General features: G+C 41.1%; 13 protein-coding genes across 26 annotated transcripts; 6 read left to right on the top strand and 7 right to left on the bottom strand.

The window, feature by feature from the left end:
• Window positions 1-20,779: 20,779 nt before the first annotated feature.
• Window positions 20,780-24,507, bottom strand: rhogd (ras homolog gene family, member Gd). The gene is made up of 2 exons (XM_044363849.1): window positions 24,426-24,507; window positions 20,780-23,823 (listed from the first exon to the last, which is right to left on the bottom strand). Exon 2 carries the CDS (start codon window positions 23,792-23,794, stop codon window positions 23,219-23,221), a length of 576 nt encoding a protein of 191 aa, XP_044219784.1. The 5' UTR covers window positions 23,795-23,823; window positions 24,426-24,507; the 3' UTR covers window positions 20,780-23,218.
• A 2,646-nt stretch (window positions 24,508-27,153) lies between these two features.
• Window positions 27,154-37,067, bottom strand: fhdc2 (FH2 domain containing 2). 3 transcript variants are annotated; one of them, XM_044364580.1, is made up of 12 exons: window positions 36,844-37,067; window positions 35,089-35,687; window positions 34,916-34,977; window positions 32,517-32,619; window positions 32,179-32,264; window positions 31,813-31,913; window positions 31,453-31,523; window positions 31,129-31,236; window positions 30,681-30,751; window positions 30,298-30,415; window positions 29,954-30,118; window positions 27,154-29,850 (listed from the first exon to the last, which is right to left on the bottom strand). In XM_044364580.1, the coding sequence occupies exons 2-12, from the start codon at window positions 35,563-35,565 to the stop codon at window positions 27,895-27,897; spliced, it is 3,318 nt and encodes a 1,105-aa protein (XP_044220515.1). In that variant the 5' UTR covers window positions 35,566-35,687; window positions 36,844-37,067; the 3' UTR covers window positions 27,154-27,894. The 3 variants fall into 3 exon arrangements, with proteins under 3 accessions (XP_044220515.1, XP_044220517.1, XP_044220518.1); XM_044364582.1 differs by lacking the exon at window positions 36,844-37,067 and adding an exon at window positions 35,819-36,458; XM_044364583.1 differs by lacking the exon at window positions 36,844-37,067 and adding an exon at window positions 35,971-36,458.
• Window positions 37,068-57,007: 19,940 nt separating this feature from the next.
• On the top strand, window positions 57,008-72,624 carry ogt.1 (O-linked N-acetylglucosamine (GlcNAc) transferase, tandem duplicate 1). 5 transcript variants are annotated; one of them, XM_044362921.1, is made up of 22 exons: window positions 57,008-57,367; window positions 60,035-60,185; window positions 61,235-61,478; window positions 61,604-61,672; window positions 65,033-65,149; window positions 65,252-65,331; window positions 65,701-65,896; window positions 66,022-66,162; window positions 66,274-66,374; window positions 66,942-67,095; window positions 67,651-67,752; window positions 67,868-68,047; window positions 68,412-68,570; window positions 68,729-68,818; window positions 68,978-69,103; window positions 69,210-69,380; window positions 69,511-69,627; window positions 69,899-70,069; window positions 70,454-70,606; window positions 70,725-70,977; window positions 71,203-71,326; window positions 71,414-72,624. In XM_044362921.1, the coding sequence occupies exons 1-22, from the start codon at window positions 57,331-57,333 to the stop codon at window positions 71,592-71,594; spliced, it is 3,117 nt and encodes a 1,038-aa protein (XP_044218856.1). In that variant the 5' UTR covers window positions 57,008-57,330; the 3' UTR covers window positions 71,595-72,624. The 5 variants fall into 5 exon arrangements, with proteins under 5 accessions (XP_044218856.1, XP_044218855.1, XP_044218854.1 ...); XM_044362920.1 differs by having other exon boundaries at window positions 67,868-68,065; XM_044362919.1 differs by having other exon boundaries at window positions 60,005-60,185.
• An 879-nt stretch (window positions 72,625-73,503) lies between these two features.
• Window positions 73,504-77,602, top strand: gcna (germ cell nuclear acidic peptidase). Of its 3 annotated transcripts, none has more exons than XM_044364659.1 (13): window positions 73,504-73,613; window positions 73,952-74,054; window positions 74,255-74,432; window positions 74,536-74,608; window positions 74,756-74,805; window positions 74,934-75,000; window positions 75,097-75,167; window positions 75,280-75,699; window positions 75,793-75,955; window positions 76,110-76,254; window positions 76,382-76,517; window positions 76,668-76,872; window positions 76,975-77,602. In XM_044364659.1, the coding sequence occupies exons 2-13, from the start codon at window positions 73,965-73,967 to the stop codon at window positions 77,204-77,206; spliced, it is 1,830 nt and encodes a 609-aa protein (XP_044220594.1). In that variant the 5' UTR covers window positions 73,504-73,613; window positions 73,952-73,964; the 3' UTR covers window positions 77,207-77,602. The 3 variants fall into 3 exon arrangements, with proteins under 3 accessions (XP_044220594.1, XP_044220595.1, XP_044220593.1); XM_044364660.1 differs by having other exon boundaries at window positions 73,604-73,695; XM_044364658.1 differs by lacking the exon at window positions 73,504-73,613 and adding an exon at window positions 73,714-73,751.
• Window positions 77,603-80,071: 2,469 nt separating this feature from the next.
• cetn2 (centrin, EF-hand protein, 2) lies at window positions 80,072-83,538 on the bottom strand. The gene is made up of 5 exons (XM_044364130.1): window positions 82,392-83,538; window positions 81,992-82,156; window positions 81,746-81,874; window positions 81,249-81,386; window positions 80,072-81,026 (listed from the first exon to the last, which is right to left on the bottom strand). Exons 1-5 carry the CDS (start codon window positions 82,392-82,394, stop codon window positions 80,937-80,939), a joined length of 525 nt encoding a protein of 174 aa, XP_044220065.1. The 5' UTR covers window positions 82,395-83,538; the 3' UTR covers window positions 80,072-80,936.
• A 448-nt stretch (window positions 83,539-83,986) lies between these two features.
• On the top strand, window positions 83,987-87,792 carry nsdhl (NAD(P) dependent steroid dehydrogenase-like). Its single transcript, XM_044364129.1, has 7 exons — window positions 83,987-84,250; window positions 84,345-84,506; window positions 85,667-85,813; window positions 85,923-86,051; window positions 86,199-86,341; window positions 86,798-86,900; window positions 87,086-87,792. Exons 1-7 carry the CDS (start codon window positions 84,230-84,232, stop codon window positions 87,416-87,418), a joined length of 1,038 nt encoding a protein of 345 aa, XP_044220064.1. The 5' UTR covers window positions 83,987-84,229; the 3' UTR covers window positions 87,419-87,792.
• Window positions 87,793-89,509: 1,717 nt separating this feature from the next.
• Window positions 89,510-103,791, top strand: LOC122989972 (flocculation protein FLO11-like). Of its 2 annotated transcripts, XM_044363026.1 has the most exons (31): window positions 89,512-89,709; window positions 90,638-90,700; window positions 91,017-91,134; window positions 91,250-91,357; window positions 91,449-91,472; window positions 91,743-91,799; window positions 91,917-91,964; window positions 92,061-92,132; window positions 92,216-92,296; window positions 92,443-92,505; window positions 92,675-92,788; window positions 93,739-94,131; window positions 95,674-95,739; window positions 95,854-95,922; window positions 96,168-96,242; window positions 96,464-96,538; window positions 97,178-97,237; window positions 97,383-97,436; window positions 97,969-98,019; window positions 98,127-98,171; window positions 98,403-98,450; window positions 98,941-99,006; window positions 99,194-99,259; window positions 99,380-99,442; window positions 99,756-99,911; window positions 100,526-100,561; window positions 101,302-101,355; window positions 101,452-101,526; window positions 101,629-101,694; window positions 102,738-102,843; window positions 103,690-103,791. In XM_044363026.1, exons 2-31 carry the CDS (start codon window positions 90,691-90,693, stop codon window positions 103,789-103,791), a joined length of 2,421 nt encoding a protein of 806 aa, XP_044218961.1. In that variant the 5' UTR covers window positions 89,512-89,709; window positions 90,638-90,690. The 2 variants fall into 2 exon arrangements, with proteins under 2 accessions (XP_044218962.1, XP_044218961.1); XM_044363027.1 differs by lacking the exon at window positions 99,194-99,259 and having other exon boundaries at window positions 89,510-89,709.
• A 400-nt stretch (window positions 103,792-104,191) lies between these two features.
• On the bottom strand, window positions 104,192-112,121 carry fut11 (fucosyltransferase 11 (alpha (1,3) fucosyltransferase)). 2 transcript variants are annotated; one of them, XM_044363029.1, is made up of 5 exons: window positions 112,018-112,121; window positions 107,396-107,734; window positions 106,879-107,259; window positions 105,471-106,093; window positions 104,192-105,304 (listed from the first exon to the last, which is right to left on the bottom strand). In XM_044363029.1, exons 2-5 carry the CDS (start codon window positions 107,732-107,734, stop codon window positions 105,154-105,156), a joined length of 1,494 nt encoding a protein of 497 aa, XP_044218964.1. In that variant the 5' UTR covers window positions 112,018-112,121; the 3' UTR covers window positions 104,192-105,153. The 2 variants fall into 2 exon arrangements, with proteins under 2 accessions (XP_044218964.1, XP_044218963.1); XM_044363028.1 differs by lacking the exon at window positions 112,018-112,121 and adding an exon at window positions 108,032-108,284.
• On the top strand, window positions 111,096-116,091 carry rab9b (RAB9B, member RAS oncogene family). Its single transcript, XM_044363033.1, has 2 exons — window positions 111,096-111,736; window positions 112,707-116,091. The coding sequence occupies exon 2, from the start codon at window positions 112,776-112,778 to the stop codon at window positions 113,385-113,387; it is 612 nt and encodes a 203-aa protein (XP_044218968.1). The 5' UTR covers window positions 111,096-111,736; window positions 112,707-112,775; the 3' UTR covers window positions 113,388-116,091.
• A 397-nt stretch (window positions 116,092-116,488) lies between these two features.
• Window positions 116,489-123,811, bottom strand: plp1a (proteolipid protein 1a). Of its 3 annotated transcripts, none has more exons than XM_044363030.1 (7): window positions 123,685-123,811; window positions 121,151-121,337; window positions 120,835-120,991; window positions 120,313-120,481; window positions 119,571-119,644; window positions 119,392-119,457; window positions 116,489-117,064 (listed from the first exon to the last, which is right to left on the bottom strand). In XM_044363030.1, exons 1-7 carry the CDS (start codon window positions 123,686-123,688, stop codon window positions 116,900-116,902), a joined length of 822 nt encoding a protein of 273 aa, XP_044218965.1. In that variant the 5' UTR covers window positions 123,689-123,811; the 3' UTR covers window positions 116,489-116,899. The 3 variants fall into 3 exon arrangements, with proteins under 3 accessions (XP_044218965.1, XP_044218966.1, XP_044218967.1); XM_044363031.1 differs by lacking the exon at window positions 123,685-123,811 and adding an exon at window positions 122,363-122,734; XM_044363032.1 differs by lacking the exon at window positions 116,489-117,064 and adding an exon at window positions 117,228-118,654.
• Window positions 123,812-126,249: 2,438 nt separating this feature from the next.
• Window positions 126,250-129,469, bottom strand: pcdh20 (protocadherin 20). The gene is made up of 2 exons (XM_044363024.1): window positions 129,335-129,469; window positions 126,250-128,965 (listed from the first exon to the last, which is right to left on the bottom strand). Exons 1-2 carry the CDS (start codon window positions 129,467-129,469, stop codon window positions 126,449-126,451), a joined length of 2,652 nt encoding a protein of 883 aa, XP_044218959.1. The 3' UTR covers window positions 126,250-126,448.
• A 1,508-nt stretch (window positions 129,470-130,977) lies between these two features.
• Window positions 130,978-134,809, top strand: si:dkey-27i16.2 (regulator of cell cycle RGCC-like). The gene is made up of 5 exons (XM_044364481.1): window positions 130,978-131,090; window positions 132,039-132,203; window positions 132,895-132,975; window positions 133,592-133,654; window positions 134,198-134,809. The coding sequence occupies exons 1-5, from the start codon at window positions 131,069-131,071 to the stop codon at window positions 134,203-134,205; spliced, it is 339 nt and encodes a 112-aa protein (XP_044220416.1). The 5' UTR covers window positions 130,978-131,068; the 3' UTR covers window positions 134,206-134,809.
• Window positions 134,810-147,809: 13,000 nt separating this feature from the next.
• On the bottom strand, window positions 147,810-262,747 carry nlgn3a (neuroligin 3a). Of its 2 annotated transcripts, XM_044364389.1 has the most exons (8): window positions 262,382-262,747; window positions 240,310-241,033; window positions 239,166-239,225; window positions 230,668-230,727; window positions 222,580-222,729; window positions 190,478-190,663; window positions 158,994-159,783; window positions 147,810-148,763 (listed from the first exon to the last, which is right to left on the bottom strand). In XM_044364389.1, exons 2-8 carry the CDS (start codon window positions 240,782-240,784, stop codon window positions 147,905-147,907), a joined length of 2,580 nt encoding a protein of 859 aa, XP_044220324.1. In that variant the 5' UTR covers window positions 240,785-241,033; window positions 262,382-262,747; the 3' UTR covers window positions 147,810-147,904. The 2 variants fall into 2 exon arrangements, with proteins under 2 accessions (XP_044220324.1, XP_044220323.1); XM_044364388.1 differs by lacking the exons at window positions 230,668-230,727; window positions 239,166-239,225 and having other exon boundaries at window positions 262,382-262,746.
• Window positions 262,748-288,358: the final 25,611 nt, after the last annotated feature.

The following is a 288,358-nucleotide window of genomic DNA, read 5'->3' as shown; positions in this document are numbered from 1 at the left end:
GGTCAGGTATTTCAGCTGTAGTGCTGCTGGGTTTCTGCAATCTACTGTGTGACCTATACTTGATGGAAAAAGGTCCACGAGTCACAGGAGGAAAAGGTGGGATGTGAAGGTGTCACAGGAGCCAAACCGCAAATATGTGTTCTGTGACACCAGAAGAGGGTTATGATTATGAGTCATTTCTGCTGTATGTTGTTTCACACTATGGATTCAATACGACCACACAGACAGCTTTCTTACTGTTTCAAATTGTTTTTTTGTTTTTTAATTCATGGAAAAGGTCTTTAAGAACGTTTTTTTTATTTTTGAGGTGCTGGATAGGAAAAACACTACCATATTTCTTATGCAAGTGCAAGAGAAAATATATTCCACTAGTGTCGGAGCTGTCACACCTCTGTTTAATATTTTACACTTTTTCCAGCTCTCAGCAGTGTCACTAAACAATATCAGTTTTTCCTCATGTTGCAGGAAAAAATAGTGTTCATCAATACTACATTCAAAAACAGCAATTTTATACTGCACGCTTGCATTTTTGATCATTTTTCATTTTGTCCTACAAACATGCTACAAACTAAACATTTTTTAGAATTAAATTCTGGTTTGGTACACGCAACAGTGCTGCAACACTGAGCATCTCCGTGCAGCGCCTGTGCAGAGGTGTGTGTCAGGCTTCACATATTCCCCAGGACAAAGTCTTCAACAGAGGACACTGCATGCAGGGCTCACTGAGCCTGTTTATTATCTCAGCGATTGTAACCTTGATCTATCGATCCTTATCTCGACTCATTCAAAATTTTAAAAGGCCCGCTGAATGATGTCAGTCATTTCAATATCATGGTTCTCCTGTGGTTTTAGTTAGTTTTGGGGCGAGCCCGGATAATTGGATTTCCTAACCTCAGACTGTCAGCACTGCCAGAGAGATTTGGGGAAATTAAAATCTTCCCTGTGCAGTGAATCAATATAAAAACAATCCCCCTCACTCTTAAAATGTGCTAGACATGCACAGAAAAGCAATTAACCCACTGCAGGAATTGATTTAGTCCACTTCAGCTTATCTCTTTTGGCATGGCCGGGCTTTTACATACCCGCTGGCAAGATCAAAAGTTTTTCTTGTTTCAAAACCTGACAACATCCCAGGATTAGCACTGATTTTATCTTCACCAAGCAATTACCTGCTATGGTAATCAATGCAGGGCTGCTGTCTTTAATAGTCTGTGGTATCGCCTCCTCTGCAGGCTGCGCAAATTACAGTGATTCATCACAGCAGCACACTGCACTGCCAGCAATGCTGAATCAATTCACACATACTGTACACACACACACACACACACATACGCATACACACGCCTTCACATTGTTGCTACTACAGCTGCTGCTAACCAGCTCTCTTTTTTCTGTTGGAGAGGTTGCTGAGAGACCTTGATGCTTAGTCTTGTAAGAGGAAGAATTTCATCAAGAGGATTTTTGTCAGGAATAAATAAATTAGCAGCGAGAATGGAGGCATTCACGAGTTTTCTATCTCACACCGGCAGATAAAAACACACACACAAGCTGCCAACAGTAGTAGAACATCTTGGTGAAGCGGCTGTTCAAGTTTCTGAGAATCAAATGTATAAACTTACAGAGTGTGTTAATGTGTTACGCGTTAACATATTTTGGCAGGCTATATTCAGTGCCTCAAAACAAAAAATCACATCTCCAAAGCTGTGTACAAAAAGCTGAGAAAACAACAATGGAAATAAAGGATATGCAGGTGATTGCAGAGCAAAACTGGTCTGAAATCCAAGGAGACAATGATGAATAAAAGATTGCCTCTTCCTGGTTGGACAGGGTTGGAGGTCAGAGCAGCATCCTCAGAGAAACTGATGAACTCCATGATGAGAGCTTCTGCACCATTGAGCTGCAATGAACACATCTGGTCATTCTCCCTTTTCACTTTTCCCCCTAAATCTTTGATGCACATGTGCCAGCTCATGGAGAAAATCAATAGCAATCCCACCTGTTTCCAACTCAAGGCGACACTTGCCAAACTCCTGCAAATGTTACATCTCACATCCAGACAGTTAGACAAACACAACGCAGCGGAGCAGCGCTCAACAGGAAAGAGTGGAGACAGGAAAAGTCAAAACAGGAAAAGAGCTGTAGGCTTCCACATCTGACAGGCTGGATACATACTGGGGGGAAATAAGAAGGGGGGGATGCAGGAATGGGAACATTTCCTCTTCTGGTGTCATAACATTATCTGTGCTGCTGGGTTGTTCATGAACCAGTGATAGCACTTTACCTCTTTACCAGTCAGGGGTCTCTGACTGAAACAAACATAAAGCTATTATATATTCAAATTACAATCATATATTACATATATATTTATGAAAAATACCATAAAGCTTTGTAACTATATTATATATATAGACTGTGTATGGAAATACTACAACAGTAAATCTTCACTGCTCAGCGCAGGTCAACGTGGACGGTCAGCACACATTCATTCAGAGAGTGTGGAGGGTTCGGATTGAAATTTCGTGCCTCCCGAATGAGCCACAAACCAGCAAGAGCAATTCACTGCTGTGTCAGAGATTTGACATGAAGTTTGGTTTTGTATGTGATCAGTAAAACTGAATGGTGGCATAAAAATCAGACTTTTTTCATGGCTTAAAACTAAGTTTTTATGAAAACCCAAAAACTACCAGAAAGTGTACATTGCAGAAAAATTTTGTGGGTAAGCCGAAAGAATAATACTGTTTTTTGTCACTCGGGGTTTCAGGCTGATATCAATAAGCAGCTGCTTCTTCCTTAGTACCAAGACACAATATGAAAATTTACTCTAAAAAGTTTTGAGACTTTTCAGACATGTTTTTAGTTTAACTAAAACTAGATTATGAAAAAACAGTAAATTAGTATATAAAAAAAGTTTAAACATTTACACATCAAATGAATTTAGAAAACTGTTAAAATTCAACTGTCAGGTGGCACAGATCACACCTCATACCGCTTCTCCCTCTTTAACACATTTCTTTTTTCACATTGTCCTCAGACAGTGATGACTCCTCGATGAAGCTGTCTCCTTACCGCTTCATGTGTTTATGGATTACATCTGGATCCCTGTCTTCCTCTGTATGAGCTAAGCATACAGACAGATATATCTTATTCTGTTCTACACGTCAGGGAACCGTATCAGAAAAAATATCCTCTGTGCTGTTCAGTAATCCAAACAGATTGGTGGATAAACACTACCCAGACTAAATCCATGGCATACGATTGCAACATTTCCTTTGGTTCAAGCCCCAAGGGTGAGGGATCAGCTGTGTGTGCATCAGCAGCCCAATCTGATCCTTTATGAGGCAGATGCTGCTGATGAGAGGCACTTAAGATGCCCACTGGTTGTGGGTTTCAGGATATCGGTCCAAGAACGAGCAGAAGAGCTGGTTTGTCATAATTGATGGACTTTTAGTGTCAAAACACCTTTAACTCTTATGTTTGGACATAAAACGAGTCTCTTGGCTGCTGTTAAAATGAAAATGATGTTGTTAAGATTAAGAGCATCTACAGAATGTACTTTCAGTTCTTGGAAAAAAGATTCAATATCAGTTTAATCAGATTAATGGTGCAGTCACATAAACCCACAGGATTTAATGACAGTATCTGAGGTTTTCTCAGCAAAATATACCTAAGAGTCAGAAGTAAAAGTACTTGTACAGAATATAAAGAAAACAAGCTCACCACAAGGTCCATTTAGTAGCTGTTCTGGAGCTTTCAATCTCATGATCTTCATCAGCAGATAATGTTTACCTTGTCAAAGTCAAGAATGAACTCTGTACCTCATTATGCAAAATGTTTTATTTTTATGTATTATTTAATTTATTTTAATTTCTTTTTTCTGTTTTTTTTTGTTGTATTATATCTTAAAAGAGAATGGAACATTGGTCAATAGTGTGTCTTTGTTTGATCCGCTGCAGTACAGTCATACCAATGATGCATCCTCCCTCACCTTTACTTTATATTATTGCATTGTTATTCCTAATGCATTCAAGACCCTGAAAACATATTTCCTCAATCAGCTTCTTACTGTGAGTAATGGATTCCCACATGAACATGATATTTTGCCAAAGTTAGAACTGTTTAGGTTAATTCCCATGAGAGATTTTCTGTATATTTTGTTTTTTCTGGGCTCCTCTCACTGGTTTGAAGTGGGCGGGACTCAGTCGGAAGAAGGTGATGTCATATACGTCTGTCCAATCAGGATTCAGCAACATTTGAATCAAGATCTGATGATGACATGTTAGTCATCTGTCACCCAACTCTGATCAAAACACACCCACACAGTCCTGACTGAAACTGCAGTTTTTGATTGTTAAAATCTTAATTAATAACACCTAATGATGAAGCGATACATGCATAATGCTTCAATTTCATATTAATTTTTTTCAAAATTTCAAAATCCCTGATCTCAAATTAAAAAAAAAAATATTTTTACTGTGATTCCAACTATAGAAAAATACAGTTAAAGTGATATATTGTTTTTCTGGGGCTATGATATAAAACCTTACAAAATGTCAAGACAGAACATCATCTGCAGACTACTGCACCTTGTAGCCATAGCTGTCAAATAAATGCAGTGGAGTAAAAAGCACAGTATTTTCTTTTTAGTATTTAAGTATAAAGAAACATAAAAGAGTGTGTATTTACAATCTGAAGATTCAGAGGAATCTAATATGTATGCACAGACATGCACATTATTATATGGGGATACACCAAAGAGTGTCCAGGGGTAAATCCCTCAGAACTCATGTTTGACTTGTGTTAAAGAACCAGTGTGTAAGATTTAGTGGCATCTAGTGGTGAAGTTGCAGATTGCAACCAACTGATAGCCCTCTCCCTCCCCTTCCAAGTGTGTAGGGGAACCTACGGTGGCCGCGAAACTCGTGAAAAATGCGAAAGCCCTCTCTAGAGCCAGTGTTTGGTTTGTCTGTTCTGGGCTACTGTAGAAACATGGCAGGCTCTGTGGAAGAGGACCCGCTCCCTATGTAGATATAAAAGGATCATTCTAAGGTAATGAAAACACAACAATTCTTGTTTTCAGGTGATTATACACTAATTAAAACATACTTATGAATATTATATTCCATTTCTGCCAAGTCTGTTCTGCTAGATGCCACTAAATCTTACATACTGCATATTTAACTTCATATCATGGATTAAGGATTAGAGGGTGTCATGAAGTCAGTGTCACTCTGCGGTCAGATCATGCTGTAAGAAGTGGCCTAATTCTTGTTTTACTTAAAGGCTGGTTGACTCTGGAGGGGTTTATAGTGCCTGTCGAGCAGGAGACAAACAGAAGGTGAAAGCAGCTCCCAAATCTAACCAGAGGGTGAAGCGTCTATCCATTGTTTACAGAGACTCAGAGGGCCTTTTCACTGTTTAACTGTGGCTTTCCGCTTGGAAGCCCCACTCCATACGTACATGCATGCCAGCCCATTTTCTCTAATGATAACATTTACTTTGCTGCAGGTGGGGTGTTAGCAAAAAAGACGTGCGATGTGAACACACTGTAATAAATTTCCCACACAGATGGACGGAAACAAATTTTCCTTGCACAGCTTTACCTTGAGTAGAGAAATCTCACAGCTTCTACCCCGGAGGAAATGAGAGGTAATGGAACAATTTGTAATCACATCACATCACATTCAGCCCATGACAGGTGGCTTTGTGGGACATTTTCTTTCAAGCACTCTAGCAGTTCTGTCTTGGCTTACGAACGGCAGCGTGTTTGGGGGCTTACGCGTGCCAGTGGGGATGTGTTGAGTGCTCAGATATGAACTGAGAATATGTCAGATCCTGTGCTGGATCAAAGCAGCCGTCACTGTCGCTCTGTCAGGGAAGACAAAATACAGACTGTCACATCTGGCTTGCTGGCTGCTGCTTCTGCAAAAGCTCAAACCAGCTCCGACATCTCTGTTATCACTGTCATCACATTATTTCCTTTATGTGCTTCTTCTGCTATACACTCCTCTCCTCTCACCTCTTTGGCTCTTTCTCTTTTACTACCAGCTACACCCTGAACCTCAAATGAGAGATCAGAGAATATTAGTGTAAGTAAGCCTTACAGTGAGAGCGAAGGTGAGTCAAAAACAGGATGTCAGAGCCTTCTGTTTGTGAGTGTTTATGTATTCGGGGATGTGAATATATACTGAAATTGCCTTTGCCAAATAAAATAAGGCCAGAGGCTGCCTGAGATAGAAAAGAATTGCTTTGGATGGAGTAAAAGCTTCTATATGTAAACACAAGTGCTCTGTTTATTGCATCAGAGGAAAGACAGTGTCCTGACGGCACTGTGATCTGTGTGTGTGTGTGTGTGTGTGTGTACAAGGAGTTAATAGCCTGTAATACTAATGGGATCTGATTGCTCTTGATCTCAGTGAGGTGGCAGAGTTTCTGCCTTCGTGCCAAGTCAGTGTTTCTTTATTCAGTATTTAGTGCACGAGGATGAACAGCTGACAATTTTTTTCTTCTCCACGCTCGGTGACTCCAAGGGTGCAGCTTTTCACAGAAGCAATGGCCGTAGAAACATATAACAGCACTTTGGCAGCAACACATTCCTCCTCTTCTCTGTCTCTGCATGAAATGTTTATACAGAACATAGCAGAGCCAGAAAAATGAGTCAGAACGGCTTATTTCCTGGTTCAAACATGTCCCAAAATACTTTTTTTAATAATGTTAAATAATAGGAAGGTGACACAAGGACTGACTGCATCTGTCTCCTGTCTGGATAGGAGAGTAAAAAGTGTACACAAGTGATTAAAAATACATTAGCAGGAGCAGCCGTCTCCTGACTTCATACTCTGCTGGTCCCAGGGGCTCCAGCGGCTGATGCATGAAACAAGCCAGTAGTCTATTTGTTTTGTGTGGTGCAGGTAGCTTTCAGTTCCCACGGGAGGTTTGCCGTTAATGACTTAGCAGAGGAAGAGCGTAGGTGTAGAGGTGGGTTGGGATTAAAAGAGAAGGGAATATAAACTAGAGAAGGAGCTAATCACCACAGGCTAATTACTCTCTCAAATTTATGCAAAAGTGCTCAGGTTTCTAGTCTGAAAAGATGTCATGCAATCTGTGCGATTTCAAGGTAACTCAGGCGATGACAGCGTTGTTTATTACTGTCAAATTATTGTTGCATCTGACTCTTTGGGAGCAGATGATGAATTTGATGTGCAAAATAGTGAAGCTCAGGTTAATTTCTAATTAAAGGAACTGTGTGACATTTGGGGGAATTGTGCCCATTTGCCTTCTTGTTGTGAGAAGATTGATACCACTTTTAAATCTGTCCATAAAATATGTAGCTGGAGACAGCAATTAGCTTATCTTAGTGCCAAGACTGAAAGCAGGGGGAGACAGCTAGCCTGGCACCTCTAAAGCTCATTAATTAACACATTAGATTTCTTTTGTTTAATCGATAGTGAAACTGAAGTGTAGAAACGATGATTTGGACTATTTCTTGTCTGGGACCAGTAACTTCCTGGAGGTTCCAGCCAAGAAATGGTCCCTGCAGATTTTTTTTTTTTTCACAATTAAAATAATATATGTAATAATATAAGATATAAAGTGTTATTTTGTGAGCTTTTGAGGTGGTTGTTTTGTTACCGTTGGACAGAGCCAGGCTAGCTGTTGTTCCTTGTTCCCAGTCTTTTTGTTAACTGGCTGCTGGTTACAGCTACATTTACACATGAGAGCAGTATCAATCTTCTTATTTAACTCTCTGCAAGAAAACGAATGAGTGTACTTTTACAAATGGCTATTCTTTTAAATATCAAGATTCAACATTTTGTGCTGTGTATTGATTTATCAGTGTGTTTGCAACTTTAAACCCGCTCTGAGCAATATTTCTAGCCTCTATGACTTCGCTGTTGATATTTAAGACCCAGGCCTTGTATTTCTTCTGGAGTCCATTCACACTCCTGAACCTTAAGCCTTAAACACGGCCTGTTTCCCCCAGATTGAATCCCTGCCCCGCTGGTCACCTTGCCCGCCGGCCTTTCGTGCCCTACTCAATTCTCAGCGGGCTTTATGTGTGTCGGGGCTGGGATGGAGTGTGCTTGCTCGCAGACAGCCCAGTGGGATCGCAACGTCCACCCAGCTCCCAGCTTTATTACATCCATCTGTTTCCTGCGAGCGAGCCCCAGCTGCGTCAAAATAACAGCCGAGTATTTGGGAAAAGCATCAGCCTGATTTAGGAGTCGGAGCACTCTCGCCGCTGTCCCCCTTTCCACTCTCTGTCATGCTGAGGCTCGCCGTGCTGCATTTCACGCAGGCACATTCCTAAATGCTCGGACAAATATCGCCTCTTTTTCTTCCTTTCACACTACTTTTCCTCTCTGTTTGTCTCTTCCTATCATTCCCTGCTTTCTCATCATGCTCCTGTTGCTCTCCATCACCTCCTCTCTCCCATCACCCTTAACCCCAGTCTCTTATGAATGCTTAGGATGTTCCTCTCCCTGTAGACCTGAGAGACATAACCTTGGGGTTAGTCTCATGTAACCCTCCCTTTATAGATTGTTCAACTGCCTCTGAGCTCATTTTGCTTGCACACATGCCAACCCATACACACATGCACATAGAATGGAGAGATCCTGATCCGTCCCCGCCGTTTTCTCCTGCTTCTCCTCTCAGACTTATCAATAATTCAAACCTCACTCATGGCTGTGCAGGCAGGGTGAGGCAGGGGAGGCAGCTCAGGGCTTTGAACAGAAGGTCAGGCCTCAACAGGGCTTCTGGGATGGCATTAATTAGATACTTCCTGGTGCCCCCTAAACAAACACCTCCACACGGGAACTGCTCTCATTACCCTTCCCCTCGCAACAGGTACCGAAGACTCTGACATATTTGCACAATAACACCAGCCGTATACGCCCTTAACCGCTTTCCTGGGGTCCCTGCCTTAACTGTTGTCCCCTCTCTTTGTGTTAAACACACACAGATACACACTTGAATATCCTGACCTCAATCTGTTTCCAACAACCAAGCCCCCTGTAGCAGCTATTTTGGTCTCCCACTAATATCCCAGTGTTTATGCTCTTCCTTGTCCTGTCACACCTCTCCGCTCTGACCTCCAGGCTGACCTCTGATGAGCTGATCCCTCCTCCTCCCTCCTCTCTCCCACTCACCCTAGTTTCTGTCCCAACACCTCATTACAAGAGTGATGGCTCACTTGCGCTCCCCATCAGGCTTGTCCGAAGCAGCCACATCCATCCTGATGTGTTCCCATCCATCTCTCGGGCAAAAAAGAGAGGAAGGAGGAGGACAGTAAAGCAGAAAAGTGGGTGTTAAGGTAGACAGATCTATTGTAGGAGAGCTAAAACTAGACAGAAGACTTGTTAAACTTGTCTTTTTTTAATGGATGGTGTAATAAAGAAGCTATACTCTTTTCCCCATAATAAACTATTTACTTTATGTGTTGCTATAATACTTCTCTTTTGGATTATGAATTTGCAAGCTACGAAAAGTCTGTGATGCAACATTTCTGCTGAAATATTATGCCACATCAGGTCTTTGCTTTAGTATATGTATCATTAAAATTTCTGCATATGCACTTTGGTTAAAAAATGATTAAAATGCTAACTTTGATAGAAAATTCCAGAGTAATTTTATTCAGGAAGCACCACTATGATCTCATTAGATTATCAGAGAAAAAGGATTAAGTTACACCTCAACAACGGTCCAAAACTATCAGAGGACCCTCGAGGTTAAACCTCCTGGTTTATCGGCACGACTACAACAACCACAAGGGATTTTAAAACCTCCCCTATCTCGTCGTCCTTCACCCTCAAACCAGTCTGTCTTGATGTCTAACCACAGTGGCCAAATATACCGACACACACATAACTCCACTGCAGGCTACAAAGAAACAGTTTATCGCTGAGGCAGCCAGGCAGGAGAGTGCAAAGCACACAGTTTGCCTTGAGGCATTCCTTGAGCTTGTCTTTCCAGCAAGATAAAGGATGAAGGGGTTGTCTTCCTTCCCTGCATAGTAAGTCTGATTTAAAGGGGAAACAGAGGGAAGCCAAGATACCTCTCCCTCCCCTACTGCTTCTGCTATTGATTGAAGACTAGCAGGGGGAATGAATCGGCTGGCTATCCGTTGGTGTGTCATCAAGAGCCAGACGGGAAGCTTAAGATTGGAATCTTCTGTGTCTCCAAACACCTGAGGCCTCCGGCATACTAAAGACCCCTCACGTCCTAATAAAAACCACCGAGGGTATTTTGCGCTAGCTTTGGGACTCTTCATTTTACTCTGCATCCAGTCAGCGTTGTTGCCTCTCAAAGACGATTCAGACCTGAGCTCTCGAGTCCTTTATCCCTGACCTCAAGCAGACAATGTCACAGCACTAAATATTGGTTTTCATGAGTCAATTCCCCCCAGAGCTCCTCATTTCTTTTTTTAAATCCACAGCCAAAAACAAAGGCTGCTGGAATTGGATATTAATTGTGTTCCATCAGAGTTGATTACTAGGAGAGGTGTGCACATGTTTGTTTGTGTGCCTGCACGTGGCGTTAGTGTGTGTGTGTGTGTGTTTGCATGTGTGGACACTGCGTGGGCTGGTGAATCACAAATCTATTTTGGTATTGGAGAGAAGCAATGCTGAGCATATAATTACAGTCATTTCTGTCAGTGACGGGAACTCTGACAGAGACCAGGACATGATGGGCCCTGCAGGTTGATAGAAATACACACATGCAAAGGAAATACAAGCACACAGTAACATGCATTTACACACTTAAACATGTCCACAAGTGTACAGTCGTATACAGACACACAATAAAAATCCCTTAAATTTCAGGATTTTGTTTACTAGTATTTCAATGGGATATTTGCGGTGAAAATTAAGAAAGAAGGCTTTCTTTGAGGTTTGCCAACCAGGGAATTACATTTTTCCTCATCATATTATAAACAAGTTTGACAAGTTCCTCCTCATTTGCCGCAAGCATATTTTACACAATTTGATTCTCCACCCAATGTTACTCTTCGGCGCAGAGAGATACACTTCCTCATCAAGAAATATGCTGTTTTGGAGTCCTCAGGGTTTGACGTTCTCCATCTCTCCCTCCCGACATATTTCCTGTCAGTTCTCTAATAAAAAGGGATAAAATACTCAAACAGTGCGAGCTGTTTGAAAAGGGAATAGAAGGTCACCTTTTCTAGACTATTTGCCTACAGATTTGAAACCTATTATACGTAATGTATGGTTTCAGTTCTAAGCCTGGCTGTTGATGACTGGTTACCTGGAAAATATGACTCAGAGCAATGGTGCCCAACATGGGGATCGAGACCCTGCAAGGCTGTGAGATGAATCAAGAGAAATAAGAATAAGAAAAAGCTGAATTCTGCTTGATAAAATTATGTTAATTTTTCTGTAGTTTTACCCTTTCAGAACTCCGAGATGAGAAAATGCTCTTCGATTGAATTGCTCACAACTAACATGCAACCCACAACGAAGGGTTGTAATGAGATGTTGCTACGTTTTATGTTATTTATCATCATTATTATTATTATTATTACATTTTGTAATTTTCCTTTCTTCTTTTGTTTATTTTTCCTTTACTGGCTCACTTGTGTATTCATTATGTATTGTTTTATACACCCCTCTCATTTTTATTTTACACTATGCACTGTGAATGTTAAAGTGGGTTCAGGGGCTAATTGTAGTTTTTGCTATATTATGTATTTTTGATGTACAACTTCAATGTGTGTGTTATTAAATTGTTTCTCCCTTGTTCCAGTCCAGCCTGCCTGTCATTCATCCTCTCTCACATAATTTCCTGCCATCTCACTACTGTCACTATTTGACAGAGGAACAAATGAACACTAAAAACTTGAAAAATTAATAGAATCTCTTTGAATAAGGATCTCTAAGCTTAAAACAAATTCTGCATTCATACATACATTGATAATACATTTTAAAGTGCACAAGAGCAGAGGTCACAGTCCCCAGTCTTAAAGGCTATGAAACCAACTTAAACTGTCTTAATAGATTCATTTCTTGATCCTCTTTTTAATTCTAAAGCTTACATTCAGCTGAACACTGTGGGCATTAGGGATTCTCACTAGATGTTTTATTCAGTACAAATCTTGTTCATTTACCAATGTGCTTTGTGCCAAGTAGACATAGTTGTCTCCTCTCTTCAGCTGTGAAATTAAAACTGTGGAAAAAAAAAAAAAAAGAACCCTGGAGGGCGTCGCAGAAGCGCTGTGAAGAGAAATGTGTGGCTGACCCTACATGTGCATGTGCATCTGCGTGCAGTGATGCATGCACAAACAGCATATCTGTGTCTGAGCATGCTCAAATGCTCCATGCATGATTCTACACTGTAATTACAGTGTACAGTGTGTACTGTGGCAGTGTATATTTATATGTATTTCAGTGAGTTATCTGTATGCTGTATGATTGTGCATGTTGGCTTAGTCAAACATTGTGTGTGTGATAGAGTGTTTATAGTCATCCTGACCTTCATTATGGGACCACACAGAGAAGGCAGGTAGGGGTCAAACACACTCTGCCGGGTGCTGGTGGCAGTGATGAGGAGGAGGTAGACTTTATAAGCGATTAGCGCCGAGCCCCAGGGGGAGCCAGCTCCAATTACTGCACACAGCTTGCTTCCCAAGCCATTGAGGAAGCCTAACGGCACTCTACTAAGCTGCAGATACCACATCTGGAGGAGACATCTCTCTTGTCATGCCAACCAGACCTCAGATAGACTTCAGTGTAGAGGAAGAAGAGCTCAATCAGGGACAGAGCTGCGATTTGTACGGAAGGTTGCATAAACATGTAAAGTGTTATCTCTCATCTTTGTTTTTCCTCCACCTGTCTACCTCCTCCCCTCTCCTCTCTTCAGTTACGCTCTTCAGGATGCGAGTGTCTAAGTGTCAGCCTGCAGATTACCGTAGCCTGTGAACGAGCTAATTTCCCGTTTCCATGGTCACAGAAAAAGCTGTCAGTCTCGGTATGTCAGATGTTATAAAAGCAAACCATCTATTAGAGCTCTCAAACATGCACCATCTACACTCAGCTTCATACACAGAAAAACACAAACACAGGTACACACACACACACACACACATATTGAGATAATCTCTGCCAATTTTGTTACAAGAAAAAAACACTGGAAAGTTGCTATTTCCTGTTGATGTTGAGTCAGAATTTCTACAGATGTGCATTTTATCAAATGACGGTTGTGAGTATTAAAATGTTTTTGAGGGTTTTTTTTTTCCAGATTCCAGCTCTCAGTGTGTATGCATTATTCATGTAGAAGATTATCTTCCAAGAAAGAAGCTTTCTGACATCTATGAGCATGATATTTGCAAAAAAGTCAGTATTTGTGTACATATAAAACATGACAACAGATGTTGAAAATATAAATCAGATTATTTCACAGAATAAACTGGAATTTTAGAGGTGAAACCACTGAAATACAGATCCATTTTGGTGTGGATATTAGTAGAATGTTTAAAAAAAAAAGACATATTTAGATAGAGTGTTGCCCAATATTGTAATAAGCGCTGATGTTAGTCTATATAATTTTACAATTTGTGGTCAAAAGTATGTGGACATGCCTGTATGTATACTTTTGGTCTGGGGCTGTTTTGTTTTGGCCCTGCCCCTTTGCTACAGTATTGTGTTTCAAACTTTGCAACAACAGTTTGGAGAATGCCAAACGCCCCCATGCACAAAGCAAAGTCCATAAAGAATTGGTTTTGTGAGTTTGGAATTGTAAAAACTGCCTGACCTGTAAAGAGCTCTGACCTCAGTTCCATCCAACACCTTTGGGATGAACTGGAAAGCCAAATGCGAGTCAGGCCTTATCATCCATCATCAGTACCCGACCTCACTAACCCTCTTGTGGGCAAATGAGAGAAAATCCCTGCAGCCGGGTTCCAAAATACAGTGGAAAGTCCACATACTCTTCAACACAGTTGTTATCTATAAGAAAGGTCTGCAGCGTCTATATTTCCTGCATGAACTGAGACAGTTTAGAGTGGACAGAGATATATTGGTCCTCTTCTATCGCTCCTTTGTGGAGAGCTTTTTAACTTTCTGTGCCATTGCCTGGTATTTTTCATTGTCAGTGAATAATAAAAACAAACTGCATAAGATAGTCAATATGTCCAGTAAGACTGCTGGACAACAGCAAAATTGCATAACGATGACCTGTGAGTCCCGAGTGGTGAGGAAAGGGCAGGCAATTATTAAAGATGTATCACATCCCATATAGAACGCCGTCCCTCTGAATCAACCAGGCTCGGAGATCATTGGTGCCTACTAGTAATGCATTACTGAACAAACTGAAACAGAGATAACTGAACCTCTGTGTGTGAGGGTGGGTGCTGCACCTTATAATATGAAGAACACTTTGGTGATATTTTGTGTATAAGTCTGTGATTATGTTGAGGTGTTCTGTTGTTGTTGGTATTGTAGTTGTCTGCTTGTTTGTCTGACAATTGCTGTATGGCACATGATGGATTTTTGAAAATACTAATGAATATCTATCTATACTTTTGACTTGTGGCACGTACTTGTTTGGGGCATGTTCAAGACAAGTTTGAGTCACTTCTCAAGCCATGCAAATTGCACGTCAACTGCAAATTGTTCAGGTCTCTGACTGCTTACCACTAAGATGATATTTGAATATCTTCATTAAAGTTGTCAGTAGGTGTTTTTTTTTCTCTTTTTTTAATATAGAACAGGAACCAAGTCCCTTTGATCAGCCTAATTATTCAAAGTTTGTGTGATTCCCCCAAGCTTCAACTTGAGACTTTTTGCTTTCAATTCTTAAGTCAAGTCAAATCTTCAGAGATTTAAGTCAGTTACAAGTGTGACTTTGTTGAGAGAGCAATCTCATCACAAGGTCCATTTAGTACAGCCGTTCTCGGAGCTTTCGATCATATCACAAGATCTTCATCAGCAGATGTATAAATGTAAATGTCTTATATTTCTGTAAGCTGTATTCTGACTCATTTTTGGTTCATTTATGTTTTATATCACCAAACATCTCAAAATATGAATCTTAAATTCTACCAAGGAGGACGAAAATATCCATCCACCCACGTCTGGATCCTTTGGGTTTCCAAGTTTAAAATCAGGACAAGAGACAAACACAATGAACATAGGCAGCAGTAAATGCATACATTCCTCTGTGGATCTACTGAGACAGAAACAAAGAAAAAAGGACAGAGGGAGATGGAATAAAAGAGGGAGAGGCAGGGAGCAAGAAAACTTTTCTTTGTTTACTTTGTGGGAAGCAGCTACCCCTGGGAAAGTAGCATTTTTTCCTTTTATCTGACATAGTTCTCACTGACTACCTAACTGCAGCTTAAGCAGTTGAAGCACTAACAGCTGTGCCTAAAGACAATGGGACCAACATCAGTTACTGTATTGCTCCTTGAGGGGAAACAGCTTTTTTAATCAGCAGATCATTTTTCATTTTGTCTTTTTGTTGAAATGCAGATTTTGCACTGCACAGTGAGGCAGCTATGAGGTTTATGTATTGAGAGCCAAGTACAACAGTCTCCACGCCAGTGACATGTTCCCTGTCCAGAAGAGGCTCAACTGTGGGGGCTGACCTCTCAGTAATCCATAAACATCTCAGACCCAAACACACACACGTACACAGACGCACACATGCGCACACATGCGCACAGAAAACCCAATCCCCTTTTCCTCACATGGAACTAAAGACAATTGGATTAACACTCGGACTGTAAGGACTCTTTCCTTCACAGCTTATAGCACCTGAAAGTGCTGTGACAGTGTCATCCTCTGTGACAACAAAACCCTAACAAATGGAGCTAAACCAATGAGAGATATAAATGTGCATTTCAAAGAGCAGAGATCCGTAGTAAGAAGTGATTGCCTCTGACCGCAGAAAAAAAAAAAACCCAGGTCCAAATGGGAAGAAAAATGGGCTCCCTTCTCCTCTAGAAAATATTTTCCACCTGGTTAAACCATACAATCTACTGCGATGTGAGCAGAACGGTAAAATCTGCTTCTCAAAGACGAAACGAGTGAGATCAAAGCAGGCACAGCGCTGCAGGAGAGCTGCAGTAACCAAGGTGGCACAGGATGTTCTGTCTTGACACAGGCGGAGGTCACAGTCCCAGACACACCAACCCTTCTTATATGTGTCGCTGTTTCCGCAGCAGCTGCAATCAAACATCAAGAGAGTGTCTGGTTGCTCTATGCGTCCGTCAAGTTGCATATTCATTTGGCTGAGGCTTACAGATGTATTCAGAGTTGGCAGCGTTGGGGTGGGGTTTATTACCACGCAGCCTAAATTGCTGAGTGACCTTTTGCTCGCTGCCTGCATTGACAAGTTTGTGAAAAGGTTCCACTCACTTGCTGATGGATCCCCGGGATAGCTGACACAGAAAGCAAACTAAAGCCAGAGAGAGGACGAAAGGGTGGGGGGAGAGGATAGGAATGTGGAAATGTGGCTTGTTTAGACTTCACAATGTTTGGTTTCACGCTGTCTTGTAATTTTTAGAGTTATGACAGCTCAGACAGAGCATAACACCAAAGTCATAGCTGGTAATTGGATAGGGCAAAAGGCTCTCTGTGTGTGGTCCGTGTAGGCAGTCACATGTCCCATCCAATCTTAATGAAGAACCACAAAGCTCTAACTCGCTTCGCTTACATCTAACCACAGTTTATCCCACAAAGATCTCTCCTTTTCTGTCTCTTTCCTTTTCTCACTTCATCACTCCAAGACCCGAGAGGGTGTGAGCATGATTCTGAAAAGTGTCAGCGTTGACTTGCCCTGGCACCTCATGCCATCTGGCCTCTCCCCGCTGCGGTGATACAGACATCAGTGAATGACAGCGTGTGAACAGGCTCTTGTGGATTTAGAGGGATTGCGCATCAACAATGGGCGGCCACATACACGGGACATCTAATCAGCCCGGTTTCACTCTGCGTTTGTTTTCAGAAGAAGCGTTTGAGCAACAAGAATGCGAGAAGGGCACTTGAGGACTTTCTGTTCCCAGCGCTGTTACTTCAATGATTCACAGGCAGCATTTTCCCACCTCCAAGCTGCAAATCAACATAATTAATACTTAAGTAGACCTGGGTGTGTGTTCTTTTCTTCTCTTTGTTCTGTTCCTCTTCTCGCTTCTCTCTTTACACTCTCGTAATAGATCAGCGCCTACAGGTCTTCATTTGGGCTGGTTCCGCTTTGTCTGAGAATATTGATGTAAACACTAGAATAAACTGCTCATTTAGAGAAATAATTTGACATTTTTGGGAAGTGTGCTTATTCTGTTGTCTTGCCAAGGGACACATTAATAGCACCGTCATGTTTGTATGCTAAATATGAAGCTACAGCCAGCAGCCAGTTAGCTTAGCTGAACGTAAAGACTGGAAATAGCTTCATCAAACTTTCAGCAAAAAGTCTATAAACGTCTTTCTCTACATGTCATACTACTCCTTTAAACCAACAGCTCAGTCCAGATGACCTCAGGAGGTAGAAAAGGTCACCTTGTTCTATCTTAATTTACCCATCAATTTTACATCCTCTACCCCACCCTCTTGCCTTCATTTTACATTCAAAACAACTTGGCTGATTTCTCAATCATCATTTATGCACTTTTGCTGTCTTTTCATTACTGTCTCAGCACTGCACACTTTCTCTGTCCGCCCCGAGGAGTCCTATCTTACAGAACCCCCCTGAGGCCCACTTTTGTCAGTTTTGGATAGTGGAAGGTTAAATTACAAAACCGTAATTTATTGCAAACTGATTAAGATTTTGTGTGTGTTCATGGAGTCCATCCCCTTCACACACACACACACACACAGGTTTACTAATGTCACTTTTGGGCTATTTACATAGGGAGACCATGTAACCATAACCACTACTTGCCTAAACCTAACACTAACCTTAACCACCGACCGAAAAATCCAATCCAAAAGTTTTACCAATTGTACACAGCTTTTGTCCCCAATTGCACAAGCCATCCCCAATCAATTCGTCTTAAGTTTGATGTGTGTCCCTGAAAGTGCCTTCAGTCATACCCTCCCCCCAGCACAAACACACACACACACACACATATACACACACAACACTGAGGTGCTTTATTGGATGACGTGGCTCAATATTAATTGTGGAAGACTCTATGGTGTAAGAATGATTTCATATTAAATATCTTCAGCCATATATTCCTGGAAATGTAAAATGAAATGAGCAACTTTTCATTTTACAATAAATTGAAATCAAATCTGTGGACATGGATTCGTAATTCGAGGGCCCGCATTATGAATCCAAGAGCACGGTTTATTAATCGTGCGCACAGATTTCTAAACCGAGAGTACAGTTTTATGGATCTTTTTTTTTTTTGCCTCAGATAACCCCAGGGGCTCAGAACTATTTTGTTGCGAACACAGCCAACAGCCTTCACTCCCCTCTGTGTTCCTTTGCAATCTCATTTTCCCTTTTCCTTCTGCTGGAACAGGTTGATTTGAATGCAGAACTGCAGCTTTCTCAGTCTCGGTCTAGCTGCGGGCCATGTATTAGATCAAGGCCTTTGCTTTTTCATCTTTAGACAAGGAGAAGAAGAGGAATCTCCCCAGTTCCTTGACTGAACGGTGCTGGGAGCTGCCCGGCCTCTTAGCTTTACCCAGCACATCATCAAACGGACAGTGAGAAGGAAGAAAGGCACAAGGGAGATTGAGGAGTGATCCCGGTGGAGGCCAGCACTCCCACTCGCTCCACGCTGATCACTCAAAGAAAGGAGATCTGTTGGTTGGTTCACCCTGAGCTGTACATTTCAATCAAAACGCAGAAGAGAAGAGAAGAACTCATTCCATGCGAGGTTAAAACACAAGGGTGCATGTGTGACTATGCAGCATGGAAAGATTCACATCATTTACAGTGCACCGTTCTGTTTGGTGTCATAAAAAGATAAATACAAATGTGGAGAGCTGGATGGGCCCTGCTCAGCACTCATACTGTATATAATATGATTGCATTTACAGTATATGAGGTGGGTGTGTAGGAAAGGCCTTCCAGCATGCACCAAGGCAACAGGCTCATGAACATATGTGTCATTTTCTATATGTTCCTGCATTGTTAATGCTGTTATTGTACCCCACACCGTCTCCAATGTTTTCGCAGTTCCATTATTGTATTATTCCAATTTTCTTATTATGAGCAAATGTATTAGACTGTGAGTCATTTTTGTACTTGATTGGTGAAGTTCTCCCTAATGTAATAATTGCTTAATTGTTAATGATAATATTACATTTTTAATCATTGTTGATACAGCTGTGTTGATTGTAAAACCATTATTCAGCTCATAAGTCTTCTCTTAGCTATATTAGATCATCTTTCCTCTGTCTGAACACTCTGAGTTTGAGAATTAGACTTTAATCTACTCATGCTTTTATGAACTTGTAGCAATATACAATTCATTTTTTTGTCTTTATTCCAGCTACATACAGTCTACAAGTGAAAGTACATTTAATAGAGTTTAGTACTCAAATGACAAATTCATAATACCACAGCTGAATGTCATATTTTCTTGTTAAACTGGTCTTTTAACGGTCAGATTTCCACCAACAGATTAACCAACATGTTCACATCTTAAAGTCTTATCTACATTTTTCAGGACTCATTTTAAGGACTCAAAATGGGTTCATGTTTGGGGCACACCCTAAAAATTATTGGTTATGATCCAGCCAACTGTGAATAAGCCTGTTGTTGCTATGATAAGAGCTTTTCATCATTATTTTAAGCCTGAACTGAAGAAGTATTTAACTCCTATAAACAAAAAGGGAGGAGGAACAGTTATGAGATGACTGACATATGTACACATCACACGCCTGTTGTCATCCACTCACCTAAAAATGGATCACCTTAAGCGACCCAAGTCTCATTAATCCGCTTGCCTGAGTTAAGCGTATTGCAGACAGCAACACTCGCTCATCCTTTCTCATCCTATCTGGCCATCACACTACTCAGGCATGCCTCTAAGCGCTGTTTTTTCCTGAATGCCTTTTCAATTCATTCTTGGCAGAGTTCACTGAAATAATACATCAAGGACTATCACAGGCAGCAACCGAAGTTTTACAAGCTGTAAACATACATTCAGCATTGTCGTGGTTGTAAAACATTCAGAGACAGACCGCAGAGGAAATGAGCTCTGAATGTTACTGCAGTGATGTTGTAATGAGCCTTTGGTGGAGTTCAACACATCTGTCACTTGTCAGAGCCACCACCCATAAAGGTCAAGGGAATTTTTCAAAGTATGCAGCATGCTGAGTTTTTAAGCCTCTGCTACTGATTGAACTTGTGGGTGTCTGCTAAGTTGAATGATGGCTCTGAAAACAGGATGGGTATAGATCATTAATTCCAAATCTACAGAAAAGGGAGGAAAAAAAAAACTGGCTTTGAAGAATGGCATTCATTGTGGATGATATGGAGCTGAGCTTGAGGACTGTGTCCATCTAGTGTTCGGACATGGTAATTGAAATAGCGTTATATGAGAGAAAGTGAACTATGTTTTGTATTCTACAGGAATGTAGTGTGGTTTCCTGAGCTGAAAATACAAGTAGCTGTGTGTCAGTGTGTGACTCAGTTTTGTTCTACACCTCAGTATGACTTTATTCTTCCATCATTGTCATACAGCTGTGAAGTGATGTTTTGATTATGTGTTAGTGCTAGTTATTGTCAAGTCTCAAGGCAGCCGGGGTAAATCTTTCACTGCTTAAATAAAAAAAAAAAAAAAAAAAACGAAAAACAAATACAGCGCTTGGCTTTAACCACCATTTTATTTGGCATAATTTAAAATCATCTCACTGTTAGTTCATTTATACAAATATGCTTTTGTTATATATAAAACAATTACAAACAGATTTCTACAAATCAAGTTCCCAGTGTAAAAGCGTAGTACCACGCGCACGGTAGCATACAGCTCCGGGACACAGACAAAGCCCACAGGTGTATGTTCCACTTCAACAGCGTTATCTGAATGAAATTAGGACATGGCCAAAAAAAAAAAAAAAAAAAAAAAAAGCTCACCACAGTTGACAGTTTGACGTATTGTGTACTTACATTCAACCTTCCACACGCCTATCTGGGAAATTTTCACACATCTTTTGGCAGATCTCAAACCACGCATTGCTGTTGTTTCACTACACCTCTCACTCGTGTTGCACTTCGTTTATTCTAACTTTACACAGGCCATAATCTAGGCTGACTTGTAATATATCCATTCGAATGAGTAAATGAAGATAACTATAGTAAAAGGGTTGCTGTTATTACTGGCAGCTGTAAGCACAAATGAGCAACCAGTCATTACTTAAAAAAATATTTTTATAAAATGTATAAAAATCCTCAGATGTGACAAGGCACGTTCCACCAACGCAGCACTTGCTAACTTTATGTGCGAGTTGTGCTTGTGCCTTTGCTCTCTGCACCATGCAATGCAGGGATGTAAACCACAATCTGTTAAGAGCTGTGGGCCGTGAACGCTCTTGTTTCACAAATGCATACAGACTTGCTGAGCGAGATGTCAGTTTAGCACCTGCGTCTCATAAAGGAGGGCTGCAAGAGCAAGTGTGTTTACTGGCTGGAACTAAAAGCAGAAAGCTTCTGAAAAATTACAAAAAGTGAAACCCAGAGTTGGTTGGACCTGTATTTTGAAAAGGTCTCGTGGCACTATAATGAGAACCTTCGGGTTTGACAACGGAGCGCTGCTGTGGTCTTTGGTTTAGATAAGGCACCCGACCAAATAAAAGGCTCCTATCATATTGTAGATACACTGCTGTTACATGGTAGAAAAATTAACAAGGCAGCTATGACACTGCTTCTTCCAAGACGAAGTGATAATTCAACTAAATCAGACAACATAGGAAAAGAAATATATAGCCTAGCACAAGCCAGTTTAAACATATTCTGGTATTATATGCTATACTGAATCAATTATGCAGTGGTCATAGTCTGCTGACCTTAAATGTAAGGCAATAACGCAATTGACAAAGGGTCGTCATGGAGTTCTGGTTTAACAAATCTGAGTATTTACTACAACACACAAACAATCTTACTGATCAAATAAACATAGGCTATTACAAAAAATATATTCAACTTTGGCCATAACCGCACTCGTAGGTTAAAAAACATTTGAGGAGTAAATTTACAGAGTAAATTCAACATAATTAGACAAAATACAGTCTCTGTGACCCCCCACCCTGTCAAAAAGGTCATTCTTAGGCATGTTTTTAATGGCACTCGGTGTGAGTCTCAAGAGTAAGACGTAGACAGAGGAGAGCTTGTACGACAACCTGACTTTCTGACCGTCCGCTTGAGAAATCCAGTACCAGCATGGGTTAATTTGGCAGAGGCCTTACTACACCTGCTCCTCTATTACTGAAGAGGGCAAATGGTCGGCTGCTTTTAATGGGTCCAGCTTATCTTCAAAGGCCTACTGGCTCTTCCATGCGTGGCAGTGAGAGAGCAGTGAGAGAGGCTGGAAGGACAGCCTGCCAGACAGCTCTAACATGCCAGACTGAGCACAAGGGGAACTGCAGCTTTAGAGTTGAAACTCTAATCTGTGCATACTGGTTAAGGGGAACTGGCATTTGTCCGGGAGTCATCACACCTTGTCTGGACTCAAGCTGCTTGAAATTAAAACTTGCTCACCCTCTACTTGGTTGTTTATTACATCTAAATAGGCAAGTCAAAGCATTCATAATGGTGAAGTTGCTTGAGACTCATGAGATGCAACCTAGGTGAGAAGTATGAGGTAGTCACTATTTCTCCACCTGAACAAAGGTAGATCTCTTCTCTCCAGTCAAACAGGGTAGCTCGGTTGGTTGGTTTGGATGTTATTATGGCTTGTGACAACCATGATCAGCATTTTGTAAGGCAAAGCAGAGAAGCTATAAATCTAGAACAGATGTAAAATTGGAAGAAAGTGTAAATATCAAAAGTTAAAATGTAAGAAAAATAGAGGAGATCCGGTCTGTTGCCCCCATTTTGGCATTGTCACTTTGGTGAAGTTGGCAACGGCGTGAAATCCTCCAGGAGATGAATAAGGAAGAGAGGAGTAGCAGAAGAGCTGAAAAACGAAGTCTTAACTGCTGGAGGTGGCATGGAGGCAGCCAGATGACGACCTTCGTTCCTCAGCCTCTCTTTGCATCTGTGGATCCCCCATCATCCCCCTCCACAGTCCAAATCTGGGAACCGTTTATTACAACAGCACACACTTCTTGGTGTTCTTTTTCGTGACTGGATACAACACCGCTCTCACAGCTTCAGCAAACACCTCCCTGACACCTTCCTGCAGCAGAGCTGAACACTCCATGTATTTAACAGCCCCGATCTGCTTGGCGAGGGCATTGCCCTGCTGCTGGGTGGTGGGAGCCAGGCCCTGCTCCTTCAGCTTCTTTACCGTTTCTGCATCGCTCCTCAGGTCTCTCTTGGTGCCCACCAGGAGGATGGGGACGTTGGGGCAGTGGTGAGACACCTCAGGATGCCACTTGTGCCGGACGTTGGCATGGGAGGAGGGGCTGCCAATGGAAAAGCAGATGATGAAGACGTTGGTCTGGGGATAGGAGAGAGTGCGCAGGCGGTCATACTCCTCCTGGCCTGCTGTGTCCCACAAGTTGAGGCTGACAGTACGGCCATCAACGCTCATCTGAGCGCTGTAATTGTCAAACACTGTGGGAATGTATTCTTCGGGAAAGGCGTTGGTGGTGTAAGAGATGAGTAGGCAGGTTTTACCCACTGCCCCATCACCCACCACCACACACTTTATGGTCTGCATCCTGCCTACGACCACTGGGGCTGCAGCACCTGACAACAGAAAAAAAGGGCACCTGGGTGACTACCAATTACAATACTCCAACTCTGTGAAGCTAAGCTAAATGATATGGCACTAATTGTTCAACTTTAATTGATTAGGGAGAAACTGCTGGCCTATAACTCTGAAGAGACAGTTCATACAGCTTTTTACCCAGCTAGCAAACCAGCTAGCCGCCGCCAACATTAGCTCATCGACGTAATTAACGTTACATAGCTTAGCTACAGATTCAGCCGTCCATTTATCAAGAACTTCTGGAAAGTTCAAATCACTGGTGATTGATTACACTACAACAATAGAATCGAAAGCGAGACGGCGATTCTCTGGCGTTTATTTTGTCGCCCTGATCACTTTAGGATACTAGGCGTTCCCCACTGGCTAGCATCAGGCTAAGGAACTAGCGCCTTTGGTGGTTAACAAGCTAGCTAGTTAGCAAACAAGTTGAAAGTTAATTTGCAAGCCACATGTTAAAAAGGTCTGTTCACGACCCGACAACTCCCTACAAGTTACTCGGAAAATTACATTCTATTCTAATACATGTCCTAGAGGTAGAAATTTGCTGTAACAAGGAAATTTGAAGGGTTTTGTGACTTACCGCCACTTGGCTTTCGATCTCTTTTTGCCTGGTATAGTCAATCACAGCCGCATCCGGGGAGCTGTCCATTACGTAAAAAGAGACGTACGGAAACAATGCAAGCCGGGAGTTGTAGTTTCATTTTGTGATAGTTGTTTCCATGACACTAGATGGCAGTGTTAAGCCATTCTGACTTTAATAATAATAATAATAATAATAATAATAATAATAATAATAATAATAATAATAATAATAATAATAATAATAATAATAATACACTTAATTTGCACTTCCATTGATAGTGAAACTTAAAGTGCTTACTAACATAGAACACATAACATGAAGAAATACGAATAATATGAGTTAAGATGAAGACGTTTCTATGATTTAAACCTCCCTGTGAGTTGTGTTGAAAACTGTATTCTGAAGTTTGGCGACAGGAAGAATAATTGTTAAATAAAGTATTATTTGTCTTCCATCTCAAGTGATGTGACTTAGCAAGTGGTGGAGTAAGTATTGATATATTTTATTTAAAGATCCCATCCACACATGTTTGACAAGATATATGCATATAAATGACTCTACTTTGAATAATAATTTGTGTCTGATATTTTTCCTCAAAATAAGTTAAATTGTACTGTTAAAATCCTTTAAATCGCATCTACTCCTTCCCCCTCATTAAAAATCCCAGAATCTATTCATGTAAATATAATTCATTTTAGAAGTTTAACTGTTGGACACAAGATGTTTCCTACTTCACTGAAAACCCCATTCTCCATGTTTGTGCACTGGAGGCTTCAAGTTTCCACATCACACTTGTTTAAGTTGAATATTGGACCAGAATTGGCTTCCAAACTATTTGTGATGTCACAAATCATGATTGTAGGCCTGCTCATAAAAATCGGATTTTCAGTGAGCACAGAAAAACTTTTAACTTTCAGCAGATGAATGTGAAAACAGCCTTCAAGAGTCAAACGCTGCACATACATCATTCTGCACAGTGAAGCTTAAACATTCAACTGTAGGAACAAGAAGAAAAATATATATTTGATTGGAGGGGGACTTTAAGTAAAAGTAGAAATGCCTCCATAAAAATTACTACAATATAAGTAAAAGCACACAAACTCATAATTGTAGATAAGTAGAGGTAGTCATGCAGAATGGGCCCTTTCATAGTGTTATGTTATTTGATTGGATTATTGTATCAATACTAACGATGCATCAACATGTAAACAGCATGTTTATGATGTAGCTGGTCATGGTGGAGTATTATCACTTTATATACTGTTGCATAGTTAATCTGTAACAATGTGTCATGTTTTATTTTACACTTTTTATGTAAAATGTTAATCTTCAAACTAACTACTAACCACATATTTTAAATACATGTTGCAGAGTAAAACAATGTGTGACTCTGAAATGTAGTAGAGTAGAAGTATAAAGTAGCAGACAATGGAAATACACAAATACATGTACTTTGTACACAACTGTACTCAAGTGAAGTACTTTCCACCAGTGTTCCCACTAATGCAGACAAAGGACTCAGCTACAAACATTTGCTTGTAATCAGTATCACATTCAACTGCCAGATTTATGAATAGTGTCTGGCATGACATTTTTCCTGTGTAAGAGACAACATATCTTTCTTTCTGGACTGCAAAGATGATAAAGGACGACTTCATTTTCCATTCATGTGACCTGATGACTCCAATAATTGACTAATAATCACTTTAAAATAATGTAAACCCACACACTGTGCAACCTGTCTTTCAAAAATGACACCTGCTGAAAAGTGTTTTCCTGACCTGACAGACTCCTATCCAACATTTTAACTGTCATTGTCAATGAGGGAGGCTGTTCCTGGATTTTACCAGTCTGTTAACCTTTCAAGAGGAGACTGGATGCATGGACGCCTGCACTCTTGCTTTGGCTTTACCCTTTTCTCTTGAACTTGCTACATTCTCACCATTAAATGCCACTGTGTGTGTCACTGTCTATGCATACATACTCAACGTAAAACAATCCTGTCTCCTGTCTGTTGGACCGCATCCTCTCTTTGGTCAGCACTGGTCTTAAAGCCCATATATCACTTATTCACCTTTAGACAAGTCATTATTCTTTCTAAGCCAATGCTTTCAGATCCAAGCAGAATACTCGAAGGCAACTAAAAGAGGTCTCACTTTAGACTACTCTGTCCTGCACCCCTGGAGACCCGCTGATGATGTCACCTCTATACACTGAGGCAGGTTAAGAGGCCAGCACTGACCGACAACCGGACACTCAAGAACACAAAGAGGCACCAGTTTATTGCCTTTCCCAAGAGGTTCTGGCGTCACTGCGGCCTATAAAGAGAGAATTCCCACTGGGACCCTACACCCACAGTCACCCTCCACCCCAACCCTTGCACCCCACTATTCTGCCAGGAGATTCCCCGGGACGTCTGTAGAATTTCCATGACAACAGCCACTGACAGGATTGGGGGTGACTGTGTCAAGAGATGCAGTAAGAGAGAGCCCAGATGAGAGGGAGAGAAAACTGAGGGTGACAAGAAGACAGAGGACAGCAAGATGCAAGAGCAGAAGTTGAGGAGGAAGAGTGGGGACCGTGAACGTGAAGGCTGTTAAAGCAAGTGCTCGCCTTGAATACAAAATTTAAAAAAAACATCTGTGAGAATATGTCATCAACACACACAAACAGGTAGTTTTTAATTTGGCTGATGAGCACCTTTTTCAGAGAGGAACAACACCACTATCCATATCACCGCATTTATTCGTCTTTTCTTATTTACAAATCCACGTAATACAGTGAATAACACGCAATGCTATTCAATAAAGTTATAGAATCTTTTTATATAAAACAAAAATTACATATATCATCTCCTTGCGGCCTCCTCTTCAGTTTGTAAAGTGCATCAGAACGATGAGGCGTCTCAACAAGAGGATGAAGAGTTCAACATTGTACCGAGTTCAGTTCAGACTGTAGAGACAGTGTGATAACGCAACGATCACTTAGCAGAAGGATCACAGTATTCAAAACATTTGGAAAATTCCCTAAAATAAAATTAAATGCCAGAGAGATTGAAACAGTTTCCCAGATTACAATTCTTAAAAGCATACTTGTAGCACTGACTAGGCACAGGATAGTGTTCACTTGGCTGCATTTTACTGATGTGAATCGCTCTACATATGAACAGTTAAGATGGGTCTTCTTATAGTATCCTATTGCCTGCATAGGACACAAATGGATGTGAAAAGAGGTAGGATGTAGAGGATATACTGTTCTGCTGGTGCATGAAATGCTATCAGTGTAGCTTCTCACAAATGTAGAAGCACATCACTACAACCATTTCATAGAAGTAGAATTTAGTGGAACTAGAGATGATCAAGACCAGAAATCTACTGATGACACAAAAGTGACCTGCAAGTTATGTATTTGACAGCAATCCATAAAGGCATGAGACGTTTGTACAAACTGCACTTTTTCACTCCTATCACCTCCACAGTGGCGGAGCTGTAGTAGCTCGAGGCATTTTGGGACCAGGTATTCGTGAAGCTGTAGGGATTTTAGAGCTAGCTGGTGAGACGCTTGTGCTTGTTGTCTTAGCAGTTTTATGTCTGGCTGCGGATATGACAGCCGTGCGTATGGTCTTGGCTGTGGCAGAGGACGGGCTGTGGGCAGTGCGAGGCTGGGAGGGAACCTGAGTCTCAGAGTTTGGGGCGACTCGTTTAGACACACGGAGAGGAGTTCCTCTGACGAAGGCTGGTTGGGTGTTGCCTGAGACTTTATCGGGCAGAGATCTGTCTGAGACTCTGCGGGTCAGAGTGGACTTTCCTGGAGTCTGTGGCTCACTTACAGTCTGTGTCCTCTCACGTGCGCTATTACTTCGTTTCACATCTGCCTGGACAGCAGCAGCAGGCCGGGTGACAGGGGACGAGCGCATGGATAGGCTGCGAGGAGCAGACAGACGGCTAGGAGTGGGTGGGTTGGTTGGGGCTGGGGCTCCATTTGAAGGCTCAGTTTTGGAGCGCACCCTAGGAATGCCTGTGCTATTGGAAGGTCCCACACGTGACACAAGTCCCCTCTTGGCCCCTATCCCACTACGCACAGGGTTCTTCATATTTCGAGTCTCCTCCTTTGATGTAGGAGACGTTGGAGTTGTCCCCTCTCGAAAGTCACCCTCTCTCTCTTTCCTCCACTTGGAGCAGAGGCTTGGTGCAGGTCGTGGTAGTGGGGATGTTGGGGGTGACAAGGCATCGTAGGATCGTAGGCCTTTCACCAGAGTGTGGCACTCCAGTGTTTCACCCACACGGGAGTATGACCTTGCAATCTCCCTCTCAGGACTTGCTAAGTCGGAGTACTCTCCTGGCTGTGACTGGCTGAACTCTGGTAGACTGGAAGGCATCCAGCTCTCCTCTACAGGTGTTGACGCCTCTTCTGTGTCTGTTTGCTTTATTAGGCCTGCATCAGGTAAAGGCATCACAGCGCTTGTAATGGTAGGTGTCCCTCTGTTCGGTGGTTGTAACTCTACTTTATCTGAAGCATTTATGGATGATTGTGATTGGCTCTCAGATCTCTGGTACCTGAGTGACCTAGCCGTGCTGTCACTTTGAGAAAGAATTCCACTCTTATTAACAGACTGAGGAGTGGACTCATCAACACAAGAGCTATTAGATTTACTCTGAAGAGGATGACTATGGTCTGTCAGCGGCAGGCCAAAACTATGTCTTTGAGTAGAAGGCTGGCTTTTACCACACAGGGAAGATGTATCAGTGTTTATAGCACCAGAGTTTGTACAGGGACTGGGTGATGATTCAATGTTCATTGAAGCCATGTGTTCACGTGACATCTCAGCTTGTTTTTTAAGTCCACATGTTTCTGTTGCCTTCAGTTGGTCTTGTAGGACATATGAAATGCTCTCTGGCCCTTGTTGCTTGACTGTGAAGCCACGTCCATGTTGAGAATGATTAAATGAAGGTTCCATACTCTGGTTGGTTGTTTGGTGGGGCTGAGCCCTGCTCCCTCTACCCAGAACATTTCCTTGATCAACAGGGGAACACGTGCCATCCATCTCCGGAGAACTACAAAGCACAGCAGCGGTCTCATGGTCAGAGGAGCTATTAGAGTGATAACTGGCTGACGTCGGGCTGCTGCCCAGCTCAGGGAAGCTCTTAGGTATCGATGTGATATGGAGATGGGCATCGCTTTGGAGGGTTTGGGAGTGTCTGCGGGAATCAGAGCTCCTCAGGCTACGACGACTCCAAGTGTAGCTTAAGTTCTTCTCCAGGAGTTTCTCCAGCTCATCTTGGTTCTCCTGAATGTGAGGCTCTCTGGCAAGGTTGAGGCTCAAGTCCAACCCCGTACAAATAGCCAAAGAGCGGCGCTTTCCCCCCATCTCACGCTGACGCTCCAGCCGTTTCTGCTCCTTCAGCTCCCGCTCTGCATTCTCCTGTAGACAAAGGAGAGAATCATTTGTCAGTGACGCTTAGTAATGACTTCAACTTGTGTGTCTAATTCTGTAAGACTTTTCCATTTCAATTTCTGGATCTAACCTGGACAGCTCTTTGGAAGCGGTGGCAAAATGAATGGAAGACCCTGCAAGCCTCCTCTAGTTTGAAAGTGCTGTCGTCCTCACAGAAGAACTCCACCAAAGCCTGACTTGACATCCTCATGCCCTCCACCTCATCCTCTGCCTCCTTCAGCCGCTCCTCAGCCACCTACACACAGATGGAAAAGACATATTTTACAGTCACCTTTTCCACTAATGTCTTCATATCCTTTACCCTACCAATTTATTATCTTTCATAAAAAACATGTTACATTCTGGATAAGATACTGGCTGGTGTGTTGAACTTTTAGTTGAAGAATGAGTACATCAAAACAATGTATGTTATACCTCCAGGAAAGGTTGTGTATGCTGCTGAATCTCAGCATCAGTCTGGATGTTTGCCTTAAGCGCCACCACTCTGCTTTTTAACTTGGATAAGTCCTCCAGTACAGACTCCTCACACAACCTGAAAACAAGAAGTTATATAATACGCAATTGTGTTTAGAACTGTAGAGAAATTGCTCGGTAACATCAGCATGATGAAAAGTAATACAACTACTACAAGCTACTGATAGCAGCTGGGTGCCTTTTTCTGACACAAGAATGTGTAAATTTACACTTGTTTTAGGAGTCTGTTGGGGTGTGTTGGTGTTATTAAGGGGGTTTGTGTATTCCCTGAGCCTTGATCACTATCTGACATGATGGAATCCGGGTTTTGGGAAGAGACTGACCTGGAGGCGGAGCCAACATGGCCTAGTTGGCTGGGAAATGACAGTAAACTCTGGTCCTTTTTTACAGCTTCCTGTGGCGACAAACACAAATGATTATCCAGCTATTGTTCCAAAAGATGCAACACGTCATTCGCTAATGTTGACAAAAATGATATGCTATGTGGAGCAGTCTGGCTTGAGGGTCTGTTCTGTAAACACTGTGCAGTGAGACAATTGTTTTTTGCAGAAATGGTGCTAAAACTAATTTACCCAAGAATGTTTCGAGCCAGTTCATGTCCATCAATAATAAATAAATTGAATATCTGTCAAGAAGATGCATTTGACTTCTCTAAAAAAAAGAGGGTGTTTCATTTCACATTTGACTAACAACTCTTAAATTTAATCCCTGTTTTGTTGATAATATTTACTTCCTTCTTTTTCTACTGTATATTTAAATTTCAGATCTTACCATGGCTACAAAATGCAGCAGATTCATGCCCGGCTTGTTGGCTTTGGTGTCAGCCAGTTTGAGCAGTGATGAAATTCGGAAACCAGCGGCATTCCCTGAATATCCACCCTGAGAAGCCATGTACAAGGTCAGAACAACACAAACATACTCCAACAACGTGACAACTTTAAACAAACAATGATACAAAACCCAGGTGCACAGTCAGAGTGACGCCCCTGAACACACACCCAGACCCCTGGTGTATTGTGCACAGATAAAAGGGCCAATTCTGCTTTGTCAGGCTAAAGAAAAGAAAAGAAAAAAATAAAATAAAGAAGCACTCACAGCATTCATGTAGTTCCCTGCTTTCAGCACCAAACGAAGGATGGAGTGTAATTCAGGACAGCTCAGCAGTTCTAGATGAGTCAAAGACAAAGATTCAATATTTTGCCTCAAGGTTGAAACATGATGAGTAGTGTATACAGCTGACAGCTAGGCCTTCAAATGAGTCAGCAACTGTTCTGAAGAACTGGCACTCGGGCTGAGTGGTAAACTAAACTTTCATACAAAAAAAATGCTTCTGAAAGCAGGTTTCTCCTAAATCAGGAAGTTGCTCTGAACAGCAGATTAATTCTAGATAGGAGCATTTAAACAGACCTAGATCATTATATTGGTGGAGTACACAACTCCCTGCTGTTACTTTACCTCTGGCCGCCTCCCTCAGACATCTGGCTGCCACACACAGAGAGGTCACAGCTGGGTCAAACTCTTGTTGCAGGATCATGGCATCCAAACGTAGCCGAAAACTAATGGAAGAGGAAAGAGAAAGACGGATGGATGAATGAACAGGCAGGGGTGAGTGATGATGGAGATGAAAAGGCACTCCTGATCAATCATCACTTAAATAAGCAAGTCAGTACAAAGAGAAGCACATGAGCAGTAAGTGTCTCATTAAAATAAACAGATAAAAACAGCAGTTTTAAAGCTAAAAATCAAGCTGGAAAAACAAAGAATCTGTACTGGGAACATGCTTGATAATTATATCCTATCTAGTGCTACGGTGAGGTGTACCTGGGGACTTCCACCAGCAGCAGAATGAAAAGATCAGGCTCTCCAAGCCAGCTACGCTCCCCACTGAACCTCTTCAGGCGAGATTCCTGAGAGAGAACAGATGCTGAGTCAAATCTGGAAAGCAATATGGAATACTAAAACCAACATGCCGTTAACAGTCAATTCCAATATCTTTCACCGCACTCCTCCGGAAACAGACCACATTATACGACATGGTGTAATGGCAAACTTTTGATCATCCTAACCAGGGCCAGATGATGAGTAAGAGGAGAGAGTGGGGGAGGGGAGGAGAAAGGGGTTGTCACTGTTGTATTTGTGTGACAGAAAAGGCACTTTACCTCCTCATTGTCAGGCAGCAATTTGCAGAGTTCTGTGAGCTTCTCCACTCCGTAACGGCCCCCAGCACCATGCCTGATATCCTCAACTATCTCCTTCGCAGGCCTGTGGAAAAACAACAACAGACACACTGTAAGCATGACATCATTTTTAACACGCGATGGAGCTATCTTGGGTAGACCGGCAGTGGTGTCCTACAGTTTTCAGCCTGAGAAAAGGCAAGAACCCCCAGACACCCAACCCCCAGGAAAACCCATGTTATGAACGGTATCAGCTCTTTGTTTTGCCATGATCACACAATATTGAGGCTTATCCTGTTCTTATCAGCCAAAGTGTCGGGGAAAGAGGGTTGGTTGACGCCGCGCTGGCGACGCAAAGTTGCATATCCACTGGACAAATAAAAGGCAAACGTCTGAAGGGCCTTGGGATGTCAAGGTGAAAGACAAGAAACTGATCCGGCTGACTGTTTGACCTCTGATTTACTTCCTCTCATTGACACATCTGTCCTTCACTCCAGCAGCTTTCCATTATCAGCCCATCACACACAGTCATATTCCATTATGAGATCTTTGTTCTCCAACATATTCACCTCATTTATGGACAATCACAATCACGATTCTGGGTCCACCTATTAAGAATCTAAGTTGGATTAAGGATAAATCATTTTCAGGACCTCACTTTAAAAACGCTTTTTGTTATTTGTTCCAATTCAGTCTATTGAAAACTAAATACTGAATGACATAGCCTATAAATAACACATAATGAGATATTGAAGTGCCTACTCAGGCACTGATATCTGACAATACAAAACTGGATTTTGTTTAAACTACACCCACATTTCAAAAGTAGATCTATCTCTGTTTAAAACAGTCTAGTAGAGGAGGGTTTAGAGGGCAAATAAGCTTCCAATGTTTGTACAGAAGAGGTTCTTTTCACATAATGGCTTTCCCTGCAAGTCTTGACAAATCTAGTTTAGAAGAAAGCCGCTCTTCAGTTGAGACCCGCACAATTGAGTCTCCATGAACATTTCATGCACACGTGGAGGCATGACAATACAGCAACTCAGCACTTCCTTTAGCCTTTATTTCTACCAGCAACAGTTTAATATGTCATTATTTCCAACATCAAAAAGTTAATCTGAGTGATTCAGACGTCATACTCCATGTAAGTGTGCTTTAACAACTATAAAACAGACCCATTCATTATGAGAACTGCAGCTTTGTTTGAGTTAGGCAAACATGCTAAAGAGGCTTTAAGGGATGGATGAATATGACAGGCCACCAGTGGGGTCTCTCTCTGTAGGGGGTAGCTTTACTATTAGACACTCTTTAAGGGCATCAGCAGGTGTCAACTCTTGACTCCTAGGGCTATACCCGGCCACTTACTCACCACCCTCTTTTAAGACGCTTAGTCCAGCTGCTAAGGGTGCACCCTCCCCTGCACCTGTCCCCTGCAATATACTCATGTCCCCTCCCCGACACCAGTCATCCTCTCTCCCGATGAGTCCTCACACTTCTGACAAAAACTGCACATCCATCCTTCCTTGATATACGGCTACACTCTCCACTTCCACTCAAGTGAAGTACTGTTCCCCTGGGCACAGTTGAACACACTTCTGTTTCCTGCTCTTTGAGCTACTTTCAATTTTGACTGATAGCGACCTCCAGGAAATGCAAAAAAAAACCCAGAAACTGGTCACTGTTAGTAATAGTGCTGCACTACTACTAATGATTTTAATAATTGATTAATTGACTAATTGTTTATGAAATGAAAAAATGTGACAGAGGTCCATCACAATTTCTCAGGGCCCAATGTGATGTCATCTACCATTGTTTTGTCTGACCAACAGTCCAAAACCTGTAGATTCTGAATTTACAATGATGCAAAGATTAGTCGATTAATTGATCAACAGAAAATCACAGCAACTATTTTGATAATCTATTAAACATTTTAGAAGCAAAAATGCCAAACCTTCTCTGGTTCCAACTTCTTAAATATGAGGATTTTCTGTGTTTCTTCGACATATATCAGTTAATTGAGTATCTTTAGTTCCTGGACTGTTGATCAGACAAAACAAGCAAATTGAAGGCCTCACAGTGGGCTTTAAGAATATGTGAATGACATTTTCTTCCCACTATTTTTTAATAGACCAAATGATTAATAGAGAAAATAATCAGCAGATTAATCACTAATAATGAATGTAATTGTGAGTTGCAGCCCTAAATGATATAAAACAGCAAGTCACATTTGAGAGGCTTGAACCAGTGAATTTGGAGCATTTAAAAAATGACTGTAACAATTAATCAGTTACCAAAATAGTTGCAGATTAATATTCTGTTGATCAACCAATTCTTTAAATCGGCTTATCATTTCAGCTCTAGTTAGAAATGAATGAGCTTACATCTTGAACTGGCGAAGAAATATTCCAATGTTCATACTGCGTTTGGAGTCCAGTAGGGAGATCTGTAAAGAGGCAAAGGACACATATAAGGTCAACAAAAGAGGAAGAAGTCTCACTATCTTTGTATATTTCCTTTAATGAGAAAAACATCACTGGTATCCCAATGATCTGACCTCCTCTGACTTGTCCTGAGAGGATCTGCAGTGCATCAGAGCAGACCGGCGTCTCAGGGTGCTGGTTCTGTCCTGAGGCTTACTGTCCTTCTGACCAAACAGCTCATCCAGAGAATGGAGGTCTATTGGGAACTCGTCCTCGCCCGGGGCCGCCCCGGTCCACACGCTTTTCCTCCCCTCCACCTTCTCTTTGGGGATACGCTCCCAGTTAAGCTTCCTCAGCCGGCTCCGACGGGCACTGTCCGCTCGGCTAAAAGGCGAGGATGATGCAGGTGGAGGTGGGAGAGGAGGAGGAGGGGGAGGAGGAGGAGGTGGAGGTGGTGGAGGTGCTAGGGGAGGCGGCGGTGGGGCGACCAGCACCGGATGTGAATCCATGGCTGTCACTTCCACAGCGTCAGGGGCAGCGGCGTGGAGGGCAGGCAGTGTTCCATGAAAGGCACGAGACTCCTTGATGGCTACAGTCAGGTTGATGAGCATAGAGGCCGCCGGGTTTGTTAAAGGGGAGGGGTGTTTGGCGGGTGATCGGTGTCTGCTCAGTCAGTGACGTCTTACCCAGCCTCCAGTGAGCTCTAGTTCAAAGGTCCATCAACAACTCCAGCCTAGGAAACAAGACAACAACAAAAAATCTTATCTCAGACATTATTGAGCACAGAAAGAGACAGGAAATCAGGCTTATCCAAGAGTATTGCAACAGAACGCCACTCTTTGTAGCTGAGGCCAATGACCTCACCTGAATATTGTAAGTTTGTCTAACACCTGGCCTGACTTCTCCTTTCATTAGCATGACTCCAGCGCATTGACAAGTAGTCGGAGCTAAGAATGTAACCCCTGGCTCAACTTTCAATGGAAGTTCAAGGCGTTTTTTTGTAGGAAGGTACTAACTGAACAAAATGAGCTCTCTCCCCCACAGCAGGCTGTTTGAAGCAGCTTGTCCCATCCTGTTCAGTTTCACCTGGCCGCGTGCACACACGCCTCCATCACGCACCTTCTCCCTTTTAATTAGAAAACACGGAGACACCAAAGGCGAGGTGGGAAGATGCACAGCTAACCACAAGCCTAAAAAAAGTAGAGGGCTTCAGCAGCTTCAGAAATTATGACTTTAAATATTCTTCTCTCGTTATGGGAGGTTGACGTCTGAAAACTCGTTGCGCGCACTTGCACCAGCAAGTTTCAAGCAGGATTAGCAAAGCAATTAGGAATGAATCAGAGGTCTCAGGTGTTGTGGTTCAAAGTCTTGAATCATGCATGAGTTTGTATTTGGTTGAGAACAAATCCTCCTCGTCGCCCTCCATTGCGCTCTCTAAGTGAATCATAACTTTTGGGAAACTTTAAGGGGGTGCGCTCGGTTGCCAAACTCTTCCACAGAGCGCCGCACGAGCGCGCTGCACAAACCGCCGCCGGTGATCTCATCATTTAACGAGATCTGTATCTTGACAAGCAAAAAATCATTTGACAAACCAGTTGCTCAAGAGTTCGCTGGAAGATTACACAAAGAGCAATTGTTATTATACGTTATTACAGTAGCCTAAACATGCAACGTTTGCCTCCTTTAGTTGGTTTTGATTTAGATTTAACAACTTTTCAGCATTTTTTCATGTTGATATTTGGTATAGGTTTACAACAACCAGGCAGTATATTTCTGTATCTTTTAAGTTCATTTAACATTAAAAACGATGCCTCAGTGAAATGACAGACCGCCGTTGACGTTGTTCCTATGTATCTGATTCCAGACAATAATAAAGTTATTTTACTTACTTGCTGTGGACGGCACTTCTCCAGAGAAGTAACTCCACAAACCCCAACAAGAAATCCAGGTTTAATTTTACGTGGAACCTCGATAAATATACGCTTCAATCCCACTTTTTTTGTTTTGGTTTGTTGTGTCTTCCTCGTCCCGGTGATTTACGCCGCTCCACTCGCTGCAGTCTCTCAACTTGCGGGGAAACTTCCACACAGCTCATCCAGGACGCGCAGGCGCGCTCTTGCACGCTGATATGCCTTTATTGTATCCTCCCAGTTTTCCCATGGGCGGATTTTTAGGGGTTTTTCAGGTGGGGGTGCGCTCGATCTGAACTCCACTTTACTCCACTTCTAGACTTTACATGTCATGATGGGGCTGAATTTCTGGAATGTTTGAGTTACAAAGGATGAAAAAAATTGAAAACAATAACCATCGTCTTTATAAACGGTTCTTTAATCTGTAAGGATTGTTTTAATTGCCTTAATACCTCGTGTGGTCCAGATACGATTGCACATGAAAGCTTGCCAGCTGTCAGGAGCTGTATTGACAGCTTGATAAGTCTCTATTTCAGACTAATCATCATAGTAGGTAGGACTCTGATCTGTAATTGGTGCAGAAGGCCTTGATCAGGCTATGAAGAGTATGCTATTGCGAACCTGAGAGAGGGAGCAGATGGCTATCAGACATGGGAAATGATGTCCACATCTCCTCCCTGAACTATGATCAGCCTGGAAAAACAGAGGAAAACGGGGCATAGGTGAAAGCCAAGAGGCTAGAAGTCGCTCTAGGGTGCTGAAATGGTCCAGGTGCTGGGATGTAGACCCATAACACCGACCTTTCATTCGAGGTGCTGGAGCGCTCCTGGCTCATGTCACCTGGTGCTCCCTGGTCCGGCTCAGGTAGCCCTTTTCACGGGCCACGCTGACAGGCAGTCGTCATCACCTCTTGGGCTGCAGTAATTAGGGGGTTACGACCCTAAAGATCTGGCCATTGTTGTTCCTGTGCGGCAGGGCATGTTTTAGTGTACCAGTGCCAGAATAAACCTCTCTCAGGAAACTTCACTTTCTATTCAGTCACTCAATTCTCAGAGTACAGTGCACTTCTCAGAATACAAGGAAATGCCACTGTTGAGAGACGTCTGCTTTATAGTCCATAAAGGGCCTGAACAACCCTACACAATTCCACATATTATGCCAGCATTCATGTAACACGGGCACTGCGACAGTGATTAATGAATAGTAAGGAGTTAACTTGGCATCCCTCACTTGTTTCACCAAGATGGTTAAATTGCAAGAGACAAAACAGTCTGTGATGTGTTTACATGCCCACTCCCAGCCGGTCCCCCTTTGCATAACAGTGAGCTTCAGAGCCTGTGCTTCACTTGGCCCATTCTCTAGTGAATGAATGTGCATGAGGGTGTTCATGTGTAAGATTTGTGTGTGAGCCAGTTTGAATGTGAGAGGGAATCCATGCATTCAACTTAAACTGCGTTGCGTAGACCTATGGTGAGAAATAAATGTTTGTCCTGATCTTGCGGTATGACATTTCTCTGATGTGTTATGGAAACCTACCACCCTTGGAGAAATAAGGATTAACACACGGGACCTCAAAGCAACAAACGTTAAGAAACACAGTCCTTAGTGTGATGGGGTGGTTGCAGCTATGCACCAAGTGTTAGCCTTTCACCATTTCTCCTTCTTAATCTCACTTTGAAGTCCCAGAAGGGTTACATAAAGGTGACAGCTATTAGTTCCCTCCTCCTCTAACTTACACATACATAATAATGGGTGCTCACACACACACACACACACACACACACACACACACACACACGCATACCAGCAAAATCGCATTTGTTTTCCACAGAACTTTTGCTACGGTGATCAAATTCTATACAGTGGCCTCTGCTGCAATTGGCTTTTCACAATGTAGAAATGAATCCGGATGTGAAGAAATCAATACAATAGATTTTTATCCCAGATGCCCCATTTATACGGCGTGTAAAAATGGCTGAAAACTATTCCATGTGAAACTATTGATGTAACCGTATGAGGGCTTAGTGTTATTCTGCCTCTGGTGAGTCTGGTCTGCCTCCTGGGTCTTGGCCATTTCCATGGTGGAGTAAATAGGTCAGTGTGACTGCGGCTCTGCAGGGCTTTTAAACTCATGCATAGACATAGTGTGTGTGTGAGCAAACATGCACACACACACACACCTGGATCTGATCCCAGACTGGGACAGTAGGTCTGGGGAGGTATTCCTAATCAAACCCAGGTTCCTCAGATCTCTCTTGGTTTCCCAGCTGCAGTCAGATCACGTGCAGTTAGTCAGAACAGCCTGACAAGGATCTCTGGCTTTGGTCAGACCGCCGGCCTGATAAGAAGAGACAGCAAGAGACAGACAACACAGCCACACTCAGTCTATCTCTGCGTCTTGCCCTCTTTTTCCCAAATTCTCAAACACCACACATCTGCACTCACAATAACTCATACATGACTGCTCCATATATGAGAACTGGAAGTATATCCACTCCTACACATACATATGTTATAGATGATAGTAAAATACACACAAAGAGGCTTCCACATACTGCTGCCACTGCTTAGGGGGTTCACAGACAGGACATTAGACGATGATACAAACATTATGGAGACAGAAAGATGAAAGTGTAGACAATGACTTAAACTTGCAGAGAAAGAAAACACGCTATAAAGAGCTATCTGTGGAAGCTTTCACTTTCTTAGTTTTCATTTTAGTCAGAACGGACATGTGGGGTTAGTTTTTTCTCCTTTATTTCTCAGTTTTTTAAGCTTCCCGTACATTGATTGTTAAAGAATCTCCACTATGTGCTTTTGCAAGAATATTGGCTGCTGCTTCTCTGGACTTCATCGATTGAGAGAGCAGACAAGAGGCACAACTGAGCCCTGTTCCCCACATTGTTTTCATAGACTGTCCTAACTGCACAGCTGACGCTTTGCTGTGTTTACCAAGCTGTCTAGTGTCACAACATTTTTAGCATTGGATGTGTGTGAGTACACATGTGTGTCTTTTGTGTTGTGAAAAAAGTTGAATTCCCCCAAAGATGGTGAGCATGCTTGTGGGCAGTTGTCCTTGTGTATGTGTGTGTGTGTGTGTGTGTGTGTGTTTGTTTAAATTAAACTCAGCAGGGTGAAAGGGAGGCTGTGGTGCTGGTGGTCAGTTGTCCTTGGGGGTTGGGTCGTCTGTGTTTGTCTTTGCACATCTGGCCACTAGAGCCACTTCCGATTCCAATTAGGATTTCCTGAGACTCAATAAAAGGGATTATTGGCCTGCAAAAACACCAGCTCAGACCCTCCCACCCTCAGTCGCCTTCCTGCCCCAGCTGCTACGGTCATTACGCTAGTCAGAGCAACAGTTGCACTTCACAAGACACTTACAATGACACAGTGACACACAGCGACAAATCAACCCTTTTCTTTCTTTCTCCTTTTCTCCTTTTTCCTTTTCTCCTTGCATCTCTTTTTTGTGACCTCTCATATTTTATCCCTTGTCTAGAGTCTCCTCATATGTAAAATGAATCAAATGCTTCATAAATGATGTTAGTGAAGCAATGGAAACTAAATTCCCCTCTAACTGACTGATGAGAGACCACAAGAGTCTGTATACTAAGCTGTGGTTTGGGCACAAAGCCCTGTAGCAGAGTGCAGGGGAGCTGGGCTGCGTCGATAGGGGGTCCAGAGCGGCTGCTTGTGTGGCAAGAGTGATCACACAGTTAATATTCAAAGGGCCGGGTCTGTTGTAAAGAAGCCACTAAATGGAGGTTGACAAAGCACGTCGTACCAACAAAGGCTTCTCTCGAAGTAGGCTGTGTATATAGCATGAAGAGCAGTGAACGGCTGTGCTTTGCTGGGGTGGTCATGTATGGAGTCTATAGTGAGTTATTAAAGCAGGGTCCCCCACTCTTTCTCTCCCACCGTCACAGTTAACTCTAAACCCAACCACACAGCCCTCATTTCATGTCTCTGTGGCTTTGATGGGTTTTTTTTTTTTTAAATTTTGTCACAAGATTGCTTGAAAGGAGGGCCAAGTTTTGATCCCCATTGCATTTTGTTGTTGGAACTCAAAATGTATAAAAAATGAAGTGAAATAAGCTCAATATGATTATATATTTGTTTTTGTATTATTATTTATTTTAACTTTATTTCATAAAATATTACTGTCAAAGTTTTCATTTACACTGCATTATTGACCACATTTGAGTATTGATTGTAACATCTACGTGCTTCATGGTGAGTAAAGCCTTGCAAATTCCCTTCTACATCACCACACACACACTTTCCATGCACATACACACACACACACACACACACACACACAGTTACTTCAACAATCTAAACCTAATTATTCCCCCCTGCTTCTCTGTGCCAACCAGTGATGTCACCCACAGAGAGACAGTGGGACTGTTGGCTCAGAGCCTGAGAGCAGCTATGCTCGCAGAGTAGAGGAGAAGAGAGGAGAGGAGAGGAGAGGAGAGGAGAGGAGAGGAGAGGAGAGGAGAGGAGAGGAGAGGAGAGGAGGAGAGAGGAGGAGAGGAGAGGAGAGGAGAGGAGGAGAGAGGAGGAGAGGAGAGGAGAGGAGAGGAGAGGGGAGGGGAGGGGAAGGGAGGAGAGGAGAGCAGAGGGGACGGGAGGGGAGGAGAGGAGAGGAGGAAGTTAAGAGAAGATTAGCAGTTGAGAGGTTAGCAAAGTAGGAAAATGAGGAGGGGACCCCGGAGTTTTGGCTGGCCCTTCTGTTGGGGCTGCAGGGATTAACCAGCCTGCTCTGCTGCTGTACCCATAGAATCCAGCCTCCTCCTTTCTGCTCCTTCTCCGGCTCCGATAGAGCCAACACATTTAAGGCTGAAAGGACAACAAGGAGGAGTTATGAGGGCCAGGCCCTAAGGGGACTCCCTCTGGGATTAACCTAGCTGCTACTCTCTTCCCATCATTTCCACTGGCATTCACTGGGCCTGAGCTAAAACCTATTGATTCTTACTAAACTGTTGCATAACAATGCGGCCTGCCTTTTGCTGAAGCACGGGAGCTGTTGGTAAAACAAGGCACCCTTGGGCCCCCTAACCCTAACCCAAAGCCCAGTTTCATAGGTTGTGGGGCAGCCTTTGGAGGCTGGAGCTGGAATAGGAGTGACTGGACTTTCAGATAAATCAATGAGTGGCATATAAATTGTTTGATAGCTTAAAGAAATAGTTAGTTATTTTACGCTTATTCAATTTATTGCAAAGAGTTAGATAAGAGGATGGATACCACTATGATATCTGTCTGTTCAATATGAAATTGCAGCCAGCAGCCAGTTAGCTTAGTTTAGCATAAAGCCATGAAACAGTCTAGCACATAACCCCCATAAAACCACAATTATTTTTTGTTTTTTACGCATCAGTTTTTGCACGTATTAAGCAAACAAAATGTAATGTGTAAATTAGTGAGCTTAGGCAGATTTCGTTATCTTCGGACAGAGCCAGGCTAGTTGTTTCCCCTTGTTTCCATTCTTTATGCTAAGCGAAGCTAAGCGGCTGCTGGCTGTAGCTAAATATTCAGCATACAGCCAAGATTGGTATCAGTCTTCTCATCTAACTCTTGGCAAGAGAGCTAGGAAGCATATTTCCTAAAATGTTGAACTGTTGCTTTAAGTATTGATATGAAGTTGTCTCTGACATGAGGTCTTATCATTTCAAACATGCCAATCACAGTTATTGTGTACAGAAGTTAATCTCACATCTAAAATGACTAGATGATCTCAAAGCCAGCGAGGGGGAGGGCCAGACTGGAGGAGAAATGACTTAATGTAGGTCAGATAAATGGGAAGACAGCATGGGGTTTATTCTACTCTCTGGAAATCACGTGCAAACCCTCTCTCCCTTCCTTCCTCTCTGCCTGACACAAGGAGATCTGGCATGTTTGGCAGAGGGAGAAAAGAGAGGGAACAAAAGGATGAGTGACCAGTGCAGAGTTGGGATGGCCAGCTGAGTTATTTGGTCAAAACCCAGTAAAATGGAAGGACAGGCTGTTGCTAGGCTGTGCTGTGAGAAAGAGAGAGCACTCTGGCTGAGCTCATTGAAAAGAACCAGGCCTCTGTTTACTCACACAGATATAGCACTCCAGAAGCACTGCAATCACCACCAATTAGTATTATTACCCACTATTACTTCCTATCACTCACCCTGAGCCTTCATTAACCACTCAACCTGTGGAGGGGATCTAAAGGACTTACCAAGAGGCTGGAAAAGAGCCTAAATAGTAGTGAGTGATGGGTGCAAAAAAGCATACACATAGGATTTACCAGGAATGTTTAAAAGTGCACACCATCTCCACTGAGACTTTGCCATTTAAGTACCATATAACTCAAAGTAATTGCAGTAAGTAATTATTTGCATATTGTTAACTATTGGTCATATCAAATAAAAACACTTATATTCCTCACTCTACTTAATCTACTGGCTATTTTCTACCACAAAGCACCACACCCCAAAACATACGAAAAGAATAAATCACACCCCTATTTATCTCTTACATAATCATGACAGCAGTACTAGCAATGGGTGGTACCATAAATGATCAAAATGATAAAACAACATTAAAAACACTAGTTAGATTCTTCTCATACAGAAATCCCATGAAATGTCCAAACCAGCAATGAATTGACTCTAATAACAAGTATTTAGAACCAAAGCCTGACATATTTTATTCCTCTGTGCCATAGACATCCATTTTCGGCCAAAAACAAAAAAACTCTTCAATGAGCCACCTTGTTGCACATGGGTGACATGTTCCTTTATTACCATGAACACACATATTGTAGTTTATTTTGAGTCAATCCACCATATGGTACAAGGTCCTGGATGCTGTAAATACTAGTGCACATCATCTGTGAAAATAGTCTTCAACAAATACACTCCTGACTCCTGTCTTAGTAATGTTTTCTAAAAAACTACGGTGCCCAAAATTACTTGCCTATTTTAAAGATGAAAATACATAATTATGACTTGTGATTTACAACTTCAGTGGGTACAAATGGCCTTGGGGTCCAGAGCCAGAAACAGGCTGGCAAAGTCAAATAGTATTGAGAGATGTCCTAACACATCATTGGTTTTGATTCTTCCTCATGGAATTTGTTGACAAGAGGAAAAATACTGCAAACAGTTGGTATTCATAGCCAAGTAAGAAATGAGAGAATCAAGCTGTACCAGCTGTAAAACACTGTGTAGAGAACTATCGCCAAGCCCAGAGAGCGTTAGATAAACAGATCTATGCATTGCTGTTTACTCCTCATGTGTACACCTCATGAGTTGTGAAAATTCAGGGGGGGGGGGGCTCTAAAGGAAACAGACTCAAAGGATTATCTTGCACTGACCCTAAACAGAAACCAGAGAGAGGAGAATGAGATAGAAGTGCAGAGGGAGACCGAGAAGGAGAAAGCAAAACAGAGAAAGAAGATTTGTGTTTTGAATCCCTAGAGGCCAATGTCTTGTTTGAAGAGCCCTGAGGTTAAGGTCAAAGGTCGCAGGTCAGGCTCAGAGGTTATCAGCGACTGTTTGGGGTTAACTACAATTGTCTGAGTATATGAGCACTTCTACAGTTAAATGGATCAGTCCAGTGAAGGTATTCAGGGGTTAAAACCGGAGAGCAAGCCCACATCCATCCCGCAGACACAAACACAGAGCATATATGCACTCTCACATTTTTGTGCACGTATACTGTTTATTGGGAGACACACTGGGAATTGTTTCTCTTGTGGCTCTGGGTGTGGTTGAATGTGGAGCTGGGGTGTGAGAGGAAGTCAGTGGGGAGCAGAGGTGTTGAACCCTGTCATCCTGTTGTCAGTGGTCACACCTGCCTGTTGTTCCCAGAGAATGTGAAGAGTTAGCAGGAGGTGCCGTGTTTGTATATTGAGAGTGATGAATTTCAACAGAGAGGAACCAATTAATTAGACAATAACCAAAGTAAGACATGGAAATTATTCATTTTTGTCAGACCCGAGGGCTTGGCGGAGTATATACAGCTACATCAGACACAACAATCACCCCTCGATACAAACACACACCCTTACACACAAACACACACTTATGTGAATGATAATAGCAGGGCTCTTGTTTGACGCCTCCCACATTCAGCATGGTGTGGGATGTACTACAGTGCATTCTTAATGGTCTCCCAACTGTGACCTGAGCATGAGGTGTGGAGGAGGAGAAGAAGAAGGAGGAGGGGTGGGGGTGGGGGGGTGGGGAGTGTTGAAAAGAGAGAGAGGGAGGAGAAGAAGGAGTCCGTGGAAACAAAAAGCTTTGACTACATTTTATGTCCTCACTGGCCTAATACCAAAATATTTTTGCTCATTTGTTTATTGTCTCGGTTTTCATCATGAATTTCTGTTTTCTCGTGTATTTAATTCCTTTCACTGAAGCTTGTTTTCTGTATTTTTAACCTCAGAAATACTTGTTGGTAGATAGCATTTATTAGGAACTGCAGTCAGTAAACATCACATACCCCCACAACAGCTCTGTCCATGTTAGGACATCCCCCTCAGCTTCGCCTTGGCTTCGTCATCATTGTTTTGATTCTTGTTGCACAGCAAACCCCACCATGAATTCTGTGTATCTCAGGCTGATCTCAGTCATCTCCAGTGACCCGCAGAGGAGTCGCATATGAGACACGGCAGTCGTAATGCCTAGCTTTCACTAGTGCTGCGATCAAACATAAACAGAGCACGCCTGATTACTTCCATAGTACTCAGTGACAATATGGGCATCAAAGTAGAGAAGGGTGCCACTATGTGGCACATGAGAGCTGTAGGGTCCAGGGGTATAGTTCTGGGCACAGAGTGGGCCTTTCATATGTAGGCCCTTTGAACCCTGACTGATGTGGAAATTCCTTTGAAGTGCTGTTTGGTGAGGCCTAAACTCCAAAGCTGTTTTAACATCTTGAAATGGATCCTTTGTATTCTCACTCAGTGATCACATATGTTCACAGATCTCATAGAGCGCATTTTCCCCTCTATATGCTATGCCATGTTTGACTTTTACTGAAGATGTATAAAGGAGATATATGTCAAGAGAAGAAACGCATAAGCCAGGAATTCTAATGACATGTTTGAGTCACCATGTTAATTCTCAGACTATTTCCCACCAGGTGCTTGATATGGGTACAAAAACAGGGGAGGGCCACAAATTGTGCAGCCACAGTGTTCCACAGGCCATAATAACATAGTGCTCCCATAAAAATAGCAGATAAGCTAAGGGTACTTATTACAGCTGACAGCAATGATAAAGTGTGCTGTGCAGTACAGTGTTATCCTCTGGTCTTGCTCTATCAGAGTAGATTATAAATAAATGAGCATGAACATTTGTGACAGGACGATCTGTTGAATATTTTTAACGTCACTATGCTAGGAGGGGGACATTGAGACAAATAGCACTGTCCTACATTTATATGGCCTCCATATAACCATCCATCCATCCCTCTTCCACTCCCATTTCCCCAGGTGCACTGGGCAGGTCTTTGCCAGGCTATGTTAATTATGAGCTAGTTGGTTTCAGCATTGTATGTCACACAAAGGGGATTTGCTCCAAACCAAGTCCATGCTAAACAAACAGGCCTGCACACAATGCATATAAGCCTGGATGTCTGAATTGCAGGTTATGTCACTACATAATTTTTTTTCTCCCTCCATTTAACATTGATAATAACAATAACATAATAACAACAGCAACAGCAGGCCTGATAATTAATACTTTGCAAAAAGTCTAAAAACAATAAAAATAAGACAGCTGCCAGATATTAATTGGTGACAGTCAAATGAGTAACGCATGCACACACAATGAGAGCTTAGTAGATAAAACAGTGAAGTATGTCTGTAAAAATGTTCTAAAAAACTGATCATTACCAGCCTTCAGTCTTCATGCTATAATCTATTCTCTGCCTCCATATCCTTTATTTACCCATCTTTCCGTGTATGAATTAGTAAATAGTTCCTCTTTCTGCAGAAAGCCATGCAGGAGCCCACACTGTTCATCTCTACAGCCAGAGAAAGTCACTCAACAGGACTGCAGCAAACGTGACAGCAGTTCTGCTACAGCCACCATTGTTCTTCAGCTAAGTGTTAATCTATTTCGTTTTAGCAAAAATTGCCACACTTCAAAGTGACTAAACACTTGGGTCACAATTTGTTATCTATCCTTCCCATGCTTTTGTTGATGTGTTATGTTCTCATTTACAGTTGCTGCAGGAGCCAACAGCCTTCAGACTTCATATGGTTGTGTTTTTGTCTTATTTTCAGTCGAAAAATAATGGCCCTTATCAGGAACAAACATACTCACTTGCAGTTGAGTCAGTGCCACAATCTGAGCCAATATCCATTTCTTAATGCACATGCACTTCCCCTCTTGGGGGTGTTCAGTTATCGTCTACTTCTGAGCCTTCAAAGCCTCACCCAACAGACTGCTAGTCCAACAAAAACATGAGGGCAGGCCCATTAAAATCGCTCTCTGAATTGTTCTCAAATCTTATCAAGCTATTCACATTCATAAAGGTGGGCTTGTTATCTTCAGTATTAGCAAACCAAGGCTACTGATGATACCCTGGCAATGCTGACTGGCTAACATATAGCTAGCCACGTTAGCTAATAAATTGGCTAAAATTGAAATTCTGCTCTTTACACACCCCACCTTTTTTTCTCACTAAAAATCGAAAAGTTGAGAAAAGTTGCAAATGTTTGTAGGACCAGGAATCATCTTAGATACTTAGTTAGCTAAGCTAGCTATCTTGCTTAAAACACAAGTACTCATAGTCTTTAGCATGTCTTCTTGACTGCATCGATTACAATGGAGTACATTATTTTGCTGGTTGTTTTTTTCTTCATTATTGCTCTATTATTTTCAAAATCAGGACATATAGTCATGCACTGTCGCCTATTTAACAAGCAAATTGTCTTTGCAAAACATGTTGTCTCAATATTTACTTCTTCCATTCTCTGAAAAATTATTGCTTAACATTTGCTAAGTGTAGGCCAGCTTCAGTGTTGAGTGATATAACAGCAAGTAGATAGCCTACTATAGGTCAGTCGCAAGTAATTGGCCTTTTGACCAGATATTTTGACATCTCATAGCACAGGTGTAATTAATAACATTAATAATGGCTGCATTCCATGTAGGTGTCAATCCCAGGGTCCAGGTTTTGTGCTCTCTCACTGGTCTGGTTTAATGGGATACAAGATATTAATGGAACAGAGACATTACTGATAACAACATCACTTCCACTTGTGCTTTTCCTGCTATGATAAGTCAGACTGAGTACTGTGAAAAAGGCCTATTGGTTTTGAGGAAAATCAAACCATCCCCTAACAAAAAGAAATCAGTTTTATTAGCCGAGAGAATGCGTCTTGGCGCTTGCTCCCACAAACGCAAAATAGAGGAAAGTATTATTTGAATTAAATTTAAATCTAAAACTCAAAATCTATTCACAGAATGGAATTATAATAGTTCTGAAATGGGATATAAAACATGAAATGAAATACTGACTGTACAAAGTAAATATGGACTATGGACAAAGAAGTGAAGTGTTTGAAATATATGAAGGTGACAAGTGCAAAAATTAAATGTGACACATGCAATAAATAATTAAATTATGTAATAGAGGAGGTTGAATGCAATGTACAATGTTAAGTCCAGTTTGATGAAATGTATGGAAGTGAGAAGTGCAGGGATTAAACGAGGGATGTGAAATGTAGAGTCTAGTTTGACAACAGTTCAGCTATTTAGTAGGGCAACAGCTTCTGGAAAGAAGGTTTTTTATGGAATGGCGACTTGGTCTGTAGACTGTGACTGTAAGGAAATTCTGCATTTAGGCCTTTTTCACAGCAGACATTCTGGCTTGCCAGAGCAGCATAATCACAGGTGTAATTAATATCATTAATAATGGCTAAAACCCAGTTAGTAGGGTCAGTTCTAGGGCTCTGCTTCTGTGCATGCTGACTCACACTTATAGCTTAATGTTATTAGTTGCACCTGTGCTGTATCTGCTGTACCAAATCTGTCTGTCGGTCCCTCCACAGGATCATTAAGTGCTTGTAAACTAGCTGTATATTGATATCTTATATACTGAGTAATTCTTAATTGATTGGTATCTAAAGACTTGGGAGTCTGCAACTGTGGCTTTGATGTCAAATGTCAATCCACTCCCTCAGTGACCCTTGTTTCTGCATCAGCAACCCCTGACCTTTCACCCCCATGTTTCCCCCTGGTTGTTCCCATCTCCTGGGGCCTGTCTCCAAGAAGGGACCCAGAGTTGTGGAGAGAGGGTTAAAGATCATTCAAGAGTACAGACCTGCTAATGCGGGAGGTAAAATATCTGTACAACACCTGTAACTTTACGTACAGTAGAAGCACACTTCTCAATACTTCTGTGTAATTTTGAGCCACATTGACTCTGACTGAACTGACTTCTCAATACATTACTGTGATTGACAACCTCTTACCTATTTTATTACCACAACTACATGGCAAAATCAGTTCAGTTAATAGTTTGCTGACCATGCAAGATCATACAGATCAGCAGTTACTGTGCTTCATATAAATCTTATACAGAATAATTCTGTGTCCAAGGAAATGCTGTTGTTTTCACTTTCACACACAGTCAGCAAGACAAAAGCTGATTCCTGTAATTGTTTTGCAAGAGATAACACAGGAAAAAGAGAGGATGTAATCCTATGAATCTGAACAACTTGCAGATAAATAGGGGGAAAAAATGTCCCTATTGTTGTGACTTACCAGAAAATAACTACTGTGGATGTTAAACTGATCAAAGCTTGCAAATTAATTTAGTAGATTGCCCATACAGTAATATAAGACATACTGTACGAAGTAGATGGCAATACCTTCTGCTCTCTTGTTGGTCTTTGATCCTAGCGGCCTCACTAGAACACAGCTGTGTCTGAATGCCACTCCATGCTGAGTATAATTCACTACTCTTTTAACCTAGAGGACTGGTGCAAGAATAGTACAAACCTTTTTCCTGAAAAGCTTAGTCTCACAAGGTCAAAAAGAACACATAAACTAAATAATTCACTTTATTTTTTGTGTATGATTACTAAATGTTCTTAAAAGATTTTGGTTTGTTACACTATGCATATTTATCTTATGTTATGTTAGTGTGAGACAGAGATTGCAGTGGATAACGATATATTCAATTCACTGTCTGTACTTAACAGAACAGCTCAAGGTCAGAGTAGGGTGTGAACAGTGCGCATTTGGGGTGACCAAAGTGAGAGTGTTCTTGTGTTTGAACCACCCTCGTCCAGTCCCACACAGATTAGTAGTTTGACTTTCATGTCTTACTTTGTTCTCACATTTAAAATAAAACCACAGCCATCACTCTGTGCCCGGAATTCTCTGTCATTTTCAACGTGACATGACATTTTACAAGAGGAGGTCATTAAATCTACAATAATGGTCAACTCTGTACTTTGTCACTATGGTCTGCCTGTTTATGTGTGTGCCTGTGTGTGTGTGGTGTGTGAGTGCAACATTGTCTCCAGCGAATGTTTTATTGCACCCTGTGGCAAGGGTAGTGGATGTATTGGTCGACAAGGTTGCAGTTACGCCTTTTCCTCTGGGCTCCTTCCCTGTTCCTTCCACATCTGCTGTGGTCCAACCCGTTTCCGACCTAGGCTGTGCACACACAGATACAGACACACAGAGAAATATGCACTCAAACTGGCCAGATATGTCTACACGTGTACACTTCCATGCATGAAGTAACGCATAAACCCTTAAAGTAAAAAACATTTTAACACCCCGGTGACCTCTGAAAGATCTAGCTGGCATATGGAAAGACCCAACCCTGTGCGAAGTCAGGTTAGAATGACAATATTTACAAAATGTTGTCAAAAATCTTCCTTCATGTACACACTCAAATCAAGTGTGTATTGTCTCTTGAAATGAGTCCCAGTTTCCGCAATATTTCTGCAACCGTGTGTGTCATATAAACAGGATACCTAAAGAGGAAAAGAACAGGGTGGGAAAAGACAGAGAGGCATGCTGAGATTGGTGGTAAACTATTCAAACAAGCGCATGAATAAATAATACAGTTACTGTATGAGAGGAACTAGTGAATCACTTCGTGGGAGGGCGGGCAAATAAACACATCCAACTAAGGAGAAGACTCCAGACTAAACTGCTTTACCTATGAACTATAGCTTGGAGCTGCAACTTGTGATTGTGAGTGAGATTACATATGAAACATAAACACCTCAGAGTAGTGAAAACCTACTCTGTGCTGCTGCTTGTTATTATTATGAAGCTTATCTTCTCAAAGTTGGTCTAATCCTTTATTGTGGCATAGTGTGCAGTTACATAACTTGGAACGACATCAATAAGTCAGAAAGGGAAAAGTTCTCACACAGACAGGAAGACCGTAATAAGTTGCTCATGACGTATGAACCTGTAATGTGAACAGGTGCAATAAGTACAGTTCAAACACATGGCCTTACTCTTAAGCTGCTTATATGAAGGAAGGCAGCAAGTGGAGACGTTTGGTTTTAGGGTGAACAGTGCTGCATTGTGCCTTGAGCCTAGTGAGAGGCTGATTTCTACTCTCTGGCGGTGACCTTCTTTCTGGACAAAATGTCCCCCCCCCATCCCACCCCCCCAAACCTCCCTCACCTCCCCTCCTCTCACCATGACTCACAAGGTACAGCCTATTACGCAACCCGTGGGAGGAGAGGGGCTAGAAGAGGGGAGTGGGGTTAGTGATGGGTGATCCATTTTTCTGGATAAAAGGTTTCACAAAGTCGATGAGTTTTCGCGTGAGAATGGGACACAGCACGGCAAGTCCTATTTGCTCAAGGCTGGCCGCAGTTCAATTACTGTATGTTGCAACTGTTACTGGCGAAGAAAGCTGCTTGGGTGATGTGCAGGAACCAAGAGAGGAACCAAAACATCCAGAGAAATTGCCAGGCGAATGACGAAAGAGCCACTCATTCATCTAAAGAGAGAGGACCATTGAGTAGGCCGATTGTTGTTATTCGGTGGAATCAGGGTGTGTGAATACTTTACACCCACGGAGCAACATCAATCTTCCCACGTGTACATCCACTGAAATTACTGTGTTTATAGTGCATGTACAGTAGTAATTACAAGGATAACCTCTGACAGCTTATTTGTGTTTTTCATTTAAAGGATGTAAGATTCCACCTCCATTTGATCTTAAACAAACAAAGGGATAGGCCACAACAAGTGCTGTGTTTACAGTGGAAAACAGGAGAGACGTCACAGCGGAGTGGTTTCGGTGGTGGAGACGTGTGGTTGATACCCCAAGTCACTTTCAATTCGTGTGAGAAGACGCAATAAAACAATAAAAGGTTATAAAATAAATGATAATCTAAAAGAGAGAGGTAACGACACCATAAAACATACTGAAGATAAGACTCACATAGTGTTTTAATAAGCAAATGAAAGCAAACATCACACTCATGAAATCAATTAAACCAAGTCTGAAGAAGAGTGCTACGAGATAAAAAGATTTTTTTTAAAGTGTGTAAAAGCAATCAAATAAATGGCATTGAAGGCAAGTGATTAAAAAAATGCTAGTGATTCTGCTAGTCTCCAACTGCCTGATCTGAGGGTGCACACAAGTTCAAAGAGGTTGGAATAATGCAACAACATCAGGAAACCAACTGCACAACACACTACCATGTAGGCACACAGGAGAGCCTCTCAGATAGTCCCAAACCCCAGCCAGCCAGGGGGAGTCTCCTCTAATCCTTCCCCACCCCAGACATCCCGTCTCTGGAATTGTGCACCACCCGATTCCCCCTCAGGTGGATTTAAATGAGATCTGGCAAAGCCGGGATCAGTGGAGTTTTCATCCGAAGAGACTTTTTACATGGGAGATTTAGTCTAAACCCTGGGAGAAGCCACATAGTCACCATGAAAATGCACTGCGGTGTTTGTTAGAGAAAAAGTGTCTGACCTTCGGGAGCAAGAGGTGGTAGTCTTGGAGAGAAAAGGGGATCTGCATCAGAGAGGCCACGAAGGCCAGATGTGGGTGCTGTTGTAACTGGTAGAGATTCCTAGAGGGTGAATAAAAGGCTAAGATCAGGGTTGCAGAGGGTGTCAGTCAACCAGTGTAATTGATAGCAGAGACTGACAGCTGCTGTCGTGAGCGGGCGTCACCAGGTCCTCCACACTGCCGCTCTCCTCCTCACAGAAAAAGGAGGAAAGAGGGACACAAAAAAAGTAGAGCGGGCAGGGTGAAGTAAGAGAGGTCAGGAAGTCATAGGGACGACAGGTGATGAATGGAGAGATTTAAAGGAGGCACCAGACAGGTCCTGACACCTTCTAACACGCTACAAGTATCAGCCCTGACCTGTCCAGTTCCTGCTCTCTGACACTGTGATTGACATAGAAACAGACAGGCGTAATGAACATAACCATATGCAATATAAAAATACTTCAAAGTGCTGCTATGTTACTTGAATGATGATGAATCATCTGCAGTTTGTTTTCCCAGCTGTGCCCAATAACTTCAAATCAATAACACTGGCAGAAATAAGTGTGAAAGTAACTTAAAACAGAGCCTATTTATTTTTTTCCACCTGTGCTGAATCACTTTTAACCTACAACCCTGCAAGAGATGAGTATTAAAAGTCACTTCAAACAGAAACAAACTGTTTGCAGCAGTGCATGTTTGCACAAACTTGTTTTGTTCAGACACAACTTCAACCACAAAATGTACGGCTATAAAACATCAGTCTGCACCTGACAAATGTCTTAAATGAAGGCCAGAGGCATGAATCAAGCTGCTGGTACATGATGATTAACCTGGCTGGCAGCAAGTGTAATATCTGCCTGACATATAATGCAGTTATTCACACGCTGCTTTGAAAATGGACAAAATAGGGATTATAATACCTTAAATCACGTTGCTGTACATTCACACATTTAAAAGTGTCACACCATATTAAGTGTGTAAACAATCACTGTAGGAATGCTGGTTTGTTCTACAACAGCCAAGTTGCTCTTGAGGAAATGCCTTTGTTCTGTGTCTTTTTTTTTTTCTGTCTGTCTTACAGAAGGGAAGCTTAGTGACAAATATGTCTGTTGCTGTAGGCCATCTGGCAAAGCAATAAAGTGTTGCACTCATGCAGCAATGTTGGTCTCCTACTTCTCTGAATTGTCTGAAGTCTGAACCTTCATCTCGTGTATCATTTATCAGAAATCTTATGGCCGTTTATGTTTTATTCCATGAGACAGCCAACAAATTCAGGAGGCACAGAGTCCATCTACTGGCTGTCACCTCTCATGCAAGTTAGAATACCAATGACATGATTAGCGGCTGCAGGATTGGCTGTAATTGTTTTATCTTGCGGGACATGTATTTACAAAGACGTAATTATATCCGGCACAGAGTGCAATTAGTTCAGTTACTTAATTCATCAAAGTATTTGGGTCTCGTCATGTCAGCATCATAAAATTAAATTCAGCTTTTTCATTAATTCTCACCACCTGACAGTTTAAGCAGATGGCTAAGTCTAATTTCATCCATAAATGAAATAAATACTTGTTTTTTTTAGTATCCCTGCAAAGCTGGAGTGAGAACTGAGGATCTCTGGAAAGCATCAATAATAACGACATAAAATCAAGTTTGTGTGAGTAAGAGAAGATTCACTCACTAAATATATGTTTGTCTGAGCCCAAAGACTCAAACAGCTTTGAGTTATGGGCCACTGAATAGAGCAAAATATCTTACTAATGAACAAATAACTCCCTCTGTCTATCCCAAAGCAACCCTATTCAAGTATCTAGGAAAGCATTCCAAAACACTGCAAATAATTTGGGTCATCAGCTTGGATTGGATGTGATCCTAGAATAAATGGGCTGAAATCATTTAGGCCACTCATGGCCCAGCAATTAAACAGCACAACAAACTCCCGACTTCTCCAGGCTAATCGGAGATTTTAATAGCTAACAGTCTAAATTGACCAGTGAGTGACTAAACCTCTTGCTCTCACGTGCGTCCTAAAATAGCTTGTGTGAAAGCAGGGTCTGTTGTGGAGGGCTGTCACTGACCCTTTAGGCAGGAGAAGATGTGTTCACCCTGACTGCCAGGCTAGTGACTGCAGCTTGCACAAAGATAAAGCATGTCAGATGCAATTGCCATAGACACACAGTGGCCATGACATCATTCTGTGCACAAGTGACCGCTAAGCAGTGTGAAGAGTGAGAGCAAAAGAGAGGAACGTGTGGAAGAGTACACAAACCCTGCACCCTATGCATGCTTTGAGCACACAGAGCAAACCCAACATGACCAATGATGTCAACTACTTTCCCATAAAGGGACTATGGGAAAACTGGGGTGCAGCAAGCAGTAGCCCCCTTTTCAACATCTTCAGGGCAGAATGGTATGTTAATGACTATCACTTCATGGGCCACATCCTCGAAACTGACATGTTAAACATGTGAAATGAAAATTATATTATATTGTACATAATGAGGGAAAGAAGTAAGGGTCTGTCTTGCCAGACCATCATTTATGGTTCAAATTAATATTGGCATAAGGGTTGTAATTGAACCGTGATGCTGCAGAAAGTGGTTGCTTAACAAACAAATAGGGTGAAATGTGCACCAACTATACAAAAGTAGAGTACAAACACCATGCTACAACACAAGGCAGAGGATTCTGCTGCCAGTTACAGACAGGTAAACATATATGTGGGACCTGTGGGAATAACAAGGCAAAATCATGTTCAAAGCTGGTCTGCAAGTCTCTGAAAATCTTTCTTCAACATTGGTTTACAGAGATTGCCCCCTGTTGGCGATTATGACATTTGCACACCATCTCCACAACGGCCCACATGCAGTACTTTCACAGCTGAATTGTCAGACTGTCCTGGTTATACATTGTGACCAAGATACAGTTTCCATACACTCATTCCAAAAACATATCAACAAAATTGTCACTCAAAGTATGAGTTCTGTCTCTGCACACTGGGATAGCACATTTTAATACCAATCAACACAAGGAAATAAAGAAATTGCATTTCTTAACATTGTTACCAATGTAATAACTTTGGATAGATAGATAGATAGATAGATAGATAGATAGATAGATAGATAGATAGATAGATAGATAGATAGATAGATATAATATAATAAAATAATATTAGGAACACCATTCAATATAATGCACTCCAGTACACCACCACCACCCACTACGACCTCAGTAATAAACATACAGTAGAATTATCAGCTTTCTGACAATGTCAACAAAAACTGAAAATGTATAAGCTTCATAAATGTAAAATTTATGGCAGAGCTGTTTTATTGGATTATATTAGATTACACAGGTGCACCTGATGAAGTGGCTGGTGAATGTACATATGATAATAGCATATGCAGACAGTACCCCAAAGATGATCAAAATATGAATATGAAATACAACAGATGTAATGGACAATGTAATAAACTAAAATAAGAGTCGGTCTTTCCTGTCAGAGGAGTCTACAGAGGTGAGTCATTGTAGCCTACACTTTATAGACTGTTCAGATCAGAATGATATTCTAATCAATTAATTGCGCTTGGTAAAGAAAGACACAATTACACATGTCACCTTAACAAAATAATTTATTTCTGGTAAAATAGTCTTGCATTGCTTTGCTTTTGATGTTTCTATGACAAGGGAATTATCCCCAGAGGAGGATTATTAACTACAACAAAGCTAACTCTCTGCATAAGTTTAGGACCTCTCTTGTCAAAGTGCAAGGTCAAATAGGGAGTAACCTGCTATCATGTTTAAGTAGTTTAATGTGTCCATTTGTAGTATATACAGGTTTCTTTTCTACCATGACGGTACAGTACAGCAGTGGAAGAACGATCACATGTATATGTGAAGAGCTGATGCTGTTCTGATATCATTTGCACTCTGTCTCACTGCACCAATGTATTCATCCGCGCAGCATTATCGTAATCGTTTTACTTTTTCGAATATTGAACTTCTGACGCATGGTTAGTAAACAATATTTGAGGACCGCATCATATCAATTTTTATCATTATCATTATAAGCAATACAACATTCATTTACATGTTCACCTATGCTTCGTCGAAATGGCGAGGTGTGGATCTAGTTTCTCTCAAAAAACGAGTTCCACCCATTTCGCCATTTTATGTTTCAGAGCTGCTTTGTTGTGACGAGATAAACCAGTAGGAGCCATAAAATAGCACGTTTAATGTCAGTCAAAATTTATATATTGTAACGAGATTAGGTGGTTATTTGTTATCCAGCTATATACTAACCACCGTGCACTAAGAAAGGTACGGACGATCAAAGAGTAACTTAGGTTAGCTATTGAGCTTGCAACGTGTTTGCTGGCCGCAGCCGACAAAGACGACTATCTGCTCGTCGCACATTTTCTCTGAAGCTGTTATCCATCAGAAGACACATTGACGACCACCGTGCAAGACACGAAGACCGAGGAGATGGCGAGCTCAGTGGGAAATGTGGCTGACAGCACAGGTTAGTTTCCCCTGTTAAACTACATGTCGAGTAACGTAGGAAGCTTGTGAAGACGACCCGTGTGTTGCAGCGTTAGCTTAGATGGGCTAGCAAGTAACGTCAAAGCATTTAAAATGAGTAAAAAAACAACAACAACTTAACCGGGATTTCAGAAATAGTCTTTGGTGTCATATATCTGGACATGATGGCATCAGTTATATGGGCTCAGCTTCTGCTGCTTTCGTCATATCATTACACTCGAATAAGAGGCAGTCTTTGGCTAATTGTAACATTAGCATGATAGTAACGTTAGCGCTTGAGATGAAACTGTAGTTTAACGCTACGAGTGTCGGTTTGGCTAACAAGGTTTAACGTTAGGAACATAAATTACAGTGTGAACTATTAACAGTCGTGTAAAGTAGTCTTTTAAGGGTTGTGTCTAAAACAAAACGGGTTGCGTTGTAGCTAGCTAAGTTGGCTAACCAACATGCAGCCCGAACGACATTAGTGAAATTGCAGTAGTGTTTTGACGCACATTTGTTTGACATAAAATCAAAAAAAGAGGCACCTCTTCTTTTTTTTTCCTAATAGAATAACGTTTCCATATTTGGTTCTCATGACGACTATAAATTGCTGTTTGTTATGGCCACTGACACAACGAGGGCCCTGCAGCGTCCTGGTGATAAAACCAGCCATGCAGACATCACTGCTTGGCGCAAATTTCCAAGGTTAATGGCTGATCTTTTTTTTTTTCCTGCTTACTGTGCTCTCGAGTTCACCCGAAATGTGATCATTGATGATCAGATTGTGGTCATTATCTGCATTTCACTTGACTTTTAATTCTCGCACCGTGAGTGGGCGCGTTATGTAATGAAAACCACAAAGCGCCTTGACATGCAATCCAATGACGTAATTGTCAAGGATGAATTTAAGCAGGTTGTATTGAGATCTTATTGTGCGCGCTGACGTTATGGCATCAATGCGCAGGTGTGTGTGTGTGTGTGTGTGTGTGTGTGTGGGTTCACACTATGCCAGTTGAAATGTCCCTTAAACCGTGGCTATATGTTCTTTTATGCCACACCCTGAATAACCCTGACCTCAGGTAACACTATAGGTCCATCTGGAATGGACGTTTTCATTTGTACTGGCACGGAGCCTATTGATAACAGGGATATGAACTGTAAGAGACGCTTAATAAATTAACTATATAAAGATGAATATAGACAGCTGCAGATGTAGCTAAAAATAGAACCACTCTCATCCTGTATATAAGAAGCGGAGGAGTGTAGCAGCACCAAACACAATGCAGTTCCTGGTGGGATAAAGTGTAGGTTTCTTTGTATAACATTGCGATTCAGTCTTTCAATGGCCGCAGGAGTAAGAGAGAGTCTTAAGTGCCATGGTTTTTTGTTGTTTGTTTGAGCATCCTATAGCGGCAGCCTGGAGGAAGGTCAAACTCCTTATGAAGTGGGTGACCGGGACAGTTAAGCCTCACTGATAACCCTGAAAAATGATGATAAGTTTAACGACAACACAACAAGCTTAGAAATGTAACCAGACACATTCTGTACAAGAGAAACATAGCTAATGATAAACCGATACAAAATGGAAATAAAATGATTAATTGCAGCCTTAGATATTTGCAGTTTTAAGGCTGTGTGGTATTAAGCCAGATGTTAGATGTGAACACATGCTCTACCCATCCACCAAACATGAGTTGACAGCTGTACTGTCAGGCTTTTAAAATATGAAGAACTTCTCAATTTCTACCAGTGTATCACCCCCTTCCAGTATTTGTTTTTGTGTCATCTCATGCATGTACCCCCCCCCCCACCCACCCACATTTTGTATTGCTTTTTGCTACTTGCAACTGGAAACCCTGGTTTACTTCTTATGTAAAACAGTGTTCACTAAAGAGGTTTTACTGATGGACAGAAAGAATTAAATTGTGAGCCATGATCACACATTGCAATTCTGCAAAGTTTGTGGTGAGTGCACAGTGCAGTCAAGAAGGAAAACTTTAATCAATTTAATGAGCCTGATCTTTAATTAAGGCCTTTATTCTTACTTGGCTCAGCTGAAATAATTCTCACTCTGAAAAATTTACAAATGAAGCATAAAGAGTGCTTCATTTGTGTGGCAGTATGCAGTTTCTTGTATTTCAAGGGGTAACTGCATTCATTTTAAACATTGCTGGAAGTCTCCTGCAGTAATGTGAATAACGCAACTCCACAATGAGGGAACATTTTGAAAAACTATATTATATTATAATTAAATAACACTTCAAAAGATAGAGCTGTCATTAGCTTTATTTAACAGAGAAGTGATTTGATTTTTGATCAAATAGTGAATTAAAATTAAAATTTAAAATCCCCAAAGATTACCGTCTTTGAGTTACATGACTTAAGTCGTTGTGTAATTAAAGATTTTCTGGCATTTGATATCATTGCAATACTTGATATCTTTTATTTTTGGCAATTGCCTTGTTTTCTGTTGAGTTCAAATCATTAGCCATGATTTGTCATTGAAAGCAGTGGCCTCATCTTTTTATTTCATTTATTTTTTTTGTTTTCATTTGTCTGCCTTATTTTCTTCCATCACCTCTAACATGTTGTTTCCCCCCCCCCCCTCCCTCCTTGGGCTGTGTTGGTGCTCCAGAACCGACAAAACGTATGCTTTCCTTCCAAGGGTTGGCTGAGCTGGCGCACCGGGAGTATCAGTCAGGGGACTTTGAGGCAGCAGAGCGCCACTGCATGCAGCTATGGCGGCAAGAGCCTGATAACACAGGCGTGCTGCTGCTCCTGTCCTCCATCCACTTCCAGTGCCGAAGACTCGACAGGTGAGGTGTGGGGGGGCTGACTCAATGCGCACTGTGTATGTGACATGGAGTTGCAGAGAATAATGGGTCTTCTGTGACTTTCAGTGCACACAGCTGCTCTGGGTAGTCAAATGCAACAACTGAACTGTCCTCTGGAAATCCTGCTGCTCAGTCAAATCTTGCTCTTTCCCCTCATGATTCTAACACAGTTTCGGTGGTGGCTGTAATCTTGCTTTACAGGTGCCATGGTGAAGGTTTCGGGTCTTGCAAGTTGGTGGTTTAAATGTTTGATCATTTCTCTTTCAGTGTGCCCAATGCCAGCAGTATACTTTCAAATTATTACTTGATAAATTGTAATGAGTCATGATGACAGTCAAAACCAGCATCATAGATGCAACACTTTGTCTGTGCAATTACAGCTTAATTTGGAGTATACTGCCAGCATGATCATTTGTTTAGTTTGCTAAATAAACACTCAGTGGATGGATTCAGTAGATTTGGGAGCTGGTGAAATATGTGTTATGAATTAATGTTTCCAACATTTTAAGGACATTCATCTTAATGTGTTGTTTGTATATTTGCCCACGTCTTTTTAAGTCTTTGGTTGTGTTAAACACTTTTAAAGGACCAGTGTCTAAGATTAAGGGTGCTTTATTAGCAGAAATTGAATATAATATTTATAAGTATGTTTAAATTAGTGTATAGTCACTTTAAAATAAGAATTGTTTTTGTTTTCCTTACCTTAGAATGAGCCTTTTATATCTAAAGGGATTCCACAGAGGCTGCCATGTTACACCGCCATGTTTCTACAGTAGCCCAGAATGGTCAAACCAAACACTGGCCATTTGCAAATTTTGGCGAGTTTTGCGCCACAAAAGGTTCTCTTACACACTTGGAGGGGGAGGGGGAGGGGAGGGGTATTCAGTTGGTTGCCACCTGCAACCTCACTGCTAGATGCCACTAAATCCTACACACTGTTCCTTAAAAAGCTTTTCGCCCTTTGTACCTCTACGCAACACTTTAATCCAACACTGGATTGTGACCAATCTATACCATCTCTGACCCTACAGGTCTGCTCACTTCAGTACCTTGGCCATCAAACAGAACCCGATGTTGGCTGAGGCCTACTCCAACCTGGGGAATGTGTACAAGGAGCGAGGGCAACTGCAGGAAGCCATAGAGCATTATCGCCATGCTCTGAGACTGAAACCAGATTTTATTGATGGATACATCAACTTGGCAGCAGCTTTGGTGGCCGCAGGGGATATGGAGGGAGCAGTGCAGGCTTATGTGTCTGCGTTACAGTACAACCCTGTAAGTTGCATGCCATTATGTTGAAATCAGTGAGCTCTGTAGGCTCATACGGAGTCATCACATTGGTCTGCAGTTTACTGTTGCAGGATAATGAAAAAGTTGTCATTGTTTTTCTTTTTCCCTAGGATCTTTATTGTGTGCGTAGTGACTTGGGCAACTTGCTTAAAGCACTTGGCCGATTGGAGGAGGCTAAGGTACGTCACAGTGGGATGGCATTTGCATAGATGTGGTGTTTGTATTTTTTTTTTTTTAATTTATTTTTTTTTATAATTTTATTTTATTTCTTGTCCATATTTTTTTGTTTTTAGTGTCCCCCACAAAGACCATAGATGTTCCTTTTCTCCCTTTTGACATTTTTAAGCCACACGGAGCCCTTTCCCTTCAACCCCTTCAGTCAAGTGAAGGACAAAAAACAGAAGTTTTTATCTCATATCTCAGTTGCAGTGAGCTTCACACCCTTAATTTATCAAAAGCCTTTGGAAGTAATGAACTGAAATGAGTCAAGACCTGTTTGAGGCCACCAACTTTTCTGTATCTTAATTTTTTTTTAATTATAGTAAAAAAAACAACTTTCTGTTGATTACTTTTTAGACAGTTTCTTATATATTTATATATACATATATATGTATGTATGTTTTATCCCCACTTTATATGACTCTAAGTCCAAATGTCCTTTGCTTTACCCCGACCTTTTACCAGAGGTCAGCCCCCTCCCCTCCTCTTTCAGGAAGAAAGGCTGGAGTTTTAAATTGAAATCTATATTGTCATTTGTCTTGACACATGCATTTTCATATAGTTGATTTTGGAGGGAAAATGCTGGCTCGGTCTTTGAAGAATATATGAACTGATGAGAAGCTAGTTTATCTTTGCAGTGCAAAAGATAAGATGGTTTCTAACCTAACCACTATACTCCAGTATTTTAAAGTATGTAATGACAAGCTTTTGGTCTTTGCTGTCAGTACATTTGCCAGTTGCTTTTTTTTCCCCAAAGTGTTAAGCTGTCACTTTAAGACTTGTATGTATATTAAGGGGGGCTACCTGGTGTGGGTAAAATCTGGAGATGTGGAGTTGTCCCACTGGTTACAGGCCATCTTATTTCGTGCTAGAGGGGGGATAAGGAGTGGGGAGGAGCATCAGGGAGTGACAAGCTCCCCAGCTCTGTCGCTCCACCCCCCGCGCGCTTGCTTAGGATTGATGGAGTGTGCGCGCCAAGAGCTGTCTTCCTGACCTTTCAGTTATTCCCAATCAGTGCTCAAGCACACCTCAACTGTGCTTCATGCACACAACCTTTACTTCTTTTGTTACTTTGGCTGACGATGCAAATTTTTTACCTTGCTGGTTATCTTATCTGATACCCAGTGTTAAACAATGTGGGTTTAAGAAGGCTAAATTTCAAGTGACTTAAAATGGTCCAAGTGTCATCAGGCAGACAGCTCACAATCTGTACTCCACCGCCTGCGTCAGATGCTGGGTTAGAAAGACAGAAGCACGCGCAGCAACAGCGATGACTTCTTTATTTCAGAACTGTGGAGGCTTCTAGATACAAATAATTAAACCACAGACTTTTCTCCCCACCCCATTGGCCAGGATTCAAGAAAGCAGGCCAGGATAAAGAAAATCAAAGTATTTAAATATTTCATGGAAATGATAAAAGAATAAAAGAAAACAATGATTAATACTTCTTCCCTTTTCCTTCAAATATGTACTATTATTCCCAAAGAAATGGGATCAGTTCATTTGGGCAAGATCAAGCCAGTAACTGCCCTCCCGTAGTTTCTTTGGAAAATTGAATTGATGGACTCTATTTTACAGATAAACTGTACATATCAAAGCCTTTCTTCCCTCCCAGCTACCCTCAAAGCATTATTTTTGTTTTCTTTGAAATGAAACATTCATTGCATGAATGAAAACTAAGAATAGTCTGTTTTTATGTTTGATGTGTTTTGGAAGAACCTGTTTTATTTCGATATTTAAAGAAGAATGTATTGTTTGAAAACTTACTAACGATCTTGTTTTCTGATTTTGTCTCTTTTGGTTTTTCCACGACTGATATTGTTATTTAGAAGGTTTCAGGTGGGTGACACTATTCCTGCGTAGGTGCCTGGCGGAAAGGAACACTAGGGCAGCCTCAGTCCTCTCCTCTTCTTCCAGCCAGCTGCGGCCATCACTCTGACAAAGTCCAAAAATATGGTAACGGGTTTGTAACTGCCAACAAAAGAAAAACCACCTCACTTCATGCTTGAGCAATAATTTCTTTGAAGAGCAAAAGAAAAAAGTAACAAAAGAAATTATAGTAAGCATTTCTTAAAATATGCTATACTAATTACCCAGCTCTTTATTAAGTAAAAAGAAACTTGGATTTGGAAGCAATAATCGTGAAAAACAAGTAAGAACCCTCTAACTCTCACATGTTGGTTATTTTTCCTGTTTTGTTTTGTTTTTTCCTTCTTTATTTGGAGTTGCAGCGTTCTGATGATGATGCAGATAGTGCGCTGTGAGTCTGCAGTAGCGCAGGGGCTGCGCAGCGATACCCTCCAAGCAACCAAAAAGGCGGAACGCGCAAGCATGCGATCCCTACCCCCCACTCCCTTTGGCCTGTTGGTTGCGGACCTCTCCCCACTCTGAACCAGCCTAGCTCCCAAATGCCCCCAAATCTCAGACGTAATTGGCTTTTAAATTTGGCATATTTGTCAAGTACTTTGTCTTATTCCATGACAAATGCTTTACTTTCAAATGTCTTCACATCACAGTGTAGCCACTGGTTGCTGTGGTCACTCAATTCCCCACAAACCCCACCCTTTTTGTTCTGAGAAACTAGGTACTGAGTGTGTGCCAGTCTGGTGTTGCAGGTGTTCTGCCAGGGGATGTTGGTCTGCAGCTGTTTCACTTGGCCATTCAGCGAGCGCAGCAGCAAAATACTGACCTCTGCCACGAGCAAGGTCGCGCAGCTTTCTATGGTGCATTGTGGTGGTGATGGTGGCGATAGACACACACCCGCGCGCCCGCATGGAATTGTTGCGCATGCATTACAGGGACCATCACCTGCACGAAGTGTCCAGCATCCCAGGTTGTGAGATATCATTCCCACATAGAATATAGAGGATTCATGCATATCAATGTAAATTTTAGATCTAATCATTACATTCAGTACTTTGGGTTATAATTAATCAGTGTTGGTATTACCAGAAGGGGTAGTTAACTGTACTGGGTAAGGGGTACCACTCTTTTTTTGGTGAAAATGTGGTCATAACTGCAAGATGAGGGCCTACGTGTGGGTGTTGGTTGGATCTGCGCAGCGTAGGAAAAAGCAATGCAGCTTAGCGCGGCAGACTTGTGCGCAGGCGAGCCCATGCTGTAGACTCACTTTTTGCCATCATGGAGAATAGTCACTAATTTTGCTTTCTCTGCCCTTTTTGTTTTTCTTACTTTTATTCTCAATCTTCTATTTGTTTTTTTACTTTACAATCCCTTGTCCTCCCCTCTACATACTATACCTCTCCCTTTTTTCTACCTATTCTCCTTTCCTGTGGTTTTTCATTATAAACCCACTGAAGGCTTGCTACCTGAAAGCCATTGAGACTCAGCCCAACTTTGCTGTGGCTTGGAGCAACCTGGGCTGTGTGTTCAATGCCCAGGGAGAGATATGGCTGGCCATACACCATTTTGAAAAGGTAATTACATAATTATGTTAAGATTCTGTAGTCCTACATCTTTGTGTCTTGGAGTAGTTTGTGTTGTCTTGCATTTTTTTTAAGCTTTGTTTCTATTTTTAGGCTGTGACTCTGGACCCAAATTTCCTTGATGCATATATCAATTTAGGAAATGTTTTGAAGGAAGCCCGCATCTTTGACAGGTTAGTCAAAATCATGACATGGTAGTACGATACTCTTTTATACATTAATGTCTAATCTTTGTCTTGTAAAGTACCACCCTACCACACCCTGTGTGCAGTTTATAATGAGTCAAGAACACTGTGACTCGGATTACCTCCCTGTCTGTGTTGATCGTGTCAAGGCTGTAACTCAACTGCTGAAGCACTGGATTTATTTTCAACATTTAAGTCATAACACTGTATGCTCTAACAGCTCTGAAGTTGTTAATAATTATTGTGTTCACCGTATTAATGCCCCAGTATGAGTAGGTATTAAAAAAGGTGTGAACTATTGTTTTAAATTTTAACAAAAGTTTGATCTTGAGCATGACTTGTATCTTATGTTTCCAGAGCTGTGGCTGGATACCTGAGAGCCCTGAGTCTCAGTCCCAACCATGCGGTTGTTCATGGAAACCTGGCCTGTGTCTACTACGAGCAGGGCCTCATTGACCTGGCTATTGACACCTACCGCCGTGCTATTGAATTGCAGCCCCACTTCCCTGATGCCTACTGCAATTTGGCAAATGCCCTGAAAGAGAAAGGCAATGTAAGGCAGTACTTCATGTGTGTTTCCTGTCAAGGTTATCTTGCATATCTACATCTTTAGGTCCTTTCTGAGTCTGTTTTAAAATTTACTGAATTTAAGTTTTAATATGCCAATATGTTTCCCAGGTATCCGAAGCAGAAGAGTGCTACAACACAGCCTTGCGTCTGTGTCCAACCCATGCAGACTCCCTCAACAACTTGGCCAATATCAAGCGTGAGCAGGGCAACATTGAGGAGGCCGTTCAGCTCTATAGAAAAGCCCTAGAGGTGAGCACAGAGTTGACTGTTTTTGTATTTATGTTTTCCTATCAGGTAAGATTTATACTTTCATGGTGGCTGTGATTCCTCACACGATTGCTTTTTTGCGTTTTTCATCAGGTGTTCCCAGAATTTGCAGCAGCTCATTCAAACCTGGCCAGTGTCCTGCAGCAGCAGGGAAAACTCCAGGAGGCCCTCATGCACTATAAGGAGGCCATCAGGTTTGTACAAGGGGGCGTTTGGCATGTCGTTTGACTCCTTTTCCGCACAAAATGGACAGATCGTGTGCTGCTTACTTCAGTCAGGAGGAACAGATCATTATAACGGAGAGATATAAAGAATATAAATACATTATCACAGCAAAAAACAATGATGCTGTCGGTGCAAATAAGGCAAGAGAGGAGTGCTGGCAGAAAATTGCTGATGTAAATTGTTCATTAAAAAACAAATTCATTAATTTATTCATTTCATAAGTAGTTTATATACTTATTTGACCACTCAATGCACTCTCCGTGCCTCCCACATCAAAAGCTCTTAAACTTTAAACTTGATGCAGCAGATTTAAACTTTATACTCAAGAAATGCATTCAGGTCTGACTCTGTCCCGTAATGAAGGATAAGTGGAAATCACTTTAGATTCTGGCCAAATCAAAGTGTTTGTTTTTTATCACTCTGTCTTTTCTTAGGTAAATCGATCCTTAATCAACTGATGACACTATACAGACTTTTTTCAGGACATAATGTTGTTATGCAGGTGATAATACAGTTTTTTTCTGTTTTGATTTTAGAATCAGTCCCACATTTGCGGATGCCTACTCAAATATGGGTAATACACTGAAGGAAATGCAAGATGTACAGGGAGCGCTCCAATGCTACACCCGTGCCATCCAGATCAACCCTGCCTTTGCTGATGCTCACAGCAATTTGGCCTCTATCCACAAGGTAGGTATAATTCTTCCTTTTGCCTTGGGCACTATTTTATTGTTTTGTTGTTGAATTGATGGTGCTTAGAAGTTTGTCACTGCATAGGGTTGCACCTGTGTCCAGATTGCTTGTAGCTCTGTGTGCTCCACCAAACTGTAGTTTTACATATCTATAAACAATTGGAATTGGTCAATAATGGCAAACTTAAGAATAGGTTCATGGAAGTTAAAATTATATATACTGGATTTCATATTACTCATGTTTCAGGCAATTGATAGTGGACTTTAGATATAGACGGGATCATTGCAATGTTGTCTTCAAAGGATATGTTTTGATTTAGTGGAGTTGCATGCAGAGCCATGCTGTTGGTAAACTACAAGGTTCTGCATTGTGATAAAGTTTTTAACAGAATCATGATATTAAAAACTTGGACAATAAGGCCAGGGTTAAAAATAACCAGAATTATCATGTTACATCATGTTTTGTGTCTTGTAATAAAACAGAAATTAACAATGCATTTTTGCAACTTAAAGCATTTTAATCTTGTATTCTAATGTTTCTCTTTACTATTAGGATTCTGGAAACATCCCAGAGGCTATTGCATCTTACCGCACAGCCTTGAAACTCAAGCCGGACTTCCCTGATGCGTACTGCAACTTGGCACATTGCTTACAGGTTCTTATGTTTAATATATTTGTCAAATATTTACTATATGTGCAGTAGTTATTTTTTGTTCCTTTTGAAATGGAAGCACATTTTCTTACTACTTTTATTTCTACTACTCTTTTAGATTGTGTGTGACTGGACAGATTATGATGAGCGGATGAAGAAGCTTGTGAGCATTGTGGCTGACCAGCTGGACAAGAACCGCTTGCCTTCAGTGCACCCACACCACAGTATGCTGTATCCACTCTCACACGGCTTCCGCAAGGCCATTGCTGAACGCCATGGAAACCTTTGCCTGGACAAGGTACACGCACTGATCAAAGCAAGTAACCTTGATTCATTTTTTGGGGGGGTGGTGGGGGAGGGGTTGAAGTTGGCTGGTGATGCAATGGCTGTCTGCAGGGATATGGGGTAGGTAAGGGATGGGTGAGATATACTAGATATATTTTATTGTGTGACAAAAGAGGTGACCGGTGGTGGTGAATGGATGGCTTGCAGGGCTGAGGGTATGGTATAAGGTTGGACATGATTTGAGATGACTTAGTAGCAGTTTTTTTTATTATTCAGAATCAGAATGAGTCCACCTTGCTACAGCCAGTGTAACTTGTACCATCTGGAATTGGCTGTCCTACAGTAGTTTTATTCTCATATCATTGCTTATTCCACAGATCAATGCACTGCACAAACCTGCTTTCGAGCATCCTAAAGATCTGAAGGCCAGTGGTGGGCGTCTGCGTGTTGGTTATGTCAGCTCAGACTTCGGCAACCACCCTACTTCCCACCTAATGCAGTCCATTCCTGGAATGCACAATCCTGAGAAGTTTGAGGTTGGTGACTCTTATTGTAATGAACTTTAAAAGTTACAAACTTGGACCAGCTAGCATGGTCAAGGAAGTCATGTGTAAGGAGTTTATTGAAATATTTGATAGTTTGTGTGTATGCAAGTGAAAAAGATTGTGCTTTTCTTTCTTTTTTCTTCTTCAAGGTGTTCTGCTACGCACTCAGCCCTGATGATAGCACCAACTTCAGAGTGAAAGTGGTAGCAGAGGCTCACCATTTCACAGACCTCTCACAGGTAACTGTAACTGTGTCATCAGTGTTTGCACATTTACTAAGTGTCTATTAATCTTAAAGAAATATATTTCTAACTAACTGGTTATATCTACAAGATTGCTGAAGTAATATAACAACACTACCCATTTGTACTGAAACTAATATCTTTCTCCTCCTCCAGATTCCTTGCAATGGCAAGGCAGCTGATCGCATTCACCAGGATGGAATCCACATTCTGGTCAACATGAATGGATACACCAAGGGAGCCCGAAATGAGCTGTTTGCCCTCCGCCCTGCCCCTATTCAGGTAAGCTTTACATATGTTTTCTGAGTGATGCAGAGCTGTATCCCGGAGATGGACAGTTTGCATCAAAGAATGCACCCTCAATTGTTTGTCTCTACTCATTCAACAGGCTATGTGGCTAGGTTACCCAGGAACGAGCGGTGCACCCTTCATGGACTACATCATCACTGACAAGGAGACATCACCTTTGGAAGTAGCTGAGCAGTATTCTGAGAAACTTGCTTACATGCCCAATACTTTCTTCATTGGAGACCACGCCAACATGTTCCCTCACCTCAAGGTTTGTCCAGCTTAATATATCCGTCATTTTGTTTCTGTGAGTCTTTTGAAGAGTGTGAAGTTGCAAAAAAGTAATCATTGCGTATAATGTGGGGTTTTGTTAAGTTTAATGTCTCTCTTTTGACCCTCAGAAAAAAGCAGTGATTGATTTCAAGTCTAATGGACACATCTTTGACAACCGCATTGTTCTCAATGGCATTGATCTGAAGGCCTTCTTGGACAGTCTGCCAGATGTCAAAGTGATAAAGGTGAGTAAAGAAAGTTTCCTCAGCCTTGATGAACCAAGTGGTTATTTCATTCCATAGTGTACAGTATATATCTAGATGGTATTGTTTGCCAATTAATGTCATACCATTGACATTAAGTGTGATAACAGAACATAATGAATCACTTTATTTCTGTTTTGGGTCATGTCAATGAGAAAATCTTGGCCTGTCTCTTGCCAAGATGGCATATTGTTGAATATTTGTCTTTTAACCATATCCAAGCATTAAAGTTGGAACTGTTCTCTTTGGCCAGATGAAGTGCGACAACAACCAGGAAGCTGCTGGGGACACAAATGGTGCTCTGTCCATGCCAGTTATCCCCATGAACACGGCGGCTGAAGCAATCATCAACATGATCAACCAAGGCCAAATCCAGGTCACAATCAATGGCTTCACTGTCAGCAACGGCCTGGCCACCACGCAGGTACGCACACTCGTCTGTGTAAATGCAAATCTTAGGAGATATAGCATGGGTACAAAACATCTACGAATGCAGGAACAAGGCGAGAGCAGCAGTTTAATTTTGCTCGATGCCTTTCCAGATCTTTTCAGCAGATGAGGTTGTAGTCTCTGAGACTGTGCACTTACAGGTATGGTGTGTTTTATGAAAGTAAGGTGGAGGCACAGAACTGTCGGTGAGGGACGAGGTGGCACTATGGATTGGCTGTAAAATGAGTGCTACTATCTTTGCTTTACAAGCAGCACATTATCACAACAGTTGAGGCCTGTTAACATTAAAAAAATGCTGTGGATGAAAGTGTTGTGGCCACTTTACCTCTCAGCAACACTCTTATGTCCCTTATTTTAGATCAATAACAAAGCTGCCACTGGGGAGGAGGTGCCACGCACAATTGTTGTGACAACCCGCTCCCAGTATGGTCTCCCAGAGGACTCCATTGTCTACTGCAATTTCAACCAGCTCTACAAGATTGATCCCCCTACCCTTCAGATGTGGGCCAACGTAAGTTTGACAGACATGGGTGTTAACTGTGTTCCCTCAGCTCTCTGTTTAAAGATGAATATTCAATTTCTTTTGTGTTTAAAAAAAAAAAATCCGTTTGAACTCTTTCTTCTTGTAGATCCTAAAACGGGTGCCCAACAGCGTGTTATGGCTTCTTCGATTCCCCGCTGTGGGCGAGCCCAACATCCAGCAGTATGCTCAGAACATGGGTCTCCCTGGCTCTCGCATCATCTTCTCTCCTGTGGCCCCCAAAGAGGAGCATGTGAGAAGGGGCCAGCTGGCTGATGTGTGCCTAGACACCCCTCTGTGCAATGGTCACACCACAGGCATGGATGTTCTCTGGGCTGGAACACCTATGGTCACCATGCCAGGTGAGGCATCAGGGGTTTAAGGGACAGACTGTTTTCTCATGTTATTACAGTTTGGTTACTTAGTGAATACAATTTTCAATCATTTTAACTACAATATTAAGAGAAGTGGACGACTTAATGAACTAAAAATATTTGAAAACATAATTAGTCTTTCTTAGGAGACAATAACTAGCATCTGTAAAACAAGTTAAGGCTGCTTCTTAATTCTGTAAACTCTTTGTGAAGGTGAGACACTTGCCTCCCGTGTGGCTGCCTCACAGCTCAACTGTCTGGGCTGTCCTGAGTTAATAGCCCACAGTCGCCAGGACTATGAGGACATAGCAGTCAAACTAGGCTCTGACATGGAATAGTAAGTGGAAATTTTCTCTGACTTTTTTGAAAAGCATTGCGTTTTCTGTTTGCTGAACTCTTACCACTTTATATCTATCTCCCGCAGCCTGAAGATGGTTAGAGCGCGCGTTTGGAAGCAGCGAATTTGCAGCCCTCTTTTCAACACCAAGCAGTACACGATAGAGCTGGAGAGGCTCTATCTGCAGATGTGGGAGCACCATAGCAACGGCAATAAGCCAGAACACCTGGTCAAATTCCAGACAGTAGAGACCAGTGAGAATGCCTGAACTGGAAGCACGCTGACTTTCTTCCCCCATACATCCCCAACCATGTGCAGTCCTCCCCACCATCCATCTTTTTTTTTTAAAAAAACAAACATTTTCAGCATCCTAGCTTGAATGGTCCACTCCAGCCCTCTCCCCTGAATGATTGTCTCAACCCCTCTCATTTACTATTAACGGAACTCTTATTTGCAAAGGAGCCTTCAGATGTACACATTTGTCCATCACATTTTGTCCATCGCATTCGTCGTTGCATCACACATCTGTGTTTCCTGAGCCAGATAGAGCCTGAGGCCTTAAGGCACTTTGTCTGAGACTCTTGTCCTAAACCACAGTATATTTGGTAAGCATGAGAAGATTGTGAATGCCCCGCTACTCCCTTCAGTACTTGGATCAGTGGAATTTTTTTTTTTTTTGGTCTCCTGTCTGTGTACATACAGGACTAATTGCAGCTTGTGGGGAGAATGCCCAGCCGTCATTACTTGTTGATCTATTTATAAATGGATTAAGGGTGTTGTGTGTTTTAAAAGGACAATGTTGCACCATGAAAATTGTAACTCTAATCTAAGTTTCATCAGCTTTAACATGCAATTGTAAAACATAGATTTACAAAAGACTGCTCTTTAGTTTGTCTTAAGTTGTTATTAAATGACTGCAATGAGTAGATGTGCAAGTTTTGAGGAATACAGTCTAGGTGAAGACTTCTTCCCCTCACCAAATGCCAACTTTGATTAATTTTGCTGTCAATTATGGAATATGTTCACTAGCTGTTGTCCTGTTTGATGTCGCACTATGCTTGTAAAGATGACTGGACAAAGCTGGACAAAGGAGCTTCAAGTCATTGGAAAGGGCCTAAATTTCAGTTTAGCTATAAGAGCTGTTCACAAATTGATCTTGTTTTTTAATCACTCAAACAAGGAACGGCCTAGGTAAGTATTTTCTAAGCAGTTTTTGTTTTTGTATTGTCTGTTAACTGTATGCTGTCAATGATGCCGTAAGGCTCTGAATAAAATAAAAAATAAAGAGATGGCAAAAAAATTGTACTGTCTCGCACTGTCCTGGCCCAGGTGTTGGTAAAAGTTAAAACCGTCAGCCTTGTTTTAGAAGCTAGCAGACAAATGTTAGGATGTTTTTGCTTAGTACATTTTTGCCCTTTTTTAGTGTATTGAGTTCCTGGGAGCAATGCAAATATTTCATTCCCTTGAACCCATGAGTCACCAGTGAGCTGCCAGGTACATTATCTTCTCCACATTGGCCTACAGCAGGTACCGCTGTTTGTCCTCATCTCAAAACATGTTGATGACATCAAAAAGACAACATATTCAGATCTTTTATGTAACTGGGGTAAATTAAGGCCTACCAAACATGCAAAGATGTGCTGTTACAAGTTAAAGTCATACGTTCACAATTTTACTTAAATGATGAATGCAAGATGTACTCAAGTGTCAATATTTCAAGTTGTCATTATATGGAAAAGACCCTTTAGGTAATTCAAGTCAAATTTATTTATAGAGCACATTAAAAAACAGCAAGATGACCGAAGTACTTTGCAGAAAAATGTAAAAGAAATAAATAAAATTAAGTGATATAAAAAAGGTAGAATTTTTTTTTACAGCTGGTTGAGAAATAGATTCATTGGGTAATTTTATCAACATGTAACACATGATATCAAGTGGTCATGTTTATTAAATAATAGATATGCAAAGTAACAATATCTGAAAAATCAATATGAGGGGAAAGAAAGTACATTACTTCCTTTTGAAATGTGGTGGAGTAGACCTATAGAGTATGATTTAATAGAGATATTCAGGTAAGTCTATTACTCCATTTACTACGTGCTTCATTTGTAGAATCTGTCCATGTGGTGGTGGGCGTGAACAAAACGTCACCGGTTCACTAGAGACCCACTGTGATTGGTCGGTTGTCCTCGTGACAACTTCCGCTCACTAGATTTGAATTTGGCGTCTGCTCCGTCTGTCCCTTTGATTTTACACAACAGAAGCGCGTTTGGCTGCCATAGATCAAGTAATTTTGTTGATGCAATTTATTCTTAATTGGGGAGTTAATATAACACACGTGAACTGAGACACTGAACCACTTTCAAAAAGTGAGCTTGGGTCTGAACGTAATGTTAGCTAGCATGTTGCTAACGGTAACGCTAAGGTTTGAGACGCTAGCTAACTTACGATATCTGGCTTGTTCTTGTTAATAGATTTTTTGTGTTGTATTAACTAAAAAGAAGTAACTTTAACCATCAGATAGCCTTACTTTGTGATTTTATAGTCAGTTAGTAGTTAGTTTATAGTTTATAAATCATATGACTGGCGTTGGCGCTGTACTTTAAATGTTAAATGTCTTCACAGAGCAGAGGAAACTATGAATGATGACACCTGCAAGTTATTTGAAAGAGTTGCTAAAAAGATGGGATGGATGGATGATGGAGGACTGGACACAGCAGAAAAGAAGGTTTGCATAACTTATTTCATTTAGAAAGTAATGCGTGCTTTCTTATTATTATAATAACTCGTAAACTAAGATATGTGTCTTTGGGTTAACGTTACTGAGAGAAAGACGAATGAAGAGGCACTTTTTTAAATTTTTGAGCATATTTGTGGAAGTATATGACATATTAAGTTAAAGAGACGCTATGTTACAATTGTTTCTAGCTGAAAGCTGTGATTGGCAAGTCTCGTCATGGTGCCACGAGTGATCAATCAGCCTCGCCTGTCCAGCTTCTCCTCTCTGAGAGTGAAGATGACCTAGAGAAGGAGAACCAGTACTCACGGGGCAACGAGTACAGAAATAAGGCTTTGATCGAGTCAAGTGATGATGACTTTGACCAATGTGAGTGAGATGACTATTAACTCCTTTGAAAGTACAAACTTAATAATGTGACTCAGGTTGCATAAACACTGTTTTGTGCATTGTACCCTTTATGTTTCTTTAGTACTTGCGGGAAGGGCTACTCCAAAAGCTAAACCTACCTCACAGAAACCAAGCAGTGCTGCAAAGAAAAACAGGTATGGAGCACACTGTAATATGTTTTTTGTGAAGCAGCATCAGTGTTTTCTGTGTTTTTTATGGTTTCATTTTTGCTTCTGCTTTTCCTCATCAAAGTATTGGTTATTGCAGTTACAGATGTAAAACCAGTTTTCTTCTTCTTTTAGTTCAAATGTAGTTGTGGTGAGCTCGGACGATGAAGGCAGTTTTGAGAAATGTAAGTTGCCATTTTCCTTTTGGGTGCTGTGAGTACAACCACTGACGATGAATGAATCATATTCTATCAGTAAGATTAAAATATTCATATAATGTGGATTACATTAAGACTCTTTTTGCATATTTAAGTTCTGCAACGAGTGAAAACCCCTAACACCAAGCCTAGGAAAATATCAGAGAGTGGGAGTGAAGACAGGTGAGTTTTTGATGTATTTTTTTCATCTGGAGGTATCATTACTGTCTGGAAAGTTTGTTTTGAAAAATATCTGTTTTATGTGTGTTTATCATAAAGCCTCAAAAACTTCATAGTGGATGACTATTCATCAGGCGATGACTTTATTGAGACAAAATCATCTACTAAAGGTAACCCTGAGTGAGCTAATCAGTACTTGCATGCCTTGATCATTACATGAAAAGCAACATAGAACTACATTTATAACACAGACTTTTTTTTTCTCCTCTTCATTTTCTGCAGTACCCAAGAAGAGCAATACTCCAGCAGCCCAGCGTCCATCGAGGAGACCGTTGTCTGAGTGGAACTCTCCAGTCTTTGTTAGTGACAGTGAGGAAGAAGATGATAATATTGCGGTCAAGAGCACATGGAGGACTCGTCACTCAAAGCCTAAGTCCCTGCCAAAGTCTCACAAGAATAACGATGCACTGTGTGACCCAGAGGACAGTTCACCATCACTGTTTCTGCCTCCGGTTCCTTCTCCCTTTGCTCTGCCTCCTCACAAAACTAAAACATTACTGGCCTCTCCCAAACGTACTCTGTCAGCTCCTCCTAAGCTGGATGACTCAGCCAGTTCTGAAGAGGAGTTCACATCCCTACTGGACAGACTGAAAAAGAAAAACAAGCTCCCAAGCACTTCATTCTCACCTAAGAGCATCAAAGGTAACTGCTTAATCTTGATTATCATCTTGAATCAGTCTCGCTTTTATTTTTAGTCTAGTTATGAGGATCTCTTGTTTTTGTTCTTTAATCCAGAATGCAGTAAGGATCCTCCTGTGTTAGTTCCTCCTGCTAAGGGGCTAACAACACCCAGCTCTAAATCATTTGGGGAAACCTCTAAGCTTTTTAAAACTCCAGGGAAACCCACTATCTTGAAGCCCGTCAGTCAGACAGAGCCCAGACACGGCCCCAGCAGCAGGTACATGTGTTAACCAGCTTTTCAGTGATAAGATGAGAATGCTGTCGAAATGCTTCAACAGTTTAAATGTTTATTGTATAATGTGCCTTCAGCCGCTCGCTATCTTTCATATGCAGACACTTGTCTCTAGTTAACCCTGTTCTTTCCCTTCTAGGTTAGCGTTGTGTAAAACCCCAGGTTGCTTCTTGCAGTCCCTCTCAAACCCTGGCACCAGCTATGGCCGCAGTTTTCGGCAGAACAAGGAAGACCTCACTAGCAAACTCTACCAGCTGTTCAATACCAGTGTGTTTGATAGTAAGGTAATAAACAGCAGTTTTGTTCTTTGTTCCATTTACATCCTTTAGAAAATGTCATCTGATTATGAATGTATAAATATTACAAATCATTCAATTGCTTCGGTAACATATCATTTGTTTTCTTTTCTAGCTCCCCATCGATATGTCAGTGACTTGGAATAAGAAGTTGCGGAAAACGGCCGGCCACTGCATCAGCGGGCAGGAGCGAGGTGGAGGGAGCCGCTACGCTCGCATTGAACTGTCAGAGAAAGTTTGTGATTCTGCAGGTAATCCTTTTTAAAGTCATAAACTGTGTCTCTGTGAAAGTCCATGAATTTGGAATGTCATCCTTCATGCACAGTAAACTTTGATGTTTGTTTGATATTTGATTGAATCATCATCATCACATAGAGATTCTCGTTGTCCCACCCTCTTAGATCGTCTCAGGGACACACTGATTCATGAGATGTGTCATGCTGCAACATGGCTCATTAACGGTGTAAGGGACGGACACGGGACCTTCTGGAAGCTGTATGCTCGCAAGGCCACGCTGGTGCATCCTGAGCTGCCCATGGTCACTCGCTGTCACAGCTACGACATCAAGTACAAATTCCAGTACCAGTGCACCCGCTGCCAGAATACGTACGTCTGGCTGAATTCAGATTAATTCAATCTTCTTGCATTAACAATTTATTGTCTAAACTTCCAAACTGTAATATTCCTTTTAATCATGATTCTCCACAGGATTGGCCGTCATTCCAAGTCACTGGACACGCAGAGGTTCGTGTGCGCCCTCTGCACAGGTCAACTTGTCCTACTGACGCCTTCCAAGCCGCGTGCTCCCACACCTTTTGCCAACTTTGTCAAAGAGAATTACGGGACTGTACGACAAGAGCTGTCAGGACAAAGCCATGCAGAAGTAATGCGTAAACTTAGTGCCGACTTTGCCTCCAAGACTAAACTCAGTCAAAGTTGAGATCTGCGGCAGAAATGGACTAAAACACAAAACCACAGGAAACCTGTTAAAAACTCTTAAATACCTCAGTGAAGTCGTCTTACATTAGTGGGCAGCTGTGTTGATTCAAAATGAATCTACCTTTCTGTTTTTCATGTAATGTCTGTGTTTGAAAATAGGGAAAACTGCTGTGACTGGAAAAACTGAGCCCAATCAGCAACTTCATGTTCATCTAGATGAGGGTGTGTCTCTGGTATCTTGTGTGTGTGTGTGTGTGTGTGTGTATATATATTGGAGATCAGCTTATTAAGGTACTGGCATATGTGTGCCATAAATGTACAGTTACGTTCTTTTTATATGTTTGATTTGGTTTTGTCACTGTGAACTCTGTTAATAAAGTTTAAATGTGTTATTGTATGTCAAATAGACACTGACATCTGTATGTATTGATATCTGTTTATCAGCAGTTAAAAGTAATTCAAGACCAGCTCACAGAACTATTCAAAAATAAAATTTAAATTCATGTTAGTTTTTTTTAAATGATTAGAACAGGAAACATTATAGGTTGTGGAAGTTAGTCTTAACTATTAGTTACATACAGTATATAATTCAGATATATTAATCTAATTTCAATGCCTTGGTTTCACAGGACTTGAAATTGCATGTGGTAGTCAACTAAATTACACTCCTTATATCATGAATTTATGTCTAAAACTCTGCTAATGTCCTTTTCCACACCAGTTGAATGTTTGGATAACAAAATAACTTTCAATTGCAGTATAATAATTGTTCAGTTCATGTTTGAAGCATCTTTCCAGAGATATGGTAATAAGTGTGTGGGGTGAAGTAGGATGGCATTATGTTTTCCAGGACTGTGCCTCTGCTGTCAGGTAAATATTGACCAGTAGAATACAGTTCTGTACAGATGTATTGATATAGTCCCTGACTTTTTTATAAATAAGCAAATATAATTCATAATTCATAAAAAAAAACTCACTGTTGACACATCGCTGTGAAAGGGGAATGAGGTTTTAAGCCTGAGGTCTGACATGTTGACATGGTGAAGCTGAGTAAATGGACAGCCTGTAATGCTGGCAAATAACAGGAAAATCAACCATTATAATGAAAGTCACTTCTGACCATGTGTCTGCTGAACCATGCTGAGCTGACCAAGAGGGAAAACTAACTTTGAGGTAGATCTAAGAGTGAGTGATGCATATTTTTTTTTCCATTTTAGATGAGGTGAAAGTGTTTTTTTATTTGGTTTTTAGACTATCCAGGTGCTAGAGATTGATTGGATGTTCTGCCCAATAAATAATCTCTAAGAAAATATGTAATACGAATTGTTTGTTCCAGCTGTTTAAATGTGAGGATTTTGGTTTTATATCATTATAAATTTAATTTTAGTGGATTTTAACTGTTGGTCACACAAAACAAGCAATTTGAAGATGTCACCTTGTGTTTGGAGAAATTGTGATGGCCTTTTCTCATTGATTTCTGACACTCTGTAGATCAAATGACTTATCAGTTATAAATCAATCAATCAATAATCTGCATATTAATCTGTAATGAAAATAATTGTTAGATGCAGTCTTAATACACTAAATTACTGTAGAGATTAGAATTTATTTTAATTCAAGACTAGCCCTGACTTCCTGCTCTTCTGGACATGTGTGGCATTACTCTGGTTTAAATGATTGTGTCATTTGTATCATGATTCTTGATAATCTACACCCATTGGTAATTTGACATGTTTGTTGAGATTTCCATGTAATGATATTACTGAATGAAATGTCCAATATTACAGTAAATCACATGTCTGTGCAGGAAGATGTTTGGATTACTGAGGAGAGAGGATGGAAAAGTGCAGCACAGTCAAGCTCACTAGTAACAACAACTCATTTTAACTGAGACCTCCTTGAAAGTGCAACTTCCTGCAATAACAATGTTTTTAGATTAAAAATGGGAAGTAGTTTGGCTGGGATGTCGTAATAGTCATGAATATGTTCTAAATTCATGCTCTGGCCTCCCTCTTTACATGAACTGCACTACTAAAACCTTTACTTGTCAGGTGATGCCCAAACTGAGGTTTCCATCTGACTTCATCTTTTACACAGGTGGACCTCTTCCTGAGCGCCACTCTGGCTGTAGACCGCTTTGTAGCTGTCAGGTGGCCCCTGCGCCATGAATTCTTGATGAGCCCTCAAAGGAAGAAAGCAACTGTTGCAGCCATATGAGACTTCTCAGCTGTGTGACTTTATGTATCAGCCTCAACACCATCCAGGTCAGTTTCTCCCTTTCCCTGCTGTCGATCTCTCATCCTTGCACCTTGCCTGTCCGTGACATCACTGTACTGCACTGTGGGGTCTGCCGTGTTGTTGCCTCTCTGCTACCTTACCATCCCGGGATGCTTCTGTCTGCTCAGCACACAGGACTGCTGTGCACCAAGAGAGCCTCTGTGACCCTGACCCTCCAGGCAGCTCAGACCATTCTCCTTTCAGTTCCTGTGGTCATGGACAGCTACCTGATCCCTGTCTATCTGCACAGTGATGCTCTAGATATAGCAACAACCATCACCTACAACCTGGGGATATCTTCCAAAGTCAACATCCAAAGTTAAGTCGTACAATCTGATGATCATTTGTGTAAAGAGTTGTTGCTGCCTGAATGAAGAGAAACTTTTATTTGTCTTGAGCAGAGCAGGCTCTGAATTTAACTGATAGCATCATCTTCCTGTAAACCATTTGCTTTTCAAAGGCAAACAATATGTGTTTTATTAGTGGCAGTAGGATAAAACCAAACTTTTATGATGTGAATAAAAAAAACAGTCAAGTTAATCAAACACTGATACTTACTGGATAATAATGAAACATATAAGACAGGACAAACTGCTTCAAGATATTTAATTTGTACCTTAAACACTAATATACTGTTTATCTACTCATTAATTCACTATATATCATACAAAACATTCAAAAATACAGAGGGGAAAGTATGCACAACAGAAGGATGAGTACTCAATGCTACAAGAAAAATACATCAGCAATCATATTTTTAAAGATAGTGGGGTTTGTGGGGAAGGCGTGCGGGTCAGAGAGGTCGGGCAGATTCCCTGATTATGATTGGGATGATCGCCCCTTAAAAGAGGCACAGGCACAAATCCACAGGCAGCACTGAGGTGAGACAGCACCCTCTAATCACCAGCGGTTAACCAGCTGCTCACATGAACTGGACAATCAGTATACAACAGCCAAAATCATGAAACACTGCAGTTGCCGGTATCAACTCAACAATCTACAGATGGATCGAACTAAATGCACAGACAACACATTGGAATGTAGTATGTTTGTCACCGTCTAAGGCAGGCACTGAGAATCTTCTTAACAACATTATAACCTCCACATAATCAATATTAATATATTTTTCACAAAAAGTATGCAGCATTCCGAACAAGACAAATCTTGCACTGAGTTTTTACTGTTTTTGGCAAATGTCTTATCATGTAAAGCAGGATCATTTGGCATTTGACCGGACTTCCTCTTCAAGTTTTGAATTATTTCCTTTCAATGATAGCATGTGACAGCTTTTTGATATGATTTGACTCATTGTTAAGTGAAAATGCATGGCACAACACAATAATAAGGAAAGGTAAAATTCTGAGATAGAACCAGATGTATGAGCAGCATTACATGTAAAACCACCCACGATCCCCTCGACGCCGTATCACCAAACGTTGTGTCATGCGCTTCTGTCAGTACAGGCAGGTTTTCTTCATAATTCGCAGGAACTCTTGCTGGTTCACTTCCCCGTCTCCATCTCTGTCTGCCTCGTCAATCATTTCCTTCAGAAACACACAGTAAAAGAGGAAAAATTTTCTAAAAAAAGGATGGATACAGTAGACATGAGCAAATCAACCAGTTTGTTATTTGATAGCATTCAAGAGCAAATGTTCTTGTGACATTATTCAAAATTGAAGTCATGGCTCTCGGCCTGCACGTTGCAGTAGTGTGCCTGTATTTGGAAGGATGTGAATATTGTTTTATGACACGATATCGTGCCTTACCTGCAGCTCTTCATCTGTGAGGTTCTCTCCGAGCTCTTTGGCTACTCTCTTCAGATTCTTGAACGAGATCTTCCCTGTCTCGTCATCATCAAAAAGGCGGAAAGCTTTCAGGATCTCCTCTTTGGAATCCTTCTCAGCCTGAATTCAGATAAAATGGAGAGCAGTTTTATTAAATCATGTCATGTTGTCATCATGTAGTCACAAAATGAGACAACAGAACGAACAAAATGAAAAGAAAAATGGTCAGAATTTGTCTTGATGAAAGGCAGTACAAGATATTCATGAGGGGTTGATAAAGTGGGTTCTAATAGATTTAAATCTGTATTTTTTTTGCCATAAAACAAAACTAGCCACTTACTTCAAACCTAAAGAGAAAAAGGAACTAGAGTACAGTCTTAGCTCACTATGAGTGGTGGATTCACAATAAATAGAAATACACAGTTATAAGTATATAACAGTATATAACAGTTCAAGAAATAGAACATAGATATATCTACCATTTTCTGTGTCATGACACTCAAGAAGTCAGTGAAGGAGATCTTCCCTGTTCCATCCTTATCCACCTCACCAATCATCTTCTTGATCTCCTCTTTCTTGGGTTCGAACCCCAGTGCTCTCATCGCAACCTGGTAGAGTGGGGCAGCACAGAGAAGCTGATAAAAATGGTTACAGTATAAGGATGCTACTGTTTTCTTCTCTCCTGGCACATGTTGTTTCTGAGCAGCATTTGAGCCCCTTTTTACCTTGAGCTCTTTGACATCGATGTATCCAGATCCGTCAGTGTCAAACAGCTCAAAGGCCTCCCTGATCTCCTGCCTCTGCTCCTCAGTCAGCTCTGGTTTGGGGCTTGACTTCTTGCGAGGAGGGGGCACCGGACCCTGCAGGGATGGTCTCTTGGCACTGGTTGCCTGGTGGGGACACAGGAGGAAAAAAATCAACCTCTAAATGGCACCAAGAACAAGAGCCACGTCTACACTGAGATCTGACAGGTGTCTCGGGGGAAAATGTTATTTTTCCTTGACCTGTAAAAACCAACCTCTTCACAAGAATAAGGGATAATGTAAACATCCATCACCTGCGGCTCAAATTCAGCACAATAAGATACATTTAGGTTATTATCAGATTAAAAACATTCTCACTCACCATTGGTTGATGTATGTTTGACTGACAAAAAGGAACTGCGGATCTACTGGGCAATCAATGTTTTCCTCTTGGCTATGAAGCCTCCCTATCATTTAGGGAGGTGGAGATTATAAAACGGCCTCTGGTTTACATCAGTCGCACGCATTAACCGCTTAATTACTCTAATTATAAGATAGTCTCTTATTCCTCAAAACCTTGTATTTATTTCGCGGGATCAGCGGCTAAAATGCGAAGAAAATGAACGTTTCTAGCTGACAGCATGCACAGATTTTGCTTTCTAGCAGCTGCTGTCATGGAGTCCAGACGTTTGATTTGATCACCCTTTGTGCCAGGAAACAAGCGCATCGTTTCAGAGGCTAAAGGAGTACAGAGAAGGCACACATGGGAGTAAAAATCAAACACACCAGTCGGGCAAAAAGATGATTGGCTGCTGAAAATCACGGGGCGCAAGACACGATCAGAAAATTCAAAGCTGCAGAGACTAAAGTTAAACCTCTTTGGATTTCTAATAGAAATATGAGATGCTGGATCAGAGTATGCAGAATGGAGAAGTGTTTGTGTCATATTTATTGGCAAAATATGTCACAATACATATTGTATATGAATGGTGCAACTGCTTTGCTTTATCAATGCATCAATGCACCCTCTAGTGTCAGCTTTTAAATTAGACCTCAGATCACAAATGTATGAGAGCCTCTTCTAATAAAGTAGAATATGATAATAATAAGAAAGATAATGATAAGATTGTAGATTATAGAGTAGAATATCATAATGATAAGATAGAGAATACATATTGCCTCTGTGCAGCTAACATCTATTTCTTCTGTGACCAAGAGGGACACTGTCACTTTTGAAGTGAGCATTATATTATTATCAGGGTCCACATTAAAGCATAACATACCCTGTGGTACAGGTATATAACCAAATCCCAAATATGTTCTCAAATATTATATTATAAACATGTCTGATTGCACATGTTTAGATTGTTTTATGTTTTAATTGCATGCACATATTTGCTCTTTAAAAAAAATAAATTATCTGCCTTTTGCACAATCTGAAGACACTTTTTCATTGTCCGTGTTCTCTGCACTGCATAATGACAATAAACTTGAATTGAGTTGAAATATATGTTCAGATACTCTTTTGAAACTAGTTAGTTACTTGTTGATTTAACTTTGCTATTATCCTTTTATCACTATGGTATTATTTTTTCTGTTACATGTTTCTGAACTCATGCAGTATTCCCATTTGCACAGATTAGTTAGTCTACCAGAAATCATCTGACGTATTAACATTGGTTTAATCTGTCTATGTTTATTTTGCCTTCATGTTTTTTTTTTAGATGTAATATGGCAAGAATGCAAGTGTTAGAAGTAGAATAAATATTAATATAGTAGTTAATTAACTCCTCAGTGCCTCTGTGGATGCTGCTCTGACAGCATGACAGGGGGCGTGGTCTTTGGGCAAAGACGCGGATAGAGTCACTTTGTGGTCTCTGATTGGTCTAAATTGTGGCGTTCTTTTACGTATTCTGCACACTATTGGCTGTTCGTAAACGTCATCTCTGTGCTGGGTGCCGGCTCGGCCAATCACAGAGCAGTCCTCACTCAGCTCATGCAGACAGTTTATGGCATATATGCAGTTTAGTTGCACGCGCCGACTGACTACAGGTGACAATATCGCGTGCCACTTCAATTAATAGCCGTCTTTTGTTCGTGTCCCTCGTATTAGACAATAAGGGACAGAATTCACTCTTCCATCTGTAAGGGAAAATATTTTCACCACAGTGTACGTCAAGTCCTGATATCTGCTCACCTGTTGATCACTTCTGACTCATTATGGCCACGCGCGTTCGACCGGTACGTTAAATTGTGTAAATTACACCTTTTCATGATGCTAATGCTGCCTATTTGCCTTAAATGTATTAATAATCACTTTCTGCGTGTCCTACAGAGTAATAAACGATGTGCAGTCATCGGAGGATCTGGTTTCTTGGGCAGACACTTGGTGGAGAAGCTGTTGGATCGAGGTTACTCCGTTTCTGTGTTTGACATCCGTCAGAGCTACGAGCTGCCTGGAGTCAGCTTCCACCAGGGAGACCTCTGCGACAAACAGGTAACCTTTCTTCTCAGCCTGAGCTCTGTAGGCTGTCAAAACAAAAAACCTCCATGTCTCAAGATTAGACTTGGTAAATAAAATAACGTTACACAGCTTGGATATTTAATTATCAGGCCTATGCAATGGAAGGACTGGATCCCAGCTATGTGTAACTCACTGTTAAAGGATAAGCTCACTGTTTTGTTGTTTTTGGTTGCTGTAATTGTTCTTCTGGCAGTGAAGAGATCCCTTCCCAGCACAGGTCCAAGTATGTGGTACATTATGAGGGACAAATCTGCAGTTCTCATTCTGTGCTAAAAATTGACTCCTAAGTTCAGTCATAACTGGAATACTCAAAGAGGGAATTGTTCACCAAAATCACTGTAACTTCCCTCTCAATTTGTCTAACTTGGACTGCTGAAGCCTAATTAGTGTCAGCTGAACTTTCAAATGTATTTTTGCACAGAACAACTGTGTTCCCATCTCTTTTGTTACATATCATTTCAATGGACATGTGAGTATTATTTTAAGACAGGTTCATGTTTTTTCAAGTCTAACCAATAATACAGCTTTAAATGGAAAAAGTTTAAAAGTCTTAGGTCAGTTTAATGATTCAGAGCCCTGCAATACTTGCAATTTGTTAATGAACACTTGAGACTTGCCTCAAGACTTAAAAAACTACAGTAGCTTTAACCTAGAACAATTACCCTTATGATGAAATTGTCTTTGAATTATGCATTGCAAAAGTCACTTATCCCTAACTTGGCTGAAATACAGATGGGTGACAAGTTAAAGGAAAAACTGGTACAGATCTGAATGCTTGACCCATACAGTGAGGGGATCTGGTGGCTCTGTTATGCTTTGGGGGCCATTTTGTTGGCATGGTTTGGGTCCACTTGTCCCCTTAGAGGGAAGGGTCACTGCAAATCAATACAAAGCTGTTCTGAGTGATCACCTTTATCCTATGATGAAACATTTCTATCCTGACGGTAGTGGTCTCTTCCAGGATGACAATACCCCAATCCGTAAGGCATAAATCATATGCTATGGCCGTCATAGTCACCAGATCTCAACCCAGTTGAACATTTGTAGGAGATCTTGGACTGACGTGTTAAAAGGTGCTAACAGCTCTGTACATGGCTGAAGAGCTCTGAGGTGTCTGTTTCATTCTGCTTCAGGCTCTTCTGCCAGCTCTGAAGGATGTGTCCCTGGTCTTCCACTGTGCCTCCCCAGCCCCTGCCAGCGATAACCGCGAGCTGTTTGAGAGGGTCAACATTCAGGGCACGCGCACTGTTATTGAGACCTGCGTTGAAACTGGAGTACAGGTTAGGCTGCGGGGATGAGAGAGTGGGCTTTTCTTTTTTTGTTTTAAACCTACAATTTACTGTTCAAGGATGAGAGATGTGAAGTGTTTTAACTATTTGTTTTGTCCAGAAACTGGTCTTGACAAGCAGTGCCAGTGTGGTGTTTGAGGGGACAGACATTAAGAATGGGAGAGAGGACTTACCATATGCCAAGAAGCCCATTGACTATTACACAGAGACCAAAATTAAGCAAGAGAAGGTAGGACAGCGGTATTTTCAATTTTAGCTTGTTGGTTTCACTACAGTGGACCAGTGGTGGCACTCTTGCCTTGATTATTTGGTTCATTTATTAGTGGAGTTTCAATGTTGAATATTATTAACATTTTATCCCGTCTTTGTTTTAAAGTTGGTCCTCGAGGCGTGTGACAAGCAGAAAGGTTTCCTCACAGTTGCCATCCGTCCTCATGGCATCTTTGGACCTCGGGATCCACAGCTGGTCCCCATCCTGGTGGACACGGCTCGCAGGGGCAAGATGAAGTTCATTATTGGGTGAGTTCAAATGGATGTGACAGTTCATTTGCTGCATTGATGCCTCAATTATAAATCATGCCTTTCCAACTGAATTCATCTGCTATAATAAATAATTGTTGATATCCAGCCGAGTTTCAGTGCTCCTCTAAACCTGAAGGCCTATATATGGCTGCATTTTGACTTTCCAACAATAGATAGACAGCTTGTTAAAACCTTGACAGTGTGTAAACTTAAAAGATTGAGATGAACATTAATAATCCAAAGGTGCCGAAATTGCTGGAGTCTGAAATTTGATTATCTATGAACCTTAGTTATACACCTTATTACCCACTCTTCCCTGTCTTGAACACACTCACTCATCGTCTTAAGCTTACCCACAACTTACCTGCCACTTGAGAAGTTGGAAATGGTAGCGATGTAGTGGCTCACAGCCTGCTGTACTGCTGTTTCATTCTCTTTCTTTTTTTCCGTCAGTGATGGAACCAACCTGGTGGATTTCACCTTTGTGGAGAATGTAGTTCACGGTCACATCCTGGCTGCTGAACGCCTGAAGCCAGACTCCCCCATATGTGGAAAAGTGAGTGAGAATAAAATCTGAAGCGGAGCCAACCTCATGGTACAGCTGGTTGAGAAAATGATGTCAAATAAAATCCCGTTACCAGTCTTCTTTTAATCAGTGAATGCCTTTACCAATGGTTTTGTGTTGGAAGGATAAATCTGTGCTGACTCTGCAAGATTAAATCTCCTCTGTCTCTCTTTCAGCCCTACCACATCACTAATGATGAGCCGATTCGGTTTTGGGACTTCATGTCTGAGGTATTGGTTGGTCTGGGATATGCTGCTCCACGCTACCACCTCCCCTATGCCCTTGTGTACGGACTGGCCCTGCTTCTCTGGCTGCTGGCCCTGATCCTGCGCCCTCTAGTGTCCTTCAAGCCCACCTTTACACCAATGAGAGTGGCTCTGGCTGGAACACATCACTACTACAGCTGTGACCGTGCCAAACAGGACATGGGCTATAAACCTGTAGTCAGTCTGAAGGAGGGGATAGCACGCACGGTGCAGAGCTACCCTCACCTCAGACAAGGGGCTTGACGGCAACATGGACATGAAGACTGTTGAGACATGGAAGGCCGAGGGTGTTAGTACAGTTACACTGAATAGACAGTTCAAAACAGACAATTTATCTTTATTCCTCACGCTGTGCCTTTTCAATATTAATGCACCATTTTGACCAGCAGAGGGCAGCAGATGATCCTGGTTTGAGTCAACAGACACTGCAGTGAGATCTTGATTTACAGCACTGTTTATGCAAACGTAAATATACTGATCTTACACTGTGAAAATACTTACAGATATTATTGCTTCATTCTCATGTGTTTCACTCTTGTGTTGTACACTTTGAGAGACTGCTGTTTTTGTCAAAATACCTTAATACATTCCATTAAACAATGATTCTTCTGATACAACTCGGTTGAAAATGATTGTTTAAAGTGATACATTTACATGGTATGGCCAAAGGTATGTGGACGTTCCTGTCCAGCTAATGCTACAACAGTGTGCTTTCAAATTCGTGGCAACATTTTGGGGAATGCCCTTTGCTCTTTTGACATGATGATGCTCCCCTTGTTTTCCAAGTTTAGTGTGGGGGAACGTAACTGGCCTGCATTGAGCCCCGACCTCAACCACATCCAACACTTTCAGGATGAATTAGAAGGCTGACTGTGTGCCAGGGCTTATGATACTGCAATACCGTAACTCCGGTATGAGATACTGCATATCATCAGGATGGCATGTGCGTCTGCTAGTGATTAGAATACTATTCTACGACTGTCATCGAATACAATAATGGGATGGGTGATGAAAAAAACCCTGAGCCACAATACATTTTTTTTCCTGTCACTGATGATGATTTGTCATAATTTCACAAGGTTAAGAAACAGAAGAACCTGTAGCTATCAGAATGCTTCATTTTCACAGTATTCATATTAAATATTTTGCTGCTGTAGAGTTTTGTCTTTTCTAGGTCAAGCATTTTGTCATTCCATGTCTTGGTGTGGTGAAATCAAGGTGGGGGTTAAGTTCAGATACTTTGCATTCTCTTTTTAATTCTGCGCCAGCAGCACCCTAATGATTCACTGCTAGAGTCAGAGCCACTGGGCAAGGCCGTCTGACTGGTTTCTTGTTCAGGGGAAAGAGGGAGAGGGATCGAGGTAGATAATAGACGTGAGCATTTACACTTGCCACTGTGCTCACCAGAGTGAAACTTTGGCTCTAAGACTTGGTAATTTCCTCTTCCACCTTCACTGTCTGACGTTGCGAAATCTATTCACACCCTTTTCTGATTTGAACAGGCTTTGTAAATATATGCAAAGTATGTGAGAGATTGTTCTTTTTCTATAGAAACAGTGGTAGGCTGATCTCCATGTTGTGTTTTGAAAGAGTGCATACTGTGGCCAATTGCTTAGAAAGTGCTTTTTGTTGCAATTTGTTGAAGAAATTGTTGGACAAATGCCCGAGCACAGACTTGTCATTTTGTTTCTTTTTCTCCAACATAGGCAGACACAGTCACTTCAGTTTGTTTATCGCAGGCTTCCATCTGCTTTTCTATCTGCATTATGTACTACAAAAGGCTAAAACAAGTCATAATGTAAGTTTTGTCTTCAAGCCAAAATACACTGTATATTATTGTATAGTGTTTTTTGTTTTCCTCCAACACAAAACACAAAGTACTCAAACTTCAAATATAAAATTTGAATTCAATGTGTTTCAAATTGAAGCTTGGCTTTTGTATGATTTGTAAAAATGTGTGGACCGCTGTCAGTGTTGGTCATATCAGTTTAAGTTGTGTATGTTGCTCCTGATCTCATTTTAATGATGTGTGCTTCCTAGGTTTTCCTACCCAGTGAGCATGAGAGGAGCGTTCCCACAGGAGACGTTGCTACGACTCGTCTCATTTATGTATGCCATGCCATGCACTCTGTTGCTGTCCGCTCCCCTTTGTCGCACTCTGCCTCAGTATTGACTGTCGGTCACCTGTATGCCAGGTATGTGCTTGCTCACTCCTGTGAACAAAGCACGAATGTAGTAAACAAAAAAAAATGAGTTCTTAGCAACCTCCATTACGCACACACACACACACGCGCGCGCACACACACACACACATGGATAGACAAACACATACTGCTCCACCCCGCATCTACCCTCCTTGACTTGCTAGGCTTGTTGGTGCTCACGCCCGTACCTGTTCACTAGCTCAGGGATCAGACACCTGTCAGACAGAAAAGACTTTCCATTGGCACACACAAGTCACACACAGTGGGACACACAGTCACAGACTCTCGACTCACCTGGATATAAATCTGCTGGATATAAAGGTTAAGCAGGTAGGTGCTCTGATTGGCAGGTTCTATTACAACATGATTTAGCAAATAATTTGGATACTTTCTCTTTTTCTATCGTCATTAATCAGCAGCTGTGAGGACAGATAATGTGAAAGTGATCAATCATGCTACATAAACTGTTTGTTGAATGTGTTAACTGGTTGTCAGTGTTTGCCCTCTCATTTTTGCTTGTCAGTGTCTATCTATCCTGCACCCTGCTTGCCTTAAATGCAATTGCTCTCAATCATCTTGTGTGGACCGATGTGTTAAACCTAGGATAAATATGCTTTCGGAGCCCTCAGTGTATTTGTTCTGTCATCAATATTCAGGGTATCCTCAAGAAATATTGTGGCAACATGCTTTTAGAAGGAGTGAATTCACAGCAGAGTTTTACAAGTTACATTTGAACTATGAATTTGGCAGTGAGTCACAATTTTGCATAAGCTTCAGTCTTCACCTACATTAGGGATAAAGGAGCACTCATCAGTATTTCATTGCATTTTTACTTCCTTCTTAAGTACCCCAGTGAAGTGGGTTTGCCTCTAAACAGTTCATTTTTGATTGTAAATGACTGAAGGGTCAGCTAATTTGGATATGTGTAAAAGAAAACAGTTTTTGCCTCATTCTGTGGGAGTATATTTTCTATCAGTCACAAAGCTACATGTCTTTGTGTATCCATTCATATTTAGGCAATAGCAGTATTTTTTGGAAAGTGGAAGGACAGGATCATCGACATGTCTAAAGGATGACTGAGGAATGCTTTACAGAGCAGATATTCCTTGGGAGGGAACATAGCGTGGGAATGACCATTTTGAAACTGACTGATTTATAATAAAGAGCAATTTTCTGTTAAATCTGTACAATTTCTTTTGACACAACCCGTGTAACTTACCTGAATGTGATGAATGTGAATGGGATGTACATTTTTCAGGTGGCCTGCGAAGACAACATAACAAAGGCGAGAGTGACACCTCAAGAACAACCATGTCAAATGGTGAGCAGGCTGACTGACCTGATCTGAATGTGAGATGATGTGTTTCCTCCAATAGAAGCAGAGGGCATCAGAGGGTGTAACTCTGTGCCAGACTGATGATAAATTCTGTTCCTCTGTCATTGACCTGATTTTAATGCAGAATACAAGCAGTTGATTATGGTGTATGTGGGCCCAAAGGGGACTGAATATCATGCATGCTATCAAGCAGATGGTGATTAAGATGTCACTATGATGCAGCCTACAGTGTGTAAAATATCTCAGATGGTGTGTGTGTGTTTGTGTGTGGTTGTGTGACATGTACGTGTTTGTGTCTCAGAGGGGGACAGAGCAGCTGTGTTCCGTACCACCAAAGTGCGGACCAAGCTGAAGGGAGACGCCAGCTGGCTGCAGCGCCGCAGTGAACCTGAGAATGAAACCGTGGAAGAGAAGCCATGGTAAGAACAGCCTAGTATGTGTTGTTTCCACATGTTGAAAAACAGGGAGTTATCTATATGATCCCATACTCAGTTAACTGAACAGACAAAACCATGTTCCTGTGCATCCATGTAGGATAGCAGAGGTGAGAGCCGGCCGTGTGGACGGGGCTCCTATTGAGACCAGTCCAGTGTCTTCACCAACAACATCCACTCCATCACCCGTCAAGTCTGACACTGAAAGGTAAACACTGGTTTCTATTATCACACTTATCTACTCTGAATTCTCCGTAAAACATGATCGTGCTGATATGAAGTCTCTGTTCTGAACTTAGAGCGCCAACAGGATTCCTGATCAGGTAAGAGTGACACTTATCTCATAGAAACCTAAATCTAGTTTCAGATACAGTGTAGTTTTGTTTCAGTGTTGACTGACAGTGTGAGAGTAAGCAGAACTTTTACATTTACAGCAACAAAACATTTGGAAAACTTTAGAGTACATAGTCAGTTTCTGGCTCAAACATTTGGCCTCCAATATGAAACTAGAAACTTAAAAAGCATAGAATGAGGCATTTTACATGAAGGAAAAAAAATGATTTATTCATTCAAACTTTTTGTTTTCCTTTCAGAGGCGTTTTCACTAAACTAGACAAGCCTGCTCCGTCCTCAACATCTAACGGCTATAGGTAGGAGCTTCTCTTACTTGAATAAGCTAATGAGTTATTAGCATGACTAGAGATGCAGTGACTGACCTCTCCCATTCCCACATTAATAGAAGCTATTTTTTTTGTGTTTATTCACAGTGGAACAACACAATTCACCAAAAAACCTTCAGAGAACTACAAGAGAATGTGAGCAAGCAGCACAAATCAGATCCACAGTGAACTGCTGGCAACTGAGTGAGAATGTATTTTCATGAGGTGTATGTTTGCGCTTCTCTTCCTCAGAGCCCCCCACACTGTGAGGTCCACCTCAGAGAACCAGGAGGGTACCCTTAGTCCTGAGGAGAAGGAGAAACGGTAAGACTTTCCTAACACAAAGAACTCCATCCAATTAGAACAGAAAAGAGATTATGTTAACATCATAATGATTCATTTTGCAGGACAGAGATAGCCAACAATGTTCTGAAGAAATCTGCAGCTAGGCAACGGTCTTATGTGCTTTCTGCTGCTAAGAAATATGAGTATGTATGCCTTATGTTGCTATGCTAATACTTATTTTGAACTCAATCTGTTTCTTAAGTATATAGGAGACCTTTACACATTGAGAAATTGCACTTTTCTGTGCACCAAGCATTTATGGGGTTATTTATGTGTTGAAAAACCACAGTTCTAAAGACAAAGCAGATGACACCTCGCCAGTCAACAGCGATTCATCATTTGTGGCTAAAAGGTAAATGATCCCTCTAATATCTCTGACAGGGAAAGAAAATTTCACAATCTGTGAATTCAAGTATGTGATCAAATGTCTATGTGTGTCTGGTTTTATGTGTGTGCACACGCTCCAACTCCGCATGTGCATTCATGTGTGTGTACATGTGTGCTTGGCTACAAATGTGCAGGGTGGAGATTACTGATGATGATGAGAGTGTTGCACCTGTCAGCACTCCGCCCTCGCCCCCTGTCGTCCCTGTCACATCTGTTGCCTCTGCGCCTGAGCCCAAACCAAGGAAATTGTAAGTCCTGTGCCATGTTTCTGTTTTCAGTGCAACAAGTGGTTTCTGTTCCTTCAGTTTGTTTCTAATAACAATAATACTTTTATTTGTATAGCACTTTTCAAGCCAGGAGCACAAAGCGCTTTTCATAGACATCACAAAAGAAACAATCACAAATATAAAAAGAAAAACACAAGAACAGCAGAATACAAGCATACAGTGAAAAGACTGTATAAAAGAAATTCACAAATAAATCATCCAAAAGATAAAACAAGAAACTACTGAAATAAACTTAAGCACAACAGAGCTGTATTATGTAAGCAAACAAGACTAGTTGTCAGGCGAAAAGCCAAGTCTGTAAACATGTGTTTTAAGACCGGCTTTAAAAGCAGAAACAGTGTCAGCAGATCGAATACTAACTGTAAGACTGTTCCAAAGCTGAGGTGCCAGTACAGCAAAAGCTCGATCACCCTTTGACCTTAGCTTGGACTCTGGAACAGCCAGCAGGCCTAACCCAGCGGATCTAAGAGGCCTTTTTTGGACAGTAAGGAATTCACTGATGTACTCTGGCGCCTGGCCATGTAAAGTCTGAGTAAGATTTTAAAATGGATTCTAAAAGAAATTGGTAACCAGCGCAAAGAGGATATAACTACGGTAATGTGAGAAGAGCATTTGGTCTTCATCAGAAGTCTGGCTGCAGAGTTCTGCACAGTCTGAAGTCGAGCTACAGCTCGGGCACTGAGGCAGGTCAACAAGGCAGTACAATACTCCAGGCATGGGGAAATAAAAGCATGAATAATTTTCTCTGTATTGCTAAAAGATAACATTGCCCTGATCTTGGAAATATTCCTGAGTTGGTAGAAACATGATTGTCCCAATTTCTTTGTGTTTTGTTCAAAGCTTAGCTTACTGTTGGAGATAACCGCCTTGTCCTTAGCAGTGCACTATTTCATTATCTGTGTGGTTTACAGAGTCAACACCAGTGTGAAGACAGCTGCTAATGTCAATGATGATGCTGCCCCAAAGCCTGTGAAAGAAGAACCCCTGCCAGTGTCTGTTACAGAAAAAGACCCCTTTGAAGACATGAAACCAGGGTGCACCAAGGTGGCCACTCCCCTCCCTGAACTCATCCCTGTGTATGTTCAAGCAGTCTGTGCAGATGTAGAACACGATGATTCAGAGGTTTCTGGCCTTCCTCTGGTTAAACTCACCCCAGCGTCACCAATCCCAGTGTCACCTACTCAAGCATCCCCTGCTTCACCAACCCCTGCTCCACCAGCATCTACTCCAATATCTCCTGCTGTAAAAGAGGACACAGTGAAGACAGAGCCAGAGCCAGAGCCAGAACCTTTTCCAAACCCAAGGTCAGATTTCCACTAACCAAAATCAGTGCTGCCACATATTGTAGTATAAGTACTTTTACTCAAGTACTGTCCTTAAGTGCTAGACTAAATGTTGAGTATTGCTATTGCATGCTACTTTACCTTTCAACTCATACATTTGAGAGAAAAATATTGCACTTTTTACTGCATTACATTGCATGACATTTTATATGAAAAGATCAACTTAATATCAATTTATACAATATTGTTATTATTATAGATTAAACTACCATGCAATACATTAAGTAGCAAGTAACTACAACAGTAAAATGCTACTTGCACATTGATGCATCAGTGCAGTAATTTAATACATAATAATATACCACACATAGGGACCATTTGTCTGCATTTAGCACTATCACTCGTGATATTTAAAGGACCAGTATGTAAGATTTTGGGGATCTATTGGCAGTAAAGGAATATAATCATAAGTATGTTTTAATGAGTGTATAATCACTTGAAAATAAGAATTGTTGTGTTTTCGTTTCCTTAGAATGATCCCTTTATATCTACATAGGGAGTGGGTCCTCTTCCATGGAGTCCGCCATGTTGCTACTCTATGTTTCTACAGTAGCCCAGAATGGACAAAGCAAACACTGGCTCTAAAGAGGGCCTTTTGCGTTTTTTGTGAGTTTCGCGGCTACCGTAGGTTCTCTTACATACTTGGAAGGGTTGGTTGCAATCTGCAACCTTACCACTAGATGCCACTAAATCTTACACACTGGTTCTTTAAGGTACATTTCCTGATAATTCTTAGAAAATGTGAATGCAGGACTTTTACTTGTAATGCAGTGTTTTTATAGTAAGGCATTGCTACTTATACTTAAATAAACGATCTGAATAGTTTTCCACCACTTCATACTATTAATATCAGTATAACATATAATTGTATCTAAAACTGTGATAATGAGTCTCAAACATCAACATAATGTTTGCTCCAATATTTCTAGAACAGTTGAATATCATAATTCTTAAGCAAAGCTTCAAAGCCCCTGAAGACTTGGCTTCAAATCTTCAGTATTTCTCTACAACATTTATATTCATGACTACATAAGCAAAAACCAAATCAAATTTTATTTAGAGTTTAAGTCTGTTTAACTGCTTCATTAGGACTGTGTTTGTGCAGTTTGGTCAGATCTTATTGACAGTGACGACAACCCACATACTGTCTGATTCAAATGTTGGTATATCCTAATTGGTGCACGGAAGTATGTGACCATCTTTTCCCAAATGTGCCCCGCCCACTTCAAACCAGTGAGTGGAGCACAGAGAAAAATAAAAGAAATACAGAAATATTTAATGTAAGATCATCAAAACTGTTCTAGCAGAAGGTTATTTGTTCATGTGGGAACGATCACTGTAGTAAAAAGCTGATGGAGAAAATCAGTTTTGAGGGCCTTTAAATTCACTTTCAGGTAGTTTTCTTTGTGTATTTCTGTGGTATGTTTGCTCTCCTTCTCTTCACATGTGAAATTGGAAGCTGCCCTGGAATGCCATGTGTTTGCTCTCCATCTATTTTCACAGGTCTGGTGTTGACACGCTCACCGCCTTGTCCGACACCCTTATTTCTTTTGACACAAGTTCAACCAGGTACTGGCAGAAATAGATGAAAGCAGCAGAAACCAATATGAAAAAAAAATTAACATGGCACTAACATGTTAGAGCCTGCAGCCCCGATAATGAGAGTTTTTATTTCCTTTCCAGTTCTCAGGATGATGAGCCAGGGCTGGCAGAGGAAGAGGGAGGCTCAGCGGACAGTCACACAGAGGATGGGTATGAAACCAACAACTTCCTCATTCATGTCATAGCAGGGTTGGCAAGAAAACAGATAATAGCTAACTGCCACTGTGTTCACTTTAAAATAATCACAAAATAACCCACATCTCAATTTCAGGTTCTTAAAATTACCTTACACAAGAGGATGTCCCAAATTAGACTTGATTAAGAGTGTGGTGCTTAATAGAGACGTGTGCCAAAGCAGGTGCACTGATATATATTTTTCCTCTTACTGTCTGCAGAGTTGAGCAGGAGCCAACTCTGGCGCTCAGCAATTGTGAACCAATAACAGGGGATCTCCTGGCTCTCAGTGATGGGTTTGTTAAAAATACATTTCATACTGATTGTGCAATTAAGTGATCCTCACTTTAGAAACTGCCTTCTTTAAATATTACCCACAAGGTGGCACTGTTGGACTTCTAATGATCCTCTACCTCAACTGTCCTGCTCTTGCCCTGAAATCTCCTCTGAATCCTAAATTCCTCTTTGTTCATCACCCTCTCCACTTCCCTTTCCTCTCCTCTTTCCGCCTCCGCAGTCCAGAGGAGTCAGCAGAGCCGGTTCCCCCCAGCCCACATTGCTGGAGTCAGGATCTGCTTGGTGAACTGGACAGGTACAGGAAGTGCTCTTTCCCACCCAAACCCCAAATACAGAGTTATGCGAAGAATTATCCTTTCATCAGTAAAAAATCAATAGCTCCCTTGACAGTGGCAAGCTGAAGCATTACCTTAACTTACCTTGCCAAAGTTGGATATACAATTTCAAGGGGAGCTTGCACACAAATGCTGCTTCCGTATTTGACTTTTGTGTTTGAAGTCTTAGTGAGTCAGACCCGACAAAGACCAGTTGCACCCCGGATCTCCTGGCTAATGATGTCATTGTAATTAACACAGAGACACGCAGGTGAGAAAGAGACAGACTTGTGATGGCCTCTCCTCCCCATCCCTCTGTCTGCACCATTAATTCTTATCACTACAGATAAAGGGGCCAAATATCCAAGCTCCGGCTCCCTGAGGTGTAAGATTTTTAATAAACCCAATCCGCCTCAAGTTTGATCTGTAAATCAGGGCTCCTTACTTTCGGCATTCTATTTTAACCCCTGCTCTGTGTTAGAAGGAAACAAAGTCGCAGATTCCTGAAGCGACTGAGTAATACTTTGAAACAGAAAGCCGCGTCTTATCTGCGTGCCACTGGAAATAGAAGAGAATGTTCTGTACTGATTAGTATTGCGTCTTTGTTTTGTCTCCGCCAGCCTCAGCACGCAGCGAGAGGAGGAGAAGCAGACAGATGAGACATCCAGCGAAACACAAAGGTAGAAGGAGATGACAGGCTGCTCTTAAACAATTATCTATCTATGCAGAGCTGTTCCTGCTAAGAAATGTATTCTATTCAGATACGCCTTGTAATGATTTATACTAACTCTGCCTGAAACTACGCTGTGTCTCTCTGCCCGCCAGCCCCACAGAAGCAGTCACTACAACCACCAAAACTGTGATCATTACTGACAAAAGGTATGAAAACACGCACAGAATAAAAGTCTGTTCTGTACTATATTCAGATGGTTTTCATGCTCGTTAAATAGTTCAGTGGGTTTCAAGCTTTTGTAATGGACTGGCTTTGTAAATAGTGTATGAGAAGCACCACGCTAACCCTCACTTGCCCTCTTTTCTCTTCCCATCACGCCATTCAAGCGTTCCATACTCCTTACTTTTCTATCTCACCACCATTTTCTCGTTGGTAAAATATCTTTGATTTGGTGTTTAGTATAATTGTTATTGACGGAAATCAGAGTTCATTATAGGTGAAGAAAAACTGAAATACACTGATTTTTGCCATTCAGTGGCTGAATAGTCTTTCCGTTTGTAAAATACATCTAGATTCTGATTTTGATTAAGTTTGGGCCCCGGGTTCCTCTGTGTTTCTGTTTACCATTCAAACTGCATTTAATCTTTCCATTATGAGTCAATGTGATCAGAATTCCTCCAACACAAGATGGGCCATGCTGACAATTGAGAGTGAAATCAGTATGAAATTGTTTTTCAGCTCGGCTGATCCGTTTGATCCATATCCGATAGGGACCACATCCCCTAACAGGTAATCATATTGGTTTGGAGCTGTGACTGTTTTCCAGCCAGCCAGATAGCATCTCGGCATGCATAATGCAGCAGTTTCTGATTATGAGCCACTTTTCTCTATTACAGCTCCTCTGACCTGTTCCAGCCCCTCGCAGATATTTCCATCAACAGGTACGAGAATGATAATGCAAATTCCACTATTCTGTATTGTAACCTCTGTTTGTACCACTGATACTATCATGTTACGATATAATATCAAAGTTACTACAACTGTTTCGCTTTGTAGGTTTTTGTAATAATTATTATTCCCAATCAGCAGACACACTGGCAATCAGCCCTGTGGTTACATCTTATTGATACTGTGCTAATGATGATTTTATGTTATTTCCCTTATTTCTTTAGAGTGTCACCCACTTCCGTGAAGAACGAAGATCCAAGTCCAAAAACCAAGTAACTTAATTGCACATATCCAAATCTTTCTGCCTTTGAGCCAACAATTAAATTAAATAGGACTGCTGCTAACAACTCTTTTAATTATCAATTAATTTGTTAGAGATTTTTGATTCATCTGGCTATAAAATGAAAAAAATTGAGAAATATGCTCATTGTGACTTCCCACAGAAATTCTAGAGATATCTTCATATTACAATTTTTTTTCTACCAACAAAAATATTCAAATTATAATGATACAAAACAGAAAATAGAAAGTTCTTACATTTGAGAAACTGGAACCAGCAAATGATTGCCACTTTGAATAATAAATGACCAAAACAATTATTCAGATATCAAAACTGTTGGCAATTAATTTTCTTTTGATTGACTATATGATTAATTATTTCAGCACCTAAGTAAAATTTTCTGTATACAGTGTGACAGTGATGTAGTCTTTGTTAAATTCTAATTAGATTTTTCTCTATTTTTTTGTGCTTGTGTTTGACAGCATAAGCTGTAATGCATTGGAATCCCTTGCAGATGACATTATCCCCATCAACACTGACACCACAAGGTATTAAACCCGTCTGGTGCATAATTGTGTTATGAATGTCTGAGTGAGAGATGGAGAGGAAAGGAAGAGTGCGGACCTGCAGAAATCAAATTCTCAAACAATGCACATTACCGTTGTCTGATATGCCTGATCTGTCACAACTTCTGCATTGTCTCTCTTTCTCTCCGCTTTGGCTTTTCTTTCTCAGCGCTCATCGGTCATGGGCACGCGCATGGGAAACTAGCCCACCCGAGAAGACGAACACAGGAGAGAGGTGATGACACACTTCGATATCCTCTTGCACACAATGCTGTCCACTATGTTTCATTCATCTGCATGCACCCATCCATGTCTATTATGTGCTAAAAGCCTTTCAATGTATGTCCCCTCTCAGCCAAAAGGCTGCACCAGTAGGCCAAGCTGAAGATCAACAGACGCTGGTCAAGTCTGAGAAAAAGTAAGTCATGTTTTTATTAAAAGCTCCGGGTGCATATCTTCTCCTTTTATTCCCATAACCTCCTTCCCTTTCACTACGGTGAAGTAACAGGGCTTTTGCAGCATGAACACTGTAATCACTGAGCCAGAAGACATTGTGCACTGGTGCTGATGAAAATAGGTCATATATATATTTGTTACAACTTTCTCTCACAACTGCAGTAAACAGATCCCCTTCCTGCCTTTTTTTTTTTAAACAATGTGCACACTATCAATTATGTTATCCTCTCATCCTCTCATTATCCAGTCATGTCTTTGTTTGTGTTGTGCTCTAGGTCCTCCCCATGGGACAGATGGACATTACCCACCGACTATACTACCACTACCACTTCAGATGAAGAGGAGGAGGAGGAGGAGGAGAAGGAAGAGGAGGAGGAGGAGGAGAAGGAGGAGAAGGAAGAGGAGGAGGAGGAGGAGGAGAAGGAGGAGAGGTAAATGCATATTAAAGCACTTTTTTGTTTTTACCAACATTTTTAGCAGGATGTGATTATAGCACCTTTAAAATTCAGTGGCTGTCAACCGTTTAATTGAGGGCGAGCTAAATACAAGTTGAAACTTCCCCGTGGCTCTGTCAAAGAATAATCAACTTGTTCTCGATGTGTTATTTTTACTTGAATATGTTCACTTCTTTGCCTGCACTGCCAAACGTATCATAATATCGGAATGTCCTCTGTTTTGCAAACCCGAGGACACACAGTCAACAAAATCACCACCATCAGGATGGGAAAATAAACCTTTAATCACATTTAAGATTCTCAAAACTCAGTTATGATCAAGAACAGGGGAGATTACTAGGAATTTAGACAGTGAAATAAGAGGCGTGTAGGTTAGGTTTACAATTACAATGCATGGGAGGAGGGCTCCATGCTGCAGCACAATAGAAACAGACTAAATCTGGTCCATGACCCCACTGGAGCTGTGAATCAGAGAGATCAGCTTCATACACTAATAAAAACTGCAGAATTCCTGTTCACTGGATTGCGTCCAGCTTATTGACCGCTACAGCCAACAGTAAAAGTCTAATACAGCTTTCTTTACTTTCCAGGGAGACACGAAGTGAGCCAGAGCCTGCTATGGATCGGTGAGTTTATGATCTTGTTAACGTCAGACACAGCATAATGCAAGAATACTTTCTCAAGAGTGTTATTTTCTACTATTTGGTCTGTTGATTTTCTCACTTTTGTAAATATACCTTTTTTCAACCAGAGCTTTTTGTTTTTTTATGACACTAGAAACTTTAAGCAAGGATGTGGTATTAAATATACATCACTCTTTGTGGTTATGAGTGGAATGAATGTTTCATTCAATGAAGTGTATTTAAAATCAAACATGTACCATCTCATATGTAGGGCATAAGGGCTTATTTTACACTCACCTACCAGATCTGTTTCTGTGGTTGTTATGGGTTGAGAGATTTAGGCCAAACCCTGTGGGAACGCAGCTGTATCCGCTTAATACTGGGTTTAAAGTTACCTGCAACTTCCGTGTGACGCCTGGTTAGACAGACTCCTGAATCAACTCTATTACTGAAGTTAAATGACAAGGTCTGCTCTCCCATTGTCTTTCAATTTGCCCTCATTTCCTTCCTTCTAATTACCAGTCTCCAGATGTCAGATTAATGATGTGTATTAGAGATGTCCTTTTGTCAAATCACAGTCCGTTAAACAGCATGCCATTAACAAGCAATGGCAGAAAATGATTATCTCCTGAGTTACATTTGACAGATGTAGAGTCCTTCTGTGTAACCCATCACACTACTGTCATCAGTGAGTGAGAGATACAACTAACGCTTCTGCACTCTGTTTCCTGTTACGAAACCAGGACTGTGATGGAAAAGGACCAGCATGGCCAAACACCAGAACCTGAGACCAAAAAGTGAGTGATTTTACAAATTAGACATTTATATTAAAGTGACAACTAAAATCCATTTTAACTATAGATATTAACTGTCTTCACCTGCCTCTGCTCTAGGGGTTTTGTGTATGTGAAGGAGTACGTCAATGCAACAGAGCTGTCCCTGCACAACGCCAAAAACAACATTGATAGGTAGGACTGATATATTATTTATGTGATCAAATAACAGCAGCTAACTACTGCGGACTAAACTCTGTTCTAATGATGATTTACCTGTTGTTCTTGTTTCCGTAGTGGGTCAGATGATTTGACATCAAGCTCTGTCAACGACACATACAACAGCCCCTCCACTTACACCAGGTAATAACACAATCACCTAAACTTGTATTAAATCTGAGCCCTCTCTCCCCTGACACTTTGACTGCCTTCATCTCTTGACGGTTCGATTGCTTTTACCACTCACACGTCAACTGATATTTCAACTGCATTCATCTGTTTCTCTTCAACTGGCATTTCAACTCCTTTCAATGCTCACACTTTGATTGATGCTTCAAATCCTTTCAGGCGCAAGGACTTCACCTTTTGAACAACAACAAAAACATCTACTCTTTTAACTTCCACAACTTCCACTATTCATACATAATTTACTTGAATGCTTTGAGTCCTTTCAACTTCAATACTTCAACTGATGTCTCCCTTCAGTTTATACATTTGAGCTGGCACTAATATCTTTCAGGATTTCAGGATTTCCACCTCAACTTCCACTTGCAGTTCAATTTATCACTCACATTTTGAGTGACATTTCAACTCCTTTCAGAAATTTCACTCCAACTAATACTTCACCTGCTGCTGACCCTTAAATTAACACTTCAACTTCTTTTAGCTCTTCGTTTCAACTGCTTTGTGTATTTGTATTGCAACCACCACTTTAACTTCTTTCAGTATTACAATTTCAAATATTTCAACAGCAAATTTTCAGCAGTGGGTGCACATTGCTTTTCTCCAAAAAATTTCAGCCTCCCCTAGTTGCTCTTGTTCAGATCAGATTATTTGACATTAAGTTCCATCAGTTACTCTCACAGCAAACCTTTCACTCACTCCAGGTAATAACGCAGTTCCCTAAACCTGTATTAAACCAGCTTTAAATCTGAGCCCTCTCTCCCCTTGGCTTGTTATTTCCAGCTCTGACGAAACTAGATATGTGTAAGCAGTAGGGCAGAAATTCCACCAAGCCTGCTCATTAGGAGGCTAAGCGGGGACATCAAAGGATTATTTACTTATTAAATTCCCTTGCACAGGACAGAGGGTCACAGGTTATTTTACCAGAGAGAGCTGCAGTTGCACAAGAGCTGTTTCTGAGTCAGTGCCCAAATTTACTTGTCTCAATCACTGTGTGTCCCAAGTGACTTGCTGTCGTCCACTTGTACATACTGCGGGGAGCTGGTGGGCCATGATGCCAAGATCACCATTGAGCACCTCAATATCAACTGCCACCCTGCCTGCTTCAAGGTAAATTGTCTGTATAATACTGCTGAAGATGGATGAGGAATTTGGTATATATTAGACCATAAAATGTTGTATAAATTCTTGTGTCCTTGAAGGAACTGAAGAAAATAACCTTTTGCTCCCCTCAAAGGAATTGTTGACATTTTCTGAAATATACTTATTCGCTTTCTTGCCAAGTTAGATGAGAACTTTGATACCAACCTCATGTTTGAATGGTAAACACTACGCTACAGCTAGGAGAAGGTCAATTTAGCAACTATTTTCTTGTCCAGGCACTGTGACTTCCTGCAGTCTTATCGTCATCATGAGGTTGCCAAGCAACCATCTGAGACTTTAGGAAGTCATTGTGCCTAGCCAAGAAATAGTCCTGCACATAACCCCCTGAGAAACGACAATGTACTGTTTTCACACTTCAGTTTTTGTATGATTAAACAAATGAAATATAACATGTTAATTTAGTAAGCTTTAGAGATGCAGGTAGGCAGATCCCCCCGTCAAATCTTTGTGCTAAGCTAATCGGGTACTGGCCAAAGTATTTCCCATACATGAGGAAAAACTTTTTTCCAAACTTTTGAGCGGTACTGTACAATTACTTACCTTAGTTCCTTCGTAGTTATTTATTAGAAAGTCAACTCCTCAAATACAAATTATGTTTAGCTGCTGCATACTGCCAGTCCATGAATCAAAGGTTTAATCAGTTAACTGTCTTCTTGAAGCTACAACAGATGTGTTTTTACTGTGTTTTATGGAGCAAATGAGTATGGCATATGATTTTCAAAGATAAAAACAGTGCCTTTTGCAGTTTCCTTCATAATCACATTTTCTAACGACAGTCTCCTAATTTTTCAGTGTGGTGTGTGTAGTAAGCCTATGGGAGACCTTCTCTACAATATGTTCCTACATGGTGGGAAAGTCCACTGTGAGAGCTGCTACTCCAAAGCCCTCGACTGATTATTGAGGCTCTCCAGCAGCCTCTTATCCTCGTCCCCTTCCCTTCATGTTCATTTGCATATAAAGTGAGAACTGGTCTTTCACGAAGTTTGGAATGTGTTTGGTTTGAACTTAGGAATGATGTGGTTTTGGGTGATCAAAGAGACCGTAATGATGAACAATATGATTGCTTAATGTTGATTCGTACATTAGGTTAAATTTCCAATTTCGCAAACATGTTATATGTTATACAAGCTTGTGTTTTTCCTGGTGGTGAAAGCTATATCTGCCTCAGTAAACTATGAAGGATATGTCTGTACATGTCTATATGTCTATGATGTGCTATATATAACTGTGAACAGACTAATACTGGCAAGTGGGGTACAATATTATCATTTAGTACATTAGATATGCGAGAAAATGACTTTTTACAAAATGTTTACTTCCTTTGTTCTTCTTGATACAAAATAGTGTGTTCACTTGTATGATGCTTTGTTAACAAAATAAAATGATTTATATAACCCTGGTATAAATATGTGATACAAAAGTAGTGTGCTAGTAGATGCACAAGACAATTTCAAGCAGTTACATGTTTTAGAAAAGCATAATTCGGAAAATTATTGCACATACTGATGAGCTTAGCATCGTGTAACAGAAAATAGTTAGAGCAATATTATAAAGTATCAACCACAAGATGTCCATTAGATGAGCTGCTCCTGAGAACTACTTTGAAAATGCAGTGGTGATCTCCGTCTGGAGAGTTGTGCTTGACTTTACAGTTGCCTTTCTCCACTCCTTGGTGAAATAATACTTTCCTTGCATAGTCACTTAAAATAGCTGTGTATATAAATGTGACTTTAGCTAATAATCATCAGTTACCTGCTGAGTAACTGTAAAAAAAAAAAAAAAAAAAAAAAAAAAAAAAAAAAAAAAAGCCAGTGTTGTTCATTGGCTACTGTCTTGATGGTCTTCACACACAGTTAGGCAGAGCTCCCATGGTACAGAGGACAAGTCTTTGGCTCTGCCCCAGTGCAATGAAAATCTGCCTCCTGTGAGAATGCGCCTCTGTGCAAGGCAGACTAAGGGCAATGATGGCACCTCAGTTATGGTAATAAAACTGCTTGAAATAATTAGCATATTACATTCTAAAACATTATTTTCCCATTACTGAACTTAGCGAAAAGGACAAAAGTAGGTCATATCAATATCAAAATCTGTTGTAGTATAACTAAACTGCTCATATGGGTAAAGGAGTTTTGGCTCAGGTGCAAAATATGAGTCATTTCTGCTTCACTCCCTCATTTAAACAGAGGGGATGCATAATATAGGACACCCCTGTAATCCTGGATGTGTTCCATCCTCGGTTTGTTTTGAGGGCCTGTGTCAGTGTTTTCCTCTGGCTCTGCTCACAGCAATGTTTTGGATGTGCTTCCACAGCAGCGAAGGGTCTGACTCGTTATGTCTTATCAGAGACTCCAGCCCCTCTGCTTGGTCCAGGCTCTGCCAGTAATCCTGAGGCCATATTTGCAACCATCTGCGGACAGATATACAAACAGATTAGGCTCATCACAGAGAGTATTTTAATTAGACGATTAAAACAGACTGATTTCTCTCCCCTCGGGACATTATTATTCACATTAAAGCATAAAGAGTAGAGGGCTTTCACACCTGGCACAGTGAATAATTTAAGACAAACTCACCCATCATCTGCAGGTAAGTCTTGGACGTCTCCATACCCCGGACTGGGCAGTGGACATCCCATGTGAGAGTTTGTAGCCATTTTTGGCTGAGGAGGTTGGTTCTTCTTAGGAGCCTTCCTGTATGCTCGTTCTGCTGCCAGTCGCGCATTCTCCTGGTCACACACGTAACACTCAAATCCATTCAAATAGTTGGGTTTACTCATGTCATTAACCCCCCACTCACGGGTCTCTAGAGCCTCCAGCAAATGAATATTGGTAATACGACTGGGGTGTTTGAACTCTAAATATTTTGCATATTCATTATCGTTCTCATCCAGAAATTTGAGGGTGTCAGCAAGTGCTTTAGGTGAGGGGAAGTCATCTATGATGATCGCAGAACGGTCGTTGGGCATCCAGTCTGCCACCACGGAGGAGCCTCGATAGACGGGCACACAGCCCTGATGGAGAGGCCGCCACAGCTTTTCTGTCATGTAATCTGGACACCGGCCGTTCTCCAGTGCCAGGTGGAACTTGTAGCGGGCAACAAAACCCATGAAATTGGGATCCTCGCTGGTAGCAGTAGATGTGTCCTTCAGATGTTCAGGTAGGGGTTTGTTGTTCAAGCATTTCCCGTAAGAGTCCACCTACAGAGAGAAAAACAAGGTGTCAGAAAAGAGAAAGATGGAGGCATAGTTAGGAAACATTTGCCAAGAGATTATTCATGTGACACTGATACTCTTTTAATGGTCTACATTTTCCAAAATACCCTGATTAGACATTCCTGGTTGAACTCTAATATTTTATTCCCTGGTGGGAATTCACAAACATCACACTGAGGTCTAAACTTACAGCGGTGTTACTGCATTCATGATTTTGACCTGCTAACAAGTATGTGCAAGTGGAAATGAGGAAGACTCTAAACTAGAGATCATCAGTGCATGAGAGCCAATTGATATTTATTTTAAAGGGTGTCTCTATTAGGGTTCAAAATAAAGGAGATTGTTGATAATGGTATTTAACACCATGCAGAAAGATATTCTAAAATTTGTGCAGAACATGAAAAGAGGCAAAACAAGACAATTAAAAGGAGTATTCTATTAGAGAAGAGCTCTTTCAAATACCAGAGGATGAGATTAAATTAATTAACTGCCAAATGAGACTCTATTACCACTGTTTTACTTTAAAAAAAAAGGAACTTCAAACCAACATGTGCCTCATCAGTCTGCTCTGACTGCCACCATTTACTGCTTTGAGAGCAAAGCCACAGCATGCAGAAGTGACTGCTCTTTAGTTGTTATAAAATTCCAACTTAACATACATGTTGCATGAAGCAATCCTGATAAGTCAGGCACCAAACTGGAAACATCTACATTAATCTAGTGTGCTTCTTAGTAAATATGGCCCTGAAAGAACATTTAAGCCCTGTTACCTGGATGTACTTCATGAGCTCGTGGACGTATCTGTCTCTGTCTGATGGCACATCGCAGTGAGACTGCATGTAGAGCACAGGGGCCAGGCCCTCCCTCCTCAGCCGGTTCTTCTCCTTCAGGGACACGGCTACAGGTTTCAGCAGGTAGTTCAGAGAGGGCAGCCACTGCAGGGTCAGAGGATAGTCGGACTCCCTGCGAAACGTGGCAGTGTAATTGAACAGCCTGATTCCTGGTCCATGAGAGAGCACATAGTTATTCATGGGTGACTCTTCATGGAACAGCGCCCAGGTCTGGTGACGGAGACGAGGGAGCGGCGCCTCATATGCACGGAAGTCTGTCCCATAAAAGATGATGGATGCTGTCCGTTTATAGAGCTGGACCTTTCAAGAACAAGCTCAAGATTACTGGCAGAACAACTTTGGATGATTATTATTATTAATGTGTGCATGCATCTTCTCTCTGTCTAAGCCACGAGTTTCAGTAACAAGCTTTATAAAGGTTAAGCATCTCTGGTACCTTGCGGTTGCTTGTGACCAGGCAGGAGGATGTGGCACAATCAATGCGCTCAGTGTCTCCAGGAAAATGTGGGAACAAACCTCCGCTCCACCACAGGAGAATGGGCAGCTCCTTGTTACTGCGGCGGTCATTGTTGCCAGGACCTCTGTATGAGCTGATGGAGGCGAACTCCATCTCTGCTAGAGCACTCTGGGGCTGAAAGGCTCCTCGGTCCACTGCATCCAAGGCCTCCAGGGGAAGTTGGTCATCAGGAAAGGAGGCAAAGGAGACCCAGACCCAGCATAGGACACCGAACAGCCCCAGACACACACAGGGCACCAGCCTGCCCCTACCTGCCATCTGAGAGGTGAAAAAGAACAGAAAATATATTCATTGCTCAGATACAAGTAGGTCACCTTTCAAAAGAATAAAACCAATTCAATCTGTTAAATCTGTTTAATGGTGGTGGGACTCCTCAGTGTAGTAAATTAAATCAAGCTCTGTTTTGGTGCTCATTGCCCAAATGAAAGTGTTACAGTTGTACTTATTTTGCTGGCAACTAACTTGGTTGAACAAACAGCATCACAACTAACATTTCAATCGTACGTGTCAGTGTTGTCAGAGCATCAGTAACGAAGCATTTACATAGTTTCCTACCTTTATGGTCACTGCGACAAACACATGAAGGTGCCTTTTCCTCTCAGTTCTCCAAACCAGAAATACGAAGCTATACTTGGTTTAAGTTTTACGCTTTGGAGAGTGTTGATAATGGGATACTGTCCGATCACAACCAGCGCTATAGCGGGAATAAAAACAGCTGGCTTCTTCTTCTACGTTTCTGCTTCTTGCGCTTTTCCTTCTTCTTCTTCTTTGGTCGCAAACTAATTACGGGCTATACCGCCACCTAGTTTACACCTCCGGAGTAAGAATAGTACTACTAAATTCGCCTACCCCAAGATTCAAGACTTAATTTGCCATTTGCTCAGGTACAGGTGTACAAGAGCTTCTTGGATTCTTGTGTGGATCTCTCAGTAAAGTAATAAAAAATACAATAAAAATGATGCACATAATAATATATATATAAAAAAGATACACACAATTAACAGATTTGGGTGTTCAGTGTGCAACAATCGTTTTTTTTTCTTTCCCAAGATATTTTAATATATTATACTGCAAAAACTAAAGCACAGTAGTCCAGCAGTAGTATATAGGCTTTAGTACCTCAAGTGTATATAGGGTAGGTACATATAAAACAAAAAGTGTCTAGTGTAAATCTAATATAACAAATACCTCATACAAAAACCTAAAAGACATTAGTCTTAAAACAGCTTTGAAATATTGTCTCATATACAAAGTTAAACAGATGCTTGTCATAGGCCATTTACTTTTGCTGTTGTGAAACTAGTGTAAATGTACAATGACACTGATTTTAAAAAAGTATCATTCCTTCATTTGCTTTTCTTCATTGATTTTAAGCACACAAAAAAATTCAATCAATGTCTGCAAGAAAGTTTTTTCTAATCAAATAGTCATGTTTAAATGAGACTTGGTATTTTGGCCCTCTGATTTAAAAGTGGTGGAAAAAATATTCAGATCCTTTAATTTTGATAAAGTCCATTACAAACATTCAAAATCATACTTAAGTAAAAAAGTACAGACATTTGAACAGCATGTATTAAAAGTAAACGCTCCTGTGAGTGTTATATTATTATATGTTATATGACTGGTTTGTTAATACTAGTACATTAATGTGTAAGTAGCATCACTGTTGTAGCTGGTTGAGGTACAGTTAATTCTGTCTTCATACTTGTGAAAAATTTAACTTTAACAATTCACAGGTTCAACATGAGTTTTGCACACTGAATTTTAACCTGCAAAGTAACTAGTAGACTGCAGCAAATACATCTATTGGAGTGAAAGATACAATATATCTTGGGCTGCAACTACCGATTATTTTCATTATTGATTAATCTGCAATTATTTTCTTGATTAAATGATTAATCATTTGGTCTATGAAATGTTAAGAAATAGTGAAAAAATGCTATTCACAATTTCTTAGAGCCCACTGTAAGGACTCCAATTTGCTTTTTTTTGCCCAATCAACTGTCAAGACCCCAAAGATATTCAGCTGACTGTTATATATGCCAAAGAAAAACAGCAAATCCTCACACTTAAGAAGCTTGAACCACAGAGTGTTTGGCATTTTTTCTTGACAAATGACTGTAATTGTTATTTGATTGTTCAAGAGAGATTGAAGAGCTTTTATTGCAATATGCACAGCAACACAGCAGATGGCAACATTGAAGGCAGTGAAATTTGGCTTCTTTGAGCTCTAGTTCCAATTAAAGTATATAATAAAATATTTACAATTATAAAAAAAAAGAAACAGGAAAGAGAAAGATAAGAGAGAGACACTTTAAATATACACAAATATATATTATATTGCACATTGTTGTGCAGGTGCAGTATTGCACACAAGTGATAAACAGATTCATACACATAAGTGATAGGTGATAAATACTTCTGTGTGTTTGGTGGAGTGTAAGTAAATATGTAGGGGAGGAATTTTTTGGTGATCAACTAACCGATTAATCGACTTGCAGCTCTGAGTAGAAGAAGCACAGAATAGAATAGCTACTTAAAGTTCCCCTCCACTCCAAAACATGTTTTTCTTCTGGTTCCTATGATTATATCTTTGAGCTTCACTGTGCAGAATGATGTGTGTGCAGAGTTTAACACTAGAAGGCTGTTTTCACATTCATCTGCTGAAAGTGGAAAGTTTCTCTGTGTCCAATTTTAAGGGGTAGACCTATAAGCAGGATTTGTGACATCACAACTAGTTTTAAAGCCAATCCTGGTCCAATATGCAACTGACACAGGTGTGATGTGGAAATTTGAAGCCTCCAGTGCACACTGAGAACACTGAGAATGGACTTAACAGTGAAGTAGGAAACATCTTGTGTCCAACAGTTCAACTCCTCAAATTAAATATATTTGCATATTTATAGATCTGAGCTTTTTAATAAGGAAAGAAGGAGCAGATGTAATTTTAAGGATTTGAACAAGATAATTGAACTTTTTTGTGCAGAAACCATCAGACACAAATTATTATTCAAAACAGAGTATTTTATATATATATCTTGTATGGAGGGGATCTTTAAGTGAAGCATAAGAACCTTAAAATGTACTTAAGCACAATACTTGAGTAAACACGCTTATTATTGCATTGTTACAGGCCTACGGAAACTGAGAAAGGCCGTGCTTACATTTTTGAATGCCGTTTTCTCAAGATAACGAGTTAATTATTTCGTTATCTCGAGAAAACGAGCTTTGTTATCTCGAGATAACGGTATAATCAACCCGTTATCTCGAGAAAACAGAGGGTTGTTTCCTCTAATTACTTATAATGTTTATCAGAGATGAGGAGTGCCATGCCAGTGTCTTGACAACTGTAGCAACTGATTTAAGCTGAAAATGTCGGATCAAGGAATACCCATTATTATTAACAGCACCTTTATTAATGGCATCTGTGTGACGGCAAAATGGCAGGTTGATTAACTCCATAATATGATGGGATGGTTCATGTGGGAGAAGTACCAAACAATAACTACCTTTCAAGCATTTTCATTTTATAATACTTAATGAGAGAAAGGAAAGGTGAGTGGAGAGAGGGAATGAAAACCAACATATGACAGATTTGAACCCATGTCCTGAAGAGCCACCTGAAGGCTTCTTGGGCTTGATCTAAATAGTTGAGCTATCCATGTGTTGGAGGACATGGAGAGGAGAAGACAGGAATGAACAAATGACAATGCTCCACCAGTGATAACTCGTGTTAAATCATCTCGTTATCTCAGGAAATTGGCCTTTTGCTTTCTCTTGAACTTGAGATCTTGACATTAAAAAATAATTGCAAGCACGGCTGTTCTTGGCTTCCATTTACACCTCACAGTGACACTTTGTTGTAAACAGGTTTATCTGCTGACTGGCAGAATCTACATAACACACCCACTTTACTACATGACACACCCACTGGTCAGGATTAAGCAAGAGCAGTGAGATGGTTAGGTTTCGGGGTGACTGGGGTGTGTCATAGCATGCTGTTACGGTGACAACATTAGGTGGGGTGTGTCCTATGGGCGTGTAAAGTGGGTGTGTCGTGTAGTAAAGTGGGTGTGTGATGTAGGTCTATAGATAGACCCCTCTTCTTTGTTGCCGCCCTGTACGGAAAATGACCCTTCGGGCTTTAGGACCCCGGTTTCTATCCCGTCGACGGGGGCGCGCACATGACGTAACGACGCTCGATCCCAGTCATATGTGGGGAGCAGGGCAGACCGCGTCATATCAACTATTAGAAACTGAGTGAGTTAAAATACACTTTTGTTCCATTTGTATTAGATGCATTCTTTTATGGATATATCACCTCACTGCGACATTTGGTCTTTTGTTGCTTACAAAGCTTTTAAAATTAGTTTTGTGGCTCATGCACTGAAGCTAACCGTTAGCCTGACCAGGATGGATGTCAACAAGACACCCACACTAGCCGGCCGGCCAGCTTGCTAAGTTAGTTGACAGGGAAGCTACATAACAGTCTTATTGTTTGTTGCTCGGAAGTTGTTTTTTTTTTTAAAGAGGACTGTTACCTAGTTAACGTCTGTCCTGAAACACTTCACGTAGAGCTTCGCAGAGACCATCGACGAAGCGGCTTAGTCAGTTTTAGCCTCCAGCCACAATTGACAACAAGCTGGGACACGTTTGTGGTCTGCGCAGGTGCAGTGGTCGCTCCCAGAGTCGGCTCATGATCCTGACTCGCCCCTGTTGTTGTGAATCCTACACGGCATCCCCAATATATGTCATAAATTCATTTTGTACCTCGTCTTTTAGGATAATGTCTATATCCTACACTACATCAGTTAGGTACCTGTTCGGTTCAGTTTAGTCTTCCAGGCATAGTACATGAGTAGACAACAATGAGTCAGTATTACTGTGGCATGTAGTAAACAACAGAGCTGTTGTCATTTAGCACAGCACTATCTCCCTTACTTTAACCAGAGACAAAGCTGACAGAGCTATAGCAGACCTCTCGGTCATTCACCTCTGTCATTATGTCACTCAGACTAGTCAACCATTACACATCAGTCATATGGCTGAATATTTGACAGGTTCATTTGAGGTTGAATACAACAGCTGCCCTTTCTCTTAGTTATTGACAGCAGCATCAGCATACGCACATTGATTTTTTTCTGAGATGTCAGTATCTTTCACTTCCTATTTTACAACAGTGCTTTGTGTCAAGCCATTGTCTATTTTTTGCCTGTCTTCCTCTTTCTAGATTAAATTGACCCTGGTCTGCCACCTGGTGTGGAGGGCTGTAACCCAGTCAGGAGGGGTGGGTGGAAGAATGATGAGCGGGAAGAGCCTGCTGCTGAAGGTGATCCTGCTGGGGGACGGAGGAGTGGGCAAGTCCTCCTTGATGAACCGTTATGTCACAGACCGCTTCGACTCCCAGTCCTTCCACACCATTGGTGTGGAGTTCCTCAACAGGGACCTGGAGGTGGACGGGCGCCTAGTTACTCTTCAGATCTGGGACACAGCGGGCCAGGAGCGCTTCAAATCCCTGCGCACGCCCTTCTACCGAGGCGCCGACTGCTGCCTGCTCACATTTGCTGTGAACGATCTGCAGAGCTTCCAGAACCTTGGCGGCTGGAAGAAGGAGTTTATGCATTATTCGGACGTCAAAGACCCTGAGCGGTTCCCTTTTGTGGTACTTGGGAATAAGGTAGACATGGAGCAAAGGGAAGTTGGGGAGGATGAAGCACGGGCCTGGTGTGAGGAGAACGGCTGCTGCCCTTACTTTGAGACCAGTGCTAAGGATGACACTAATGTCACAGCTGCATTCGAGGCAGCTGTCAAGGAAGTTCTGGCTGCTGAGGACCAGATTGACCACACACTACTGAGTGGTACTATAGATCTCCATGGCAACCGCAAAACAGCTCGCACTTCTTGCTGCTGACTGGTCAGGTGTGAATCCACGTTTTCATAATCTCTCTGACTGAAACCTGCCTGGGGCAGTTTTGGAGAGCCAGTCAGATATTGTTTATGGTACATGTACTGTAGGTACAAGGTACTGATACTGATAATATGGCTCCTACAGATAATATGGATAAGATACAGCTGCTCTAAGGAGAGTTGTCACAGGTTTGACCAGTGTCTAGATTTGTTGAATTGTTACTATAACCAAGGCACAGGCACTCTGTAACAGGCACACTCATCTTGGTACTCTGTCTGCTTTCAGTAGTGCTGCACAAAACATTTTACCCAGCTTCAGCGTTATCTGCCTATGCAGGGGTTGTATCAAATAATGCTTCCAGAGCATTTATTTTAATCAACATAATTGAAATTTTAAATAATACACTCAACAAACGATTTTACAAATCCTCTCTTGAAGAGCACACTACTATTGGCACAGCAACATAGGTCTTGTTATTTCTCAACTGTCTGTCCAAGAGCTGATTTTTCCCAGGTTTTAGGGGGACTTTGAATATACCATCGATTTCTCTTGTTATCAGATATTTTAGCTGTTGCAGGAGAACTGATGTATTTTCTGGACACAGACAACGAGACAGACAGTGAGTTGACAGTGTTCATTGTCCAGGCAGATATTGTGTGTCAGAACTCCCATTATCAGTATGACGGTACTTAAATATGATTTAAGGTATGAAAAAGATAAATGATTGCTGCACTAATATGGAAGATGACCATGTTTGTCTTCAATGGTAAGGGAATTGCAAGCTTGAATTTTGCAGTTGTGTAAGAATTGGGTTTAAACAATTGTGGTGCTCTTATCTCTTACTACTACACTACAGTGTAGCCAGATGTGTTGTCAAGTGTACAAGTCAGGCATTAACAGATCATTTTTATGTCCCATGATTTAGGTACATGAACCTGTATATTAAGGTTCAGTGTTTCTCAAAGTTCAGAAATTACACTGCTTTTTCTACTGTTGTTCATAAACTGCTGTTTATTTTGCTGTGAAGCACATTTCCATCCTTTAATGTGTTATTTTTTTGCAAACATGCTCTGATATTTACATTAGGCTTCGGTGTTTGATCAGGGGCTGATTAGAGTCTGTATTCCTGATGTGCAGAGGAGGTTATAATTATTAGAATTAACAATAATTTTCATAATTATGGCATGTTTGTAATCCTGCGTCTGCCCTGTTGATTGCGTGCCAAGCCTTAACATTCCAGTCCTTTAGCTTTGCCTATTCTGAAGGTCTCTTTGCTCTACGGTATATTACATATTACATATTACATACGCCTTGTCTGGTCATTCTAGGTCTCAGCCGAATGTGAAATATCCTGAGCACAAGGATAATGTCGTTACCACTAATGCGTGCAATGTGCATCACCTGTCCTCTCTGTTCAAACATATAGCTGAGTATTCTGAGGACTTAATGATGTTTACCAGTTCTCAGCTGAATGGTACTTTACTTTTATTTCAATGTTTTTACATACAGGCTTACTTGCCGTAGGTACATTTGACTTTGGTTTACTGCTTTTGGCCAAAGGGCATTGTTCTTTGCCTTTATGGTTTCAGAAAATAATATGGCTGGTGTTTGAAGCTTCAAACTGAATTTAACATGTTTTGAATTCATTCTCGTCAGTATTTTAATTGCTGCTTCAATAGTATTTTATATTGTGTCTACTCAAACAACCAAACCTGTTGCATTAATAAGAGAAAATGTTTTCATCTTCTGAATGCACAAAGTTACTATGGGTCTCATTATAGCTCCGTGTTCTCATACGGTTTTCTTGTGTATTGTCTTAGCCTGAGATCACATTATTTGCCTTTCAAGTCAAAAATTGCATCATAAATCAGTATGCATGCAGACTAATGATGAACATTACAAAGAGCTTCACTGTGAAAGTGAACCCAATCCAATCAGGTACTGTCATATTTACTTATAATATGGTTCTTTGGTTTAATGTAGGCTTATAATAAATAGCTTGTTTATATGATTACTGTAAGTTTTATAAGGTGTGTTTGAGTACTGGTACTCACAGTGTATGAGAGAAACTTAATAAACTGTGAACTGAGTTGGGCATTTTTACATAATCGAGCTGTTAGCCTACATTAATCCAAAGCAAAAATGAGGGCTGTTAGCTTATCATTTGTCAGGTTAATGTTTTCTTCTTACTGTAATATTTAATTTTCTATCCCGTTAAAATGATGTAGCTGACCTCAGCGTTCACCTGAAATCTAATATACCTGAGAATCTGATATTTATAAGCTGGTATAATAATCTACAGTATGTTTCCCTTATGGTGTTGTCTTATATAACTGCGACCCTGTCTAATGTCAGTATTTTTTTAAATGTTGCTGTAATATTTATGAATGTAAAAACTAATTTGTTTGGGCTGACCTTATTAATGGCTGATGTATACTGCAAACGACATTCAGTTTATAATAATAATGTACAAAATGACACTGAACGTCTGTTTCGCTCTCCCCAGTGCTCAACCCGTGAGTGTGGTTTAAGCTGTGTGAAAGTTAAACTGTCCAACTTGATCTTGATTATCTGTTCATCTAACGTACAACTTCCCTTACTCCTCTTTTTGCACTACAGAGGATGAGACTGTGCCAACATGCTGGCAAAGCGTTGAATACTCTTCCAGTGCTTGGCTACAAATAAAACATGCGATATACCAAATTAAGATCTCTCTCTTTGTGCTTTTTTTGTGCTCATGCCTTGAAAATCCATGAAAGTATGTATATGACTTTGAAATGACTTTAAAGCTAGAAAACAATCACTTGGAAACTGTTTTAAAAACGAAAATATGACACTCCAATGTACTTCAGCTCTCCACCTCACTATCAGGAAAAGCCCCAACATTTACAGAAACAAGCAGTAATGTTAAAATTAAGCATTTCTCTATTTCTCAGCAAGATCATGAGTAAAACAAGGGTCTTTCATTTTTACCCCCCAAACTCACCTTGTTTGAATTACATCACACAAGACCTTGAATGTGGTTGAATGACCAAGTGTGTGTATGGGAACCTGAGAGACAGTGAATGCTGTTTATTTCCTCTTTGTTAAAAAAGAATATCAAGCATGCTCTGCATTTTTATTTTCCCTTCATTAAAAAGGATATCAAGCATGCACCGCATACTGTGAAATCAGACCTATGCATGAAAAAAAACATTTCATTTCATGCACATATGATGAAAACGTTTTAACTTTTCATCATATGTGCCTTTCAACTTGCATATTCTTAAACTGCTGACATGAGCAGACATTCAGAAAGTACAGAGACATGGGTCAAATGCAGAACAACATAACAGGAAATCAGCACTAAATATTGAACTGTTATGGCTCAGTTCAAAATCAAAGTTCCCAACTGCATTTGTATGATCTTATACATTTTGATGTAACACAAAATACCCAATTTTTTCACAAAAACAAAAAATAATGAAGGGAATTAGTTTAACAAATGCCAAAATACAAATAAATTATAGGTGCTGTCAGGAGCTGTCGGATGTGTTTGCGGGATACGGAGAGCACAGAGTCCCTCCTCTGTCCCTCTGCAGTTGCCCATACAGGTCATAGCCTCTACTCTCCTCCTTCGCTCTGTGCCTCAGCTTCCTCAGGTTCACCTGGTTCACAGCCAAGTGCAGGGAACAGTGCACCTGTGGGCACAAGAGGAGAGAATACAAAACACCTTACAAAACACTTTGGCCCCTAGATGTGGCTAGAAGCCAAGGATGGAGCACCAGTTAAACACCATGATACTACACCAGACTTGCACTTGTACAAAGACTACAAATAAATGATTTTCGGAGGCACTCTGCATAAATACTTCAAAAGAATATTCGTTTTATTATCAAATATTACCAACAGAAAAAAAATAATCATCAAACAGCCAGCTGCCACTTGACAAATCCACCATTCACAGCTAGGTAAAGCTTCCAACAAATAGAATAATCTACTTATTTTGTTGCAAAAGGTTTTGTTAGTAATAACCAAAGTGTAAAAATAGTAGTAAAATTAGCTACAATAAGTAAAAGATGTGTTATACAATAACTACGACAAAATTCCTAAAGAATTAGAGATAAAACAAAGCTGTCCTATCTCTATAATAGTACCTCATTCATGCATTAACAGCAGGGGGAGTCACACCTCAACAATGTGTTTTAGGTCTAATAATATGAGATTACTCTCGATAAGTTAGCACCTAGTGCTTTCGCCATCTCAAAAGTATGAGAAACAATTTCAGACCTTTCTAGATCAGAACTAAACAAGTATGTCCCTTTGTTATAAAGAAACTATTCAAAATGATCTAAATTTCCTTTAGTCCCTCCCCCCAACTCTGAATCCATCAATTCCATTATTCGGGGGGAGGTGGGGGTCATGCAGCAGCGTGTGGATGTGTTGTGTGTGTAGTTGCTGTCCCAGAAGAGCTGCATTGAGGCTTTAGAGAAGTCTTACTCTCTCTTTGTCCAGAGGACCCTCTCCCTTGACATGTAATATAACCCTTGGCAGAGACTTCTAGCGCAGGTGGCCCCCAGAACTGGCTCCTTATTGGCTAGCTTTTAAAACAGGCATGACTCCATTGTTGAGGCTTTTCTCCAGCCCGTGAGAAAAGTCCTGAGGTCAGCGTGAGACTGCAAATGCGTGCTTGTCTGCCACCATGGCAACCAGATGTGAGGGATGGTAGCCATGGTAACCTATAATCCCTATTCTCTGTAACAGCTGCATTCTAGCTGCACATGTGTTGCAAATTGCTTGTTAATTCTTACAGATGTTAATTTATTAGTGGTGTGTTATTTGTATTTTGGGCGCGATGGGAAGCAGAAATGAATTTTAGACACTAACCTCAGCAAGCAACAAGAGCAATAGTTTAAAAATATTTTGGTGACATAGCATTGAAAATACTGACAAGACTTTATGTAGGTCAAAGCAAGCCTCACATCCATAAAAAAAACAAAAAAACAATGAAAGGAAAAACAAAATAATGACATTCTTCCCAACAAGAAAAGTAAAATTACAAAGAAGAGATTTTTAAGAGTTCGTGGCCCAAAGAACCAACATCACAAGTGGTTCTGTGCAGATGATGTGGAAGAGAGAATTGTTGCCGTCCCTTTATATCCCCATGTTGGTGGTGAAATAATGACAGAGCGGACAGGAAGCTGGTGGACCTAACACCGTGCACCTATGCCCTTTCTCCCCAGATACCGCAGAACTGCAAAGTTATAGGTGGTTGACACAGTATAGGTCAGCTGGAGGAAGAAAAAGCACAGACAGGGATTGTCAAAACAGAAGTGAAGAGAAGAAAGTCTAAAATATAAAATGTGCAATACATTTCACTCACTACTGTATATATGAACAGGCTGTATATACACTGTACATAACCACCTGCTATATCTATATAAAGTAAAGTCATTTTTCATCATTCCCTGCAGTCTTCACTACTTTGCACTATATGTATCATGTTTACAGTTCACAGAAACAGTTTCACACATATATAGTCACTTCTTGTCTATATTTCTGAAGATAATTGTGTTTGTTATTCTGTGTAAGTACATTGAAAGCCACTAAACAGAGTCAAATTCCTTGTATGCGTCAACATATCTGGCCGATACAGATGATTCTGATCATCAACTGAAAACTCAAATACAAAAAAAACAACAAACTAAAACAATTAACTGTTTATGACATTAATTTGATAGCAGATGCCATCCGTATAACAGCCTATGTAATGGAGCATGCAAGTATAATGGGTGCACCATTTGCCTGACTGGAAACCCACCAGACATTACAGCATTATTATGATGTTTGTGTCAGCTGAGAAAAAGGAACAGAGAGCGATAGTACAAAAGTCATCAGTCATGGAGGCTTGAGATGCCTCGCCGCCTACACTTTGAGCGTCACTAAGTCACATGAGCCATAACACTATTGTTGTACCCCACTGTGGAAGTGCAGCCAAGCTGGCCCCGGCTGAAGGATAATCACTCACCAGAGCCAAGAGAGTGATGCCCGCACCGGCGAAGGCAGCAATGTAGAGGTCATAGGTCATTTGGTACTGATAGGAAGAGATTTGCATTAGTGGTGATAACATGTCTACTGTAGGCTATTTCATGTCCAGGCCTGTTGTAGAACGTGGCAGCAGAGCCAGAGTTATTTCCTATTTCTTACCTCTCTGGTCTTGCAAACAGTGGACAAAGTTATACCACAAGCTTTTCCTGGCACTGCATTCCATGGCAGGAGCCCTGTGGAAAATGTATAAAGGTTTATCTCACAGATACAATTAAAAGATAAAGCTGGTTTTATTCTATAGTTTTGTTACTGTCCAGAAATTCTATGAAGAATAAACAAAACCAACATTGCATTAATCTGTCTCTCAATACTGTCTGATTTCCCTACCCTGTCTGCGAAGTCAATCCAAAGCACATAGGTTCCTATTGAACATGTTAACGTTAATGAATGTTAAATAATTTCTTTAAATAGCTGGGCACTGTGGTTTTGAGCAAATGTTACCCAAACATTAGTAAATAGTGCATTTCTTGGGGACTATTTTTAGCTGCGGATTAATACACATTTGATACGCAAGTATTTATTTACAGCAACAGGAAGGAGTGTGTGGAATCGACTCAAATTAAACTACAGTGCCCATATTCATGGTAATGATGTAGCATGTCACCCACAGCAACAGTGTGGCTAATTGATGCATTTTTAATGGTTTTTTTGAACAATGACACTGTATGGCAGAGAGGAATAAGCTAAATCAGGCTTTGATTACATGGACAGTACTTGTTAGTAGCATCAATTCCTTTTTGAAAATAAGAAAAATACAGACTATCACCTTATCCTTTAACTGAATACAACTTGTCTGAGAAGCCTGTTACATAAATTGGCATAAACGGATTTCTTTTCTAACCGTATTGTCTTGCATCAACACACAGCTGGTTGATGCTTGCTGGCGTCTCAGTCAGAACGTCAATGGTGTGGCAGGTGGCATCCATGTTGTAGAAGAAGTAGACGGGCAGTGCGGACAAGGCGAATACCAACAGCCACAGCATAGCTAGTACATATGTCAGCACTATAAACTGTACACAGAGAAAGCAGAATAAACATTAGGGTGCGTCATCATAATACACTGGTGTACATAAGCAATCTAAGTGAGTTTTTATGAGCAGTGACTCATTTAGTGACCACATTTACTTTTTCTCTGATTAGCTTTACTTATTATCTCACTGTCTGTTCTCCTCCTCTTCCAACCACTCAGCTTTTTTTTCCCCCAACCGCTTAAACACACACTGTATGCTTATCTTTGCATGTCCCCAAAGGTTTTTTAGCAGCCTTAAGATTTTCAGCTCAGTGCCCACCAGGGAGTGATATGTGTATTAATCCCATCCAATCTCTCCAATCCCCATTACTTGTCCCACTCTGGGCCTCTCACCGTGGAGCTGAGGCAGCGGCCACACATGGTGCTCCTGAACTCTCCAAAGGTTTGCTTGGCAGCGCTTGTGGTGTAGAAGCCCTCAGCCAACAGCACGATGCAGTAGAGGAAGAAAAAGGAGGCCAAACCATAGATGACATACTGGAAATATTGAATGCTGAGAAAGGATATGGTTAAAAAGGGAAAAAAACTATTAAAATACAGCTTTACAAAGACACTTAACCTTCTGAAAAAGAAAGAACAGCCTGAGAAGATCCAATGGCAAGGTTAAAAAGATGACACTTGAATGATGAGAATACTTAATATTACCACGCACATGTAGGCGAGAGTGATATAGTCCTGGAGGTTACGGGCAAAGTAAGTCTCGATGAGTCTCTCCGTCTCTGTGAGTGCCTGGTGTCCACAACCGCAGAAAAGGGCAATGCCAGAGAAACACAGCAGTGTGGCGACCAGGGAGCAGTATGGCACCCCACCCAAACAGCGCATACAGCACTCATAGCAACCTGTTAATAAAGATGGAGCACCATGAAAATCAGGGATCATTATCAGCTGACAGCACAGAAGAAATCATCTGTTTCAATGTACAAACTATGCACCTTAAAATGTACTGTATGCTTCTGATAAAGAAACAGATCCTTTTTGTTTTTGCCACTAGTTAGGTCAATAAGGACTGATGCGCAACAACCTATTAAAGAGTCAGTTCACCCAAATTGCATAAAAACATTGTCTCACTTCACTCTAGTGGTATCTAGCCATGCATATAGTTTGGGTTTTATTTGCTCTTGGTTTGAGATATCCCCCTATAAGATTTCTGTGTCTACTCTAATGCAGTTCAGTGGAATTGAATTTTGCTTGTGCTGCTTGAAATTAGGTTGTAGGTTGCAATGCATATTTGAAATGTCCATTACAGTTTCTCAGAGACCAAAGTAATCTAGTCTTCAAATGTCTTATTTTGTCTGACTAGCAGTCCAAAACTGAGAAAAGCAGCAAATCCTTACATTGGAGAAGCTGGAACCAGAGAGGGTATATATTTTGTTTACTTTATAATTAACTAATACTATGAACTTACTATCAAATTTGTTGGCAGTTCATTTTCAGTGGATTTAATAATCAATTTTGAACATTTCAATCTTACTACTCGAAACATTCAACAGTGACCTTGCTCTCCAGAAACAATTTTCAGTTGTGAGTAGTTTTCAAGGACTTTGTTTGTTTGTTTGTTGAGTAAAAGGTAGTTCCAATGAAAGAACAAGGTCTGTGGATTATCTGGAGTAGCTGGATTTTTCATTTTCAATGCTGTAAACACCACAAATGGAATTCCTTTGAACTGGGATGGAGGAAAACATCTCCAGATTGATATCTCAAAACCTGGGCACATAAAAACAGAACTATCTGCATAGCTACACAAAGGGTATTCTGTTATTCATTTATGTTTTGTGATTTGGGTAAACCAACCCTTTAAAGAAAATATACTCACACTACTTTATCACTATAGATCCAGCTGCAGCTGCAAACATTTTTCACTCACTTGCTAAAGCTGTGCATTCTTCCTAATAGTCATGTGCTGTTTGAATGGATGCCAAGGGCCAAGGGCATGGGGATGTGTCTGCTCTGACCCCAGCTCGCACCCTGGCTCCATTCACAACGCAGCATGGAGAGTGTGAGAAAAAGGGGGAAGACAGTGAGGAGAGACAAAGTGAAAGAGAGAGAGAGGCTGCTTTTGTGACTGCAGAGACAACAGTCTTTGTCCCACAGCATCATGGGGGTACAAGGGCCACCAATGTCAAGCAAACAAAGACCAGAGGCACCTCTATGCTTGACACACATGCGCACACTCATAGACTTCCTTCTGGAGGACACACAGGAACAAGAAGTGATAGTGGGGAGCTCTCTGTGCTGGAAGAGGATGGAAAAGCAAACAATGCAACTGTGTGCATGTGTGCCATTACACGCTTGCATGCACACAGACACGCACAATGGAAGCAGACAGACTGTGGTTGGTACCATTACAGTAAACACAGATGGTAGGAGTGCCAAATATATAACTCTAATTGAACACGTCTACTTGGCAGTGTTGGCTGTGTGTGCGCGTGAGAGAGAGAGACAGACAGAGAGGGACTGATCACCATTTGTCCAGATTGCACAACTTTACTAAAGTGTTGAAGAGCGAGTCTAAACAGAGGGAACAAATAACAGACAAAGAATATTTTCAGTATTTTTACATAAGGAAATAAGTAACATTCTGTTATTTGCACTGTTGTACAAGTAATTCTGGTCACTAGAAGTGCAGGAATACAAGTAGTACCAAGTAAATAACAGCATGCACACAATCCTGAACTTTAAACATACAGTTTTACAAATATTTGCCCGCGTGCATTCAGATACACCTTGTACCAATTAAGCAATTAATGACATCACTAACAACCGGCTAAAGCACTCTGAGCCTCTGAGCCAAGGAATCTCACAAACTCTCGGTTGAGACTCAAATGAAAATATAGGCCTCGTTCTTGAAGAAAATGCAAAGCTGAGGCCAAGTTCGCCTCTTTAAAAATTGAGAGAGATTGCGACCAAAAGCAAATGCGACAGGGCTCCTCTGAAAGTAGCCCTGTCGCATCTCAAGCATGAAATAAATCTCATATCAGTGGAGCATCAGCCGAGTAGCCGACCTCTACACTGACAATAAAAAAAACCCAAAACAAAACAAAAAAACTTAATAACTCCTGATGCCCTCCTATAGTCCTATTCATATCAGTGTGCAAACGCATAAAATAAAGTGCAGATGTGACAATATGAGGTGTGCAACCTGCTAAAAGCTAATAAAGGTAGATTCCGGCGGCTGGAGTTTCTTACCCATGTCTGGAAGGATGCGTTCAGGACTTGTTGGCTACTGCTGCCTGCACTGCAGCTGGTCCGCTGATGATATGCGCAACTTGTCTTCGGCCCCCGTATATCAATCTCAACTCGCTTTCTGTTCCCCCCAACAATGGACAGACTCCGCTGATGACTGCGAGTGCAATCTTAAAGAAACAATGTCGCTTTTCAATGAACTTCGAGGCGGAGATTGATGAGGAGGTCAAGTATCTTACACTTGCAGAAATGTTCATTGTGACGCATATTTGCACCACCAGAGACCAATTTATGCAAATACAGCGGAGGGGACATTTTTGGAGAAATATAAATTTTCCACCTCTGTGAGTTAGGAAAGGTTCACCAAGGCCTTTTGTTTTAAAAGCCCAAGTGGCAAAGAGTTTCAGTCTGATAAATATAACCAAATGAGAAACAGCTTATGAATTATTCAGGTGGTCTATGGGACTAATGAGCCACCGTATGTCCATGAACAGTGAAGGTGATTTGTCTGAGGTTACAACACACCATCAATATGGGCCTGTGGACAGTCAGGTGATGCTCCCCAGACTTCGGAAATTGTCAGATACTATCTGTTAGACGGCAGTGTTTGAAATACAGTACTGAGAATTAAAGATGTGACATACCAGCTGGCAACACTGATATCTGCTTTATCGTCTATCTCTTAAATGGGTCTATTTAGTCCTGTTATGTTCCTCAAAAAGCAATCTTAAAGTGGCACTCAGACCACGAATATGTGGATGATTCAACTTGTGATGAAGTCAGATAGTGCCTTTTAAGCTGTTGTTGAGGTGTACCTATTTCTCAGAATCACAACAGTGAGTCACTCTGACAGTGAAAGCAACATTGGTATTTAAAATGCACTCGATTGTTGTCATTCATGTTCATAAAACCCTTGATGTCTATCTCAGAAGTAATCCCCTGGGTATTTGGGTCTGTGCCAGCTTCTTTGTCCATGTCAGCTCATGCGACCTTTAACTCATTATCAAATGTTCAGCTGAATCTGCTTAAACTGATATGTGCTGTTAGTGAACCAGAGGAGCATGCAGCACGGAAACCTCACTGATCTCAGGTGACTTGACTGTGGCGGACTGAGAGACTGTCCTCTGATTCATCTTCACCCTCTAGCCAAAATACCAGAAATAAAGAGCCAGATTTGGCTTCACCTGTGTCCAGTAGATGGCAGGCTTCCTCCTGACACAGCATTTGTGCAGCAGCAGCAGCCACATAAAGAGTTTTACCTCATAATGTTGTTCATTTTTTATAAAAAAGAAAAAACTCGAAAGCATCTAGAAACATCTAAAAATCCAAATGTTAGCTGTTTTGTCAAGCAGGCACAAAACGTCTTTAAAAAACCTACAATAGACCTGATTTAATATTAATTTTGTACATGTTTTAATCTAATGGCATAATAATTCTTATGCAAAGATGCGTCTTTTTCAAATGGGGAATATGTAATTCTGTTATGGAGCTCTTTATTTCCTCTCAGTTAATGTAGTTAGTCTCACAGTACAACCCTATTAGATTATTTATTTTTGAGCTGCTAGCTCAGAAATCCTCAGAGACACCACTCATGTTATACAAGCCTTGTTCTCTACTAACCAGGTTGTTGTACATTGTGTTTTACAGACTCTGGCTCGTGGTTTTCCTCCTTTCCTCTATTACACAGGTGAACCATGAATGGATTGCACAATAGTTGATAATACCATAAAGATAAAAACGTTTTCTTTTGTAAAAGCTAATATAATTACTCTGCCCTCTTTGTGTAATTGTGTGTTCACAAATTTGCAAACACATTTTACCCTGACTCATTCATACTTTATGCATCACTTAACCTGATTTGATGTCCCAATTGTTACTTAGCATACAAATGTATCAGTAACACAAGAGAGAAACTGCCTTTTGTAAAGATTTCTTTGAACACAGTGTGATTTCGCTCCAAACATCTGTCATCAAAACAACAAGCCTGTTGGGTTACTGGGTGCAGTAGGTTTTCTGCCTGTTGGGTGCGATCCAATGCTGTGGGTGAGAAGCGGCGCTATCGGGTAACAGGTGTGAGGCAGTGACTTGAGATGATGGTGTGCCTTCCCTCTGCTGTCTCTCACCTGTCCACAGCTGCTCTCCGCCTCCTGTGGTCGTCTCAGAGTTGCTTCTTGAGAGACTTTCATCACTTCCCCACTGGAGGAACATTAAACCCTTTTGTGTGTCTAAATACTTTAGACTCCCCATCACTCAGAGTCGGAAATCTGAGAAAGGTCCAATCAACTTAGCGGACCATTACCTCAGGCGCCTTCTCGCTGCAGGGGTCATGGGGAATAATCCCTAAAGATAATGACTGTAATAGTGGTATTTTAGCAATGCCTTGCTGTGATATGCTCTATTTTATAGTGGCTAATACTGTACACATCACTAGGTGCCTGTGTTAAATAACAGCACCATACAGTTTTCTACAGAATGCACAAGGTACAAGTCTCTGCTGGTGGTTCAAATACTTCACTTATCAGATCATATTTTTTAATGTTTTCCTGGTAGCTTACATGGATCTTATCAGAAAATGGATAAACTTAATTTCCACAATATTGTGCAGTTGACAAATGTTTGAATGAACTGTGTATCAGAATAATTCAACAAATTTGATGATTAAAATGCAAGAAGCCTCTGGATTATTCAGAATGTATTTTATTCACAGGCTGATCTTATCCTTGACACTGTGCAAGTGAGGATTACACACATTGCTTGCTTTATTCTGTTAGTCATCAGAGTAATATTTGTCTTTGAGCCTGAGTGGAATCTCATTTTTCTGTGGTGGACGTCTTCTCCTCTGTTTCAGGTATAAAACAGCTGTCACCACGAGCAAACAGATGGATGCCAACAACATTCCCAGGCCTACTAACAGTGTCAGCTGAGCATATCTAGTAGCGCTCTCCTCCACCTCACAGATGGGGGCCTTTGAGAGGTTTTGAACCAATAAGTCAGCTGGCCCTGTCCAGGTGGGTGCACTGTCAAGTTGGCAGGGCTCCATGCTTTCATTGACCAGCAGATTAACCCAGACAGTAGTATGAAGTGGAGCTGGTTTCCCCCCATCACTGACCATGATAAACAGGTGATGCATTCCCAGGTTGTTTCCTACCAAACGCTGAGCTAATGTGATGTTCCCTGACCTTGAATCCACCCGGAAGGGGCTGCCGTTGTGTGCTGGCTCTTGCGCCACAACAGTGTACGTTATCTCTGAATTCAGTCCTGAGTCCTCGTCGATGGCGTAGATCTTTGTTATCATGGTACCTGCCATCGTCTCTGGGGAGACAGTCAGGCATGAGAAGTTGCTGTTGGGAAGGATCACTTTTGGCTGGTTGTCATTGATGTCCTCCACAAAGATGGTTACCCTGGCAGTGGAAGTCAAAGAGACTGGGTGACCATGATCTCTGGCCAGCAGATAGAGTTCATAGCGGTCCTCTGTTTCGCGGTCCAAGTTGGTTGTGGTGCGTAATGTCCCCTGGGTGTTATCCACAACAAAAGGTTCACTGTTGTTTACAACATGCAACTCTGTGTTCCCATTCTTCCCTTCGTCTGGGTCTGTCACCCCTACCCTCCCCACCTGGGCAAACTGTGCTACATTCTCAGGGATGAAGAAGATGAAATGTTGGGTTAGAAAAACAGGTGCATTGTCATTCTGGTCCACCACACGAATGGATACTGTTGCCACAGACTCCAAGGCAGGAGAGCCACTGTCTCGTGCAAACACGGTCAGTGTGTGTACATACTGCTGTTCTCTATCCAGAGAAGCTGACACAGACAGTTGACCTGTCGCAGGGTCAATGTTAAAGATGGTAGATGTGTGTTTGTCCAGCCTGTAGGTCACCCTGCCGTTATATCCACTGTCTGCATCTGAAGCTGAGACCCGCAACAGTGACATCCCTGGCTGGTTGTTTTCCTCCACCTCCAGCTGGTAGTGAGAATGCAGGAACTGTGGAGCATTGTCGTTGACATCTACCACCAACACCCTGATCACATGCCTAGTAGGAGCGATCACAGATCCTTCAGCTGATCTTCTGTGAACAACCACAGAAATATGATGTTCACTTTTCATCTCGTAGTCTAGGGGCTTTGATGTGGAAAGCAGGTATTTGCCATTCTGCAGGCTCAAAGTGAAAGGCACTTCACCCTCGATGGCAAGAGATGAGCCTTTAAAGCTGCTGTCACCTTCCAGCTCTAAAACAGCTAAGACAGTGGGGGGCTGGTTTTCTGGTAACACCATAGTCTGGTTTTGATGCTCTGCTATGAACCCGATCTTTATTGTTGGCTCTTGGTTTGCCTTGGGGAGCACAGTTACGGTTACCTGAGTGTCTGCTGGGGGGCAGTGATGGCCGCTAGCTAACACTTTCAACACCAGCTCCTCGGAGTTGTCACTCTGGAGGTCTTGTGTTAGTCTGATGTACCCTGTGAGGCTGTCAAGGCTAAAGAGCTTTTTGGCCTGCTCAGAGACTTTGGGGCTGAGGGAATAAACAATGGCAGCATTTGGGCCTGAATCTGGGTCTGTGGCTGTGACCTGAGCAACCACCATGTTCTTTGGGGAATCTCCGGGGATGGTGACACTGCGGGGGCTATCAGAGCTAAAGCTTGGACAGTTGTCGTTAACATCTGTCACTGTGACTATTAAAGTTGCTGTAGCACTTAAAGGGTCTGAGCCACAGTCGCTGGCCACTAGCGCCATCTGATACTGCTCCTGAGTCTCCCTGTCCAAAGCTGTCTGCACAACTAGGGTGATGAAAGACTCCTCATCAACTGTTAAACTGAAAAACTCACCAGAACCTTCCAGGTGGTACTGCACCTTCCCATTACGACCAATATCCCTGTCATGAGCCTTGGCGTCTAATAAGAAACTGGTTCCCGCTGTCACGTCCTCAGACACCCTCAGGTGTATTTCACTGTTTTCAAAATGAGGCGCATTGTCATTGATGTCCTCTATGATCACAGGAAACTGTATAAGGTCTCTTGAGGGCCCCACGATAGCATTGTGTAGAATAATGCATTCCTCAGCTTTTGTCTCCTCAGGGCAGAGGGCCTCGCGATCCATCTTTTGCTCAGTGGTGTAAAAATTCCCCCTGTTTTTGTCCATCCATAGATACTCCTGGGTCAGGAGCTGGTACGGAGGTGGAAAGTGTTTACTAAGTGACCCGGTCAGAATACCAGGTTCCTGTTCCTCTGGGATGGAAAACCGGACGGAACCACACATGATCTGCCTGAGATGGACCAAAAACAGCAGATTCTGACGAGAGAAGAAATAAGCTGTGAGGAGTAATTTCTTTGAAAACAGCACCGGCATTTCATTTTTTTTCTTATGATTTGATAGCCCTGATTGTTGTATTTGAACCTGAAAGAGTGTGGAAGTTTTCCCGGGTAGTGATAAGGTTTAAACTTCATGCCTCAGTGAGCTCTTTTAAAAGCAGGCAACTGTACAGTAAAGGTAATATGATGCCCCTTGCTTATCTTCAACCAATTACTCTCACCCACAGATAACACACACACACAAACAAAAAGCAAATAATGAAGCATATATTTCATTTTTACAAAAAAACCCTCCAAAACATTTACATATATTTCTGTATTTTCACATCAGCTCATTTGGCTCACTGACCTGCAGTAGTCCAGCCCAGTTCATATTATCAGGAGTCCCATGGCCCATCGTCATCACACATGTTACCCCAGCAGCAAATGAATGCTGAGGACTGAGGCAGCAACCTAAAACTGCACAGCTAAAGGCATAATTCATTACATGCCCCTCCTACAACACTTACCTTGTGTGTCACGCTGACACAGGAGACGTTAGAAGAACAACTGGTTTACCTGCATGAGCTGAAAGCATGTTTTTGTCGCAACTCAAGTGTTTCTAAAGAATGAGTAATCATTGGGCTTGTGTTAAGTACATATTTTGCCTCTAAATTGTATGAGACATGTTAATGTGCCAATACCGTATGTGCTTACACAACTATTTTGTTAGCATACCTGTCACCTGATTTTTAAAAACTATTTCTTAATGTTTTATCGCTCTCTGAATCATTTTTCTCTCAGATTTGTCTTCTGTTGCAGTTGTAGTTTTTAACTACAAAAGCCTTCATGATCGTGATATCCTTAACAGATTGGATAATGCTTAATCTTCTTACTGCATTCACACAGTAACATAAATACTAGTTTTAAACATCCGTGATGAAAAGTACATTTAGGCTACTCGATTACAATTTTGGAGTACATTTAATAGGGAATTGTATTACATTTAGCACTTTTGTTACTGGTTATTTTGCAGGTGCAGATTGAAGATACAAAACATATCAGCACATAAATATAATTGATTTTCATATATTAAACAATAATTAATCGATAATAACATTTATTAATAGACTATGCATATATATATATATATATGATATACACAAGTAAAAGTCTGGAAGGAGAAGTTTTATTTGCAATGGAGTATTTTTACACTGCGATACATCTTCAGGATCATCTTCAAGGATCATTCTTCCACCAGTTATAAGTGATAAAGATGCCAGGCTGCCTCAGTGGGAATTGCATAATATGACCCTCAGACCCGCACAGCTGTCCTGAGGGAGTTTGAACAGAAATTGCACTGGCCCTGCCCTCTTTCGGTAGAGCAGAGTACTGCACCGCTTCAGCTATACATATACTACAATTAAGCTATAGATGAACTATTATTATCCCAAAACTTAACATACACAATAAAACAAACAAACACAGAGAATAAAAAAGCAATCCAAAAGAATAGTCCGTACATGGTATGACATTCTTCGTAAAGTACATAAAACTACTACTCAGCAGCCACTATAGCGTGATATTAAAAGTTTTATTTTTGACAGATGGAGAAAGAGCTCGTTTTTCTACATATGTGCCGTTTATTCATGAACCAGGAATTTGAATATAAATTAATCTAGTAAAAATATGTTTTTCAAGCTGATTGCACAGTGTGACAGGGCTCTTACACGGAGTGATAATCATCACTTCAAACCCAGAGCGACTGTAAAATCTTATTGAAGCCAGCTGCTTGCACCTTAAAATCGAATGAACGATGAATAATGAAGAGACGACGGAACTTTGTAAGCCTCAACTTCAGTTACGTAATAGTTCATTTCTGTCTGTAGACGCGTTTGGGGTTTTTTCCTTCCGCCCACATTTTTCCAGTTACAGTGAACCTGGGTTTTTTTTTAATTCTGTGACATGATTGGCTGGCGCGGCGCTATAGCTGAGCGGGTGTGGAGGGCTTTACAATAAAACTACAGTCCCAGTTTGTCAGTTTAAAACCGCTCTGAAGCCAGACACACAGCAGATTGGTGGTGTTTTATTTCACTGTTCCAGCATGTCCACAGAAATGACCACAGGTGAGTCCAACGACTACTTGAGACATTAGTTTGTAATGATGGTAGAGTGATAATGATTACAGGTCTGTAAGAAACAGCAGCCACATGTATAATACTGTCAGAGAAGCTGGAAAGTAGAAGATGGGTGTATTTCACCTTTTTAAAACCCATGTCCTGCTCTATCTTTTTTATATATCACAACACGTTGATAATACTTAAATCTACACTTAGAGAATCAGCAGATTTCTAGAACATGTTGTCGTTTTTACTTCTTATTCTTACTTATTTGTTACATTTTTACTTGAATATGAGTCTTACATTTTCTTGCTATATCCTACTACATTTTTCTGCCTGTATAGCCTATATAACCCATAGGAGACTGTAAAATTTTTGTCATGTCAGCCTAATAAAATGACTTTGTGATAAAACGGTGGATAAACTGAGATCCGTTGATCCTACACTTATGGTAGTGCATTTATTCAAGAAAATGCCTAAAATGTTGTTTTACCACAGTCCAAAGCATTGAATTTAGGTTAAAATGTAATATTTTTATGTCACAGTTTACAGACCAGGTGTTTTACAGGCTGCTGTTAGATGTTTTATATGCCTTGTGGGCTGTTAGGTTTATTTTCACACATCCAGTTATCTGACACAACCCACTGACATAAACTTCAACTGCAGGCTTTGGCTTTTAACTTTTATTTAATTTCATTTTCACCCACACAATATTTGTCTTACAAGTTATTTGTCCTATCAGAAAATGTCAAAAACCTTTCAGAGATGTTTTTATTTCCAAAATACAAAATACACTGAGTTTATTTAGGGCTTTCAAGATATTGTACCCATCACATTTTACCCAGACTTGTATCTTTTTTTTTTTTAGTTTGTGAAATAACCTCAGACGATCTTAAAATTCTCTTCCAGTGGAATAACGTGATTTCTCTCCAACTGCTGTCACATTTTCCACAGACTTGGAGCTCGAGCTTGGTGAGCTGCTGCAGGAGTTCCAGGATGTGGTGGAGGAGCTGAAGGCCCCGGCCCAAAGCAAACCTCACGCTTACCAGCACGTTTTGAAGGAGGCCAAGACTCGCACTGTGCAAGGGGACGATAGCGGAGTCGAGGACTCAGATTACAGTGAGTGACAATATCATCGCCAGAGAACAATGTTACTGTTCAGCACACCCATCGCTGTGATTAAAATAATGTTCGCTTATTGTACAAAGCTCAGAGAAGGAAAGACATTACTTAGTGCATCATTTACTAGTGAGTGAGGGTGTGTGGAGTCCCCATGGGTGCCGGTTGAGCCCTTTTATCAGCCCAAACAACTGCAGCTTGACACTTTTAATTTGCATGAAATTAACAATACAAGAGGACACATCCCTGTACACTTCTATTAAAGTGGCTGTTTTGCTCACAACAATAGCTGTGTACTGGAATGAACTGCAATTATGGATAACTCATCTTTTGCGATTGTCTTTTGCTTTTTTTTTTTTTTTTTTTTTGCTGCTGTTTGTCAACGGTTATGAGATAAAAGAAGAAAGTGTTTTTTCCCTGCTCCCATGTGTCGTCATTATTGAAAGTATTTTGGCCCCCCTAATGTTTCAACAGGCGAGCTGCTTTCAAAAGCTGACGCTTGGGAGTCGCTATCAGCGAACAAGCGTTTACCTTCATTTTACTGCGTGTTATTATCATTATGTGCAACTCTTGCATTGTGTTCGATTGTAGTCATTGTTGCTGTTGATCATTTGCATGGGCTGGCCTAAGTGGTTGTCTTCTGTTTATTATCTCCACTGACTCCCTCTTTGCCTCCCTCTCTCCCCCCCAGGCAGTGAAGCTTCTTTGGGAAACAGTTTGAACACCAGCGAGGAGGAGCTTCACACAGCAGGCATAACGCTGGCACCGAAAGGTACTTGAGGCATCCATCAGACTATCTCCATCCAGATAGCCCTCGTTCTTACAGTGATCACTATCACTTTTGCTCTGATCACTATCACAGCTACACAAAAAACCCTCCACATTAGGCTGGGAGCTCTTTTGTTTTTACACAACAAAGCGCCTGCCGCTGTGACTGTGACGTCTCCTGCAGGGGTTATTTGTGTTGTTGTGTAGCAGTGAAGACGGCTCAGGTGCTGTTGTATTTTTGTTGCATGCATCTCAATGGATGAAAACAAAACAAAACAAAAAAGATGACCAGGAGGTGCCATTCGCTCTGTCTGTGACTATACAGAATATGAAAAGATGTTTACAACTGAGATCTTGGTGGGATCTATCGAGCTGTGGAGGTTTTATAGCACTTAAGATCAGCTTTATCTCAGTTTGTAGAAAAGAAGCTAAAAGTGTTGTTTTTCCACCCCAAAAGCAGTTTGGTTCATATGTAATTCTGGGACTTAGATTACTTTTCAGCATTTGGTCCAAAGGAAATACCACTGAACTGAGCTGCATTTCTCCACAAAAATGTTCCATGGCTGTTTTTTTTCCCTGTAGTTCCTCAAATTCATTTTCTTTCTGTCTTCTTTCTGCAGCCAAGCTAGGAGACACGAGGGAACTTGAGAGTTTTATCGACATGTTGGACCGGGAACTTGCTGGTGCGTATTTAAGAGAATTACACCCCCTATCACTCAATCTTTTCTTTATTCCTTTTGCACTTAAGCTGACAAGCCAGCAGGCTGCAGTGTGTAATGGTGGCGGAGACGCTGACAGAGTGCATGTTTGTAACGCATTGAAAAACAGAGTGCGTAGTAGCCACCTTGTTTCTATCCCGTTTATCTCTGAGCACCTCTTGTGTGTAAATGCCATGTCTGGGGACTCAGGTGGACTATCTACACGCCCTTTAGTGATAATAGCATACTTCACTACATGAGCATCATGATCCTGCTATCAGCGCTAAGGCAGTGGTGTTTCAGAGTCCTATGAACACCTTCATTGCCCTGCATGTGCACAAGCAAACCACAAAAAGCAAAGCATGCATCCGGTGCTATCAGTGGTTTTGACACAGAGAGCATGAACGTTACATATTAATCGTAACTCCCCCTTTATCTTAACAAGGCTTATTAGTCAATGCATGCCAGTGTTCTCTCTTATTCTGGCTCCTGAGCTTATGTAGTTTTTTCTCTCTCTTACTCTTGCAGAGATGTGAACAGAGAGATGAAGAGAGCCACGTGGAGGGGGGAGAAACAGGCTGGGGGCGACACGGCTGGCTACTGCCGAGCAGACAGGCAGATCTACGCCAGAGCAGATCTGAGGAAGCAAACGCTCTCCTGCCTGCTCCAGGGGAAAAGGTTAACATCAGAAATTAAAAGGCCATTCCATTCCAAAATGCAAGAACACAGACCGCTGGCAACGCCGCGTCCAACCAGCAAGGCGACGTCCCTGCAGCATCAGGTCCAAGAAGTGTGACATATTCCTAAAACTAGACAAAGCTTCCATCTGTCCATGTATGTGTGAGAATATGCTGCCTGGAGTATAGAGGACATGTAAACGCCACATTTGAAGTACAATAGCAGGAAAAGGCCCTAAATTCTCAGTTCTATATTTTCATTTAAAGGAAGCTGACCTTTGTCTAGTTCAAAATTACAGACGGCACTTTAAACTAATTTCAAATCCAAGTTCAGATCTGCTGTGTAATATCAAATGTCATTTAAATGCTGGTGTTTTCAATGTACAGTTCTTGTTAATACTCTTTTTTATATAAATTGTTGTACAGATGAATGCATGTATAAATAAAACTAAATTCTGACTATGTTACCATGTTTCTGTCTTTGAATTTAAATTTTGATCTAAAACAAAATCGAATCTGCTTGCCCACATCTGATTCTATATACTCACACACACACCTTTGAAAGCCTTTCAGTTTTCCAAAAAATATTCCTGACACTACTGACAACAAATTATATCCAGTGTGCTTACACCTTCACGTTCCCCCAAACTGACTGTTGCTAGTGTCACACCACATGTCTCAGGAGCCCATCACCCATTTGTCTTTGTTTGTAGCCATGTTTCCTGTACGTCTGTTCTCATTATGCTTTGAGTTTCACTTCTGCCACTGAATCAGGAAACCAACAAATTTAGCTCAAATAGGGAAAAAAGGGAAGTGCGTCAGTTGCACTGTGAGAAACAATGATCATTTAGACTTTGTGCTGTAATTCTTTGGTGGGGGCTTTGACTCTGTTGTAACTTATTACCACAAATCAAAGCTTTGAACTGGAGGACGGAAGTTGCTCTGCTCTGTTTGAGTCGGCTATAAAAAAAGCATCCTTGCAATCACCTAGCTATGACTTTTCCCTCCATAGTTGTGTTTATATTTGGCTGTCATTTCACTGTAGTTTAGGTCTACCAAGTATCATCCATTTACAGGTGTCTCCTCGCTTATGAGGGAATGTTGGGTCTCTGTAAATAATATTGTAAAGAGTACAGTCTAGACCTGCTCTATATGAAAAGTGCCCTGAGATAACTTCTGTTATGATATGGTGCCATACAAATAAAACTGACTTGACTCCTCGCTGTTGTCAAAGCAACACAGCATAGAAACAAACTAGGCAGAAGTGTACGTTGTGGTTGAAAGGTGTGTTTTTCAGTCACAAGTTCTCTCATTGAGTGTAAAATTCAACTGAAGTATGCAAAATTACTTTCGCTCTGTTGAAGAAGTTGAGTCGAGTATAATGCTGAAAAAACCAACAGTCAACAATCTTTCAAATTTAGTCACACAGCTTACTGTAATCACACATAAGAGTCTGGTTTTGGAGTGGTGAGAGCAGAGGGAAACTTTGCCCTCGTGGAAACGGAGACCAGGGACCAAAGGTCAGGGAGCAGCAGTTTATTGAATTGTCATTGTTTTCTCCTTAAAAATCCCCTGACAGTCAGTTGATACGACCTGCCATCCATACTACTGTCCCCTGGTGATATATTATGGATAGACTGATGCTTGGTTGGACCTGCTTTCTGACATGATGTGAGTAGCAGCGGCCAAAGGAAGGACGGCTGGACATTTTAGATACTGTTCCCTGTCTGTTTATGTCTTATTAAAAGACAATTTATTCAGAAAGTTTAGCTCTGCCCTGAACTCTGGCCAACTATTTAACCCTGCTGACCGAGACAGGAGCCGCCGCTCGTCTGTAGGGAGAGGGAGGAAGTGAAAGAGAATTACCTTAAAATGTGACATACTGTAAAGGAAAGAAGAATAATGGGAGCAGAAAGAGACCAAAAGGGAAAGTGTTCAAACAATAGAGAAATACACAGGGGTGGTATAGAGTAACCTGCTCCTCCTGTGTTGTCTGTTCCACTTAGAGAAAAGCAATGTTGACTGATTGAGGCCACAGCTGTTCAGGATAGTAACAAACAAAGTTGGCTTTGACATGATGGAACTTCCCTCCCTAACGAAGGGCACATCCTGTTTTCAGAGGAGACAGAAGGCGAGGAACTGCAACAATGCAGGAAACGTGACGCTACAGGGCAGATGAAACTGAAAGGCATTCGATTGGAATTCGGTTCCCACTTTTGTGTTTGTTGCTGTGTCTTTGTAACTGCATGTTTGAGAGGTGTAGCTCTGTATCCAGTCTGGTGCTTGACATTGCTGCCACACTTCACCTGCTCTAATCCACAGTGTCATTTCATTGTACACGAAAAGTCACCGGCAGCTAATTATGCTGTATGATTTTTATTAGATTGCTCTTCAATGGGATCTGATGTAATATATCAGTTTGTCTTATGGGAACACCTCCCCATTGCTTATCTGTTAATTACTACGAGGCTGGTATTTGATTGGCAGCACACGAAAGTAAGAGGCCAATATGTCAGCCAGTCGCCTTGTTTAGATAACAGACAGAGTAAATGATGAATGAACTGAGTTCATTAGCTGATAAATTAAAATTAATTGATGTTATGATGAGGCAGGGAATGGTCTTGAGAGATGAAGACATAATAAATATCATGTTGTACCTCTCACGGCTTTCACCTATAGACTCAGGCATCTTGGTAATAAATGTCACATAGACTTAAAATCTCTGCACACAATGCTGGTTTGTTTTAAGCTAGTTAGAAAGCTAATGAAGATGTAATTGAGTATAGCAGAAAGGAGACACTTGTTATTATCAGACAATGAGTAAATGAAGCAGAGATATGGTCTGTGCAGTGAGGCTATCCTGGCCGAGATGAGAGCAGCATGCAGAGCACGCAGTGTTCTGTCATCTGCCTGATGAGAAACCGGCGCAACGACTCTCCCCTGAGAGCTTCTGAAATGGTCCTGGCTAACAACGCTCTCCCAAGGAATTAGCTGGCTCAACCGCCCAACAGACACACACCCCACCAATCCGCCAACCCAACACACACACACACTGAATTGTCAGACTCTGACTGGGTCTTACATAACTGAGACCAGTCCCTGAGCCTGGATCAAGGACTCAGATCACTGCTTTGTTATTCTTGCAGAACTCACAAAAGGCAGAACGAGGAGCTTGAACCATAAAAGGACTTGGTGGTGCGCTGTGAAATAATCTCTCATATGACACCGCTTCACAAGTCATATGATATATTCATGTAAGCCATAAATACTGTGAAAACATTTCTCTGTTATTTTGATATTCTGATATGACTGGATAGTAAACACCGATCCGATCTGCAGCAGCACGAATTATAAACTACAACAGTCCTATATAGCTTAATTTTTTAGCCATGCTAACAGCTTTGCTTGATGGCAGTGTTGGTCTGTCTGTTGGTTGGTTTGTGAGCTTACTATTATGGTTCAGACTGAAATATCTCAACAACTATTAGATTGACTGCCATTTGAAGATATCCATGATGGTCCCCAGAGGATAAATCATACTAAATTTGGTGATCCTCTGACATTTCCTTTAGCACTACAGGTCAAAGCTTTCACTTATTAAATTAAATATTGCACCACTCATGGATTAACACAAAATCTTCAGACAACAGTATCCTGATGACTTTTGTGATCCTGACTTTTCCCCTTGCACCACTGGGATGTCCACCTTTATGATTTTGAGTGAAATGTCTCAAAACTTTTGGATGAACTGTCACGAAATTTGGTACATTTAGTCATGTCCCCCTAAGGATGACTTGTAATAACTTTGGTGAGCACTTCACTTATAATCTAGGGCCACCATGAGGTCAAAAGTTTAATTTGTCTAATACTTTGGTTGCTCACAAAACTAAAGACATTCCGAGCAGCCTCAGCTGTAGTTTTTTTTGGTGCCAATTAGCAAATATCAGCGTGCTAACATGCTAAACTAAGATGGTGGAAATTCTAAACAGTAAAGCTGCCATCAGCATGTTGGCATTGTAACTGAGTTTGTTTTCATGCTCAGTAGTATCCTGGTTTTGGTCATTTGTATCCAGCCACTATGTTCTGTACCAACAAAGAATGTTCAGAAACCTGGATAAGGTGTTTACACATGACAGTATCCTGGTTTCTACTGGAATACTCCATGTATCATATCCAGGTTTCTAAAAAACCGGGATAAGGCCATATCCAGGTTTCTGAAACCAAGATATGGTATTCACATGCACAACACATAACCAGGATACTCCAAAAAACCCCAATCATAACCAGGATAATAGTGTGCATGTAAACACTCATGTGAGCATGCTGATTTTAGCATTTATCTCAAAGCCCCACCTAACAGAGCCATTAGCATGACTGTAGACTCCTGTCTTGGCCGCTTTTGGACATTAAATATTAAATTTGAGTGATATTTTTATGCTAATTGAGGATTTTATCTAAATGATGCAAAATCAGCATTTTGTGTGTTTCTTAACTTATCATAATTGAGAATATTAGCCTGTTTTCCTGCTGTGTTCACAATTACAGATGTAAACAAACCTTTCACAGCACCAGAAAACAGTAATAACTAATTGCAATGCAATACTCAGCCCATTCAGTAGAGAAAAAAACACTACTCCCTTATTATAAAGCCATTAGTGCAATGGAAACATTTTAATGACTTATTTAGATTTTTGTGGTTGTCCTCACGTAAATCAAAGCCCCCTTCTGTAGCCATGTCATTTCCTGTTTTGCTCTCAGACTCTCCAGACTTCATTGTATGGGACAGGAAACCAGTGTATTCCTTTCAGAGATGTTCATTCCCAAAGAATGTGACTCATCCAGCCTTCTCTGGACTCCAAATGAGCCATTACATCACTGCTGACTGGGGATTTCTTGACGCGACTTCACTCTTCCTCTTTCAACCCAAACAGACAATTTATTTGAATTCATTACTGAAACTCAAACAAACAACATAAAACATATCAAAGGGACCAAATATTGTTATATAATCATTCTTGGAATAAGGAGAGCCTTTGTATTGTAAATAACATCCACTAGTTATAAATTGAACACTGGAGAGAAAAGGCACCGAAAACAATCCATTGACAAAATGTGGATGCATGTTCTTTATTGTAATGTACCAAGCCAGTAAGCTGTCAGTCACACAAGGAGGTCTCAGTGCATCTTTAGAGCTGTGGAAAATGTTTCCAGTCTATTTGTAGTTTCGGTAGAGCGAGAGACAAATGTGTGAAATTTTTAAGATCTAACAGTCGGCTTTAGAGTTGCCTGTGGTGCCCGGTGTATATTTCAGCAGTGTGATACATTTTTTTGTAGCTGAGATGATGCTTCTGTCTAATCAATTCACTGACATTATTATACCACTTTAAATCTATTTTAAACCTGGTTCCAATTTGTGTCATTTGTAAACACTCATTTTGAGATATGGTGGAATTCAAATTAGATTCCCATCAGCAAAACTAGTATATCTTTAAAAAGAATTGTGTAAAAGTTTTATGAAGTTAGACATTTATTGGACTTTATGATTAAGTATTAACAATATCTGGGTCTTTTTGAGTAAAAATTACCATGAAAAAAAAATCTGTCTTATTTGTAAGAATAATTGGAAATTTAATCATTTAACAATTCACCGCACAGGACTAACATTTAGGCATCACAGACAAATGAATATCTCTGCCTCTCGGGGGGGAAAAATAGGCTTAACTTCAAAGGATGTTTCCAGTATTTCACAGAGAAAAAAATGGTGCAGATTTTTTCGGAGTAATCTCAGATATTGAAGTCAAACTCAGTGTATTTGATCTAAAAGATCTGTGAAAAGCCTGGTAGCCTGGATTAGCACTAAAGATCAAATTGGTGCCACTGAAAGTCATTGTAATGTGATCTAAATGATAAGATACTTTCAGGAAGTCCTCTGGGAGTTCTCTGTAGTCTGTACCGGAGCAGCACAGGCCAGCGAGTTCAGACACCAAAGGTCCCACTGACGCAACCTTCCCCCCACCACTAGTAACCCACATCTGAGAAAGGCATTAGTGGACTGCCATCTGATGGTGAACTCCAGCTGATGCAACTGAGAGATAGCGCGGGGCCTGGCCTCAGCTGGCGGGGATCGACTTTGCAAAATAGCTCTGAATCTGCAAGATAATGCTGTGAATGATGGGAGCAGTTAGAGAAGAAATTAAACAGCCTAGAAGTTGTGAATCTTGCCATTAAACTTTTTCTCCAAATCCGGCCATCAGAACTGGACCAGCCAGTAGGAAAAAAATAGTCTTGCAGCATCTCGTGGTGCGAGGGTTTACAAGGCAGGATACAAAACAGAGAATGTGTAGAGGTTTAAAATGTGCTTGTTGCCTGCTGTTGTTACTTCCCTCACACACAGTGGGAGCGTACAGGCTTTAGTCTCAGCAGCCTCAGTGGTATCTCCAGGCCATCCATCTTACAGAGGGCAGATCATTATGTAGTCGACAGGCAGCTTTAGGCCGGGGGCAGGTGGGACTGCTTGTACACGATGAACTATAGGCTGCTACTCTTCTTTACTAGACCTCTATAAAAACCAAACCAGCCCTTTTTACTGTTAGATAGTACATTACACTTGAACTTGTTCCATGCTTGCAATGCTGCTACGTTGTGTTGCACCAAAAGCTATACTTAAAGGATCATACTAGTTTTATTATATTTATTTTTAACCACCAAATCACCTGAAAAGACTTAAAATAACAAATAATTTATCTTTCTAACAAGCATCATCGTGTCTGTGTTGCCACAACTGGCAGCTTATGCCTCTGCACCACAGAACTCCATAGTCATCCAAAAACCATTACAATCACATAAAACAGCTATACCATCAGGTGATATTCTAGTTTATTCTGAAACAACTCTGGAATAGCATTTTCTATAGACCAGTGGTTCTCAAACTTTTTCATGTAAAGGACCCCTAAACTGACACAAATTAGATCACGGACCCCTGTTTGATAAGATTTTTGCTTTTAGATGTTTTATTACAGAAAGTGTATGAAACCCATGACCAAAATAGTTATACACTCTCCCAGATAGCATACGGAAGTGAGCCACTTTAGGCAATGATGCAGCACTTCTGGCTGTCTTCTGGTCCAGAAAAAATGGATGCCTTTTTTCGTAAAGATGTGGTGCTCTCAGGTATGTGTATTCTGGATGTGGGCCAGTTCTGGTTTATCTAGTTTGTTCTTGGTTGACATAGGGCTTGCTTGTGGCTGAGATCTGGGAAACGGGAGCGGACCGCCCAAGTGCCATCATTCCACGTGGTATGTGGGCTGGATGAAAGTGCTGAAAGTGTGGGCTGGATCTGGGCCAAAGCAATTTAGCTATTTGGGCTGTCATTGTGTTACTTATGGATGGAATTATAGTGTACTTACATTATTCCCCTTTTTGCTTGGGACCCCCTGAGGGCCTCTGGGGGTCCCTGGACCCCACTTTGAGAGCCATTGCTCTAGACAGTAGCTCCATGTTGGGCAGACATCAACAAAAAAGCAGGGAGATGCAACTCCTTGCTCTGTTAGTTTGATGGGCTGAGAGGAATAAACTACACTGGCTGTGTTCATGGTAATTAAAGAATATGTCACCCAGTGCAACAGTCTGGCTCTTTTCTCCTTGTTTTTAATGGTTTTTGGACAGTAATGAGTTCAATGGCACAAAGGCATACGTTACATCTAGCTGTGGCAACATAGACAGTAGCTACTTGTTAGCTGGATATTCATTGTTGGTTTTGGTCTGTTTGTGAGTTGTTGTTGATAATAATAATAAAAAAAGATCAAATATACCAGGCTTATCCTTTAATGCAAAAGCAGTGTGATTTTTGGAGGAACAGAGCACTCAAACACAACACTTACAGAGATGCTCTCCTGGATTGCGATGCTTTCTCATTTTGTAGGATGAAAAATATACACAACACTATTATCAGCACCAAACTTCTTGGTCTCACTCCCACTGAAAATGGATGTCATGTTCTATATTCATGAGAACCACAATAAGATACAGAAAGAATAGATATTTTATTTTGATTACTCCAGTTTGCGCGATTATAAATACATTCTATGGACATAAACATAGAAGTAACAGGGCATCTTTAGTAATCTGTACAATGACACTGAGATAACAGAGATTTATCATGATGTATTTGGCCTCAAAGACCATTGATTTTGTTGATTTCAGACCTACTTTCTAGTGAAAAAAATGTGTTACAGTATCTGGGTTTGATGCCACCAAAAAGCTCCAGTGCAAACCTGAAAAATATGCCAGTGATTTGTCTATGCTCTGTGGGTACAAAAGAAAACTGTCAAGAATGTTTTGTTCACATTGAAATAATAGATTATTGATGCTTTGACAAAATGCAGTATGATTGCCCTTTGGAGAAAAACAGGCTATTTAAATGTAAAGTACAAGAGTTTTGGTTCAGTAACTGGTTCTACTCTGCTCCGCAATAAGTAATGTTCATTAGCTTAGTCAGCAGAGAAACACAGTAACTCAAGAAAATTAGACCTTTAATGACGGGACATGAGTGAATAGTCCAAATTATGACCCTTACAAAGTAGAGGAAAGAGAAAATGGGGAAGTCATGTCTGTGTGAGACAGAGGTAGAGCTGCTAAAATTGCATTTTGTGTGAGGGAGTAAAAATAAACAACTTTTCACAAAAGAAGAAAAGAGAAAAGACGGATGAGACACAGGAAGAGAGAGATGAAAGTGAGAGAGAGGGTGAGAGGAAATATAGGTAACAACACGTTCACTGTGGTAGAAATCAAATTCTCAATATCTGCACACACAAACTGCACACATAGCGCCGTGCACACACATGCGCCGACGCCCATACACACACCTGCAGCTCTCTCCCAGCGGGTGGCACTGTGTAATTTGGCACATCCATTTCCTAGGCTGGGTTTGTCTTCAGTGCTGTCGAGGCAGTCACAAACCCCATCGGGGTATTCCAGCCAACCCTTGAATGATGTCACATTGGAAACACTCACTGAACTGCAAACAAATCTCGACTGTGGAAGTGTCTCGCTCATAACTGTCCCATTTTTCTGATGCTGGTGATTCTTGTCATAGGAAGTTTGGACTAATTTCATTGAGCCTTCAGGTGTCTGATCGCAGAAGAAATTTGACCCTGTTTTTTTTTTTTTCTGGCTGCACCATACCACTGCAGTTTCCATGGTCTTTCTCTTTGGTCCGCCACTTAATTATGGGGCTCTTCACCGGCACATATATCCCAAAACGTGTCCCAGAGGCCACCAGGACTGCCCAAGCCAATACTCGGTGACATCTGCTCTGCTTTAACAGCATATGGGAAAATTACATGGCAAAAAACAAGTTGCCCTCCCATGACATTTCTTCCCTTTGATAGTTCACTCTCAACTCCACCACTCAATTTTAGCCCTGTGCCACTGATGTGTGTGTGTGTCGGTGTGTGTGTGTGGATGTGTGTGTTGAAGCCAATGGAAACTGACCTCCTACCACTGCAGACGGATCAGATGAGGAGACAGTCTACTTTGACTCATATCCTGAATTAAAGGGTCGGTTCACCCAAATTACACACACACACACACACACACACACACATACACACACACACACACACACACACGCACACACGCACACACACACACACACACACACACACACACACACACACACACACACACACACACACACACACACACACACAAAACAAAATAAAAATGTCAAGTAATCAACATTTAATGTAATAAATAATGAATCAATAATGATCCTACCTAATTGACCTAAAGAGAAGAGGTTTGATTTTGTTTGCTCAGGTTTTGAGATTTTTGATTTCTTGAATTTTGTTTGTGGTGCTAACAGCACTGAAAATTTGAATTTTAACCTACAAACCTTTAACCTACATTTTCTGGCAGCAGAAACAAACTATAAATGCAAAACTGACATAAGTTAATAAAATTTTTTACACATCCAGCTGAAGAGTCATTTAGAGTCATGTTTGTGTTCACCTGATAAATATAAATCCAATATTCACTCATCCTTTTAGCTCTATTTTGCTCTCCACCAACTCCAGAGGGAAATTTGTTTAAATGCTGAATGCTAAATGCTCTGCTATGTGCACCAGATAGTCGCTAACTTTGTTTGTCATTTGGTGCACAGTGTGTTTTTAGAGCTGTTCAGAGCTCCATGCACCTGCTATGTCTGGAAACGGCAGGAGTGGTGAGAGTAACCCAAAGTAGTAAAGTTGTGGGCTGTAAAATCAAAACAATATGCTAAAAGATGCTAAAATGCTCCCTGGAGCTGAGGGTAACTTCAGAGTCTGTGGGTTTGTCAGTACCCTTTTCACACAAACACAGTCATTTAATCTGTAATATGAAAATAATGATTATAGCAGCTTTAAAGTATTTAACAGCAACTTTCATTCTCTGAAACAATGTCCCTCTTACTCTGAATAAAACATAGCTTGTTGTGTTTTCACTGGAATTGAATCATTAAAACAATGTGTTCTATGAATTATACAGAATAACAAGGACAATTTTCTGGAAATAGATGTTACGTTTCTTGACTTTTCTTTTAACTGTCACATTTCTGCTTTGAGCACCACAAACAACCCTCCACTGTATTGGGGTGGCAGCAGAAATCTCAAAACCTTGGCAAATAAAATCAGCATGGCTGGATGCCACAATAGGCAAGTCATAAAATATACTTTCAAGTAATTTGGGTGAACCAAACCTTTAAGGACATATTCCATTAAGAAATGTTCACATCCATTTTGCAGTTAGGACTTTTTAAAAAATATTTTTGCTTATCAAAATACCATTGATGCCATAATGTTTATTCATTTTATGCCAGTAAATAAGGTACAGCTGATATTATTGCTACTGGAACAAGTCTGACTATTTACATAGTCAATCTCTTTCATAAGCACAAGCACAGAGACATTATTAAATGTTTCTGCATATATGAGACAGCTCCAGGTAGAAACCAACTGCATGTTTCTTTCCTACTGGCTGCAGCTCAGTTGAAGATGGAGGCTGATTAGGAGGTGAGCCCCATATAAGGCAGAAAGAGAAAAAAAACAAGATGACTCATATAGATCAGTCTCCGAGCAATTTCCCTGAAATAACCCCTTCTCTCTTTCTGCTACTGGCAGGATCAGTGATGAGCTGACCAGACTGTGATTCTCGCTCTGCTGCATCTCCTATCATTAAATACGAGGGGAAGTTGTAATGGAATACTTCATAAAAATTTTGAAGTCTATGTGCATGAAGTATCTAAGAAATGCAACAATGATCTACGATCACTGGTCAGGTCATATTACTGCACTTCGCTGTAACGCGGGACACAATCTGTGCTACGCCAAGATACTTAATGAAAATTGTCAGTTTTACTAGCAGAATCAATAACTCCAGTTTTCTCCCCGAGAATAACATATAATAGGATGCAATGTGAGTACATCAAGGCAATCTTTTCACAATCTCCCTTTGCTGCAGCACTACTTTGCATGAATTACAGTAAAATCTGGAGTTATGCACGCAGATAGGCCCCAAGCTGTTAGCCTGTTTTTCTCAAAGGTTTCAGTGAGAGAAAGGAGAGAGGGAACACAAGGAGGAAGGGAGAGAGAGAGAGAGGGAGGTAGAGAGGAAGTCCTGGGGGGAGACTTGCACTTGCTGCAAGAATATTTCTTTTTTAACTCATTCAAAATGGAAATAATAAAAAATCATAAAAGGGAGGAAAAGAACTTTGATCAAGCGAGAAGAAAAAGTTTAGTGAAACTTTATATTCTTCATTTTTTACAGTTTTAATTTGGCACATGGCACAATCAGCATGTATGCATCTGGTATACATAAATAAATATTAAATATTTTATACATAAATATACATATAGAGCTCTTACAAAGACACCTAGAGCGGTCTTGGCTTGGGATGTTTCAAAATGACAACAACAATACATAGAAATTATTTGTCTTGGTGCTTTTCAGTCTGAACAGTGTTTTAATTGTTTTGTAAGTGGGAGCGATATCTCCATAGGAGCCCTATACATATATGTATGTATGCCCATATTTATATATATATTCAAAGAAATACAAGTGTGCACTGATGTAGGTTTATTCAGTGCAAACAGGCCACTGTCTGCTTTTGAAGAGGAACTCTTACAAAGTCAATGGAATCATGTCAGTTAGTTCAGTTGAATCTTTAGCTATTTTTTTTCTCTTACACGTAAAATAATAGATTTATTTTGTAATCTTTAAGCAAAATTAGACATATATAACTTTGAAAATAACAAAAGTGCTATTTCGCAAAGACAGACACCCAGAGACGCAGCAGAAACACTACTGGTGGTGAACCAAAATCAACAACATGAGAAAGTACTCAGCCCCCACCCCCCCCAAAACCACATTATACAACCTACAAACAAAAAAACAGGTGCACGGACACACACACACTCGCTCACACACACACACTCGCTTGCTTGCTCGCTCGCTCGCACACATACAGACTCACTCACTCACCACTCTTGCTTTTGCAAGTTCCGACAATGTGTCTCTTCCTTTATCTCAGCCTCTTAACCACGCTCTGCACGCTAGGAAAGAGAAATCATTTTCACATGCACACAAACACACAGGTGCTCAAAGCAGCATGTGTACGTGCACACTTTGTGGAGATAATATCAGATAGCTTAACAGATAAATTGGCTGTAAAAGATGCACTTTTTTCTTAACAAAACAATCACAGTAACATAGTATTTATCTCTGCCTTCTCATCTCCCGGCAAGAGCTGTCCCAGACAAATCATTTCTATATGAGCTAAAAAAAGATAACACCATTTGTGTGGCTGTTGTGTTGGTACGCAACAGAAAAAAAAAATGCGTTGCCCAAAATGGGTTTAAAATCTCTACATCTGCATATCCTCTAGGTTCCCATCCTGGATTCAGTCTCTCATCTTTGAGTCTCATCGGCTTGTAACACACTCCACTCGGAATAGTCTCAGGGAATAGAAATAATGACAAAAAAGAACAAGCTTTGTAAGGCATTGAAACGTAAAACAAACAAAGAAGCAATTAAAAACATTTTGCGAATATTGACGTAGAGGCCATTGTTCTAGATGTGTCTCCCTCAGGAGGAAGGGATGGGAAATAAAAAGCACTTCTCTTTGTTTTTGTTATGAATTCAAGAAAAAAAGTGTTGATATCTCCTCAGTCTGCTTAAAAAGGCTTTTAAAATGATTATTTTAGAAAAAAACACCGCAGAAAGACCCCCTCCCCGATCAGGAGAAGGGAAGCAGTTTGATTTTGGCAGCTCTGCACAACTTGACATCCATAGAGAGCTCTCAGCAACTCTCCTCGTAGTAAAAGTCTAGTTAAATCTCTTCACGTTTTAATCCGACTCCTGCCCTTCCCCTCCCCTCCCCCTCGCAGCCCTCCCCCTCCCTGTGATATTTATAAAACACAATCCTCTCCTCCGTTCAGCCATCCCTCTGCTCCTCCTCATCCACCACCACTACTGCCGCCTCCTCCTCCCCCGCCTGCGCCGGCTGCCCCTGGCCTCCTTAAAGCTATACGCGGGTGGTTGAGTGGGAGTGCGGCAGGCCGGTGGAATTGAAGCCGGTTGTGAAGGTGTTGTAGGGGTGCAGGTTGGGCATGCCCACCAGGGAATTTGGGATCATGGTGATGGTGTTGGGGGTCATGAGGGGAATGTCGTCCGGAGAGCGCCTCAGAGTGAGCGTGTAGTCAGGCAGCGAGGCCAAGCGCAGTGCCCCCTCATTGCTGTTCCCCGCCTCGCACTCATGGTGCGTCTGGTTCATCTGCAGTGACATGATCTCCTCCTCGGGCGCGTGGTGGCCAATGTCGTTGGAGGTGCTCTGGCGCTGTGGGCTTGGCTGCCCGTGGCCGGAGTCCTGCCGCCGTTTGTCCTTGCGGTAGTAGAGGGCTGCGAAAGCCAGTACGTTGAGGAACAGTAGCGAGGCTCCCACAGCGATGGTGACGCTGAGCTCTGTGGAGTAATCCCGCGGGTTCTCCACCACCAGAGGCCCCGGCTCCTCGTCGTCGCTCCAAGAGTCTTTGTCTTCACTATTGTAGGCCGGGGACATGGGAGGCCGCTTGGTGTTGAATGGCCAGGAGGTTTTCCCATTGGGCCTCTTGGTGGACAGTGTGTTCTGAGTGGTCTCTGGCGGGGGCACTTTGGTGGTGGTGGAGGTGTAGTGGAACATGTCGTGGAGGTTGTACAGGTGGGGCACTAAGTGTTTCCAGAAGGCCACTTTGGTGGCACGGTAGTGGTCGCGCACACGTGGCTTCAGGCCGATATGCAGGTACAGCTGGTCCTGGGGATTGTACTTGGACCAGGCCACCTCTTCAAAGCGGTTGGCCTTGGTGTGGATGAACTTGGTGTCTTGGGGAACCGGTTTGTTGGGATCCCTGCAGACAGAAATGAGACAAACGTGATAGGGTATTAAATAAGATTCTGACAGTAAGTTTAATTATTCATTCTCTGACCTTCATGTGGGGATAGGAAGCACATGCAAATACTAAAAGAAAAACATAACATTATCAGAGACAGCTTATACTTTGGTGTGAAAGGGGTTCAGTCACTTCTGGAGATTTTATTGATCTTGCTCAGTGAAACCCACACCGGCGAAAGCAAAAACCCTCAAAAGAAACCAACAGACTACAGTTAATAATTGATCGAGGTGTGTGTGGTGTGGTATATACACACCTTCAGTAGCTGAACCAACTGGCACAGATTTCTCCTATTTACTTATTTTCTCAAGGCATGTACAATTTTATTTATACCACAAGATCTCCACGCAACATTTGTGCCGCCTCTCTGTAGGCAGAGTATGCCTGTCTCTCTCACTCCCATCGCTTCTCTCTCCCCAGATGTTGTTCTTAATTCAGTTCTGATGCAGCCCACCCACAAAAACCAGGGCAGAGGCTTTTAAAGTAAACACATATGAATAAGTCAGCAGGCTTTAGGGCTCGCGTCAGGAGGCATCTTGTTGTTGATAATCCAACACTGGTGGAGCCCCTCTGCTAATTGCTCAGGGAAGGCAGCACAGTGTGCATTGGCATCCAGTGTACTGATGTAAAGTGGACCATATTAATCAAGACACTAAGAGGGAACTCAGAGCTGTGTGTGTGTGTGTGTGCATGGATATTAGTATGTATGTGTGTGTGTGAGACTGAAAACGAGAGACAAAAGGAATGTGTGAGAGCAAACGAATGAGAGCGAGAGAGAGATTCTTCTGGATGCAATACCTCTTTTGATCTACAGAGTTCACTGTTCCACTTTTCAGTGTTCGACACCTTGGCATCAACACCGGATGGCCAACCATTTCAATTATAGTGAAGCTATTGATTTATTGAATGAATTAACATATCGCAATCTCCCTCAATCAGACAACTCCTTGTTGCCTTGTTGCTGTACAATGCCAGGAGTGGGAGTTCTGCAGTCCAAGCTATTGCTTTTCGTACCAATGAAATGACTTTCTGTGGAAGAACCTGAAGAATAGCGCTGCAGCCTTGAAAACACAATAATTGATGTTGGAGCAGAGAAGTTAAAACTGTTGTTGCAAGGAGGCAGCAAAGATCTGTGCGGCATTTCTCTAAATGTCATGAAATATCCCTTTGTGGGTCTGATTGCCATGTCAGTGGCAAGCAAAGTTCAAATTTAGTTGGGGATTTAGGGATATGGCAGCTACAGTGTTTTTTTGGCACGGGCTGAAAACCTCCAAACACGGCCAAGAGAATTAAAAGCCATGCCAGAAGAATTCACCCTCCATCCTCTCTCCTGTTCGTTTCTCTGCTGTCAATTTTTCTTTTTCAGGTCAGTGCTTCTGGGAGAGGTGAGAGAGAGAGAGAGAGAAAGAGAGAGAGAGTGAGAGAGGTAAAGCAAATTGAGATGGCTGAAGCTGAATCTCTGGACCTGGGCCGGTGTCAGCAGAGCAGCCCGTAAATAACCTCTTTTATTAGGCCCGTAATGATCCCCAATGAATATTGACAGCCAGACTATGATGACTTTGTAGGTGAATATCAGTAATTAAGTTTCAAAGGAGCGGGTGGTGGAGGTAAGGTCATATTGATCTCCCTGAGTGCAACATGCCAGAGAACAGGACGTCAATGAAGCAGCCTGAGACGTGGTTGTCTGCAGCCTGCGTGCATCATGAATTCACCCAGCAGTCTTGTGCGTGCAGTCACACACACACACACACACACACACACACACACACACACACACACACACACACACACACACACACATACACACACACACAAACCACATGTGCAAGCAAGTCCCCCCCGCCCTCTCTTTCCCTCACTCTCTCTCACGTATATGTATATGCACGCACATGACAACTATGATGGAGGTCAGAGCTATCTCAGTTAATGGGAATTCCGGGCATTTCCATAAAACTGCAAATGCTCTCTTCTCAACAGGGTCAATTTGCTGAAATGTGATGGCAAAAATATCTAAAAGGTACTTGGAGGGATCTCACAAAACAATCAGTGTGTGCGGGGAGCAAGGGAGCGGCGGTGCAGAGGAGTTAGAAAAGCTCTTTGGTGGCTGGCTGGATGGTTCAGTGCAAGTGAAGATGAATAATTTAGGGAACACAAAGAAATCAATGTGGCATCTTTAGTTAATTTGATTTGCCGCATTAGAGAACAACTGGCTGCCTTATCTAATTACACACATATGCTTGGGTAATTGTTGCAAAGTCAATAGTAAACAGGCTACATTCCTTTGAACAATTTCTACCACTGCTGCCCCCACTTTGGGCTGCGTGCTGGCTTTGAAGTAGTCCTTCCCTGAGCTGTAGAGTCAGAAGGAGTGATCTGTGCTCGGTTGCTACTATTCAATGTGCAGAGGGCTACTAGGTTACCCTGCTCTATATATCTGTACTGGGGCGTACTGGGTGCTGTGTGAAGCAATGTAGTCAGATCCACTTTATAATGTTTCCTGAGTGCTGTGCTGCTGTGTGTTTTCCGTCCGAACTTGGTAATAGAGTACTACAACTGTTGCTATAATTTTTCTGCAGGTGGCAACCTGTATGAATTCAGGTGGTCCACCTTATAACACCTGTACAATATAATCCTATATGATAGTCCTATGAATTATACAGCCATTCTGAAACTGGTGATATGCATTTTTTGTTGAGAATGTTAACAGAGAGATGTTATTTGGTCTTCACTCTGTGTGCATATTAGGGATGTGCAGAGAGCCCAGTATTTGTATTTGTATCTATATTTGTTGAGGCAGCAAAATTATTTATATTTGTATTTGAATAAAAGTGTAAATAGGAAGTCCCCACTCCAGGTCTTGAACTCAAGTCTCCCAGATCATAGAGGACTGCACTGACTACTGAGCTAAACTGAGTACATCACCGTTGCACAGATAGACCTCTACTTATTTATACACCCATAACACAGAGACAGCACAGCATGTAATGTGTAGAGAAGAACTTCAAAGGTGCCTATTTTTTACAACCTAACTTTGTGGAAAGGTGAAGGGGAACAACCCTCCCATGGGTGCACTTTGCATGTGTTAGTAGCTCAGCTTTATCTCTGGGGAACACCCTCAACTCTGGGAGTGATGTCTTTATAAGGAAATGTGCGTCATGTAGCAGGTGGATGTGACTCCCCTCATTGAGACCTGCTGATAGACGTAACAGCGAAGCAGAGATAGCAGAGATAGACTGAGATAGTGATGTAACCGACCTGTGTGCTGGTATTTGACATGTTTTTTGTTTTCTTCACGAAAAACAAATAATTTTTTTTACGAAATAAATGTTCAAAAAAACCCCACTATTTGTGCTTTGCTGAATAACGTATTCGTATTTGAGCACACCCCTAGTGCATATGAGGACAAAATATCACAAAAAACATAATCAAACATACAGTACCAGTCAAAAGTTTGGACACACTTTCCTATTCTGACAGAGAAGCAAGAAAAAAAATATATAAAAAAAAAAATATATAAGCTTCATAAACTATTACCCTTTGTAGATAATAAACAAGAAACTTTTAAGTTGGTGTACCTTTACTGTGCAGAAAGTCTTAATCTCTACAGTGAGAGCCATGAGTGTGTAAACAGAGACATTTTGTTTTGGCTCTTGTGCTTTTATTAGTTTGTATGTGAAACAATGTAATGACTATGAAGTCAGCTGAGACTAGTCACAGTTGAATACTTTCTGATACAGACGGAACAAAATAGAATTAAAAAGGCTGGAAAGAGAAGATGGCGATAAGATAACAACAGTCTGTTTAACTTGATGGGCCGAACACTTTCAGAAGTCACCTCACAGTGAAGAATTTTCATTAAGAGATAAAAAATGAAAACACTTATTGAACATTATCTTAACCTGTCAAAATATTTCTTGCAAGTACAAAAAAAGAGCTGTACTGCTTTGTCTGTTCATTTGATGTGCCTGAATAGCCTAAAATTAAAGCTGACACTTTGCACTCAAACCTTGCGGTCATCGTATCGTTTCACATTCAATTATTATAACAGTCTGGTGATAAAACGCTGAACAGTGCGTCGTTGCCCAAACACTTCCCGAGCTCGTTCTATGTGTCCAGCTCTACAGCAAACGCCTCGTTGTGACTTGTATGAACAGCCTTGGCATAATGTGATGTTTGTGGTCCTGTTGGGCTCTCAGAGCTCCCCTGCATTAGCTGATAGCCTGCCTCCTGTCAGACCTCCCACTTAATCCGGATGGTCATTGGAACTGTGGCTGGACTCCCAGGCAGAGGAGAGAGGGATTATTACACCCATAAAAGCAGGCGTTTTAATGGCCTTTCAGATTTCCTCTGATGTGTTCATATGGCTGTGGTCTTATAAACCATCGCCTTCATCCCCTCCTCAGTTTCCCCTCCCCTCTCCATGACCTGCTGACCTTTGCTAACCTTGACCAGCCATGCGTGTTTAAGTGCTTCCGTGTGTTTGTATCTGTGATTGACTGGGAGTTTGTGTGTGTGCGCTTCATCTCGCGTCTGTCAACTTGTGTACCTGTGCGCGTGTGTGGGCGCGCACGTTTGTACTTCTGACGCATCCTGGTGTAATGACCTCTGGGGACTCACAAGTGCCGCACTTGAACACAAGACATGTCACATTTCACAAAGCCATACATGCCGTGTAGTGGTGACAGCGAGCCTCTTCATGTTGATAAAAGAAAAGCCTTCTGTAAGTGTTAAACAGCTCTTCTATAAGATGTCATGCCACCTGGATGACAGACACAACTCCCAGCTCTACCTACACATGTTGCAGAACGGGGGCCCGAGCTCATTACTTATTCCAAGCTCTATCTGCAAGCACTGATGTAAAAGGTAGATAAGGGGAAAGAATGAATTTCATTTTCGTTCTTTTTTTCATTCCCCATGTACCTCCTTCCCCTTTTCATCCTGATGTAATTTGAAGCGCTTGAATGATCATAGACCTAGCCATCACCAAATATGAAAAGACACATTTAGGTGCCCTAAGGCAGAAGACAAGAATCTATTTTCACTACACTCAAGGTCTCTGAATCCTGCGCTGAGTATAGCTTCTCAATATAAAACAAAGAACATGCATTAATTCAGTGGCACTGATACTCATTTTGCTAAGCTGCTAAAATATGCAAAGTTGAAGCCTCTTTTTTTTTTTTTTTAGTCATTCTTGTTACTGTTGTGTAACAAATTCATCCCCTGCAGTTGTTTATCTACTTACCAGGTAACACAAAGTAGGCACCTAATTGTAATTTCCTCTCTGACAGAAGGTTTCCAACACCTTCCCCCTGCATTCTGTGTAAATTTTTAATAAATACACTCAATCTAATTCTGTTTGTCGACTTTGGCTTGGCGCGGTGTAGGGGGCAACTTCAGCACTGAGCAGGCAAATTATCAGGCTGTGCTCTTTTACCCTTCATGTGGCTGCACGCTGGGGCAGAGGGCTGAGTGATGCGTGGTTCATATTTAATGGCAGCCTTCGGTTCAGCAGGCTAAGTGATGCAGGGCGAGGTGCTGTGACTTTGGGGCGTGCAGAAGTGTTGGAGGACACAGCTCTCGGACCACTCCTTATTATGGATGCTATTGATTTGTTTGATTAGATGAGTGGCAGAAAATGAAAGAACCTCCCCCAACACCTTCCCTACATTCCCTTCTCTTTCTTTTAACCAATTAGCAGCTTTCTAATTATCTATTTTTATTATGCTGCATCATTATTTTTTAGTATTTATCTCCTCCTCTTTAATAAGACAACCACTTACTTATGGATGTACACATGCAGATCTACTTCCTCTGCTCCTCCTCCCCCTGTCGCCTTCCTCTCATTACATTCAGCCCACAGCATGGACACCGATCAATGGCATCCAGGCCCCTTAACAAGCCACACCACTTCCTTACCTTCTCTAATGCAAATCAGGATATTGGCTACAAATCTCCTATCAAGTGAGTGCCTATTTAATGGAGTAGGTAGGTGGCTGTGCTATTCCACAATGCCGTGCATTCACACACTCCTGGTACAGGTTGAGTTGGCCCTAACGAAGGAAGCTGAAGGGAACGGGGGATAATCCGGAGAAAGGACAAGGAGGGGGATCAGGGATGAGTGATGTAACTACTAGACAGCTGGGGTAAAAGAAAAAGGCTGAAGCAGTGCGTGAATGAGGTCAGACGGGAGAAAGAGTTGATGTGTACGTGTCGTTAACCCTACAGAGGAGGGTTGTTCCATTGACAAACGGGAGGAGAACAAAAAAAAAAAAAAAATCAACTATCAGGGTTGTAAATCAAGGCGCTGGCTGTTAAACTGCAGTATAGACAGACTGTAGTCGCTTCTATCTACATTTGTTTGGAGGAGCCGTTGTCACTAAAGACAAAGCAATCAATACTGCATATTTTAGCTCATGTTGTGAATGTAATACATGAGTAGACTTTCTTTTTTTTTTGTATAGAATAATGAGAGAGAGGAGGGATGGAGGAGCAGTGAAGGAGAATGAAGGAAAAAAAAATGCAGCACATGACAGCGCTCTGCTCTTTAACTACCTAGCAAGGCCCTGCACAGCATGTGGCACAGTTCGCACACAGAACAGGGAAAATGAGCACCAGCCAGCAAAAAAAAAAAAAAAAAAAAACCCACACAAATAGTGGAAAGATGGACCAACATATTTATAGCACTAATGATATATAATGATTGATGTTTTCGTGGCTTTTCATCATTCTGTCTTTTCTGAAGTGCTCTGCCAGTGTTTTTGTGTATAGTCACGTCTGTGCGCCGATGCTGCGCTTGCATTTGTTGTTTGAGCGGGGTGTGGAAATCGCAGCGTGAGGACGTGTGGCAAAAGTTTTGGAGGAAACTGTTCAGAAGAAGTTGTTGTGGCAATAAAGCACAGGCCAATTTTGCCTGTCAATAGTAAAACAAATGTTGCAGCCAGAAAAATAACTTGGAGCTCAGTAAATCCCTAGCTTCTGAAACATCCCGAACTCTCAGGAAAGTACAGCCTCATAGTGTAAACACACACTCTCTCACAGTGACACACACACACATGCACACACGCACACACTAAGAAGATTTGACAGCGTGCACTCTTTGTATGCTTTTATGCTTCACTGACACTGATGGAGGAAAAAAAAAAAAAAAAAGGCGCATGGGCAGGGATTTGCCCTGTAAAGATGACACATGAGAGCCAGGGACAGGAAGAGCTTTGGGGGGAACGCTGCTATGATACACACTGTTGACATGCAGCCCAAGTGTCTCAACATCATGTCACACATGTTTCAACAGCCGATTTAGAGACGAGGGCAGGAAGTGCAATCTGGGTCAGTTCATTATGAACATCTGGAAGGGGAGCAAGAGCTGCTTTACAGATATAGGGAAGATGGCTGTTGGATGGGCCGGGAAGGAAAAGGGAATTCTACTGGGTCTTAATTAAAAGGATGTCCTCTAGAGTTAGATTGGGTTTGGTTGGTGTTGGAGGAGAGATCTATATCCCCCAGTGTGGGCTAAATAAGGAGGATGAACCCACCCCCAAAGAGTTGATGGTAGAGTCCTTCACTTGGACTGGAGTAAAATTACCCTTTGGAGCAGCACAGTGAGTTTTCTATTATCCTGGCATGTAATCCCGGGCTCTTTACCATCTGAGTGCCTTGTGGTCTCCCTGTAATCCCCCTGTCTGGAGTTACGCCAAGGTGACACATCATAGGGTGGATAGTAGCTGTAACATGGCGAGCATGGATGTGGAACCAGTTTACCCTCCCACTGCCCTGCTCCTAATCTCAACTACAAAACCTGACATGGGGTCGGCAGTAAAGTGCAATTTGTTGTTTCGACTTTGGCTGCTTACTAGGGTGAAGGCCAGGTTAGGGTTGCAGTGGGATTACTGCCCATGGCACTGTGCTGAATCTGGTCGTAGGTAAGACAGGCAGGCTGTCATCATCCATCAGAATTAATTTCACTGACATCTCAAGATTCAAGTTCAGCTGGCATTGTTACCTCCAGGCCTCTAACTTTTCTCATTTAAATAAAACACATCCTCTTTTCTTATAACAGCCGATAATATTCTTGGAAGGACAAGTAATAGATTCCATCTGTATCTACAAATTGCCGCTTTGTATGTGCCGACACAAGATGGCTGCCAGGCAGAGGAGACAGCTGTTTAGTCCGAGCATCACTGATGGACCTCAGTGCTTTCCTTGAGGAGCCAAAACAGCCGACATCAGTCCATCTGCACTCGTCTGCCATTAGCAGTTCAAGGATCTAGCAGAGCCGGCGGCCTGTGGGCTCAGCCTATCAGCCAGACGACTGGATGTAAATGCCACCTGATAGGACAGCAGATGATATAGAGGCAGATAAAAAAACAGAACAAGATTTCAGGCAGCATCCCATTCAGGATGGGATCAATACCTCTCTGGTAACAGGGACTGTCAAATTAAATTTCAGTTGTTAGAAATGATAACTAGTAGTCATACAAAATGGCCATCCTTTGTGATGGGTGGGGGTGAAATTGAGCATGGTGGGGAGCGGGAGTCACCCAGGGCACGAGTGATCGACTAGGTCCGGGCTGAGTGAATCGATACCGCCGAGGGCAAGAGTTTGATATGCCTCCCTGATAAGTTTGTGTCTTTTGGGCCTTGGTATAATAGAGCATAGATAGTATTTCCAGCCAAACACACACATGCACACACAAAGACGTATACAGAAAGGCAGGCGGCCTTGCCATGCACTCATACTCAACCCAAACAGTCAGCCAAGCACGAATAGCACAGCACACATTCTGGAGGAACATTTAATCTTCCTCAGATTCAATATGTCTCAGGTTTTCAGACTGAGACCCAGGAAGTCCAGGCAAAAAACACCTCTGAAAAAATGGCTCTGTTGAAAAATGCCTTTTCTGTCCTGTACTATCCATTTTAGAGCTTCCTTTTTCCCGCAGCCTCTTTCATGCAGCACAGAAGTCCTTTTAATAGGACTGAGATAGCATTTCTCTCTCTGTTACTTTCTATTAATAACATAGCAAGTTTATAATTGCGTGATCACTTGTTATACTAATTTACAAGTAGTGTCGCTGAACTCGTTTAAAAGACAAATGTTTTGTTGCTACTATTATTAGACCCACGATGCATCTGTCTGATCTAAACTGGGATTAGGGACTAATGCAGAGGACTGGTCTTAAATTGGCACTGGTTTCCTGATTGGTCAGAACCAGAATACTGATAAACTCCTGCAGCGGGTGGTACTGCTATCTGGATTTGAATGTCATTCATTCATTTAACCTTAAGCATTTTTAGATTGCCAAATGTTAAGTAAACCTTTTCCAAATGTGCAGCCGATGTGTTCCTTAATGCTGTGCGACTATGTTGTGGGTTTGTTTACATTCTGTGAACCGTGTAGCAGACAGGCTGAAATGCTATGAAGAACAGTATAGCTGTGGCAAAGTGAAGAAGAAAACCCACAGCGAAAGCTACACGTATAGCAGTTGTTGCGTGTAACGAGGGTAACACTGGTGAGCTAATGGGACAATATGCCATATATTTGCAGTGTTTTGGATTTGCTGAGCAAAGAGGCTCCTGCTTCACTGTTCCTGCAGCCAGTCTCTCAGCTTGAGCTGGCAAGCAGCCCGGAGTCCACCTCAAGTCAAGATAACACTCGTTACCAGATAAAACAACTCCACAGTTATTAACTGTAAAGTAAGGAAAAAATTTAAACACTATAACTTTAGGTGGCATGATCCAAATAAAGCAACTCTGTGCCCCTAAATGTATGCCATTACACCTGATGCCTTCTTATATCTGATGTGTTACCTGTTCTATGGAGCAACTTACTAACTGTGTGCAATTATTGTTATTGCGGAGGGGAAGGCTTGTTGTTTTTCCTGTACAAACCCGTGTAACCTAGACAACCAGTCACTGGTCGAGATTTCACACCCTAATTCTCTCTCCCACCTAATGAACAGTTAAAAATATACCATGATCATGATTCTAAAAAAATAATAAATAAATGAATGAAGGAAACATTGAGCATTTGTGTGCCTTGTTATAAAATTGAATCCCATTATCAATATTAAGGAGGAATATTGATGAGTATAAATACCAATTAGCAGTACCAGTATCAATATTGATATCGATAAAATCCCTAATTAGGATAATTGTTGAAATATAAGATCTAACAGTCATTTTACTCACCCAGTCTTGGCAAAGTTGGTCCAGTAGGTCATGACCACAGCACTGAGCATGACATCGTTTTTTGAGAAGTTACAGGGGAAAAGGTCAGTGGGACCAATCATGGGAATTCCAAAAACATAGGGCACCTCATCTCCGTGAGCGGCGTCTGACCAGGCGGGCTTCATCAGGCTCTGGCAGTGGTGGTAGAAGGCGTAAAAGTAGGTGGGCGAGCCGTAGCGAGCGTGGAGATCCGCAGTCACCACTGAAGGCTCCACCCACTGGTGGTCGGTGAACAGAGCCACCAGTGTCTTGCGCCTGGTCTCTGGATTGTCCCTGTCTGCCCAGTCTGTGTACATGAACTTAATAGTCTCCCTCAGTGTGTCCTTGCCCTCCGGATATCCGTATAGACTGTCCACAAAGTCCGACACGGAGAAATCAAAGTCATTTCCAGAGACGCCGTCCTCTGAATCCACCACGTTCTCCACAAACCGCAGCCCCTCACCTTGATTGACCCCCAGCATGATATCATAGTTGAGGAACTCGCCCTGCTCCATCAGGATCTCAGGGTCATCAGGGATAACATCACCGTCAATTACAGGTCCAAAGGCCACGTGGTACCTGGCAGGTTGTATGTCCTGCTCCACCAGCTCCCTGGAGCTCTTCTTCCTCAGACAGTCCACCATATCTAAGGTGTCCAGGACATTACAGCCCACCTTCTCTGCCAAGAGACGCGTGTACTTGACCGGCTGGTAGTTTACTGCCCAGCTGGAGAGCGCCGACCCGCTCTGAATGATGGCTCTGTGGAACAGACCTGCACAAGGACACAGGAAACAGGAGACAGAATCGTATTAAGTGAGTCACAAGGATAATTCAGTTATGTACTATACTACACGATAGTTGTTAATTTTGTTGCTGCCATGATCAAAAGGGGATTGTCAGCTACACAATTGATAAGAATAAGAAAGGCTAGAAAGAATAAGTACTTGTTGCCACACAGAACAATAATGGAATCATGGTTGTGATAATGAATGTGCAGATGGCCCGTTCTCACAGACAACTCGCAGACAGAGGAGGGAATCAGCATTCTGTCATCTTCCTTCCTTCAATCTATCTCTATATGCTCTCTCTGTAATAATCTCTATGTTTGTCAGGAGCAGATGCTGCCAGTATGGCTCTATAGGCTTTGTTGCAAAGAGAGGATGCATCAAAACTGGCTGCACTATACCGTACAAAATATGAATTCCTTCCCCAGTATGAGATGCAGAAATGCAACAGAGTGCGATTGAAGTGTTCTCGAATATATGAACCCTGTGCCCATGCCATCCCTCTGTTAATGTACTTTTCAAGGTAGCTTAAATTGGATGAACCTCAAACACTGCAATTATAGACACAGATGCTCCTTTTTTGCAGTCATCAACATACACACACACACGCACACGCACACACACACACACACACGCACACACACAGTACCTCTGCATCAGTTGTGCCCTGTGTAAGTTAAAAGTAATTTTTTTACCTAAAAGATCACTAAATTCTACAGGAGTTTGTGGGTGGATTGCTATAAATAAAACCAAACTCCTACTCCCTGCCTTTGCAGGTGGAATGGAGCTGCACGCATTCACCTGGCAACACAATGAAACATGGCACATAATGAAAGAAGACCAATCTGAACAGAACACCACGGTCTCCTGCTTGTAATATACAGAAATAAACACATGCCGTACCAAGAGTCAACAGACCATCTATAATGTGAATCTACATAAGAGTTTGGCGTGTGTATGTGGGTGGATGGGTGGGCTTTAAGGGTGGAGGGGGGTTTGGAAGCCAGAGAGAACAAATGTATAGTCTCACAGGGTCTTTCACAAATCACAGTAAATTACATTTTGGTTGCAGTGCAGTATGAAGAAAATCTAAAATGACTTTTCACCATGAGGAACAGATCCCAAATAACAAACATAATTTCCTCAGAAATAATTGAATTGTATCCCTTTTGAAAAATTTCTCCTTACAGACAGTCAAGTGAAAGTGACATGACATCCTCTGTGTCTCCAGTAGGCCTCCCTCACATCATCACCAATGCCTTGCAATCTCTGTCTTGACAGCACCACTCATCCGTCCTCCTGATATGGTATCGAATTCACAAGTGCTGTTTTTACCGATCTCAGAAAAAAATCATTAATGAAGCTTCTACCACTTGACCATGCCGCTTTATTGCTCATGGCAGTATCGCTGCCAGAGTCAAGGAATTCCATGTTGAAAGCCACAGCAGATAAAATGCTCCAGAAATGGCATGTATTAAAAAAAAAAAAAAAAAAAGTCATTAGACGATTCCACATTTAAGCCACAAAGACGAGCAGAGACACATACACGCACGCAGACTCTGTGTGATATTTCAGCGCCAGTGTGGGTGGCTGTGTTGAAGTCTTTGTGTTTATGAGGTTAACAGCAGACTTAAGTGCCAGATATATCACTTTGGTAGTCTTAATCAGAGGCGGCGGGGGGCTTATTTCTTCTTGGCGAAGATGAAGTGTTTATTTACAGAGCTATTTACATTTATTTGTTCGCAAGTAGTAAGTAGAATTAATGTGTCTGGGTGAGTGAACTGTGAAATGTATCTATGGTGAATGTGTTTACCAGTACAAGCCACAATTTGTGTATTTGAACAATGATTTTTGGGCGTGAGTGTGGCTGTTGGGGAAAATTTCAATACATGTCAGACTACAAGTTTTTGATGAAACCTTGGTGCAAGAAGTCATGCTCGTTTTTTCTGTTTCTGCATCATGTGCTTCGCTCTACGTGGATGAGACCATCAGCTTTCTGTGGCCTTGCCCTGACGCTGCCCTTTGAGATGTCCTGTGGAAGTGTGTCACTGCAGGACGGTGCCCTGTGCTGTGTCCCAGGGAGCAGAAGCAGATGTCGAGGGTTTCACCCACTTGAAAGCATTAGAGGGGCGGCCGCAAGATGAAAGATGGCTGCTCGGAGGCAGAGAGGGGGGCTGGGGCTTAATCCTTCCATCCCTCCCTTCTCCTCCTCCTCTCCCGTCCCTTCCCCTCCCCTCACTCTTTAGTGGTATTGCCTCTCTTCACATCTCGACTCGATTGCGCTGTGCAAACAGAGCCAGTCATGGTGCAGGGAGTCTGTCCTGAATCCCAATGCTGCCAGCCATGCCACAGCCACTTTCTAAATGTCTTTGATCAGAAGTTGCTGTAGGAAAACATTTGCCAGCAGAGCTGTTCCTGCGATTGCCAAGGCGATTTGACAGACATACGTATATCAAATCCGTTTGTCATAAATGAGGAGAGCAGTTTGAATGCAACAAGGCTTGGTGACACGTCTGTCAGCACCTGAAACCCACAGATGGCCAGCTGCTGAGGAGGAGGATGGAGTCAGGTTGACATTACTAGATTTATCTCCTCCTTTGGTTGATGAAAGGGAGGAAGAGTGACTGAGGCTTTACTATTGTTTGTCGAGAATGATATAAATCCAGGGCACATGAGCTGTCACTGGACCGATAAATATGTATTAGAGCTGCATGTGATGAGCCCCACTGTGGTAGGAGGCTCACAAGGGAAGGTCAGAAAGAGAGGAGAGAAGAGCACAGGCTCTATCACCCACTGAGGGAATCCACTAATTATCCACAGTAGGAGGTGTACTGTGTGTGTGTCAGTGAGCACGCGCATGTGTGTGTGTAAATGCACATGGATTTGTGCTGACTTTGATTGATAAGACGCAGAGATGATGAATCGACTGTCGGACGACAGGCATCATCATGGTGGGGGTTAACCATATGTGACATTGTTTTGTCTTCAGCATCTACAGTGACATCTACGCAGCGAATGCCTCCTCACTCAACATCCCGAGGAATTAAACAAAAAGAACACGATGACGAGCAACATGTGTGTCACATTCATATCTAGCACGCTTTACTTTGTAAAAGCAACAGATAGCCCTATCATCATCTGTCTGTGTTTGACATGCGAGAACCCGACACCCAAACTGTGAGCAGATCCATCAAGCCATAGCGTTACTGGCAGATTGAGGTCACGCTGAATTATGACTGGAGCTCTGAGGTAATCACTCATTGGGCCCCTGCTAAAATGCCGTCGCGTCGCTCTGCGCCGCGGTTTGCCGACCTCGACCGCGCTGCCCCCTCTCTAGACGCCCGTTAAATGGGCATGCGGTTCGGGCCACGGATTGGTGGAGTGGCTTGTGGAGATAATTCACAGCTGATAGGAGAAAAAAAAAAAAAGAAAAGCTTGACCTTGTGGGTTTGACGACCAATGGATAGGTTAGAGAGCCACAATCCACAAACACACACACACACACACTCAAACACATCCACAGGCTTAAACAAACACACACACACACACACACACACATTTAGGTCATGTTTTGATACCAGCAATATGGATGAAATGCTGATTTTAATGAGCCAATGCTGCATCTCTGGAGAGAGAGAGAGAGTAACATGACGTGGCTGTGCTTTGTGCCACTGCTGATGTATTACGTGGCACGTATGGGCATGTGTGAGTTTTCAGTCCGCGTTAATGGACAAGGATGTTCTGTTGGTGATGATGCCAGTGAGCACTATAAATGACTGTACTTTGTAATCTGGAACAGCTGGCAAAAATCACTGAAGCATCGGTGGTGAGTTTTATCTGTCTGGCCCTGAAATATATGCGACTGTAAAATCCATCCAGCAAAACCACTACAACCTTAAACAATGTCATCCAAAACAACCAATGTTAATGCGGCGTTCATCTGATGGCCTTGAAAGTTTGGATTGTCCAAGTATCATTTTATAGGTCAGAGATTCATTATCACAACAACATTCCACATGACGTTAAGAGCTAATAGGGGTGAAAATATGTAAAGCAGCCAAATCTTATCAAAATTTTGTCATACACATAAAAGCCATTGCGTGGCCACAGGGAAATGTCTTTCTCTCTCCTGCTGGATCTTGTACTTCCTTTTTTCCCTCGCCTTCAATCTTTCCTCTGCTCTGTTTTTCTGTCTCTCTCTCTCTCTACAGCACTCTCTCTCTGTCTCCTTTTCTGAGGGACCACGCTGAGTCCCTTCCTGCTGATTATTAGACATAAGCCTGCGTTCAGCGAAGCCTGAATCCTCTGAGCCATCTTACCTCCACCATCTCTTCAGTGTAAGCAAATCTCCACAGACCCGTGGACTATGCAGGGCCCCCTGTGCTGCAAAAACATTCTCTCTGTCTACAGTCAAACTAGGCTAGCACTCAGTTGGACACACTCAATAAATGTTGCTCTCCCCCTCTTGCAGCATTTCACTCAGGCTCTTGTTTTCTTTCTCTTTCTCAGTGCTGCTTTTCTCACTCTTTTTTAAAAAATTCTCATCTAATACTAAGAATCCACAGCATTATTTTTTTTTTTTTTGTTTGTGTTCAAATGATTAAGATATATGAAGTGGTTTAATCCCACCTGAAATATTTAAAGCCTGTCGGGAGATGAATACTTATAAAATTTGCCTAATTGTAGCCTACATCCTTGGCCACTTGCAATTTCATAACACAGGGTTAAAGCTGCTGTCTCCATGGCTACAGCTTACAGTACCACAGGCTGCATCCACTTAATCACAAGTGCCTCTGGTCTGATCATGCATTAGTCCATGGATAATTTCACATTGGTCTGGCAGCCCTGAAACAACACCTACATTGTTTTATGTTCCATTAAAAATTCTGTCTAACATCGAACTTATCAACTACAAAACAAGAGCTGACGGAATTAGGAAAAGGGCAAGCCACAGATTTCTGAGACGGTAATAGTGTCACTGAATACACTTCCTGGATTCCCAGCACAAAAGCATCCAGGCTGTGCACGCACATGCGTGTGTGTGTGTGTGTGTGTGTGTGTGCATGAGTTTTAATCCATGCAAGATTGTTATTTGTAGTACTTATTTGGTTAAACATTAAAAATGAAACATGACATAAAATGGCCAAAATAGGTCTTACTACCCATGATTCATTGCGTGCATTTGCTCCTTTATGGCTGCAACTATTCTTGTTACCTGGCTTCACATGTTTTCCCTCTAAACCAGATTTACTCTGATTTCATAGCAGATGATCCAACAGGATAGCTGCCAAAGAAAATGCATCTTCATCCCAGAGACCGACGGATTTGTTTTGCATGGATCAGAACACAAAAGTGTGCTGTTGCCTAATTCCGACAAAATTTAAATCTGTCTCACATCCTGGGAGGTGCTGTAGTAATATTTAAGTGAAGAGCTGTGGACTTTGAAACAGAAGGACTGCTTGTGTTTCTTCGTGTCCATATAAAGGCAGTGTCTGAGGGGCCAGTGTTTTCATCTATCAGTGTGAGACATGCTTCATGCCAGCCCTATATAATGTTGTTTGAAGCTGTTGGTCTTCTGCTCCAGCCTCTGTAGAGACTGCCTGCTTGCCTGCAGGCTGTGGCTTAGGCCAGATAAAGAGTTTGATCCATGAGGGCGGATGGAGGGAAGAGGGAGGGAATGGGAAAGCAGAACAGAGGAGAGAGAAGAATACGATCAAAAAAAAAAAAAAAAGGATGAGGGAGAAGAGGAGGTGAGAGGAAAGGAGAAGGTATGAGTGGAGAAGAGGAAATAGGGGATTGGCAGGAAGCAAAAGGGGAGAAGGCATGAGAGGAGAGGAGAGGATAAAAATGACCCCATTGACAGGCTGTACCCAGGTTCCAGGATCGATGTGCATCTGAGCCTGGTGAGTGTGATATCTCCTACAAATCACAACGTGACATCCACTGGTCAATACCACACACTCCAGGCCTCATCATCACACGCACGCAAGCCTCCCTCTGTCTGCACGCAGAGCACAACAGGGCCACCGCTCCTCCTTGAACTCATCAATCTGGCTGCTAATCACAGGCATGCACACCACACCTGAGTCAAACAGTATTTCTGGGCTTTCTCTGAATTAATTTCCCTGCATTGGCGTGGGCAGGGTTTTATTACATTGGGACATTTCAGATTAGTGCGTGTTGTCATTCATAGTAAAGCAGATTAAACTGACTATTCAAACACGTCTATGTGATTGTCTAAACTTTTTGGGTGCTTCTATGTTGTATTGTCCAATACGACAAATTGGATCTGGCACTCTTAGCAGGATAATGCTGCTATTTATTTGAAAATCCTATGTGATCCAGTTAAGGTGCCCACAGACACCAACACAAGCATAAGGCACGTACCTACTCACTTACCACAGACTAAAAAGCATCTTTTGACACCTAAAGGTTACAGTGGCTTTTAAGTACTTTGCCGCCGTTGTCGGAAAAACGTGTGGCACCGTGTTTGATGGATTAAACAATCACAGGGTGCAAGTAGGCTCTCCTTTCTTTAGTTAACATCTGGTAACTGAGAAACCCTTCCTTATGTTTGTTGAAAAGCCTATAAAAGAAATATGTAATTTATGCAAAACCTATAGCTACATCGTTATCGAGGAAAAAGATAAAAAAAAGTTTAGACAAATGAAGGACATCACATAGACCAATTTTCTATAATTATTGATCTTATAATGTATGCACCTGCAAGAAAATGCTCATACTGCACTTACTGTTCACGTCATCTGTGACTTCTCATGACTACACATGTATGCGTGCACACACATAGGGAATTGATTTCTGTCCCTCTCTCCCCTGGCAGCCTCCCTGCCAAACCAAGAGAAACTGAGAGCCTGCATGGTGAATTTTTCCATTTGCACTCATGCATGTGTCACTAATGCTGCAGCCTCTGAAAAGCAGAGAATGCTATCTCCGTGTGCCTCTGTTGCTAGCTCTCTTTGTGCTGTGGCATTCGAAGCGGTATTCACCGCGCTCACTCCACACTGCTGCAGTGCCTAGATTGGCCTGATAGCTGTGTACGCACAACAACATGCGCTGTCAGCGAGCCTTGACTAGGCGTCAATGTGGAAATGGGAAGAATAATGAGTTATTACAGGGTTATCTGTGTGTATCTTCATGTCATGACTGTGTAAGCGGCGCTGCTAATCTCATTAGATGAGACAAGTTGTTAAAGATGTTTTCTGATTTCCTCTCTCCTCTCCTACTGTGTCCACAAATAGATTTCAGATCAGTGTGCTGAGAGGAAATGATTAGTGCCTATAGCTCCCACAGACACTGGTTTTCATGGGAGGATTGTGCAATTGGATGCTGTGTAATAACAGTGAAAAACATCTGACTCCTGTTTCTAAATATATGCACCATGTTTTACACCCCATCTGCATTGTGAAGCAGCCCCCAAAGCGTGGCTCATTTTTATACATGCAGCAAGTAGTGACAGCCAGAGACAAAGAGTGCCCTGACTTCAAGGAAGCGAAGCTCCATAAGTACAAATCTGATGTAAAATATGTCTAGTATGGGAGGGTCAAAGATGTAAGTCACACACAAATATGACAATTCATCCATGAAATGTGGAAGGATGGGAAGCTTCTATTCTTGGCGACATCTTGCCTGTGACAGCCAGATGGGATGGCTGAAACTCATTTTTGGGCCAAGGAAAGCCACGGAGAGGGTGCAGTTGCATTTGTGACAGACAAATTATCACAAGGGATGTACACCCCCCTGGGGGGAATCAGAGGGATTCAGAGCAAAGAAGGAAAGAAAGAATGGCAGAGAGAGAGAGAGGAGAGAGAGAGAGAGGGACGTCGGTCTAAGTGAACAAGTCTTGCAGAAACAAATTAGCTGTGAGCTGTAGGGGTACTGGAGGTGAAACTGAGATGGATATGCACATCCCGACTAAAAGCAGGAGGTGGGTGGAAGCTTATTGCTTACCCTGGCCCTTTTCACAGTCTTCCAATACAGCAGATCACTTGCTTACAAGCCTTTGAGTCTGGTTCAGAAAAGGATATGTCCCCGATTACATTTGATTGTAGTGTACATACAAAGACAAACAAAGTGCATGGTATTCATGCACAAACAGAGCATTAACATGTTGGCTTAGCTGCACATCCTCAGCATTATCTTCAATATCATCAATAGTTTGTCTAGGGAAGTCCAATCCTTCTCCAGCTTACACAAAAATACCTACAGGAAACATGGAATATATGTATAATATACAGCCCACCCACATAAAAGCTACCAGCGTGTATGCACACACACACAAACACACACACACACACACACACACACACACACACACACACACACACACACACACACGCACACACACAAATACACACACACGCATATAATTCAGGAAGCTCATTAGGCATCACTCACAGAGCACCTAGTGGGCAGCAACCTTTTTTCTCTGACCAAGAACATCAACAACTCTTTTAATCTAAACCACCATTAATGAACCAGAACCAGTGGAGACACTTGGAAAACAAAAAAAAAAAAACAACTCCCGTGGATGTGCTGTAATTCCTGCACCCCACATGGAATTATAGTGCTCTACCTACTAGAAAGACTCCCCCTATTAACGATGCCTTTTAGGGTCAGTGGTCACACCAGCAGCGTCGTCCAAGCTGATTAGCCATTGTACCAGGCATGAATGTGCCGGGCTAGGCGCAGTCTCCAACAGCGTAAACATATTCTTCTAGCTGTGCCTATGTCACTCTGTGTGTTCCTCTCTCACAGCATCTGATACCACTGTTCCCCGCTCTGCCCATTGTGCAAGTAGCCCTGCAGCCAGAAGCCACACAAGCTCGGTCTAATTCAAGGCGGCACACCATGCAAACAACGGACAAAAATAGGATGGATATGCGTCGCCCTCTCCTCGCCCTCATTCTTGGGCACACATTAAAGATTGAGAACGAAACTCAGGCCCGGGATAGGAATGGCGCAGACGTGATCGCAGCACCTGACTGTGGAATTACCTGCTGAGAGGAAAGCCGCTGTGTTTGTGCATGCATTGAGCGAGTGTGTGGGCATTTGTACTTGTGTGTGTGTGTGAGTAGCCAGTAACACGGTGGAGAGATAGCAGCACTGTCACAACAGCCCATCCCTAGAGAGCACTATGTCTGCCCTCCCTGCCTCATGCTTCATACTGTAAACTCCCATTGAGTCAATTACTGTGGCAGACTCTTTAGCCACCATAGCCACTTACTGTAAGTGGACGTTGAGACAATTGGGTTATGACATGTCCTGCTGTAAAAATGGCTTGGAAAAGTTCCATTGGCAGCGAAGGGCTCCCTGAAAATATGCTCGAACAAATCAAGTCAACTGGAAATCCCAACAATTAAGAGCTATTTGTGCAGCCTATCTGAACTCAGCGTTCGGCCACTGAACATCGATCTGCTGCAAAACTAATCTAAATCAATCCGTTCAAATGTTTTTATTTTGATTAGGAAATACACCGAGTTGCTGAGATGTTGACTTTGGTAATAGAGATTAAAATGTGTTGACCAAAGTGTTCATCAATCTGAGATCCTTCATTTCTGCCTCCTCTGAACAAAAGCACACTGACTACACATTTATCTGTCCTACAAACTAGAAAATATATCTTAGCAAAACAAACAGACAGATATATGGATGAACTGAGCTGTAGACATCTATTCTCATTGTGTCACAGACGGAGAGGGGAGGGAGGAAAAAAATGGGGGGGAGGTCATGGGAGGATAAGAGGGGAGGAAAAAGAAAAGAAAAGCAAGAAGACTCTTAAAATTCCTCAGTGGGTGCTATTGTCCTCGGAGAGTATTCAATGCAGGCGAAGGCTCTCTGCATAGGAAAATGGCTCTCCGCATGCTAACTGTGACTTTGCAATCATTGTGAAGAAGACACAGGCATCTCAATGCACCGAGTGACTCATGCAACCATTTCATCTTCAATATACGTAGTTCTTGAGCTCAATACAAAAGGCTCCGCAATGATTTCAGTATGATTTTGTTGAATTAAATTTCTTTACAGCAAGATAATTCTATACGGGTTAGAAACATACATCAGATTCATCACATCAGTTATGATTCTCTGTAAGCGGATTAAATAATACTAAACTTTTTTGTGTTATTTTATTTGTCAGTGGGCTTTTGTCAGTTTAATTTTAAATGACAGTTTAAGCCCATACGAGAGAGAAACAACTACATTCTGAGCTAGTCCGTGGCTAAGAAGCTTCAATGGCTTTCGGAACAGTTTGGTCAGAGCATTTTCATTTAACTGTGTTTTGCGCGGCTCTGCCAGTCCTCTATAGGGTCATATTGGCTTATGATGCTCTGCAACTGTGAGTAAATATAAGCTTGTGTATTAGATTTGGGGGCCTGAGATGAAATCTAATTTCTGCAAGCTCAGTGAGAGATTGCTTGCTGATACACATCCACACATCCAAGACCACATCTGGCAGGCCCTATCAAATATACATGAACCTCAGGAAATCATGATATGGCTGTGCTCCCATTATTTCCTCAAGTCCACAACACATTCTTGCTCCATTGTAAGGTGTTTGATACTGACACTGACATTTACTTTGATATTTACCAACTTTGCGCAGATAAAAATGCCGTGACATCCGTCTCTTGCATTAGCAACATCTTGGTTACTGTCCGATCTCATAAGGATACCGTTTAAGAACTGAATATTGTAATGAAGGCAATAAAGCACGGAGATGACTTGGCTGATATTGAGAAGTGACAGTTAATTTCAGTCAGTGGTGTAGCCAGCTGATAACAGATTGATAGTGTCACAAACCGTAATGGACAAGTAATTAATATCTATTGCACTGCGTCTCCATTTGGAACACTAATGTATCATATTGAATTTCATATGAAACAAAAAATGGAGTGACAGAAAACATCTCAATGTCTGGCGCCGTGTCAACCTCATTTCAGACCGGCCCAGCCAAATAACAAGGACTATATACATTCCCCTTTCACAGCAGCACTCCAGCCGTTTTCAATTTTGGCAGGACAGAATGCAGTGTATTTTTACCTCCGGTCCTTTCTGTCAAGCTCTGAAAAGGCCAAATGGGTAGTGGTGGACAGTTTCTTCACCACCTCAATACCTAAAATTGTGTTGGCTGCTTACAGTGGAGTGGTGGTGCACGGAGTAAAACGCAGAGTGACAGGCCGAGGTCCCGGCACAAGGGCAGAGAGCTGTGAGCTGAGCTATGGTGAGGAGCAGTGCGTCTCTGTCCTGGCAGCCTCATTCACTATTTATTTGTGGGTATGTGTATGTGTGTGTGTGTGTGAGAGAGAGAGAGAGAGAGAGAAAGAGAGAGAGAGAGAGAGAGAGAGAGAGAGAGCATGCTGGCCGTCCTCCCTTGTGTCATTCTATTTGCTTATGTTGTGTCCTTGTGCGTACACACACGCGTCTGCATTCTGGTGAACTTTTCATGCTGCTTGTGGAGCTGTGCGACTGCCTCGCTGAGGTAAGAAAGGCATTCAATAGTTGCCTTTCTGCCTCAACGGTCACACTTCAGATTATCAGTCTTTTACATTCAAACCAGGCTGTAGGCAATGGAGGAAAGGAAAGAAAAAAGGAAAGCAAAAATATCACGGTCGTACGCAAGACTGCACAGTTTTCTTTCTCATGTTTTTGTCCTCTTTTCCATGGTAACATGCCTTTCACTGCAAGCTGTCCGTTTCCATATCTTCCTCTATATTCTCTTCTCTCTGTTGTGTCTCTTGCTGCCAGTGCCAGTAGGCACACAGCTGTAGCCACATGAAATCCCCTGGAGTGGGAGTGTATGTGGACTTACATGTACACATGGACTCTGTGTGTGTGTGTGTGTGTGTGTGTGTGTGTGTTTGCATGTGTACGAAGCTGAGCTGAGGTGAGCCGAGCATAGGGGGAAATATTTACGCAGGCGAACCTTTAATGACAGTCAATCCCATGGGTCTGGACCTGCCAGAGCCAGAGCTGCGTGTGTGTGTGTCTGTGTGTGTGTGTGTGTGTGTGTATGCGCTGTGTGTTCAGAATGTGCGTCCCAGTGTTTGTGCACGTAGGTTTATGTTTGTGCAGTATCGATGTGAGTCTGTGGAGATGAGTTATGTGTGTACAGGCGTGCTCGCGTGTGTGTGTGTGTGTGTGTGTGTGTGTGTGTGTGTGTGTGTGTGTGTGTGTGTGTGTGTGTGTGTGTGACTGAGAGTAATCAGTTAGGCTGCATGCTGGCACGCTCCACTATCTCAATGTCAAGCTAACACATATTCAACAGCAACTAACGTCACAACACTTGACACATATCTCACCCACAGACATTCTTTTCCAGCACACATTCAGAGTGGCATCGGTAAGCCTATTGCCATTACTATAGAGTGTGTCATTGTCAGCCTCCATCACCACAAAAAAAAATAACACACGGGTCTGGTCTGTAACACACAGATTAGAAATTTACATTCAGGTTGTTGCTATGGTGCTCTTGGAGATTTCAAGATATTATGATTAATGATGGTAATTGTGAGCATCATAGCATTTATCTATATTACTCTTTATCTGTACAACTCACATGATGTTTTTAAGGTTAACAATCACAGTTTGAGTTCTACATGTACAGCAAAACATACTTAAATCTATATAGATTTTGCATTTTTTGAAATGTTTGAAATAAAAGAGTATAATATCACAGTATTATGAGTATCATAATCTGATTATTTCTATTTTTCAATTCTTTCTTTTCTGCAGCTGTGGGGTTATAGATATATAGAGCATATAGAGTAGGTGGGTAGTGACGTTGGTTCACTTGTGCTGACAATTTCTTACAAATGTAGGTGGTAAATTTTTACATTGCAATGATTATATATATGAATACTCTTAATTGTCCTCACCAAATGAAATACAACAATGAAATAAGAAATTAGTTACAAAAACATAAATAATGATCGACAGTATATGGCCATTAATGACAAATAGTCCAGTTTGTTCATCTTCTATTACCATATTGACCTAAATATCAGACAATGTTTTTTTCTTTTCGAAAAAGTGATGTTGTCCTACATTTGTGTCCAGACATAAATGTCATTACGCATTTAAACTCTCTGTCAGGTCAGTCTCTCTTGACTTTGTTCTGTCTGTGTTTTTGACTGTTTTGCCGTCCCTCCCTCGCTGTCTCCCTTTCTCTCTCCCTCTGCCTGCCTGTCTGTTCTTCTTTCTCTGTCTCTAGTTTAGAAAAGAAGAGTAGTAAGCAGGAGGGAAAATACCTTCACCAGCTGCTCAGTGTTTATACACTAATACATCAGTTAATGCTGATTGTCTTTGAAATGGTATAATGGAATTAAAGATACCAGTAGGCTACAGTTTTATAATGTTTAGTGTTTGATTTGAATAACTTGATTTTAAGATTTGTTTATGTGTTTTTATTGATGTACTGTTAAGGGATTAAAGAATTTGCAAATCCTGTACAATAAATACCTGACAAATCAATATACGTCTAAATAGGTCAAACACAGCAACACGAATATAGAACAACTTTATTGTTTGACCAATGCGTTTCGGCTTGTGGCCTTCATCGGGGTCATCATGAAACACATTACAAACAACATTTAAATAGGGTAGGTATGTCCCAGACTGGCAGAGAGGCAAGGTGTCCAATAAGGGACATGGGTAACATCATATTTGGTCCATTAACTGGAGAAGTGCAACTAAGAGGTGGTACTTGAGTTTGTACAGAAGAGACCTTAATCCAAAATGCACCTATTTGATATGGCATACTTTAGAAACACTTTAATTAAAAACAAAACAAAACAAAAAAAACCAAAAACTTTTTATATGTTTGTGCAGTTTGTGCTATATAGGAGAGAAGGAAAAGAGTAGGAAGAGCAGCAAGCTACATCATAAAAACCACTATAAAACCACATAAATGATAGACATTTAAGAACCACTATAAAAACTCATTAACTGAGAAGCCCTCATTCATTTCAACTTTTGAAATAGAAAATCCAAAATACTTCTCTCTTTTTCCTGAGAAAATTGACATTACCACCTCTTTGGCTGGACTTAATCACTTCTTTGCCTATAAAAATAGAGATGAAATGTGATGCTTTTCATTGAAATGTCTTGCAACAGGAGTGGTAATATCATTCCTCTTAATGGAGCTCCTGTTAAGGGATATGCTCACCTATATATATTTTACCACATGGACACTGTGTCATGTATATCAATTTTTGTTTTACAGGTAATAAAGTCCCTAATGTTAATGGTTTTTCCATTGGTAGGGTAATTAAAAGACTAAAGGTTTTTGGTATATTGGCAATATATGCAGACTCCACACTTAAAGTTGCCTTGTGGAGGTTTAGTTGTGAATTATGGTTCAGGAGTTTGCAATGCTGACATGCTCTAACAACCCATGACCCTTATGTTTCTTCCTCCTCTAAAAGTTACCATATGTAGATCTTTACATGTTTCTTGCAAGGATGGGTCATTTTGAAGAATATGCAAATGTTTTAAAATTATGTCTTTGATGTTCTCAGTTTTAGGGATGAATGTAGTGAAGTAAATAAGGTTTGATTTGGAGGATTTTTTTTAGCTTGCAGATAAGTTCTCTCTGCTCTTTGAATCCACTTTTTTTCTGCACATACAAGCCAATCTTCTTGATAATTTCTTTTTTAAAATGTGGATAACATCTCTTCTTTACTTTAATCATATTGTTCTGATATATGGCATGTTCTTTTCAGTCCAGTGAGTTGTCTTATTGGTAGACTTTTCTTAAGAGGGATGGGATGAAAGCTTTCAGCATGAAGAAGTGTATCCCGATCTGTAGGTTTAGTGTAAAGAGAGGAAGAGAGGACATCATCTTTTTTGTTACATTTATATTGAGAAAATTCATTTCTTTGAGGCTATAGTTAAGTGTGAATCTCAGGCCATTCATAAACTGTAATAGAGTGGGGATTAGTCCTTTCCAAAGTAAAAATACACCATCAATATAACGCTTCCAAGAAACAAGTAAAGGGAAGGTTTTTTTTCTTTTGTGATTCATACAGTATTTGTTCTTCCAGGTGACCAACAAAAAAACATGCAAAACGAGGTGTTATTTTAGTGCCCATTGCAGTGCCAGAGGTCTGGAAGTTTGGTATGTCATTAAAAAAGAAGTTGTTACTTTTAAGAGCAAAGGAGGCCAAATTAACTAGGAAAGTGGTAGAGGGTGTTCTCACTGGTCTGATGTTAAGGAAATGTTCCAGCATGTCTAGGCCGTGCTGCTGGTCAATATTTGTGTGTAAGGAGGTGTCTAACGTACATATAACTACATCTGAATCAATTGGTGGGAGTTCTTCAAGGAAAATTAAGAATTGAGAACTGTCTTTAATGAAGGACCTTAAAGTGGGTACAAAGTCTTTAATGTAGTAGTCTACAAAACATGATATTCTCTCTATTAGACTTCCAATCCCAGAAACAATGGGTCTCCCAAGTGGTTGGTGTGGGTTTTTGTGAATTTTAGATAAAAAATATAAAAAGGTTTCTAAAGGAAGCTCATTCAGCAAAAATGTTTAGAGAAATATCACCATCAAGAAAACCTTCTTCAAGTAATACTCGCAACTCCTTAAGGTATTCCTTATATATATATTATATATTTTCAAGTTGTCTGAGAACTTCATTGCCATTATTGCACTTGTCCATAATAACAATGGAACCCCCTTTGTCAGCTGCTTTAATGACGATGGATCTGCTACTCTCAAGTTAAGACAATGCTTTCTGTTGATTTTTTGTCAAATTGTGTGAAGTGAAACTTTTCCTTATAAAATGATTTTCAGATTCCAGTTCTACAAGTCTACAATATGTCTCTACTGAATGAGCTCTATTCTTGGGTGGATACAAATTGCTTTTGATTTTAAATGTATTTTTAATTTTAAAGTGTTATTTGGAATAGAGTTCTGAGAGGGATATTTTTTCATGAAAAATATTTTTTGTCTCACATCTCTGAGAAATTTCTATAGGTCTATAAAGAGTTCACATTGACTTACAGAAGAGGTTGGAACAAAGGAAAGGCCAAGTTCAAGTGCAGAGAGCTGAGTAGAGGTCAGTTCAGTGCTGCTCAGGTTGACAACCGCCGATTTCTTCTTTGACCTTCGGATCTGGCCCACAGAGAGTTGAATTGATCTCTTCCTCTTGCCCCGTCATGTGTTTGGCTTTGGATCTCCACTGGTCTGGGATTTCGGAGGTGGAAACTGACTCTTGTCCAATAAAAAGGGATGGGCACAATGGCTTGAGGAGTTATGTTGGTCCTTGTGTTCTTAAATCAAACTTTCTAAAGATTGTGTGTTGGATGATGCTCAGGTGCAGTGGGAGGTTTCGGTGCTGAGCTATGATTATGTTTGCGCCAGGGACATGTATATCCCTTCTTGTAGTCCTTCTCATCTCTTAAGGATTTGTCTTTCTTGAGATCTTTGATTTCATTCTCATATTCAGTTAGTTTCATGTCAATGTCCTCCATTTGTTTTAGCACGTCCTTGTTTTCTCTTGCAAAAGTCTCAAGGTGCTGTTCATTCTTTAGTGCCTCATTTTGGAGTTTGCCTTCTTCCCCATTAAGGTAACTGTATGGTGATGGCTATTAATGGAAAGAAATAACACTGTTCCATGCAGTGATGAACGCTAGATTGTCCTTACCAAAGGAGGAAGGCTTAAGGATACATAGGCCTCATGGGATAATTTCTTTCCTGATATATTTAACTGCACGCCACTTATTGTGAAGCATCTTCTGGCATGAAAAATAAAAATTCTTCAGGTGATCCATAGTTTCATAGTTGACATCATGTTCAAAAAGTGAGGTGGTCCTTAAAACTTTTGTTGGATTGAAACTACAGAAAGCCGATGCTCCTTGGATGTCGATATTGCTTGCAGTGAGAGACTGGATGTTGTTGATGTAGTGTTGTTCTTCTATGGTGAGTGAGTCTAATTAGTCACAAGAAATGTCTCAAGAAATTAGTCACAAAAACATAAGTAATGACCGACAGTATACGGCTGTTATAAAGTCCAGTTCTATTACCATATTGACCTAAATATAAGACAATGTTGTTTTTTTTAAAAAAGTGATGTCGTCTTACATTTGTGGACTAGACATAAATGTCATTACGCATTTAAACTCTCTGTCAGTCTCTCTTGACTTTGTTCTGTTTGCCTGCCTGTCTGTCTGTTTTTCTTTCTCTGTTGCTGGTTTAGAAAAGAAGAGTAGTGAGCAGGGGGGAAAATACCTTCACCATCTGCTCAGCGTTTATGATTATTAATACACTAATACATCAGTTAATGCTGATTGTCTTTGAAATGGTATAATGGAATTAAAGATACCAGTAGGCTACAGTTTTATAATGTTTAGCATTTGATTTGAACAACATGTTTTTCAAATCTTTATGTGTTATTGATGTACTATATATTATTTCAATTAAAATGTGAGAATACATTTTAACAAGAAAAAATCCTGTATCATGGTATATGTAATTTTAGATATCAATGTTGATTTCTATGTTGATATTGTGCATTTTTCTGAAAAATCACTAAGAAACTCACTAAGAGATTAAATAACCAAGAATTTGTAAATCCTGCACGTTTAATACCTGACAAATCAATGTACTTCATCACACTGATGCAAAAATCACCTACAAATCCATTATTTCCAGAAAGCAGTCCTGCTCATACATTGCTCACAATGGTCAAATAACAGTACGACAAAATGTCTGGCAGTTGACAAATTTATATTGTCTCATAGTATTTTCGTGTTGCCCAATCTTAATTTAAAAGATATGTATATCACTCTACCTTTTTTGATTATTCAGTTTTCTTCACAAAGTGTTCAAAAACAGGTTTTGTAAAAGGGAGACGTGTCTTATTATCATAGTTGTCTTATACTTGGCCAATACATTTATTCTTCATAGGCAATATATATATATATATGTTCTGTGTACACTATTCCAGAGTACATTTCCACACGACAGCAGAGTCTACAGATGTTGTCACTTACTGTAAATAGCTCGGAGCATATCACTTCTACCACACATTGATTTCTGCCAGTCTCCCCCCATGTTACTGTGCACTTTGTTTCCCTGCAATTCTGCATAGGGAATGAGAATGTTAGAAACTGGCCTATGTTAATTCAGTGAAGCACTTCCATGGCATCATGTTTTCCTCCTTTGAATTTTAATCAAACATGGGCCACCCTTTTTCAGCCAGAGATGTGTTTTCACTGTGACAGGGGTGCAGCATTTTTGGCTCTGATATGTGGCTGTTCCCATGAACACCATCAGATATTCACATCTCGTGCCATCTCTGATGTCGCAGCTTTCCATCCTCCTTGCCAGCTTCATCAGTTTTGACACAGAGAAATAGACTTGTGCTTTTGGGTTCCTGACAAATTACGGCGGCACAATCTACAGTGTTTGAATAATTTAACACCGTACTGCTCAGGGTAAATTTGTGAAAAAAAACCACACATACACACACCAAACTAGCCCCCTCTATCTTCAGGGCTCAGCGCAGAAGGTATCATCTGTCTGTCCTCTGGGATTTTGTAATCTTGTATCTTTCTGTATCTCTGCAAGTGTATGGAACATGTTTTGCTATCACAGAAGCCGGTGGCTGTCTCCTAGGACAACTCAGGTAACCATACATCCCCTGTCTTTCCCAGGGGGTCCGGGTCGGGGGTCAAAATGGGCTGGGTAGGTAGTTGATCCACAGAGGGAAGGTTTATTCCGTACAGCTCTTTAATAGAGACCAGAGGGAGAGGAGGAGAAGCAGAAGCTGGTAGGGCTGTAGCACAGTAGCGCTGTTTCCCATCAAGTCTCCCTCTCCTCTCCTAATGAGCATTCTATTAGCAGCTAGGGGACGGATTTAGGCAGTTAGGCATACGGAGAAGGCTGGCTAACAATGCAAGTGGTTAGCTAAACAGCTGTTCTCTCTCTGCTGCCACCTCCCATCCCCGGCTAATGAAGCCCTCACCGATGAGCAGGAGTCCCGGGACATGCCGGAGAACAGCCACAGATACCCAGAAAGGGGATCTCAGTCACTCACAGGCCTCATAAAAAGTGTGTGTGGAGGATAGCTTCACCGGTAGGACAACCAAGGCTCCAATTAGATAGTGGCTCTAAGGAGAACCCTAAGAATAGCACATTGGGCGAGAGCACACTTTTTTATGAGCACTCTGTGCTGCTCTGTGTTTGTAAAGTAAACACTCTTTGCATTGTTTTTCCAACTGGAAAACAGCAGAAGGCATGATGCCTCTCATAATGGATAATAAATAGATCACTGTGATGATTTTTGTGAAATGTTGTATTGCTACATTTCATTATCCTCTACAGTGTGAGCAGTGTTCACAGTGGTGGGCATCGATCAAGATTAGTGGCATGCCATATGGGTTTGTCAACATCTGAAATACTGCGTAGGATGCATGCACTCCGAACAGCCTTCACTTAAACGAGAGGAAATGTTTCACAAGCGATGCCTATTTTTCATTTCATAAAAGCATGATGCAGCATTATCTTTGGTCGGCAAATAGTACTATTTGTTTAAGTTAAATGTTGACTGTCTGTCAGAAGCTTGATTGTCTGACGAGGGCCCAGGTTACCTTCAAATGATGCATGGGTTAAGATTCACTTTGCAGGCATTTCTTTTTTCCTTTGTTCAGCAGTCACTTTAGCTGTCAAGGCTGCTGCATACTTTAAATGAAGAGCTGTTCTGAACAAGAGACAGGGTCAGAGCTCAGGCAAGAGATGTTGAGATTCTGAACGTCTACACTTATATTTTGCAGCAATTAGCCAGGTGTGTTTAGGTGTGAAAATAGGCAGGGTTTCGAGTACTCTGCAATTTCTTCTCTGTTCCTTCTTCACACCGCTACTTCTGCCACTGCAGTGAATACTAAACTGCTCATCATGAACAGCTTTGAGAGAAAACTTGCTTTTTAGTGTTTGCTTTAATCTGCATTTGTTAGTTCATAGATAACATAGGAGTCGCACTGGGAGTTTTGATCTATTCCTATGTTCCTTGTTCCAATGTTTCATCTGACAGATAGGAGCCTCACTTGGTTTCTGATCCACTTCATGGCTGTGCTCCGTCAGCAAACACTTCCTCAGCACTTCCTGCAGCTGCTTCACAATAAAAGACTTCCAGCTGTTCAGGGGGAGCAAAATTACTTTTCTTTTTATTTGACTGCTGTATGAATTGAGTCAGCCATTATGTTTTATAGTGAAATCATACGAAGCCCAAAACAGCTTGATGAAACTGCCCAAAGTTTGAAACATCAAAGAAAAGTGTAGACCTATAATTTTTATGTGATTCTAGCATCTTTATTTATTATTTAAATTATTCTGATGGAATAAGTTTTTGTTTGTTGAAAAATGAGACAATCTTCTGAAGGGTGCTGAAAACCGGTGCAGTTGATGTGTCCCTGGATTAGTTCCTGCAAATTTTCAAATCCTTACACATACTGTAAAGGCTTTAAGGTGCCCCTGGAGGTCTTTTTCTGTTAAGCAGCTCCACCAAGTGTTGCAATTTACGTGTAAGGTTAGCCACTGTGGGATAATCTTATTTTTAATACCGTGAAAGTTGGCCATTTTATGTGCTTCTTTGAGGGCAGATGGTAGTGAGATTTCTATTTGACTGGGAAAACAGCACAAAAAGCTCAGAAAGTAACCCCTGAGCTACACATGTGCTTTTCCTGATTATAATCCAGTGCTTCTCCATGTCAGATAGTTTCTCACCCCACGTTTGATTTAGGTAAAGGTGTGAATAACATTGTACAAGCTAGTTTGTTAAAAGCATACGGATGCTATTTTCTGTTACAGTCAAAGTATCGCTGTCATGTGCCATTTTCTTCTTTAAGTAGGTTTTCACTTTAAAGTCTACAGCAACAGGTAGCGACGCAGCCCAGATATTAACCAAATATGAACATGGTGACTTGATGTTGAATTTCCTCTTCTAGAGGAGGAAATTGTCTTGAAGTTGTGAGATAGCACATTGGCAATATTGTTCTCCGACAGAGGCATTCGATTTTGTGAGTCGCTCTCTTTTACCACTGAAAAGGATCTATAGCTTATGTTACCTCTCTAAGCTAAAAATCTATTACAGCCTTGCGGGCCTGAGAGCTAAAGATTTAGTCTTTTTGTCAGGTTGCACAATGCTGGCCCTTTATAGTAGAGGTTTCTGCTTGTCAGCATGTTTGCTGAAGTTCGTCTCATTGGGGATTTCATTGTGCTCAGACTATGCAAATTTCACAGCTAAGGCTAATGCATTTGCAATGCCCAGAATTGAACGTCTTGGTAGGCAGGCTATGGCTTGTGAGTGCACATGTTCATACACACACACACACACACACACACACACACACACACACACAGTGGACAGTTACAGCATTTTATAGGGATCCAGATGGCATACCATGGATTCCGTTCTTTGTATCACATTGTTATAGGCTCCCACCAAGCAAATCACACCAGCTTAGTCCTACAGCAAAGTAATTGGACTGATGTTTTTTTTTCTATATGCGACACTTCTTATCACACACTGAAAAAACTATTTTCCCTCCAAATCATTCTGTCTGTAAGCACAGACTGCAGCAAGCAAGCTCTATTTAAACAGAATGATATATTCCTGGATGCCTGTAATCATGAAGTAAAGCGGTAAACAAGTATTTGCCTCTCTGCACAGATGAAGCAGTTAAACCAGAATTAAGTGTGCCCAAAATCATTCATTTCCTATTTCAAAATAATTTGGAAGTTTGAAAAACATCACCCGAAACAGTTTGAAACACCAGGTACTGTTCCCTTCCCGCTACAGCAGATGTATATAAATCACGTTATGAAAACCTGTGAAACTGACACCGGCACTCTCAAGCACAGCATAGTAGCTCCACACCATCCGTCTGTTGTTCATGCAGAGGCATTGAGCGCCTTTTTCTCAGCAGAGATAAACAGATGTATGAACACTGAAGGACTGACCTAGCTAGCCACAGAGGTGAGCTGTCAGCAAAAACAAGCAAACACAGAGTGCTCGTGGTCATCACTAAAGGGCAAAGTTCATCTAATTACACCGTGGTTGTTCATCTGGCAGACAAACACGGAAATAACAGTCTATTTAACAACACATGGTTCAACATCCAGCCAACTGTGTTGCCTGGTGTGGAATGCCTAATGAATAAACACATATACAACCTTGGATAAGAAACAAAATTGTGCAGTGAAGAAGACAAAAAAGAGAACAGACAGTGCAAAAAGAAAAAGATGGATGGATATAATGAAAGGGGAAAGTAGTGTAAGGGAAACTAGTGAGTGGTAGCAGAAATTGGGCCAATATGTGTGGAACAACAGGGAATAAAGAGAGGATGAGAGAGTGAGAGAGATAGAGAAGGTGTGAGAGGAGGAGGGAGGTCAGTAGAGATGTAGAGATGGGCGGAGGAGGAGGAGGGGGAGAGATGAGCCCCCAGTGCTCAGCTGTCAGTGCTTCCTCTGCAGGTGGGGCAGGAGGAGTGCCAAGTCCCTCTCTCCCACTCACACAGACACCCATGCATCGCTCTATAATGGATGCTTTACACTGGTGCCAGAGAGAGAAAGACTGAGGCAGGGAGAGAGAGAGAGAGAGAGAGAGAGACATGGTGAGAAGACGAAAGGGAGACATGGGGGTGGGAGAAAGAAAGAAACTGCTATAAGAAACAGGGAAAGGAGCTGAAGAAATTGCCTCAGATTAAGGCGCTGGAGTCGAGGCAAGTGTAGCAGGAAATGGACAGACAGACAGACAGACAGACAGACACCTCTATCAAGTCATTAGACCACTCGAGAGGGGAAACAGACGAGACAGTCTGGGAGCAATATGATGCAGCTATTGGTTTAATTGATCTAAAGCCTAACAGGATCAAAGAACGCAGGGGCATAGCCAGGAGCTGCAGCCACTACTCCCCCTCCACAACTGTCACTGTCCATTAGGAGGTGTATGAATGCGCCCTTGACAATGATTTATCAAGAATGATTCATAGATGGCATCTACCTGAACTAATAATCACTTTCCAGCGTCTTCACTGGGGATTGCAGGTCATCAACAGATGACATATTCTGTAGTCACCTCGTTCATCAGCCGCGATTAGATTCCAAAAGCAATCTCGGCGATACATCACCAGATGGGTCTCATTGTATTGTCTTGGAGAATATTGCTGAGACAGCCCATGCGTGCCACATGTCGCTCAAGCTGCCGAAGCTCATCCGTACAGTTGTGGATCTGGGGTATATGCAATGCTCTGAGCTATTACCTTGGTTGATGGAGGCATGGATTTAGTAAAGTACTCAATTATCCCCTGCTTCTTTCTCTGACCTGCTGCTGGGCTCTTTAACACCTATAACTCCATGCTTTATAGGCTCAACTACCTGCTGCAAGCAGAGACAGACTGATGGCTGGACTACCTGAATGAACTGCCTTCACCGTTTTCGGGCCATTTGTCAATTCTTCATTCCTCTGCTCTCTTCTGGCTAGGGATAGGTAAAGCTGCCTCACTCTGATGGACAGTCCAACTAGATATTATTTTCTAGGGTGTTACCTCCAACTGACTATCTGACCTCAGTGGAGTCTTCTTTACCCTAATAACACCCTCCCACCCTGCATTACTCTGCGGGGCCAACTTTTTTCTCCAGCTCAATACAACTTTGGCTTCATTTTCTCTTTGCAATGGTGAGTAGTGAAGAGAAAAAAACCTATTTACTGCCTGAATTAGGCCATTTCCAATTTCTTTCAAGTTCAAAAGAGAGCAATACCTTTTAGTTGGTAAGTAATACTCCATCTTTGTTTAGTAAAAATAAAGCAATTTTGCTCTGCTATACAGAGTCAAAGGCATTGCCGTTCAAAGAGTGACTGAAAAATGCCACATAGGCCACTTGTTAAAAGCAGTTTGCTTTCTCCACACAATGGCGGCCACAAGATATGGCAGACAACAAAGCAGAGTAGTCAGCGTAAATAAATACAAGCATTCTTGCTCCGCAGAGATGGCATCCCCCTGGTTTAATTATCGCTCCTGTCAATCGAGGTGGAAGAATACAGCACCTGACAAGGAGCGTCCCCATTCTCTCATCTCGCATAGGCCCTTTTCACACCCTGAGATGCACAGACACCCTTCAGCAAACAGCCAAATCAAACCTTGAGATGGAGGCATTCTGTTGCCCCAAACACCCAGGTAACTTTACAGTGTCGAGTCGCTGAATGCCTTTGACACCTCAGAAATGGGGTCTATTCAACTTCGACAATTGTCCCTGGTTTTTCTCAAGCACGAAGCATTTGCACAACAATGGCAGCTGCATCGTGTATGAATAACATCCCAGGTAGTGGTTATGCAGCTATCTTTCCCGGTGACTCCAGTTCACATTGCAGCTCTTGCAAGGTGCCTTTATTTGATGTTTAAACTCCACAGGCGACAGGCGATGGCTGCTACAGGATGCTTGAGCCCACAGAAATGAAGTCAACACTGAGTGTGGATGGATCGCACCTCCAGATCTGTGTGGTGAGAGCTCAGTGCAGTGCAGGGACATTATGGAGTGGGGGTGTGCAGGCCTGTAGGCCATTCCACATGGAGAAACTCCCATGGGTCTTGTTTCAGATAGGAAACCCACACGTGTTATTTTCAAAGGTCATAGCCAGATGTAACATTACAGTTAAAGCAGTGATATGTGCAACACTCACACACCCTTCATCTATATGGCTTGTTGGCCTCGGTCTCTACTCTGTATATATGGAGGTGCATTCATATTAGCTTTAGATTACGTGTCGATACCTTGAGATACAGTGATGAATAACTGCACAAGTTCTCAAGGCTCAATGCATCCTCACAATTCCCAGCAGACACAGTTCAACAGTGTTTGTGTTGTTACCTCAAAGGACAACTGCAAGCCTGCATGTACATGGTAAATGATTGTCTGAGCAGAGGTTAGGCGCTCATAGCAACGCGGGCTTTGAATCCCACAGCGGCAGCACTGCATCAGCAAGATTGACAGAGGCAGATTGATTCAAAGTCCAATAAACGTTGTTGTCAGTCTTATTTCCTTCCTGTATATGTCCACGAGTTAAATACATGCCCGAAACAGCACAGGAGTCTCTTGTACTGATTTGTGCAGTGAAATCACAAGAGAGCCAGGACAAGACCTTACAAAGAGGTCTGTTCCCTGATGTTCCTCTGCTCTATGTGAACTCATGCAGGCTAGTCACTCAGAATCTCATTACACCTTAAAATATTCAGCAATTCAAGCAGAATCACTAAAATTATGAGAATGAAATGTTATACGTAATGCACACGAATATGTATTAAAACTACAATGAATGAAAGTATATATGAATTTAAAGTACATACTGTAGTTCTCCATAGTTTCATAGAATATAGTACATAGTGTATATGCAATTTATGAAACTATGGAGAGAAGGACATAAATGGCTAAAAGAATAAATAGTCTAACAACAACAAATAAAATCAAATACACTGTATCTTCCCCAACAATCAACACAAAAATCAAATGATAAAAAAACTTTAATTTAAAGTGGCACATTGGATGTTACCTTCTATTTAACTATTACTAAATTACTATTACTAGCAGAATTACTAAAGCAAAAAAATCTGAATATATATATATAACATTCTTATAATAAATTATAAGAACAATACACTCCTCCAAGTGAGATGTTTACACTTTATTATGTATTAGCATTGTAAACGTTGTACGTATTGCTAAAACTAATATGCATTAAAACTACAATATATGAATTAATCGTACTACTATGTATTTATCTGAACACTGCGTGCCAAGTGTTTTAACACAAGTGTGTAAAGCCAGTAAATGTGATAACGAAGCACATTTGGATTACTGAAGCAACTGATTTGATTAATATTGATATACATACAAATATTCATCCTTAAGCTGTAATATATTACAAATTACAATTATGATAATGATGATGATGATTATTATCATTAATATTATCGATTGTCGTTGTTAGTAATTCACTTATTTTTTTTATCTGCCTCTGTATCTGTGTCATCAGTGTGTTTTGTTTACACTGCAGGGGTTGGACTCTTGTGTCTGAAGTGGTGGACGGGGAAAAAAAGGCGTGTTAACAGAAAAAACAAACCGTGATGAGTGTTGCTGAGTGTAGCTTATGATTGAAATAGTGACCGGTGCAGATGTTAAACAATAAAAACTCAGACTAGCTCAAACTCAGTGATCACTTATCAAGTGTTGATGGATTTGTGATGAATATTAAAAAGTTGATAGTGATTGCACATATGTGTCTGAATTGAATTCTGATGTTTAACATAACGTACAACCGTTATCAGAATATTAATAATGAGTGCTGGTTTTTAAACAGTTTGCCACTCATTGTGCTCTCAGATGATTCACTGACCATACTTGATTGTAAAGGACATGGCAGTGTGTCTCACTGTAATCATTACATCACACTCAAGTCACTCTAATGGAAGCCCGAGTTCCTCACCCAATCAGCTGCAGGAAATTGTACAGTAATGCATCAATTCCTATGACTTCTGAGTCACATCCTTCCCAAGACTGCATGAATCATAAATTCTAGAGAGAAAATCCACAGCAAGTAGTTCACTATGAATATCAGCCATTAATAAAGTTAATATTTCAGATTTGATTTAAGAAACACACCATTTGATTTTTTTCAATCTGTCTGATCCTCTATTTCTTCACATCCCACGATGCATCCCTTCACTTAATCACCTTCTATGGTACCCTTCACGCTAAATGGATTCAAAAACTTGTTACCCTTTGCCGAAAACCGAGTACCTGTCACACTGCCCTCTTAATACTCATGGTTCAAGGGTTTTCAATGTTTGCTAGGTGGTGTCTTGCATTAAAAGCCTTGGTTCTCATTGCACTGCTGTAATAAAACCCAAGCATTTAACATGCACATTTATGGTCCTCAATAACCCAGAAGTCTTAATAAAAATGAAAGCTGACATTGGCATGAAGGATCCTCCACACTAGCTGTCTTTAATGTCCAATACGTTCCATTAAAACGGGAGCACTTCCTCAGAAGCGGAGCTTTTATCCTGATTGCTTACAGGAAGAGAAGAAAAAAAGAAACCAAACGACCTTCAGCGCCTCTACAAGTAGCCGTTCCCTCCCGTGTGCTCCGCGAATAGACATGCCTGTGTGCACATATGACGACAGCTGGACACATGTGCACAGATATACATTATGTTTTCTACAGGTTGTGTAGGTAGAAACATATTTATTGCCACTCTGATATGCATGCATTAAGAGATACATGTACGAATACACGTCTGAGTCATTGGCTACTTGGTATTCTGTTCGTGTGCAGAAAAGCCATCTCACTTTTTATATCATAATGATTATTAGGAGATAGGGAAAAAGCCAAATCTGCATGTTCAATTAGTGCCTGTGCGATGCCAGATAGATAATACATGGGACTGGCTAATGTCCTTGCTTCTGAACTTCTTCAGCCGTTTTCTGTTTGAAGCCAGAGCAAAAGAAGATGAGGACAGAGATTTCCCTCTGTGGGAACACAACTGTTGAGCTACATTTAATAAGCTGGTCAAAAACACTCTCCTACCGAGAGAGACTATGCTTTTAATGACCATTCTGCTTCCAAAGTCTCAGATGTGCTGCTAGATTGCTTGCCACATAGCAGACAAGGCAGCCATCTTATTAATAGCAACGCACCACACATGCTGCAGACGAGGGAGCAGAAACCAAGAGAGAAAGAAAGAGAGAGAGACACGAGCAAATGGAGAGAAAGTGTGTGTCCCTTGCATGCATTTACTGTCTGTGAAGGCAGGGAGACAGATGGGTGCAGTGAGGAGGAGATTAGATGGAGGAGGCAGGGCAGGGACCGGGTCTAAAAAATCTAGCCCTCACAAGAGGACGTCCAGGCCAGCCTTCACGCAGTCCAGAAGGGGGAGGCTCGGTGATGGATGTACACTGTGACTGGAGCCCTCGGCACGCCCACATGGAGACGGCACCAAGGCCAGGCCAGAGGAGCAGGCAATCAAAGAGAGAGGCCGGAGGGCTAAGATGATATAGGAGGATCCAGATTATTAAATAGGCTTCAGGAGGAGCATGGCGCATCTGAAGTAAGTTGTCACTCTGCCACCAACAGGCATAAAAGGAGTCTCTGTTAGATGGAGAGTGCACTGTAGGCAGTGATGACAGACTGTGTACAGTAAGAGTGGGAATACTGTCATTAAATACACTGACGCACTAGGGAACTCCTGAAGAGTGTCATCGCTGATTTACTTTTTCTTTTTTACCTGTGCCTCGTTATCCTGCATCTGAGCAGCAGGTGAAGGAAAATGTTTGTGTGTGAGTGCACACATATGTGTGCGTGCAGACATGTGAGTCTTATCCTATGTTATCATATCCGACCCTATTCTACCCCAGAACTTGAACACGTCATATTCAATGTGACACCACTACCTCTATTTCTACGGATCGAGTGTGAATTTTTTATTCGTGAGCAAGTCGGACTACAAAGTTAAATCAGGAGATGAGGGAGGAACTATGATGCATTGTTTACAATCTTGTTTCTTGACTTAATTTCCATTCAGAGTGCAAAGTAGAGAACTCAATATAAGACGCGCTTCCCGAGATGCAACAGTCTGCTAACATGGATAGAAAATCATTACAGAAATCCATTACTAGAGGCCACCTGAAACCAGGTGTGCTCATGCCACAGTGTATAATTCATTTGATTATAGATTTTTGCTTCAATTTTCACCGCTACGCGAATCCAGACACTTTGATTCCTTTCTTGTTTATTGCGTTGTCTTGGCAACAAGAACATCCTACCAGTTTTCGCTTCAACAACACTATAGGGGAGGAGGAGAATGAGGAAAGGAGGGGTAGTGTACAGCGGAGGTTGTGAAAGCAGGTGCAAAAAGACATTTCTTCTCTTGGATTTCCTGTCACATCCTGCAGCCCACTCCAGTCCTAAACTTTATATAATTACAACAATCTGTGCTCTGAGAGAGACTGTGTGAAATCTGATTGCCATTGGTAACATTCGCAGCAAGAGTCCTGGCGTGATAGAAGACTTCCTGTTTCAATTTCCTAGGATCCCTCAAGTTTTTACTGGGTCTTTTTTTTATCCCATCAGTGGGGCATACATTTCCATTCAGGGAAAAAAACAGACCCGGTAATATCCAATTTACTGGGAGGCAGAGGAGATGGTTTCACTGGCAGTATAATAACATGCTACATGGAGCGTAGCATTATGGAGTATGAATAAAAAAGGCATTTATGGTAAAAATTCAATCCAAAAGCAGTCATCATTCATCGGAGGAAATCAAGGCAATTAGTAACACTTAAATGCAAATTGGAGAACGCAAAACACATCACAAATCCCTGGCACTGTAATGGGGACTGAAGACGAGCAGCTCAAATGACCTCTTTCAAATCCATGTTGGTCTACTAATCAAAAATCCGAGAACAGAGATTCTACTCTGCCTAGTGACGAGGAAAAGAATTGTGTGTGTGTGTGTTTGGTGGTCGAGTGGTGTCAGTTGCGCTACTTAATAGTTTCCTGACCGCAGCATTGCCCAAGACCAGCCCTCTATCTAATGCAAGAGTGATTTCTTTAATGTGATTCACTTGCATGTAATGTAGAGTAAAAGCCCCATGTTACATTTCCAACCATGTGTGTCCAAAGCAGCATGTGTGTGGCTTGTTAACATGTTCACAAGCTGGGAGCATGGCTGAATATAAAGATTTCTCATTTGGAATATTACCACCACATAAACAATGTGGAAAAACATAAACACTGCTATACAACACAGACACTTTAATGTTCTGATAGCCTGTCATGTACACGATGCCGCTATCAATTAAACGTGGAAACAGCCAGCTTTTAAATGGATAGCGAATACATAACTGACTGTAATAATTCCAGGTTAAGGATGATGCTGTGTCCATTTGGCTCTGCAGGGTGCAATTGGAGGCTGACAGTCATGGATGGAGCTCAAAGCAAACATGAGCCAAATCACCTCCTGCAAGAACTTACCTATAAGCAGCAGGGTTCCATCTTAGTTCAATGATGCATTAAGGGAGCATGAGTATGAGGGATGTTTATCGCATGTCCAGCTTAAGCGTGCTTGCTGTATTTTGTATTAAAGACATGGCAAACACGAGCAGTAAATCATTATGAAGTAGCATTAAGGAAGTCAGCAGATAAACAACATTGCTTACAAAGAGAACCGCAAAGTGTGCGTGTCATTTAGCACGACCACTGAATAGCTCTCCCTACATGATGTACTCAGCACATCACATCTTTTTTTTATATCTTGCTTACAAAAAACAAAACAAAACAAAAAATCCCCATTATACCTACATGTTCAGTTGTGACATACAGTAGGGAAGGATATTAACAAACCAGCAGAGCATCACAAGACCCACATGTGGTGGTTTGAAAGCTGCCGTAGAGTTTCAATTTCCCGATGGGAATGAACATCACAATCATTTAAATGCAACACCTGCTCCTTAAAACATTCGTTATGCTGTACAGTACAGTGGAATACATTACTCAATAACTGGCTTCCTGCATCACCAGTTTCTAATATCAAGCAGCCTACACACCGGCAGGCATGAGCTCCACAGCTGTATCACCCATCCCCCACCTCCCCCTACTGTACTCTACCTTCAGAGTGGTGGGAAAGGGTGAGCAGGCTGACGCATGAAGCTCCGATCCCAGAACCAAACACAGTGATGCGATTGGAGTCTCCTCCGAAGAAGCCGATGTTCTCACTGATCCACCTTAAGGCCTGGATCTGGTCAAGGAGCCCGTAGTTCCCTTTAGCAGCCTGGTCACCTGTACTGAGGAAGCCTGAAACACACACAGAGATAAAGAGATTTAAAAATACACATAGAGGAAGCTAATAAAATAAGTCAAATTGTTGTACTGAATACTGAAATGTGTGCTTGACCAAAGAAACAAAAACGAAGTAGGGTTAAAGGTTATCTGCGATGATGAACCCAATCCCAGTTTTGTCAGAGGAACCATCGAGCCAGGTGACAGCAGCGGTGAAATCATGACTTATTAGATGACAGGGTTGTTGGTAAAATAGGAGTGCGTGTGACCACATGTCATCTGCACCTTATGGGAAATCAATGGCATGTCTCCCCAGGTGAACACCCATCATCAGATATATTGAGCAGGCCTGATGAAAACCTTACGGATCTATGAAAACTCCACGGACAGAGCGAGAAAAAGAAGTGATAATAAGATTTACAATCATTTTGATGCTGCAAAAACCTCCGTATGGACTGTGCCCTTATGATATATCTTATCAGAGTTACCATCTTCCGCTGACATATTTCGATTCCCTCACATACTGTACCTTCAGTCGAAACACTCACAACAGGAACTATCCATGTACATTTCCCTCCGTGTCTGTGTAATCGGCTATACGATGTCTGAGTTGGATGGTGAGTCTCTCTTGGGTACATCAGAGCTCGTGTTAACACACCATCCTCTCCCAGCTGCTCTCCAGGGCCTAAGCCCTGCTGAATGATGGGTAATCGAGAGTCGCGGGAGAAGATCAAAGGCAAGCAATCCCTGAAGTCCCCATGGTGGACTCAGTGTCCATCAAACCTATGAACATGCATGCAAGGTGACAGCTGGGAGACATGCGTGGAAACCACAACCTTCCCCCCCCCTCTACACACACTCCTTCTCTTTAGTGGTAACACTGCCGAACATTTCACAAGCAATAAATGTGTTGGTGGTAAATGCTCGCAAGCCTCCAGTGATGGTCCTTGTTTCCAACATCTATTTCATGGTCTATGCCTCCATATAATGATGAGTACTCTGTGTTTAAGTCCTAAGGGGGAAAAGGAAATAGTTTTGATATCAGCAATGTAAAACAAAATAAATAAAAAAAGATAAAATCTGTGTGTTTTTTTGACTCAGGTCAGAACAGTGATGCTCACTTTAAATAAACACAGATTAGAAAGCAGCTGCTCTGGGCTCATTAGCAGTTTATGGTATGTATATGAACAAAGAGCATGAGTCTGCTGATCCCTATTTTCTCTCTTTGTGTGAATCAGAGACTATAGAGGGCACAACCTCCTGCCCCACCCCCAACAGCACACCCGCCTCGCCCCGAGTGCCTGTTGGCAGCAACAAAGAGGGTGGGCAGGGGAAAGGCCAGGCCTGATCATCGTTAGGAGAGAGGCAGTGGCACAGGAAGCAAAGCAGGAGACAAATGGATCAACAGATGGTCTCCTTCAGACGCATCCCTGAGGATGACAGAGCGGCAGGGCACATGCGGAGAGAGAGAGTGAAAGAGACAGGCAGAGGAACAGAAACAGACAGAGAGAGAGAGAGAGGGGAAGAGAGGAATTGAAGAGCTTTTCCTTTTCTTTTTCCTCACGCGGCTCCTACTTGTGTTCCGTCATAACTAAAGGACAACAGCTTTTACAAGCCTCTCTCGGGTGCCGGGGAGAGAGGAGACGCGACTCTCTCGGAATAACCCTCATTTGCAAAATGGTTCACACTTCACCAAGTGTATGTCAGATGGGTTACGAAATGTCAGGAGACCGGCATGTAAAAGGGATTCTGTGCAACTGTTAGCCTAATTGAAAAGATATAGTAAACATTATCCATTTGGCATTGTAATATGAGGCATTAGTAAATAACAAATGTAAACCATTAGAATTGAATACCCAGCTGGTGGAATAAAACGCCGTTCAATGCCCTATTCTGTGGTGACTTTTTGTTTAGCTGAGCTTATTCCTCTGCATCTATAAATGAAACTGGTCATTAAAATGTAGAGGTGGAATTCAATATCTTAGACAACAAGACAGGCTGCAGGCACCATTTAAAAATACATCTAATATAGCTGCTGGTTATGTTTTAATTGGAAAGGTGACAGAAAGTATTTTCTTTGGAAAGCAATTAAGATAGCAAAGTAATTGTTTTTAGGCATGGCTATTTCTATTTTTACATTTATAGCAGGCCATTGTCTTTATTTCGTGCTTTATAGATGTTTGGTCTGTTTTGTTTTATGGCTGTTTCTTTATGTCCATCACCTATGAATCACCTCCAGACTTTCACTCTACTTTGCTAGAATATTAAGGTACAGAATAATTTACATACTATTACCCTAACACACAATCTGATTACTTAAATAATGATACATAATATCTTACTTATCCAAATTTCCGAACCTCCTTACTCACCAGGGATTGCATTATAGATTTCTAGATCCAGCAGATGATCCCTGTCTGATCAGCACTGCGTGGGCTTTGGCTGCACATGAACCGCGATGTGCAGTGCTCACAGCTCACACCTACACAGGACCTTGGGATTCTGCAGTTCAGTGCTTCTGAACTATTTGGTCAGGCTGGTTATGTGCTTGACTGCACTACTCAACCTAACACTCAGTTGAGACTTTTAATACACACTCGGTGCTGCTTTACAATAAACATTTAATTATAAACTGTATCATATAATATATAATTGTTAGCTGTCTGAATTCAAATGAATATGCAAACTCTTCTTTTTTAGCCAATTAATTTCGGCACAAAGAGTATACACAGTTACAGTGTCCCAGTCAAGTTAATTCAACAAACTAAATAATCATTAGATAACAAATAGTTCTAGTTAATCTGATACTTTGAAAGTAAAGTGCTCACAAATTAATTCATACTCATTTAATTTTCTCAGTGACATTATGAAGCGTGCCTGTTGTGTGTTCTGTAGATGAAACTTGGGATGCTTTTTCAACAGTCTGAATAACTGAAGCCCAAGCCTTATACCTACAGGAATGTCCTATATGGTTTGCCAAAGGCTTTTTTATCTTACAAAACAAGACACTGTTTTGTATATCAAGCTCAAATGGTTCAGTGGAAAATGTTTTATTTTCACAAACGAAAGAGGAACACAGAGGAAAAGAAAATGCCCTGAAGTTGAACTGCACTGGAGAAAAGGAATCATGTAACTGAACTTCATTCAAGTCAACCTTCTTAAATCATGCATGCCAAATTCAAAATTCATTCAATAAGATCTGCTCAGAAAACTAGTCATACATGCAGCACTTGCAAAAGGTCATCAACAAATAACATATCAAATCGTCTCAAAAACAAAGATTTCCAAATATGGAGTCTAACCTGTCTACACATGTCAGCTGGATTAGACATGAAATTTGCATGAGAGTTTCTCATTCACAGCAAACAATGAGTTATTAACAGTTATTCTCTGCTCCCTCTCTGCATGTTAGAACTGTAATTTGTCCTGACTGATTACATGATGTGTTTTTTGTATCATGTCTCAAAGCTCTTCTTCCTTGACAGTGATGTGGTGCACGTCCGCTGTATGGAGAACTGGTATTTTCTCCTTGTGGCAGCACAGTCAGAGATTCAGCCCTGATCTCAGCCGGAGTGGCAGTGGCAACCGTGGACTGGTTGCAGCCAGGTCAGGTCACACCTGTCACCTTGCATCGTCCTTGTCGGAGAAAACATTGTGTGTATGTAGTACTGCTCCCCCTGCGAGGAACTCAGCCGCCCTTGTCACCTTAACATGACCAGAGGGTCAGTTAATGTATACAGCATGACAGTGTCCCCTTCCCGCGGTGTGTGAGCTTCAGCCATTGTGCCGGAAGCAATACATGAGCAGCAGACACTGATGTTCAAAGACCAGGAGATCACTGCTCAAATCCTCTCCATTTCCACATATTTGCACACACCGGCCACAATCATTGCATCACCTGAATATCAGCAAAACTGTTTATTTGTCTGAAAAGCTAGCGCCAAGCGTGATGCCACATAATGCATTTTGTGGCTTGATCGTCTTTTATCAATAAGCGTGCACCACTATCTCAGCGAGCGTCTCCGTTTCCTCCTGAGCCGCGGCAGTGATTTCCTTTAGCCATGCCTCTCAGCATTGATATTGCTCTATTGATTATGATTTAAATGTCTGTTTCCTATATGGTGGGCTATAACTTACAGTGTAGCGGAAAGAGGCGATGATAATGATCGCTCCGACCCCAGACATCTCTCTTAGCCTGGTCTCCCAGATAATGGAATGTGTGTAAAGTAATGGCGGAGGGTGAGAAGGGGGTGAGGAAGGGTGAGGGGGAGGGCAAAAGCTTGTTATTGAGCTGAAGAGTGAGCTTTCACAGGGACAGATGGAGGGAACGGATAGGGAGGAGTGGAGGAGAAGAGAGGAGGAGGATGGGAATAACAGCGGTGACGTAATGGAGGGAAAGTTTTGGGGCTTTCTGCTGGATTCATTCTTGCTTTTTACTTCGCCTTTTCCCTGTTTCTTTCTCCCTCTCATCCTCTCCCTCATTGGGGGTGCCGGTTAACAAGGTCGTCTGTGTCCAGACTCTCCTTTGGTACTCCCCCCCGTCTCCCTCTTGCCCTCTCCCTCTATCTTTTCTCCCTCTTCTCTTCTCTGGGGAAATAAAGGCCCACACAGTCACAGCCTTGACAGCCTCCCCTAAGAATCCCCCACTACAAAAGAGCTCCAACTTCCCCCCAGCCAGGCCCTGGCTGAATAGGAGCCTCTGGGGTGTGGATGAGAAGCAGAGGAGGGAAGGGGCCACCCTCCACACAGCCACATAAAGGGCCTGTGTGTCAGGCTGACGATGAGCAAGGGACATACCCAGTGGTCCATCCTCCACGCACAGAGTCATTCCCACAAGATTTTTCATTCTCTCTTTTTGGGTGGTGGAAGATTTCAGCATGCCGACATGACTAAAAAAAAAAGACTGTGTGAAGGGAAGGGGGCAGGAGGGGGGCGTGGGCCTGAATGAAGGTGACTGCCACTTGGATCAGTGTACACCTCCTGTTTACAGCTCGCTGCCCAATAGCATGGCTGGAGCACAGTCTGATCTGAGAGCAGGAGAGGGAGAGAGAGATAGAGAAACAGAGAGAGAGAGAGCGAGAGAGGGGGACAGAAGGGCAGCCAAGCACAAGAGAGCCTCTTTATGGCATCCTGAACACTGAAGACCATTTACCCAACACCACATCCTTGTTTCCGGTGGAAGAGAAAATAAAGAGTCGTGGGGGAAAAAAAAGCCATACTTTTTGATTGTCACCCGTACAAATTACTAGTTCCATATGAATGAATATAACATGATAGTGGAATCAAACCGGAAAATGGTGAAAAGGAATTTATGTATGAGCCCCTGATTCCTGCTGGCCTCATCACGAATCAATAATTAAAGAAAATATCATACCGCCTTGAATGGCAACAAAGTCATGTGATGTTTCAGGGGCCTGCCCCTTGACACTGGATGAGTTCAAACCGAATGATAACACGCTCACTAAACAGCAGGTCTTTGCTGAAAATGTGAAGCGACCAAACAGAAACCTAAATGCCTGCATTCAAATGTTAGCCTCAATTGCACAAAATGACACAGATAGATGCAGGGTGTGCAGCAGGAGCCAACACTGCAACTACACTCTGCATTGAAAGGTAGTTGGATCGTCTCATGCATGATGCTGGAGATAGATCAACATGCATACTGTGCTGCTGTATACAGACTGAGCCACTCGAATGGAAAATGTGGTTTGTGTGCAACAAAGCACTGAGAAAAAAACAAACAAACAATAAAATGTCAAGAGGGACAATCTGTGCCGCACAAAACACCAAAGCTCATCTGACACGTATCTGAGCCCCTAAAACCCAGATCTCTTACAGACAGACAAGGGCTTGTTACAGCAGACAGGGATGAAAAACAGATACTGTAAGTCAGAGCTGGTGGTGCACGTGGCAGCTGTTGGTCGTCCTGCATGTGACTTTGGGGCCGCTTAATCTGATTGTGTGATGTGTCCCGGTGGTCAGGCGACACTATTCAAGGGCTCTGGTGAACAGCAGTCCTGGCAGCAACTACAAATGAGCAGTTTGCATATGTATGACCCCTGGCATCGGAACGCCACTCAATCAATCACACATCGGCTATAGCGGCTGTCGGCTTTCAGTTTTGTCGCCCTTCTTTGCTTCTCTCCCGCCCACCCTTCACCAGCCCTCCCTGTGCTCTGTTTCTCTGTCATGTTTCCTGTCTTCCTCTGCTCTCAGTGTCATTCTCTATTCTCCATCTATGCCTCGGTCTTTTTTCTACTACCTATCACCTTCTCTCTTTCCTGTATCTCTCAACATCTTTCCTTTTGGTGAATAGCGCAGACCGTGGCTCGTCAAAGACAGCGAAATGCTTTTACATTAAGTGAAGCTTTGCATCTCACAGCTGGTGCGGAGGCGGGTCTGCATGCTCCTACAGAGGGAGAGGGAGAGACTGGTGTTGGAGATTCACAACTGTGAGGTTAACCAGTGCTTTGGTTCCACTTGGAGGGACATGCGTCATAGGGAGAGATTTCAATAATTAGCTTTTACCTATGTCTGATGTTTAAAACAGTTCTTATATTCAAGATCCTTTTTTTGTATAAACAAAATAACACTGCATGTAGGGTGCTGTCTCTCACTTTTTGGCTGGTGGCTGCACATGTTCAAAGGGATGGTGTGAAAAATGACATCAAACCTGGGTGATGTAATTTGAGGGCGTGGTGAGAAAGTTTAGCACCACCCAGCTCTGGAAGCATGGGGTAGTGTGCAGTGATGCACTGTGATACCACAGAGGAGATCAGAGCACGGCTTATCAAAGCACATCAGTGAAGCAGAGTAGGAGAGAAAGGTCATAATTTAGAGGATCTTCAAAGCCCAGTTCCTCCTCTCCTCAGGTTGGAGTTGCTCTGATAGCTGACCGTAATGAGCTAAGTTTTGGTTGACCCTTCCTGATGAGAACTTGTGAAAATAAGCTCAGGCAGCCTGTTCTACAGCTTTTATTCCTGATACCGTTCATTTGTAAAACCCTGCCAACTTTAGTTGTAAATCAATGGCAGCAATTTAAATGAACATCTGTTTTCCGGAGGTTTAGCACTGTGGTGTGTGCTGTATGAGTGATGTTTTATTTGTCTTCGGAAGGGTATAATATTTTTGGCTACAAAAAGTAGTGCTGCTGCCAGTGGGGTTGTGTTCTGATTTGGAACCTGCTCCAAATTTACAAGAAGCAAGGATTTGTTAAGAAACATGCTTTTTGATTCGGCTTATCATATGCTGAAAATAAAGTTTGGATCTGCCTTCAATTACATCAGCAGTTAATCGTGTGTCCGTGTACCTGTACAGTGTTTACAATACGGCGCATCCTTTTCCAATCTTTTTTTCCAATTGTCAACAAATCCCATGAAAAGACTAAAACCAACAATGAGTTGATCCTACTAACAATTATTCCTTCCTTCATTACGATGAACATGTGCACTGTAGTTTAATTTGAATCAGTCCCAAATACACCATCCTGCTGCTCTAAATACCTGCTAGCATGTCAAATCCACAGCTGAAAATAGTCCCTACAAATACACCATTTACTCCTGTTTTAGTATTTTTTATGTTTACTAAAAACTACAGTGCCCTGCTGTTTTATAAAATTACTTAGACTTTTTTAAAAAAAGTAAAATTATATATTCAATTATGATATATTCAATAGGAATGAACAGGCTTGGGTTTAGTGCCACAGACAGGTTAGGGAAGACTGAAAATATTGTGAGACAGACAATTCATGGTTTAGTAAATTTTATGGAATATGGGATAGTCACAAAAATATAGAATATTGCTATAGCTAGGATTTTTCTTATCCTCCAGAGACACCTAATGCTTGCATGCTAGCACATACATGAGAGATAAAGGTGTTTTTTTCTTTTAAAATATTTTGGTTTACTTACCTAAATGATATAACAATAATATGAGAATTTGAACTAGATTTTCATGAGAACTGAAATCAGTACACAGACTCAAAAAAATCTTTACAACATCCAAATCCAGCAAAGAGCAAGGACAATTTATAATTGGAACAATTAGGAAGTTTATGTGTGTGACTGGTTGGGTGCTGGGCTCCAGCCATGTGCGCATGGGAGAGTAAATGGGAGTGCCATGGCAGTGAGTGCGGGTGAGTGCGCAGCCACTGTGTGCATAAGTGAAGAGGAGGGCTTCCAACACAGTGTGTGTGAGTATTTGTTTGTTTGTGGGTGTGCATGTGCGGAGCAGCGGCAGTGCGCGAGCACTCAGAGGGGGGGAGTGTATGCGGTACGGTGAGGGAGGTATGGATATTAATCACCAGGAGGAGCATGGTTCTGTGGCGCCGGGCGGAGATGGATGGGGTGTGAGTGCAGTGATGTCACCCTGACAAATGGACCGGCCATGTTGGCTGAGACTCGCACATCGCCTCTCATTTCAATTAGTTCCTCACACAGCAACCCACCTAACCCACAATCTGCAGGTTACACACACACAAACACATACACTTTGGCCACAAACACACCCCTTCTGGTGTCCTAACCCATTGCACAGCCCTCTAACAAGATGCACTGATCTGTAAGAATACAGTGTAGCTCCTTTAATTAATCTAACTCAATTATGACAGCACTTTTGCTTTCAATCCCAGCAGCCAGTCACTCATTACCATTCATATTATCAGCCAAGCACACTGACTAGGTCTACGGCCAGCACACTAGCCAGTGGGAACTGGCAGAGAGTCTAGGTGTGTTTACGAACTAAAGACTGGGCACTGCCCGTGTGTTTTCCCACAATATCAATTTGATGAAGTGCTGGAACGACGGCAATGTGAGCAGTCGTTTGGGCCAATGGTAATAGCATGCATTTACTCTCTGATGTGGAAAAGGGTACAAGATCTGCACCAGCCATCACGGTGAGCAGCAGTTCTGACAAACTGAGTTCAGGTATAAAAGGCCTAACCACCTCGCTAACTGTTTATAGCCTTGTTCTTAACAGCCTGACACCACTAACTAATGGAGCCAGGGCTCACTTTAAAGTGTCTGTCACCTATGAACGAAGTGTTAAGCCCTGTTTTCAAAGGTCTGATGCTAACTGGAGGCAGTAAGCCTTGTTTCATACTCCTGCCTGTCTTCTGTGAACTTTGACACCGGAGGACTTCACTCTTCTGTGGACTTTCCTCCAAGCCCTCTATGTTAAAGTACCTCTCAATCACCATCTGCACCTTCTCATTTTCTGCTTCCTCCCTCGTTCTTCTCCAGCTGATCTCTGTCTCTTTCTGCTGCGATCTTTGTCTTCTTCACACCAGGAGGATAGTGCAAGAGGATCACTTTGGTATAAGCTAGGGTAGGCTGGGCCATGTGAGGCTGAACTGGGCTACACAGTGCACAATAGAGCGCTAAGTTCAGGATTTGATCAGAGCCTCCTGGGGCTGCAGTTCCAGTTCCAGCTTAACATCAATGGTTGGTATCTCTTCATCTGCCTGCGAAAGCATCAGGAGGTTAATACCAACTCCATAGAGATGAGTGTGAGGGGGGAGGAACTTCATTGTGCCGCAGCTTTAATTAGACCCCTCCACATCTGCATTTAGCACATTAAAGCCACTTTAAAGGTTCCTCAAAATCTGACGCTTGAGAAAAACAATAAAGCACTATACTCAGTATCACACAGTAATGGTTAAGAGCTAAGCTTTATGATCACAGATGTTAGAGATAATTACCTTTCAATGCAGAATCCATTCTGTGGACTGTGACCTGAAGAGAATTTTATTTACTATCTTTCTATATAAAACAAGGAATCTTTGTCTGTCTGTGTGTCTGTCTGTCTGTATGTATGTTTGTCCTTTGAATATCTCGAAAACTGTTCATCCAATCTACTTCATACCTTGAAGATGTGTTGCTAGGGATCCAAGGAAATGCAATGTTGAGTGTTATTTGGATGAGTGGTTCTCAAGAAATATATAAAAATATCTCATAAAAACAGTGATTTGCGTCTTCTTCTGCCTGTTGAGTCAACGAGTGGAAATATGAACAGCGCCACTCTGCCATTGCAACCCACATTGTGGTAAGAGATGGGATTACATCCGCAGTGTTAATGACTTGAAAAGGTTTAAGAGACTTTTTAAAGCTCTACAATTGAACTGTGTACTGGGAATGAAACTTGGCATGTATGTTAAAGATTTAGTGCAAGATGTCTCAGACACATTCAGAAATATATAGAAAATACCTCATAAACAACATTGCTTCTGCTTCTTCTTCTGTCCATGGAGTCAAGGAGCGGAAATATGGACAGCACCACTCTGCCATTTCAACCCACATTGAGGTTGGAGATAGGATTACATCCATAGTGATAAGAACTACCATAGAGAATAAATTGAAAAAGTGTTATGCTCTACCATTCCCATTCCTCATGTGGGAACTTTGTATGTATGTTCAAGACATAGTGCAGGATCTCTCAGGCATGTTTTGAACGGGCACTACAATTCATCCGGTCAACTTTAGCTCAGCTCAAAAATTTTAGTCTCCCGAAAGTCTGCATTTAAGGTGTTAGGGGAATATGGATACATTGTAGTGTCTACCAATATTTTGTATGTAAGGCATTTAGGGGGCATCAGTAAATTGTAGAGTCTACTGATAGCTTGCATGTGAGGTGTTTAGGGAGCATCAGTAAATTGTAGCATGTACCAATAGTCTGCATGAAAGGCATTTAGGGGAAGGGCACTGTTCTCTATAGGTATTGAGAAATCGGCACATTCCCAACAGACACATTTTGAACAGCACTGCACTAATACAATCAAAAGAAGATATATCACCTACACTAAGGAAAGCAATCAAGGTGGATGACATGGGATTGTGAATCTGCAGTAATGTGGTTTAACAATGCTTGCCAACACTGAACATATCTGATATGTCGATATTGGCAGTTGCATGTATTTCTCCCTCATAGAAACTGAAACCGCAAGGTTTGTACATATGCAGAATTTATTACCTTCCACCTTGTGAGGGTGCTTGGCTTGCTTGGCTTCACATATTCCTTTGTTGATGAAACATGCCTGTTCTCTCACCCCAAGAACAGTGGGAAATGAAAAATGGATGAAAAGCTTTTGAAATAGTGTGTATGATTACCATAACACTTTTACAATAGAGGGAGTGTGCCTGTCATGTATTGTTGCATGTAACACAAAGGGCATGCACTATACAAAAGACACTTGTACCCATGTCCTACAAAGGATGACAATATTTGCTTTATTTTCTTCCTTTTCAATTGATATTGAAGTCCTGTTTCCAGTGAGGGTCTCTGTGTTCAAACAGCTGAAGTGATTCCTTTTTCATTTCACTTCGCCGTTCTTCCTTTTAATCTAGCAGCACTAAAGAACTAGGTTCCAGCAACAACAAAAAGGTTAGATCTCGCTTTCTGTTTCATCTCGGCCTCCTGCGATCCCCAGGGATGTCTCTCTGTGCTCGTCTGCACTGTTTGGTGATGGGAGATTTTGCCAGGGCTCTGTTTGTTTGGCTTTCTTCCCCCTCCTCATCGAGCTGAAATCTGCTTGACAGTTCGGCAGCATGGCTTAGGCCCCACAGGAGCTACCGTCAGATAAAATGTCACCGTGGCTTTGTTCCACACGCCCTATAGGCTGGCCAGATGCACTGTACACCTGAAAGCCCGAAGGCCAAAGCACACAGTGAGAGAGGGGTGAAAGAGGTGGTGTGGAGACAGAGCAGTATCCAGTCTTGTTAATTTTGATGCCTCTGCCATTGTCACATTTTGTTAACTGCCTGCATTTTATCTTCATTGACAAAATCAGCTTTGATGGACAATTAGATTAGAGGTTTTAACCTTAGAGCTATATGATTAAACCACAAATAAGTCACAGAAAGATGTGATTCAGCTCACTATCGCTTAACATAACAGCTTCGGAGGCTCAAACTCTTGACATCTACAGTCAAACCTGATCCGTTTTCCTTTGAACGGCAGCAGCACCAGACCAAGCTCCCATCTCTGAGCCTCAAATGACTCTTCTCACTGTTTCCCTAACGGGGCTCAAGCGAAAAAGCCGACTGGTCCTCTCACAGCCGAGCACTAGGGCGGTTGCCACTGTCAGCTCCTGTTAAGTCAGCCCTCTCTGGTTCACGTTTCAGAGAGCACAAACACACTCATCCCAAAGGAGCTCATCCGCGCTCCTTCACTCACCCCCGACTCCCCTTATCCCCCCTCAATAAATTAATAAAAGAAGGAGCAGCTCTCGCAGGTAATTTGATTAAATACGACATCCCTGCTTTAAAGAGCGTGCTGACGAAGCAAAAAGAAGACGGGACGTTGTCGGAAGAAATTGTCACTGTACTTGTACATGACCCCCACCCCGGCAGCTCGGCTCTCCTCCCTCTCTATCAGCTGAGCATCATCACATACTCCATTTTCCAAGGACATCTCTGAGTGTTATTAGATGAAAAATGCTATATGCTCCAGATTACTGGGCTTGTCAGTCACCTAATTTGATGCAATCCCCACCAGATCTCTTCCCTTAATTGAGTTTCTTTTGCTTTATTTGATAGCAGACGTTTATGAGTTCATATGTCTGAACCACGGCTGCATGCCGCTTAAGCCTATAGGCTTATCTGGGGCACATGCTTATACTTTTCAAAACAGACGTAGTGTAAACAAAAACATGAGCTCAGACGTTTGTTATACACCGAGGACATAAATGAGCGTAACCAATTTCTGCCAAATGTGCTGAGGGAATTGTATTAGCATTTTTAGAGAAAAAAAACAAACTTAATACAAAGATTCAAACACTAAATTTTCACATTTTAGTTAACATGGTTACTCGGTAATTGCAATATTGTTATCAGAGCAACTGAATCAGCGTGATAATTTATTTCACTGAATATACAGTATATATTCCCTTTTCCCCTGGAGAACAGTTCATCTCTTACTGTGTTTATGTCATCCCTACTGTCTTCTCCTCCTCCCTCAGGCTTGAGAGGGCTGACTAGAGTTAGGAAGGATGTATCGAGCTACGACTTATGAATGAAATGACAAGGCATGTCAGTCAGAGGGGAAACCACTCATTATACAGATTGCTTTGTGGTGGTTCTGGGTAGTCAAGGCCAATGTCACCTCTCCTCAGTCTGGCCTCAGCCTTTACTGGCATCGCTGCCTGTCTCGCGGCCCCCACACGCCATATCCAAGCTGACACACTTTGTTGTTAACTCTGTATCCGTCAGAGTCAGTTTGCCTAGAGGTTACAAGGGTGGATTACTGACCCAACAACAATGCCAATAATGGGAGGAAAACAGACACGTTCTAATGGAAGCAAGGATTCTGAATCTTATTAGCTGGACATCTTGTTTCAGTCAATGCTCCAGTAGGCCCTCTGGCTCTATGATAGCATCAGCAGCAAACAGCTAGCAGGTGCAGAACAGAAATAAAGGCAATTGTGTTGATCGAATCATCCCTCGTTCTATCACCCTACATCTATTCCTTCACTTGAGCGTCCACTAACTGTCTGTGCAATGGATAATGCTCTCTAATGTCTATTAATGCTCTCTGCGGTGCTATCAAGACATATGCTGATGACAATACTTTCCTCTTGTCTCTGACAGGTTAACTACATTGCAATGGCTCCCACATTGGAAAACAGGTGGTTAACTGCTCTTCTTGTCTCTAGCTTAGGATAACTGGACCAGACTGTGTGCTGTGTTATTACTCGCTATTAGTAACATCCCTACCTGTAGCTGCTGCAAATCTTACAGCCTTTCTACCTGTGGCTGCCTGTGCACTGGTGGTAGGTTTTTACCATACTGAGCTCCTGTGTTGAGTCTTATCTCCCAGCCTGAGAATCCACGATTCTGTCCTCCGGATTGGCATGGGGAGCAGCTCTGAGTGGCAGGCTCCTGCTCTAATTAAACCAGCAGAAGCATTAGTCCCGCGTGTGAGCAGTTTTCATAATTACCCGCGCAATTCATTCATTATTTAAATTAACGAGGTAGCTCGGCAGCCAAACATACAGTGGATCGGAAGCCTAATTTGGGAAAATGCCATAAAGATATTGGATACCTGAGGTTTTCGCCCTAGCCACCTGTAAAGCTTCTGGATGATGAAGGATCAGAAATAATGACTGGATATTTGGTCTTATTAAGTTTGAAAGTGTCTGCTGGTGATGTAGGCAAACACAGAAAAGCACTCTTATTGCAATGTCTATTAAGTTCAAATGAAATGTAAGTATGACCTTTCTAAGCTGCTTAATTCAGCTAAATTGGCTCCAGAGGAGGCTAATTTAGCCTTTTACAAGATGGGGGGAAATGGGCAGAGCAGTAGTGCCACCAGCAAATGGCACTGGACCGTGACTTGTTTGCATGGAAAAATGTGTTAGCTTTCTATCTCAAAACTTTCCTTTTTCTTAAGAGCAACCCCCCCTCCCTCTCCCCCCCACAAACTATTTATTCACACCCAATTGCTGATATTACCATTATAATTTTGACCACAGTGGTATTGTTAGTAAATGTAAATGGGTGTTTACATTAAAATGCAAATGCAGTGAGTAAAAGCATGCAGTCAGCATTTTATAATCCTGCATGAAAAATGTAACCTTAGGATGTGCATGCATTTACATGCCAGAACTGGGATACCAAATCATACCAGGCTGTACTAAGAACCCAGCCTGCTCTGTAGCTGGGGAGATAATTGATACACAATTCATGTCTAAAATGATGGGGGTGGATGATCAAGTTAGACTGGTGTGATACAACTCTGTAAAATTATTGAGTCAGAAGATAATCTGTTTTGATGCAGCCCTTATACCACTTATGATAATTCATATTGCTCCATATTCTCACTCATACATAACAGCTGGAGCCACTGATCACAGGCACAGCTTGACTCATCCCGCCTATGCCCTTCCATATTTCATGAAGAAAAATAAAAAAGGTGAAACGCCCTCCATATATTGTTGTTGTCGGGGGAAAGCCTTTTGAATGCAGCTCTTGTGATTTTGACATTTCAGTCAAAGAATAATAGTTCCTTTATGAGTCAGGAAAAATAGTGATATGCAACTTTTTAAGCTGCGCGTCACGATTTTTTTGAGTTGAGTATCACGTATCACTTTTTAAGTTGCATATCACTATTTATCATGTTCCGACACTTTTAACAGTTCAACTAATATGATCTGTGTCACTGCTTTTCTGTCGCTCAGGAATCTATATCCATTTTAATCCCTGTCATGCATTGTTAACTTGTTTACTGCTATATTAAGCACCAGATATGCTGCCTCAGAGAGAGGTATATAGCCTCGGGCAATTTTGCTCCAATGAAAGCATTAGGCTCACAGCAGTCTTACAGGAACAATGACTTAAATTACACATGTGTTTTTGTGTAGACTGTACACTCGGTATTTTTGATTTCATCAAATATTTATGGAACACTGAGATCCATTCTCGTGGGTATATTTCTTACATTCGTACATGCTGCACTGTGCATATGTGAAATCATGGCCATGTTTACATTAGGCTTAGCGTACTTGTAGCGGGGTTACTGTTCATGCATTTGTATTGTCAGTGCTATGTTTGCAGCACAGCTTGCTGTTGACTTAAGGACTACTGAGTTTGGGAGAGCAAGATTAGAATATACAGTATAATGTAAAAGCCTGAAAATCTACATCATTGTTGCAAGCGTAAAGCAGTTCAAACAAAGCAGCATGCATGGTGTTTCCAGCACAGAGATATCACATCAAGAATCAGACAAAAGCCAGAGTAAATCCACTTCCTCTCCCTCCACTGTCAGGAAATAGAAATAGTATTACAAGACTTGTAACGGTGCTCCAGTGACCCAGAAACACATATTTCTAATTGTTTTAGCTGGCCTCTGGGGTTTCCTTCACAAAGCTATGACCTCTTTCCAATCAGACCCCAGCGCACGGCCCATCAGAATCCAAAGGAGAGCCCAACTGAGTACGATCCCCTCAGGCGCAGAAGCTCTCCCCTGAGCAGACGACTCCAAATGCCACCTCCATGTCTGTCTGCGAGTTCTATATGCGGCTGAACAGATACAAGTGCTAGTGTGCACACAAACATCAAACACACAAGCACACAAGCACACATTTTCACCCACACGCACAAAAGTCAAACACCCTCAGACAGCTCTATTTGTTCTCCCTATCCCCTTGAAAGTACACCGAAGACCAAACGAAAGCCGAGATGGACTGCATATGTTTTTTCAACCTTTCTCCTTCCTGGACAATCTAATAACATCAGACCGCGGTGATGCAGCAAGGTCGCCCCACGGTCCAAGGTCACTCTCTGCTGGGTCCACAGTTGAGGAAGTGCACTGAGAGGAGGGGAGGGGAGCAGTAAGCACATGACCAGCTAGAGATCAGATCCGAGATCCACGAGCCCCTCTGATTACAGTCTAATACATTTATAATTGAGAGTGATAAGGTCTGTGCCATTTAAAATGTTGCAAGTGCTGCTGATAATTAGTGACCCAGGAGAACAGGCAGCTTTTTTCCCTACAGAGCAGCGAGAAGCGGGCGGTGCTCGTGATGAGAGTCATGCTGATGCTGACAAAATAAAAGCCACCTAAACAGTTGAGAGATGAAGAATTATGTACTTATCAACTCTGATCTTATCAGCAAGTATGATTTGAAAACAGAGACACAACTTTCTGTGCCAATGCTGTTTGGGCCTTTGAAACAATAATCTCTACAGTATGGAAAATATTATCCACTAGAGTCCTCTCTATCTGTTTTCTGGGGGACATGTCAGGGGCTAATTGTTAAGAATTGAGTTATTGAGCTGTATGCCCTTCTACAGCCCCTGAAGGACTAGCACCAATACAAATAGCTTGCAAACACTATTGGAATTCCACTGGTGTGCCCCTGACTTACCCCAGCCATAATATTGTTCTAATAATTGGAGCTCACAGGCCATCAAATATCATGCCGGTTTGTTCAATTGATTCAGACAGGGTAAGGAAAGGGGGGAAAAAATATGCATCTGCAATTTTCCCATTTGTAAAACGAATAGCATTCCTCCGCACTGTTTTTAATGATGGAAAATTCTGTGAGGCGAAAGCATTTTGTAATTTGTCCTCTGGCTAACTTTTATGTAATATGGTATACAGGGCTTTTAGGGCTTTGACAGGACTACAAACAAGTACACATGCAAACTGTATGCACAACTAAGCTGTATAATTTGGCTCAAAGTATAATGCTGATATTTCACCTCCCTTACAAATGGAAATGCCTTGGTGATAGCGGCATCAAAACATTGTAATTGGCTGTATAATATAATCAGGTAATTTGATAGGATTCATTTTGATAGTGCTCTATTCAAATTGAATAGTTGACAGAGCAGAAGTGGGGTGTCAACTGCCTGTTTGCCACATTCTGCGGCTGTCGCCGCAGCACTGAAATGATGAGGGCTATATCACAGCCCATCAGTAAAGGCAGTGGATTACTTTTTGTGGGAGACTGCTGACTTGGCACGCAGCAGAATGTGGTTGAGTGAAGGCAAGTGGCAGAGCCGAGTGATAATGAAAATAGTTGTGATAAAGATGTAATGGATGTGGGATAGAGGTAAAAAACATTCATGAATAATATCATAGGGAAGGTGTGAGACGTGGATTGACTTGGTCTGATTACACACGGACAATCTGCACCTTAAAAATACATCCCCGCCGACTCACTTTGCATACGCCGCGCTTATCACCTACGAACAGGATGGAGGCAGCAATGTGTCCTATCAAACAGTTGTCGTTCAGAAGTGTTTGAACATGTTTTAAAGCATTTCAAGTGCAAACTGAGTTTAATTAGAATGGCTGCTGATTAACGCTGCTGCGGATAAAGACGAGTGTCCAAAGAATATCAACAGTGGCTCATCCACAGTGTGTGCCTCTCGTCTGCCTCAGCTGTAAACATCAAAGTCAAAAAATGGAACAAAATTTTGTTGTATGAAAGAGAGTGTGACTATGGTGAAGAGAAGAGACTAATCAATAGAAGAGAAAATGTTGACAGTTCAGTTGTTGTATTTTTCTCAAAGCATTGAATGTGGGTGTGTGCATCAGTAAAGAGGGATATGTGTACCTGCAAGAATTAAAATGAACATGTTTGTTGTTGTGTGTTGCTGCATGTATGAGAAACGGTTGTAACTGGGTTGAAGACACCATTGTTGTATTTGATGGATTTGTGTTCTTTCTCAGATTGTCTCAGCAGTAGCTAAATGCTATAATTGCTGAGTGTAAATGTGCTAACTAGTTCTACATCCCTTCTCCATGCTCACCGGTATACAATATACCCAAAGGGAAGCATGAATAATAAAGACTTCAAATGACAGGCACGCAGCAGGGTTAATGATAAAGGTCAACTTGCCAGCATGCAGCCAGTGAGTGTAAAGGACAAGTGACATGCGGTCACCGCTCACATGGGCTCTTGGCCAATATATGGGAGCAGGACCCACTATTCTCCGGAACCAGACAAGAGTTGCTGCTCTGCAGCGACTGTTCCCAGAGCGGCTGCCATGTGCCACACACTTCACTGATGCTTTTATTAGCCTGCTACGTCGTGTTAGTGATGACAGAAACTAATACAGTTTGATATGGGGAAACACAGCAAGGCTCATATCTGTGTAAACAAAACAGGAACAGATGAGACCTCAGAATATGAGGGGAGAAATCCTGGTACAGTATTCTAGTGAGGTTGTGGATTTTCAGTAATACTCACACACTGCAGAAGAGAAGCAGGATATTCAAGTGCAGTGACTGTGCTATTGAAAATATCACGGAAAGAGACAGAGACAGTGCTCCAGAGGCCCAGCGTCGGTTTGACAGGCAGCTCCGCAGAGAGAATGTCAGCCAACACCTGAAGCCATGCAACTCCAACAAGACATTCAGGATTTATCAACACATTCACTGCTATTATTCATGAGAAACTGGCATTCGGCAGCACCTGATGCTCACATCAGTCCCGCATGATATTTACAAGAATCCCTTGAACTTCTTTTGCCTGTGAGGAACAAAGCTTCTTTCTGTTCTACGGACTAATCTCAATTAAGCCCTGCTGTTGATTACCTTGTGCACGGTTTCTGAAAATCTATACAGAATGGACACTGTAAAAAAATCCAACCCTGTAAGCCAAATCCATCAGCATGAGTTCTAAACAAATTATTTTTTTATCCCTGTCTTTCTTTTTAACCATTAAATTGAATTATAGCCTGTGTAACTTACTATATGAAAATTGCTTTGTGCATTTTATTTCTATTATACTATAAGTTCAATATGTCTGTGGATGCTGTGAACATATATTTGTGATTCAGTATTCATCATTTCATCACTCATCATGACATTGTCAGTGTGGTATTATGATACTGATATTTACAAAACTGAAAGTTGTATTTGTTGTGAATAACCCTTTAAGCTCTTGTGCTGGAAATCCAAACCCTTGAAAAACATATTTAAATCCTTGGATAAACATAATAAATCAAATTAAATGATAAAAGCCAAAGAAGTAGAACTGTGCAGCATGTGTGCAGTACTGAAATGTCAGTTTGGCAAATTAGGGAAAATTTCCATTTCAGTAAAGGTAGATGTCTTGGCTTGCTGTGCATGCATGTGCACACACACGCACACACACACACACACACACACACACACACCATGTGCATTCACAAAGCTTCCTTAGTTTAACCTGATAACCTTTGCATGTTATGATGGCACTTTAATTAGTTTCCCTTCATTTTTTCTAGGTTATTTGCAGGCAACTCATGTCAAACTTTCTCTGTAGATATGTAATGTACAAATGAATTGTTAGGTATCAACCATCTGCACTACTTCCTTTCTGTAAGCTGCTTTGCCATGCTGTAATTTCATTTCCCTCCTTCAGGCTGCTGTTGATACATAATTTCTTTTGTTGTTGCTGCTGTTTGCTTACATTGGAATCAAAACAAATCAATCCTGAGCAATACACTGATGAGAAGATTTGAATTCTGGGCATGAAGCACCGAAGGCAGGTGGGTCAAGATGAGATTCAGGTGTGTAGCTGTGCGTTGCTATCAGACTTCTCTGTATTGTCATAAGGATTTTCTACCTGTGCTGACAATGTGCAGCACCAGTGTCTTGAAACTGATATCATTTCATATTTTCACGCTGAGGAAATAACATTAGGACTGTCATTATTTCATAGTTAAAATTTCAAATAAACATCTTAATCTTAACATCATTTAACAATTACCTAATTCAAAGCATCAAAAATGCTAGTAAGTTTTCTGTCTGTCTGTCCTTCTCCACAGCAGCTATAGTCATAGTCAGAGGTGATGTCACCACTTCATTACGTTAAAACAAAAAAGATAAAGTATGTCATTGTTAAATTGACTGAACTCTCAATAACTCTCAGACTGACTTGTACAAACAAAAGTATTTGACCTCTGAATGCTTAGTGCTGTTGTAAAATCTACATTTACAATATAATCTTGACGTTGAAGAAATTATTAAGGAAACAGAGAAAATTTATATGTTTTTTTTGGCTATTTTTACAAGGTTATTTTGAATTGTACCTAAAGGTTTGATGTGTCTCTGTTGGGTGATTAGTTTTTCTTAGTTATTCCCCTTCTGTAGCCACCATTCATTTCATAACTCTGTAAATTATGGGTCTATTTCTAAAGCCAGTTGTCAAATTTTTCAAATGACCTCATGTGACATGCAGATAACATCTCTCAGTAGCAAACGCGGAAAAACCGTGACGTTGTTATACTCCCCCACAAAGATCAAGGTGAACAGCTCAGATGTGTGACAAAATGTGTGACTTTGACGTTGGGGACCATAATTTCCTTTCTGTCTCCTACCAACAGTGAACACTATTCACTTTTAACCATGACTACAATCTTTCCCTTACCTTGACAGAGTAGTTTTAGTTGCCTCAAGTTAACCATACAGTAATTTATCAGCCATAACTACCTAACAATTTTTCTTGACTTTATTCAGTTTACTGTGGATTTGTCCAACCAATATGGATTGTCAGCTCATTCAAACAGTAATTTTCATAAAAGAGAAAACTAATCAGATTCATAATATTAGAATGACTAGAGACAGCCACAAAATTAAGACTACACTTCCCTTCCACCTACCTGAAATGACTGCAAAAGTTACATAAGCAGAAGGCAGTCAAGCAAAGGTAGTGCCCACAGAATTCCTTGTACGCTGGCTTACTACAACAAAGCTCTTCCAGTGTGTTCTAATTCTCTACATTTCCCTCCGGAGTGTTTCCTCCTTTATGGGCTTGAAAAGAATGGATGGGCAAAGGAGATGGTAGAAAATCCCACTTGGATCAATTTTATACCAATCAAGGCCTCTAAATAGTGAGGGAGATGTAGTTGGACTGAGCTGGACTGCAGCCATGGCTCCTTTTAGCTACTGTAAGGATATATTGCACTTCTGTTTCATAATGCAGCAGAGAATTATTATATTTTCTTCATAGTGGTTGAGTGGAAATGTCCTCTCACACATTTGATAGACCTTTGTTACGACACATTCAAAACCACACATGACCCTATAAAATTAGCTCTCATAGGAGAAAGATGACACTTGCCTGATGTGTAATATAGGCTGTCAAGGCTATATTGCTACCTATTTGCTTACTACTGTTGCTCTGTGGATACTTTACTACTATACCAAGTATAAGCACTGCACTGACTCTGTATTCTGCAAAATTACCAGCATTTTTATCATCTGGTATCTTTCTCAAAGCTCCAAGCAGTCACGAACAAACTCCCCGAACAGGCATATTTCTCACCTCTGTCCTATTTTAATATTACCAAACTCCTACATAAGAGGTGTGATTAAAAGCATTGTGACCAGACCTTGTTCACATGCTGTCCCTTCGAACCTTCCTCCCTCTGAAGTGTGTAGTTCCACCCACTGTACCAGTGCATCACACGCTGTTATTTTGCCCCCCTCGGCTGTGCTGCCTACTTTAATCCATTATCCCAAAATGTCCACCTACCTTTGCTTAGCAATCTCCTTCACTACCACCTCAAGTGCCACTCTTTACCGACCACGCCCTCGGGGGTCGTCACTAATCCAACCTTATTCTCCTCCTCGTTCCTCTCCTCCTACTTTCATCAACATCCTGCTCCTCACCCTCTTCAGACTCCAGGCTCCCGCCTCTGTTAGCCCCTCTGCAGCAGCGCTTTGTGGTGGCAGCTGTGGAAAGTGCCTCCTACACATGTGAGGACTGCTGACCTTGGTGGTTAGGCCTGGCCGCTGCTATGATTAATGCCTCTACAAGACAAGAAGCAAGTACCTCTACCTGCCCAGCCAATATATATCTTCTTACACACATCATTCCTGTCACAGGATACACCCGATGATGGACAAATCTCAACCCCCCCCCTCCTCGCTCTTGCTGTACCTGCTCTAATCATTCCTTTCCAACCCTTCACAACACTGCTGCGAAGGAGTAAAAAACTGAAAGGGGGGGTTGGGGGTTGTTCATTCACACACTTTTTTTTTCTCCTTCTCTGAATGATCAAACATACCGCACTGGGCTCATCTGGAAGGTGTACATGCTGGCTTCCGTTCGATAAGGCTGTTACCTGTACGTATTTTGCCCTAAGGAAGAGAAGAAGAAGAAGAAGCGCCTGTGTGTTTTTGGTTGTGAAGTTAAAAATCCCTCAAGGACAAATGCACTAAGAAGAAAAGCTGTGCTGCCATTAGGAACCCCATACTCCCTCCTAGAGCAGAGTATAAAGCAAAACAAAGCATTCAAGCAATGAATCACCACAGATAGATCTTTCAGGCACCGTAAACAAGAAGCCCAATATGAGTTGGGAATAGACTAAAGTTATAAAAAGTCTCAGAAATACAAATATTCACCTTCAGGTATACAATACATCTTGCTGGTGCCATCCTCTGACAGAGTGATATTTGTTCAAAGACTTCATACAATGATATGTACTGTTTTCTTTTAATTGATTTTCAGCCCCTGTGTCAATATCTCGATGGAGAAGCAAAACAGTAATTTGCAGTTCCCATTACCCAGACTGCATTGTTTTTTATGTGGCATTTTGTCCCCCTCAATGTATATGAGTTTGGTAATGCTAATGATTTTGCATTATTTAGTTCCACAGTCTAATCCATTTACTGTTTTATTAGCATCTACAACTTTTCAGACATGTCCGGAAATCCTAGTTTAGTACTTATGTAGTTTAGTCTGACCCAGCAAGCAGGATAATACATCCATTATACTGGCTAGATGTTCCACAGTCATGATGTTATATAGCTGATATGCTTTGCAATGACACATTAAAGGTTGAGGGGACCTTCAATTTATATCCTTGAGAAACCAAGGTCATTTCGCAATTGCTGGGCAATAAACCAGTCCAAACAGGACTAAGTATAGCAGATCATACAAAAGCCCCTGTTGGTGTGAATATATTTTGGGATTTACTGGTGTGGCTGTTAAAAGGGCATCTGGCTCAGGAAGCAAAGGGGAAGACCAGCCAGGGATTCACACAAAACTGTGAAACGTCTATTTGTGTAAGTTAATAGCCCCTACCACAAAAACCAAAGGTAAAAGAATAGCTTAATCACTACATTGGCAACACCTGCCACTGTGCATGCACTACATTTTGAAATGCCTATTGGGTGCTTTATTTGAGTCTCAGACCCAAATACACTCAATTTAAGGACCACTTGAAAATATGAAAAAAACGTTTGGCAGCGAATGGCATACCTGGAAATTGCAGCTCTACCCCTGAATCAGTATTGGGTCAGATTTTGCTAAAGTGGAAATGGAAATGCCTTCTCTTGTTGCTGTATCATGTTATGTCAGGGCGTGTGAGATAGCTGCTTGGTAAACATTAGTTCTCTGTTTTTGAGGAGGCACTTAAATCTCTACCCCACAAAACTCTAAATTTCGTGCGCCACAAGACTGAATAGAAATAATGTTTACTAATGCTTAGGATGCAAATGAAAGCTTTACAAGACGCGCATCCTCCATCACTAACAATAAAGGTCAAACATCCAGCAATAAAGCATCTCAACCACAAACACTGACACAAGGCTGACATTTTCCTTCAGTGAACTGCCGTTCAATCTGTGCACTTCATATTGCCATCTTTAGGTGAAGTGTTCCATTTTTACATGAGACGCTGCAGCGGACCCCTTGACCAGATGAAAGCAATTGTTGGGTTAGCTCTTTGATGTCTTTGTAATGCATATTTACTGTTTTGGTGAAAGTACTGCGATCATCTCAACATGTTTTCATCTCAGGGCAGAGCTACAGCAAAGTGTGTTTTGCATAGAGAAAAGCACTACTGTACCGTGGAAATTGATTTCTTAATGGCACAGTTTTCTGAAATGTCATGCTTATGAAATATAATGAGCTTTGTTCCTGTATCCATTAGTTGTAAGATGAAAAAGAAAGACGCATTCTCATTAACGATACATCAGCAATCTGAGTTGGAGTCACAACAGTGAGGAGAAATTTGTTGTTCATTCAGTGTGGAACATCTTTATACAACGCTGCTATGACTGTGATCCTAAGCAGGTAGTTAGACTTAAAGAAACAATACTGTAAAACATGAAGGTGATGCTTTATATGCCACTGGATCAATTTCAAAAAAATAGATACTGATGTGGAATTGTCATAAGAAGAATATAAAAGTTGGTGAAAAACAGAAAAATATGTGTCAGAAGTGGGGTTGGGTCGACCATGTCATAGTTGAAATTGGGTTCACATTCATAAAATGGTCCAAAATACCTTTTATCTTGTGACCAAAGGTGAAAAAACCCCACATTTCTGCTGCTTTGTTGTGCCCATAGTTCACTCTCTTATTTGGTATCTGTGATTTTTTTTTTTTTGCCAGATGTATCCAATGAGAACTAATAAAAACAAATTTCAATTCTCTCACAGCTGTGAGCAAAATATGATTTGATGATGACTGTTCTTGGAAAAATCATGAAAAATGCAGATTGCCATATTACCTGAACATATTTAAAACGGATCTGAAGTCAAAAATTTCCTGTGACTGCCTCACAAAAAGCCACGCTGTGTTTCACAAATTAAATGCTTTTAATGTGAACAAACAGCAGTAGGAAATGTTGTATTTGCAACTTTTTACTACATTCATACATTTCCTGTGAACGTCTAGTGTGTGGGTTAGTAATATGAATCCTGTGCAGGAATGGTGGACTCTACCACTAATAATAAAGGGGGGTTGATGCATAATGTAAATACACTGAATAGTTTTTTCAACCATTTATAAAAAGAAGTGTCAAAAAAAGGTTTGATTTCATAAAAACTCCCACAAAACTTTTTATTTCTAACTTTATTATTGTAACAAACTTAATTTGTATGGCACCTTTCAATTCAACTTCCAATAGCTTGCCAAAAGTTACAAAATGTCAGTCTATGGATATCTAGTGTCTGCCTGGGCTTGATTTTCCAACAACATGCTGCATGAAGGCAACACTGTGAGGCAACTCAGCTGGAGCTTCCAGATTTTGGACTTTTCCCATCAGTGTGTGAAAACACAATTAGTCTTGATTGGTTCCCCTCTCTCAACAACTGAGTAAATTCTTTCAATCAGGGAGGTCTCCAGCATCTGAAATGACACACTCTCTGGGTGTGGTGCACATTGTGCTGTCTGCCAATCAAAGCAAAGTGCACCGACTGCAACTGAGAACTTAGTTTTGTAATGAAGAAATGCATGAATAATATGTAATATACATACGGTATATTCTTCTTCCCCAGCTGTGTAAGTGCTGTTTGACAGCAATTGTTCCATTATATCTAGGGCTCAGTCCCACTCAGCATTCTCCCCTTCACTTTTAATTAATACTTTTCAACAGTTTTAAGCTAGAAAGGAAACATCTTCTTGGGGACGGTGAGCTGAGCACTGAGAAACAATAGGTTCCATCTCAGCCCTGTCTTGCAGAGCCAGACGTTTGTTGCAGTGTGTCTGGCAAGAGCAGCTTAAGAGTTAATTTTCTGGCAGTGATGTGTAGGAGAGCAGCTTCAACAAGCTGCTGCAGACTGGAGCATGAAAACCATTACTTCAATCCCTCACTCCCTGACATTAATAGGATGAATAAATGTTTTTGTTCTCTGCTTAATTTGGATGAATTCATCCAAATGGCAATGAAAACAAGTAAATATCCATCTCAGCTCCCCTCCTGATAATAGAAGACAAAGAGAACTCTGCCTTCGTTTTTTTCTTCCACCTACTGTTTGAGAATTCTTTTGCTCGCCGCCGAGCTCATATATCAGATGATAACCAAAATGACTGAGACTGGGAACACTTACTGAGGGAAGCTCGTGTGAGAGGAAGAGTTTATTTTAAGTCGATTCACCCTCGCCACATAGGAGGCTGTCATGTCGAATTTTATTTTGCAGTAACTCAGAGTGATTTTTGTGATCTCAGACATCCGGTTTGAAAAATGAGCCACAAACAGACAGATCATATCCTGCACATTAACTTGTAGTAAAAAATGTAATTTTCATACTCATCACTTTACAAAAGCTGTGCAAGGATACAATAAAGTAAAAATCCATCTCAAGCAAAGTTCATACATATAATTCCTCCATATGTTTGTGTTGATTTATGAATACTTTGTTTGCTAGCTTATTGCTAACTGCTCATTTTTGTAAGTGGACTGCCAAAGTGCACAAGTTATTTTTCTTCTGGTGTTTTTGGTAGTTACCAAACAGCTTCAGGTGCATTACCACCACCCTCTGGACTCCATGTAAACAAAGACAGACTGGCCAACAAAGACGCATATATGTGACTAAGAGTAAACAAAATTGTATCTGGATTTTATCCAGATACAGTACACTTGAAATCATAAGAAAGTGTGATTGTGGTCATGGTGTTCATGTGCTTTTAATGCCCATGGCCTCAAACAGGAAGCATCCAGATGCCATCTTATAGTAATACTATTTAAACAACATCCAGCAGGGTTTAGCATCTAGGTCAAGAGGTCATGAACTCACTGGGTGCTGCTCAGCTCCTGGTGGAGCTAAACAGTTGTGCTTCTGCTGCACACCGTAGTCAGAAACAATTCTTCCAACTTGTGTGATAGATTTTGCTGTATAATATTCTTCACACACAGCAACAAATATCCTCTGCCCCCAAAATCCCCTGGCTGAATTACCAACCGACATTGCAGAGAAAGGCAGAGTCACTTACCACACACAGAATAACTTTGGCGATTCTACAAATCAATGCCAAATCACCCACCGCTTTCACTTACACTCCTAGAGTAGGCTGAGGTTATTTTGATTGGATCTAAAACTATTCTTTTGAAGGCCTGAATAACTTGGGTGTACTGAGGTGACAGACCTCAGCGGCGACCATCCCACCATAAAATGGCTGCGATCAGAGAGATATGGGAGATAGACATCAGAGGTCACAAATAAAACCTGTCAGAGGTGAAAACTCTCCACAAGTACAGACTGTACTTGACCATTCTCCTTTCAGAGCAGTTGGCTGAGAGGAAGTCTCACCTTGGGTTTTGGAAAGAGAGGCAGCCTTTGTTAATTTTTAATGCATTTGGAAACTAGTAATTAAGTTCCCCCCTCCACCCCCCCCCATGGACTGGGAAATTGACATACTCTGGAGAGCCAGTGAGTAATTATATTTGTAAAGAGCAGTGATACAAGATACTCCCCTCTGACTGGGACTCATTACACATCATTAGAGAGGCGCGGCAACTAGGCACACGCACGCGCACCACGTGCACAGACAATACACACAGACACGTATGCACACGCACATGGGTAGAGGGTAGACAAGTCACACACTTTGAGACTCACAGTGTCTCTCTTTCTCGCACACACAGATCAATGAAATCCAAACACTGTTTCTCTTTGGTAAACAAACTCTGCTCTTCAGGTCCCTGACCCCGAGCAGAGCGTGACAAGTCCTAACAGGACAGTCTGGACCGTGTAAAACTCTATTCTCTATATCTCATCTGGTGATAATCATAGTGCGGTGGGTCAATAAGTAATTAAAGATTAAATCTGAAATGAATTCCCATTCATCTAAATAGTGAAAGGTTGAGATATGAAAGTTTCCAAATGGGGCCTCAGGAGAATTGTGGTCCACCCTTTGAAGCAATAATTACCATTACAGCAGCGCAGGGCTAAAAGCTGCAGGGGGATGATAGAACGGCACTAGAAACTTAGTGGACTCCTCTTTAATTGGAACAGGAGTGGCGGCGACTCGACACATCATAGTCTCAGAATAGAATTTGTACAACTCTCCTCCGTGTTACCCCTTCTTTCTACAGTATTTCTCCTCTCTCCCCTCAGCCCTTTTCTGTCTGTTTCTCACTGTACATGTACCCACAGTTTGTGTTTTGCTGTGGAATATGTAACTGCTATGCACACATTATAAAACCATGCTGAAATATAGATTAAATCCACTGCGGCCTGTCCTTTGGAAACACTAAACAAATGCTAAATCTATATTTTATAACACTCTGAGCACCGTCTCTCAATACGATTGCTCCATTTGAGCGAAGTGTCGAAAAGCCCCTGCTAAGCTGGAAATGGTGTAACTGCAAATATGGTGTAACAAAAATGAAATAAATGAAACTCATAAATAAAACATTCATTACGGACGTTTGTAAAGATTTGGTGCTGTCCAATTTGTTGACATTTGCTGTTGAAAATGTTTTTTTTTCATTCTGCACATTAAAAATGCTTTCAGTACAGATTTGTTAGTGAGGGCTGTTGTTGCCTAATAGTTTAGGCCTATTGTTTCTGTGAAATGAGTTAAATATTCAGACTGTTGTGTGCATTTCAAAGGTGTTTACTGCATTATTAATGCCATATTCAGTTTGCCCAGGGACGGTGAGAGAGCTATATTAGTGTCAGAGAGTGCAGTTTGAGTTGCCTTGTCTGCTTTCACTTTAAACTCATTATCTTGTCTAATTCTCTCTGTCTCCATTATTCCCTCATCCCTTTAAGCAGCCTAATTAAAAGGGCTTTCATTTTTTCATTAATATTTATCTATTTATTTATTTATTTATTTTGCATTTCTACATGAAACTGTTTCACCCTGCATAGAATCTAAATCACTGTTTTTTTTCTTTCTTTCTTTCTTTCTTTTCATTATTTAAATGAAGGCAGTCCTGCTGCACAGCACTTGAATTGAAGCCACAGAAGAAGAGAAATAAAATCTGGAGTATTTGCTCTCGGCTTGCTGTCAGATGACCTGATCTTACGCAGCGAGAGCATAGCTTTCAACGATGAGTGCAGTAGCTAATGTGCAGTGTGTCCACAATAAAAACAGTTAATCTACTCTACTTAATGCTGTTTAGACTAAATTATCACCCATATTCAATAAAAAAGCCAGCAAACAAAAATAAAATGAAGACATGTGATTACAATTTCTCATGTTCTGAGTTTTGCAATCCACACTTTATGACTGAAAATCTTCAGACAGCTTAGTGTTAATTGGCCCATCATGGTCTGATTTCTCTCTGGCCTTGGTTTTATTTGGTTTATATGAGTGTGTCTGTAATAACAGTTTAAAGCCGTACCATGGGGAGATTATCAGACCATGCTACAGCGATGGACATTATCGCTCAACTACATGCATCACTTCTTCTCTGCTCATTTCTCAGAATGGCTACTGGAGAGCTGCACCAAGAGAGCTGCTTTGTGAGCTGCATGTGTGTATGTCTGTGCATGTTTTCAAAAGTGTGTGTTTGTGCATGTGGGGTAAACCGCATCTGTACATGTGTGTGTGGGTTGTTTTTGTGTCTCGCTGTCTCGTACGTGGTGTTTGAGGGTGTGTGTGCATGCATGGAGAATGACATTTAGCGAAATGTGGCAGTGAGAGAAGAAACATCTGACTCATAATTGAAGTGCCATGAAAGAAATATGATCATGAATCTGTATTAGGCTTACGTGCTCAGCTTTAAACCAGAGGCAGGAGCAGGAAGCAGCATGCACAGCCAGTACTCCTATACCTTACCACCCTGAAGGCTGATTACGATGCTCAAAATGATGCTCCACAAAAATGACAGAGGAAAACACAAAGCATTCAAGGCGAGCAATCCTGATGACAAAATCGATAGGCCGTAGCACTCTCATCTCCATCAAAAAGAAAGTCTCAGGATGAATGTAGTTGTGTCTCTGTGATTCAACTGCAGCAGTCATCTCAATGTCCGGAAGGATAAAGCAGCACTCTTCCTCAGTCAACCTCCTGCTCTTGACATGTGGAGCCCTCTGAGCAGCAAGGTGAGGCAAACCACTCCATCATGGAAAAAGCTATATATATATATATTATGTAATATTTTACTCAATGTCAAATACCGCAAAAAGGCCAAAAGCAACATTGATTGAATGAAAGCTAGCAAGTGTTTCCTATGTAGTCAAAGCCTGATATAGCTCAGTGTTCCCAAACCTTTCGACCAACCTTTTGACCCTTTAAAAGAAAGCCAAGTGTAGTTATGACACCTCATCACAGGGTGTATATTCAACCGAACCATTTTCTCGTCTCAAACTATTTCATCTGAAAACATTTTAGTGGCCTGGTAATGTAAAACTATCCAATGTGTAACAGGGAAATGGAAAAGATTTGAGAAAAACAATTTGCTGTAGCAGATATTTTTTTTCTCCTTTCCTATCTAGTTAATCATCCTGTGACCTCTTGGATTTATCGAGTGAGCCCTCAGGGGGGTCGCCACCCAGAGGTTGATTACCACTGATATATCCGCTGTGCGATAGACCTCCATTTTAGTTCAAAAAACGATTAAAAACACACCAACAAGCCACACTGTTGCACTGGGTGACATGTTCTTTTATTACTCTGAATATAGATATTGCTGTGTACCATTTCTGAGTCAGTATTCTGACTTTACGCCACAGGTTTGCTTTTAATATTATTCCTCAATTCCTCCTTGTGACCACAGTGTTTGCTGTTCATCAAATAGGCTTGCTTTAATCCACTGCTGAAAACTGTCTCCAACAAAAGCAATATGTACCTCTCTTTGATTAACATTTGCTAAAAACTACAGTTCCTAGCTTTTCTCAGTTTTAGGAAATTACTTGCGCTATTTGTGACCCGTTTTGAACATATTCTGCTGGAACCAGATTGCCACAGACAAAGTCGTTACGTCTGAGAGTGTTGACAGACAGACTTGTTGACAATAAGAAACATACCGAATAACACCAACATCCCCCTTAATATTAACAGCTGCCTATTTTGCCCAAATCTGAGGCAATATTCTCAACAAGTGCAAACATCAACATGGAAATTTCATTTTATATTCAAAGTGTTTTGTAGTCAGTACATAACCACTCTAAATGTAAAAAAATGTGTGAGGAGGGAAATCAGTTGTGTCAGAGAGATGGATGGAATAGGTACAAAGCTCTGGTAGTGTGCTAACAAACTCCATTTTGTGTTGCTGCAGCTGTTTCCATGGAGCTCTCTCTCTCTTTCTCTCTCTCTCTCTTTCTCTGCCATTCCACTCTCCCTCTTTCTCTCTCTCTCTCTCTCTCTCTCTCTCACACACACACACACACACACACGTGTCTGAAAGAGGATTCAGCTGTGTGAGTCAATCTGCAACCAACCGCAACTCAGAGAGAGAACCCCTCATTCTCTCCAACACTCTTCTCCTCGTCTCTATCTCTCCGGCAGCCCACCCATCTCATCATTTTTTTTTTCTACCTCATTACAATAATTTCTTAATTTATTCTAAACCCCAGTCACAACAACAAACCCACATTCACCACACTCAATTACTGTGATTTTGATACACGAGCGCCACATCGACAAGAAGCACAAGAACCAGTCTGTGTATTTACAGTGCCGGGTTCCTCCCTCAGCCTTATTTCATGTGTATGTGGCAATCAGCAGAGCTCATTACACCTAGCTGCCCTACAAAGATGCCCCAGAAAAATGTCCTTGAAGAAGGAAGAAAAAAAAAAAAAAAGAAGAAAAGATGCTTACCAAGAACTCCGACGCGGTAGTTGAGAGTGATAACGATGACATTTCCATAGCTGGCCAGGACGCTCCCATCGATCATGTTGCCCGTCCCCTCCATGTAGGATCCTCCGTGGATGTAGACCATCACAGGCTTGGCCCCAGTATCTCGTATGTCTGCAAGAGCGGCCATCATTAACACATTCACATTGTCGTCCACCCACTCCGCTCATGGGTCAGCTTAGATTCAGATACAGCAGATACAGCACATGGTGGCCAACAAACAGACAAGCTGACGCTCACCTCCCAGATACCAGCTGCAAGGATACAGTCTGCTGGCCTACTAATGGCAATGGAGGCAATATTCTATCATATCTGCTCCATGAGAAACAAATTAATGTCTACTCATTATGTCGAGTTCATCTCTTTCATAGTAATTGGCCATCTCAGCTGAAAATGTGACTTGTCATTTACCTAGAAACCAAGCTATTAGGGTTGTATTTGGTTCTGTGTTGCCTTACAGGAGGCAGACCCACTTCCCAATATAGACACGCAGGAAGCCATTAGGGAGAATAAAGAGAGAGGTACTCTGACACATCTCCTAACCAGGGAGAAGGCTAATCTGGCTTGACAGTGATAGGGAAAACGTACCAGCTAATTACACAATGCTACCATGCACCTCCTTTTTACACAGGCCTATCTCTGTGCAACAATTTATTTGCACAGTCCTGCTTGGCATTGCAGGCAGTTAAATTTGTGCTTCAGTTTTGGTAAAATGTTGTTTATTTTATTCCCGAACCAGGGCTTGATACCCAGCTGTAGCGACACTCCAGCCAGATAAAGCACATCCAGAGGTAGAGGGAAGAAAAAAGCCTCTGTCTGAGGAATAGACTGAATTACTGACTGGCTAGCTAGAGCTGAGAGACAAGACAAGAAACTCTCTCTCATTTTCACTCCTGCTCTCCCCTACCCCCGCTTTCTGTGTAGCTTCTCGCCTTCCCCTCCCTCACTTTGTATCGCTTTCACTCACAGACTCTCCCCTGTCTCTCCCTGTTTCTCTCCCGCCTCCCCCCCCATCTCTGTCCAACTCTCTGCCTCTTTTTTCCCCCTAAGCCCTAAGAGTGGTGAGAATGAGAAGGGGTGGGAAGGCAAAGAGTGAGGAAGACAGAGAGAGAGAGACACACACACAAAGACAGACCGGAAGGAAGGAAGGAAGGAAGGAAGGGAGGAAGGAAGGAAGGAAAAAAGAGTGAGGAAAGGAGAAAGAAGTGAATAAAGATGGAAAAAAGAAGAATGAAAGAAAGAAAGAAAGAAAGAAAGAAAGAAAGAAAGAAAGAAAGAAAGAAAGAAAGAAAGAAAGAAAGAAAGCAATGGGCTCAGATTTAAAAGGGTGGTATTGTATTCTGGTTGCTATGGTGACTGAGAGCCAAAATTCAAAATCCTCAAGAACAGCTAATCGCAGACCACATCCTGCACAGCCCAATCTGCATCCATCTGCAGGCACTGCTCGTCGTTATGCACCCCATCACATTAGCATGCTCAACACCGAGGACAACTACTTAAATGCATTTTGTAGAGACACGGTTTTTCTGTAACCCCTATAGTAGAGCTCAGCCTTGATTCACAAGTGTTTTTTTTTTTTTTTCACTATTCCCTTGGTTATTCATGGCCCTGTTACATTTAAAAGCAAAGCAATAACTTGTATATGATGTGGCCTTATTTATGGCTTTCTTTATCTTGCTGGTATCTGAGAAGGCTACACAGTGAAATGTGATTTATAGCTGACACTTCTCTATGCACACACTTATCTTAGACAAGAGGAGGAAGGGATGCATGGGGTGAGAAAGCATGGAAAGGTACAGTCAGAGAGGGGAAAGGGGGGCAGAGAGGGGAAAGGGAGAAAAACAGCAAAACGATATCCTACACAAGCTACTCAAACAAATGGGCCATAGATACAAAGAGAATGGCAAAGAGGAAGAAGGAACAGGGGGCAGAAATAAGAAAAAGAGATTAGTCATGTCAATGTTATCAGTCACCTCTTTTGTTGATTCACATCATGTCTCCATGACAACAGTTAAATCCCTTTGGGAGTGTGATACAAGACATTGAAGCTCCATTTGTTCTAATCTATTTATTGACTTGATCTGATGTGGGAGGTGCCACACAGATGTGATATACAGTAACTCACTGACAGTGATTTGTGTCAGAGGAAAATATACATGCAACAGATCCCAATTGGACTTTGGTTTACAGTAAAAAATAATAATAATGCTTTCTGGTTACAGACACATCTGGGCTGCAGCACGGCATGACTTGGAGCTAATGATGTGAGTAGCTCTTCTTAACCAATCAGATCAGAGCTTTAACAGTTGCTGTGGACAGCCTAATCTAGTGAAACAGGTGACTAACTGGCTACCTCGAAAAAACTGCTTCCTGATTCACTACTTCTCCGAGGCAAACACATCATTACATTAACACACATATCCATACAGTAGCATCACAAGGTCCAAAATGTAGCACAGAGCTCTGTGCTAGAAAAGAAACAGAGATACATTCATTAATGCACACAGCAGTATATTTGCAATAGAACTCCATGCACAATGAGATACAAATAAAAAAGACAAATAAACTCATGATCTGGAGATGAACAAAAACAAAAAAAATTGGTGCATGATTGAAATGTAGATGACAGCTGATGTGCGATGAACAGTGAGCTGAACAGAAACATCATTTGAATAACAGATCATTTTCTCACGTATTTCTCTCAAACAGACAAGTGAGATCATGCATCATCTACTGTACAGTCACATACACTCAGAGCACATTATTAAAACAGTAGAAAGTAGAGAAAAGAAATTCCAATAAATAATCCAACGGTCTACAGTTTGCTGCACTTCACTTCCTGCTAGACAGAAGGGTTGGGGACAGTCCTACCTTCAAATACATCACAGAGCATGAATTTTAGGAGGACCTGAGGAGCATAACCTTTCATAGGTGCATCACAGTAGCCCTGGACTGATTGGAGTGTCAGTGGGAGGCATAACTCAGTCCTGAGCCGAGCCTCTAAGTGTTGCTACTGCAAGTGAAACCCACCAGGAGGGCTGGGAGCACTCCTTCCTTCTTCCTCTATCTTATTTTGGCTCTCTCTCGCTTGGTAACTCTAAGTCCGTATCTTTGTCCTTTTGCCTCTCACTCCATTGAAAACAGTCAGTCATATATCTGACGTTAAGCGCCCCAGAACCGGCCTTGACACTCCGTAGTGGGACAGGACAAAGGCGAGTGGAGATAAGTGTCGGTGGCATTCACTGTGTCAACACTTGGTGAAACATGGTGGCTGTCAGTGGCTATCAGTGAGGTCTGAGGTGGGAGAACGGGTGACAATGTCCTGATGTGGCAGGACATGACATGCACCCTACTGTATTGCTCTTGTCAGGCCGAGCTTCACGCTTCACTCATGACAAGTCCATTACTGGCCATGTTCACATTTAAGAACGGCATATAGTTTTTCTGGGGAGCTGCTTCGCAAAACAGGCAGTGTAATTACACCAAATTATACAGCTGCTTGTGCGGCTGTACAAGTCGCTGACAGTATTGTGAATGTCACTGAATGTCTGCTTAATATTCCCTTTATGCAGAATCAAATGAACTAGCACTGTGTGTGACTAGGCCTTGGAGGGAAAAAGGCTAAAGTGAAGGAACACACAGTAACAAATTTTTCTATTTTTGACTCACAGAAGACAGTGGAAGGAGGACCATGGGGGGGAAAAAAACTGTTGCATAGCTGTTGCTATTTTAAGACAGTTGACTTTCAGAGCCTGCACATCATCAGGAGTGATGGGGTGGGCAGAAAAAAAGGAGCACCTTACAGTTGCAGTATGTCAAAATCACAGTGTTCTCTACAACGCTTGACATTTCTGGGAGTAACTGAAGTATGTCTTATGTAAAGGGAATCTTGGCATTGGATATATGAAAAGGAGATGTGTTTGCCTCTACTATGAATCTTGACATCACTACAGTAAATGTAACGTGAGGAATGACCTTTGTGTGAAGGTGACTTCTTGCTCCCTGGCTGGCTGGTGTGTTTGTGCGTTAAATTTGATGTTGGCAACAGGGCAAACAGTGAGTGGCATGTATATGTAAGAGGATAGAGAGAAAACAGAGACGGGGATAGACGCAGGCTGAGGAAAATAAAAGGGAAGACACAGCAAGAAGCCTACAAGGCTATTAGCCAAAGCCCCCTACAGCTGGCCTGGATCTAGAAGAGAGGAAGAAGCTGTAGAGGTGCTGTCATCCCTAAGTCTCACAGAGTGAAAGAAGACCAACCCTTTAGTCTTTCAGGGAAGCCCGCTGTCCTTGGTGTGAGCCACAAAAGCTGTCGTTATACAGTACAAACTCACTGAAGGATTGACGACAGCACACCAATAAACACATTACAAAAGTGCACACAGCAAACAGACATGCTGTGGCATTGCATAAGGAAAAAGTCAAAGTGCCTCAGTGAACTAATTCAAAGCGTATCTCCACTCTTGTTCCATTCTTTTCAAAAGCAGGGTGTTTTTGCATGTTTTTGCCTTGCCAATTATTTCGTGCCACTCAAGAGTAAAGGACAAACGAAAAAAAAAAGAGAAAAGATCACAGTAACAGTCTGGTTCTCCGATCCTTTGAAATGGCTCAAATGATGCCCTTGTGGATCAGCCATTAGCAGCAATGCTTATCTTGGAAAGAAGCTGAGAAGCAGCATTCCAAATATCTCTGCATAAATGGGCTTCAAGGGGCATGATTCCTCATCCCTGCCACATCAGAGAGAATAGGATAGTGGCAGAATGGGGAGAATGGTGTGTGAATTGCCCCCACTGTCGATTCACCAGTCTCCAGGCTGCCTGAGCTGAGCTGAGGGCTTTGCTGGATGGGGATCCAGTCAGGCCTGTGCAATGGAATTAATGGTAATACCCAGGCAGGTGGAGCTCAGCTCTGCTCCCTGGCACAGCAACGATGGAGAGCTTCTGCAAGGGTGGGGGTATATATATGTGTGTGTGTGTGCGTGTGTGTATGGATATGTATGTGTGTGTGAGTGTGTGTGTGTAGTCTTCTTCAGTGCTTGCTTCTAGAGCTTGGAAGCGAGCACTGTTTATGTGTACAAGTGCGTGCATGTGTGCATGCTTCACTGATTTAATGGATGTGGGTGTACATGTCTGAGTGTGTGCACATTCACACAGGGTGGAAGCATTCCTCCTGATTAGAGCTGGAGTCTCAAAGTGCCAAATGACAGACAGACACACACACGCACACACACACACACTCATCTATTTTTCATCAGTGGGAGAGGGCCGAGGCAGCACTGGTGCGAGACACTCTAGAGGTGGAGTGGGGACGGCTGCTTCACTCTGCCTAACACTGGGCACAGTACCTCGGCACCACTGCCATGTTCCACCTGGGAGATTTAGCTCCTACACAGCCTCACTTCCTCTATTTACATGCCCACCTTTATCTAACAACAGCAGGTAGTTGATTGAAAGCTTGCGCTCCCTTTTACAGTGCAATAACAGCCTCTAAAATTGAGTCTTGATTGTGGGACGGTGTAAATCACAGCAACTTGGCCCACACACTCATGTTGCTGGAGGGAGTGTTGCGCAGAATTTGAATAGAGTTCGGGGGGTGCCAGGGGGCTGACTGTTGCTCCGACAGACAGGCGGTCACACAAAGGGACAGACGGAAAGACGCAGGAAGAGACAAACAGACAGAGTGGCTAAGAGGGAGAGCCTCAGGGACAGCCAGCGGACAGATAGAGATACAGTATGTATATAAAAGTCATTATATTATTCCTCCATTTTGCTTATCTGCTCATCTCACTTTAATGTTTTTATTGGCTGTTTCACAATCTTTTTATTGTAAATTTCTATATTACTATTCAATTGCATATGTTGCTTTCATCTCTTTGGTAATGTGAGAAACCCTTTTATTGTTCCAATAAAACATATTTGAATTAGAATTTAAGAGCATGGCCAGAGGGTTCTAACGAGGAGGAGGGCAGCTCAAATATAGTGGAGGGAGGGGAGGAATTAGCCCAGGATAGACAGAATGCCAACTGAGACAGCATGGTAATGCTGGGATGAACAGACTGAGAGATGGAGGGGGTTAGACAGAGAAGCCAGACAAGACAGCAGCTCCCTGGAATGAATGAGAATATGTGGATGAGAGGTGCATCACTTAAAGAGTGAGAGAGTGGGAGTTCTACTTGTGTTTTGATTCTACTTGCCCTTTAACTTGAATACAACTGTCTGATTTTCATCGGTAATGTATACAGTGCATTTATTGTAGACAAGGAGGCTGCTATTGCCCACAATAATAGTACAGCCACTTGTGAGAGTGGTAGTATGTAAGACAGTTTATAAGGACTTTGTGGTTTGTGTTGTGTACTCAACCATCCTTCAGTGAGGAAAGTCTTTTTTTTCCACTGAGGTAACAGTTCTCTTTGGAGGGAATATAGAAGAACAGAGGGGAGTCTCTGAACACTGGTTTCATGTGTCGGGCTATGACACTTCAAAAAAATAGACACATCCACCAGAACAATGAAAATCTTCTGGATCATGTTTAGGGATTGATGGCCAACTCTGTCACACATTAGTTACAGTGCTGTGGCGGAGATTCTGCTGGGACCGTATTGTGCTTCTACGGTGATGCTCTGTAAATAGTATTAGTTGCGCTCTGTAAAGAATAGACTTGTCACATTTTCAGTGAGGCTAGTCTTGCACAACAGCTTGGAGACCAAGCCACTGTGTATGCATGCAAAGACTTGCCAGACAAAGGGATCGGCACTTGTCAGCAATTTTGAACGGACTTAGGGCTCCATACACTGACGCATGTGGGCTTGCTTGAAGGAAGACAAACATCCACACGCTCGCACGTATACACACAGTCAAGCCTCAGACCGAAGGCAATTTGGCTTCAGTTGCAACAGCTCGCCCTGGGCTTGAATGAGGAAACACCTGTGTGTCAAAGTGGTGCCATGGCAACGCTTCCTGTTCTGTGATCAAGGCCAGCATGAGGCTTCTTTTTGAGAGAAAAGCCCACTGGCAAATAGGAAGGAGCTTCACTACAAACCCTTCAACATCTGGAGAGATCCCTGGCCAGCCGGCCTCAGCTGGGTTTAAAACCCAACACAGGACCCACAGCAAAACCAGCATTCACAGTGCCAACATTATCATTTTTCTTGCCAAATAGAAGGTCCATATGCCTTAAACATGTGTTGAGGTCCCAAACAGCCACGCTCCAGACATACAGTTAAATCATATCCACAGAATGTACACACAATGTGCAAAAATCCAATCTGCTCATGAAAAACAAATGCAGTATAAATCAAGGGCTTGATCCTTGATACCCAACATCATGCTTGCATCACCCTATAGTAGCAAAGGAAGACAAGGGCGGGGCAATATCAAGGGTTTGATTTAGATTCAGAGACTTAAGCCGTTTCTGTTGCAGCACAAGAATCGTCTCTCATTCTAATCTCGGCAGAGATCCACCCTGAGCCAGGAATATCCCAAGATAAATATGGAAAGTGAACAATGCGATTGCTGAGCAGCAACTTCCCATTTTCTACACCTCTTGCCTCTAATCCTCTCCAGCAGCACTCCTGAACTGCCGCTCCTCATCTAAATCTGCTGGCAGACCTGGTGAACAGTCTGATATTACACTGCTGCTTCACTTTCCCTCTGCCATTATCGCCACAAATACAGCTGCTAGCCACACCTTAAGAAGGGGCTCTCACTACTACTGCTGCCCTTGTAATAACAGTTGCTCCAGTCACTATGTGAGATATTAAAATGACTCAACCTGGGCTTGGTTATCTAGACAGCTACTAGATCTCATCTTACTCTGAAACCAAACACTCTACTCATTGGTTGAATTTAGCTTAGGATCAGGAAACCTCACATTCACTCACACATACACATTTGCTCAATCTCTACGGACTGTAATGTGACAGGGGTGCTTGATGATTGCATCTGCAATTAGAAGTAAAAACAAAAATAATTTAAAAAAATAGCATAAATGATCAGAAAACAGAGACATTTTTAGAAGAAATCATGCACCATCTTTGTTCACCATGGAAAATACCTTCATCTTCATCACCGTCGTTATCCGATAAATCCTCGCCCTGTTTTTTTGCATGGGCCCCTATTATTGAAGCAGGGAGAGACATAGAGAGGCACAGGGAAATTCAAAATAGCATGTTTGGCAACACAGATATGGGAAAAGAGGCAGTTCAATAAAAAGCCACAGCAGTATTTGAGACCACAAATGAATAATAGCAATGTTAATGTAAATACACAATTCCCATTTGGCATTTCTTATTAATACACAATACAATAAGAGAAAAATACATGTTTTAATAGAATACAAATCTCATTTAAAAAAGACACTGAGCAAAAAAATCACATCACCTTGCAGAGGGAAACTTTGAAACAAAACATATTTGGAGCAGAGTCATACACCACTGGCATTTTCAGAGAAACCTTTTGTTTTTAGATTTATCAGGAAAACCCTCTGAGTCCAATCCTATAAGTTTGGTTAACAACATTATTAGCTGAAAGGATTGTTGAAAAACTGAACAACTATAGTACAGTATGCAATTCTGATGGGTATTAATTATATTTAGGAAATTACTTTTTGAAAAGGGTTTTCATGACTTTCTACTCTCTCTAGAGTGTGCACCTATTAACAATAAAATGACAACAGACCATGCAGTTACAGGCCAGCTAAATGACATAAAAATTGGGATGAAGAAAATTGCTGAAAGAACAGGTTTTAAACTGCATCCAGAAGCAAGTGCAGGATTCCAACTTCCCTAGAGGAGGGAGGATTTGAATAAATCACGAGATTGTGTGTATCATATATACTCACTGATGTGTGCAGCTTGTCTCTTTGCTCTAAACAGTAGGTAATGTGCTGTTGTCCTTGTGCTACATGTAAGTATGAAAATCTAGCTCCCTAGGGCGCCTGCGCACCATGTACAGATAAAGTGTACAGGCCTATCTTGGCCTACCACTTACACAGTGATATTCTGAATTGGTTAGAGTTTGATATCCATGTATTGTAATTTTTTCTTGCCTGCTAGCAGCAGGGCCTCAGGCTAGCAATGTCATTTGGTCTGTCAATCAATTCAATAGTACAGCCCTAAAAATCAAGAATCTTTGCCATCTTCTGCACATTATAAAATGTTTTTGGTGATGTACACCACCTCTAGTGCCATCATTAGAACACATTTTCCACTGTGAATAAGTAACAATAATACTAATTAATATCAAAATCTAATGGCTTGATTGTCTTAGATTTTATTCTTTCCACCCTTCATTAGTAACAGCCTGAGTGACATAATTTTTCCTGGTGATATTAATGGTTCACAGAGGATGATCCAAGCTACCAGAAACAGGTCTGTTCTGTTTGTTAATTTTAGTGAGACGCAGTGATTTTGCCATGGTGGCCAAAGTTGGAACTGTAAGTCACATGATGCCCTCAGGCCCAGAGAAGACTCTCTCCTCCGTCAGACCCCATTTATAGTTAAAATCCACCAAGAGTCTTATCAAGATATTATTTCTGTGCCTGCCAGGCAGTCAGGTGGAGTCAGTGAAAAACACTGTGATGCACCTACATTATGGACACAAAAGTAGGCAAAAAAAAAGGCCAAAGGTATATCAAAAAAAAAAAAAAAACCTCTCTGGTATAGGCGCCTGTTAAAACGCTATTATTTGAATGAATGGTTGGCTGTGTTTGAATACCTCATCCATTGTTAATTGACAGTTGCAATATATTGCATAATGTAATAGGCTGAGTGTCATGACATTTACTGAGTACATATGTGCTCTTAAGTGGAGAAGCCTTTTGAAATGGTTGATTCCACGACTGGTACAATGACCTTGTTCGGTATGTCCATCTGTTATGTATTGTGGGGTGTACTGAACATATCAGTCTATATTGGCTGTTATATGAGCTTTAGACAGGCAAACATAATCATATGACTATGACAATTTAGAGCTTAAATGTATAACTGGGCAGTGACCTTTTAATTTGCATTAGTCACTGGAAATACAGTAAAAGGTGTAACAGGTGTGAGAGCCCACATACTGCAAACTGGCTATAGATACTGGTGATTGAATTGGTCAAGTTTTGTAGCTCAGGCACCTCAATAAATTGAGGCATTCAGACTGTAGACAGATCATATTAAACCAAATTAAGAAACTGCTTTGGTTTGTGCATATTGTTTGACACAGGAACACTCATTTTCATCACTCTGGAGAGTTTTGTGACAGTCACCAGGTCAACAGTAGAAACAGGGAATTCATGTTACAAAGTAATCTAGGTCATCAAAGTAATCAGTGATAATGTTGGCCTGATGATGGTCTCAGTCTTATTGTCTGGCAGGTACAGCACCTTTCAGAGCAACATCAGGCCAGCTAGGAGCATCTTCATGGTGTAGGAAATGACTGCCATGAAGTTGTCAGATATCATGTCTTTCTTAAGTAGGCTTTACGGGGACCTACAAAAATGTTTCAGCAGAATAACAGCCAGCACCCAAACAAAGAGGTTTCAACTGCTTCAACAGCCTTCTTTATGGCCTGTTTAGCGTTTACGGTTATTCTAGCATTCACTGTGTTGTTGACATGGTAAAACAGCGAGGTTATTGAGTGATAGCGCTTCAGACAGGCATAGATTGGATGGCAGGTGTCGACAGGGAAGCTCTGTCAATTTGAATCCTGTTGTCTGTGAGCCTGTGTTTGTCAAATGCTAGATCTATAATAGGAACTGCAAACATGTGACATCTGCAGTGACTCAGCAAGCGAGCCTATATTTGACCTTCAGTCTTTTAGAGTGATGCCACGGTGAAAGAGTGTGACATTAAAGCAAAACTACAATAAATTGAGGAGTTTTTTTGCACGGCCAGCCTGCAGGAGTCGACATTTGCATCGCCTCAAAACAGGCGGCATCTAGAATAACAGCTATTATTCATGTTCCTTGACAAGCAAAATAGAAACCTGTCGCATTTATCAAATCAGATTAAAAGAAAACACATTTGAATGGCCTACTTGATACATGAAGGGTATTGAAATTTATCATTTGAACAGGATGGAACTGAAGACAAAAGACACTCTAGTGCTTAGCCGTGAAGGTATACATGATAGAAACTCAAGCATGTACACACATGTGCACACACACACAGACTCACTCACACACTCATGCACACAAACACACAGATATAGAGTGCTCTCGGACTCCAGAGACTTCTTGACTGAATCCACAATTCACTCAATACATTGTGGAAGGGCTGAATGTTAACTGCCTTTCCTTTGCTGGAAAAAGGTTCACTGACAATAGATGGGCCTTGGAGTTAAATATCAGAAAGGTCAGAATGTGGAAAGGGACTTAGTGAAATGTGAAATGTTGCAGCCTTGACAATTTAGAGCAGTTATATCCAGTCTCTAATCCTCAGGTGGCCATTTTTCTCTTTCAGAGAGCCTGGATCTGTCTCTCCTCCTGTCTTTCCTACTGTCCTGTCTGCTCTCTGTCTCTCTCTCTCTCCCTCTGTCTGTCTATCTCCATCTCTCTCAATCTGTCTCCCAGTGTAGAGGTTAAGGAACAGCTTGGGAGGGACACATAAGAGAGAATGATGGAGAACGCAGCTAAAAGGTTAAGGAGGCTGTAATCCTGCAGTAAAGGACAGCCAAAATTCACACTGCGCTTCAGCTGTTCCCAAAATAAAAAAAACAAAAACAAATAAAAGGCAGCCAAGTAGTCTTTCTGCCTGTTTACAGCCTGATAATGGAAAGAGACATGTTTAACAGACACCACAGGCTTCTGAGTATGAAAGCAACCTAAGGTAACACATCGGGGTCGCTTGCCTCCATTCTTGAGTCCTAATGAACCATTTATTCCCCATATTAAGTGAACAAAGACTACACTGCACAAACATCTTACAAAAACAATCACCGGGCTTTAAATTTCTTAAGCTTCATACGCTTAACAGTCATTTGAATAAGTGCTGCACCATATGCATCACTGCTGATTTCTGACTCATTCAAAGCCTTTGAAAGCAACAAGAATGTCAGTATGTAGCCTTCAGAATTTAAACCAGGAGAATAATTTCAAGAATTTGTATATTTATTTCTAGATGCACTGGAAATTGATCAGAATCAACAGAGCACAGACTGAATTTGCATTTTTTGGATTCTGGTTAAAGGTGCCCTGTAAAGGTTTTGACCACTGGAAGCGATATGGAGCAATGTTTTAAAAATCAAGTGATTCACATCAATTTTTCATGCTATTCTACTGATTGCCTGTTGATGACAGTGACACACCAACAAATGAGAGGAAACAAACGTGGGTGTAAACAATACATAATTTAAAATATGTAGAAGAAGAATCAGCTTTGCAAATTGTTTATGAGTAAGGAAATGCATTCAACACATTTGTTGGACCTCAAGGATACAAGTAATGTGTTTTGGTGAGAAAGACTGAATGTAAACATAACTTTTGATTATTAACAAGAAAACTCCACAGGGTACCTTTAACCCTGTCAAATGTACTTTTAGGTGTATCATTACAAATGTATGATGTGTAGGAAAGCATTGTTCAAATTCAAAATCCAATTGTTTCCAATAATACTATAGATGTCAGGCTGAATTTCATGGACAGGTGTATAAAATGTTGCATGTTAAAGTTGATACAATTAAGGGGAAATCAGGGCTCAAGAGGTTAGGTTTAAGCTAACAGAGATACCAGAAGCAACAAAATGTGTTTTCCCCTTTAAAAGGGCTTTAGGACTGCACAGGCTGTGTCCTCTATTGGAGTAAACAAAGAAGAGAACAGAGATATTGAGCCTTGGGTTGACTGTGGAAGCTGGACAGCACAGCAGCAGGAGGCCTGTGAATAGGAACTTCCTGCTTAGATCGCGTCTTGCATCTCAAGTCAGTGTGACCGGTTCCATGTCTGGCTAGCTACAGCTTTCACTCACTGGGGGTCATCAACTGTCCCAGATAGATGATCATAGAAGACCAAAGAAGTAATTTTCTGTCAAACAAAAAGTGGGACATCTGCTCTGTTTTCAATTCAAATGGGCCAATATTTGTTCTTCTCTTCTTGGAAAGTTTTTGCCCTGTCTGCTTGGCGTACAGATTTCCTCAGCAGCACTCAGCAGAGAGTAGCCCCTCCTTCCCCAAGGCTGGGTTGAGTCGGCCAACCAATGGGATTACCATGGTGTGTTACTGTCTGCCATGGCCCAGACGTAGTCAAACCAGGATTGGGGCTCTTTCACAGTTTTCACAGCTCTCTAGCATCTGGAGGTCATCTGGTAAGAGGAAAAGATGTCCAATGTTTCTGCTGGCGTAGTTAATCTACAGGTTTGGCAGCTGATTGGGCTGTTCAGTACTGGCACTGGGCTGCGTAACACACGGCAGCCTGCTGCTTGTGAGGGCTGCATAGGAATGATAGTTGAGTGGTACAAATCAAGCCAAAACGTACAACAGATTTCGCTGCACTTATCTCAAATAGACGCATGATGAGGGTTGAATTTAGGAGTCAGGAAGAATGATCTCAGTGTCTCTCTGAAACACTGTTATTCAGAGAGACCGTTGTGAAGGACTCTACGGACAGGTTTTACAAGCGGGTTACAAGCAGTGAAAGAGACATGCTGTAAAAACCCTGTAGGAAATAATGTGAATATTGTATAAACAGGCAGCGTGCAGCATAGTGAGTGCACCTTATCACCAGAACTCTGCCTCAATGAGGATCTCATCAAAAGGATGCAATATTACAGCTCTCTTTTAAAGTTTGTCAGTCAATTTAACAATGTAAACCTCTTTTAAAGATAAAGATTGACCTCATCATGGTTTGTCCTCGCAAAATTGACCCATCTCGAGCCAATCTAACACTCTGAGACTGAATAGTGCATAGATGTGTCCCCGCACATCATCACCCCTCTCTTCATCCCATTCACTCTGACTCAGAGCAGAGAAAATGAGTGAGTGATATAACCAAGGCTACAATGTCTCAGGCTCCGTCACTGCTCTGTGCTCTGTGTGCTACTTCACAGAGAGCAACGGGCTATGGTGCTGATCTTGCACATTGAACTACCTCCACATGACCTCGGTGACTACCTGCTCAGACATCTTGGACATGCAGTGCTGCAATGGAACAGCAAAATAATGGACAGTTGTTGTTCTCTGAACTATATTTAGCCAGTGTAAACATCACATTGTTTCTGAACAAAGATGAATACACTGCTGATTTTGCAAAATTAGCTGCACAGCAGCTCTAGCTCTGAATACCAACCAACTATACATTTACTGAAGAAAGGCAACATCTACTACAATTTTGGCTTCCATTATTCTGTGAATGAGTTTGTCTTTGATCTTTTATCAAGGCACTACTTTTTGGTCTAAGGGTATTTTATGGAGGAAAATGAGCCACATCTTTGATATCAGCATAAGTATGTTGTTTCCTTGCACAATGCCCACTAGGATCCCAACAGCACAGGATCTATGGGATAGACTTTCTCAATTGTAAAATGAGATATTCCCTTACCATCACTCTTCTAACTCATACTGGAGATTGTTTTCTGTATTTACAGTTGCTCTACACTCTACAAATCAACACTCTACATAACCTCTTGTCTCATAAAACTGAAGAAAGATCTCATGCTATGCATTTTACAAGGTTCAGGGGTCATGTATTTCTCTCACTTGATAGGCATCACCATTGAAACAAAAGTGCTTCACGCTAGGTAAGAGGGCCATTTACTGTGCTCCTGTCAAAACTGCATACTGTTGCTTGGCAACAATCAAACAACCATTTCATCAAGAGTCAAATATACTTCTTTCTGGAAAATAAATCACTCTTTCCTCCAGAGGAACCATATTCATAGATTTACAGATTGTAAAATTTGCGGTGAAGGTGTTATTAGTACTGAATATGCACAGCGTGTATGACTCTACTGCATCGTACAAGTCTCTATTGAAAGCTTTGCAAATTTTGAAACAGAAAATATGTAACCCAGTTGGTGTTTACAGCTTTATGGAACAGATCTAACTATTGCAATGACACTAATTAAAAACTTTAATGAGGGAACTGATGAACTGTTAAAACTGTTTCCCCAGTTCACTCCTCCCTTGTTGGAAATATTTAACCAAAACCAAGAATGCTTCAGAGGTTGCTTTCTACATCGCCTAAGACGGATAAATAATGCTTCATTTGCACTGTTAATTCAACATAAGCCAAGATTAGCAGAAGCAGTTTTTTAAGGTGCAATTGAAATAAAGAGTTTCCAGCCGGACTGAAAATTACAACCTTCGTGTTTATGGCAACAGAGGAGCTATTCAACAATCACCCCTCTGCACAATAATGTGTCACAAAACCAACATATGAAACTTATGATAAACCATTTTCTCATTACCAAACATGGGGAAGATAATTGAAAAATTTCAAGAGGAAGGGGAATATTAAAGAGATATTTCTGTGTATATTCCACAACTGGGACTAATTCAGAAGCAGAAGTGCCTGGAGGGCCAGTCTGTCTCTAACAAAATTGGTTTACCAAAGCAGAATGTACGAGTGCACAGAGTGAGGCCAATAGCTGCCTCCTGCCTCAATGGAAATCAACAGCAGAGGTCTCGCAGCTGAAACTGAATCTTTACTGTGAAGTGAGATACGCTCAGGATCACAGTCTTAAGGCTACTCGTAAGATCCTCCAGCGCCTTTAGGCAGGCTTAGAAAATTAGAGATTTTAGCTGGTGTTAATGGAATTGGACTGTGTTTCTCTGTGGCAGTGTGTTTGAGCATTTGCCACATGGATAGATGAAAGCTGTCATGCCAATAAAATACCCCACCACCCCTATTTGAACAATTGTGAATAATACATTTAAGAGAGAGGTGGCCCTCCGCTTTTTAGTGTAAATTTAATCAAGGGCTGAGGCGCAGACGCTTTCAGGTGTCGTGTTTGACAAATACTTGCAATAAGCTGGTGTCTTAAGTGCTGTCAGAGCAATCTGAAACATGACTAAAGTTCTTTGCATACCAAGTCACATTTTATGTGCAAATATTTCACAAATGCACTCTTGCCTCTGACTTAATCAACAGTTGTATTTAAATTAAGCATCTTACACTTTGAACATGAGCGAGCCATACAATGACATTAAAAAAAAAAAAAAAAAAAATACAGGTTATTCTTAGACATCATGATCTATTGCTTGACAAAACTCCATTATTTATTTAGGGACCTGGATTTTCACTCCTTGACACACACTCTCTCATAGTAAAGCCACACTACAGCACACACACACACACACACACACACACACACACACACACACACACACACACACACACACACACACATACACACATGCAACACAGCACAACCATTCACTCATCTCTCACACTCATATCAAGGTTGATCTGAGTCACAAGTCCCACGTTCATCCCAATTAGCACTTTGATTTGGGAGTTGATAGGTGGTGATATTGGCGGCTTTGGAAGGATGCAACCATCACTCTCCTCTCTCTTTCACTCTTTCAAATCCTCTCTTTCGTTCCGTGTTGGCTTTTTTTTTTTTCTTTTTTACATACCTCCTTTTCTACACATTTTCTTGTTGGGTTTCCTGGCACATTCCTTGGATATTCTTTTGACTGTAAAATGAATGGAAAAACTACAAAATAACAGGGTGCTCTGGAAAAGATCGCATGTGACATGCAACAACTCAGACTGAGTCAGACCCCCTCTATACCCTCTTCCCTCCTCCCGCCCCCCTCCCAGTCATCAACAACAAGAACAACAGAGGACCTGTTGAGAAAGTAACTGGGGTGTTGCTGCAGAAATATTCCAAAATGGTGGAATGAATTTGCTGCATCCTGGGACACAGGAAGCCCATATTCACATGCACTTCTATTTAAGACCCATTACAGCCACACAGAACTGAGCATTGCCTCGGCAGAGAAGATAGATTTCCAAGGTTGCAGTTCACATTCTAATCTGATAAGTGTTATTTGACATTGTCCATTTGGCTGTCAGAGTGCTTAACATTTCAAGCCCATTTTCATGTGTGGATCTCCTTCAAGTGGTGAAATAATAGGGGGCATTTAAGGGTCAACATGAAGAAATCTGAACGTTTTAAGATTTTCAGTCATGGTAGAGCCGAATCTGTGTTTGCCTTTTGCACAAAACTGGCTGTCTTGCATTTTGCTTTATGCAAGGACAAACTGTGGTTGAAGCGAGGAGAGTAAAGGGTCTTACATAGGTCAGGCTGATGCCACAGGCCTCTCGTGTACCAGACAGAATATTTCACCAACCCTACAGTAGATCATTCACTTATGAGGCAAGCTACTGATCACTAATGGCTAATAATCCCCAGAACAGTCAAGACAGTGAGGGTAGGAAGGTGCACCGAGTTTTTCCAATCTCTTCCTTGTATGATTAGATTTTTTTTAATTATTCAGTCATTTTAATAAGTCATTTAGTCATCAAAAGAGGAACCTCTAACAGTGGCATGGAAGGGGAGAGTTGATGAAAAGACTAAATGAAAGATCAAGTCAAGATGGGAGGTTGAGATGATGGACACAGACACAGCATGCGCCAGACAACAGGTCATGCTCCGCGCAAAATACAGAGGTGACATAAAATTTTTAGAGAAAAGACAGAAAGAGAGAGAAGGAGGCAGAGACAGAAGAGAGGAGAAGAGGTTTTGGTTTCATCCTGTTTACTCGACACACTCACCATCCTCTGTTGGAACATAGATGTTTAGATAAAGACAATCCTCGTGTTGATCCTGTATGTATGTGGTAACTATATCCAGGTTGAAGGTGAACCATATTGGCATCATGATGTCTGGCACGGCGTTGTGAATATTTTGGGGGCAGACAGGAGCAAAGTGAGTGGCATTCTTGATCCCTGACCAGGAAGAAGGAGGCTCAGGGGGCATGAAGCGTTTTTCCCCCACTGGGGAGGCGGCGTACGGTACCCCCAGATATTGGTCCACTGGTCCAAGAATCTCACTAGGCAGGGGCACCCTAACCCCTCGGAGTTTCCCGTACTGTGTGTTCACAGTGGGGTGATAGTTCTGACCTCTCACAGCCGCAAAGCACCAACAAAAACTTAACACCCACAAGGACACGCTGAAATTATTGGTGCAACTGTAGGCACCGTGCCAGTTCTGTGAAGGGAGACGACTTCTCCTTGGAGAAAACCACATGGTCCTTGTGAGCGAGTGCAACTGCAAGTGACCAACATACAAGCCGGGGCAGCCCCTCAGCAAACACGCAGGCTTCCCGTGCCTTCGCTCAGCCCTGCAGTCCAGCCACCTGAGGGACAGTCATCAGCTGTGATAGTGAAGCCTGGCGGCTTACAGATGAGGAGAAACAGTTGCAGTTGTGCAGTTCCTCTCTGCAACGAGGTCCTTACTCACTGTTCTCTCGCCGCTCGTCAGATCTTCTATCCCGTACTGCAAGAGAAGAGGACAGGAAAATTAATGACAGTTCCCTGACAGCCCACCAGTTTGCTCCAATTTTTAGTCAGTCATTTTTATTGACTTGTAGAGTCCTTTTCTGCCATGACATAAAATAGCTCACATAAACATGACAGAGCTCTTAGTGCTACCATCAATCCACATAATCAAGAACCTGCCTATGACTTGGATATTGCAATTAACTGTTAGGCAACTTGCCTAATAATGCTAATAGGGCAATTGAAATGTGAAAGGCATACTGTCAGTGGGTAATTATTCTTTACTGACCTCAAAGCCCAAAGTTTACATTAATAGTTAAAGAATAGCAATATTTACAGGAGAAGCACTGCTACAACCCAGCAGCAGCAGTCACACACAAGAACATAACATGATAAAATTTTCATGTACTGCTTAATGTCATGCAGCATTTTCTCTACATTTCCCTTTGGTATAGATATGAACATGGTAGAATTTAAATTTCAACTCCCTTTTTTGGTTTTGGGATGAAGAGAGAGGAAGGGACAGAGGAGGATGTAGCTACAGGCAACACAGGCTCTTCCAGTGACACTGCTGTAAATGCTAATCAACAGTCCCGGGGTGAACCACAGTGGTGCCAGTGACAACACCTTCCCACACTGCCTGATCAATTTTCAATTTCTGTGGCTTAGGGTCCCCCTCAGCCTTGGGCGCCCACTGCAGCGTTCGCTCTAATAACAATGGAGAAGAAAAAGCCAGCATTTAGAGGAGGATATTGCATTCCAAAATGACTGTGTAAATGATTTATAATGTATCAGCAGCCGTTGGAGGGCCAGTAACCACTGAGAGAAAGCAATCCTGACGTTCCTGGAGGTGCTGTTATCGCTAGGCAACTATTCCCATCTGCTGCAGCAGCGGATCAGCGGAAAGCCTGCCGGTGGATTCCGCACGCGTAGTTGTACAAGGAAGCACTCACTTCATATGAAGAACACATACATACATTTTGTAAATACAGCTGATGAGCCCACCGACGTCGATACTTGTATAAATGAAATGTGTGTGGTGCATGATTCTGCTCAGGGACTCTGGCACACAGAGCACCTGCTATGTGATAATACATGAAAAGTCATCCGTATCCAATCTGGGGACTAAGAGGCATGCATTGCTGGGGGCCAAGAATGGGCAAAGGCTTCAAAATGCTAGAAAAGTCACACTGACAAAGTCCCTTCCCTGCTCACTAGGGTCCCAGTAGCACAAGCAGAAAACCTAGAAGACATTATTGCCATGTTAAAAGACTGTATGACATATATTGTTATTTGTGAAAATACAATTTCATTCCTGTTTATTTTTATAGAAACAAGTACATATTGTAGTACCGATCAATGTCACATACTACAACATTTATAGCACAGCTCAACAAGAAAACACCTACAAATAACATACAATACAACCTGTGACATAATAACCTCAGTTGCTTGTTTATTAGGTATACCTATCTAAACCCAGTGCTGTTAAATATAACAACCCTGCATTACATTAAACCTTGATGAGGGTTAAAATGTTCAATTTTCTGGGAGGTGTTTTACAGAGGTGTTGATTTTACTGTATGGTTATTTTGGAGGCTTTATGTTGTCGGGCTGTTACACTGAGAGGTGTTTCTAATATTTTGTCCACCCTGTTTATATCAGTGAGGAAAGACTAAATATTAGAAACACCTCCCAATATAGCACAACTACTACCAAAATCACTGAAAGTTGAGTCGGCACCTCTTGTTTAACAGAAACCACACATAATAACCTTCATTAATGTAGGATATACTGTATTTGCTGGGCTGATGTATTAGACTGCAGTAGTTTTACAGTAGCTAGGTGTACCTAATAAACTGGCGACACTATAAAATCCTATAAAGCATCAGCTCCCCCGTGTCTACATGTCTGATCCCTCTTCAAAAACAGTTGCAACTTGAATTTTAATTAAATTCTGTTTATGATCTATTTTGAGCTCTGTGTATAAGGACCTCCACATATTGAAACTTCCCAAACTAAGACAGATAATAATAATAACTTTAAAATGTCTGTCCAAAGGAGGTTTTACAAAAATGCACTGTATCATTTAGGGCTGCAACTACCAATTAATTTCATTATTGACTAATCTGCTGATTACTTTCTCAATTAATCATTTTGTCAATAAAATGTCAGAAAACAGTGAAAAATGCCCATTATAATCCTCCAGAGACAAAGCATTATTTTGTCCAACCAACAGTTGAAAACCCAACAATATTCAGTAAAGACATTAAATCATCACATTTGAGGAGCTGAAATCAGAAACTATTTGGCATTTTTGCAATTAGACAATTATTCGATTATAAATAGTCACTGATTAGTTTTCTGTCGATTGCCTAATTGATTAGTTGACTAATCATTGCAGGTCTAGTATAATTCCCCATACAGTAGGTACACCCCGATTTAGATTTTTAATTTCAACCAAAGCAATTTCTGTTTAGATCTGCAGACAGCAGCAGAATAAGTGTGATAACACTAATTCTAGTTGAGATAAAATACATCAGGTCAAACTTTTTAATCAGGACATAGCAAGGACATAGGACAGTGTGATTGAGTGTGTGTGTTTAGAGGACACACAGCACAGAGGACTCTTCATCAGTCTCCCCTCCAACAGCATCTCAGAGGTCCTCTCTGCTTTGATCTCTCTACCTGCTGAAGCACTGCCAAGGGAGGAACAGAGGGAGAGAGAGAGATTGCATGAGTTCTCCCTCATCATCCCAGAAATATTGATCGTCTCATCACCGTGGCCTTGCAGCCCGTAATAAATACAACTGGGCTGATGGAGGCGGGGGGAGGAGGAGAGGGGAAGGTGGGGGAGGAGGGGCGGGGGTGGTGGGTTGGTTGGGTGTTGTGCTGACGCTCTTATTAGCCCTTAATGCAAGACGGCACTCCACCAAGTACATGCCGTTAAACACCCGCCTCCCCTATTCTCCATTTCCTGATTAATAAGACATGTTAAATTCATCCGGTCCAATCCCTTTTCATCATTATTCAACGGCACAACATGTGAGTTGTACCCATACGGATCCCACATTTAAAAGGAAATACATAGACTTTATTCCTCTTTATTTTGGTCCGAGCCCACAGCCATGTACACTTACTGTAGAAGACCCTTTGTTCTCCTACAGCGGAGAGATCTCTGCATCGCAATAAAAGTCTGAGCACAGAGCCAAATGTACTCCTACGCCCTGACATCCCTTAGAGAGAGGCTGAATGGACTCTGATAAAAAAGGAACCAATAAGAGTTCTGAGTAGATGGAGCTTCTGACTCTCCCCACTCTGTTATTATAGTAGCTAGTCTGCAACAAAAGCATTCACAAAGCTGTATTAGTCCTCTGAAACATCTAACTTCAAATGAAGTGAGCCGTCCTGACCTGAGAGCAGTGTAATCACTGATTACAAATGCTTCTGGTGCTGTTACATTATAAGCAAGGCTGAATGTGCCATTATAGAAACAATAAGAGACAGGCAACAAGACAGGAACCAGAAGACAGGAACCTATGTAGCCAAGCTGTTACCTCAGCTGAACTCATTAAAATGTGAGAGGCAACGGCAGAAACTTAATTGAGTGTCTTCACCTTCCATTTGTGCTCCAGAAAGACACTAGTCTACATCAGTGCAAAAACTCCATTTTGAGACCAGCTCAGCTTATGATGATAGGATTGCTCTCTGGCCTCTGTGTGTCAATGATGTGGAAAGCATATCTGTAAATTGTCTGTTTACACATGTTTATTTCACATAGGCAAACATGGATTTCAACACAGCAAAATCAATAATGAATGTATACACAAATACCATCTCCTCTCTCTGGCACGCACTTTATATAAGCTCCTGGGCTTGACGAACAACAGCACGCCATATCAAATCAAGGAGATTGGCATGTTTCAGAAACAGCATTCACAAAATGTCAAAACCAAAGTGTGGCTTCATAAGACTCCTGCTGGGAACCAGTGCTGCTATAACAGTGAGGGATGAGAGCCCACTAGCAAAAAGCAAAGGAAAGGATCCTTTGCTTTTTTCGTCAGACACAGAGCCTGTGCAGTCATTATTACTTAGGAGATTTGGCATTAAATCAAGGACAAAGACGCAGCACATTCTGACTGCTAATCACCACGGTGATGCTGACATATTTTTAAAGAAGCAAAAGGGAGACGGTGAGGAATGAAAGCGCTGCTGCTGCTGCGGCCGCCTGCTAAGCTGTGTGTCTCCACCCCTTCTTCTGGCTGGCGGATAAATGCTGCCATGAGTATCATTACTAGCCAAACGGCCCAGGAAGCATAGAGAGGTGAGCCTGGCGGGCCAAATAAAGACAGATTCCAGGTGAGTACATGTTGAGATGAATTGAGTGGTGGCACAGCAAATAAATAATGGCCATTCTGTTAACTGCTGACGGTGCTTGAAACAACTGTTTGCTCTTTCTGACTAAAATGATAGGGACAGATTTGATCTAGAAGTCCTAAAACAGCAAGTAGAAGCAGTCTGTATTGCCTCTCTTTTCTCTTGACTGGGTGTGCACGCCTCTGAGTGTCAGATACAGTTTAGGCAGTAATACGATACGTGAAACAATATGTGGGGGTACAGGGATATTAATCAAGGCTAACTGACTCAATTAGACGGGAAAGGACTGAGGAGCTTACATTTAAAAAATGATAAATAAAGAAATTTCCCCAACAGTTCATCATCCTAACTCCTATTGATCCACTGCAGAGTCCCACTAGACACTCCTACTGAAAAAACTCAAAGTAGCTAATCACTCAAGTAGCCCACAGGGATTCTTTGAGAAACCGCAGGGGCAAGTATTGGGTCCGTCTCTAATCTAGCTGTATGTAAACACATTAAGGCTTTACACATGGCATACTCATTATCCAAGCTCCCACAGATGCCGTTTGCAGGGTGGGATGTGTTCTCTTGACGAAGTGTTTTGTGTGCAATTCCTATCACCCTGCCAACACAGCTCCAAAGTGCTGCTAAAGAGAGAGCACAAGACAAAAATTTCTTCCGTTGTGTCTTCGGAAATGACCAAATCATTGACAATAAACAAGGCATATCTAATTAAAAGCTGGCATCCATCCATTTATCCATTACAGACAATCTCTCATTGGTGTTCACAGCCATATTATTACAATGCACATACAAACAGTAAGCCATGAATTTTGGAGAATTTTTAGCCATGCAAGGAGCTCTAGAAATGGCAATGTTAGTCTTTCGGTCAGTTCACCACTTTGGTCCAGAAGGAAATATCTCCATTAACTGTTGGACATTTCACATTCATGGAGGGTGACTCTTAACGACTTTGGGGATCCCCTGAGTTTTCATGTAGTGCCATCATTAGGTCAAAATTTTAATTAGTCTAATACTTTGGTTTGAATACAAAACAGCAAAACTACTGACATTCCTATCACCATAGTTCTAATTAGCAAATATTAGCATGGCAGCACACTAAACGAAGTTGGTGAACAAAATAAACATCATACCTGCTGAACATCAGCATGTCAGCATTGTCATTGCAAGCATGTTAGCATTCTGAAATTAGCATGTAGCTCAAGGCACCACTGTGCTTCTTTACAGCCTCACAGAGCCACTACAAGCATGGCTGTAGACTTGGTGTTGTTCCTTTCCTTCCCTTTCTTTCTTTAACACAACTTTTCAAACAATATTGATCATAACAAACTAGAGAGAAAGGGTAAAAGAAAAAAGGAGTAGGCCTGAATTTTTATGGCTTCTGTGTGTTTCATATTCAGCATTATAACCTGATAAAATCCACAACAATTAGCATTTTCATGCGTCATGCTGAGTGTGAATCAGATATTTGCTGTATAGACTACTAACATACAACATTCTGAATGCTGTGCTCGCTAGTTGTTGGTCAAATCATCCTACATCTGTGAACACATTTGATTGCACTACACATGTGAAACATGACTGAATTCCTAGAGAAGGTACACTCGAGCATACCAAGGAGAATTCAACAGATATTTCAAGCAGCTCATCTCATCTCCTCTGCTGTGAGGACAGCACGTATAACATGGCAGCGCTAACATCAATTTCTGGCTTACAGTGGAAAGGAGGATTTTTAGCCTTCTGGGATGCATCCCTAATAAAATTCAGGCAAGTGCAAGGAACCTGTGCAGCGCTGGCATGGCGCCACGTATATAAAGCAAATCAAAGTTTATGACAATCACTTTAAATGTGAACTGCTGTGTGTTACTGCTGCTGCACTCTTTGGTCTAAATGCTGCTTGTCATGGAACTCCCTGCCAGTTATCAGAGTTACTGCCTGAAAACAGAACTCACTTAACTTTATTGATTGATTATGGTTCTACAATTAATGAGGGTATCATTTGGGATAAATGGGTTATTTCCAATTCAAACTCTTTATTGGATGTTTAAAGAGTGTCATTTTAAGTAATGTATCTAACAATATGCAGTGCATTGAACATTGATCCAAGTGAAGAATTGACAGGGATGGTGGGGGGAAACATTTTTCTTTAAGCAGCTATTAACACTTCACAAACATATAGAGTTGAACTGGGGTTTTGCTGTGAGTTAATTGAGGTCTGGATGGTAATTACAACAGGGAGTTGATCTCTCACAATCAGGGTTCCAAGTTCATTGGCACTGCATTATAAAATCTTAGATGGATCAGCTCCTATGGCTACTATTGACTCTTTTACTCAGTGTTAAAGAGGCCATGCAGCTGTCCTTGGCCTGAATAACCATTTTGCAGAGACAGAATCGCATGCAGATAATGCAGCTAAAAGAAACCCACGTTGGTGAGCAATTATTTAAAAAGAACAAAACTATTCCTCTGGGCCAGAAGGATGGTTCTCGTGATAATGTGATTTGGACCATCTTTCCAATGAATACTACACAAAATACATCTAAAAATGGGATTATGTGGGTAATTTGCAATGCAGTAATGTCTGCAATTTGGTGGACATTTCCTGCTAGGAACAGAGAAAATTAATTCTTGCGGTTGTAATGCCACTGCCATGCACAACCCCCACGCCCCCCCCATTACAGCAACTAAAACACAAACAGAAGTATCCTCATAAACCATACAGTACAAAGCCAGGCCTTTGAAGAGCCGATCATCCTGAGGACAACACTTAGCTATGCACCATTTCAAAAAGCAGTGAAGCCCTGCACTGAGTGCATGTAATTCACCACTTTCATCCACTGCATTTTGAATTATGTTTTCTGCAGACAAAGATTAAAAATTCAGATCAACTTGTCCAGAAGAATGTGAAATTAGTTATTTTTTTTACAATAAAATGGAAGCTGTTGGAGCTGCACTGTGAAACGTAATAGCTTTGTGCATGTGTGTGTGTGTGTATATGTGCATGTGTGCAGGCAAGGCACGTACAATATATACTGTAAGTATGCTGAGAAAATGAATCTTTCCATGGCCTAATAAGCTAAATAACAGCTTTAATTTAAGGTAAGTAGGCTGCAGTTCTCAGTGAAAATTAAAAGATCAGCTTTATCATTCGGTGTGAAGGGCTCCACAGAATCATGCATATACCGAGCAGAGACATGACCCAGATGCTGCCTGTAAAATTAATGAGCTAATAATGCATTAGGTGCCTTAGCATTTGCAGCAGTTACAGTAATGTGCAAACAGAGAGATATTTCAAATCTTGGTAAAATATGGTGTTAGACCCTAGACTTCATGTAAGAACACGAATTAATTAATTTGTTATGATCTAAAAGCATCACAGTGTGTTTTTTTTTTCCTGTTGCATCATATATCCTCAGCTTCAGGCATGTGCTTTCAAATGCTGCACATACTGTTACCACTGTCCTGAATCATAACTGTGATTGATGAACAGTTAAGCCACGATGGATTTTGAGAAAATAACGTGTTAATGAACGCAGCAACACACAACGCATGATTCTGTTTCTTTTCAAAGACCTCGACTACTTGGCTTCCTTGCAGAGTATTCACAAATGCCAAAAGCACAGTGGTAGAATGATGCTATTGACATGCAAATGCCTGGTAGTTGCAGAGAAGTGAGAGGTGCCAAAGTGTATTGTTGTGTGACAAGCAGGATTTCTGAATACATAGTTGAAAGCTGAGATGTACACGAGTGCGCTTGACACAGCAAAACCCACAGCATCTATTTTTTTTATAACATAAAAAAAATGCATAATAGATTCATGAGCATTATGGCGCGGGCCCTATTTACAGAGGAAGCACAGGGTTACTGTAGCCTAATGACAACAGATTAAATGAGGTCTGTCCACCGTACATGATGCCTGGAGTTTTATGGGAGCATAATTAAGTTTCGAGCCAATCCAACAGTGATGTGCTTTTAACTAAAGGTCAACAGTAAACAGCAATGTGAGCCACACTTGATTACTATGTATATCACAACATCAAAAAAGATGCTGCTGCACTAATGAGGGGGTGACCTTCATCTTCAGCGTAAACAAAGACCAAACAAACACATGCTGAACCGCATGGCCAGTCTCAGCCATTAATAAGAGCTGTTTAAGAAATTAATAACATTTTAATATTCATTATGTGACACAGTGTTTGACATTTCAGAGAAAGCCTGGTTTGCAGTGGAATGCTTTTAAATTATGAAAAGGAGATGTGAATGTAAATAAAGATATTTGCAGCATCAGCAGAGCCTAAATGCTGTAAATGCTACAATGCTACAAAATAGCATAAAAAAATACAAGTTTTAGTTTTCACTTCTGTCAAATAATAAATAATCTATACTGTATTAAGAATGAAAAATTTGGAAATGTAAATGAGGTCTGAGCGTTTAAATCTTAATTCATCACATTACAGGCTCATTCAGAGCTACATCCAGGTGGATTTAGAGGAGATGTAGGAGGATTAGTGAGGTGATATCAATCACCACAGTTGAACTGTCCCCTTATCCAGCACCATCACAGTCCCTGACTGCTTTTCCCATTGATCCCACTCGGGCTAAAGGGCTGGAGCTGGAGCCATGGATTTCCCTTTAGAGGACCTGAAAGCTTCAGGAAATAGATAATTAAAAAAAAAATCTAGGATATACTCAGATTTATCCTGGAATTTAGAAAACAAGCTAATCAGAAATTCAACAAAGTTTCTGGTGCACCAAGAAAGATGTCCTGGAGGGGAAAAAAGCAGCTGCTTTTCCTCCAGTGTCTGTATAGAAAAACATGTTGCATGTTCACATTGATATTCTAGATATTATTAGTCAGGCCAGAGAATCCACATGATGATGAGCTCTGAGGGACATTTTAAATGACAGTGCCCTTTCTTGAGGGGAGAGAGTAAACAATAGAGGAGACCGAAGCTGTCTTGTTTCTAATACTCATCTGCATTCACTGAAAAAAAAACAAGTGTAACTGAGGGGCAAGGCCGGGAAGACAGAATGTGTGTGGGGGGAGTGTAAGGCAGAGACATGCTTCAATATCACACATGGAGTAGGGAACATTGTCCCCTGACAACAGTCCTTTCGGCTCGCCCTGGCAGATATGTCTACTCTCCATTCACTATTTCTAATCCTGTCTGAAAGCCTATCTTGAATGTCAGGCTTCTTCCTAAATTGGCTCGTGTTCTTAGTGATTGATTAAAGTACTGTAACCCAGCTTTATCAGACCACCCTGAACTCTGTATTTCTGCCAAATCTATTAGGTAATGCATCCTTTGTTATTGCACTGGTTGGTCTTTTCTCTTTTTTTCTCCCCCCCACCCCCCCATCTCTCTTTGGGGAAATGCACAGATCCATTTACTATGATACAGAATACTCAGTCACACCTGGCTCTGTGATAGCGCAGCAGCCTTCAGATCAAACAGTGGAGCGGCCTTAAGCTCACAACAGTTTGTGACAAATGTGGCATCCTAATTCAATATAGCATTATTCAGTGAAATTGGCTTACATTTATCACCAGAGTCCAAAACAGTGTGTGCAGGAAAATACTTAAAATACATTTCATAATCCCCATTTCTCCTTTTCTAGCTTTTGACTGATGCCATGCTGGTACCAGAAACACGTCAATGTCCCCTGACATTGAGCTAACAATATGGCTATAATTCATGCGCTCTAATGCTGTAATATCCCCCATGCCATTGCACACAGAGGAGAGGAGAGGTTGCCCTGATATTACTGCTGACGCCTGAGTCCTAGACGTTGCACTTAGAGTGTCTCCTGCAGGACATTATTCAAACACACACACACGCACTACAAAGTCCATGAGACAAGAGTGGGCCACTACGGTACCAACCGCACACATCCTCAGACACTGCGGCTTACCGAGGGTACTCAAGGTCATACAGTGAGGCGCCACACATACAGGATGTCACCACTTTCTGAAATCCATGATATTTTATCAAGATCTTCTATTATTGTAAACTACAGCTCTGAATTTAGGTTAGCCTGCAGTAGAAAGAAAAGACACTCTGCATACGGAACTCTGAGTATGAATTAAAATCCCATTTGTGTACTTAAAACAGAGTAGAAGACCACATTAATGACTCTTAGAAGTAGGCCATGTCCAAACACTGCAGGCAAATCTGGCCTCGGGTTGTCTGCACTTCCTCAAAAACTGCACACAACACGCACTGTATCTCTCTTCCTATTCTATGCCTACTTAGCAGCAAAGAAGCCCAGAGCAATACCAACACACACTGTAGATACATTGTATAATTGTGATCGTGCATAAGGATTTTACACACAACGCAACACAGCAAGATCAATACAATTTTGCTTTTATGAGAAAACAATCCCACCCATCTGCCTCTTTCCAACCTTCTTCGTAATGTTCTTGTTGTCGTCGAATGCTTTCCCTGTTCCATGTTTCATTAGCAACCGGAGGGGGGAAAAAAAAGGTTTTCCTCTAACATCTGGATGTTAGCTAGCTTGAGTGAAAAGTCATATCAGATCAGATCCCGCTACATCAAATGCAACTTGAGGGCACATTATTTATTCATTTAGCTGCTGACATCCAAACCATGCCCTAAACGGTGACACTTTGAAAACTATTCCTCTGTGCCTGAACTGTGCCGATACAAGAGCAACTAGCAGGGGCTCGCAGAGGGAAGGGAGTTTTATGTTCCTTTTACCAGGCATGAATGTAGAAGAGACAGAACAACGAGGCCATTGTTGTTTTCCAGCTGAAGAGCCTTGGAGCTTCTGCGAGGAGCAAACACAACAATGAGAGTGCCTCCATGCCTGCTGTACAATTTCATGTGACTACAAGGCCTTCCTGCAATTTTCATAGATACTAAAAGCAAAGCCCCCGGAGCCGAAATGGTATGTCACCTATTACCAATATTTACCCCTGCGGTGGACAGAAAGACTGGCTACCATAAATACTGGCTTGTGTAGGTGTGTCACTGTGTGGTGGAGTGTATGTTTGTGTGTGGGGGTGATTTGTATTGTCCTTTTCATGTTTTATGAGTTGGCAGTGAAAAAATGCTGAGATAAATCAAGGGAAAATTTTCACTCAGCAGGAATAAAATCCTTTATTCAAAGCTTGTTTGTACTATATGATAGCAGCAAACTGCAATGCTTTAACTTTTCAGGAACAAAAGCATTTGATATAATAACTAATGTTTTTTTCTAGCTCAGCACAAGACTTATTGTAATCCACAGATCTTTTTTTTTTATCTTGTGGATAATTTAAAAAGTATCTGTATCTGCACCCTCGGGATAACCTAAAGAGGGGGCATGATGGCGAAGATTGCCCTCTGCCTCCAGAGGTTAGCATTAGCAACTTGGTATGCAGACATACACCATGACGGAAATCCATAAGTGATGGATACAAAGAAAAGGTTTTTAGTGGAAAGAGAGGAACCGCCTCTGCACAGGATTAAGTTCTTTAGATCTAATGATGAGAGAGGGCCTGTTTTTATTTGTTTTCAAACAGGCATTTTGTTGCTGATGGAATAGCGGCTGTGTTCTGTCTCTGAGGGTACAAATGCTCATCAAAGACCTGGCTTTGTCAAACAATCCATAAACTCTTAATGCCACATACCATCAGATACTTACTAGGCAAGTTCAGAGAAAGAGCAAAATCAATGAGAAACAATTTACCACAATTTACAATGTGATTATACAGTAGTGCATGACATTTTTATATCAAACACTTTTGGTGTGTGATTCCAAGCTGCATTAAGGGACAGCTCATGTTTTGGGAAGTTAGCCCCTCCAGCTCAAAATTCTCGCGCTTCCTATCAATATCTGTGGCAGAGGCTGCCAGAAGATTTGGTAGCTCTGGATGCCCGGGGCTGTAAATCTGGGCCAGGGGTTGTGTGGGATGCTCAGATAAATGGGTTGGGCTTTGTTTTATTGCAACACTGCTTGTCTTAACTTTCTGTGTCTACCAGGGATTTAGAAAATTTGCTACTGTCCTTGGGCCTCTCTCTGCAACAGCAGCTCTGAGTCGGGTTTGAGTCAGCCCTGGTGCCCCGAGATTACATAAATATCCTCTATGAGCCATTCACCACTATATCCATGCTCTACTGTTTTGGTTGCTTTTTATCTTTAGCAGCATTTTGTTTTTGCGTGGGTATGGGGTGCAAGTCTCAGATTAAAAGGGAAACTGAGGATCCACGTTTAACCCAATTCGACAAGTCCTTTCACACTGTGTTGAACAATTAAATGCAAAGAGTAAACATTTCCTCAATGGAGGATATGTTGCCTCTGCTCCGGACCTTTGCTAATGGATTCGACTAGAAAGACCTTTACATGTGATGCTACTGTTTGTCATTCATGTGCAGCAAAGCATCAATATGAAGGAAAAGTGGGCCACAGAGACACAAACGCAATCGTCCCTGAGGATATATGTCACATTTACGACATCTTTTGTGATAAGGTTTCCTCATTCGTGCTTCCTAATGTCTTTCAAAAAGCACAGTGGGAAACAAAGGCAAAGATATGGCTTATTAGGTCAGTTCTGGATTCCTTTTTACACACTGATCATGGATCTGCTGGATAAATCACATGGGTATCATTAGAATCAACCCTGAGGAGTCTTGGGGTGCAGTGTGTAAGTGTGTGTGTGTATGTGTGTACGCTGGCTAATGACTTTCCTTCAGGTGTATTTTCAATCAAGTAAAATGGTGTGTAGCAGTCTAGCAGTCCTCCTGAAAATATATTTTGCAGTTCTGATGCCTTTTGCACTGTAAAATTCACAATGCTTCTTCATTTCAATAATTTATTTCGGATGTAGACTTGGGAGATAGCTTGGTCATACAAATCAAGAGGAGGTTCAGAGAATGTAAATTCAATATCCTGTTTGGTGAATTGTTATTCTTCAGCAGCAACAGCAAATAACTCCATTCGACATCCCATTAGTTAACATATTACTGAGTGCCAGGCTACCAAAAAGCTTCAACAATAAATGCCTATTGTCACCGTTTGCTTTGGAGTTAGGGGTTCTGTAGAATTTTAAATGCATGAAATGTGTGTGCAGCAGGTTTTGGACTGGAAGAGGATGTGATTAAAGAGAATAAGAGATGAGAATGCCAGTAAATTCTGGGGTGTCAGAAAAACGTTGAATCATTTAGTTATTTTCAACATGGCAGGGAGATCTGGCTCAATCAAAAATCTTCACATAAAAGAGAGAGCACAGGAAAAACTCCAGGATACAATTCAGTAGCATTTGTATTCTGCTTGTACTTTGCGTATCGCTGTAAAACAACAACAACAACAAAAAAAAAGATAGTAAAGCCATAGTTGTCCGCAGCATGAATAAAACAAACATGGGAGATTTTTGTTTGACTGGCTTTCTCCAGCCCAGAGCTCACTTGTCAAAAGGCTTATCCAGGCTTACCTTTCTCCAACCTAACCATTTTCCTCTTGTTTCGTTTCAATCTCACCTCTTCCTCCTGTCCTTGCTCTTATCCTCTCTGATCCCTTCTCCATTCCTGCTACTCTCACAGAACCATTTCTATCCAACAATATCATTTCACTCTTCAGCTTCAGGACTGAACTGCCCACCACTATTATATCATTCAACACCTGTACTTAAACCCGGTTGAAATTCACAGTGAATGCAGGCCGAAAGGACCTATGAGAGAAACTACAACTCTGGAGTCTCTCGCTGCAAATCTACCTTCCGGTTGTAGTCCCTCAAGACACTGAATACATGTGTCTCTTTCCAGGTTTTCACTGGGCAAGACAAACATCAAGATGTATTTAAAATGTCACACAGCCTATTAATATTCATGGTTCAAATTGCATCCTACATACAGTAGGTACAGCATTCCACAAATCATATGCGATTATGGATTTTGGAGCATATCATTTGGGCAGTTATAGCAAAATCCTCAAATCTGTGCTACTTAAAGGATCAGAAAAGTGCCTCGAGGATCCCCTTAGTCTTATGTGTTCGCCCACATCACCAAACTCCTCAAAAATTGAACTTTTCTTGATTAAAAAAAACTCAAATCAACAAGACACTCATCAAAATCCTGAGCCCTTCCTCTCATCCTCATTTTTCCACACTAACCATTGTCATAGTGACCTACAGCCACCAATTCATCAGAGCTGCCATCTTGGGAGAGTCAGCCACAAGACTATTTCTGTAATGACCCAGATTTTCAGGTGAATCTGGATCTGTATCAATGTAATGAGCTGTAGCATGTCACAGAGAACACGATAGGTGAAATAAACTCTGTTTAGCATGGGTTTTAGAGCCTGATATGTTTTGTCACAGAATATTTTTTAATAATCAATAAGCTAAATGTTCTATTACTAAAGCTCCCAGAGCAATGCAAAGCGTGCATCTTGCCTTTAAAACACAATCAATGCCAGAAAAAAATCCCCAGTCTAATTTCCTTTCTTGGTAATTTTGTCAGATTAATATCAAGTCAATTTCCTGGAGCCTGTTCTTACACAAAATGATGGCATGATGATGGTATCATTGGAAGAAGGCTATAATTGTGGAGGATGGCTCCTTTTGGGAGGAATATGGGCACAGATGGGCCCTGAGCTTGATGGAGGAATTTCTCTGTCCTCAAAGGCTATCAGGAAGCATTGCCAAGCTGGCAAGAGATATAAATAGACTACAGTGAGGAGCAGGTCTACATGTAAGCACCAAAATAAACCAATCCCAAAGCAGGTATCCTATTAAGGTAGATGGTTTACAAGGTCATTAAGGCACATTTAAAAAAAGCTTCCACATCATAAAACTATTAGATTTGGTTGCTTACTAATTGCTGATCCATATTTATTCCCACTCAGGTTACTGCAGGCTACAACTACGACAGGACACGCTGGACACCAATCAAAGGGCTGACACATACACAGACATCCACTCCATCAAATTCATACCTACAGGCATTCAGAGTCTCCAGTCTACCTGATTTGTATGTATGTGGAATGTGGGAGGAAATGTGAGTAAAGATGCAGATGTAGCTACCACTGGACACCAAGGACACATACTTACTATTGTTTGCGGGACTTTGGGGTTTTTTAATAACCTGAAGAGGAATTTACATTCTTCTGTTACACATGGTGAGTTTTTAGGTCTGATTCTGGTAATAAAAAAGTAAAAGTACATCAATTTAACACTTGAATTAATATAGAAAATTTGGGGGGGGACATATTATTTTCATTTTGAGGGGCTAGTCAAATATCTGTGAGGGAATTTGAACTCTTGACCTCAGTGTTTGTAAAATCCTGGCTGCAGCCATGAGTAAAAAAAAAAAAACAAAAACACTGTGAATGATGGTAGAATACAGGGACAAACCGTGGGCCCTTCTGCTGAGAGGCAACAACGACTGAGCCATCACACTCTGGTACTTTATCTTTATGACACACATAATATTTTTATTCGTTCATCAGGTTCCTCAGTGGTCAAAATAGTGAAATGAATAATACAAGCTAAATAAGCAAGGTCTCTAGCAGCTAGAGCTCTAGCTAAGGTCTAATGCCTTCTCTGTATGCGATCACAATCACAGATAAAAAAAAAGTGTGGTGCTCAGTCTGCCTAAAAACAGAAAATGCCTCTACATTATTTACAATTTGCCTTAAGAGAGATAGAGAGATGAAGCAGCATGACATTGATGCTTGCTCAATAACAGCAGTGATTTGGATAAAGTTAAAACATAATAATAATAAAAAAACATCAATATTTGTTTGCCAGTGTAACAGATGTGTGTGTGTTCGTGTGGAGATGAAACAAGCAACGTCGGAGTGAAAAAAAAAGACGATAAACTTGCGACGCAGGGTTCTGTGAGTATACGATGGCCGACTGGTGGCGTTGTGTGTGGGAGAGTGAGAAAAGATCTCTATTAATCTCTTGCATTACTGCAGTCATTTCCACACTCTTCATCACCAGCAGCATGTGCTCTGTGAGATTTAAAATATTTAAATCTGTAATCTGTCAGCATTATGAGGTTAACACACACCCGCAAGACTGGTGTCCTATCCGTCACCATGCTTTCCACTTCACATGGCCCCACATATATATCACAGGGACCTGACGTGGCCTTTTGTAGTTCTTGCTGGAAAAGACTTTGCGGCCGGTATCTGTAATTTCTCAACAGCAGCACAGACATGCTGCTGGACCCTAGAGGAAAATTAAGGGAAATGCGTGCAGCTACAAAAAAAAAAAAAAAAAAAAAAGAAGCTGCAGTACTGTGAAGCGAGAGGAAGCCTCTAATTGTTTCCCCAGTGTATGTGACCCAGTGACTCTGGAGGAGTTCTGGGTAAACCAGCATTCATTATTGATTTTTAGTGGCACAGACTCATAGTCTTACACAACATGGTCTTATGAGTGGGCCTAAGTGTTTTGTCAGTTTGCTGTGCAGCTGCATTAGAGCCTCACTAATACACCCTCTTTCACCTTTCTTACACATAGTGCCACATTTTCCTGAAACTCTGAATTAATAACTGAGAATGAATAAATTGAATGGGATTAAAGCTTGAACGACAGTGACCCATATATGAATATTAGGTTGATGGAAGACACTCCAACGTAGCCCATTTAGCCAGCTCCATGTCATGTCTTCATACGACAGGCTTTTACTAAGCTCCTTAAGAGCCTGCCCCAGGGGATCTATGGTAGGCTGGAGGTACTGACTCAGGCCTTATCTCCACTAATTTACCCCATGAATTAGACGGGCCCTCGCCTCTGTGTCCTGCCAGACCCACACAATACTCACTCCATGTTAAGAAAATGAGGAGAGAAAGGGGCTTAGTGATTGCTTAGTTGGATAAGAAGCTGGAGAATTGACAGGGGAAAGGCACACTCTGCCACATCAACTTTACCTGGACAGTAACGTTCATCCCCAGGATTTAAAAGTGTTGATTCCCCGTCACTTGTCTGTATATTCTCAGGGTGGATTAAGCGGAATAAAATGCAATTTGAATCATGCGGATTAAGGTGAACTTTTTGGAAACAAACAGGCAGGACTTCACCTCTGTCAGCCACAACATGAGCACAGAATTACTGATTTTTTTTTTTTTTGTTCCTTCTAGACTTCAGATTTTTAAAATTTAAATGAGCTGGTAAGCTCCAGATGTGGACTATTAGAGGACAGAAAGTGCAGAAATGTAGACATAAATTTGAGAGTTAGTTAGTTGTCTTAAAGTGAAAGTGGAGAGCATCACAGTGTGCAAACCAAGCGGCTGCCACAAAATAGAATCAATGGGATGTAAACAAACTTGCATACACTGCTTCAGTGGATTGATTCCTGTACGCCAGAGTTAAAAAAAAGGTCATTCATGTCGTTTGCATGTTCCACATGAATGAAATTGAACTGAGCTTCATCCCAGTCTAAGCTTATGTAAGTCTAAAATACAGCTTTGCATCTGAGAACCCTCTCTCCCTATCATGACAGCCTCTCACTCCCCCACCCCCACCTCTCGCTGTGTCTCTCCATGTGATGCATTTTTAAAAAGTCTTCTTTAAAAAAGGGAAAAACAATCAAAAATAGCTCCTCGCTGCTGCTGCACATCAAGTCACATCTCTGATTTGAACTCAGTAGGCTGCCTGTGCGGTCCGTGTGTTATTGAGTGTAAATCGTCTAATTAATAGATAAATAATAAATAGATAACTTCTGGCAGACAGTGAGTGGAGACATACTGTGTGACATCTGCTTTGTAGTTAGAATGGCGATGTCCAAAAGAATCTTGTTTACTAAGCAGACATTGGTCTTTGGCAGGGAAACCTGTTAGTCAGGGGAGATGTTTTTGGGCCATCAACAATGTAAAATCTCTGTTAAATATGTTATGTGCAGTAGACTTGAGGCATATCTTTGTGCCTAAGGCCAAAACCATTTTGTTAGTCAAACAAAGGCTCTTTCATCTTCTCACAGATTGAACAAATATGTCTTATTCATTATTAAAATGACTGTGACACAAACCTATCTAGTGAATTGTGGCTCATTTCTAGCAATATCTTTAAAAAACACAATAGGGGTATTTTTTCGGTATTTCTGTCACAAAAGGTGTGATTTAATGATGATGAAAGCAAGCCGTCCTGAGCAAATATGAAGCGACAAGTTTATCCTAATTCATTAGTCACTGTTCATCTACGTCTGTGAATGGATTAAGAAAATGCTCAGTCCTCATGCACAGTTTGACTTTAGTTGAAAAGATTTTTCTGCTTTTTGCCTCATCGGTTTTCAGACCTCTATGCACCATTGCTATTGTTTAGGGCAATTAAAACCCTGAGATGGCTTCAAATCATTTACATTTTAAGTGGCAATAATGTGAAGACTCTAAATGATTCTCTTCTCTAGTGCCAACAGAAGAAGTGATAGTTTAAAAGGAGTTTGGTAAGACATTTATACACTGAGTCTTTATAATCATCAGCCATCAAGGCCAATGGAATCATGCTGTTTGCTTGGTAAATTAGTGAAAACTAATCTGCATTAAGTCCAAATACTTCACAATAACCTGTTTTGTTTATGGGTGCATGACATTGCAAAGTTGTGAAAACCGTGCTAGAACAATGACAGGCTTTTCCTCGGGTGTAGGATAAGCAGTGATAGGACTTATTTTCAGAAGGTCAGAGGTATCCATTTGGGAAAATATTCAGCTCCCGCTCTTGCTGTTTCAAGACAACATGTCAAACACAATGAAGAATATTAGAAAACACAAATAACCTTCCGCAGCCTCTTTCATATATACAAAACACACCTCGGCATATACACGCAGGAGCACGTGTGCTCACACACCTCCGTCCAGGCGATTGGATGTGAGAAAAATAACCAGAGCATGCTGAATGAGAGAGTGAAGGCTAAAGAACAAGAGGCCTCTCAGGCTAGAGACCAATGAGTGGCTCATCCATGTTAAGACAGGCCAAGACGGACTCAGGTGTATTCATGTTAGGTCAGGACGAAGCCTTGCTGACCTTTCCAGCAGACAGCGAGTCTTGTCGAGCTTTTCTTGAGCAGTCCCGAGACTTGGGGGTAAACAACAGACTAAATGCTACACTTTGAAATGCTGCTAGAAACGTGTGTGTGTTAGTGTATGTTAGTGTGTGTGTGCCTGTCAGTGATCACACATTGACCACTCCTGGATAACCCAGCCCCTCCAGTCCAATCTGCCTAGCAAATGAGCATGTTCGTTGAGCACTCTTCCAGGTAATTACGCTACAAACAGCCAAAACAGAAAGCTTCATTTTTTTGTGGTAAAAAAATTAAGCTGCCATGATTGTTACACAGCTCGAGCATAGCCCCGAATAATTCAGTAAAAGAGTGAATAATGGATAGTAAAACAGCAGGGAACTTGAAAAATAGCACTTTGCTGGACTGGAATACAAACACCGAAGGGCCAGAGAGAGAGAATTCGCAAGCAGCAGCAGCAGCAGAATGCATAACACATGATATTGAAGACACACATTCAATATAAATGAGCACAATTTTCCTCCAAATCAAACCAGAAATCCAAAGACTCCTAATCAGATTTCATAGGGTGGTTTTAAAGGCGCGCAGCAAGATCTAGGAATTCTATGTGTCTGTGTTATTATTGCCCATTAAGGGCTTCTTTCATCAACAACGTGGTATGCATGCCAAATAAAAGGCTGGATCATTTCCTAAATGCTTATGTTTCAGGGACACATTGCTTATTCAACCAATCACCATGACAACTCTTGCTTGACATTTTCTTCTTTCTTTTAGGGAATTCACCTCTCACAGTTAATTATTCTTTCTGCCCACTGACTACAAAGAGACTATTTATCTTGGTAAGCTTGCGCCATGTGTCCAAGAATTTCACAATGTGAGAAAGTAGACGTATGAGGCCTGCAGGGATCATTATGGTGCTTTAAAATGAACACCTCTCCTTCCATAAGAAATCTGTGCATGTGGTTTCGGGATTAACAAAGATGCTGTTTACTACAAAAAAAAAAAAAAATTAGCAGACTCATGGCATAAGTCTAAAAGATCAATGCCTTTGCGTAATGTAGAGGTGGATTTCAATGCTACTATCAGAAAGCATGTCAGAGATAAGTAGGTATGGAAATAATACCTATATGCACCACATTAATTAAAGATATGACTCAAGTTCAATGTGTTTGTCACTCAAAATGACACAAAGCTCTGAACCTCCTGCATTACAATTAGGCATTTAAACTGAGCAAGCTGTGTATTCACCAATGAACTTTAAAGACAACCAATTCATGTGCTTAACTTAAAAATAAGAATTGGATATTGGGAATCCCCACATATACGCCTGTGGCAGATTATCCTCATGTTCAGCTTGCCACAAACTCTAGTGGCAGATCCCACTCGCGTTATAAAATCTTAAATCTGATGTCATCCTGCGCGGTTTTGAATTCTTCGTTTCATTTCCGTTATTCTTCAGAGCTTGCTATTTTTCCATTTGCCTACAGCGAGTCACCTGGCTATTTCATTTCTGTTAGGGGGGAAGAGCGAAGAGAGAGAGAGAGAGAGCTTGCGCGTCACTGCTCCATCACAAGATGTCTTTATGCCCAAGTAACAAGTGCTCTGAACAAATTATCCCAGGCGTTTATTTTCTGCATTGACGTGGGCAGCGCAGGGTGTTGGAGCATGATACATGTGCCAGTGTGCGCACAAGGCGCAGTTTTCCCAGCCTCTAATAAAGACTCCGGGTAGTCCGTTCAAGTCACAAAAATCCAAATGCGTTTTGGAAGTAGCCTGTCTATACGTGCTTCGTGCCAGTTTACAGCGCTGCGTCGAGGTAGCATTGCAAAATAGCCTGCCACTCTTTCTTTTTTTTCAGAAAAAAATAGAGATGCAAGTCATGTAATTTCAATCCAAGTAGCCCGATGTGCCAATTTATCCCGCATCCTTTTAAGTCACTCACCACGCAGCCTTAAGATTTTTTTTTCCACAGCTGCTTATCAAGTATCATGAAATGACTCACCTGCCTTGCCGAGATGTAAATCCCCCCATGCCTTGATTTCTGAAAATAAAAAGCCGGGACAATGTTTCACTGTTTCGGGGTCTTCACTTGCAGTCGGGTATGTACTCCAAATATCCGTATAGTCTGCGCGCTGCTTATGTTTTTCGGGAATGACCTTCCTGTGAAGCGTTAACGGCTCTCATTATCCTCACTCCTCTGTCATTTTAAATGTATTTCTCCCGTGTTTGTTGTGTTTTTTTTTCAGCGGGAAGCGCTCCTCCTATAGTCCTGGTGCATTTTGACGCTTTTGCCTTGACTCTAGGGCTCAACGCGAGCTTCGCGAGAGCGCGCGGCGCGATCTCGGCCTGGATGTTGGGAGCGCCGATTGGAGATGGAGAGGAGAGTTACTAGGTAACCAAGGGCACACGCATCATACATGAAAAGGAGTAGAGGATTTATGCCTCGCAACTCTGCCTTCTCTGACAGCTCATCAAAACTGGGATTTTGTCATATTTCACCAAAAACACTATATCATCCAAATAAAGGATTCTTTCTAGTGCTACAATCTGGTCCTACGGGGAAATTCTTACACAGTTATTACATTTTCTTGGAATCTCCCTTTAAATCAAGATAAAATACTAGTAAACTGTTAAGAGCAGAGAAGACTGTAAAGGACTTTTATGAGGCTGAATATAGTGAATGAATGAAGAGGAGGCAAGTCCAAGGTCTCCTCATGCTGCATAGTTTAGTTAGACACCTAAGAAGCTACATAATATGTTTTTTTGCAGGGATGAAGTTTGAAGTTGTTATCGATTTCTTGTTTTTTTTTTTCTTTTGACCAACGCTCCAAAATCCAAAGATATTCAGTTCACTATCATAGACGACTAAGAAAACCAGCAAGTATTCAAATGTGAGAGGCTGGAAGAAGTGAATTTTTGGCATTTTTGCTTTAGACAATTAATTGATTATCAAAACAGTTGCAGATTTTTTAGTGGATCAACTAATCAGTGAATCAGCTAATTGTTATATATTATATGACTCCAGCGGATTTCAGTGGCCACATGATAATATGGAATAGTTGATCCCTCCACATAAGTCTGCTCCCTCTGTTGACATTTTAAAATCTTGGCTGAAGACCCATCTCTTCTCCTTGGCCTTTAAATCCAATTGAGATCAATACTGTATCATCAGTGTTTTGTCTTTTCGGTGTCACTCCTCTATTGTCCTTGTGTCAGTCTGTTATGTGTTTCATTTTTTTTTTTTTATCCGTTGTTTTTAAATGTCCTGTTTAAATAAAGCTGACTTTGGCTTTTCTTATGAATTTGAATAGCAGACTTTTACATTTCCTGCAGCATTATAGGGAGATGAAATCAAGCTCTTCATACATCAAACTGAAAAAAGTGTTGAATAAAATAACAGCACTGCTTTTGAGGTTTAAACAAACAATAACACTTGAGTTGACTTTTTTTTTTACTGACATTCAATAATCATGCAGTGAAAATTCCTCTTGAAAAAAAATCCATCACAGAAGAGGCAGAGACACAAACATCAGCAGACAGATGTAATGCATGTATTCACACTGTATGACCTGTTGTGTTTTAAGCACAGGAAGCAATAGTTGGGAAGTTTCAGGTGTTGACCATGACTCACAATGTCCTTCGTCCAAGTCTGAACAAGGACTTTTGTTGCATGTAATTGCCCATCTCCCTTAGGAGTTATTGACAGCCATCAACATAACAAACAAAAAAACAACACTGCAAGGGTTTCTGAGAGGGGGCTTGGACGTCAATACACCATGTTGAGGGTGTGTGAGTTTTTCAGGTGGGTACAGATGAGTCATTCATACTCACAGGGACAATTTTTCTCTCAAGGAGAGTGTCAACTCAGTCACAAACAGATGAATGTTGTGCCCAAGGCGACTGGATGGGTTAGTTCAAAAGCATGCCGGAGACTAATATCTATGCCTTAGGAGTCAGTATGAGCATCACAACATCAGAATGCAGGCATATTAGCTCTCCACCCACTATCCCACTACCTTTCTCTGACAATTTTTGAAATATGATGTGTCAAAACTACAAAATATTGAGAGTTTCTATTCCATTATTTTGATTCAAATTAATTTGCCCACATGTGATAAATAGTAAAAAAAAACAAAAAAAAAAAAAAAAAGGAAAAGTCATATTATTTCGCCATCTACCTCACATAGTAGAACAATCAGAAAACTGTTTCATTAAAAATATAAGATATGGAATGTAGGAGCAAAAAAGAAAAAGAAAGAAAGAAAGAAAGAAATATCAAAATAGTATGCTCTACATGGTTAATGATCTAAGGTTAAGACGGTTAATAAGGTTATCAATATTATTGCATACAACACCTTCTGTATACTAGAAATTGCAGACTATTAAAAATGAACAGAATTGACTGTAAACATAAAAAAACACTTTTTTTGGAACAATACGCAGTATATTTGAACATGATTTAGTCTTTTGATTGATTGAGGTTGAAATGACTCTTACACACAGGTAGTTTTATCTCATAGTAACTTACAAACAGCATACAGAGCTTACAAGGATACACTGCCAGACACATCATTTGTTTTGACGTGGAAATTTTTCATCGTTGCTCAAAAACCACACAAAGACATAAAGAAAGCATTAAACATTGTTACTTGTTGAAGCAGTTGTAGACATTGTACAATCCATCACACAATCAATAACAATTATGCAAATGTCCAAATACAAAAACACAAAACAAAAATACGATTATCTTGTATTTTTGGAGAGAAAGCATGTTGTTCAGTCAGCCTTTTCTCTGAAAATTGCAAACACAAAACAGAAAGCTTTATACCTCTACAGAAGCAAAATTTAAAACAATCAGGTCCCTAAATGGACACTTCCACAAACTGTTACACCTTGTTACAAACAAGTATGGTCATATGATGATCTCACAGAGACCTCATGGTCAATGACTTCAAACAAGGTCATCATGATCCACACAGTTTCTAAGACATAAGGCTTAAGGCAAAGATATCTCTAGCTAACCTCAAAGGTCAGCAAACAACCCTCAGATAGAAACAAGTTCAAGAGCTCAACTAGCCTATGAGTAGGATTTCTTACACCACAGTGTCACAGTGATATTACTATCACTTTGTATTGAGAATAAACATTGACCCCTTAATTTGAAAACAATATTTGTAGCATATATAATACATACAAGAAATACATAAAATTTTAACCACTATTTAAATCTCTCTCACAGTATTACTATCCTTACTGTGGTAAAATATATGTCTGCTAATGGAGAGTTCCACCATTAGATACCATTTATTAGATTTATTTCTGAGCTTGATTATCATTAATGGACAATAAAAATGCAAATGAGTGGAAATTTCCTCAGTCCTAAATGGCAAATCTTTTCACTTGTCTGTGGCCAGATGTTACAAAATACCCAACATTCTTTATATAGAACTGCAAAGTTAACAACTCCTGTCAAGAAACATGAAGGGAAATAGCAACAGACTACAGGATGCACAGAACAGTAGAAAAGAAAAACAGAAGAAAAAAACATACATAGGACAACAAAGCACAGATCTGTCAAATACAGTCAAGATTAAGGACAAAATGTCAAGCAGGAGATGCAAGGAGGAAGAGATAAATAAATAAGACAGAAAAGCAAGACAAGACAACTGACAGTCTGATGACCAGAGCTGTATATCAATTAAGAATTATTTTAGCCCAGAAAATAAGCAGCAAGTACTTAAAGTATTAAGATTTTGTTGTCTTTGTACTAATAAGACTCCCTTTTAAGACTATTGTCTTAAAAGGGACCATCCACTTACATTGTCCTCTGCAGAAGAAAAGAATATCTGGGCAATAACCCAATATGCAGTAATATTATATAGTATTATTGTGTTCCCTGTTTTGGTTAGGTATTGATTTCTTTTAAGAATATATTCCCACAGAAATCATCAACACTCCTAACTCTCAGATTAGAAAAGCTAAATGGTAAAATCAACATGTGATACAGGTTCTCCAGTACTGCACAAAGGCTTTCAGACCTTTTTTTTATTTAGGCTACACATTTACTCTATCTGCAGTATTTTTCCAGTAATTGTCTGCTTCTGCAGCAGTAATGCTGTTGCTTTTAACTATTACAATGTGTTTATCTTAAACCCAACTTAATCATATAATGTCTTTAGTTGCTGGGACAGCATCATTTCCGCTGGAAGATCAATAGTTATTTCACTGAGCATTGCTCCTGAGCTGTTAGTTTCTCTTTTATTAGTAAGTAAGTAAATAAGTATAGCAACTTTCAAGACCAGATGTCACAAAGGGCTTCACAATAGCAATAAAAGACAGAACAACAGACATAAAAAAAAACATTAGAAACGTAAAACGTATACAATTAACACCGCCCAGCATTATGGCACTGCAGGGACAACACAATCTTCAGTTGTCTATTAAAAGTTCGCCTCATGTTGCACAGTGATAGCAACACAGTAGCTACTGTACAGTGAACTAATGACTGTTGAGAAAACTTAAGTACAATTATAACAGGCTGTAGTGAACTATCTGCATTTGTTAGAAGCATGTTTAATAGTAAGAATGGACCTGTTCATCTGACATATATTACGTCCCTGATAAATTAACATGGAAAGCAAAGTGAACACTTGATTTTACAATGCCCAGTGCTCTAGGCCTCTTGTCTCTTTAATGTGAGTACAGTTCCCTCATTCTTAGTTTTTCTAAGAGCTGATTAGTTAGTTAATTAAATATTTTGATCTTTGCTCTGAACTTAAAATGCAGCATATGTTACAATCTACCTCAGTTAAAAGTCAGCCATCCTTGTGACATGGAAACAAAACCTGAGATTACCGCAAAGTTAGCAAGATAACACCACTAAAGATACTTCAGGCCAATCTCTTTATGTGTAGTTATGCTTGTGCATGTATCAAAAAGTTGCTCTTTTTCATCTGTTTTCAACTACTTTAGTCCCTCTGTTCATTTCTTTGCTTGGTGATAGCATCAGTGTTGGTTTGAAACTACACTTATTGCATTGTATAGATAGGCCTGTAGAGAGTTAATGCTGAGACTAACCTACTAATCTAGTAATAGACTTTATTATTTCGAGCTCTGCCTTGTGCCTGGGTCTTGTGACGCCTGTGGCTTTAAGAAGACCTTTGAAAAATCTGTCTCTGTGTTTCTCTGTGCTGGTGTCCTCAGTCCACATTCCTGACATTTACTTGAATTGTTAATGGCATACTTGTGTTGATATGACTAGTAAATGTATGTTTTTATGTGCAACAATTAAAAAAATGGCTTTGGATATTGTAAAAAAAACAAAAATCTGATGGTAGCCATCAGTGTTTCTTTGCTTTCAAACCAGTGAAACTCCTTTTCCCCAGAGGCCCATAATTTACTTGTGCTTGTAATAAAATCATTTAAATCAGTATCTTGTGTGAAATGATTAATATGTTTGATAAGTAGCCACATAATGAGAAGGATAATACAGCTTCAATTTGCTAGTGATGACAGATAAAGCCCTTAGCTCATGCTGCTGTGTGGTCAGGTGTTCTCAGAACACTTGTGCTTTTGAAAATTCAATAATGAGTTTGGGATCCCCAAAGACGACAAGAGGTACGGACGATGGAGGATGACACACACATTACACCATTATGCACAAACTCTTAATATTAAAAGTGATCAGAACTTGATCATGGTGCTTCACTGCTGCATGTAAGGTTTGTGTAATTTACTACAGGCTAAAAGCTGGATTTCTGTATCAACACGTGATTTCTTTGATCACAGATGTAACAGCAAAATGATCAGATAACCGTCATACTTGGAAACAACAAAAGACAATCAAGTAATAGCTTTGAACTCTGTTTTCATGTGCTTCAAAAACATACAGAAACATTTCTTGGGTTCTGAGCAATCCTCTTAAAAAACAGGTGCAGTGCAGTAAAAACTGGCCTGGGATATGGATTTCACATATGAAAAACATTCCATGGGGGAATAGCTTTGTCTGCCCAGAGTTACTTAATAACAAATGTTATGGTATCATATATATAATAGACCTATTACACACCACATCTTCCTTTATAATATAAAACACTGAAAGTCTAGCCAACAATGGTACTTCAGCATCTTTCATGAATTCAGGCAGCTCATCAAAACAAAGTCTGACAACTAGACCAATTAGATTTATTTATACTCACAAAGCCCTCCATAACCCTTCCTACCTCACCGACCTGCTCCACCACCACACTCCTTCCCACAACCTCCGCTCCTCTGACGCTAACCTCCTGTCTCCACCACTCAGGACCTAAGCACCTGACCTGGGGGCGACAGAGCCCTCTCCATAGCTGCCCCCTCCCTCTTGAACTCTCTCCCTAAACACATCCGGGACTGCACCGATCAAATCACTAATCAAAACTCACCTTTTCAGAACTGATTTCAATGTGTGACTAATGTTGTGTGTCATATGTGTCATATGTTGTTAGTGTGTTAAAGTGTCTTTGAGTAACCTCAAAAGAGCACTATAGATAGATTATATTATTATTACCATTCATGTATCCTACTGCACAAACACATACAGTAGTATTAGATGGTTGCAGCATATATACACTATAGGAATAATTTCACAACGCATCAACTCAGGATTCACAGCAATTATTCAACAAAGGTTTCAGGAACAAAGGTTGCTCAACAACATACTCTATGAACAATGAAGATAGATGAACAACAAATGATTATATCACAATTATAAGTACCATAATACTACTATAATATTACACTATATATAGGTACAATATTACTATCATTGTCATCATATCAAGTAGGTACTATCACACTCAAATTACCACAACTACATACAAATACACACAAACGTATATGTAATAGGATCAAGGATCAAGAATAGCACACACACAAAGGAGAGCCTGATTAATCTCAACATGTTACAGATTAATCAGCCTATCCTGTTCTGTTCTGTTGTTTACAATAAAATGAATCAAGTGCTTCTGTCACTTATATCTGTAACAGATGTCCAGGATTACACATATGGGCACTATAAAATACTTCCTGCTTTATATTGAGTAATTTGCGTCCTATTTGTGTCTCTTATTGTAGCTTTACCCCAGAGACTGACACAGTAATCTCTGCCAGACCTTGACCGACTTACTCAGCACCTTTCATGCCCTTCCACCTTTGATTTGCAGATCGAATATTAAAGATAGAAAGTGAAGAGGGGGCAGATGTAACCGTGGCATGAATGTGAACCCATAGAAGTTATTACATTGTTGGCTCACTGTGAAATGGTGCCAGCTGTATATAAACACAAGTATTAAAGTGTAAGATTTCCACTTTAAACCACAATCTTCTCATTTTACGGCCGAAAATGTGATGGAATGATAACCTTGTAATGTATTACTCCCCCATTTAGTTTGTTGTTTTCATAATATTCACTTCAATTGCCATCAAGCAGCTCAGGGTACACGCACACTGACACAAACACAAGGCGACAGAAATGTAGTCCTGAGTCCCTTATTCAAAATGTGGTGGAGCAGCTGCCAGTCATGAGGCCACAAAACCCCAAAATTATCTTAAAGATAGCAAAGTCAAAAAGAAGATAAATATTGGCCAAATTAATAAAAATCCAATGCCAATTTTTGCACCTTCAAACTGCATAAATAGTTTGTTTGGCATGGTAGAAAATTCATCTTTTCAGTCCTCAGACTTTCAGGGAATCTTGATGGTGTTGTAATACTTTCATGGTTTTACTCGCAGTTCATGTCCAGTCAACCCACGTTAATCCCCCCGTAAATTGTACATACTCTTTCATCATTTCTCCTTGTAAACATCCATTTTTAAGCTTGGTTGAACTGCTTTTTTTGTGGTTTCAAAACACATTTATGTTTTTTTGAGACACTCCACTCACAGTGGCTTGATCTCAGGAAGAGGCTGATTACTGTGTCCCACATCAGGTACTTTTCCAGTACTAGCCTCAGAAATCAGGAGATCTTCCTGGGACCCCAATAGTCGAGGAAACAAAGAGTCATACTAGAGCTATTGATGCATGCTCTTAATTATAATATTTTCATCAGACACAGTTCAATGTTTACTACCACACTGTATTTATTAGGACACGCTTTTCTGTACAATAATCTAAACGGCATTTATTCGAAAAAAGGGTTAGTCACAGCATGTGTCACTGCCCAGGGTAGGAGAGGGGATTTAGGGATATTTTTGTGCCAAGCGCCAAGGGATCTGCTGGTCTTTCCCTAATACAAGTCTTTAAACTGCAAAATCTCATGTACACAGATGATTCAGTGCCTCTTCTACTCATTATCACATCAGCAAAGTATATTTAAGTATAATTACTAGCACACAGTCGTAGAGGTACCCAGGAAAGGCAGCGATGTTTAATTTTGATGTGTTAAATGTTTTCCGAGGGATCATGTTGAAGTAAATAGTTGCCAGTTGAGAAACCTCAAATCTCACTGTTTGCTATCAGTCTGTTTATGCTGAAGTGATACTTGACTAAACTGTGCAATAGGCAAAAAGCAGCTAGACAAGAGCTTGGCTCTCATGCTCAGATTTCCATATTTATTGCTTGAAATCCTGCAGGGAGTTCAACTGAATGCCAATCGTAGCGCTGACTCACTGAGACAAATATGCATCTGCAGCCTGCACACTACAACAGAGACCCCATAATGCATGATGCCTGATTGATTAAAATCTACCTTTTCAAGCTAAACGTTACAGTATTAGCAGTTGACTGCATCAAAACTGAAACTGTGATACACTCGACTGGCAGCTGTATTTTAATACATTAGAGGATAAGAACAATGTTTGTGGTCAAGACATGAGTCTAAAGGTAAGAGGAAGACTGGCCGGGAGCTTAAATACTAAACTGCATATTTAAATAGTTCTTCTTCTATGTCAAGAATGTGTGTATGTTTATGACATTTTGCTGTGTCCAATTAAATGAATTACATATTTTTTTCATATAATTTGTAGACCTTGATCTCCTGAAAGACTCACTTTACAACGGAGAAAGATACTGAATAGAGAGTAAAAAAAGAAAATGAAAAAACAAAAAGATGTAACAAATCAAACAGCTGCAGGACAAAGCAAACTAACAGACCAGTCGAACCTTGTCGGGGTTAGCAGCAGCACCACACTTAGATTCTCAAAGCACTGCATGAAGGATGCATCTGGTCTCTCTTCTGTCTCCATAAGTTGGAATATGTGCACACACTCGACACACACTCTCAGACACACCTAAGAGCACAGAAATGTCTAATTCTGTCTGATGCAAATGTATGCATTACCATTGTGAACTACGAGTCAATTATAATGCCATGGTTATTCTGAGCGGGCTGAAGGTGGAGACACCTCAAGACATTAGTATGCCAATGTGTTTAAAGGCCAATTTCACCCTGCATGCCTCTGGAACAAAACCCTCAAAGAATTTGCATTTCAACAGAATATCACTTTTCTCTGCCTGTTTATGAATCTGCGTCCCGTTGGTGCTCCTATTTCACATTTTCTAGCCTGGATGCATAATCACTTTTGTGTCAAATTGTCTTCATTGAGTTGTAATAAGCAGAAAAAGATGCTAGTGAACTTTTTTTTTTTTTCTATTGTACTTCCTAGACTTTTGCTGAAACTTTGCGTCCATGTTTCTTGTGGGGATTTCCTGTGTGTATGATGTGGTAGTTTTATGCAGTATATTAATCTTCAAACACAAGATAATGGGAATGAATGGATAGTATTCATCACTCTTGGCCCATAAATGGGTTTCATAATGCTGTACAAGGAATTATTGTAACGTTCAATCAGATGTTTCACAGAGATGTACCGATTCTATTCCAAACGGATTCTTGACTCTCCTCATATAAAAGGACAAATTAGAGCATCGTATCCCCTGTGCAGCCATATCTCTTTCCCCTTTATCATTGCTAGTAATGACAGCTGGAGACTCCTGGCGCCCCGCCCCTTTACAGAGGGAACTAATTAGCAGGTTTCCTCCTGTCATTGCTGCCACCCGATGAGCATAAGCAAGGTCTCACAGGTGGAGAAGAAAGCAAATAATCATACCTTCTTTTTACTGGTCCCTCACACTTTTGCTACCTCAACTACTTTGTTTATCTCAGTGGTTTGTTCATTTAAATGGCCTGCTCTCTAAAAATTGAGTTTCTGCTATCCATTGCAATTAACATCATAATAAACACAAACAAGTATACTGACACCAGTGTGCAAAGACTGATCTACGATGTAATACTGAATAATTCTGAACTTAGATATTGATTGAATAATAGATAGAAAGGGTTCCTCCCAAGACTTTGAAACCTTGATGTGATCTTAAAATGAGAAAATCAAAACATTTCAAAGGCTGCATTCAAACTGTTTTGAGTCTATGCAGTGTGTGTGTCAAACCATTCTATTAAAAATGCACTTGCCAGAGCAAAAATGTTTCTCAAAGACAATTTCTCACTTTGAAATGTTTCTTGCCTGGAGCACACAATAAATGAGGCTCCGGTGTGCAGGCAATAACTTTTGTCAACAATACACTAAATGTTATGAGCTGTAGATGTGCATTATGAGTTTAACAACATCCTACTGTACAAAACAGCCACATAAAAAGCCTTTGTACTGACATAATGCAATGTACCAGGTACAAATGCAAGTGAACAGAAAGGCACTTACCTACTGTTGTTTTTTGTAAATTAGCAATACTCATGTTACACCAGGCACACAATTTGTGTTTTGCATGTTTATCTTTTTCTTTCTGAAAATAAAAATGTATTGAACAATATGTGAATATTAAATTAAAGAGGTTGTCACCATGAAATCAGTGACTGTGCTGAGGTGCACTCTAAACTCAGCAGGAAAGGAGCACTATGAGTGCAGACTTTTACAAGGTTGGTGAAAAAAGCATTAAAAGTACATATCAAAGGAGAAGAGCATGTCAATTATTTATCAAGTGAGGGAAAAATCATAAGGGCAGATGCGTAAACAAAGGTAAAGGTCTACAGGATGGTACTAGAAACAGAAAAGGAAAGCTATGTCCAGAACAGCCTTACACAAACATCAAAAATAATTCAAATATATAATATCCTGAAAATAATCAAACCTCAAGTGATACTGTAACCAAGCTACAGTTATTCATTTTTCTTTTATTTGTTTAAACACACACACTACTGTCAAAAACATTAGTGTTTCTACATGTGTGTTCAGATTCAAGTGTTCTTGGTGACCCATGAAAGCTGCAGGGTGTAGAGAACCAGCATCAGTAGCATTGTTTATTTGTGGTAAAAGGTCAGCTTCTGCACATTTACAATGTCTCTGGTATTTACCTCAATTTGCAAACATGTAAGCATATGCGCACAAGCGGCCAAACTTGATTGCATTTCCTGTTATGTATTATAAACATATACAATCCTGTGTTTGCATTCGTAAATCCAATTATGTACACAAGCACACACACACATGCTGAAATTTGTTAGGTCCAGTTTGATGAGGATCCTTTAAGAATTATTATCCGTTCTGTTGAAATGTGTACAAGAGAAGGAAAAAAAACTGGGTGACCAAATCACTGAACCATGAACTTGGTTAGTGTCGCCTTTGCAGGTCCATTTATCACCCTCAATACTGTGATATTAGAAACCCTGGAGAGGCTGGGATATAAGCAGCAGACATACTGCTCTTCCACTCCCTGCTTCTACCAGGAACAGAAGCCTGATTCTCCCACCTGCAAAGTCTCCATCTGCTCCCCCTACACAGCAGAACAACAAAAAGCTCCCTAACCCAATACACAGTCAAGCCAACCTTGACTGTAACACCCTATGACAGTTTGTATTTGACACAGGCATATCTGCATGATGCTTTGCAGTTATTTTCAGTGACTACAATTGACTCCTGAATAAATACATGTGATGGTGTTCAAAGATATTTTTCTGTCTTTCTAAATTACATTCTGCCCGTGTTTTATATTATATCTCCACTCTTGAAGCTGATGGTCTGCCGGTGCATTCAGTAAGAGATGGTGCAGCACACAGTGCTGGAGAGGAAAGAGGGTGAGTGTAGGTTTTGGTACGGTATTAGTTATTCATGTATGTCTGCCCTAAAGACCAAAAAATCTTCTCCACAATCCCACAATAAAGCAAATGTGTAGTAAAAAGCAGCAACATAGACCCCAACAACCTCTAGAGAGATTTATGGGACCTCCATGAAGTGAATCTTCCAGAGGTGATGGAGGAATGAGGGCACTTTAAATCCCATTACTATGTGATCAAAAGTCGTTTCTCACTCTAGATTATCCGGTGAAGGCACAGTGGGATCCTGTAAAGACGGACCTGAAATCCTGAGAGGTAAAGTATTGGCGGGTAACAATGGTGAGAGCGTGAGGGGCACATATTTCTCTTCATTAAGTGATAAATAATGCAGGGGAATCATATGAATAATTTTCTCCCTAATGGATATTGCATGCTAAGAAAGGATTTCCAGTTCCAGTTTTTAAAAATTTAGCATGTGAAATGATGCGTCGCTATGTGACAAAGTGATTTTTCGGGGCAAGAAGAGAGTAGCGCAAATGCATCAGGAAGCTGTAGGAAAAAAAAAAAGTGAAACTGAGAGAGGAGAGAGAAAGATAGAGGCTGGGACTTTCCCCGTTGAGTTCGACAGCATCAAATTATTTACCCTGTCAGGCCTCGGCCCAGATATGCTGGTAAACACCAATATATTTTATCTAATTGTTAAAACATTACGGGTGCTATAAATCATTTCTATACTGCTTTGCTTTTCCTTTACACTGGCAAGCCTGGACCTCTGCACAACTGAAACTCATTCACCTCAACACCTTTGATAGTACTAAAACTTCACCTTGATATAGCTCTCAGTGCACATATATTTATATTTTATTTACATATTATAGTTTATACATTTGTTTTTTTGGGAGGGGTTGTATTTATTTGTTATATGTTACTGATCAGCTATAACTTTGTACAGAAAACCAAAGCTAGCAGGTTGTGGAGGGTGACCAAAGAATTAAACACAGGTGATAACTATCCTCAAAACACTCAGGGAGGTGCATCCTGTTTCACTACATCCGTAAGATTCCAGTTGAGTCTTTGATTAGAAATCAATATGGAAAACTCTGAACATATGGTTGTCGAGTGCGGAAATTGCATTTTCCATCTGTCTGTATATAGAGCTCCTCATACTTTATTCTCTTAATCAAAACTCTGAGATGGTGTATCACAGATTGCGTGTGCATTGGAAATATAGCCTGTCATCGCTGCGTGACAACCTATGGAAATTCAAATAGTTTATCCGATAACACACGCAGCCTCTCATAACGGTGTGATCGGTCGGATGAATGAGTTTTAACATCACAATAAAATGTTTCTTCTTGCTGTCAAAGTGTTTCATAACTTGCAATGACACATCTGTAAAGATATGAGGGAAACAGCAGAAGCATATGACAGTTTACAAAGCCTCAGTATGAAGGATGTGGACTTCTTTCAGACTTTTTCAGCCCCTATGATGCTACCTGCATCCAGCAGCATGACATACAATATGCATATGTTATCAAAGTAAAAATCTGGCATGAAACTTTAATGAACAGAGGAATAAAGGGAGCAGTGCAAAAGAGAAGCTGATTTGCTGAAGGCGATGTGGAATTGTTTTAGCGAAGCGTAACGGACAAGAAGCAGGAAACCTGGGAGAAGAAGAACAATCGCTATAGGCATTTGCATTTCACATGTGAATGTAAGAGCCACCACTGCAATTATACATACCACAGAGTAAGGACATGGCTGCAATCCACAAAGCAAATTTCCATGCTTTGAACAGAGCCATAGCTTGCCTGGGGACTTGGCAGCTCAGGTGGCAAGCATGGTTAATTTCACCATTTGAGAGGACTTGTAAGCTTGAGCCTACATGGTCAGCAGCTAAACGTTACTTTTCCATCACAAGATGCTATCTGATTTGTTGTCCTTTGACTAGAGTCTCTTAATCTTATTTCAATTGCAGCACACTTCCCCTGGTTAGCCATATTCCTTTCTTTTTTTACACCAAACAGCACAACAAGAATCCAGCACCGATTGGGAAAACTATCCTAGAGCAACGGCAAAGTTTGACCCCCGCCTACATAGAACCTATTTTGAAATCAGATTGCCCCCCGATTTACCTCCACACACCAGACAGCATTAGTCCGCACCAGGGCTGGAGTTGCTAGGCAACTGAAGACACTTGCTGCAGACTGAAATGATTCTTTGATTCAAGGAAAGATCTTATACAATGCCTTAGAGGGGATAAATGTTATACAATTGCATAAAAAATGTCATACTGATTAGAATTAATATAATGTTAGTTTGCACAACATTCTGAATAATAGCATGAGTTAACTCTGCATAAAACAGCCTTCACTGAATTTTCTCCTTCAAGTTACTTTACACAAAGCCGTTTGGCTGTTATGAATGGAAACTTTAAAAAAACACATATAGCACACACACACATACACACACACACACATACACACACTTTATGATAATGATATACTGATATATTGTGCTAACTAGAAGAGCGATTAACATCATTTGAATAGAAAATGTTCATGCATGTAAAGGAAAACGCATTGAAATGAATGCATGTGTGACTGTTTAAGGTCAGAGAAAAATCAAAGCATTGTGAAGCTCAAGTATTGTTATTAAAATGTCCTTTTCTAACTAACCCATCTTTCCATTCATATAGTTTCAATTTTAAGATCATGGCAGAGTAAAAACAATTTGATACACACGCTGTCACTTCTTGTCATATTAGTTTGATTGTGTTCACAAATGCTGCAATGCTGCACTGCACCACTCATTGACTGTGCAAAACATGGGACTATTTCAATAATATGTTAATTGTGGTTCATCTACTTAACATAATATGTGGGTAGTCTGAGATACCAGTAATTACCATTTTCTATATGCTACTCTGTGCTGCAAGGACCCATGGGAAATTACTGGGGTTAAAGGTCGAGCAGTGGGTGCGCCATGCTGTAGGTGACCTAGAGAAGCTTCCAGGAAATGAAGGCAAACTGGCTGCAGGGGAAAATGGTAACTTGTATGTGCTTGGATTATCTAAGTCATGAGTGAAGAAGCTCATAAATATGCATATTCATTATCCAGTGCTGCATCCCTCTCACTGAATCTATCATGAAGATTAATGAACATTATTCAGTCATTCATGATTTACTGTGAGCAGCGGTTTTAAATGTGGGCAGACAGCACCACCTACTGACTAAGAGCAGGACTCAGCAGCAGAAATGTGCATGCTGGAAGAAACTCACATCCAGCTGCATGTCTGCTTCACTGAAGTCTATCTGGTGTGTAGGATGTTTTGTGAACTGTTTAATGCCCTGTTTACTTTTACTATAATATTAATTTTAGTTATCATTTCCATATTTAATACCTTTTATATCCTCAAAGTATTAAAGTCTTATTTTTTCACAGGTTGGAAGCATTTAGATTTAAGTTGATGTTGCTGCAACCGATGCAAATACCAGAAATCTGTGTGATAGGATGGAGCATGGATCATGGATTTTCTGCTATGTTTAACATAATATTAGTGAACATCTTAAAGTCTCCCAATAAATTTTTTTTGCTATGTTATGCTATTGTTGCAGTTTTTCACATTAATCTGCTGACAGTGGAAAGTTTAAGGTGGGAACCCATGATCATCATTTGTGACATCACAACTAGTTTGGATTCAGTCGTGGTCCCGTATTCAACATACAAATGTGATGTGGAAACTTTAGGCCTGAGGCCTTTAGTGCACATACAGCAAGAATGGACTTTACAGTGAAGAAGTATCAAGCTGTTAAACTTTTGAAATGAACAATATTTCCATTTTCATGGATTCTGGATATTAAATGAGCGGGAGGGAGGAGATGTCATTTTAAGGATTAAGGTTGTTTTTTTTGTGGAAAAACCACATCAGACACAATTTATAATTCCCAGCAGCTGATTTTTATACGTCTTAAAACAATGACTGGGACTGCATTTAAGTAACTGCAATCTATTAATCCACCACTAGATGTCACTGCATAACCATTGATCAAGAATGAGCAGGGTTTAAGTTATGTGGCTGCAAAAACCAAATCATGAATAAATAATGATGTTGTACAGCAGCATATGAAACAGAACAAATCATAAATATTGATCCCATACTCGAGAGATGAATGTACAATCTGATGTCCATCCACCACATAATAAAAACACACACATGTTCATGAGCAAGGCTTGAAAAATGACACAATAAAACAAAATGACTTGTTTACTTGTTCTGTGATACATTTATTTGTTGTTTGTCTTTTCCACTTGAGCATTTATCCATTTCGACAGGAAATCGGCCACTCAAGTTCATGGGGGACAACAAAATCTCAGTCTCTTTTTAATCAACTCCAGTTCATGTCTGTACACAGTTATGTATGAGGTTGCACACATAAACACACAGTGTAAGCATATCACAACAAGTTTAACTTCATAATCATATAAATTAGAGATGAATTGTGTCAGTTTCTCCCGCGATCATGTTCTCTTGCTGCTCGTCTGTCTTGGTGATGGATTTTTTTTTCCATGTAGTGGTTGGCAGGGTTGCGCTGTAGCAGCAACAGGCACTGGTTTCTCAGCTCTTTATTCATACAGAGCAGGATTATGGGGCTGGAGAGTAAAGGCAGGTCCAGCAGCAAATCTCTGAACATCTCTTGACACACAGTGGGGTGCTCCATCAGTGCAAACACAGCACCTATAGTACATAAAAGAGAAGTATAAAAATTATTATAATTGGTTGAACAGAAATGCCATTAAATGAGAGCCATTCATTTACATTTTGTAATGTACAGCCACCGATAAGACTTTAATCTTTTTTATTTTCAAATGTATATGGATACAATGTACAGGCCTTTATCATCCTTCCTTTTATTACAATTTAGCAAGAACCTTAATGATACAAAAGCAAAACAAATAAAAGTTTGTGTATCTCTTCCAGCTAAAAGGTTCAGTTGTGTTTGGCTTTACTCAGCCAGCAAAATAAGTAGAACTTGTATTTAACTAAATTCATAAATATGTATTTTATTAATGAATGTTTATGTTGTGAATTATACAGGGGTGCTCTCCAAGATTCTTACAGTAAGTAATAATAAGGTTTTTTGAGTAAAACATATTAAATTAAGTGTGCTGTTAGGTGTACAATTTACCTTATGGCTTTTTTTGAAATTAATGCATATTTATGTTGTGAATTATCTAGGGATGTTCTCCAATAGTCCTAAGTAGTAGTAAAGTTCTCAGATTTCTGAGTAAAACAAATGAAAGTAAGTGTGCTGTAGTTTTTTTTAAATGCTTTTTTTTTTTTTTACAACTCCTAGCTATTCAAATACTAAAGACAGCTTATTTATACATTCATTTACTTTCATAAATCAAGTTTCATTATACAGCATCTTTATTGTTAGAAATAGAAATCTTAACTGATGACTGAAACTGCAGCTATGATTCCAAAACTCCAAATAGCAAGCTCAGTTCTCTGAATATGGCCTTTATACTTTTAAAACAACACTGTACTGCATAAACAAAGCTCTGAGGCTCATTAATAGATATACAGTTTATTAACTTCCTATGACCTTGGTCAGTCAAACAAGCAAAAAGCTTCTATTCGTGGACTTGTGTACAAAAGTATTTTTTGAGTACTTACAAATGCACCCTGCAAATGTTCATTTTTAGTGTTTATACTTACTTTCAGTGTTCAAAATATGTAATAGCTTAATGTAAGTTTGACATATCAATTATGTTTTTCCTTATAAATGTTGACAATAAAACAATGAAATTGGAATCTACCCTAAACAATAATCACATGTCCATATGAACATTGACAGAGATACTCGTTGCTGCAATTGTTTCTCTTGCTCATACTGGCCGCAAAGAGATCCCTTCCTAAAGTAATTCCAGTGTAAGTGATGGTGTCTTCTTTCTGTGCCAAAAGGCATTCAAAAGTTTACTGAAGCTAATATGTGGCTTAAGCAGTCTCAATTAGTAAAATCAAGTGGGTATTACAAAGTTTAAGACTTTTTAGTATGAAATTTCTTCTTTATGCTTTAAGAGACACTACCTCTTTCTCTTCTCCTTTGCTGAAGATGTAATTTAGTAATAAAGTCTGTACATTTCGAAGATGCCCACTTATTTTGAGTGACTCAAATAGCTGAAACCTCCTATTAGCTTCAGCTGAATTTGGGTAGAATTTTAGGACTGTGGATTTATCCCATATATCAATTAAATTGTAATCACAGGGATCACAAGGGATCGCTTCGCAGTACAGACAAGAGGAACTATTAAAGTAACTAATAAATCTTTTAACTTACAATATGGGCATGTGAGTATAATAACTTCTAAAAATTCTTTAAATAACCCTAAAAATCTGTAAAGTAACATGCATGTACGTACCAGGTATATGTGCTGTAAAGGTAATAAGAGATATGAGGCTGAACACCTTCGCCAGGTGCACATTGACTTTCTGGCTCCTGTGCATCAGTTTAGCACTCTGAACGATGGTGTGTAGGACATGAGCGTAGAAATACAGGCTTAACGGCAGAAACACGACAGTCTTCAAGAGTAGGAGCACCCTCATAACTTCATCATTGATGAAGGAGAAGCAAGTGAGGTTGACATGATCCAGGTGATTCACACGGCTGCCCAAGAGCCACAGGCTCAGTTCCTTCAGCCCCACAGGGAGGAGAGGAAACAGAAGCTGCAGGGCCAAGAAAAGCCTGCTGTTTACCAGGTGCCTGCAGCCACACACCACCGTCAGGTAAATAGAGAAGGTAATGAAGGAGACGTAGTGGAAGGAAGCCGAGCTTGTCAGGTGTTTGGCGCTCACCATGACTTCACACAAGTGAGAGCCCAGCAGCCAGCGGCCGTGCTGCCTCCAGTGAATGGTCATGGGCCACAGGCTCAGGTTGACGAGGTTGCAACTGGTGCTGCCGAGGATGAACATTGCCACATTGCTCCTTATCTTGCTTCTCTGGCTGAGCAGACAGGACACAAGGGAGACAAGGATGAAGATGTTCAAGCCAAAGCCAGGGACCAGAAGCAAGACCTTAGAGGAGGCACAAAGGTTCAAGTAGAGAGAGACAGCACAGAGGGAGGAAGACGTCTCATTCATGGCAAACAGCAGGTAATAAAGAAAGCGCCGTCCAAAAAGGTAAATGGGAGGACTGATTTTCCTCTGCGTTACAAGATACTATAAAAGATAAGCTTGGGATACTCGTGGGAATTACAATAACAAGGGCAGAAATATAGTTTGTGCAACATGCGAAATGCAGACTCATCTCTCCGTCATGTAAACATGTTTTCTTCCTGTCTTACCTCTACACCCAATCACCTTGACTTCTGCTTCCTCTGAAGTTGATTGTTTCTAAGACTTTCACCCAGTGGACCTAATTACAAAGGATTCAGTTCATAATCCCTTTCCTCTAGTTATAAGCCCCTAATAAAACTGAAAATCTTTAGCTGTGCACCAACTTGACGAATGGGTGGGGTGTGACCTCATATTCTTTACGAGATTCTCACAGTGATTTTACAGTGTTTTCTTCTGCTTTTATCAGACGTCGATGACAACCACAAAACGCTATTTTATAATATACTATAAAACTATTTGTTTTATAGTATATTTGCTTTTTCCAGCCTCATAGGACATTTATCTTTTCTTTTTTTCTACTAGTGATTACTCATCAATTACCCCCGGCCCTTATCGCCATTCTTCTTGTTCATTCCTCACTACATACAAGGTGCTTTTGCTCAAGTACTCTGATGAGACTGGGATATGCATTCACCCTCAAGTCATAATATTCTGTCCATGAAATATCGGGGTTTGTTAATTCTAGGTTGTGTCTAATTTATTACCTTGTGATCTACACATCATTACCCAGCAGCTTCCTCTCGCTCTACTAGTGCGGAAATAGTCCTAATGAGAGTGGGAAACGTATTTGTTTACTTCTCTGGGGCTTTATTAATGTGACACACAGTCTGGTTGATTAAGTAGCTAACTACTCTGACATTAGCTAAAAGCAACATATAAAACCACCTCCATTACAAGAGCATAGTGATATTTAAATGTGTGATTTAATGTTGAATTCAATGCATTTATATGGCATGATGTTCCTTTCCTGTGTGAGGTGTTTATCTAATTTACTGTAAATGTTATCCTCCATCCTTGGTAGTTGAACATGCACAGATAATTTGAGAGAATCACGTATTTATCCACAAAACATTAATGCCTGCATGTGCAATTTATCAAATTCTCAATCCTTTTTAAGGTCTCATCAGGGTTTGCTTGTTTGTTTGTTTCAAGGGATTGTTTGGCATCGCTGGCCTGAGTGATTCCAGCAGGTGATCTGGTAATTGGTCAGCATGAACAGGCCTGTCTAATGCATAAAGGGCCACTGTGCTGCTCACATGGCATCTGATCAGGCTGCAGGAGAGCTGTGATCACTATGCAGACAGGGCTGGACACTGCTGTAACTTCATATCACATGCAGTCAAGGATACATGCTGAAGATAGACCAGGTTGAATTCCTCTTATGAAATGAACACTCTTCCTTGCTTGAATATTATTCACTTTGCTTTTTAGTTGTTTTATTTTCAACTGAGTTGGATAATGGGTATACAGTATGCTTAAAATAGTATTGAGGGGGAGGAGGTATGGCAGTGGTCCTGGATTCAGACTTATATGTAAAGGGTGAACGCTATCAAGCTGTGTCCCTGATGTATTCAGCTTCCCCTCCCTCCAGCAGTGGGTCCTCTAAAGACTGACAGACAGGCAGACAACAGTGAAAGGTGCTGCTACTGAAATATATTGATTGAAAATCAGAGATGCTTGCAAGAGCAGTTTGATCTAAACAGACTGCAGAGCAAGGGGTTGGATATAGAGGAATAGAGACAAACAGAGAGAGGGAGGGAGACAGTGAGCGGGAACGCTGTCAGTCAGTCGTGAGAACAAATCAGCCTCAAGGTGACAACTCCTTCCATGAGATGGTTTTCCACCGAGGGTAATGGAGCTTGGGTCTTGTCTCACAAAAAGCAATTTATAGCTAGGCCAACTGAGATCTGAGAGATACAGAGTCTCATTGAGTGTCAAATATTTTCTGCCACAAATTGTGCTGTGTCAGGCCTGTAGATTTCTACCTGAGGCCCATAATGCTCTCTGTTGAAAACACACCGCTTGCATAAGAAGTTCAGGTCCTTAAAAGCTAGAAACCAGGCAAAGAGCGGTAAACAAATGCTTGAAGACTACCGCATTCCTCTAAAAGTCAATATACCCACAGGCTCTATTAATCACTCTTCTCCAAGAACATCATTTTAAATACCATAGGCCTATTAATCACAGGCCGAGTGGCTGCTATCACATTACTGTTCTGTTCTATAGTTGCAGTAAACTTAAGAGGAAAGTTAATTTAATCAGAGTGCTGTTAAGTATGAATATCTCATGAATTAATCCCTATTCTAAATCAACCCAAAAGACACAGACCCCAAAAGGCAAAATAGGCTGTAGGAGAAAAACACAATGCATTTCTAATGTAAGAAACTAGCACTGTATGCATTTAGTGCCATCTGGGGTGGCTGGAACGATGAATCTAATTTTGATGAAAAGATTATAATTTTGCACCTTAAAACTGTACGGCAGCGAGCCAACAAATCCTGATGAGGGTTACAACTGGGCTCTTTCCAAATTCTTGTTTAGACGAAAATCCAAAAAATATGGCTGGCCTGGCTGAATAGGATTTAATGTTGCTTCCAGGGAAATGAAGAGACTTGTGTAGAAATCTCTCAAGCATACACACCACTCTCCAAATCACAGACTTCATTCTTTGATCTCCTTGCCAATTTCCTAAGCTTTTGTTTTGAAAACAGACAATGTTGTATGAAATCTCACTCAAGCAGAAGATGGCGGTAAACTCGCAAGAAAGCTCTGATAAACAACAAAGTTAACTGCATCAAACTAATGACAGCTTTTAAATGGGTGGACCTTGTGATATGGTCCTCATATTGAAGCCAAAGGGGTGGTGTAGGTATCAAGTGCATTTTCTGTGTATATTGGTATGTTGTAGAAATACACAAAATTGAATTGTGGGACTGTATTGTACCGTATCGTATACATTATGAGCCTAAATAGGTTTTCTTCCACACACTGGAGCCACATAGTCTTTCCCCCCAAGCCTTTATCTCCTGTCCCAGTGGAAGAACTAATTATCAGATAGAGGAGTCTTAGCTTTGTCTGACAGCAATTACCTGACACAGTAATATGTATTGGTTATGTTGCAAATGCTGGGTTTCACTGTGGGTTGAAATGTTTGGAACTGTCTGGCAACTCAGCCCTTAAAGCAGATTCACTGCAGCACAGTTCTCATTCGACCTTCAGTCTCTTTTCATCAGTGTCTCTATGGTCGCCTAAGCCTGGCATGTAAATTCTTATGGATTCAGGCTCTAGGGTGTCTGCCTGTGTGGGCTGGTGTTAAAACTGGTGGAAAAACTCAAGGACAAAGGCAGGTAGAAGACACTGAGACCTCACAGACATTTTAATAATCATCTCTCAAGCTTACTGAGTGTGTAAAGAGAATTTGTGTGGCGTGAAGATCAGGTCGAAGACAAACGGGAGCAGGAGGGTAAACTCTCTTCTGATTAAACCATCATCTCTGATTTGAGATGGCCTAAACCAATTGCTATGGTTACTGTATACTTTGAAAGTAGAATGCTGTGCAGTAATGCCACTTAATGCAGCAGTAATGGGAAAACGATCACATTGGGCTGTTCATGGTGTTAAGCCTTCTTTCAAAGTAAAGGGAAAAGATCAATGATCTGTCCAGCTTTGTAGTTGTATGTGCAAGCATTCATCTCAGTCCCTCTTCTCTCGTGGTATAAGAACTGTACGTTCTGAATTTCAACAGTTCTCTGACATTTCAACTTTGGTTTTGAATTCAACAAGTCCTCATACTTAAATATAACAACAATAATAGATTGTTTGCCAAATGAGCATTTTCTGATCTGTGAAAACTATGGTTAACTTTGGACAACTGGAACTTTGTAGTTGAGGGTATGGAAGGTAAAATATGGGATAGAAAGCACAGTTTAATCAAATCACACACAATGCTGACCAAACCATCCACAACAGCCCCGAGAGGTTTATGGTGGTAAAACAATGAAATGCTTCTTCTTCTTTTGTTATAAGATGTAAACATAAGTCAGTAATCAACATCGACAAGGGGACAGTAATTATCTGCAGAGTGTCACTAGTCATTTACAGTAAAAGTGTTTCAACCAAAGGCCCATACTGTCCTGAGGATGGTCTCTTTAAACAGTAACTGAACAATCCCATTAACCTCTGGTGGTTTAACTTCTCACCTTGCTGTAGTGACGTACAGGTGTACTCCAGGATGCTGTGACATCACTATTCGGTGTGGTTACGGGTGTACTGCTTTCCAGCTTACTCTTAAAATTTATATGGATGTTAGTGAAACTGTAATCTGGTTTCTGACCTCTGAACACATCTATTTGTGTTGTGGGGTGGTTCTGCTGGTTAGAAAAGGCTACCTGTCTACATCCATGAAAAGTAGCAGCAGAAAACTCTAATGACAAGAATAGGTTAACATGAACACAACGGCTGGCTGAATAAATGAAATGACATGAAATGGCAATTCAGTCAGACTAGTGAAACTGAATGCTGTGAATTATGAAGCAGTTGATTGCAGAAAGATATAATCATACAGTAATGCATGCACAATTAACTTTTATTTTGCCTGTCTTACTGTTTCTTCTACCTCTTCTTCTACCCCCTTTCTTTTCTAAAACTAACTTTCACATTCACACAAAATGTTGTTTGGTATAATCATAAAAGTAAAAATTGTATGTAATCTGCAAGCAGAATTCTCAATTTCCTAACATTCATAATGTGATAACATCCAAATGTACAAGGTGGGTGATAAAAATAATGGATAATAAACATAAACATCTTTTAGTAAGGTGCTGGGCCACAACGAGCCTCCAAAAAGGTTCAAGTATCAATGCTCCTTGCCATTTATTCTACAAGTCTGGACCTCAACTGGGGGAACATTCCTCTAAAAGATATTCCGTCATTTGGTATTTTGATGATGGTGGTGGAAAGCACTGTCTAACATGTTAATATTAATTTGTAAACCATAATTGTGAAGGACACATGATTCACATAATTTTCATACATCAAATCATTAAGCTGTCTCTTTAAGCTTTTGTTCCTCACTTTCTGGATAATAGAATGTGGAGCTCTTGATTGTGCATTGTATTGAACTAATGCTACATTATTTGCAGCACAGACTTGAGACCTCTCTGTAATTCTATTCAGTGGTAATAACTGACATATTGAATCTATCTTGACTACCATCTGACAGATTTGTTTTTCAGTAAATACAACATGTCAATGATAAATTGTAACTATAACAAAGCAATTTTTTCAAGTGGATCCAGCAGCCGTGATTTGTGTCCCGTGTAAACAGCTTTGATAAATGCACTCCGCCGTGTTTGTCATCCTTTTGCTCAATCATTTTCATGCTTAAATGAAGCAATTTGTTTCTCAGAGTGCAATCTGTTGGAGTTGATTATCCAAGATGGTGATGTCCACCTCGATAAAAATAGAAAACCAGTCTAGCCATCCACCTCTGATGCCAATAGAACTACAGCAGGCTTTGTTTCTGGTGAAAGTCTGGGATGATTGCAAGGAGTGACTTCTGTGGAAGAATGTGAGAAAACAGAACTTTAATTACTGTAATGAATCTTTCTAGAGAGGTACTGAAAGTGTGGCATTCGTGTGGTCTCAGCGAGAGCTCATTTTGGCTTCCACTACCATGGTCATTCATCATCAGCTGAACAATACAGTGTGTGGTGGAGAGTATGATAAGAAACATGGGAAGAGAGAGAGATGGAGTCAGAGAGGAAAGATACTGCAGAATTTCTGTAAGAATTATAAGGAATCACACCAAAATACGTCAGTGGCACTGCCACCAGAGATGGTCTAAAATTTGTGCTTTGATAAACTTTTTGGCATCTTGGAAACACAATTCAATCCTCTATGTATTTGAAAATAACTGATGGATTCAATTAGTATGTATTTCGATCTTGTAGCTAAACTTGTTTGAATTCTGCTCAAGCTACTTTTATCTTGATGCTTTTGTAATATATATGCAAATTTATTTTCTGACACATTTCTACAAGCAAATTAAGAGTGCTAGTTTCTCATAATGGCCAATCAATTCCTCATTTAGAATATTCATTTCAGCAACAAGTAAAAGAATTGCCCTTGCTCACAGTATAAACTCTTCAGCTGAGTGATGCTTTTGCACCTTTAATCAAATGTGCACCAGTTTTAGTTTCTAATTCACTGCTTCCGCTGTTAAGCTTATGCTGACAAATATTTTTGTGCCACTGAGCAGATGTACTTTACCGGGCAATGTTCAATAGTTGGAAACATAATCATCAAACACATTTGCACTGCGAGAAAATTTGTTGTTGAGAACTGAAGCATTTTTGTTAGCAGCCACTGAACCAACTCATTGCTACTGTACCTTGTGAAGTGTCAACAAAGTAGTTAAAATATAAAAGAAAATAACCTATCATGTATAATTTATGAGTCTTTGCAAAATTGTATTGCTTCTCTTTTTCTTTGAGTGCCTGCCTCAAAGGATTTCTGTGAGTGTTTTGGTACACACTGACATGCTTGTGTGTGTTGTTTTTAGACACTTTTATATTACTGCCTTACTGTATGAAATACTGTATTTGTCAATGTACTGCTAGCAGTGTTTTCCTAATTTCTAGAAGGCCCTGACCTGTATTTTAATTTTAGTGTCAACCAAAACTTAATACTTCTTCATTTTTTCAGTCAGTTTCTAAACAAAGATGAATTGGGATTGAGTTATTTTAAATGGTGCATA

Source organism: Thunnus albacares, chromosome 10 (genome assembly GCF_914725855.1).
Source record: "Thunnus albacares chromosome 10, fThuAlb1.1, whole genome shotgun sequence".
Classification (NCBI taxonomy): Eukaryota; Metazoa; Chordata; class Actinopteri; order Scombriformes; family Scombridae; genus Thunnus; species Thunnus albacares.
This window is presented reverse-complemented; position numbering and strand designations above follow the sequence as displayed.

Coding starts and splice junctions, on each gene's coding strand:
- nlgn3a (XM_044364389.1), bottom strand. CDS start 240,784: ATGTGGTTTTCTCCAAGGAGAAGTCGTCTCCCTTCACAGAACTGGCAC. Junction 239,226..240,309: donor CTATGTTCCAACAGAGGATG/GTGAGTGTGTCG, acceptor TTCATTTTACAG/TCAAAAGAATATCCAAGGAA. Junction 222,730..230,667: donor CGACGGTGATGAAGATGAAG/GTATTTTCCATG, acceptor CCGCTCTTGCAG/ACATACGAGATACTGGGGCC.
- rhogd (XM_044363849.1), bottom strand. CDS start 23,794: ATGCAGACCATAAAGTGTGTGGTGGTGGGTGATGGGGCAGTGGGTAAA.
- ogt.1 (XM_044362918.1), top strand. CDS start 57,331: ATGGCGAGCTCAGTGGGAAATGTGGCTGACAGCACAG. Junction 70,978..71,202: donor ACCTATGGTCACCATGCCAG/GTGAGGCATCAG, acceptor CTCTTTGTGAAG/GTGAGACACTTGCCTCCCGT. Junction 71,327..71,413: donor CTAGGCTCTGACATGGAATA/GTAAGTGGAAAT, acceptor TATCTCCCGCAG/CCTGAAGATGGTTAGAGCGC.
- nsdhl (XM_044364129.1), top strand. CDS start 84,230: ATGGCCACGCGCGTTCGACCG. Junction 84,251..84,344: donor TGGCCACGCGCGTTCGACCG/GTACGTTAAATT, acceptor CGTGTCCTACAG/AGTAATAAACGATGTGCAGT. Junction 86,901..87,085: donor ACTCCCCCATATGTGGAAAA/GTGAGTGAGAAT, acceptor TCTCTCTTTCAG/CCCTACCACATCACTAATGA.
- si:dkey-27i16.2 (XM_044364481.1), top strand. CDS start 131,069: ATGTCCACAGAAATGACCACAG. Junction 131,091..132,038: donor GTCCACAGAAATGACCACAG/GTGAGTCCAACG, acceptor CATTTTCCACAG/ACTTGGAGCTCGAGCTTGGT. Junction 132,204..132,894: donor AGTCGAGGACTCAGATTACA/GTGAGTGACAAT, acceptor TCTCCCCCCCAG/GCAGTGAAGCTTCTTTGGGA.
- fhdc2 (XM_044364580.1), bottom strand. CDS start 35,565: ATGCTCATCAACCTGACTGTAGCCATCAAGGAGTCTCGTGCCTTTCAT. Junction 31,524..31,812: donor TCTGAGGGAGGCGGCCAGAG/GTAAAGTAACAG, acceptor TGACTCATCTAG/AACTGCTGAGCTGTCCTGAA. Junction 30,752..31,128: donor TGCTGCATTTTGTAGCCATG/GTAAGATCTGAA, acceptor TTGTCGCCACAG/GAAGCTGTAAAAAAGGACCA.
- plp1a (XM_044363030.1), bottom strand. Junction 120,482..120,834: donor GCCGCTGCCTCAGCTCCACG/GTGAGAGGCCCA, acceptor CTCTGTGTACAG/TTTATAGTGCTGACATATGT. Junction 117,065..119,391: donor GCATCACTCTCTTGGCTCTG/GTGAGTGATTAT, acceptor TTGTGCCCACAG/GTGCACTGTTCCCTGCACTT.
- rab9b (XM_044363033.1), top strand. CDS start 112,776: ATGATGAGCGGGAAGAGCCTGCTGCTGAAGGTGATCCTGCTGGGGGAC.
- cetn2 (XM_044364130.1), bottom strand. Junction 81,387..81,745: donor GTGTCATGACACAGAAAATG/GTAGATATATCT, acceptor ATCTGAATTCAG/GCTGAGAAGGATTCCAAAGA. Junction 81,027..81,248: donor TCACAGATGAAGAGCTGCAG/GTAAGGCACGAT, acceptor GTGTTTCTGAAG/GAAATGATTGACGAGGCAGA.
- fut11 (XM_044363029.1), bottom strand. CDS start 107,734: ATGGCAGGTAGGGGCAGGCTGGTGCCCTGTGTGTGTCTGGGGCTGTTC. Junction 106,094..106,878: donor AGCTCATGAAGTACATCCAG/GTAACAGGGCTT, acceptor TTCTCTCTGTAG/GTGGACTCTTACGGGAAATG. Junction 105,305..105,470: donor GACTTACCTGCAGATGATGG/GTGAGTTTGTCT, acceptor ATCTGTCCGCAG/ATGGTTGCAAATATGGCCTC.
- LOC122989972 (XM_044363026.1), top strand. Junction 100,562..101,301: donor CCAGAGCCTGCTATGGATCG/GTGAGTTTATGA, acceptor TTACGAAACCAG/GACTGTGATGGAAAAGGACC. Junction 101,527..101,628: donor GCCAAAAACAACATTGATAG/GTAGGACTGATA, acceptor TTGTTTCCGTAG/TGGGTCAGATGATTTGACAT.
- gcna (XM_044364658.1), top strand. CDS start 73,717: ATGTTAGCTAGCATGTTGCTAACGGTAACGCTAAG. Junction 75,700..75,792: donor CTCACCTAAGAGCATCAAAG/GTAACTGCTTAA, acceptor TCTTTAATCCAG/AATGCAGTAAGGATCCTCCT. Junction 75,956..76,109: donor AGACACGGCCCCAGCAGCAG/GTACATGTGTTA, acceptor TTTCCCTTCTAG/GTTAGCGTTGTGTAAAACCC.
- pcdh20 (XM_044363024.1), bottom strand. CDS start 129,469: ATGAATTATGCCTTTAGCTGTGCAGTTTTAGGTTGCTGCCTCAGTCCT. Junction 128,966..129,334: donor ACTGGGCTGGACTACTGCAG/GTCAGTGAGCCA, acceptor TTCTCTCGTCAG/AATCTGCTGTTTTTGGTCCA.